We start from the raw sequence: 288,358 nt of genomic DNA on the forward strand, positions 1-288,358 counted from the left end.
ACTGAAGCACGGAGAGGCTAAGTAACTTGCAGCTAATATAATGGCAGAGCTGGGGTTCAAACCCAAGTTGCATGTCTCCAAAATAAACACCTTGAATGCTGATACTATGCTGGCCTTGAATGCTGATACTATGCTGGCCTCGTGGTGGTGCGACCTTTGCTTGCTTGATTTCTCTTACTAGGCTGAAGTAGGCTGGATTATTTTTCTGCTCTGGCAATGCCACCTAACTGGTGCTGGACCTTGCTTTTCTTGACGTGGAACATGATTTCTGGGAACTGTGCCTCTTACTTCTCCCTGCCTCCCCTCTGTGTAAATAGTCCCTGGTGAGCCTGAGTGCTTTTTTCTCATGGGCCTGGAAACTACAGGAACCAACACCCTATTTCTCTCTCCACAAGCCTGACTTTCAAGAGGGCTTCAAATTTATCATCACTTTGGGTCTTCGATATCATGGCACTGAGGATGAATACCAGGATTGAGATTTGATTCCTTGAAAAAGACTCTGGAGGGAAGAAGTAAAATTCCAGAGCCCATTTTCTTGGTCATTTTTAAAGAGAAGTGTAAACATAAGAAGTCTTGTTCTACTAAGAAACTCTCTACGGATGAAAGTACGACAGAATCACATATAGAATTGGATAAGGAAAGCAAGAGAAAAACACAAAATTCCATCCCAGTTTGGGGAAGAATCGGAGGGAAAGGGATGTGTCTAGTTCTGTCCTTTCTCAGATTTTGTAGCTTTGGCATTTAACTAATGAAGGTATTGAAAGAGGGGAGCTGGGAATGAGGAAAAAATATAGGCTTCCAAAAGATACTGAAAAGAGGTACATGAAGACCCGACTTCACCCTCACAGTGTTTGTGTCTCAGAAAATACTAAGCTAATCCCAGCACTGCGGGATCCTATGCTGTAACTTCAAAAGACAAATACAGGTCAATCAAAATGTCTTGATCTCCCCCAAACCCCATGTTTTTTTTCTTTATCTTACACATCCATAAGTCCTTTGTCCCCTGCAAAAGTCAGTCTTGATAAATGCTTTAAGTGAGTCATTACTGAAATATACTTCTATATTTAAAATTTTCTCCCACATTGAAACATGAAATCCCTTAAATAAGAGAAGATAAAATCCCAAGGAAGTCTGATTCAGAAATAGAGGCTCCCACGCTTTTTTCTGTCCTTATGTCTTTCCTGCTAAGAGAAATTTCTTTAAAAAATAATCTCAGGAGGCTATATTGCCTGAAACCAAAACAAGCAGCTCAGTCGTCTTCACTGGAATTCTGCCGAGGAGACAGCTAAGGTCTAGCACGTCATTCCCTTGTTGATGCTGCTGGAGTTAGCTGGAGCAAAAGCAGCAAGACATTCAGTACAAGAGACTGTAAAAGGGCTCTTCTTTGTCCTGGGAGTGTGTGTAATACACTCGATGGGATCAGATACACGCAGGAGGCATCACAGAGATAGATGGTTCCCCAAGTAACTTTTTTTGTTTTTGAGACACAGTTTGGCACTGTTGCCAGTGGCGCGATCTCGGCTCACTGCAACTTCTGCCTCCCGGGTTCAAGCGATTCTCCTGTCTGAGCCTCCTGAGTAGCTGGGATTACAGGTGCAGACCACCATGGCTGGCTAATTTTTGTGTTTTTAGTAGAGATGGGGTTTCACCATGATGGCCAGACTGGTCTCTTAACTCCTGGCCTCAAGTGATCCTCCTGCCTCGGCCTCCTAAAGTGCTGGGATTACAGGTGTGAGCCACCGCACCTGGTCCCCCCAAATTTTTTTCAACCTTTTTCAATCTCATGGAAATAATCTCCTCAGATGAGATGAAAGAAGAGTGGGAACTTGTCTATTCTTTATATCTGGGAATGTGCCTGGGAGTGCATGAAGCCACAGGATAAACTTATGTGCCTTCCCAAAGTTTATGACGTAAAACTTGGGAAATTTATTTGTTTTTTGTTAAGATAAATATATAGGTATAATACAGAGCAGAAAGCAAAATCAGGTGGATTTTTAAGGTGAAACACAACTTTAAGGAAGTGATGTGCTTGCGATGGGGCATTTGGGGCTCTGCCCCCTCAGAGGTCACATGGATGATCCTTTGCCATTTGAGGCCATTGGTATGTTTGAGGAGCATTGAGACAATCAACAACATTGGTGTCTTTGGAAAAAAGTGACAAACAGAAGGGGAAGAATTAGTGTGGGCCAGAGAGGAGAAAGCTGGTTGTGCCTAACCAAGGTTTTGTCCAAAGGCAGGGATTTCTCTGAAATGAGGGGGGTGCTTTAGGCTATCACAGCCCAAGACCATCAAATATTTAAATCATATTTTTAATAAAGACTGCCTTTGTTCTGACTTCCTGTTCTTTTGGCAACCTTCTGTTGTGATTTGGTCATCCATGTAGTTTTCCAGCAGTGACAGCATTTGGTCTTCTTGGCGGTTGTATTGCTCACTGTAAATCAGTGGTCCTTAATTGGGGTCCATGTTGGCAATGTCCTTGCCATTCAGCAATGTCTGGAGACTTTTGTTTGTCAAACTGGAGGAGGGATGTGACACTGGCATCTGGCGGGTAGAGGCCAGGGATGCTGCTAAACATCTTACAATGCACAGGGTGCCCCTCCCCCACTCCAACAACGAATTCTCCAGCCCAAAATGTCAGTAGCACTGAGGTTGAGAAACCCTACTGTAAATGACAAATGGATATCCCAGTATGTCCATCAGTCTCTTTCGAGTTTAGTTTGCATTTACTGCCGAGAGACCAAACCCCTCTTGGAGAATGATGCAATCAAGTCTCGGCCTGTCAGGCTGATGAGCAGCATCTGGACTCTGCCAAATTCCCTGATTACAGCTCATGACAGCTAGTGTGCCTCCCTCAAATTGAAAATTCTTTCAACTTTCTATTGTCGTATTTTAAAATGTTTTAACTTTCTCTCACTTTAAAAAAATTCAGTAAGTAAAACATAAATACGCATTGTAGAATTTTAGATAACAAAGGATAGGCAATCACTCTTGTATATTTGCATTCACACAAACACATATAAAGAAAAACATAAATAAGACCATATTCTGTATTTTTATCATACTTGCATTCTTCAATGATCAGATGTCCATGACAAGACAAAGAGATCTACCTCATTTTTAAAAACTGCTGCCCATGATATTCACTAGTATGGATACATTATAGTTGATTTAATAATTTATTGATGGGCATTTAGGTTATTCATAATTTTCTGCTATTGTGAACATCTGTGCGAGTATCTTAGTCCATATATCCTTATGCATGTGTATAAATGTGTCTGTAAGGCAAAGTTGTGGGTTAAAGAATTAGCATTTAAATTTTTAACAGAGGCTTCCAATTGCCCTACCAAACAGCAATGTCAGTTTATCCTCCAACCAGCAGGGAATGAGGGTCCATTTTCTCAGATCCTCAAGAACACCAGATTTTCCCAGTCTAAAAATTTTGCCTATCTGATGAGTAAAAAATGGAAGCACCAGATCGATGTTTTACTGGTTATTAGGGGGGTTTCCACGACTTTTTACATCCATAAGGCTATTTGTATTCCTCTTGTTTTCAAAAGCCCTCATTTCACGAGAAAGAATAGGACAGCTAAGGCCTAGCACGTCATTCTCTTGTTGATGCTGCTGGAGTTAGCTGGAGCAAAAGCAGCGAGGCACTCAGTGAGGATCTAGGTTCTAGGAGACTCAAATTACTTGTCAGCCCAGACTTCCAGGTATCTAGGCTCTAGGAAACTAAAAATGTCCTCTAGACCTCTGGCCCCTAAGGTAAACCCAGCTCCACTGAAGCAGAGGCAGGCAAAGGATTTCTCTTTGTGTTTGAACTCCTGGGCTCTGATTTGACCTACCCTGGCTGGAGCAGGATGATGAGTGGGGAGAGTATTTCGGGTCCCATACTTTTGGAAAATGGAAGTAATTTCAAATTCTGTGCCTTTCAGAACACAGACACCACCACCCTCCACCCCAGTGGAAGAGATCACACCTGTAAATTTGTGCTTCTTTCTGCATAGCCTTGAGTAAATTGTCCTTTACTTGAATTTTGCCACTTACTGCATTTGTGTTGTCATATAGTTAGTCATTTCCATTTTTGTCCCTAATCTTAATCTGAAGCCCTGGGAGTTACTCATTCCTGCACCTCAAGTCTTAGCACTGTGTCTTCTCTTGTAGCTGCTCAATAAATGTTGGTGAAAGGGGTGTTTCTCTTCACCTACAGTGGAAAGATCTTTGACTAGAAGGTCTCAGAGCCACTTCTTGATGGTCATCACCTTCACCATGACAAGACTCAGGACAGCAATCTTTTGATGGCAGACTGGCCAAATTCCTGGTAGGCCAAGTCATTAGATAGAAATTTCAGTGGGTTCCCATTTTCCAACCCTGGAAAAGTGACAAGAGGACTATTTTTTTGGTTTTGATTTGTTTTGCTTTGCCCCAGAATAAAATCTAATCCAAAATATATTTTTTTGTCAGACTGTTGCCAACAAACAAAATTCCACCACTAGGCATTCCTGTTCTTGGCTTGATAAAAATAATTTCCCTTCATTAAAATAATATAGTTTACTTGACCATTTACCCAGCTCCTAGTAATGATTCCATCCTGCTTCTTCTTGGTAGACTTTTTAAAATTAAAAAACATTTTAAGGGAAGGGCATTTGGCACTTTAAAAAGTTCCTTTCAAAAAGCTAAAAATAATGATCAAGGATCACAGACAGTGAGACAGATACTTAAGGTGAAAAAATAAAAAGCACTGTGGCTGGGAGACATGAAGGCATGAGGTTTTAGAGCCATTAATTTTGTGAGTCACAAAACAGAATCTCAAGACGGTGAGAGTAGAAACTCAAGAGTGGTGTTTTTGGGGGACAGTAAGAGCCATCATTCCTTTGAAGACCCAGTTGAGGGTATGGGATGGAACAGCACGTATAGCAGTGGGAGTGTGCAGGTGTCTCTGAGGCAGACGTCCTGGGTTCAAGGCCAGTTCTACCATTATTAGCTGTGTGATCTTGGGCAGGTTATTCAGCCTCCCTGTAACTCAGTACCTGTGGGTTCTTGTGAATATTAAAGGAAATAGCTTAGTACAGTGCTTGGCACATAATGAACCATTATTATTATAAATCCTCTTCATCTTCTTATCGAGGCAGTTAACACCAACAGTCTCTTTGATGTACAACTCAAAACCAGCTGGAGCAGAACTGAGGATTAGTTGAACTTGGCTGGATAACTGCTCAGTGACAGTGTATTTAAATTACTTATATGAGATTTGTTCTAACATTTATTATATTGTTGCAAGAAGAAACTGAGGTTAATAAAATGGTTACATTATTTATTGAGTAAAGAGCAACTCCATATTTTGTTGTAATTTTTACTCTTGCATTTTAGTCTTATATTTTTTCTTGATCAACAAAGTAATATTTGCTCATTGTAGAAAACTATAGAAAAGTTACTGAAGAGAAAACCATTCCATGATTTTTTTTTCCTCCTCCAGGAAAAGACAGCCCCTGTGAAAACTTTGTCTCTTTCTAGGCTGTGTTCAAATACAGACATTTTCCTATATACATGTTTTTGGATGTCTCTTGTCTTTTCTGCATAACAACATTATGTCACCACATTTCCTCATAGTTCTTTTGCAAACACTATTTTTAACTGCTGTCTAATATTCCATTGTATTGATGAGACATGTTTTACTCAGCCATTTTCTTACTGTGAGACATTTAAGTTGCTTCCAATTTTTTTTTTCCGGTTATAAATAACATTGACATGACTATTTTATACATAAATCATGGCCCATATTTCTAATTGCTTCCTTAAGATAGATGCTTTGAAGTGGAATTATTGGGTTAAAGGGAATGCCAGAGTGATTTTCAGAGTGATTTTCAGTGATTTTCTGAAACCAATTTCTATTATCAGCTGGTTTTTATAAAGCATGGGAATTTTATAAGCTTGCTTTGTGTGCTTTCCCAAATTCCCAGCTCCCTGTTTCACCTTTCGTTCCATAATCACTCAGACCCTATTCCTTTTTTTTCCTTGCTCTGCCAAGTCAGACCGGGCATCATGTTGGAGTCACGTCATTCTAGAAAGCAAAGCACGGTTGTCAGCTTACTACGTGGAGGGTGCTAAGTACCAGTGATTTCTCAAAGCCGGGGAATGACACATTTTCTCACATTCTTCCAGGACTCTAAGATGCAGCCAGTGAAGAAGGAGGAGGGTCCTAATGCTGAAAATGACCCAAGGCTCATCACATTCAGTGGTCTATCATTTCCCAGCCCTTCTCTCCCTCCTGCTAACCTTACTTGGGGAATAGTCAAAGGGGAAAAAAGAATAATAATGATGTTTTTTTTTTCTCCTTCTTCTTTTCCTCCTTTTCTTTTTTTCCTTCCTCTTTTCATGTATTTATTTATTCACACACTAATTACCTATTAGATAACAAGCACCCTGCTAGATGCTGAGGTTAAGAGAGAGGTGAGACCAGGTATGTTGGTCAAAGTTCTTGGTTCCAAGGCCCAGTAACTGATCCTAACTAAACTTACTCATAAAAAGAGCCATGACATAAGGATAATGGTCGCTTCTCACAGTTGGTGGGAAGCTGGAGAATTGGGCTTGGGCAAGAGGTAGGAACAAAGGGAGCCGGTCCACCAAGAGCACAGCCCCAGGGCCCGCCCGAGAGCAGCCTGCTGGTGAGGACTCAGAGCTGGCACCACCCTGCTGGTACAGCCACCCTGATGGCCGGAGCATGAATAAGCTCTGGAGGAACTTGCCTCTTGGCTTTCCTCCCTCCAGTTTCTAAGTCCTGGGTGGAAGCTTCTGAGGGTGAGGCCAGGTCACATGCTTATGACCACAGGGGAGGGATTTTCCCAAAATAAGAAGCGGGGGATTCAGATTCTGGGACTCCTTCCTCCCCATACACACAGGTAAATGTCAGTACCTTAGGTCATTGTGATTACATGACTCCTTGTTTAATTGGAGAAGCAGAAAAGTAAACAGATGACTATGATACCATAAGAGGGACAGGTGGCTCGCTCCTCACTCCAGGTGGGGAAAGAGAAGACTGAGCAGGTAAGAGGCATAAGAGGATAGAATCTGGAGATTCACTGGCAGTGGGAGGTGATGGCGAGCAAATGAGAGAGAGGGGACACCCAGATTTCAGAATTGAGCTAGGAAATGGATAGTGCAGAGAATCCACAAAGTGAGGGACACAGCGGGAGGCCTGGTTTTGGCGGGGGGAAAGAATATGGGTTTGGTTTTATGTATGCTTCGTCCAAGAGAGCCTAAGTGGAGATGTTTCAACATGGCTGAATGCACATTTATTAATTGATTCAACAGATATTTATTCATCACCAAATATATTCCAGGAGCTGGAGACACATCAGAGAAAAGAGACACCCATCCTTGTCCTCAATGAAGCTTATGTTCTAGGGGAGCTCAGGTCAGGAGCACAGGAGAGCAGCCAGAGATGGACATCTAGATTTGGGGTTCATCCACAGGAGTGAGAGAATTGAAGGTTTGGGTCTGGGTGGGACAACCTGGAAACGTGTAGGAGGGAAGAGAAGAGCAGAGGGCCTTTGATGGAACCTGGGGCACACAGGACTCAAGGAGGAAGAAAAGCTGGCAAAGGAGGCTGAGAATGAGTCGTCATCTCCCGCCTGTGCCCTCTCTAGTTCTGCAAGCTGTGGCTGGGATCTGCTGGGAGTGTGGTTGAAGGACAGGCATGCAAAGGTCCCAGGGCATCCAGGAACAGCTGGCGTGGAGCAGGCTCTTCCAAGTGGCTGTGATCTTCGAATGGATTTGAATATCAGGATGTTCTCTGCTCTACCTCTTTCCCAGATCTTCACCAAATTGTGTCTTGCTGCTCTGCAGTTCTGTAACAAGACCTCATCAGTCACCAGTAAAAAACAAACTTGTTTCTTGCCTCTGGGATAACGGTGCTGTCAAGTGACAAGTGGATGAGGAGCTCCCAACAGAGGACGGCAAAACCTGTGGAATGTGAGGCTGTCTTCATAACCTCCTATTTTGGATTTCCTCTTGGCTGTGTTCATATCAATTTATCTCACCCCACACCCCACAGTACTTGGTGTACCAGTTCTGGAACTACTGGTATTTATTGCTGTGCCGAGGAGGCCCATTGCACAAGTCCTCCTAAAAGAGGCCATTGTCTCGATCACTTTAACATCTCCGCCCTGGGGAGCTTCAGGCTGAGAGATGGGCCTAACCTTCCCTTCTGCCATCAGTCTTCCAGCAACTTAGAATGGGAAAGGAGTTTGGGGGTTGTCTTAGTCAGGGTTCTCCAGAGAAACAGAAGCAACAGAATGTGTGGGGGTACACACACATTTTAAGAAATTGGCTCAACAGACACACGAAGAAATGCTCATCATCACTGGCCATCAGAGAAATGCAAATCAAAACCACAATGAGATAACATCTCACACCAGTTAGAATGGCGATCATTAAAAAGCCAGGAAACAACAGTTGCTAGAGAGGATGTGGAGAAATAGGAACACTTTTACACTGTTGGTGGGACTGTAAACTAGTTCAACCATTGTGGAAGACAGTGTGGCAATTCCTCAGGGATCTAGAGCTAGAAATACCATTTGACCCAGCCATCCCATTACTGGTATATACCCAAAGAATTATAAATCATGCTGCTATAAAGACACATGCACACGTATGTTTATTGTGGCACTATTCACAATAGCAAAGACTTGGAACCAACTCAAATGTCCAACAATGATAGACTGGATTAAGAAAATGTGGCACATATACACCATGGAACACTATGCAGCCATAAAAAAGGATGAGTTCATGTCCTTTGTAGGGACATGGATGAAGCTGGAAACCATCATTCTCAGCAAACTATCGCAAGGACAAAAAACCAAACACTGCATATTCTCACTCATAGGTGGGAACTGAACAATGAGAACACTTGGACACAGTAAGGGGAACATTACACACCGGGGCCTGTTGTGGGGTAGGGGGAGTGGGGAGGGATAGCATTAGAAGATATACCTAATGTTAAATGACGAGTTAATGGGTGCAGCACACCAACATGGCACATGTATACATATGTAACAAATCTGCACGTTGTGCACATGTACCCTAGAACTTAAAGTATTATATATATATATAAATATATATAAAAGAAAAAAGTATTATATATATATATAAAAGAAATTGGCTCACATGATTGTAGCGGCTTGGGGAGTCTAAAATCTAGAGTAGGCCGGCAGGATGGAGGCTCAGGGAAGAATTGCAGTCTGAGTCCAACCAAAGGCTGTCGGCTGGCAGGATGCCTTCTTGTGTGGGGAGGCCAGTCTGTTCTATTCAGGCCTTCCACTGATTGGGTGAGGCCTGCCTGCATGATGGAGGGTCATCTGCTTTCCTCAAAGCCCACAGATTTTAATGTAAATCTCATCCACAAAACACCTTCACAGAAACATACAGCATACTGTTTGACCACTTTTCTGGCATTGCGTCCCAGCCAAGTGGATACATAAAGTTAATCATCACAGGGGCCATGGAATCCAGCCCCTTCACTTGATAGGTGGGGAAATGGGGGTCTGGGGGGCTCAGTGATCCACAGGGAGACAGGCAGCAATTCAGTGGGGGGTGGGGGCTGGTGGAGAAAATGTCTCCTGGTTTCCATCCTTCGCTCTGTGCACCCACTCTACCACTCACGAGGGTGGCTCCCCATGGGCAGAAAGTACCACGTAGACATGGTCTCAGCACATGGTCATTTGGATGTATGGGGTTGGCTTGTTTACAGAGCTGCAGGGTGTATTTTAGAGGAGCGCTCTGTTGGCAAGCTTGGTGTGTGTCTTCCAGGATCTTCTAGCTTGGTAACTCAGTTAGAATTCCAGGAAAGTGAGCAGCTAAAACCTGAGGATGTTTTCCTGGCATAATTCTTTCAGTCAAGCCACAAATACTCTCTGCAGTATACATCCCACTCTCTGTCTTGTTTTTTTGGGTTTTTCTTTTCAGTACAGTTTTGAGCACCTGCCTTGTGCCTCAATGAATACTTGTTGGGTGATGAATGATATAAAATTCATCTTGACATTCAGCTTAGGTTTGGAAGACAGTGTATGATTTCTTTACCGTGGCCTTGACTCATCTTCTGAACGGTCAGGCTAAGTGCTGCCTCCTTCTCTGTGTAGCCTATTCAGGCACCTGCTCACCTACCACAACCTGCCAGGCCCCTCCTGCTCTGGAAGCATGCTATGTGAGAAATAATCCTAATATCCAAGTCACAGACAGTGGGTGGACTTGGAAGTGCAGGGCCTGTTGATCCCTTTGTGGAGTAGCTGAATTTAGAAGTGACAGCAATTGTGTTCTATAATGAGAATGGTCCTGATCATCATGAGAATAATAGCTGCCTTTTATTGAGAAACTGCCAGGTACCAGCCACTGTGCTGGGCATTTTCTATGCATTTGCTCCCATGTTCAGATCCCTCCTCTGTCTTCGTGTGTGATATGGTTTGGCTGTGTCCCCACCCAAATCTCATCTTGAATTGTAGCTCCCATAATTCACACGTGTTGTGGGAGGGACACAGTGGAAGATAATTGAATCATGGGAGCAGTTTCCCTCCCACTGTTCTCATGATAGTGAATAAATCTCACAAGATCTGATGGTTTTATGAGGAGAAACCCTTTTCACTTGGTTGTCATTCTGTCTTGCCTGCTGTCATATAAGATATGCCTTTTGCCTTCTGCCATGATTGTGAGGCATCCCTAACCACATGGAACTCTGAGTTCATTAAACTTCTTTTTCTTTATAAATTACCCAGTTTTGGATATGTCTTTATCAGCAGTGTGAAAATGGACTAATACAATGGGTAATTGTGAAACCTGATTCTCAGAGTCAGGAGAAGTTTTCCCATTGAAACAGAGCAGAATGCCCAGGATACACCTAGAATGGTGTCAGCACAACATATGAGACATATGGAGAATGCAGTTGACCCATGAGCCTGCATATATGGTGTCATACTGGAATACTCCCTGAGAAGCGTTGTGTAAACCACATAGGACTAAAGGCCCCTCATTTGCAGACTCTGCTGGGGTTCTTTGTATAGGAGGACTTTATGGAAAATAATAGAGGGGCTTGACTTTACTGTGTATGCCTTGGTTAAAGTAATGTCCCTCAAAAGTCCCTTTGGTACTCAGAGACATGGTTCACCCCTCAAAGTCATAGAAGGATCAGTGATGGGAGCTTGGAGTGAATGGTAACAATAGATGATAGCATCAAGTCAATTATTCAGAAAAACTGATACTAGTGGCTTAAGTACTCAAGCATTTATAATCTCACTTGAGAACTATGAGGTAGGTATTTTGAGGTTGATTTATCAGCTCTAATGTCTCGTCAAGTATCCAGGGTCATTCTTCATTTCTGCCTCTCTCTACTTAGCTTTTGACTGTTGCCTTCAAACTTACTGCTTCTTGGTCATAAGGTGGCTACCCCAGCTCCAGGCATTGCATCTGAATTCAAAGAAGATACAGTGTATGTATTTGTAGGTGGGGTGGGATGAGGTGAAAGCACTTCTGTGTATGACTTCATGCCTGTTCCTTTTACAGGAAACCAAAAAGTTTCCCAGAAGACTTCCAGATGACTTCTCTTTACCTCTCATTAGTCAGAACAAGATCAAATGGGGATCCCTAGGCATAAGGGAGGCTGGGAAAGTGAGCATCTTGGTGGAGAGGAAGATGATGGTCTTAACCATATCAGATATATTTTAATTCATAGTCTTGGAGCAGGTACTTTCCTGAACAAAACTGGGGTTCTGATGACAAGGAAGAAGGGAATCTATGTGAATACCTTCCGTAATAATCACTAGCATCATCTCATTCAATCCTTGCATTGGGAATTATTCCTATCCCCATTTCACATAGAGAAAGCTGAGGGTTAGGATGGTGAAGTGATTTATCTGAGGCCACATAGGCTCTTAGAGTGTCCTTATAAGGTGTCCTTATGTTCTTAGGCACCAGACCTTCTATTTCCTTGACACTCCCCTGGGTGCCTGTGTACTTGGCAAATACTAATAGCTCTCTGGTTGAATGAAGAAAGGACAGCACATCCATTTGAGGCAGAAAGTCATGTATTAGGATTCTATCCTGGGACTATGGGATCAGCAGATCCTTGTTTTACTGGCAGAAAAGTTGCTTCCCTGGACATTATGGAAATAACTTTAGATTAAAGATCTCTCTGGGAAGAGGTTTCTGGCTGTAAGTAGTGGAGCCAGTGAACCCTGAGGCCATTCTGACACTGCCAGCCCCTGACTTTCCCAATAGCCCCAACCAGGTGAGGAGACAAACTCCCAGTGTGATCAGCACCTCTGGAGAGTTTGCCATTCAATTTGGAGGAAACCACCATGTAGGAGAGGAGCTGACTTCCTCTAAGTCCTTCCTGAGAGCAGAACTAGAAAAAATGATTGAATTTGTCAGGAAGAAGAGTGTCTCACTGGGGAAAAAGTATAGATTCTAGCAGCAGAAAGATCTGGTTTTGAATCCTGTTGTGCAAATTAAGTGAAATATACATATAAGGTGCTTAAAACAGTGCTAAGAACCTAAGTGCTTCCAGGATGTCTCAAATCAAATTAAGGTTGGCCAACTATAGAATAGAATATCAGTAAGATTGAAACTTCCTTATCCTGGAGGTATTCAAACATTTAACTCCTTATTAGGGGTTAAATCACTCAAAAGCAACAGAACCACCACCAACAAACAAAACCAGCTAACGTTTTTTGAGTACTTACTCTAACTCACTATGATTATTTTTTATTGAATATTTATGATGTGCTCTGCATCTTGCTAAGCACTTTATGTGAATTTTCTCATTTAATCCTTATGACAATTTTAGGAGGAAGATATTATTGTTATCCCTACTGTGTGGATGAAAAGACTGAAGTTGAAAGAGGCTAAGAAACCTGGCCAAATTCAGCTGGGGATAGAGATGGGCTTAGAGGTCAGATCTGTCTTTTGCCTTGCCCTGTGATGATAATCAGCAGAGCATGTTGTTCCCATGAAATGTACCCTTACTTGGGGGAAGATTGCATGAGATAGTGGTTCCCAGGCTTTCCTGTGTCTTATCAGTTTTCTGATAAAACCAGGAGCCTATCAGGGCAAATTTTAAAAGCCCAGTTTTCCCAAAGACTTTTATATCTTTATAGACATTAAAAATTTTCAAAAGCAGATAAAATACCAAGTCCTGTTGGAACAAATTCCCTTGCAATATCTTTAAAACACAAATGGCAGTAATAATTACATTGGCAGTTGAAGACGGTGTTATCAGTAGTGAATACGAAGTTTGCTACTGTCTGTACTTCTCTTATTGACCAGCTTAGAGTCCATGCCCTGCTAGGTCAGCCACACCCTTGCACTCTCTCTCTCCATTATATTCAACGGACAAAATTCCAACTCTCCTCCTGTTCTTTATCTACATCAAGTAGCCAGACACAGATGGAGAAAATAATGATTTTGACTAACCTTACTTTAAATATGTACTGTTGGTGGGAGTGTAAATTAGTTCAACCATTGTGGAAAGCAGTATGGTGATTCCTCAAAGAGCTAAAAGCAAAACTACCACTTGACTCAGCAATGTCATTACTGGGTATATGCCCAGAAGAATAGAAATTACTCTATCATAAAGACACATGCATGCAAATGTTCATTGCAGCACTATTCACGATAGCAAAGACATAAAATCAACCTAAATGCCCATCAATGACAGATTGGATTTAAAAAATGTGGTGCATACATACCATGGAGTACTATGCAGTCATAAAAAAGAATGGGATCATGTCTCTTCCAGGAACATGGATGGAGCTGGAGGCTATTATCCTTAGCAAACTAATGAGGAACAGAAAACCATATACCACATATTCTCACTTATAAATGGACGCTCAATGATGAGAACTTATGAACACAAAGAAGGAAACAACAGACACTGTGGTCTACTTGAGGGTGGAGGGTGGGAAGAGGGAGAAGAGCAGAAAAGATAACTATTGGGTTATCTGGGTGATGAAATAATCTGTACAACAAACCCCCAAGACACAAGTTTTCTATGTAACAAACCTTCACATGTACCCCCAAATCTAAAATAAAAGTTAAAAAATATATTTTTTTGCCTTTTTTCTGAGTTTTATCACTTACGTATGCATCCTTAAACAATATATAATTCATCCTCGAACAACATGGGAGCTGGGGCCCTGACCCCCTGCGCAGTTGAAAATCCGCATATAACCTTTGACTTCCCCAAAACTTAACCACTAATAGCCTACTATTGACTGGAAGCTTTACTGAGAACAAAAACAGTTGATTAACACATATTTTGTATGTCATATATATTGCAATTCTATATTCTTATAGTAAAGCTAGCTATAAAAAAGAAAACGTTATTAAGAAAATCATAAGGAAGAGATAAAAATATGTATGATTCACTGAATGGAAGTGGATCCTCATGAAGATCTTTGTCCTCGTCATCTTCATGTTGAGTAGGCTGAGGAGGAGAAGGAAGAGGAAGGGTTGGTCTTGCTGTCTCAGGGGTGGCAGAGGAGGAAGAAAATCTGTGTACCAGTGGAACTGAGTGGTTCAAATCTTTGTTGTTTAAGGATCAACTGTAGTTTGGTTTTGCCTGTTTTCAAATTTCATATGAGTTGAATAATATTATATGTGTTCTTTTGTGACTCGTTTCTTTTAAAACCTCAGCATTTTATTTTTAGTATTTATCCATGTTGCTGTCTCCGAAAGTTTATTCATTTGCTTCGCTGTATTGTATTACATTGTATTTATTGTATCACAATACTCAAATTTACATATGTGTTCTACTATTCAGGATTGATGGACATTTGGGTTGTTTTCAGTTTGGGGCCATTTTGAACAGTGTCATTCTGAACACTCTTGGATATGTTTTGTGGTGCTTGTGTGCTAGGGTTCCCCTGTGGTAGATATTAGAAATAGAATTGCTGGATTGTGGGTTATGTGAATGCACAGCTTTGCCTGTAATGCAAACTGTCTTCCACTCCTTCTGCTCGAAACAGCTCCAATGTTTTAAGAGTATTTTTGATCTTGGAATGCTTTCTTCAAGGTCAACAGCTGCCTCCATGTTGCCAAATCCAGTGGTCAATTCTGAGTCTTTGTCATGACCTATTGACAGCTTTCGACACAATTGATCCTTCCTGCTTCAAAACATGTCCTTCACCTGGATTCTGGAGGATTCTTTTGTCTATTTGCTGCACGGGCCTCCTCTTCCCATTATAACGTGTTGTAGAGCCCTAGATCCATCTTCTCTCCTATCTGTACACATTCTCTCGATCCTCTCTTCTGGTCCCCTGACTTTAGACACCTCCTATTTGCTGAATGACTATCAAATTTGTATCTCTAGCCTCACCTACTCTAAACTCCAAACTCACAAACCCAGCTGCCTGATGATTAGCCTCACTAGGAAGTCTAAAAGCCCCTACTTTATCCAAAATGGAACCCTTGCTACCCTCCCACTCCCCAAAACTGTTCCAGTCAGTGTTTCCTATCTTGGTAATGGCAACATCATTCAGGCTAAAAACACAAGATTCAGTCTTGCTGTCTTTCTTTGTCTTATACTTGCTCCCCCCTTCACTTTCTGCCATAATTGTAAGTTTGCTGAGGCCTTCCCAGAAGCAGAAGCTGCTATGTTTCCTGTGCAGCCTGCAGAACCACGAGCCAATTAAACCTATTTTCTTTATAAATTACCCAGTCTCAGGTATTTCTTTACAGCAATGCAAGAACTGCATAATGCTCTCAATTAAAAATCTCTAAAAAGAATAAGAATACTTATTAACTCATATAACGAGAGTCCTAAAAAGGACCATTTCTTTGTTGGTTAGTTCTATAGTTTCATGATTCATCATGCACCCAGGTTTTTGGTATCTTTTGGCTTCACCACCCTTTGTGTGTGTCACTCAGTCTAACTGACATCGAATTTCAGAGAACACGTCCATACACACCCGTGGTCCCAGGCAGAAACACAGGCTGTCCCTTCCTTGTGTTTCTTTGTAAGAGCTAAGAGATCTTTTCTCTAAGTCACTCCCTGTCTCCCACAGACTTCCCCTTATAGCTCATTGGCCGGAATTGTGGCATGTGCCCATGGCTAAACCAAAGCTGGCAAGGGGAACGGGTCCTTCACGACCTTCTTGGACCAATCCTGACTCACCTTCCAGAGCTGGGGTTTGCACCTGCCTCCCCTGCAACACCTGGGGGAGGGTACTTGGGAATCAGGGTACTATTGCAAGGGAAGGGAGGCATGGCTGCTGTGCAGACAGGTCCTCTTGAGAAGATTCCATAGCACCTACAGAAGACTGCCATTTCTGATTCTGAGAGTGATTTTTGTAGCACTTGCAAAGCTTCGGCAGGGGCTTTTGACTGTTTTGAGGTAGAGTTAGCAAACCTTTTGCCTCTCTCAAATCACACCATTGGTTGTGGTGGGGTGGCCTCCTCCACCTTTTCACTTGGCTAATTCTGGGAGACCTAGAGTAAGCAAATGGCCTTGTTTATTTCATAAAGAACTGGCTTTAATGGTCCACACTCACAGGTGTTTTATCTCCTTGTATTGTCTGTGGATGGTGGTGGTCTGATTAAAATGTTCTTCCTAGTGACTCATCCCTGGTGCGGGGGCCGGTGGGGAAGGTATGTCTACTGCAGAGAAGGTCAAAACCAGCCAAGTAAAATGTGTTTGTTCTTTTCCAAACTCACAAAGGAAAATGAAGAGCTAAGAATAGTTATTTTTGGAGATTCAGTCTCTGAATCCTAGTTTAGAAGAGAAAGGATTTTTTCTTTCTTTTTTTTTTTAATGAAGGGATGGATCAGTCCCAGGTGTTTTCCACATATTTGAAGCTTGCTGAATAATTTCTCTGCCAATGACAGCCACCTCGTCATTTCAACTCTCATCCCTATCCTCCATAGATTGAGAACTGATCTCTAATAGTGGTGCCTTTTTATTGCTCTCTAATGGTGGCAATTGTTTTACGATTCATCCCTGTAAACCCTGGTTCACCTGCACTCTGGGACCACTTCCCACAGAGGCAGGAAGTTTAAAGGTGTCTCGGGATCAAGTTCTGCCTTAGCCCTTGGACTTTGCCCACGTTGTTCGTCTGCCTGGATTGCCTTTTCCATTCTCTTCAGGGCACTTTCTCACTCCTTCTTCGAAGCCAGGGTCACTTTATTTTTATTATGATTTTTTATAATTTCAACGTTTAGTTTAGATTCAGGGGTCTATGTGCAGGTTTGTGACATGGCTATGTTGTGTGACACTGAGGTTTGGGGTATGAATGATCCCATCACCCAGGTACTAAGCATAGTACCTAATAGGAGTTTTTGAACCCTTGTCCCCCGCCTTCCCTCCCAGCTCTAGCAGTCCTTATTGTCTATCATTCCCATCTTTATGCTCATGAGTACCCAAGGTTTAGCTCCCACTTATAAGTGAGAACATATGGTATTAGGTTTTCTTTCCTTTTCTAAATGCCCACATCAAAAAGCTAGAAAGATCTCAAATTGGCACCCTAACATCACAACTAAAAGAACTAGAGAACCAAGAGTAAACAAATCCCAAAGCTAGCAGAAGACAAGAAATAACCAAGATCAGAGCGGAACTGAAGGAGATAGAGACACAAAAACCCTTCAAAAAATCAATGAATCCAAGAGCTGTTTTTTGGAAAAAATGAATAAATAGACCGTTAGCTAGACTAATAAAGAAGAGAGAAGAGAGAAGAAAGAAATAGACACAATAAAAAACGATAAAGGAGATATCACCACTGAACCCACAAAAGTACAAACAATCACCAGACAATACTGTAAACACCTCTATGCAAGTAAACTAGAAAATCTAGAAGAAATAGATAAATTCCTGGACACATACACCCTCCCAACACTGAAAAAGTTCTTTTTTTTTTTTTTTTTTGACTCAGGGTCTCACACGCTGACACCCAGGCTGGAGTGCAGTGGCACAATCACAGTTCACTGCAGTATCAAACTCCTATGCTCAAGCAATCTTCCCATCTCAGCCTCCCAAGTAGCTGGAACTACAAGCCCGTGACACCACACCTGGCCAATTTTTGTATTTTTGGTAGAGACTGTGTGTCACCATGTTGCCTGGGCTGGTTTTGAACTCCCAGGCTCAAGTGAGCCACCCACCTTGGCCTCCCAAAGTGCTCAGATTACAGGTGTGAGCCACCGTGCCCGGCCTGTCAGTGTTTGGTTTTCTGTTCCTGTGTTAATTCGCTTAGGATAATGGCCTCCAGCTGCGTCCATATTGCTGCAAAGTACATTATTTTGCTCTTTTTTATGGGTGCTTAGGTGCACAGGTACCACATTTTCTTCATCTAGTTGATGGGCACCTAGGTGGCCTCCATGTCTTTGCTATTGTGAATAGTGCTGCTATGAACATACGAGTACATGTGTCTTTTTGGTAAAACAATTTCTTTTCCTTTGGGTGTATACCCAGGAATGGGATTGTTGGGCAGGGTCACTTTAACTGTGTTTGCATTTTGCACACTCTGCCAAGGCACCTGTCCAGGGCAGAGAGTGGAGCCTGAAACCCAGCCTGTGTTCCTCTCACCAAGTATTATTGACTATGTGTCTGGCTCGGAGTAGGTGTATTTTTCCTCTTTGTCTCCCTAAAGCAGAAGGCTTTTCTAAATTTGTCCAGTCATATTCTAGACTAACCGAGGCCCTGTAGACCCACCTCTAACGTTGTCTGCTCCACAGAGCCTTTCTGAACCCTCTCAGGAAGAGGTGGGCCTTCGCTTCTATGCCTCTGTGCACTTACTCATTCCTCAATGGGAGCCCTTGCTGAGCAGCAAACCTGCCCTGTGCCCCTGGGTCTGCCTTGCTCAGCCCAGCCCACAAGCTCCTGAACTTCGGTGTCTGTTCAGTGTTTGAAAACAGTTGGTCACAGATCACTAATTGCTGGCACTAGGGCTCGAGTGCTGACTCCTCAAACTTCTGTCTCGTCATTCCCACCTCTACTTCATCGTGAGTCCTCACCTCCTCCCCAGCTCTGTGGTTTGCTCCAGTTCCAAGGAGACTCCACCTATTTTGAAACTGACAAACACCTGAGGACCTGAGTTCATTCAGACCAGCTCCCTGGCCTAAGGCACAGACATGTAAGATGGACATAAGCTGGGGAATCATAGCACAGGTAAATGATACAAGCAGCCTTCCTTGACTTCCTGCTCCCATTCCCCATTCTGGATCAGATGTTCTTCTGGGCTCCACAGCACTGGATGCTTGTCCTATTATAGTATCATAATGAACCACTGGCCTTTTTGTCCCGAGGGGTCACTTCAGTCATCCTTTTACTTATGTGAATGAAAGGCAAGAGGGCACCAGTGATCCAGAGATCAGAGTGCCACAGGAAACTTTAGCAACAACCCTCTTTATCCTCGGCACACAAAGCTCTAGGAGAAGTGGTGGGAATAGGGGCAGGGCCTTGCTGGCAGGGCCCAGTCCTCACCCTACTTGAATAATGAGCAGGGTCCTCAGGGAGGGAAGGGGCTGATCCCCCAGCTTCTGCAATCTTAAGAGTGGAAGATAGGAAGCTCTTTCAGGGTGGACCAGGATGGTTCTGACTGATGCTTATGGCTGGAAACAGGCAACAGGTCCCATGAGATAAAATTGTTTCAAGGAAATGGGAGGCTAGGCTGGGCCTTGGGCTCCACACAAGGGTCTGAGAGTTGGAGGAGGAGGCTAGACCAGCTCTGAATGTGGTTGATGCTGGAAGTTTCTCCAGACCAAGGAACCTGGGCCCAGAGCTTAGGCTTTGGAGAACCATGACTTAGTGGAGGAGTGGAAACCAGAAAGGGACACCCACTCAGATGGCAGCTCCGCAGGGCGGGTGGGATCGGGACCTGTGGGCGCCGGCTGCCGCAGCAGACGAGCACCATCTTTTTGGCTCTGCAGGCCTCGTAGTCCACAGCAACATCAGAAGAAGTGGGAGTGTTGGGAGATGACTCTGCTCTTCTCTGCTCCTGTATGGCAAGGCCCTGCTCCCACTCCCACCCCACTGGACTAAGCCAACAGGGTTATGTCTGAAAGGAAGCATGGAGGCCCTAAAGACGAGTATACCAGCCCTTCTGCTGATACTGGTGTGAGTTATTAATTGGAAAAATAAAATCAAATGAGTGCATTTGACCCTAGGTCTATGAAACAAGTTATACTGAATATAAATGTACATTACAATTATCTGCTTATGTCTCTTTTTCTTCCACTAGATTGAGGGATTTGGAGGCAGGAGTCATGGCATTCACATGTCTAAATCTCCAGCACCCAATATAGTGCCTGCCCCTTAATAGGCCCTCAATAAATGTTCATAGGCCTAAGATAAATTAATAAGTGGGTAGTTTGATTTTCTTCAGATTCAAAGTCAGTGTATTCTAAGGCTGGAAATGATAATGATGGAATATGCCAGCTGTGTCCAGGGTGCTTGTGTAGCAAATACAGAGATGAACTAGCTCTAGTCTTGTCCTGGAGGAGCTTATAGTCCATGAAGCAGAAAGACACACCTCTCTACTGAGGTGTGATAAGATATATACTAATGACTCAAATTAAGAATCATGGAGCAGCAGGAGCTGTTCATTCCAACACAGGACTTAGAGAAGGTTTCAGGGTTTTTTTGAGCAGGGCTTTAAAGGATGAAACCAATTTTAGCATTTGGTGAGGAAGGACATTTCAGGCTGAAGAAATAGATAAAGGCACGAAAACATTATTCAGAGGCATTTAAAGACTATATAGGAAGAATGAAAAGCACGTGGCAGAATGCTATGACTGGCTCACTAATATAGCAGTTGGGAGAAAGACTAGAATATCTGTCAAGAAAAGAGGGAGTATCAGTCAAGATAGGCTAAGTTATGCTGTGGTAACAAGCAGTCCCAATATCTTAGTGGCTTATACGAACAAAGGTTGATTTTTCACTCATATCACACACCTATTGTAAGTCACCTGGAGGCTAGCCTCCATGTCTCCTCACAAACTCAGGATGTGGGTAATCACGGAGACAGAAGGAAAGTGAACTCTGGAGAGACGGATCTCATAATCAAATGCTTCACTGGAACACATCACTTCTGGCTGCACCTGGTTGGCTGGAACTGGTCACATGACTGTACCTCCCACAAAGGGGCTAGGAAGTGCTTTTTTTTTTTTTTAATTATACTTTAAGTTCTGGGATACATGTGCAGAACGTGCAGGTTTCTTAGATAGGTAAACACATGCCATGGTGGTTTGCTGCACCCATCAACCCATCATCTACATTAGACATTTCTTCTAATGCTATCCCTCTCCTAGCCCCCCACTCCCCAGCAGGCCCTGGTGTGTGATATTCCCCTCCCTGTGTCCATATGTTCTCATTGTTCAACTCCCACTTATGAGTGAGAACACGTAGTGTTTGGTTTTCTGTTCCTGTGTTAGTTTGCTAAGAATGATGGCTTCTAGCTTGATTCATGTCTCTGCAAAGACATGAACTCATCCTTTTTTATGGCTGCATAGTAGTCCATGGTGTATATGTGCCACATTTTCTTTATCCAGTCTATTATTGATGGGCATTTGGGTTGGTTCCAAGTCTTTGCTATTGTGAATAGTGCTTCAATAAACATATGTGTGCATGTGTCTTTATAGTAGAATGATTTATAACCCTTTGAGTATATATCCAGTAATGGGATTGCTGGGTCAAATGGTATTTCTGGTTCTAGATCCTTGAGGAATCGCCACACTGTCTTCCACAATGGTTGAACTAATTTACACTCCCCCCACAAGTGTAAAAGCATTCCTATTTCCAGGAAGTGCTTTCTGACCCCATAGGTGAAGGGCGAGAAATACCTGGTTACTCCAAATGGCAATGGCAAGATTGAACCCTCTTGAAAGGATAGAACCAAGGGCCTGCAATTCATTCCTTGATGGTGGGTGGTGATGGTAGTAGGTTTGTGTGTGTATGTGTTTTGTGTGTGTGTGTGTGTGTGTGTGTGCATGTGTAGGGAAGTAGGGTGCAATGTACATGCCGGGAAGAAGGGCATGCCTCCCTTTTTTTGTTTTTAAAGATGTTAGAGTTCATTATGTAACATTTTTTGTAGCAATCACTGATAGGCCTGATTAGATATTGTCTTTTCTAATCTGAACCCCTACAGAAAGATAATGTCTTTTTCCTTCTTTCTTCACATCCTCTTCCCTTCCCCCCTCCGCCTCCCCTCCCCCTCTCCTCCCCTCCCCTCCCCCCTTCCTTCCTTCCTTCCTTCCTTCCTTCCTCTTTCCTTCCTTCCCTTCTTTTTCTCTTTGTTTCCAAAATAAACTTCACATTTTGGAATAGTTTTAGATTTACAGCAAAGTTGAAAAGATAGTACAGAAGTTCCCATACACCCCTCATTCAGTTTCAGTTTCCCCTAATGTTATCATCTTACATTTCTGTGGTACTCCTTTACGTTTTAGGTATTCAACCCCTTGAGGACTACATCCTTCTTGGCCCCAAACTTCCCTGGTATTCCTCAGGGAACTATGGGTGGTGGTGGTCCTGGCTTGAAAACTTAAGAGCTATGTTTTCTGTTGGTCGTAGACATGTCTGGGCTTGTCTAGAGGCCAATGAGGCCAGACTTCTAGGGAGTGTGAGCAGGAGGGACTGACAAGTCCCTTAGGAGAGTGAGAGAGAGTGGAAGTGGAGATGCCTAAATAGTTGGTATGAAGGGCAGGGTTGGTGTTGGAAGGAAGGAGGTTTTGAGCCCAGCAGGGAGTGTCTTTCGGGAGCACATGCCCTCTCTGATGGTTACAGGATGGAGCTGGAATCAAGCTCTGTGAAGGACAGAGCAAAAAGCCTGGAGTGCTCTGTGAAGCACACTCAGTGGAGCATGGGCTGAGGTGTGGGTGAAGGGATGTTGTGCCTTTGTGACACAATGGGCCAGGACACCGTGGCCTGAGGCAGGGCCAGACCACCTTGTTTCTGGATGGAGCCGGAGCTCTGGGGACATGGCTGTGGCAGGAGACAAACTCCAACCAAGAGCCCAGAATGTGGCTTTCTTTAGCATGAGTGAGCATCTTTTTGGGGACTTCCTGGGAAAGAGCTAGGTAGAGGTGGTTGTGTTAGGGGGTGTAGGGGCAAAAGGTGGGATACCTTTCCTCACCCATCATAAGGGTCACAGCCAGTGCCCCTATAACAAAAGACAGGTTAACAAGAGAAAAGCATAATGAATTACTTAATCAAGTTTTAGGTGATGTGGGAACCTTCAGAAATGGAGACCCAGGGACCCAGGGAAATTGCCTGTGTTTATGCTTAGGTTGATGATGAATGGACAGCCATGTGGAAGTGTGGTTGGACAGAGGGGTGTGATCTAATGGTCATGGACTGAGCGGGGAAGCACACAAGGCCTGCCCAGATTCTTCGTGGAGTCTCTGTAGAGTATTCTTTCCTCCTGGGTATGGGGCTGGACCCCTCTGGATTGAGGATCTTCAAGGGAGAAGGGAGTGACCTTAGCAGTTTTACAGCTTACTTTGTGGGAAAGGGGTTCTAGTTTCTATGACCTGCCTTGGGGGAGAGGAATTCTGGTTTCTAAATGACTCACTTTGTAGGAGAAAGAGGAGCGGGGAGACAAGATAACTAAAGAAGGTCAGAAAGACCTTTCTGCTGAGGCCCTTCCAATCTCCTTTAGTTCAAAGTACTCAGTGTTTTGAGGGTTACAAGGCACCATATTTTGGGATATTATGTTCTGAGCCCCAACAGGGGTCACAAGTTGCCTCTCAAATACTGTGTTGGTGCTGTCCTTGGGACCCTGTTGTACCCCCATGGCAAGTATGGCTGGGAAAATATGAGTGACTCTTACGTCTGGATACTTGGTAAATATTGTTGACTCACTGCTCATCACCCTCTCATGTGAAGGAAAGTCCCCAGAGCCCAGGGCCCAAAGAGATGAGTTTGGCTTTGGCCTGGGCTCCTCAAATATGAGACAGCTTGGCACCTGAGAGATATTAGTAGACAAGAGTGATCTGACCCCAGGACTCTTGGGCTGAGAAGAGGGGCTTCCATAGAGGAAGACGATGCTGTGTCTCATCCAAGGAACGATCTTGAGAAGTGGGGTGGTTCTGTGAGTATCACCCTCAGGAATGAAAGCAGAACTGAAGAGCTTGAAGAGGCTTCCAGAGACCATCCCCCAGGGAGGAGCCAGTGTCAGGAGCCTAAGAACTTTGTGGCATTCTGTGTTCTCTATGTTATTGTCTGTTGCTTAGTGGGGTTTGTAGGCTTGTCTTTGGGGGCAACAAAGGGTTGGGACACAAAGTCATTCCCAGAAGAAGGAAAGCCTGGAAGGCAAGCCGTGGGGCAACATCATGAAAGAAAGGAAGTCCCTGGGCATGGGAGGGAAAACACCCATTTAGACAAAGAAGTGACCTTGGGCTTCTCTTTCTTGGTAGAAGAAGGGCTGTGTGGTCTGTAGCAAGTCAGTGAGGGTTGGAACCCCTACATCTGCTCCCAGCCTATTCATTCCAGTGATTTCTGCCATTTTGGTCAAGGACACCACTGTCTCTTGGTGTCCCAGGCTAGAAAGCCGCATCGTTTTTGTGGTGTGTCCTTCAGTCCATAATGAACAAACTTGTACTGAGGGTCAATGGGCTGTCCATAATGAACAAACTTGTACTGAGGGTCAATGGGCTGTGCACTGTATTGAGTACTTTATACATATTTTTTGCATTTAATCCTCATAATAATCTCATGAGATGTGTTTCATTGCTCTTATTTTACAAATGATGAAATTTATGCTAACTGAGATGTAGTAACGAACCCAAACTGAAGCTAACGTGCCTGATGCCAGCCGCCACATTCTTTTCATACCTCATGCTGCTTCTTAGAGTTCTCTGTGTTTGTCATCCCTACAAGATCAACATTTCTGGCCACATGTGCTCATGCCTGTAATCCCCGCACTTTGGGAGGCTGATGTGGGTGGATCACTTGAAGTCAGGAGTTCGAGACCAGCCTGGCCAACATGGTGAAACTGTGTCTCTACTAAAAATACAAAAAATTAGCTGGGCGTGGTGGTACATGCCTGTAATTCCAGCTACTCAGGAGGTTGAGGCAGGAGAATTGCTTGAACCTGGGAGGCGGAGGTTGCAGTGAGCTGAGATTGCAGCACTGCATTCCAGCCTGGGCGACGGAGCAAGACTCAGTCTCAAAAAAAAAAGAAAGATCAGTGTTTATTTAGGAGTGCACCACCACTGCCTGCCTCAGAATCACCTGGCCCATTTGTTAGGAAGAGTCAAGGATCTAGTCCAGATCCATGGAAACAGAGTATCTGGGAGTTGAACCCACACCTTGCCTTTGTGGCAAGTCCTACAGGCGATTCATTCATGCATAAGACCTTCTGTGTGACCGATGGGCATCCCTAAGAATCTGGAGACTTGGCCTGATTTCTAGAATTGAACTCAATAGTCTTCCCACCTGCCCTGTATCTTGTTGTAAGGGAAGAATGAAACAGATGAGTCATGGATTGACACTTCATGGGTGGCTTCTTGAAAGTGAGAATAGTCAGAATTGAGCTGCAGGGTCACCCAGACAGGACACTGGAATATTGGCGCAAACCACAAAGCAGTGGGCCCTGTACCATCTGGAGACTGTTTTTGTGAACCATTGTCTGCACATGATTGAGTTGGACTTTGGGGGTCATTTCTGTGGACTTCAGTCCACAGATGTGGCTATTGAAAATTGCTGCCATGTATTGAATGTTTATTATCTGTCAGACACTTTGAAGTTGCAAATTGCTTTGCATGTATTAATATTATCTAACAGCCTTATAAGTTGGATACCAATATTATTCGCATTTGGTTGGTATAGAAACTGAGGCTTAGAGAAAACGCCTTGAGTCATTTACTTAAACTCTCATAACTCACGAGTGTTGGAGCCAGAATTCAAATCCAGTCCATGGTACTTAATAATCAGTGGCTGTCTGACTGTACCCTAGGATACCAAGTTTTGGGCTCAGTGAGTCTGTTTTTGGATAGTTTTGGCTGAAAAGATCAACCAACCCTTTAGCCAATTGGTGCTTTGCTTTTTTTTTTTTTTTTTTTTTTTTTGAGATAGGATCTCTCTCTGTCATTCATTCAGGCTGGAGTGCAGTAGTGTGATCATGGCTCATTGCAGCCTCGGCTTCTCGGGCTCAAGCCATCTTCCTACCTGAGCTAGAGACTTTGCTAGATGCTGCCAGGGGCCCCACAGGATAAGGGGAGATACCTGTTCCCCGAAACTCATAGTGTAATTGAGAAAATGGCTCGTATGCATGAAGCTGTAATGACTCAAATGGGCTTGCTGGGATTTTTGCTCTGTTGGCCTGTGTATGTGGTTGTGTGAGTGTGTGTATATGAGTGTGTGTGTACGTGTGTGTAACAGGGAAAGGGTGAGACAAGAAGAAGGCAGAGTGAAGGGGATGGGGGTAGGGGAAGAAAAATGATGTGTCTACAGAACTTGGATCAGAAGGCATGAGGAACTCAAGAGTCCTGCCTGCCTGACTGGCGAGATAAGAGAATTCCATGTGAAGGTGATATTCAAAGTCAAGCGGGAAGCACATTCAGACCATCTGGGGACCTTTAAAACATACCAGTGCCTGGGCCCTACCTAAAGATACTAGTTTAATTGAATGAGGCTGAGGATTGGAGATAGACATTTTCAGAAGCCCCCGTGTGATTCTAATGAATACTTGGACTAAGAACTGGGCAAATGCATGCTTTTCCAGTGTCTCATGCCCCCCCCTGTTTTCAATCCTGGCCACAGATCTTTCAACAGACTTCCTGGTGCTGGGTCTCCTTGTTCTCTCTTTCGTGTGACCGAGAGGCCAGATGACCACATATATGCCTAAGAGGAGAAGCTGCCACCTGTTGCTGTAAATCTGGTACAATTTCATCATCTCTTTGCCCCATGTATTTTCTGTATCTTATAACTGCATCTGAATGATGTGTTGTTTTTTGCTTTGTAACAACTTGTAGGGTCACAAGGGGACGTGTGCTGTAGTGCTTCTGGGGTTTTTACCTTGTAAATATAGACAGGGTAAGTTTGCTTGTTGCAATGATTACCTTTGATTGTGATAGACCAGAGCAAGCTTTCACTTGGCTCATCTTTCCTTAATTTGTTGTTGAGAAAGACTTCCAAATAAATCCCTTTTGCAAAGACTGAGTGAATCCTAACCACTTCAGGGAAATTGCCCCTAAGTGGGGGCTTCAGGGAGGTCAAACCTGGAGGAAATGATCAGGAATCTCTCTAAAGTTATCAGAAAGATGGAAAATCTGGAAGGGAAGAGCTTCATAGATATACGCTTTATCACTTCCTCCCTCCCCATCTCCAAATATGTATATATTTTTTCTGAACCATTTGAGGGTTACATGCAGACATCCTGGCCTTCTATCTCTAAACATTGTAGAGTGCATTTCCTGCAAACAATATGTTAGGGCAGTAGTTCTCAATCTTGGCTGCACACATTAGAATCTAATTCCACATAAGAATCTTCTGAGGAGCTTCAAACCAAAACCAAAACCAAAAAAAAAAAAAAAAAATTCCGGTCCCAGTCTGTACCTTGGAATGGTTGAATAAGAGTGGCTGGGGCAAGGCACACAGTATTGTTTTAAAGCTTCTAGATGATTCCAACGTGCAGCCACAGTTAAGAAACTCTATGTTAAGGGATAAGAGAGGCTTAAAAATTAAGAAGGCACCTCAATATGTTGCAAGGAAGAAAGACGAATCAGAAGCCCAGGTTGGGGAATCGTCATATACAACAGCTTTGGAATGTAATGGTTAAGTCCAGCCAGTTCCAAGAACTCAGCTTAGCCTTAAGAAGATGGCCAATCTCCAAACATCCTTGCAATCCCAGTTCGTGAGCCATTGGCATCACACGGCGCAGGGTACACGTGAGAGCTGATAATGAGAGCAGCCCCCCGACTCTTTGTTCTTCTTGGCCCAGAAAGAAAGGAGAAGGGACTTCAAGATCACCCTGATTCTCTATGCTGTCTCTATGCTTGTCAGTGATCCAAACAAGAGAACTGCCAACAAGGGTTAGGAGAGTGCTGGGGGTGGGGAGGACATGATCATTTTTCAGGGGATAAGCTGAGAGATTCTGGGCTTCTGCATTCACGGTTCTGCAAAAGGAAACACATAAAGCAGCATGGACAAGACTCAAATCCATTGTCCAGTGTCTTAGGTGAGCAGGTGTGAAATGTTTGGTTAGGACGTGAGCCATCAGCTGGGGACACTTAAAAAAAACTTTTTATATTAAAATAATTTCAAACTTAACAAAAGAATTGCAAGAATAGTATAAAGCAGCAGTCCCCAACCGTGGGGCCATGGACTGCTACCAGTTTGTGACCTGTTGGGAAATGGGCGGCACAGCAGGAGGTGGGGGGCAGGTGAGTGAGTGAAGCTGCTTCCGTACAGCCGCTCCCTGTGGCTCGCATTACCTCCTGAGCTCTGCCTCCTGTCAGATCAGTGGTGGCATTAGATTCTCATAGGAGCTCACACCCTATTGTGAACTTAGGGATCTAGGTTGTATGCTTCTTATGAGAACCTAATACCTGATGATCTGTCACTGTCTCCCATCACCCCTAGATAGGACCATCTAATTGCAGGAAAACAAGCGCAGGGCTCCCACTGATTCTACATTATGGTGAATTGTATAATTACTTCATTCTATATTACAATGTAATAATAATAGAAATAAAGTTCACAATAAATGTAATGGGCTTGAATCATCCTGAAACCATCCCCTGCCCCTGGTCCTTGGAAAAATTGTCTTCCACGAAACCGGTCCCTGGGCACTGCTGATATAAAGAACTCCCATACCATTCACCCAGGTTCACTAATTGTTAGCTGGTTACCACTTTTGCTTCCTTGCTCCCTCCCTCTCTGGATGTGTGTGTGTATATATATTTCTGAACCATCTGAGGATTAAGGGTGCTCTCTTTACCCCTAAACACTTCAGTGTGTGTTTCCTATGAACAAGTGCTTTGTCTCATATAACCACGGTGCTGTGGAAATAAATGAAGACCAATCAAATGAGAAAAGCAAAGGCTGTTTATTCAGAGCTTGCTACAGCCTGGGAGTCAGCACCATCATGTGTCTTTTGGCAGAGACTCAAAAGCAGGCAGAAGAGTGGGAATGCTCATAAAGAGGAAAACAGGAAGGTTTCAGGTGGAAAAAAGGGTTGGCTTGGGGAAGCTGAAGGCAGTGAACTAGAAGCCAGGTGTCCTCTATGATTGGTTAGGGGTGCCTTTCTGGCTTTCTCTGGTTGGTCCTAAATTGGCAGTCGGAGCAAAAATCAGGGAAGTTGTCCATTCCTAACCGAGTCCTGGCCATTTTGAGTAGATTGTTACAGAAGTTATTGTTTAGCTTGCTGGATTGTCACTAGAGATAGAAACCTGGCTTCCTGCAAGTCTGAATTACAGCAGGCTGGTTTTCTGGGCTGGTTATTGTAGATAAGGGGTTGGTTTCCTGGACAGGCTGCTGCAGGTTTTGGGTCAAAGTTCTATTTTTACATATGGTCTGGCCATTGTCCATTTGTATACTGAATCAGTACGAGGATCATGTTCAGATTTAACTTTGGCATAACACTGTGATCTAACAGACACTCCATGTTTGAATTTTGCCAGTTGCCCCAATCATATCGTTTACAGAAACTTCCACTCCCCTCCTCCAAATGCAATCAAGGATCATGCGCTGTATTTGTTCCTCATGTCCCTTTAATCTCCTTTAATCTGGAACAGCTCCTCAGCCTTTGTTTGTCTTTCATGACACTGGCATTTTTGAGGTGTTCAGGCCTGTTGTTTGTGGTGGTGACACCCTTGAGGACACACATTTGTGAGCTGATGGTGAAAATATGTCCACAGCCAGTGCCCCTCTGGACTTTGCTCCTCGAGTCTTATCCAAGAGACTCTGGGAATTGTTTGGGTTTACGCAGCCCAGGTAACTGGATAATCAGCCTTCATGGAGGACACAGAAAGTCACGTCTACATGCAGGGCAGACAGGAAACTTGTAAACAGAGAGTGGTACCCACGGTCATGTCCATTAGCAGCTAATCCTCTGCAAGGCCAAGAGAGTTTGTGAAATATGTTTTGGTTCCAATTTTGGAAATATGTTCTTTCATTAGCTCAGCCCTCTGCTGCGTTTCACATACATAGACACTGGGTTTTTCCCCTTCTTTTCTTTCTTTCTTACCTCCTTCCTGCTCCAGTTTCCCATTTCTGCAAAGACGCCAGAAACATTTTCCAGGCCCTGAGGGGAGAGGGCCAGGGTGTTGTTTTTGCAGGATGGGGTATGGTGTCCCTGTACGACTGAAATGGACCTGTGTTTTTTAAAAACATCAGGACTCAGAGAAAGTTTTGTTTTGAGCCTGAATGGCTTTGAGGGCAGGCCTGACACTCTGAAAACATCCACCTCTTAGTCACTCCAAGCTGCTGTCATAGAGCGATTTCTGGGTCTGTCAGCAGCCTGTATCATAGTTAAAATCTCCTTTATCCTCATCCCTCTTAATACTCTGAGCAATAACAAGTTTTTATTTATGGGGGATTGAACTAAAATAAGTTTGCTGTGTGCAGCAGTTACGATTATGGTGTTTGGTGTCAGATTGTCTGGCTGAGTCTTTGCTATCAAACCATGTGTCCCTGGGTAAATTGCTTAATCTCAGGTTCCTCAGCAGTGAAAAGAGGACAGTATTAGCTGTTTTGTAGGGTTAGAGTGAGGATTAAATGTCGGGATAAATGATGACATTTAGCAGAGGGATTGGCAAATAATAAGCACTCATCAAATGCTCATCATCACTATTACTTTGCTTATCACTGAAGTGGAAAGCTAAAACTTGTTGGCTAAAACTCACTTTTGGTGATCATTGTGGAAGGAGTATGGGTTTTGTGTTACCCTGATGTGGATTTAAATCCTGGCGGTGCCCATCACTGGCTGGGTGATGTGGGGCAAGAGAACCTTTTCTGAGCCTCAGTGTTTCCCATCTGTAGAATGGGAATGGTACTACTACCTTTGCAAATGTGTCACGAGACCACAACAAGAGAACCCATGTCCTGCATCAGCACAGTGCTGAGTGCTGAGTGCAGAGTGCACGCTGAATAAAGGCACTGGTTAGTTATTTTCTTCATTTCTCTCCCCCTTGATCCCTTTTCGCCTCACAAAGTGAGTCTCATTTCTGGAACAGTAAAGGGAATGGCTATTTCGACACGTGTCAGGGCAGTGATGAAATTAGAAGTCCTTAGGATCATTATTACTCTATTTATTTGCCATTTAATAAGCATCTGCAAAGGTCTTAAAAGCTCTCATTAGGATAGACTTTTTGCAATTTGTATTTAGGCCCAGCCAAGGAAAAAGTATAAAGTGGGAAAAATGAGTTTTTTTGTGCCTCATTCATTCCCCACTTTCCTTTTTGGTGCCTCCAAACTCGGGGTTCGGAGCCTGATGCTCCCCATGGGCCAGTGTGGTCTTCGGCCAGATTCCTTGCCTCTCTTGAGAGAGACCCCATCTTCTAAATCCTTCCTTCTTCATCACCCTGTTTAAATGACTGGTCTTTTGTGGCATCCTTTAGGACCTGTGGGAAGGTGTGTGGGTTTAGCTTTGACCCAAAGGATAATGGGTAATAGTTGACTAATGTGTCACTGCATTTAGGGAATGTGTTTGTATCTTAAGTACAAGACTAAAGAAGCCTTTAGTCTTGGAATCCTAGGTATTTTAGGGTGAAGAGAATTTTTCAGGGTTTGTTCTCTTCATTTTCCTGTTACAGTCAAGACCCCACAGTTAGCAGTAGGACCTGGGTTAAAAGTTGGGTCTTCTGATTTCCAGTCCAGAATCCTTCCAGTCTCAGGTGTGAAGGTAGGTGATTTGGAAAGTGGCTTTAGTCAGAGGGACTGATTTAGTGCTTCCTTCTCCTCCACCACAAGCCAGGGCCAAAGGCTATGATGTTCCTTGAATGTAAACCACTGTCCCAAATGTGCCAGTAATGTCTTGGGAGGATGAGTTTCAGGTTTCCATTTTTTTTGGTTTAATTCCTGGGGTGGTTCTATTTTCCAGATTTAAAGAATAAATATACACTGAGTTACAGAAAGGCTACTTTTATTCCAAACTCCAGACATATTAATTACACCTACATTAAGAATTAATTATTCTTTCCTCAGTACCTGCGTTCTCAGGCAACCAAGGGGGTAGTACCTGCAGCTGCTGTGGGTCTCTAAGCCTGCTTGGTAGAAAGAGAGCACATGTATTGCTTTAACCCTTCCATGTCACTGCCAGGTGAATGAAGGTTCCACTAGTTACCCTGAGAGATTACTTCTATGAGGTCCCCATTAAATTGCAAAAATGGAGCCTGAAGGATAATAATAAAATTACCACCTATTAACTCTGGAAAGAATGAATTATGAGGTCGGTGAGGCTTGGGAAGGGTCAGAGGGAATAGGAAGAAGCAGGGTATGTTTTGATGCAAGGGGTGGGTTGGTTAAAGAAAGGTTGAAGAAAGAGGAGCAAACACTCCAGAGCCTAAGTTTCTTCCTGAATAAGCCCCCTGTAGATGGGGAGCCTTAGTTTGGGGAGCAACGAAGGGAAAGAAGGGCAACATGATGCTAGAGAGTAAAAGGAGGAGAGAAGTGGAACTAAAATTAGAGTTGGGAGAAGGTTGGAGTCAATTTCAATTCAGCACCTTTAAAGTTTGCTAGCGTTGACTCTGCATTTGAAAACTACAGGCCTGTCACTGGAAGACCTAGCAAATGGCCACTTAAGTAGTATTTGCCTATTTGGACTGGCTGTGGGAAGAGGTGAATAGTCCACCAATAAACTCCCAGAAACCTTTTTTTTCTTTGTCTTGTTCCCAAATAAACCTTTAAGCATGAAAGAACACACAGACCTAGACAGGATTCACGTCTATCTAAAGCAGGACTGTGGGAGTCCAGTGCCTGGAAATCAGGTTTCCTATCTGAGGGCCTCAAAGAAACTCTTCCCTCAAGGCGACTGGCCATAGCTAGAGTTCACGCATGCTGACCCGCCCTTTGAAATTCTGTCTGCAGATAATGGCAGAGTCATGGGACCTGTCTTACTGAAATAATTCTGTCGTCTGTGATATAATCCTGAAAAATCCCCAAGGTGTCGGATGAGATTTTCCTTTTGGAGGAAAAATATAACAAGGCTTATAACACATTTCACATTGTATTTGAAACAGAGACCTTTAATCATGCACTGCCAGATATTTTAGGATTCTAAAATTAGGAAGATGATTAAGTCTTCCAGTTCAGTTTAGATTTAACTATACGGTTAATGAAGATCCAGGCACCACCATCTCTTCTGCTGAGCTTTTTTATTGACAGAGGCTTTTCTTAACCCTGAGGCTCAACCAGATTTGAGGCTACAGATAGCAAGGCTGGATTGTCACGGCCTCAAGTGAACAGGGTGAGGGAAAGTCTAAATGTGCATGTGTGTTTGTTCTTTAAGTTGAGCATCTGCATTATAGTTTTATTACATGGTATCAGAATCATATGGAATGCATGTTTAAAATCCTTGCATAAAATATTTCTGGGCTCCACCTTAATCCTACTGAATCAGAGGTTTGGGTGGGTAGGGAGGTGATCTAGGCATTTATTTACATTTTATATAGTTTATGTGATTCTAATACACAACAAAGGTTGCTTTTAATGAGACTCAGATCCCAAAATGTCCAATATTTGTCTCTAACCAAAATTTCAAATTCTTCTTCTTCTTCTTCTTTTTTTTTTTTTCTGAGACAGAGTCTCTCTGTGTCACCTAGGCTAGAGTGTAGGTGGTGTGATCATGGTTTACTGCAGCCTTGACCTCCCAGGCCCAAGGGATTCTCTGATCTCAGCCTCCCATGTAGCTAGGACTACAGGTGCGGGCCACCATGCCTGGTTAATTTTAAAATATTTTTTGTGGAGATGGGGTTTTGCCATGTTGCTCAGGCTGGTCTTGAACTCCTAGCCTCAAGCAATCTTCCCGCCTCAGTTTCCCAAAGTCCTGGGATTACAGGCCTGAGCCCCTGCACTTAACCCCAGATTTCAAATTCTTAAGAGAGAAAGTCTGATTGGCTTTATTTTCCTATTATCTCTTGCTGAACAACAAATTACCCCAGAACTTGGTGGCTTAAAAAAATTGTATTTGATTTCATGATTGATGGGCCAGAAGTCTGGGCAGGACTTGGCTGGGTAGCTCATCTCTGCTCCATGCAGCATCAGCTGGGGCTTCTGAACTGGGGCTGCTGAACTAGAGCTGAAGGATTCACTTCCTGGATAGAATAATCACATGACCAGCAGGTTGGTGCTGGTGGTCAGCTGGGGTCTCAACTGGCTCATCAGTGGACAGACTTCAGTGCCTCTCTTTGGGGATGCTTGGGCTTCCTCACAGTACAGCAGCGGGGTTCCAAGAGTGAGTGTTCAGAGAGACTAAGATGGAAGCTGCCAGACTTCTCCTGAAGTCAGGAGTCAGACAGCATCACTTTTGCCATATTCCATTGGTCCAGAAAAAGATCAACTAATATCAAGCATAGGCAAAATAGTCTTTACCTTTTGATATGAGAAGTAACATATACATAGAAGGAGCAAAGGAATCGATGGTGGCCATCTTTGAAGACTTTCTGCTATACCCTGGTTGGGTCAGCTGTTGACCCCTGGATCCATCAGTCCATGTCCAGTCGGTCCATCTGAATAGAAACATGGTACAGATTTAGCCACCAACTCCTGCTGGCATATTGAGGAGGCCACTCGTATTGAAGGGGGAGTTTTTATAAATTCTGAAGGCACTCCAAGAGATGTCTGATGATTACAGAATCTTACAGATCATCTAGTCTGAGCTCTTACTCTAATTAGGAACTACCTTTGGGCATTGGTTTTCCATCGTTTGCTGGAGCTCTTCTGACCTTTCCATGAGGCAGCCTGTTCCATTTTGAGAGTTACTGCCATTCAAACCTATTCTGGTTCTCTGTAACACCCACCTATCACCCACTAGAATAGCACTCAACTATGAATGTTCTTCTAGATTCTAAGTTTCTCCACCAGGCTTAGACTCTTTGAGGCCTGGGCCTGTGTATTTTGTGTATTAAGCCTCAGACCCTGGCACATAATAGGTGCTAAGCAAATGCATGCTGACTGTTCTTGAAGGAATAAGCACATTTACTTTTCTCCATCTAATTGGATAGTAAATTTGACGTTGATGTAGATATTGAGTTCCTACCAAAATAAATAGTTCATCGTTGTCATTATATTTTCTCCAAGCCAAAATCACCTGACATCATTTATGGTTAAAATGCAGGTGCTAAATCAAGTGAACACTGTCCTAAATGTTGGGAACTGAGGGCAAATTCTTCAAAATCACAGGAGAAATTTTAGCATTTTGGAGTCAGGATTGAAATAGCCATAAACAGAAGTATTATGTTTTGCTATTGTTTGGTTGAAAGCAGGGGTCAGCAAACTCTGACCTCCAAGTCAAATCCTGCCGGCCTCCTGATTTTGTAAGTAAAGTTTTCCTGGAACATGCCTATCTGTTTCCTCATTGTCTGTGGCTACTTTTGTGTTACAGCGGCAAAGTTGAATGTTGAGGCAGAGACTGTGCCTCCTGGAATAGCCTAAAATATTTACTATCTGGCTGTTTATAGAAAAAGTTTGCCAACCCCTAATAAAGGGCTCTCCTTGATCCGTTTGTTCTTGGTTATTTTACTTGGCAAAGTTGAAGGGGTCTTATCTCCACGTTTCTGCATTTCCAGACTTTTCACCCAAATGAAGAAGACTTTTCCTCGTCTTATCCCTGGCAAAGACTCTAATGATGCTGAAATTCTTAGGTAAAAACAAAGTAAAAGTCTTTTTTTTTTTTTTTTCTGAGACAGAGTCTCACTCTGTCGCCCAGGCTGGAGTGTGGTGGCGTGATCTCGGCTCACTGCAACCTCCGTCTCTTGGGTTCAAGCAATTCTCCTGCTTCAGCCTCTCAAGTAGCTGGGACTACAGATGTGTGCCACCACGTCCAACTAATTTTTGTATTTTCAGTAGAGACAGGGGTTTCACCATATTGGCCAGGCTGGTCTCGAACTCCTTTCCTCCGGTGATCCGCCTGCCTTGACCTCCCAAAGTGCTGGAATTACCAGTGTGAGCTACTGCACCCAGCTCAAAGTAAACGTCTTTTACTTGACCAACTAACAGGAATAGAGAACTTTTAACTTAACGAAAAGAACATGGGTTTGGGAGCCATCAAAATTAAACCTTGTAGTAGACATTTATTGTTCTTTAGCTTTCTAGGATCCAGTACTCCTTTCTTTTGCTAATAGCAATTTATTTACTTCTCCTCTACTAAGTGCTGTCTTGGTTGAATCAAGGCACCTTGCCCTGTCCTGCCCAACCCAGGTTAGTCATGTGACCCAAGCTAGGGCTCTTTGACACAAAGATGGATAGAAGGTTAAATCGATTTATCCCAGTGATAGTGGCTTGCAAGACCATCATTCATCCCTTCCTGTTGCCTAGAGCCCTGGCCTCAGGTTTTCCAACCTTCCCTTTAATTCCAAGAGCTACCTGGTATTCTTTAAATACTTTCCTTTTCAATTAAAATTAATCAACTAGATTCTATTGCTTACAATCAACAACCCTAAATGATGCAAATAAATAATAATAATAAGCAAATAAAGAAATGTTCTAAGAAATACACATCAAAACAAGTATTTTTAGCCTATAAAATCAACAGAGATTTAAACAATAATAGTATTCAGTCATTTTTTTTTTTTTTTTGAGATGGAGTCTCACTGTGTTGCCCAGGCTGGAGTGCAGTGGCACAATCTCGGCTCACTGCAAGTTCTGCCTCCCGGGTTCACACCATTCTCCTGCCTCAGCCTCCCGAATAGCTGGGACTACAGGCACCCGCCACCACGCCTGGCTAATTTTTTGTATTTTTAGTAGAGACAGGGTTTCACCATATTAGCCAGGATGGTCTTGATCTGCTGACCTCGTGATCCGCCTGCCTCAGCCTCCCAAAGTGCTGGGATTACAGGTGTGAACCACCGCGCCCGGTCTAGTATTCAGTCATTTTAAAGATGCAGTGAAACAGGTATCCACATGAACTTTCACTGAGGTTGTGAGCTGGTGTTTTCTTTCTGGAAATTATTATTATTTTTTGCAGGACGTGTCAAGAGCATTAAAAAACTTTCTGTTTTTTGATCCTAGGTGTGGTGGCTCACACCTGTAATCCCAAAGATTGGAAGGCTGAGGTGGGAGGATTTCTTGAGGCTAGGAGTTCAAGACCAGCCTGAGCAACATAGACCCCATCTCTACAAAAAATTTAAAAACAAAGTTTTATCTTTTGATCTAGGAATTCTGTCTCTAGACATTTTTCCTAAGGCAGTAATGGGACATGGAGATAGATTTATGTAGAAAGTATTCACTGGTGTTATTTATAGTAATACTGAAATATCCAACATTAGTAGGACAGTCAGGTAAATTGAGGAGGTGGTATTATGTCATAGTTAAAAGTATGAGCTCTGGAGTTGATCAGCCTGGCTTCAAATCCTCTTCTGCAATTCACCAGCTGTACAACTTTGGGCCAACTGCTCAAAGTTTTATCTGTGAAATGTAAACAAACTGTATTACCCAGTTGTGGTAGCTAGCCTTCATAGATGACCCCCATGGATATGCACTTCCTGGTGTTCATGTCCTTGTGTAGCTCCCTCTCATATTGGAGAGGTTGACCTGTGTAACCAGTAGAATATTATGAAAAGGATGGAAACTGACTTCTGAGTTAGACATTGTGGCTTCCATTTTGCTCTTTTAAATTATTCATTCTGGGGAAATCCAGCTGCAGTGTTGGGAGGGCACCCAAGTAGCCCTATGGAAAAGTCCATGTGGTAAGGAACTGAGGCCTCCTGCTGTAAGAGTGAGCTGTCTTGGAAGTGGATCCTCCAGCCTCAGTCAAGTCTTCAGATAAAACATGCCGGATAATGGGCCAGCATCTTAGCTGCAACCTCATGAGAAACCCTGAATGAGAACAGTTCAGCTAAGCCACTCTTAAATCCCTGATCTGAAGAAACTATGCAAAATCATAAATGTTTATTGTTTTAAGCCACTAAATTTTGGAGTAATCTTCCATGCACCAATAGATAACTAATACATCACCTGATAGGGTTGTTATAAAGATTAAATAATACAATGCTTCCAAAATGCTTTGCATATAATCTCTTAATTAATAGATACTTTATATGTTAGTACTTAATATATTATATAACTAATACATAAGTACTTTATATATTAGTTATTATCAATATTATTTCATATATCCATATGATGAAATATGATAGAGACAATAAAGTATAAACAAATAAACCGGTGGCTCATGTCTGTAATCCCAGCACTTTGGGAGGCCGAGGCAGGTGGATCACTTGAGGTCAGAAGTTCAAGACCAGCCTTCCAGCATGGTGAAACCCCATCTTTACTAAAAATACAAAAAAATTAGCTGGGCGTGGTGGAGCATGCCTGTAGTCCCAGCTACCTGGGAGGCTGAGGCAGGAGAATGGCTTGAACCCGGGAGGCGGAGTTTGCAGTGAGCCGAGATTGCACCACTGCACTTCAGCCTGGGCAACAGAGCAAGACCTGGTCTCAAAAAAAATAAAATAAAATAAAATAAAATAAATATACCAAAATGTTAAGAGTAGTTATCTCTGGAGTGAGATTATGATCATTTCCTTTACTGAACTGTTTTATATTTTCCAAATTCTCTACAATTACTTTTCTACTTTATGTATTTATGATTCTATATACTCTGAAAATGTTTTCAAAAACATTACAAATCCTCCAAGCGCTGTTTATGTTTTGACTGGTTTTTGTAGGCTGAGAGTGTAAGCTCAACCTTAGGTGTGAGCAAAAACTTTGGAGATCCCAAGAACATAGGTCCCAAAAGCCAATGTACATGTCAGCTTGGTTGTTCAAATCCATGGTCAGCCATGGATTCGTCTTTAAGCCTTAATATTATTCCTAGGGCTAAGAAGTGCTCATGCATAAATACATATAGATATGAGAGTAAGCTAAGTGGAAGGTCAACTTGTATGTAAAAGTGCAATTGGAAAAAAAAGAAAAAAATATGATGTATGGAAGTATGGTGGGAAGATGGTATATAGAGAGGAAGACAGGGAGGTAGAAGAGTATCCCTTGGGAATATGAACTACTGGGTACTAGGTACTTTGCATTATTTATCTTTGATGTTCACAGAAACTCTGAAATATAAAGTTTTTTCGGTTCCATATTCCATTTTAAGCACTTTCTATGTATGTATATATATTTAATATCTATCTATTCATCTGTCTGTCTATTTAGTCTAATGCATACATGCTGTGTGTATAATATGGTATCTCATCAGGATTCTTTGTCTGAAAGCAAAAGAAACCACCTCTGTCCAATGTATACAAGAAAGGAGTTTATTGGAAGGATATGGGCTAAGCCCTAGACTCTAAGTGCAAGCTATAGAGTCAGGCCTCAGAAAGTCCAGGCAGCAATCAACACTTAGAACTTCTTCAGGAACCACTGCTGGGACCATTCAGCTCTAACTCTTTTTGGTCTTTGAGTAACTCCTCTCTGGACCCAGTTTCAAGGGAGAGTGAAAGTCTGGTTGACTTAGCTTAGAGCATGTGCCCTTCCCTTGCCTAGGGGAAAGTGGGGCCCACCAAGTCTGCAAGCAGCAGGGGAGATGCGGGTAGTTTTCTAAAGCAAAACGGAGGCGCTGTTACAAAAAGACAGGGGCATGGAAGGCCAGCAGGGAAAATGATGGTTGTGTACTATGCCTAGGTTCTAATTCCATTTTTGCTACTAATTTCCTGTGTGGACTTAGGTAATTTAATTTCTGTAAGCCTCAGTTTACTCATATGTTAAATGGAGATAGTACTGCCTGTCCTGGGTTTTTGCAAAGATTAAGTAAAAATAAGTGAGAAATTACAGGTTCACTGTCCTTACCTGAGATCTTAGAAAAAAGAAGTGTTTGGATATTAAGAATTTTTCAGCTTTTATAAAGGTAATGAGATACACAATACAATGTATATTACGCAACACCCCATTGGGATCTGATTCATCACCTCATAGTCAAACAATAGTATTTCTGCATCAGATTCATTAGTATGTATCTGGAGTGGGATAAATTAAAACTACAAATAGTTCTATGCCAGTTTTTGCTGTCAGGCTTTGCTGCCAAGTGGATTTGCTGCAAGTATACAAAAAGAAACAAATAAGCCAAAAATTCGGATTTTGGAGCTGTTTGGATTTTGGGACAAGGGATTGTAGATATATGTGGTTTTTATAATTCCAGGTTGGCTTCATCCCAAACATTAGCTCTCTATCTTTTCTAGTTAGTCCCTGATGATCTTTTATCATTTATTCAGATTGAGGAGGAAGAGACCAACATGGCTTCCTTCACTCTTTGGAAACCCAGAGAATGGTAGGTTGAAGTGCTGGAAAAGTCAGAGTTCCAATTAGAGGATCTCTCCTCTTAGAATTTAGCTCTCATTTCTGGGTTGGCACCTGATAGTCATGACCCCAGAGGAGACCAGTGAATCATCCAGTCATGAGGTTTGGAGATGATTCAGCAAGTTCGAAGTGGTGTCAGGAGTGCTTTTGGCTGAAGTTCTCTAAGGTACTGATTACACATCCAATTATGCAACTGGCCCAGAGGCCCGCATTGTGGTACAAACTGATTCTCACCCAAACTAAACATGTGAGACGGGGCCTGCACCTGGTACAGCATGATCTCTTGGTAGACCTCAGGCCCTTGAGCCCAGGGAAATGGTTCCTGCCACGATGGTTCTCTTTCTTCTCTTTGGAGAATGGAAGATGGACTGACCATCACCTCTGTTCATATTTACCCTTTCAGCATCCTTCTCTTCTTCTGGACCAAGGTCAAGGACGATTGGGGGACCCAGAAGTGATTCCCATCTCATGTCCTCTTGATGTGTTGTCAGACTTCATGGCATGAGAGGGGACTTCTCCAGGATGAATCAGTTCCTAATGTCCAACACCCAGTAGTTAGAAACTAATTTACATGGAATAAGACTTAGTCCTTTGTTCTTGTAGGCAATGCAGTGTACCAGGACTAAAAGTCATGAGCTTGGGTTCAAGCCTCACTTCTGCTGCTGACCATGAACTTGGCCACTTCACTTTATCTTTTGAGCTTCATTTTTATCAACTGAGTTGGGGAGAAGAGGAGGCTCCATTAGCTTCAATATTCTACAATTATGTTTGAGAATGCTATCTGTGAACTGCTTCCCTTTCACTTTCCATTCATCCAACACACAGTCTCTGCTCTTAGCTTATGTTGTAGTGTGATAAGGCAGAAACATTCTTAAGAGTGGAAATGGGAGATAGTGGTAGGTGCTGCAGTATGCTACCATGACAACATTAGATGGTGGTCAGGAAAGAATCCTTGGAGGGAGGTGACATTTGAGAAGAAACCTGATAATGGCTCAGCAATATTTGTTGAATGAATTGATGAACAAGAAGGAATCAGCCATAGAAATATGTGGAGGAAGAACGTTCTAGGCAGAGGCAACAAAAATATAAAGATTCTGAGGTGGGAATGGCTTTGGCATATTTGAACACTAGAAAGAGGGCAGTGGAGCTGAAGAACAGTGTGTAGACTGAGTGCTTGGAGAGAAAGTCAGACATAACTGAACAGGGGCTTTATAGATCATGTTAAGGAGTTAGGTTTTATATTAAGGGTGAAGAGAAACCAATGGCAGAATAATATAATCTGATTTACACTTAAAAATACATTATGCAATGTGATATCACTTCTTACCCACTAAAAGGGCCAAATTAAAAAAGACAGACAATACCAAGTCTGGTTGAGGATGTGGAGCAACCAAAACTCTCATACACTGCTGGTGAAAATAGAGATGGGTATGACAAGTTTGGGAAACTGATTAGCTGTATCCGTAAAGCTGAATATAGGTACATCCTACCACTCAGCAGTTTCATTCCTAGTTATATTTTCAATAGATACATGTATATATGTTGACTAAAAGATATACCTAAGAATGTTCATAATAACCCTAAATGGGAAACTACGTAAACTCTCATTAAGAGTTAAACAGGTACCTGAATTGTGGGATGGTCATATAGTTGAATACTATATGCAACAACAATGAACAAGCTAAAAGTACACACAACATCATGGGTGAATTTCACAAACTTAACATTGCATAAGGGAAACCAGTTTGAAAAGTTCAAACAATCTAATTCCATTTATATGGAGTTCAAAAATAGGCATAACTGATCTGAGGTGTTGAAAGTCAGGATAGTGGTTACCTTTGGAGAGTCTAGTGACAGGAAGGGGGTGTGAAGGGGCCATGTGGGATCCTTTAATGTCTGGTGTCTTGACCTGGATGCTGGTTACATGTGTTCGGTGCTTTCTCTAATCCTGCTTCTACCCCTGCTTCCCCAGGCCAAATGGGCCTTGAGCCTAGAGAGATGAAGTGAAGAATGTAGGAGAATATTTCTCCTTGGCCACTGTAGACCACAATCTGCTTTCACGTTTACTATTACAGTTTTCTCAAGAGTGTTGGGCAAATGAAATTTACCCATTTTATAGGCAAGGACATCATAGCTTAGTGACCTGCCCAAGGGGCTGTGCCTCACACAGTAAGAGTCAGACTGCAAGCCCAGGTCCTTGGATGCTCTTCATGAGGCCTGCTGGTATTTTTATTTCTCCACACTGCTTCTCTGGACTGGACCAACTGGTCTCCTGACCTCCATCTAGCTTCATGACTAGGAAATGCTACATTTGCCTTTGAGTCTTGAAACGAATCCAAGAAACTCCAGCATTTTGACCATTATCTTTGTTTATATAGCCTTATCTTGAACTACTTTTTAAAAAAAGCAATGCTTCTAATTGAGGAGATAAAAATATTATAAGTTGAAAAAAAACCCCACAGGTTGGAGTCCCATTAAACTCTGGAGGAGAAACGATGGTGTTCGTTGTTAGATTTTTCTCAGCTCTACTGCATGGGCATATGGCATTCTGTGTGACACATTTTTGCTTTAACCACAAAATTTCATGAATTTTCAGTCACTGAATAATGAAATTAATCATCATTGCAGACAAAAAGAAGGGGGCAATTTTGAAGGCAAAAGTATTTCCTTGAAAATGTATTGAGAAACAAAGCACTTGGCCACATTCACGGGGACTGAGCCCTCAGGGGATAAGTGTCCAGAGCCTTAGGCATAGAAGAGCAAGTCATTCTGTTCCCATGGGATAAGAAGCTGGTGGCCAAGCATCCAAGGTTTATTTAGTCTCTGGTTCTATATATCTACAGCCATGGCTAGTAGCCAGGCACTGTTAACAGGCCATAAGAGAGTTCTTTTTGCCCTTTGAAGACAACAGGAGGTGTGGGGGCAACAAGGAAAATCACAGTCCCACTGAGTGCCTACCGGGTGCACCCTCTGCTTCCATTTTATTTGATGTCTGATCAAGTGGAGGCTGTTTATAACCCCACACATAGGGAACTCAGGGATCTGGAAGTGAAGTCAGAATTCTTTGAGGTGGGAAACCACTGAAGGGATTTAAAGAAAGAAGTCATCTGGCTAGGTCTGTCTTTTAGAGAAATAAGTGGGTTTATTCCTCCCCACCCCTGCTAGGATTGCCCCTTCAATCCATACTCCTGGTGGTGGCAATGGGGAGAGTGAGCTGGAAGAGGAGAGGATGGAGCCAGGGAGAACAGTGAGAGGGCTTCTTTTTATAGTCTGGGTGAGAGATCATTGCATCCCCAACCAATGCATCCATGAGGCAGTGCCAACTCTTCCTTCCCATCCTTTCTGCTGCCATCGTTATACATTTTACCTCTATATGTTATTTCTCTTGCCATTCATCTTTATTATTTCTCTTAACATTCATATGATCATCTTAGGTGTTTCCTCCTCCTCCAGCCTTGAGAAGGAGGAGAATACAATAATTTCAGAAGTGTAATTTGGGCAACTATGTCTCTGTGGCATTGGATGACTTGCCTAGAATCTTTATTCAGGTTGGAAGATCTGGAGGCAACTGCTTTAGGTTGGGTGAGGTCCCAGCCTACCTTACAAAGGAGTTGAGTATGGTGTGGTCTCATCATCACCTCTAGTGAGGAGCTGGGGACAAGGACAAGTGCCCATACCCTCTGTGATGGACACAGAGATATGAGGCCTTGGTACATTCTTTCCCAAGGATCCCTGGAGTGAGGAAGAGGAGGGAGAGGAAGGGGGATGGAGAATCACATGGTCCCAGCCTACCTTGTGAAGGAGTTGAGTGGTGAAGGAGCTGGCACAAGGTAGCAAAAACTTGGACATCTTCATCCCATCTCATATTCTCCTTTTACAGGTGGAGAAGTGAAGGGCCAGAGGAAGGAAGTGAATTATAATCGCCATCATTACAAGTTGCTGAGTGCTGGCTACTTTGTGCCAACTACCTCTTTCAATCCTTGCCCTGTGAGGGAGCGTATTAATTTTCTGTGGCTACTGTAACAAATTACCTCAAACTTGGTGGCTTAAAACAATTGATTGTTAAAAACAAATAGCAATTGATTATCTCAAATTTCTGGAGGCCAGAAGTCCAAAATCGAGGTATTGGTGGGCCACATTCCCTCCAGAGGCTCTAGGGGAGAATTCCTCCTTGGCTCTTTCAGCTTTGAGTGGCTTCAGGCATTCCTTGGCCTGTGGGCTGTGTAACTTCAATCTCTGCCTTGGTCTGCACATGTATGTCTATGTCTCCGATCTCCCTCTGCTTTCCTGAAGACACTTGTCATTGGATTTAGGGTCCTCCCAGTAATCCAGGATGATCTCACCTTGAGATCCTTTACTTAGTTACACTTGCAAAGACCTTCTTTTTTTTTTTTTCAAATATGGTGAGATCGTTTTGGAGGGAGCATCATTCAGCTCAGTGGAGGGTGATGTCATCATCATCTCCATTTTACTGAAAAGGACATTGAAGCTCAGAGAGGTGAAGGGTCCTTCCCAGGGCTACACAGTCAGCAGATGGCAGAGATGGGCTCCATGGCCATTGCTCTTTGCAGTACACTGTATTTGATAACAGTAATGGTAATAATGGCTAACCCTGACCACACTCAGATATAGTAATTCAGTTAATCCCCTGAAAAATGCTATGAGAAGGGAAGTATTATCATAGTCCCCACTTTAGAGATTAGGAAACAGAGGAACAGAGAGGGTGATTAATTTTCCCATGGCCACACAGCAGTGAAGAGCAGAGCCAGGGTTGAACTCCAGGCACATTGGCTCCGAATCTGACATCAAAGGTCACCACACAAACCATTGTCCGAATTGTTTTCAGTGGTGGCTGGTGAGTTTTAAAAAGGGTTCTGGAAGATGGGCCCCTGTGATCCAATGGGAGAAGGCAGACTGTAGGCAAGATGGGAGAGATTTGGGAAACACTTGCAGGAAGGGACACTTTTCTGTGACTCAGGAGACACTTTTCTATGACTCACTCTTCAGTGGCTCTCTAGGTTCTTTCACCTCCTGGCTGGTGGCCCTGGGAAAAACTTCCCCTTCCTCATGCAGATAGTGCGGGCATCCTGGGTCAGCCAAGCTAGGAGCTGCCCTCTTGCTTCCTTGCTTCACCCCTTCAGTGATGTCCAATCCCCTTCAGTGATGTCCAGTTGGTCAATTGGATCCACTTTGTGATCCATTCTCTGTGAATCCTGCCTCCTTGTTTCAGGTCCCCTCTCCTCCCTTTGCTTCCCATTGTTACTGTAAGTGGCCAAAGCTCGTCATCTCTCCCAGGGATGGGAATGGCTGGGATCCGCACTCTCTAGGCTTCTCCATCCTTCCCCCAGCTGCCTGCAGCACTCACTGGGGCAAAGACTGTCGCCATGACCATTCCACCCCTTCCCCATATGCATTCCCCATGCCATCCTACAAACACATCTTCTCTCTCATTTGTGCATCCTAAATGCCTGGACTGCCATCATTCATTCATTCATGCATTCATGCATTCAACATGTATTGCTGATTGCCTGCTTCGTGTCAGGTACCAGGGAAACAGACATGAATGATGAACAAGGCAGACATGTTCTCTGTCTGCATGGATCTTCCATTTGGTTTGGGACATCAACTAAGTAAACTCAGAAAGTAAATAAACAATAAATAATGATGATAAAATGGATGAAGGAAAGAAACAAGGGGTGAGAGAGAATAATGTGGTGGGTGGGGTGGGGGCTCCTTTTGATAGGGTGGTCAGGAAGGGTGCTGCAGAGGTGCCGGAAGGGTCTTGCAATGATTGAATGTCATGTAGGGAAGCCCTTAGCATCCTGTCTGATGCAGAGTAAGTAGGCAATAAATGTCAGCCATTGTCACTCACAGATTCATTCATTCAACAAAAATCTTCTGAGGGCTAATTGTTACGCTCGTGTGCATAAACACCAGTGATCTCAGTCCTAGGTGGAGAATGATCTCGGTTCCCTCAACCCCATTAGCATTCTTAGTTTTGCTTTTCAGATAAGTAAGCCAAATAAATCCATAGGCAAAGTGGGAAATAATTCTGTTTTCTTCTCCAACACTCCATGAAAGATAAATGTCTCAGAAGCCCTGCTAATGAATTCCTCTGCTTTTCTCCTTGGTCTTATCTTCAGCATAGATGTCGCTACATTGCTTCCCTTAAAGGCTCTTTCAGAAGGTTTTGATTTTGCTGTTGCCCTGAGGTGGCCCTCTTGCCTGTGACTGTGGACAGGGCTGACAGGTCTTTTGGGGAAACGGCATAGACAGCTGCTGATTTTGAATAGGACAGACCTCTATGCCTGCGTCTTCCTCACTTACAAACACCTCAGATTCTTGAATCCCCATTTGTGTCCTCAAAGCACCATTTTCTGGACCACTGACTTGTTATGGGAGGGTTACTGGGGAATTCTGGATCGCAGGCCCTGGCATTCTAATTAAATCAAACAAGGGAAATGAAGAGGAAAAGAGGCTCATGGATATCTTTAGGAAAAACAAAACCCAAATTCCCCACATGAAGAGAATGACGTGGTATTTGAACAGGAGCCTAGAATTCCTATAAGACTGCGTGAGAGCTGACATTTCGGAACCAGACCCCACCCACATCCCAGCACCCTCCCCATTGGCTTCTGCTTTCACATACAGCCTCCCATGACGTCACCCCAAAGGCGTATGTTGGCAAGATTGAGAACGGGACCTTGTGGGTAACATTGTGCCAACAGATTATTCTTCTTATGAAATTTCTTATGCCTGGCCCTGGGCTTCTCTTCATGGACCCTAATTCCTTCTCCAATGGTATTTGGTGAATGTTGCTCACCTTGGACTTTTGGGAAGGTAATTGGAAGCTATGTTTTGTCTATATTGGCCCGTAGTCCTTGGAATCCATTAAAAAATTGCTAGTCCCTATGAAATGGTTTAGTTTGGTTCAATACATATTTGCTTAGCATCTTCTCGGTGGCAGGTCCCATGCAAGAAGTGGGGGATAGAGGGATGAAAGACACAGTCCTCAGCCATGAGATGCCCTTGATGAAATGTGGAACATGAGGTGAGTCAGTGTCATGGTGGCCCAGCCTGGGGCAGAGTGGGCTGAGGACTCTCCAAGAATGGCTTCTTAGGGGCAGATAGCATCTGCGGTGGGTCAACTGGTGCTTGCCCCCAAATTCATGTCCACTCAGAACCTTAGAATGTGACCTTACTTGGAAATCGAGTCTTTGCAGATATAATTAAGGTAAGAATCAAGATGAGACCATGCTGGGAAGGGGGGCCCTAAATCCAATGAGAATGTCCTCATAAAGAAAATGGCACAGAAAGAGAAGGCCGTGGGAGGACTCAGGCAGATGGGAGTAAAGCAGCGGTAAGCCAAGGAAAGTCAAAGATGGTTAGAACCAGCAGAAGCCAGGAAGAGGCGAGGAAGGATTTCTTCCTAGAGCCTTCAGAGGGAGCTCAGCCCTGCTGACACTTTGATTTTGAACTTCTAGCCTCTAGAACTGTAAAAGAATCGATTGCTGTTGTTTCAAGCTACCCAGTTTGTGGTACTTTGTAACAGCAGTCCCAGGAAACAAATACAGTATGGAGGCATCTGAGATGAGCCATTGGAGTCTTACCATTGCTTTCCTGCCCCTTTCCTTGTTCCAGCGCATCAGGCTGGGAGACATCCACTGCTCTGTGAGCTCCTGGGTAGTTAGAGCCTCACCCTACTCCACCACTCCCACATTTAATGTGATGTCTGACGCATAGGAGTCTATGGCCAATATTTGTTGAATGCATGAATAACCGAGTGTGTGAATGAATGAATAAGTAGAAGAGTAGTACTAACAAGGGTGGACCAGTTAGCTGGTGGAGATAAAAGGGCCACCCTTACAGTCAGGGTAACTGCAAAATTAAAACCTTCCGAAAGGGGCTGTAAGGCGGACCAAGCTGCACGAAGCGGGTCCTCTGGCATGAAAAGCCATGGCCGCTGCCATGGAGGGGCTGTTCTCAGTCATCTGCTTCAACGGCTGATCCTTGGTAAAAGTGGATATTTAGGAATGTTTTGCACTGGGGATGTGCAGACTAGGCAGCAATCAGGATAAGGAGAAGGGCCGAAATAGAAAGGAGGAGAAGAGAACTGAGCTGTGTCCATTGCCCACTCTATGGTAGACACTGTCCTGTGTCCGTTAATGTCCATGATCTTTCTCTCTGTCCTTGAAACAGTTCATCAGGGAGGTAAAAATTCCTTCACTTTACAGATGTGGAAGCTGAGGTGCAGAGAGGTGAAACCTGTCAAAAGTAATACTGCCAGTAAGTGGTAGAACTGCCAAACTCGAATGGAGCCCAGGTCTCTTTTGCTCCCAAGTTTGTGTTCTCTGCAGTACAACATGCTGCTTCTGCCAATAAGTGATTGTTGGGAAGGGAAATTGGGGTAACTCGGCTGAAAAAGGCTTTAATGTCTCCCAAGTCCAGGGGACTGGAGGAGGAATTCTCTGAAAAATGATCTAAGAAGATAGCACCTTGGCAGAGATCTGGGGATCCTGATCATCCGAAGGCCATCTGCTCTATGCTTTCAGCTGGTCTTGAATAAGGTTCTCTGTGTAAAAATCCATATTATTTTCTTCCTGTCATATTTTACTACTCTAGGCTATGTTTTTCATTGTTCTCAGATAGAACTGCAATCATTTTTTTTTTTTTTTGAGACCGGGTCTCTCTCTGTTGCCCATTCTGGAGTGCAGAGGTGCAATCACAGCACCCTCGACCTCCCGGGCTCAGCTGATCCGCCCATCTCAGCCTCCAGAGTGACTGGGACTACAGGTCCCACCACCATGCCTGGATAATTTTTGTATCTTTTTTGTAGAGACGGGGTCTCACCACGTTACCCAGGCTGGTCTTGAACTCCTGGGCTCAAGTGATCCACCCACCTCGGCCTCCCAAAGTGCTAGGATTATACAGGTGGGAGCCACTGCGCCTGGCCTTGCAATCATTTTTAAAGGTTAGACAACATCTAGGTTTCTATCTGATTTAAACCCCCAGTTTGTTTGATAATTTTGCCCTTGTTTTCACCCCTTAGCAGCCTGGACACCCCGATGATGTTTGGGACCCATTCACTCATGCATCCATTCATTCATCCTACAAGCATGTGAGCATCGTCTGCCAAACACTGACTGAGCCTGTCCTGGGAGTTCAAACGGCATGAAGCCTCTGTCCTTGCCCCCTTCAAGAGCTCCCACTCCAGACTGATTCAGTAAGTCCCTATTGTGCTTCAATGTGACAGGGGCTAGAATCAAGGGAGGGATCCTGGGTAGAAAGTTTGGAGAAGGCTCCACAGAGGAGGTGAGGGTCAAGTAGGAGTTCACTAGGAAGGGCAGGGAAAGGCGTCATAGCAGAGGGACTAACGTGCAAAGGCACAGAGGCATGATGTGCGTGGTTTACTGGGGCTAGGGGAGGACCCAGACATCCCGGGCAGGATGACGTGTTTGAGTAAAACCAGTCACAGTCCTTGTCCCCTGGGACATGACAGGCTTTTGTTATAGGTGGGAAAGGTAAATTCAGCCTATGCTGGGACTTTGGTTTTAAGAAGTAGATACTTGGGCCTTTGTGCTGTTACCAGAAAGAGTGAATACTGAAGAGGTTAAGGCAGGATCATAGGATGGGGCCACCTGGAGGGGTACTGGAGGCGCCAGGCCGGGAGGGTTCACCCTAGGAGCCACCACTGCTTATGGGCAGAGTATCCGGAGGGTCTCAAAGGGCAGAGTATCAGGAATTGTCTCAAAGAGAGGAGCCAGGATTCCAGTGACTCTGTCCTGCTGGGGCCATGTCCTTCTGCCAGGGAATGACCCGATGCAGTAACTAGCTGGTCATGCCCTGGCCAGTGAGTGGTCTGATGGAGGCCTCAGGACAGCCAGGCCTTCTTTTAAGATGCTGGCTAGGAGTCAGGTGGGTTGTGCGGTGCTGAATGCCACAGTCTCCCCAGGTCCTGCTCCCGACTGCCCCATCTCCCTGCTTCAGTTCCTTCCTGCCATCGCTGTTTTCTCTGCTGGCTCCTTCTCCTCTGCTCACTGCTTTGCATTGGCATGGGGTGTTTGATCTTTGTGTTTTCTTGCTGAGCCCTTTACTTCAATTTCTCTCTCTTCCCTCATTGCCTGTTGAGATGATTAGCCAGGCTGTTTGACATTTTTCACTTAGAGCGTTTCAGTTTAACGGCTGCTGGCTAAATATATTTTGACCTCAGCCATGAGCTGTGACTCTCTCCCCAGCCAGTGAGGCCAACGAAGCCTTGTGCCAAAACCATCTCTCTTTCTTTCTGGGCTGAGATTGTCCTTGGCAGGTTGGAGAGGAGCCCTCATATTCTGCAGATTATTTTGCAACCTAATTCAGATAATGGGTTTGGCTGCTGGGATGTCCAGGTGTGTGGATTCGTTGGCCATGCAGGCGTCTTCTTTGACACACAAAGCTGGCCTGCGATGTGTCTGGCCCTAGTGCCATCTTTCTTTATAAATCCCAGGGGGCAATTTATGTAGTTCTTTTGTACCCCAGGGTGACTTGGACAAGCTGTAAGTAGCCACAGACTCTGACGCCTTATTAAATATTGGACTGAGACTAAAGGAAAAGATAGTCAAGGGATTAGCAAGCCTCCAACAGAAGGATTTTTGGAGGCCACAGAAGGCATTTATAGACAAGAATCCCATTTCTAATTCCAGGCAGATAGGGTGCCCTGGATAAAGCCCTTTGCCCACCAGGCTTGACCCAGGTGGGCCATGTGATTTTGTACCCCCCAGACTTGCCAGGCTCAGTTCAGGGTGGGTCGGGGGAAAGAAAGAGGGAAGGACAGAATGACTCCGAGCAGAGGATCTGGGGCATGGGAACTAGTGCCTCAACATGTTTACCTCTGAATTTGTGATGGAGATCTCAGAGACGATGTAGATCCAGCCTCTTCATTCATTTACTAATTCATTAATTCCTTTACTAATTCATTAATTCATTGACTAATTCATTAATTCACTTACTAATTCATTAATTCATTTATCATGTGTTTATGGAAGATCTATAATGTATGTGGCAGACACTGAGGCCAGCCCTGGGAATGCAGAGATGAACAGGACAGAATAAGAAGTCTAGAGGGGAAAACAGAGATCAAATAATTACGAATAGGATAAGAGTCTCAAAGGAGAAGAATAGGGGGCCGGGCACGATGGCTCATGCCTGTAATCCAAGCACTTTGGGAGGCCGAGGCAGGTGGATCACCTGAGATCAAGAGTTTGAGACCAGCCTGACCAACATGGTGAAACCCCGTCTCTACTAAAAATACAAAATTAGTTGGGCATGGTGGCACATGCTTGTAATCTCAGCTACTTGGGAGGCTGAGGCAGGAGAATTGCTTGAACCCAGGAGGTGGAGGTTGCAGTGAGCCGAGATCGCACCATTGCACTCCAGCCTGAGCAACAAGAGCGAAACCCCATCTCAAAAAACAAGAAACAAAAACAAAAAAAACCCAGCAACAACAAGAAAAACAAAAGGGGGAATGATAGGGGTATTTAATAGGAAAGCTGACCCAAACTGGAGTGGGGGAAGCATGGAAGACACCCCTGATGCTGTGACTCTTAATCTGGTGTGCAAGGTGTAAGTCGAAATTATGTAGGGTGAAGAGGTAAGAGAGGTGTGTATCAGGTAGTGGCAACTGCACATGCCAAGGCCCTGAGGAAAGAGAGGAGGGTGTAAAGTAAAGAAGGATGGCTGGGCCTGAGACAACTTCAAGGAGTGAGGGTGGCAAAAGATGAGGCCAGAGAGATAGGTGGGTGCTGGATTAGGGAATGAACTAGAAGCTACATAAAGGATTGGGGGCTTTATGCAAAGGTCTCTGAGAAGCCATGGAATCATTTTAAGCACGGGCGTAACATGCTCAGGTCTGTGTTTTAAAAAGATCACTCTGGCGGGGCACGGTGGCTCACGCCTGTAATCCCAGCAGTTTGGGAGGCTGAGGCGGGCAGATCACGAGGTCAGGAGATCGAGACCATCCTGGCTAACATGGTGAAACCTCGTCTCTACTAAAAATACAAAAAATTAGCCGGGTGTGGTGGCAGGCGCCTGTAGTACCAGCTACTTGGGAGGCTGAAGCAGGAGAATGGCGTGAACCCGGGAGGCGGAGCTTGCAATGAGCCGAGACTGCGCCACTGCAGTCCAGCTTGGGCGACAGAGCAAGACCCCATCTCAAAAAAAAAAAAAAAAAAAGATCACTCTGACTGTTGCTCAAGGAAGGCTCATGGGGCAGGAGTGGAAGCAGGGGGCACATTTTGGAGGCTGATCAGATGAGGATGGCTTGAGTTGGGGAAGCACCAGTGAAGATGGAGAAGCTGGAGGTGTTTGTGATCTATTTCCCAGGGGTGTTGCAGACAGGACCTGTTGATGGATTATGTGAAGGCTGGGTGGTCAGGGAAGGAAGGCATCTTTGAGCAGAGACCTGGGGGCGTTGAGGGAGTGAACCATGTGGGTATGATGTGTGGGGCAAATGTTTTCAAGGGGAGGGCACAGCAAGTGTGAAAAAGAAAGAGGGGATGTGTTAGTCCATTTTCGGTTGCTATGAAGGAATACCTGAGGCTGGGGAATTAATAAAGAAAACAGGTTTATTTGGTTCATGGTTATACAGGCTGTCCAAGAAACATGGCACCAGCATCTGCTTTTGGTGAGGGCTTTGGGCTACTTCCATTCATGGTGGAGGGGGAAGGAGAGTGTATTAGTCCGTTTTCATGCTGCTGATAAAGACATACCTAAGACTGGGTAATTTATAAAAAAAAAAACGTTTAGTGGACTCACAGTTCCATGTGGCTGGGGAGGCCTCACAATCAGGGTGGAAGGTGAAAGCCACATCTTACATGGTGGCAGACAAGAGAGAATGAGAGCCAAATGAAAAGGGAAACCCTTTATAAAACCATCAGCTCTCGTGAGACGTATTCACTATCATGAGAACAGTATGGGGGAAACCACCCCCATGATTCAATTATCTCCCACCAGAGTCCTCTCATATTATGGGAGCTACAATTCAAGATGAGATTTGGGTAGGGACACAGCCAAACCATATTAGAGAGCCAGCATTTCACATGAGAGGGAGCAAAAGAGAGGGGAAGGGTTCCATGCCCTTTTAAACAATCAACTGTCCTGTGAATTAATAGAGGTGGGACTGAGAGCCTGAATAGAGGGGGTTTAAAGAGACTAGGTTGGAACAAGATGCCAGCCAGAAGCTAAGGGGACAGTGTCCAGGCTGAGGAGCAGGGCTGGCAATCCAAGCAGGGTCTCTGAACCACAGCCAAGAGATCTGGGGAGCAGAGCAGAGCTTCAGACCCCAGGAGGAGAATCTGAAGTACAAAAAAGACAACTTAGAAAGAAGGAAAAGTCTAGAACATGAACCTGGAGAGCCAGATGGGGAGGAAGGCTACAGCTGGAGTGAACTCTGGTGCCAGGCTCAGGGCAGCAAGACTGATGGCAGATGCTTCCATTGGTGGGGAGAGGACTTAGCTTACATTGTTAGGCTCAGACGGGCTGACCATGACAGGAGGGGAATGAAACCAGCCATGCAGGTCTTCCGTGCTCACAGCTGACCAGAGCGGTGGTTCTCGACCCCGACTGTACATTTCAAAAATCTGGGAAGCTTTTCAAAAAATACAGTGTTCTGCCCCCAGCCTCAAAGCATCCCTATTCATTTTTCTCCAATGGAGCTGGCCCCATTTTCAAACATCTTCCCAGATGACTGTGTTGTGCAGGCAGCGCTGAGAACTGCTGTTCTCCACTTCAGCTTATTCCTGTGTTTGGGACTGAGCCAGTGTGGGAGGCACCTTGAGATAACGGGAGCTATAGAGATAGTCAGCCCTGGCATCTGAGGGCAATGACTGCTGTAAGCACTGAAGGAATTTGTTGACTTTCCCCAGAAGAGCAATCCTCATAAAACTGACCAAAATGAACATCCTGATTAATTATGCAGGTTTATAGCTCCCCAGAGGCTGTAGAAAAACATCATTTGGCACCAGAAACAAACTTTATTCTGGCAGTGCAGGATAATTTTACAAACATTAGATACTGAATTGTGCATATATCTCTGGAATTTCAATGTACTACATCCATAGAATGCAGAAAAACAAGGTCAGGGCCAATTTCTCACGCTGCCACCTGGACCAAGCAGTTCCAGGAATCCTCTGGGGTCTCTCAGCCCTCTTGTTCCAGATTTCAGTGGTGTCCTGGGCAGATGTGGTTTTTGTCTGGATTTCTCTCTTTGGGGAAATGCTTCTAACCCATTATATGCAGTTTGGATGGGCTGTCAGTGACAACAGGTAACCCCACCTCTGTCTGTGGGGATGTGGTCCAGGACTAGCCAGTCCTGGCAACAGTGATTGGCTCAAGAGGTAGACATGGAATTCAAAAGAGGCCCATAAGCATTGTTTTTTAGGTTTAATATATGGATAATGGCAAAGTTCTCTCCTGAAGATATAAAGCTGGAAAATGAGTCTGGGTTTATCATTTGTCATTGTCCACACACTGTGTGGGTAAATGAAGAAGATTGCTAGAGAGAGAGGAAAACCTAGGGATGAGAGAGAGGAAGAGAGAGGGGAGACTGAGGGGGGGGGCAGAGAGAGGCAGAGAGACAGAGAAGAGAGAGAAGCAGAGAGGGGGAGACAGACAGACTCAGAGAGAGAGAAGAGAGACAGAAACTGAGACAGAAAGGAGACAGGCCAGGCGTGGTGGCTCACGCCTGTAATCTCAGCATTTGGGAGGCTGAGGTCGGTGGATCACTTGAGACCAGGAGTTCGTGACCAGCCTGGCCAACATAGTGAAACCCTGTCTTTACTAAAACGCAAAAATTAGCTGGGCTTGGTGGCACATGCCTATAATCCCAGCTACTCAGGAGGCTGAGGCGTGAGAATCGCTTGAACCTGGGAGGTGGGGGTTTCAGTGAGCTGAGATAGCACCACTGCACTCCAGCCTGGGCTACAGAGTGAAACTCCATCTCAAAAAAAAGAAAGAGAGAGAGAGAGAGACAGACAGAGATAGGGGAAAGAAAGAAAGAAGGGGGAGAGACAGAGACAGATGGAGGTGGGGGAGAGAGATAAAGAGAGAAGCAGAGAAGGAGAGAGAGAGTTCTGGCAATGCAATGCCTAGTTCCAGGCCTCCCGACTCTGGTACCTCAGTCTTGTGAGCTCTCCCTGCAGCCTTTAAGGGTTAAGCCCTTTGGAGCTGGGTTTGTGTCCCTGGCAACAGAAGGCATTTTGACTAGGGCAGAAGGTTTCTTGTCGACCTCATGGGAGGCCAGATGTGCGGGGTATGCACTGGAGAGTGAGGCAGGCATGGTCAAAGAGCTTGTGCGGCAGGTGTCCCTGGGATGTCCAGGTGTCCGTCTCGGGGTCGTAGCAATCGAAGGAGGCGGAGTCCTCAATGTTGCAGTCCGTGGTCAGCCGCCGCCCGCCCGTCACGTAGAGTTTGTTTCCCATCACTGTGGCCCCATGGTGCATCCTCCGGTCTTTCATGTCCGCACATTTGACAAATTTGTTGGATTGAGGGTCATAAGCAAGAATCCTCCTTGTGTAACCTGAGAACCAAATGACACATGGGCAAGCTCAGCGTTGCTCATCTGGGACTGGAGGTCAGCAGTCCTGGGACGCGTCTGACTCCTGCCACTGCGTAAGGCTGAGGCTGGGGCTCTGAACTAGAGCGTGGGATGTTGAGCTAACCTGCCAAGGCCTGCTTTGTGGCAGAGTCGGGGCTGGCACGCAGATCTGTCTGACTCTGACATTCACCCCAGGTTAAGGCAGCATATAAGCCATTCTTAGATTGGGAGCGGCCTCCTGATTCCTGTAACTTTCTCAGCTTCATTGGCCTCTTCCTCTCTCAAATGCCCACTCAAGAACTATGACAATCCTTTGGAAACTCAGAAGTGGGTTCCCCACACCAGTCCTATCTGGTAGTTACTTTTAGGATCCTCGTTTTATGGATGGACAAACTGAGGCACAGAAAGATGTTTAACTTGCTAAAAAGTATATAGCCAGTTAGTGACAGAGCCAGGATTTGAGCCCGGTTCCATCTGACCCCAATACCAGTCCTCTTAACCATGACACTATGATTTGATTACAGAGAAACAAACTATTAGTAGCTAATATTATAAGCAGAAGCAAACGTGTTTTATTACCGTGTATCTGGGATAGTGCTAAGTGCTTTAGATACACGAGTACATTAATTATCACGACAGCTCTGTGAGATAGGTATTATTTCATCCCTTGTTTACAGATAAAGACAGGGAAAAACTTCTGGATGAGGAGAGAGTTTTGTCAGATTCTCCACGCTCTTCTGGTTGGTTGGATGTGCTTTTGAAAAGACAGTCTTGTAGAATAACATCTGTCTATGAGTGACCTTTTTTCCATAGAAGGTGCCAAGTTTGTGTCACGCCCAGTGATCCTCTGTTCAGACTCACCTCCCACAATGACAATCCGCTCCCCAAGCACCACTGCAGGGGCACACACGTTCTTGATCATTCTTGTCTCCATTTTGAACCACGAGTTTCTGGAAATGTGATAAACCTGAGGGAGAGAGAGAATCATGGCACTGCATTTTAAAGTGAAATATTCTTAAAAAAAGACAGAAGTAGTAATTAAGAGGGTGAACTAGGAGTGAGATTTTTCTGTCTGCTTTTTTCCAGTTTTAAAAATGTAGCTATTGTTAATAAACAAACCAGTACTGAAAAACAGGAAGAAGTATATGATTAAAAATTGATCTTATTGTGACCCCCAGGAATTCACTGGCTGTAATTCTATAGAATAGACCAAGAGTTTTGCATTGTGATATGGGTTTTACTTACCTTGCTTGGAACATGTTTTTCTTTTAATGAGAAATGAAGAAACTCGGGTATTCAGAAAACCAACGGTTTTCCGATCATTTTTTATTTCTAGCTCCTGTTTAAATTTCTAAATGTTCTGGTTTATCCAAGAAGGTCATAGAGCCAAGAATAAATCTGAGGCTAAGTGAGGAAGGCTTTTGAACCGTTCATGCCCGAAAGTCATTACAGTCCTAGAAAAATGCAGCAGAGAAAGGGGAGAAAGACCAAAGCGAAGGGAGCAGGCTCTTTTGCCATGCTTTGAAACAGTGTGTCAAATCAACACCCCCGAAACACGTTCTCCTGTGAGTGTCCTCAGTTTTAAATCTGAATATCAAATGTAAATTAGTTCATTATGGGCAAAATTTAGCACAAGAGATATAGGATGAATTTCATATAAGCAAAGAAGGAACAAGAACATTTATCTACAGAGGAAAATGGCATAGTATTCTTTGCTAGAAAGTCTTTTCCTATAAAATAAAATTACGAGGCCGGGTGCGGTGGCTCATGCCTGTAATCTCAGCACTTTGGGAGGCCAAGGTGGGTGGATCATGGAGGTCAGGAGTTTGAGACCAGTCTGGCCAACATGGTGAAACCCCATCTCTACTAACAATACAAAAAAAATTAGCTGCGTGTGGTAGTGCATGCCTGTAGTTCCAGCTACTCAGGAGGCTGAAGTGGGAGGATCACTAGAGCCCTGGAGCTGGAGGTTGCAGTGAGTTGAGATCACATCACTGCACTCTAGCCTGGGTGACAGAGCGAAACTCCTTCTCAAAAAATAAAAATAAAGTAAGATTACCAGCACTATTAAAGATGTCTAAAAAATCAGTTTACTAAACTTGATCTTCATAACCATCCTATGAGGTAGGTGTTATTATTTCTTCCATCTTTCAGTTTAGACCATTGAGGCTCTGAGAGGTCAAATGACATGCCCAGGGTCATACAACTACAGTGAGTGGGAGAGCTGCTCTGACCAAGCCCAGAATCCATGCTCTTCACCACCACACTCATGGCTCTGCCTGGAGCCATGAAACTGTGGCCTTTCCTGATGAAGGCTTTTGAGACTGGAGACCTCGTGAGGTCTCTGTCTGTCCTTCAAGAAGTCAGTGAATCCTGGAAGAGGCCAAGTGCTAGAGGAAGGGAAGGTCACAATGGCCGTTTCATCGGAAAATATGTAAGTGACAAACTCTCTGGAAAGTGGGATCCTTGGAAGAAAAGCAAACACTGGTTGCATTTTACTTGAATGAATAATTGCCTCCTGGCCTTTCTGTTCTCCTTCAGCTTTGGGTACGGCTTTAAAAATAGATTAAACATTTGCTCACCATGCTCATAATACCCCAAAGAGGCTGGGGCAAGGATAACAAAGGATGATCTTTGACCAGTGAAGGAAGCGATATTTTGTTATGGTAAAGGATTTGCTTAATGCCATCCAGAAACAGGTAGAGAGAAGGCCAGGTGGAAAGGTACAGGTACAGTGCGATTTGCATCATACCCCATGGCAGCGTAGTTCTGAAAAGAACGCATACACACAGATGAACAAGCCTATGAAGAAAACTCTCAACCGGTGCCTGAAAATCCAACCTGCTCCATCAAGCGACTCCCAGCATTCATTTTAAACTATATTCGAATGAGTAGAATGTCTATGTCAAAGCTAGTGCAAAGTAGATAAGAAAAGCATCCAAATGAATACTTTCCCCCTTCTCTGTCTTCTTAATCCTGAAATGCAAAAGGATCCCTCAGAGGTTTAATATTTTCTTGGCTTGGCAACATCTTGTTTGATGGTACTATACATTTCTTGATATGCTAGCTTGAAGCTTAAACTTTGAGTTTTATTCTCAGAAGGTCGATGGCAGTTTTGCAATGTGAAATAATGAACGTATTTGTTGACTGTTTTGAAAAATAGAAAAGAAGGAGGGGCTCCAGCTTGACATGGAAGCACTTTGTTATCTGTATGGTGTGGTCAGAGCCTGGAGGGGAGCAGAATGTCTCCCCCACTTCAAGTAGAGGAGTGGGATTTGGAACAGCGATTCTAGAAAGACTCGGAATCTGCCTGGATGGTCAGGGAGGAGCTGAAAGTAATGGCTGGAGAAGTGAAGGCAAGAAAAAAATCTTCACTGGAACTGACCGAGTCCAAGCCATCACCACCCTTGCCTGGAACTCTAGAAGAGTCTCCCAGTTCTCCCCTTTGTCCACTCAGGCCCCCTCCAATCCCTTCTCTACAAGGCAGCCAGATGGAACTTCTAAAAATGTGAATGTGTTTTACCTCATTCACCTTTCTTGAAAGCCTTCAGTGAAGTTCTGTTCCTCTCAGGCTAATCCCAATTCTTTGACAAGGCCTAGAAAGCCCAGCCAGGCCAGCCTCATCTCCACAAATATCCATCCCTCAAGAAGGTTCCAGGATTTTTCTAGGAGGGGCTCAGGGGTTGCGATGTGGGCGGAGGAGGTTGCTCCCGGTAGCCTGAGAAGGGGGCTGATGGAGATTGCATGAGGACTGACGCCCGCCCCTAGCCACCCCTCTGCACACTGCTCTTCTCCTCTTTGCTCTGTCTTGCAACTTCATTGTCCAAGGCCATGGGCTGCACCTGTTTGTGCTTCAGGGCCTTCATGTGAGCTGCTCCCTTACCCAGGACTACTCCCCCTCCCTCAAGAGAGAACTCTGACTCCGGCTTCAGGAGGTGCAGGAGCTTCCTGCATCTCCCTCTAAGTCGGATCTTCCCTTACGTGCTTTCTTAGCACCCACCCCACCCCTCCCCCTCCTCTTTTATTCTCCATCCCCACCTTCCTCTCTCCTCTCCTGCCCCTCTGCTCAAGTCAGCTTCAGCCAACTTCACAGGGTTTGCTCCAACATTCCCTTAACCCTGGCACTCTCTCTGATTCTCTCTAGACCAGCGGTGTCCAGTCTTTTGGCTTCCCTGGGCCACATTGGAAGGAGAGTTGTCTTGGGTCACACATAAAGCACACTAACACTAATGATAGCTGATGAGCTAAAAAAATCGCAAAAAAAAATCCCATCATGTTTTAAAGTTTATGAATTTGTGTTGGGCCGCATTCAAAGCTGTCTTGGGCTGTATGCGTGTTGGGCAAGCTTGCTCTAGACTGGTTTAGGGCATCCCGCCTGTGCTCTTAGAGCACCCCTCTCTTCAGCGTCTGAATTGCAACTGAGGGTTATGTGTAAATTGCTGGGTCTCCAGGCCCTTCACAATGGTTGGTGTTCAACATAACTCTCATAAATGAGCAAAGTACATCTCGTGGGTGCTTCTGATTGTCTGTAAAGGCAGGCTCAATATTCACGTTCTGCAGAGATTACCAGGAACTTGCATAAAGCTGGAAAACACTTAATATTCTGAAATGTGGCCTTTATTGAGCATACTTCTCAGACAGCTTGTTAGTGAAATTAATGTCTGCCAATCATTAAAAGTAGGGGTTTCCCAACCTGGCTGCACCTTAGAGTCTCCTGGGGACTTTTGTAAACCATACATTTTAGGATCTCACACAAAGATATTTTGATTCAGTGATGTGAGGTCCGGTTCCAGGGGATTTGGTCACAGAGGTGTGGACCAAGGCTTGGGAATCTTCTTTTAAGGCCTTACTGACTTGAGTTAGAAGCACCTGCCAAATTCCTATGGGACTTCACTATCTGACATTCAATGTGCTATATAATAACTTGAATTTTTAGATATATATTTTTCTCATCAAATGAAGATAAACTCTGTGCATAGGGATGGTATTTGATATCCTTTGTTATGTATTATTTTTGCACAAAAAAATTCATAAATTGAAAAATATCTTGCTGAAAATCCTTCTTCCCTCCCTCCCTTCCTCTCTTCCTTCCTTGCAAATAACAAGTGTTGGTATGTGTGTACATGGGTGCACATGTGTGTTCATGTGTGCATGTACGTATTTGTGTTCGTGCATATGTATAAATGTGTGCATGCATGTGTAGATATATGTAAATGTGTGTATGCATGCATGAATTGTATATGTGTATGCATGTGCACACGTATGCATGTTGGCATCTGCATATATGTGTGCATATGTGTATGCATGTATGCATGAATATACATTTCTGCATATGTGTGTGCACACATGTATGCATATGTGTGTTTGTGTATATGTGTGCATATATATATTTATGTGCATATGTGTGTTTGTTGGTGTGTATGTGTGCATGTGCATGTGTGTGCATGCAGGTGTGGGTGTGTCCATGCACACATACTCATGCAGTTACGTGATGGGAAGAACCGGCCATTTACCTGGATAAGGCGCACAGGGTTCTGCATGATGTCCTCTCCTCCAAAGAGATAGAGTCTTTGGTCTTTCACGGCAACTGCGGGGTGGAGCACCCCCACGGGCATGCTGGCCATACTCTCCCAGACATTGCAGATGCTGTCATACCTTTCCATGGAGCCCATGAGCTCCTGCCCTTCTCCAATCCCCCCGATGGAGAAGATGAAGTTCTTATGGGCAGTGCTTCTGTGGGAGTAGCGGGCCACCAGCATGGGCTCCCCCAGCCTCCACTGATTGAGTTTCGGGGAGAAGATGTAGACATTGTGACTGACCAGACTCCTCCCTGAGCTGACAGCCATGCCTCCCAGCACATAGACGCTGCGGTGCAAGGTGACGGCAGAGGCCTTGTACAGCCGTGTCGGGAGTTTGGCAAGGCTCTGCCATTGGCCGGTCTGTTTGCTGTACAGTAGGACGTCCCTGGTGGTCTGCTGGCTGTCCTTCCTTCCGCCCAAGAGGATGAGGAAGTCTTGGTAAGAGTTTCTTGGAGGGACATGCAACAGGAGTTTGCAGTCTGGGACGCTGGTGCCACACAAAGAGAACATCTGTCTCTTGGCGGTCTCCAAGATGATCTGGCATGCAGGCGAGGACTGCAGGAGGGCATCGTTGGCGATGAAGTGGTGAAAGAAGGCCGGGTGGATGTACTGCAGCCTGACCTGCTTGAACAGTTCCTGCATGTATCGCTTCCGGGCCTGGAGGTCATGCTTGATCCAAACCATGAGGGCCTCAAACACCTTTTCCTCCTCCCCACAGAGCCCATCATCTCCGAGATAGTCCCTCAACTCCAAGGCACAGAGCTCCTTCAGGTCGGCCGATGCAGCCACCTCTGGGAAGGACGTCAGTGCCACCTCCCTGGCTCTCTTCTTGAGGGTCTCGCAGCTTAAGATTTCTGAGAGTCTGATCATGCCCAGGCAGTTGCTGGGGGCCAGCTGGCTCTGCAAGTACGAGGAGCAGGCCTCAAACAGCTTGGGGAACTGTAGCATGGAGGCGGCCTCCATCACGGGGAGGACATTGTCAGCAGCAATGCGTGCCTCCCCCGTGTACACGTAGGAGACGATCTGGTCCAGGGTTGGGGGGTCAATGCCTTTCAGCTGCACTTTGGCTTCACTCTTCTCCCGGAAGCTGCTGCAGAACATAGCCCTGAAGTAGGGGCTGCTGGAGGCCAGCACATTGCGGTGGCAGGGGATCTCCCGGGCACCGGCACAGATGCTCACATCAGTCAGGATCCTGCTTTGCCTTAAGCTGTTGAGCTGCCTCAACAAATCAGAAGAGAAGTCGTGGTCTTTGAAGAGCAGCCCATCTGGTGACTCCTTGTCCATCCTACAAAGAGGGAAGGAAGCCCCCAGAGTCAGCAAGAGTCAAATCTTTCTCAGCTGCATGTGCTGGAGGGTTCAGCTGCAGGGACTCCAAGACCAGTGCTCCTATTCCATTCCCCATGATGTTTGCGGATGTCACCATGGATATTGTGTAGGGAAGATTGGAAAGGAAGGCCACATACATCTCAGACCTGAGCCCTTTTGGGTTATGGTTATTTTCAAAAGTAATAGGCAAATAGTATCTTCAGCTAATCTGAGAGAAACAACCAAACAAACAAACTAAAGTTGTTGGAAGTTACTCTGTTATCAGAAGCTGAAATGTTAGTCTGAAGCAAGATAACAGTCCATGGATTTGACCAGCAGAAGTTCATGAGCCTTTTTCCAGATCGATGGCATATCTGTTATTGAGTAACAGATGTCTAAACCTCTCTTTCTGGGTGTCAATCATTCCCCAAGGATGATATTCTGGAGGTGTGGCCCTCTGGTCACTGGACAGAAATGAGGGAAGAAAATGGACCTTTGATGCATATATTTAAATATGACTTCATTGAGTCTTGTTTTAAAGATAGAATAAATAAAAGGAAAGACCAAACAATCCCCTGGTTTATTGGATGACACCTGGTTTTCTACTTGCAGAAGAAATAAGCATGAGGGACACTTACCTTGTTTTGCTGCGGTGACATCCACTGGTGCCTGGTCTGACTTATCCCCCCGGAGAGTTTCTACCTCTAGCTCTGAGGGAAACCCTAAACCCCAGGCCTTTCTTTCAGTTGGCAAATGATTTGTCCTGGGAGATTTCTGGATTTGTTTATGCTGAAGGCACTTTCATAGTTTTCTAGAGCTTTGTGCAAGGACTGCTGGGCAGGGAGACAGTGTATACATTCCAGGGCTAAGAATAGTTGCATATGTACTTTCCACTGTTATGACATGTGACTTTCCAGTTGCCTTTTGCAGCAACCCGAGGGCCTGCAGGGCCGGCGCATGCCCACATGCCTTGTTTCCTTGGCAAGTGTTTACATCGGCAAAAATAGATTGGGAGGAGCGGCTTCTCTTAGAGAAGACTTTGCTGTCTTCTTGGAACCATCCCGAGTCCCCTGTCCTAAAAGTGCTTGGGAATTCTAGCCATCTGTAAACAGGTTGCTGTGACCTGTGGAGAGTCACTGAAGATGGTTCTGGGCCACAGTGAAGGTGGCAGGTGGTCACAGGGGAAGCCGGAACATGAGCCTGTGGGTGCTATTCAATGGATCTCTATTTCCCACCATCTGCCTGGCAGGATCGCTGGGGAGAGCTGTGATTTCCTCCTCCAGGATCCTAGGTGATGAAATCCATGACAAAAGTTGTTGTTTTTTGTTGTTGTTGTTGTTGAGCATCCCAGGGTTTCCAGACTCCTGAAGGCCCAAACCTTTGTCAGGTCTCCTTACTCAGGAACCTCTGATTGACAGTGGTAAGGCCGAGCTCCTCCTGTCACGTCTGCCTCTCCCAGACACGTGCTGATTGCTCTTCAGCTGGCTTTTTATAGTTCAGACTTCCTTTTCTGTCTTACTTTTCCATTTTGTCTTGTCTGGCAGCTTGAGCTAGAGGCAGGAGGCAAGGCATATTGCTTTAGGGGGAGAGAGAAAGAAGATGAAGGAGGATGAGGAGGAAGAAGAAGCAGGGACAGAGGGAGGGAGAGAGAAGAGAGGAGGAAGAAGAGGAGGAGGAAGAGGAGGAGGAGGAAAAGAAGCAGGAGGTAGAGAATCGGGGGAGGAATGATGATAGTGATGTGGTAGGAGGCAGCTTTCAATAATAATCAGAATCACGAGAGAGAGTGAGGGGGACCTCAGGTCTGTTCTGCCCCTGCCTTCAGGAAGGTCCATGATTGTCTTAGCCACAAAAGGCAGGGAAGCCTGACTTTGTCTCCTACTCAAAGTCTTGCTCAACTAGTGCAATGGTCTTCCATGCATTTTTTTTTCTTTGCTCCTAGTACTTCTCTCTCCAATACATCCACCCTGTCTCCTCTGGAGCAGCCCCTGGGAAGGCAACTCAGAATTTGCCAGTCCCCAGCATCAGGCCCTTCAGTGGCTCCCCATGTCTGCAGGACTCCTTAGCCAGAATCGGATTGGTGTCCTGTCTGCTTCTGGAACCATGTCTACTGCCACTCATGTGTGGTAATCTAGCTCCATGAGACACTTACAGATCCTTGTATGCATCTGGTCACTGTTGGGGAAGCTGGGCTGGCCTGGCCTTTGGGACACCACAGGGCAGGGTGGAAGGAAGAGGGTTTCTCATTCACAGTTGCCGATCGTAGAGTGGATTATGCCCAAAAGAGTCCAGAAGGTCAAGGCCAGGGAAATGGATCCAAAACATGTTACTGGGGCCACAGGCCTGGAGGCCAGAATTAGGAGCAGGAGGCCTAAGCTAAGGGGGTCAGAGACCCATGGAGGCACAAGCAGGGAGCAGGCGAGAGGAGCTCTTCCTCCATATGTCCGAGTTGGTGAGCTGTGCTGGTGACATAATAAGTGAGTAGCCACATTCCTGAAAGAGCCCAGGGATCCTCTGATTCGTACTCTATCCCTTTCTATGAGCTCTTCCCCTCTGCTCACTCTATCATTTTCACTGTTTCTGTTCATCTTCCAAAACTTGGTTTGTGTATCACTTCTCTGCAAGTCTTTTTACCCCTCTCTAAGACACTTAACTTCACACTCCTCTGTGCAGTTTCCATTCTTCTACATGCCTCTAATGGCATGCCTCATACCTCACTGAGATTATGTTTACTTCCCTGTGTCTCTCTTATTAGAGTGGAAGTCTCTGGGCAGCAGGAATCTTGACTTCATTGTAGCTCTATTCCTAGCACCCAGCACAGGGCCTGGCTTATAGGGGGTGAATTTCATACACTTCATGCATTGAGCTGGAACAGAATGGGGAATGGGGAAAGAGAGGGAGCTTTGCTGGGTGGACTTCACACCACCGTCTGCTGTGCCGGTTTTGCAGAGCTGCCATGTATGGCTTACTGTGTAGACTGCCCTGCAAATATGCTCTGGAGCAGCCCTGATTATCCACATAATCAAATCCAATAATGTGATGAAGTGAAAAGTAAAACACTTGTTTTATACTGCAGTGCAAGACTTAAGTTCAGGCTGGGAACTGAACTGAGGTCCTCCCAACGCCAAAGCTAGCATTCTTGTCCTTGACCTCGGAGTGAACATGAGGAAGAAATAACTTCCTTAATGCTCTGAAACACCTGCATGATTTCTCTTCCAGGCAGCAAGCAAGCCAAGGATTTGTTCTGAGGGTAATAGGTAGGGGATCCTAGGAGTGAATTAACACAGCACCGTTCCCTGGGAAGGATGTTGGATTTTCCCCTACATCCCCTTACTAATTAAACTTTCTGGAATCCAGCTCTGTCAATTGTTCAGATAGACCTTGGTGTGCAGCATCAATGTCTGACCAACTTTACTAAATCTTTTGGTTTCTAATGTTTAGAAAAAATAGGCCCTGTTTTGTTGGCCTGTCCTACCAGGAGGATCCTGGTTCTAGGTCAGATGTCAAATGTCAAGACACAGAGTCTTAGTGTTCAACATGGCAAACACACATATATAAGCCCAAGCTTGACCCAAAAAAGCATCTCTACCACCCACATGTAGCCCAACCAGCCCATTCATGAGTTGATTTCTCTCAGGGAGGTTTATACTTTTTGTCTTAACTTTCATCTGGAAGATGTCTTAGTCTGGGGCCTGAACATATGGCAACCTAAAAGAAATGACATCAATGAGGACATTCAGCTCATTGTTTCTCCTTTTTTTGTTTCTTCTGAGACAGGGTCTCACTCTGTGGCCCAGGCTGGAGTGCAGTGGCATGATTATGGCTCACTGTAGCCTCCAACTCTGAGGCTCGAGTGATCCTCCCACCTCAGCCTCCTGAGAAGCTGAGACTAAAGGCATGAGCCACCACGTCCATCTATTTTTTGTGTTTTTTGTAGAGACAGGGTTTTGCTATGTTGCCCAGGCTGGTCTTGAACTGCTGGGCCCAAGAGATTCACCCACCTTGGCCTCCCAAAGTGCTGGGATTACAGGCATGAATCACGGCCCTCCTTTTGATGAAAGTCAGTATCATAACAAGTCAAGGCCTGAACTTTGGGGGAAGAAGGGCTGGGGATAATCTTGGCATTTCCCCTCAGTATTCATGTGGTCTCGGGTAAGTTATTTATTCCTCCAGCCTCAGTTTCTCCATCTGTTAAGTGGGGATAACTATCCTTGTCACAGTGAAATAATGTATGTGCAGTATGCAGTAAAGTGCCTGGCACAGTGTATATTCACAGTAAAGTATGGTCAGTATTATATTATTACTCTAAAATTAATCTCATTAGATTCCAATGGGTCTTGGTGCCTGGTTTTCAGTGTCTCAATTGGTCCCCTGTGCATTCTAGCATTTTCCTTTTCCTTGAGCAATTGCTGTGTTCCTCATCATCTACTTAGCCTCCAGGAGTCCTGGCATTCAGTCTGGGCTCTGCTATCGACTAGCTGTGCATCTTTGGATGAGTCAATTAACCTCTCTGCACTTATTTCCTCACCTGGCCCTTCTAGATCACCTTCCTGTGGTTTGTACCCTGAGGTGTTCTCTGCAATCTGTGGCCTAGAACAGGGACTGGGAGAAACTGAGACTGAGGGATGAGGGCTCTTCAGAGCTTCCTCACGGCTCTGGCCTGAAGCCAAGTGCAGAGAAGAAACCTAAGTCGAGCTCCCAGCAGGTGCCCTTGATGAGTTTGCCCTTGTAAGTCAATCTGGAAAGCCTTCATTTTCCCTCCTGGAGTTTTGGATTGCCATGGTGGGCACTTTGACTCAGGAGGCCTTGGTTTCTTTCCTATCTGGGTGTGCGGGGTCTGGGTCCCCAAGGAAAGGGCAGGCTGGCTCCTGTCAGCAGCAGGTTTGACAACAACAGCTGGGAAGCCACAAAACACTCTCTGCCACAACCCTACCCTCAGTCCTCTCAACCCACTCGGGGCCGTGCTCCCCATCTGCCCCTTCCAGGAGAAGTCCCCTCACTCTAATTAGGAACCATAGCTATGGTGATTGCTGTGTTTCAAGGGTGGACAAACATGCACATAAAGGCCCCTGTGGTGCTGCAGTCTCTCTGGAAGGCTGTCCCCTGCCAGCATCAGAGAATCTCCTGTTCTTACAGGTGGAGAGAAACATGAGGAGCAGACAGGTAAGGTTGCAATTAACTGAATCATTATAAGCTGTAGGAAGAAACCTGGGTCTTGATATAAGATTTTAAATGTTTTTAAGTATATGTGAGAGCCTGTCTATCTGTGTCTGTGTCTATCTGGCTGGGTGTGTTTTTTCAGCAGCCCGTGGAAAGCTGAACAAGGACTTTGTACTCCAGACAAAGGCAGAAAGGGGGCCTGATCCATGAGTCCAGGGGTTGCCATGACGACCGTCCGCCAGAAGCAAAAATTTTAAGGCTACTCCGACTAGGCCAGTAGTGCAAATGTCTGCATTCCCAACTCTTCCTCCACCCTGCTCCATCACCAGAAAATATCTTCATATTTTTTTCCCCTGGGGAGAATAAGGGGGAAAAAAAGGACAACACAGATGACGTCAGGATGGCTAGCAGATTGTTGGTATAACCCGGCTGTCTGCCCCCCTCTTTCTTCCTGCAAACTAAAGTCTGACCTCATCCATCATTTATGCCACAGATCGGCTTTCTGGGCTTTCAAACTGGGAAGAAAGAAAGAACAGGACCAAGGATGCTTTCTTACTCTCCTGTTTCAGCACTGTGAGTCACGAAGAATAATACACTGTCTTGGCCTTTCTGCTCCCCTGGACCAGGCGTTCCCTCTTGGTGAGATAGGCATTTAGGCAAAAACATCACCTCCCCCTGACCACTCAGGAATGGTTTGGCAATTTGCTACCAACTTGTGGGATAGAAGGTGGGAGGCTTACAGATGAAGGACTGACTGGGAGGGTAAATTTTATTACCTTAAAGTGGGATTAGTTAGGATCTCTATGGGAAATGGGAATCAAGCAAGGAAGGGTTATTTATCCATCTATCCATTTATCCATCTACCAATTCATCCATCATCCATCCCTCCTCCATCAATTCATCATCCATCCTTCATCCATCCTCCCTCCATCCATCATCCATTCATTCAGCCATCCATCCATCCTCCATCCATCATCCATCTATCCATCCATCATCCATCCATCCATTCATCCTCCATCCATCATCCATCTATCCACCCACGCATCGTCCATCATCATCCATTCATCCATCCATCCATCCTCCATCCATCATCCATCTATCCATCCATCATCCATCCATCCATCCTCCACCAATCCATCCATCCATCCATCATCTATCCATCCATCCATTCATCCATTGTCCATCCATCATCCATTCATCCATCTATCCACCCATCTTCCATCCATCCATCCATTGTCCATCTATCATCCATTCATCCATCCATCCATTCACCCATCTTCCATCCATCCATCTTCCCTCCATCCATCTATCCATCCATCCTCCATCAATTCATTATCCATCCTCCATCCATCCATCATCTATCCATCCACTCATCCACCATCTATCCATCCATATATCCATCCATTCATCTATCCATCCATCCATCTATCCACCCATCCATCCATCCATCATCTATCCATTCATCTATCATCCATCCATCCATCTATCCACCCATCCATCCATCCATCATCTATCCATCCATCCATCCATCCATCCATCCATCCTCCATTCATCCAGCATCTATCTATTCATCTATCCATCCATCATTTATCCATTCATTCATCCATCCATCCATCCATCATTTATCCATCTGTTCATTCATCTATCTATCCATCCATCATCCGTCCATTCATCCACCCATCCATCCATCCATCATCTATCCATTCATCCATTCATCCATCCATCCAGCATCCATCCATCCATCCATCCTTCACCCACCCAGCATTCATTTATCCATTCATCCTCCATCCATCATCTATTCATCCTCCATCCATCCATCCATTTATCTAGCCATTCATCATCTATCCATACATTCATCCTTCATCCATCCATCATCTATTCATCCATCCATTTATCCAGCCATCCATCATCATCCATCCATTCATCCTCCATCCATCCATCATCCATTCATCCATCATCCATTCATCTGTACATACAGACTCTAGAGAATCAGACGAAGTCTCGGTCTACACAGAACTTACAATATTGTAGGAAAGACAGACAAATAAATAATTTAAGTGTCCAAATTGTTCTGTAGGAGAGCCTTCCCCAACCTCCCTCCTTGCAATCTCATCACCCTCCCACCATGAATTCTTGGTAACCTTCTGGAGAACTTTATACATATATCTTTATACATAGAGCTCTCATATCACCTGAATTTTTGTCATGTGTTTCCATCTCTCTCTCCTATTTTAGGTTTTAGCTCTTTGAGGGAAGAAATAAACCTTAGCCCTCTGCCCCTTATTAGTAAAGGCAGAGATGAAATATAATAGAATTTGGTGACAGAGTTTGACCGTGGAGACTGTTTGCTTCCTTCTTTGTATTTTTATAAGTGTCTGTCTTTTAAGTTTTTCCAAAAACATTTTTTAACCTATGTTTTTCTAATGATCAAAAACAAGAGTAAAGAAATATTTTTTGACTCCCTGCTAGTAAGAAAACAAATCTAGAACACTTTTATTTCTTCCCATTTTCAGGCTTTTATGAAAATAATCTGGGGTTTAATTAAGGCTTGGATTACTGTCATCAAATTTTATATAATGTATCTTTTAAGAATTACTTTGCTATTTGCTTTTATTTATGACAATTATTTACACTTAGCTCTGTGTTTGGCTGATTTACACCCGAGCTGCCAGGTTTTTTATGCCACAAGTTTCTCATTCTTAAATGTTTAATTCTGATTCATCTTTGAATAGGAGTTCATTAAATTGCATTTTTTTTTTTTTGAGACAGGGTTTCACTCCCATTGCCCAGGCTGGACTGCAGTGGCGTGCACTTGGCTCACTACAACCTCCGCCTCCCAGGCTCAAGCAATCCTCCTGCCTCAGCCTCCTGAGTAACTGGGACATAAGCGCGCACCACCATGCCCGGCTAATTTTTGTATTTTTAGTAGAGACAGGGTTTCACCATGTTGCCCAGGTTGTTCTCAAACTCCTGGCCTCAAGTGATCTGCCCACCTCTGCCGATATTGCAATTTTTTAAAGGAATAATATAGGAGAGGTGTATTTTCTGAATCCTCAAGAGTCTCCATCTCCTACCACCTATGAACAATAACTTGGCTTGGTATAACAGTTAGGGGTCAAATTTTTTTCTTCAAATATCTCTAGAAACTGCTCTTCTTATTCTGGAAAAGCTGAAGTGCTGCAGAATAGAAGTCTGCGAATTGAGTGATTTATAGCCTTTTTTGTTTGTTTGTTTTTACGCTGACTCCACTCCGACTTTGAGGAGGCAGAGGATCCCTTGACATGAGCACTCTTCACTGTCTTCCACATCTTGCCCTGTTCTGTGCTTGAGAGTTGCAGTCTCTGAAAAATATGGTATGGTGTGTGTGTGTGTGTGTGTGTAACACTGTACTCTGGTTGCCTCAAAAGATGTCACCTGTGTAGTAGAGAATAGCTGGTCAGTTTTAAGATTGTTTTTAAGATTGGTCTGTACTCTGGGTCTCTGAGTCAAGGAGCAGGAGTGTAGAAGAAATGAACTCTCTCCTTACTGACTTTCTGAGAATGGACGTCCTGTCCTTCATGAGGCAAAGTGTGAATAGGTCATTGACTGGCTCCTGGACCAACTGCATCTGCTTTCCCACTATTCCAGTGACTCCTAGATTCTGCTAAGGTTTTTTTTAATCAGTCTTACTTTTCCTGGGGTGGTAGGTGTTCACTATTTCTTGTAAATAATGTTTGGTGGCAAATAGGTGCTACTAGAGAGATACTGTTTTGTATTAGAACACCAGCTTTATGCCTTGTTCTTGAGGTTAGATCCTCAGAACCTACCAGGATTCAGGAGCCTCTTGGATGGATAAAGGCTTCCCTTGTCATCTCTTTACTTTTGCTGACACCTGAATAATCAAAAGGTAGAAGAAAGAGTGAGCAAAAGTAAACATGGTTGATTTGGTAACCTCCATTCCTAGGGAAGCTTGCCAGAGTCCCCAGGGCTTCGGGTAAGGAAGTAGGGAGTATCTCCTTGTGTTTTCCATTCCAGTGGGCAGGCCAGTGCAGGCCATGGAGTTTCAGACATGAGCTGGAGGTTGGAGAGTCTGCTATTCAAACTTTTCATTCCACCCAGTGCTTTGCCAGTTGCCCAAAGGCATTGCACAATATTGGTAGTAATAATAGAACCAGGAATCTACCATTCCGCCTGGGAGACGTGCACATTGTTCCACTTCTCGTCTTCAGAATTTTCTTCAACCCAAGTGCCTGAAGGGGGACTTTCTTTATTTGTGGCTCCTAAAGTAGAACGTTATGCAATGGGGTGTGGGGTGGGGGTAAGCTGATGCTGAGTGTCCCAGATGTCAGTGGATGTTCCTTCAGAAATGATTGTATAAGAACACTATACGATCATAGGATAACCTTTTCTGAAACTGGGAGAGCCACCAGGTCATATTAATGGATTATTTCATTCCAACACAAAATGATTGAACACCTCCTACACACCTGTTATATTCCCTGCCCACAGAGTGTGTTTGGAGAGACACACAAAGATCCCATTTTTACCATGCTATACACTAGCCCTCTCTTCTGTCTGAAAATCCCTCTCTCCCAATTAGAGCAGATAATGAGTTAGACAACAATGGAAAGGAAAGTGCAGGTTAAGGAGGGGAAGAGATTTTTCCAAATGGTGTTATTAGAACATGAATTTTCTCTAGAAAGAAGGTTCTGGTGCTGTGATGAGCTTGTCAGATGAGCTGGTTGGGGTCTTCAAAGGGGCACCTTGGAGAGGTAAATGAAGCAGTACTGAATCTGGGCCAGGCCTGGGGTGTTAAGGTGGTATTTCTCTTAGCACAATGCCTCTGAGGTATTGAGGGAGTGCTGGATAGGGAGAGTGGTCTGACTTGGTGTTACCTCTGGATGGGGAGGAGGAAAGGCATCAGAGACAAACTCTTTTGCTTCACAGCTATCCCAAGCTTGTCCAAAGGCCTTTTTTTTTTTTTTTTTTTTTTTGAGACGGAGTCTCACTCCATCACCAGGCTGGAGTGCAGTGGCACAGTCTTGGCTCACTGCAACCTCCGCTTCCCAGGTTTAAGCAATTCTCCTGCCTCAGCCTCCCGAGTAGCTGGGATTACAGGCGCGTGCCACCACGCCCCGCTAATTTTTCTATTTTTAGTAGAGACGGGGTTTCACCATGTTGGTCAGGCTGGTCTCGATCTCGTGACCTTGTAATCCACACACCTCGGCCTCCCAAAGTGCTGGGATTACAGGCATGAGCCACTGCTCCCGGCCCCAAGGACTTTTGAAAAACATTTTTTCTCCTCCCAGTGCATCACATAAGGTGCCTAGATATTCTGATTAGGCCTTTCTCTCTTGACATTTCCCCACAAACATTCTTCTTGTGTTCTCTTCTTAGGCCCTTTCCCCTTCCTAACCTCCACTTCCCACTACCTCCCCATCTCATTTTCTCCTCTTGCTCAGCCATGTTATTATTGTTCGCAAAACCACTGTCCTGTTATCCCTTCTGTTATCCCTCCTCATGAGGAATCAACATTTCTGGACTTAATGGCCCGGCCTCCTGATTCCACTCCTTTCCCCTTCTTTCCGTGGGCACATCCAACTGCTCACAAGTGGGGGTGGCTTTATGGAAAGGGCCATTTCTCCAGTTACAGTTCCTGCATGGAAGCTGCCTCTGGCCAAGGCAAGACATCTCACAGGAGAACCAATGGACGGTCTATGGACAGAACCAGTTCTCTAGGGGCAAGGCAAGAGCAGAGAGCCCCACATGCTGAGGGAGCCAGGTGTTTTTCAGGTGAATTTACTTATTAAACTGTGAGTCAATAATCCATGATAGCCAATTTTCTAGTCTGTGTAGAGGAAGAAAAGTGATCTTTGAACAAACCTAGGATGAACAAGGTGTTGCCACTTACTCATCAGGTACCTATGAGTACTTTACATTTTCTGTGTTATTCAGTCTTCATGATTATTCTTATGATTTTTATGGGTAATAATAATTTTTATCCCTCATGATTATTATGGGGTAGGTTATATTAAGGTTTTTAGTATAAGTATGTCTCAAATATTGCACTGGACACACTTATGTTAAAATTGTCTCATCATCTCAAATTCAAGTTTAAGTGCATATCCTGTGTCTTTGTTTGCAAAACCTGGCAGCCTTCCATGAAGCCCATACTACAAATGAGGTTAAGTGACTTGCTTAGGGTGCTTGATAAACGTTAGCTTCTTGCTCCTGTTCTTCTCTGTCTCCATCAATCAAATGGTCAAAAGAGAGAAAGAGGGAGAGAAAGACAACATTATTTAAAGTGAACGCACAAGTTCTGCCCTTCTGCTCATTTGCCATTTCATTAGACATTTTCACCTATTGTCAGAAGTGTCCTGGCGACACTCAAAATCGGTAGAGGGCACAGTGGTGATCAGATCCTTTGGTTGAATCCCAACCAGAATTTTGACCTTTCTGAAAGGGACATGGCAAAGTGGAGAGCCAGAGGCCTTGGCTCTCACAGCCACGAATGCTGGCCCTGGCTCTGGTATCAACTCAATCCATGAACCAGGTCACCTCTATTAATTCTTTTATGAGTTTTGTCTTCTTTATTGAAAATCAACGATGGGAATACTGACCTCCATTCTTCACTGGGGCCATGTTATGCAGCGTGGTGCAGCATCTGATACCAGACAGACCTGGGTTTCAATCCCAGCTGTACCACTTACCAGCTGTGTGACCTGGGGCAAGATACCTAATCTCTCTGTGCCTTGGTTTCCTCACCTATAAAATAGAGATAAAGATAGTGCAAAATAGAATGAAGGCTGCGTGGTGTTGAGGCAAGGCTTACTAATTAATTCTTTCACTCAAATAAACACTTATTGAAAACATGGTCAACCCCTCCTATAAATGTTCGGGGGCTGTGAATGAATGCTTAGCTCTGTTCTAGGAGAAACTGGGGATACTAAGAGAGCAGAAAATCTGATCTTTGCTCTGGAGGACAAATGATCCCATAGGAGGAGACTAATTGTACCCAGGTGAAACAACAAGACAATAAAATCAAGGGCATGATGATTCAGTGTAAGCTCAGGCATGATGCTAAAGAGGTCATGAATAGTGGCAATCATGTCTCATGCTTTTATACCCATGCAACTTTATACCAAGGTCATGCACAGACATTAGAGGTGAAGTAAAGAGTGGTCAGAATGAGGAGGAGCTGCTTATAGGAAGCTTCTTCGAGAAGGGGTTTCTTGAAGAAATAATAGATTTTGGTGGGAAGGTGGCAACTCTGATGGTGCAAATCCAAAGTGCCAAGGTGGGGAGCTGGTGACACCCAGCATGGCAGTGGAGGGGCAGAAGTGGGGCTACAAGGAGACTGGCAATGAGAACTTCTCACAGCCTCTTCCCTCTGCTGGAGTGCTTTTCCCTCAGAGATTCACGTGGCTGGCTCCTGAATGTTCAGGACTCAGTTCAGCTATTATTTCATCAAATAGACTCTTCCCTGAGCACCTAAAGTAGCATGTAGCCTCTCTCCACCCCTCCCATTTGTTTCTCTCTGTTGTATCACTGTATCACCCTGTTTTGTTTCATTGTATTTTTCAGATTTTGAAATGATTCTATTTGTAGCATTTCATTGTTTGTTTGGTCTCCCTTAATAGAATAAAAGCTCCATGAGAACAAGAGCATTGGGCCATAGTAGGTGCTCAATTAATATTTGTTGGATGAGTATATGAACAGGGAGGTGGAGGCCTCAGAAGGCTAGTCTAAGGAGTTAAGGTTTTATATAAAATTCTAAGGGCTTCAATAAAACCCATAGAGAAGAATATTGTATGTTTCAGAAGGACTTTCTGGAGATAGGAGTTGGTGAGTGGTTCTTTTCTCTTTGCTTTAAAATGAGTCTGGAGGGTTGAAGTGACTAGGGGTATCCATGGATGAAGATGGAACCTGGGTTTTGGGGCCTTCTCTACCGGAGGCTGTGTTAGGGCAGTGGTTCTCATTCTGTCTTCACATGATGGTCCCTGGAGAGATTTGAAAATTCCCAATTTCCAGGCTACGCCACAATCCAAGTCCAATAAAAGGCAAATTTCCAGGGGTGGTGCCCAGGCATCAGCATTCTGTGAGCCTCCCAGGAGATTTCACTGTGCAGCCAAGGGTGGGAACTGCTGTGCTAGGCACTGTGCCCATCTCCTAGGGACTGGAGGCACAATTCACTAGCCTCTCTTACTCACAGTAAGAGAGAAAGTAAAACGGAGTAACTTTTCTTCTTGTCTTCTTCACAGAGACTCTGCCCAAAGGTGAAATGCAGTCAGCTAAGTTTTTGGGTGCCTTTCTGGATTTGAGAACCTGTTTGGAATCAGCCATACGTTTCCGTCCACTGGGAAATGGGGTTGACCTGCCTTAGCCAGGCCTCACATGCCATCCTGATGAAACATTATTTTAGGGGCTGGCAGCCCTGAGCTGGCTTCTGTTCTGCTGGCCCCATAGGCTGGCTCAGTTCCAGGCTCACCTTTCGCTACCCTTGTGGCTGCCACATTGCCCAGCTTTGATTTATCGTGTCTGCAGCAGAGCTGTGGGCCTAGAGTGATTTAATGTTGATATTATATGTCACACAGAAGATGCCAGCATCGCCAGCAGATCTCATGTCTCCACTCTCCAGCGGTCTGGATTGAGGACCCTAAAGAAGGCAGGTGACCCTAAGGCCCCCTCTTGGAAAGGGGCTGTTGAGCGTCCTTTACTCTTCTTAAAATTTCCATTTGAAACCTGTTTTGCTGCATGTCACCCCCTGCAGCCAATATTGATGTTAATCTTGGGCTGCATATGCAGTGTGACCTCGGATGAAATTGAACAACTGGGTAATTATCTGTGGACCTATTTCTAATGAAATAATTGGAATAATTGGAATAGGATTAGTAGAACTGCAGAGAGACCTGTTGCTCCTAGCTGGGCTCTTAATGCCAAACAAAAGAAGCAACGTGTCAGTAATTCAGTTGGTGGATGCCTTGGAGCCATTCAAGATGCATTTTGCTCATTAGCCAAATCTCTTCCTGCCCTCATCCTCCCCCAACATTTGTTTCAGATGTGATTTTCATGAAGCAGGTCCCTGTGTCTTGTTTGTCTTTGGCAAACACAAGTAACTATTGTAAATATAGCATTGGATCTCCCTGCTCTTTGGGGACCGTGAGATTTATAGTGCCATGGTTGCTAATTAATTTATGATTCCTTCATTTAACAAACATGTTGAACGAGCCATTTGTAAACACATCTTGACTGAGTACCTCCTATGCCTCAGCCACTCTTCTAGGCACTGACAGTGGGAGAGGCAGACAATAGATAAGCAGAACAAATCAGTTGATCAATCAATAGAGATGATGTGATTTGAGATGATGATAAGAGATGAAAAGGCAGCCTGTGATGGAGAAGGGATAGGAGGAAATGACCAGTTTATATCTAGTGGGCAAGGAGGACAGAGACATAGAGAATTTGTTACCAAAACACCAGGAGTTTTGTCTAAGTCCTGTTGCTTGACACCCAGAAAGCCAATCACTGAGAAGATGACTGTTGCCAGGGAAGAAGGCTTTAATCGGGTGCTGCAGCTGAGGAGGTGGGAGATAGAGTCTTGAGTCCATCTACTCAAGCACCTAAAATCAGGGGTTTGTATAGCACGGCAGAAATGTAACCATGTATGGGAAAACAGAAATTAGGAAGGAGTGAGGAAGAGGAGTTGGTCAACAGGAAGCAGGTGGTCAGATAGGGAATCATGATGGGTGAAGGTCTGGTGTCTCTTTGCCCAGATGTGATGGTCTTATAAGTTTCAGCTCCTCGATATTATCTTGGGAGAGGGGATGATGACTGGGTTCCTGAGAAAAGAACTCAGGTAAGACAACTGTAACTTTCTCAAATTTTAAGACTTCGGGATCAATTTTTATGTTTATTCAAAAGAAACCATAAACATCAGTTCTAGGGGACAATTGGGCTGGTTTCAAATTGCTGTGTGTGTTGTGACTGGAAGGATGCATAAGACATGGTTCTTGGCCTCACAGAGCTCCTGGTCTCATTAGGGATATGGATATAGAGAATGACAAAGAAAAATACGGTAAGTGCTGTGATGGGATTGTGTGAAAGGAGCACACAGAAGGGGTGACACTAACTGCACAGGAGAGGGGGCAGGCAAGTCTTGCCTTCTAAGAGATGGTGAGGCTTGAGCTGCCACTGAAAGGAAATGTGGAAGTCAAGGGATAAATTTGGCTGGAAAAAGGGAGGAAGGACATTGTGTTAGGCATTCATCTTTTCAATCACCTTTTATTGAGCATCTATTATGTGCCAGGCATTGTTCTAGGTGCTGTAGTGTCAGTGGTAAACTTCCTTTCTAACAGTGGAGCAGGGTAGACAATGAGTCAGTAAGCAAATAAGATAATATTGGCTGGTGACAACTTCTGTGAAATCGATGCAGGATAATGTTATAGGGAGAGTTTGTGTGTGTTCTGAGGGCAGTGATGGGGATGGGACCTGATAGCGTGGCCAGGGTGAGCCTCTGGAGAGGTGACGTGCGTGCTGATATTAGCTCATGGGGCTGTTTGGGAGAAGGGGAGTTTTAGATAAAAGGAACTACAAGCACAGAAGTCCTGAGGCAGGAATAAGCATGACAAGTTTGAGGAACAACAGCAAAAAAGCCCAGGGTGGCTGGTGCCTGGAGAGTGAGGGGGAAAGTGGGTGTTCCAGAAGGAGTCAGAGACAAAGCAGCTGGGGACACAGGGAGCTCAGTGACGAAGACATTGCAGGGATCCTGGCTAGAAAGGTCAGAGGCTTGGGTTAGGGTGATAGCTATGGAGGTGGCAAAACACAGAAACTCTAAGATACTTGGAGAAATAGAACTGATAGGACTTCTGATACCTGATCCCTGAGGACTGAGGGATGGGAGGAATCCAATATGACTCCTAAGCATTTGGCTGGAGCAGCTGGGTAGATGGGGGTGGTTACTGAGATAGGGAAAACTGGGAATGGAACTGGTTTTGTGGGGGAATCAAGATTTTTGCTTTGGATGTGTTTAGTATGAGATGCTAATTGAGCATCCTGGTGGAGAGGAAGCAGCTCTCATAGAGGCTTGAGATATAAGACTGCCAAATTCTTCTGTGGAGGCAGGGTGCCTGAGGACAGCTCAGGAGAGAGCTGCAGTTAGGAAAGGCAAGGCTGGCTGTAGGGTGGGAATAGGCTGGAGGAGGGAGGTGCCTGGAGGTGGGGGGACCACCCTGGTCTGCTGTGTTAGTCTAGATGGGAAAGGATGACGACCTGAATCCATCTGGCACCTGCACCTCAGAGTGGCCTCCATGCTCAATAGACTGCTTCATGATTTCATTTCAGGGCCAGCCACCCAGCACAGAGCATGGAGTGACTTGCTTAGACAACAATACAGCCCACATAGAGGGAGCGCTTGGCAAGAGTCCATCCCTGTGCTAAGGGCTTCTGATACTTTATCTCATTTCATCCACACAAAGATCCTACAAGGCAGGCACCACTCCTCCACTTAGGCATAGATGCAATTGTTCTTGCTGTTGTTTTTGGTAAGCTGAAAGTAACACTAAATAAGGGGCCTCTAAAGACATTTCTCATCAGCAGGCAGAGTTGCCCTGTTGGTCCTGGAAGTAGGTTTGTTCTCATCTCTCTATAAATGTTCTTTTGTTTTTGATCCTTAAGTAGGGGAGCTTCGGAATTATCAACACCCCCATTTTACAGACGAGGAAGCTGAGTTTCAGATGGGCAAGGTGGCTTCCCAATATGACACAGCCTGTGAGTGGAGTCCCTGGTCTTGCTCCCTCCATGGAGGGTTAGGTGTAGGGAGACAAGGGCGGTGGCAGCACCATGCAGGTCTTTGACCAGAAGAAAAGCCAGTGTAATTAACAGTAATAGACAGACTAACGTTTCAGAAGGAAGAAAACCCTCTGATCTAACACATTTGAGAAAGACAATTGGCCATTTATACTTAAGCCTAAAGCTGGGAATCATTAAAAGACAACAATATATTATTTAACTTTTTGTAGGAAACATTCAATGTATATTGGTTTACTGTGAACTTTTCTTTAAGAGTAAGCCACGGATGGGCATTCAGTGTCATTTCCTCCTCCTCCTCCTCCCCCCTTCCTCCTCCCTCCTCCTCTTCCCCGTTCCTCCTCCTCTTCCCCTCGTCCTCCTTCTCCTCCCCTCCTCCTCCTCTTCCCCTTGTCCTCCTCCTCCTCCCCTCCTCCTCTCCCCTTCCTCCTCCTCCCCCTTCCCCCTCCTCCTCCTCCCTCCTCCTCCCTCCTCCTCCTCCTCCCCCCTCCTCCTCTTCCCCTCCTTCTCCTCTTCCCCTCGTCCTCCTCCTCCTCCTCTCCCCTTCCTCCTCCTCCTCCTCCTCCCTCCTCCTCCTCCCCCTCCCCTCCTCCTCCTCTCCCCTTCTCCTCCTCCTCCTTCCCCCTTCCTCCTTCTCCTCCCCTCCTCCTCCTCCCTCCTCCTCCTCCCCCCTCCTCCTCCCCCCTTCTCCTCCTCTTCCCCTCATCCTCCTCCTCCCCCCTCCTCCTCCTCTTCCCCTCATCCTCCTCCTCCTCATCCCCCTCCTCCTCTTCCCCTCATCCTCCTCCTCCTCCCCCTCCTCCTCTTCCCCTCATCCTCCTCCTCTCCCCTTCTTCCTCCTCCTCCTCCTTTGAAACACAGCTTTAGCTAGTCTTTCCAAAGCATCCAATTTAGCTTTCACAGAAACAGGAAGTCTTTCTTTGTGTACTTACAGTTGATCGATGTATTTAATATTTAATTAAATTGGGTAATTGCAATAGTAAGTACAACAGATAGAACAGGTTTGGGAATAAATCCAATCTACTATTGCAAAGTGCAGGATCCACCAGAAGAGAGAAGGGCTCCTACCCAGTCCCCAGCAGCCACCAGCCTTCAGAGCCCCAGGGCATGCACCAATAGACTTTGCAGAGTAAATGGAGAGTGCTGGTTAATCTGGCACATAAGTTAAGTGAGATTTATATAAAAGAGCCCCTACTGGTGGGGTGTGGTGGCTCATGCCTATAATCCTAGCACTTTGGGAGCCCGAGGTGAGTGGATCACCTGAGGCCAGGAGTTCGAGACCAGCCTGGCCAACATGGCAAAAATCTGTCTCTACTAAAAATACAAAAATTAGGTGGGCCTGGTGGCACGTACCTGTAGTCCCAGCTACATGGGAGGCTGAGGCAGGAGAATTGCTTGAGCCCAGAAGGCGGAGGTTGCAGTGAGCCAAGATCACGCCACTGCACTCCAGTCTAGGCGACAGAGCAAGATTCTATCTCCAAAAAAAAAAAAAAAAAAAGAGCCCCTACTGACAGAAATACACACACAGTATATGTTTGTGTATGCCAGACACTTGAAATGAATGAATGAATGAAATACTTGTGTGGAAATGATTTTGCTTTTCTGGTTCTTTTTTCCTTCTGGCTCAATCTTTTATAAAGACTGGTTCTAATTTGAACTGGTTCAGTAGGATTTTAAAAACAGCTGATTTTGTTTTCCATGCAGTAAAAAAAAATTGCTTGGGTTGGGTTCAGAGTTCAGACAATTAGTGCAGTCCATTTTGGTTTATGAGTCATATTCTCCTGGTCCACATTACTCATAGCAAGGAATGATTCAAAACCAGTGCCTTTTCCTTCTGGCTCTGAGTCTAAAAATGCCTTAGGTCTCTTTTGTTCTGAGCTGTTCCTGTTCTAAGCAATCCTAAAATGACACTTATTGGAGACCAAAAATCATGAACAGAAGGAGACTGACATAAAACCCCACTTGATTGTGATGCTGAAGACAGTCATCACACTATGGAGTAGGCAGCCCCCATGGAAACCACTAACTCCTCTCACTCAAATGCTTGCTGAGCAGATTGGCCCTCCCAGCTGCAGGCCTGTTTTCCAGGAAGAGGCCCAATCCCATCGCAAAAGCCCTGCAGACTCCCCAGGGACTGGTCAAAAGCTAGCTTCCTTAGTTTCCCCATTTTGTACTCATATTTCTCGGATGTTCTTTCTTTTCCCTTCCCTTGTGTGGTATTAACATTGGCTGTACACATTTTGGGCTTGTTTAACGTTGTTTACATTAGGAACAAAAGACATCAGTATTTCCGGTTTAGTCACAAAGAAGTCATGGGACATTCTCTTCAGAGCCTTGGGACAATTCCTTGGGTACCAGGCGGCAGAGATCCAAGGAGCACTCAGTGACAGCCTGCCTTGGGCACAAATTCTGCCATCCAAAATGGAAGTACAATCAGTCCACATGCAGGGCATTACGTGATTTGCTTTGATTCTTCTCATGGCCTCCCCGCCTCCCCACTTTTTTAGAGAGAGAATCTTGCTCTGTTGCCCAAGCTGGAGTGCACTAGCACAATCATGGCTCACTGTAGCATCAAACTCCTGGGCTCAAGCAATTCCCCTGCCTCAGTCTCCCAAGTAGCTGGGACTACAGGTTCATATCACCATGCCCAGCTAATTGTCTTTTTTTTTTTTTTGTAGAGACAGGGTCTTGCTATGTTGCCCAGGCTGGTCTCAAACTCCTAGACTCAAGTGATCCTCCTGCCTCGGCCTCCTAAAGCATTGGGATTACAAGCATGAGCCCCTCTGCCTGGCTCATGGCCCCTTTTTATAGGAGCTGCCTTCCTACTATCTTGTCTAGCTGTGCTGTTTTCAAGATGTCAAAATTACCCTTGTAGCATGAACCATATGGTATTGGATGAATGTTGAAGACATTGTATGAATTCATGTTTAGCTTAATATAGATCCAGATGGATCTATATCTATGTCTATATCTCTATTTATGTCTATGTCTATATCATCACCTACATATATGTATAAATAATTATAGATAAATTGGAGGCCATTATTCTAAAAGAAGTAACTCAGGAATGGAAAACCAAATACCATATGTTCTCACTTATAAGTAGGAGCTAAGCTATGGGTAGGCAAAGACATACAGGGTGGTATAATGGACTTTGAAGACTAAAAAGCAGGGAAGGGCAAGGGGGTGAGGGACAAAAAACTACATATTTCTTACAGTGTATGCTATTCGGGTAACAGTTGCACTAAAATCTCAAACTCCACCACTATGCAATTCATCCATGTAACCAAAAACTACTTGTACCCCAAAAGCTATTGAAACTAAAAAAAGATGTGTGTGTATACATGGTGTATTAGTCTGTTTTCATGCTGTTGATAAAGACATACCTGAGACTGGGTAATTTATACAGAAAAAAGAATTTAATGCACTTACAGTTCCACGTGGCTGGGGAGGCCTCACAATCATGGTGGAAGGCAAGGAGGAGCAAGTCACATCTTACGTGGATGGCAGCAGGAGAAAAAAGAGAGCTTGTGTAGGGAAACTCCCCCCTTACAGAATCATTAGATCTTGTGAGACTTATTCACTGTCACGAGAACAGCAAGGGAAAGACCTGCCCCCATGATTCAATTACCTCCCACCGGGCCCCTCCCACAACACTTGAGAATTCAAGATAAGATTTGGGTGGGGACACAGCCAAACCATATCATTGGGTTAGTATACATACTTATATTTCCTACTTCTGACTGCTGAGTTGGCTCAGAAGCAATGACACCCCAGTAGCAATGAGCAGAACCAGGGTCTACATCTTGGTATCCAACCCCATTTTCCAATAAAAAGAGTCAGGGCTCCTTGAAGAAATGACTGATTCTAGGGCTGGGAAAGGGAATGTGCAAGATGGGCCTGGAGCATCTCGTAGGACTCTATTTGAAATAACTCAGGAATGGAAAACAAAAGTATACCACCCTGTATGCCTTTGCCTACCCATAGCTTAACTCCTGCTTATAAGTGAGAACATATGGTATTTGGTTTTCCATTCCAGAAACTAAAGAAATACTGAAAAAGCAAAATGAGAGGGTATGTCAAAGGGACACAGAAGCCAACTGCAAGAGTTCCCAACAGAAAAAGCTGGAACTATTTGAGCAACAAAGTAAATAATATGCTATTGGGTTATAACCCAAAGTATACAATAAATTATCATAAATCTATACTGATTTAAAATAATTAGTGACTACATCAACAAATGGGGAAGAACAGACAAATCTCCTGTTTAAAAGAATATTAAATAATTTATGTAGATACTCCCCCTCAAGGAGGTGGGACCTAACTCTACATCCCTTGAGCATGGGCTGCACGTGGGGACCTCCTTTTAATGAGTACAGTACAGAAAGGGGGAACAAGAAGAGTAACTTTTTAGCAGAGAGACCTGACCAACACTCTCTGAGCCGGGTGTTCAAAGTCAGCCTCAACAGTGGTATGTGGTATTGGTAGCATGTTAATAGCACATACCCTTGATCGGATGTGATAAGAATGGTACTTTACCTCTATGATACTCCTCAAACCCATAACCCCAGTCTAGCCATGGGAAAAACATCAGATAAACCCAAATTGAAGGACGTTCTACAAAATTCCTGACTGTACTCCTCAAAGCCGTCAAGGTCATGAAAAATAAGGAATATCTACGGAACTGTCACAGCCAGATGGCGCCTAAAGAGACACGATGAACAAATGTAACGTGGTGTCCTGGATGGAACCTGGGACAGAAAAGCAACATTAGGTAGAAACTAAGGAGAAGCGAAGGAAGTCTGGGCTTTACTCAGCTGTGATGTATCAATCCTCATTTATAAGTTATGACAAATGTACCGTTATTAGTGTCAGTGATATGGGAAATTGGCAGTAGGTATATAGGAACTCTTGCTAATGTTGTTACTTCTCTGTAAATCTAAAATTTACAGAAATAAAATAAAATGAAGAGTTTATTTTGAATAATCTTCCTGCACCCCTGGCCATTTCTTTTCTTTCTCCTGATCCTATGTCTCCCAACATACTGGTCTGCACCCTATGCCCTGATCATGAGAGAAATTGCCTCAATACGGACAGGCTGACTTAACATCTCTTCTGGGGGCTTTCACTCATTGGCACGGGGAGCTGAATACTATTTCTGGTTTTCTGGCACCCTTATTTCTCAGCTTATCTGAGAAATAAGCTTTCTGGGGGCTTATCTGAGGCATTTTGATTGGCTCTAACATGGTTTGAGACATTGTTTGGAGTCTGGAGGACCTCTGTGCATTCGTCTCTTGCTGCTGAAGGAGTCAGGCTGCACACCTTTGGCCAGGAACACGTTGCCTGTGGCTGAGGATGGTGGGGTCTTCTGGGGGCTGTCATGTCTGACCCTCAGTGGGCCGATATCCACTGAAAAGCAGCCGTTTGTCCCTCGTCACGGTCTGCTTCCTTTGCTTCTTCTCTACCTCGCTCCTTTACGTGGTAAAACCTGTCTCATCTAGACCATTATTTTCATCTCCCTTTTCCTCTTAATCTTCCCTTTTCAACACTCTCCTGAGGAGAGATTTACAAGGATTGATGATATGGTTATACGGGGTGCCTCGAACATCAGAACTTAAAATTTTTAAAATAAGAAACTGGCAACAAGGCGTTTTGTCCAGGCAGGAGTCTCTTGAATGGCTCAACCCCTCTTAAGTAAAATAGATTGTGTGCAATGCCAGAACCAGCCCAGATGCTCCCTCTGTGCAAATTAGCAGAAAGCACCCTCTCTAAGCAGCTGCAGACCTGCAGCAAAGTCTTGGTGTGGGGAGAACGAGGGCTCAATTTCAGACCCCAGAAGTACCCTCAGCCAGGCAGCTTTGCACAGTAGACAACCTATACAACGATTCACTGTGAATGAGGCTCAATTTCAGACCCCAGATATCCCCTCAGCCAGGCAGCTTTGCACAGTAGACAACCTATACAACGATTCACTGTGACCCTAAAATGTACAGTGGGTGGCAGCTCATTTTTCCAGGGAAATAGCGTTCAGGATAATGATTTCTTCTCATGCTGGTTGGTACCTGAGGACAGGGTGCAGATTGTCTTTGGAGTACCCTGGGAGAAATGAGATTAAGACCTAGACCAAGGGGAATGCTGTCATCAGTTCCTATTGGTTCATAAGAGCCAATAGCTAATTTTTCAACACTTGTAGAAGCTGGTTGCTAAACATTTTAAAAAATTAAGTTATATAAATGTACAATGAAAATATATTGATAACAGATGTAATAAATACTCAAAATTCATTCCTAATTATGGACTTCATTTTACTATTGACTATGCTTTTCAAGTTATTGACGTCTCTTGTATGTGTTTGGTGGGAACACTGTATATCCGTATGCTATTGCTCTGCTTTTCTAAGCCAGGGCTCTGTGTCGTCATGGCACTTTCTTGAAATTGGCATGGTGAGAGTATTTACACCATGGAAATGGACAAACGCTATGCATCAGTCTTTCTCACCACCCACCACTGATTGTTAAACATCAACCAACACACCACAGCCCCTGACTGTGGCCCAGTGGGACCCAGTGTTTCCAGAAACTCTCTGACACATGGTCCTGACTGAGGTCATCTTGTGGGAAACGACACCAAAATCCTCAAAGAAGAATTCACCATGAGGAGAGGGAGGGAAGACTGGAATGGGGACCCAGGTTCAGCACAAGGTTTAGGGCTTCAGGGGAGGCTGGGCGATACCACATGGTCCCTGGTCCCAGTCACACTGGGAACCATAGGGAATGTGGAGCTTGAACCAAAAAGGGTGGAACCTTGGAGCCTGAATGTGGGACACCCCCATGGGAAGGACGGGGTGGTACCTCAAAATTACGTTTAGAGTAAAACCCGAACACCTGACTGTGGCCTGTGAGGTGCTGCTCCACCAGGGCCCTGACCACCCCTCGCTCTGTCCTCCTTCACACAGCATCAACCACTGGCTGTCCAGGGATCTCTCGGCCACCTCTGTTCTTTCGTATGTCATCCCCATGTACTCTGTGCTCAAAACTCCCCCTGCCTAGTGTATGGGTGGTTCCTCCCACCCCTCAGTCTCTCCTCAGAGAGGCTTCCTGGCTGCCCATGTAAAGAAGTTCCCTGCTCCCTCCCTTGCAGTCCAGCCCCCATCACCACACACCACAGGCTCCAGTTTCTTTCTTTTATGGCTGGCTTTATAAACCATGCTCAATTTCCGACTGGGTTTGTTTATTTGACAGTTGTTTGTCTCCCTGCAAACCAGAAGAAGCACCATAAGGGCAGAATGAGGTGTGAGGGGCTTGCCCTGGAACCCTCAGCATCTAGCACAGTGCCCGGTGCATGGCTTGCAGTTCAGGCTCATTACATGATTGGAATAGGGACCGGCCAGTTGCCCTCCAGCCCTTTGGACTTGAAAGCCTGAGTCCTGGCGAGGGGTGGGGCTGAAAAGAAATGACAAAGGGCTATTGCCTCCAGTCTCCATCAGGCCCCAGAAGTCCAGATTAGGCAGTGCCACCTGTGCATCAGAAGGAAGTGGGGTGTGTGTGTGTGTGTGTGCACACATGCACATGTGTGTGCATGCATGCAGGAGGGCATTTTGCCTATTCGATGTGATTGAGGCCCATGTAGGGTCCCAGCAACCTGAGCAGAAGAAATAGGAGAGTTAGAGGCCAGAGAAGACTAAGAACGTGAGTGGCCAGTGCCACTCCAAGGGGCTCATGGGAGCAATGTCCCACCCTGGACCCTGGTGTCCCGCCCTGGCCCACTCTGGAGGATGCCTCCCTGCCTTCCTCTGCTGTGCCCCTCCCCGTGGGCTGGGAAGTCCTTGGGGTCCAGGAGACACACCCACTTGTGGCTTGGACACCCTTTTCTTGACCTAGCTCCTGAGACTTCAAAATGCCCTGCCCTGAGCCCTGAGCTGAGCCCTGAGCTTCCAGGGTTGCTGCGGGTCTCTTCCCAGGGTCCATAGCAGGTTGTGGAAAGAAGTTGGCTGGGTGGGCCAAGCTGTCCTCATAGGTCCCTCCCAGTTCAGGACAGACGCAGAAGCTGAAGAGATGGGCTGGACCCACACATTTGAGGGGTGGGCCTGCATGGGGGAGCCACGTGGAAGCCCCGGCACTGCTGAGAGGGATCTGTGGAGGGCTGAAGCTCCCACAGTAAGTCATGGGACGCCCTTGGCTCCTGGGGTGGGGTGGGAGGACTTTCAGCTTCTTCTATGGTTCACCCAGACCAGCTCCCCAGAATCTATTCACCCACAAAACCCAGGTGACTCACTGTGAGTGAGAAATAGTGTGGAGCCCAGTCAGGGCCTGGCACAGAATTCCATGGGGAATGGCATACCTTGGCAGAATATGCTCTCCTCTGTGCATCCCTGGAGGTGGGGTTTGGAGCCCCCTACCTATCTAAGCATTTGGGTGGCAGGAGCTGGCATTCCTTTAGTGGCCCTAGAGGAAGGGGCTAGTATGAGGAACAGGGCTGTGCAGTGGGGAGATGTCAAGATGGTGATGCTCTCCTCTCTCCCTTCTTTCTATTTTTATCCTCCCCATTCCCTCTCTCCACAGGCAGGAGGGCTGGGGGCACAGGGAGAAGTCAGAGGGACCTGGGCAGGGCAGGGGTGTGTGGAAGGGAAAAAAGAAGACATTCCTGAGTTGCCTCTGTGGGAGAGGAAGGGTGGGGCATACCTGGGACAGACCAGACCCCAGGCGAGTACCCAGAAACTGGCTCCAGCTTGCAAGTGATGAGCAATATTGAGCAGCCACAGAAAGGAACCTTGATGTCTCACTCAGCAAAATTTTAGACAAAAGCACTCATGGACCATGAGCTAGTCTGGCGAAGAGCACGGGCATTAGAGGCAGAAGGACTTGGGTTGAATTCTGGCCCTGGTACTTTATGTGGGCGATCTTGAGTAAATGACCTGGCTTCTCCATCTTATCAGCCTCAGTTTCTCCACCTGTAAAATATCTTCTTGCTTGTCTCTGTGTGAATTATGGCCATTAACAGTCTCAAATTGTGTCTGTTTTTAATAGATCTCTTTTCAGTCCATTGATTTGTTTTTCTGTCCTTACCACGAGCTCGGATCCCAAAAACTGGTTGTTTTGTTTCTGGTTATAAAAGCAAAGACCAGCTTTGGCAACAAACAGGTAAATACAAATACGTTTTGTCACTGAGCTTGGTTCTAGAAAATAATTTTTTATGTATTAAAGTTTATAATGATGGCAATGACTATTAAGTAGATAAACCAGGATGTTGAAGACACTGATGTTAACATAACTTCTTAATATGTCCATCACTGTTTTATAGCAACTAAAAAGACAATTATGGCATCTATCCTTAACTGACTGGGCTGTTTGTTATATGTTGATCACACCCCAAATGGTGTGAATGAGATTGTGCTACTTAGTAGTGTCAGGCACAAATAATCAGCCAATGAATGATAACTATGATTATTGGACCAAGGTGTTCAGGTTCTCTTGACAGATCCCTCTATGTCTAGCAGCCACTAAAGTGATTTCCCAAAGCCCAGATGTGATCATGTTCTTCGCTTAAACATCTCCAATGACTGCTGTTGCCCAGAGGACCAAACTCATGCTTGGCAGGCAGAACCATGGCTGATGTGGTTCAAACCTATTTTCACAGCTGCTTTGCCTGCCTGCCAGGGCCATTCCTTTCTTTCCACACATCTGTGCCCCAGGAGAATGGATTTCACCTCTCCCTGAACACACCCTGCCCACTCAGGCTTCTCCAGCCTCTGCTTGTGCCCTTCTTCCTTTATTTTTCTGGAGAGCTTCTATGCATTCTTTAAAACCCAGCACAAATGCATCTCTGGGAAGTGTTCCCCAGTTCCCCATGCAGAGCTGTGTGTTCTCTCTTCTTACTCATAGGTAGAGCCCTTTACCTGCTTGATATGGTTTGGCTCTGCGTCCCCATCCAAATCTCATCTTGAATTGTAATCCCCATGTGTCGAGGGAGGGACCTGCTGGGAGGTGATTAGATCATGGGGGGAGTTTCCCCCATGCTGTTCTTATGATAGTGAGTGAGTTCTCATAAGATCTGATGGTTTAAAAGTGTGGCACTTCCCCTCCCCCATCTCTCCTGCCACCATGTAACACGTGCTTTGCTTCCCCTTTACCTTCTGCCATGATTGTAAGTTTCCTGAGACCTCCCCAGCCAGGTGGAAATGTGAGTCAATTAAACCCATTTTCTTTATAAATTACCCAGTCTCAGGTAGTTCTTTACTGCAGTGTGAAAATGAACAGTGTGAAAATGAACAAATATACTGCTCTTATTAATGCACTTACAGCATTCTATTGAATAAAAGAGACATTATTGACCTGGGAATGAACTGCACCAAGGGGAGTCAGTGTTCTACTTGTCTTTGTATCCTCAGAGCACAGCACAGTGATTGGCAGATAGTAGGGAATTAAGCAGATGAATGAATACAGACCCATTCCCATGTACTTCAACTGATTTTTCCAATAAAGGCAGTTAGTAGCATGATTCCTGGTGTCAGCCAGCCCTGGATTGAAATGCTAGTTGACATGGTTTGGCTCTATGTCACCACCCAAATCTCATCACAAATTGTAATCCTCACGTGTCAATTGTAATCCCCAGGAAAGACCTGGTGGGAGGTGATTGGATCATGGGGTCTGTGTCCCCCATGCTGTTCTCGTCACAGTGAGGGCGTTCTCATGAGATCTGATGGTTTTATAAGTGGCTCTTCCCCCTTCACTCACCACTCTTTCTTTCCTGCTGCCACATAAGACGTGCCTCCTCCCCTTCCACCATGATTGTAAGTTTCCTGAGGCCTCCCCAGCCCTGCGGAACTGTGAGTCACTTAAACCTCTTTTCTTTATAAATTACCCAGTCTTGGTAATTTTTTACCGGTAATTATAGCAGTGTGAAAACAGCACTTGTAAATGAATTTAGATAGGTTACTTAATGTGTCAGTTTCCTCAACTGATAATTGGGAGTAATATTAACCACATAGAGCTGTGGGGAGGATTAAGAATGAAATTGGACTACTCAGTGTCAGGCACAAATAATCAGCCAATGAATGACAACTATGATTATTGGGCCAAAGTGTCCAGGTTCTCTTGAGAGATCCCTCTATGTCTAGCAACACATGGCTATGAGACTAAAGTTTTGGAACACAGAATCTATTGGTGTGGAACCAATTCACTTCAGAGGTAGACCATTGATCTTGATCTTGCTGGCACTTTGCTCAGCTTAATTGTATTTGAAGATCAGATGGAAGACTCAAGTGGGTCAAATGTCTAGAGAAGAAAACCCAGTTAAACCAGGTAGCAGATTAGGGAATTTTACCCTTAGTTACAGTTTACAAAAGCAAATGAATTGTTTCCTTATGACTAGCCTTGATTAGTGACCACTAAAAAAATGTAGGTTTGAATTTCACAAGTCATACATTTCCAAGAGAAGAGCCCAAACTTATCAAGACAATCTTTGGAAAAGCAGCTGATAGAGGCATAATCCACAACTTTAATTAACAATGAGGCTTTCAAATTGAACACACAGAAGGAAAATTAATAAATTGTTTCATTTTGTCTTTCCTGTACCTTACTTGTGTGATGCATATCCTTCTAAATGTGCCATTACAAATGCGTGGTTTTTTCATCAACTGCTGATTTCATTAGTGTTTAGAAAACATCCAGTTACCATGCTAAAAGAAAGTGAAGAGGCAGCCTAGATGCTTGCTAAGCCAGAGTTCAAGGTGCCCTGACCACGCATCTTAACGTTACTGCCCTTAACTTAAACAGCTTGGCCTGGCTGCGCCACTTAAGCTGCCAAGAAAGTAATCCGGGACTCTTAAGGGTTTTCGTGCGGGAGTCTCGTTTGCAAGTTTGATTTGGAATGTGCTCTTGACAAAGGCGGTTCCACCCTGTGTTCCTATTGCCCTGGCTTGGCTCAGTGCAAGAGGGCTACTAGCAGTTTCCGGAAGTCCCCGGAGGTATCTGAGCGAACCATGTCAGAGAGAGACTTCTGATACTTCTCTTGGAACTTTGCTTTGATCCCCTGAAGGTCCACCTGTAGAAAAAATAACAGCAATGGAGATAAGAACATTTATGGTGTGTTCACAAACAGTGGGCACTGTTCTACACATGTTATACTCATTTGCTCATTCATGCCTTAAAACAGCCCTTGAGATAGGGCTTTATTTCCTATCATTATTTCCTTTATCACATTATTTCAATTTTGTGATCAGGAAAGGGAAGGCAGAGGTCAATTCCCCAAAGGTTGCAGAGGTGTCCACGTGTGTGTGTGTTCCACTAAAACTCTTGAATTTCTTTTTTTTTTTTTTTTTTGAGACAGAGCTTCGCTCTTGTTGCCGAGGCTGGAGTGCAATGGTGCAGTCTCGGCTCACTGCAATCTCCGCCTCCTGGGTTCAAGTGATTGTCCTGCCTCAGCCCCCCAAGTAGCTGGGATTACAGTCAACCACCATGCCTGGCTAATTTTTTTCTGTATTTTTAGTAGAGACGGGGGTTTCATCATATTGGCCAGACTGGTCTCGAACTCGTGACCTCAGGTGATCTACCCACCTCAGCTCCCAGAGTGCTGGGATTACAGGCGTGAGCCACCGTGCCTGGCCCTAAAACTCTTGAATTTCATACAGTTTTTACATGTTACAAAGTATTATCTTTCTTTTGAGTTTTAACATTTATTTGAAAATGAATTGCCCTAAGCTAGCAGGACTGTACACAACCTGGCAGTGAGCCTGAATTGGCCTGCAGGCTGTAGTTGGTTGACCCCTGGTATAAAATTAAGAAAATTGTCAACACAGAGATGTGGAATAATTAAGCAGTTTTTCCCTCATACCCTGATTAGCAAGGATATTAGTACCAGTCAACACAACTCAAATCACTAGCAACTTGTAGGATTTATTTTGAATCTAATTTATTGGAAGCTTGAAAAACCCAGGTGCTAGAAGTGATGATAGGACTCAGGAGAAAAATAAATCCAAAGATTGCTCTGCCAGAAGATTCTTACAGCCTAGCAAAGGAGACGATACTTGTACCAGAAAAGATGTAATTCCAGGTGGCACATAATGGATCTCATAAAAGAAGCAGAGAACTCTTTTTAACCAGGAGTCTTTCTGTTCTTTTCTTTTTTGGCTTAGTCCCTACCTTGTACCCCAGACCCAAAAAGTGTGGCTCAGGGATCTGATTCTTTCTTCTCTTGCCCCAGTGACAGGGCTGAGCTGAGACAGTGAGAGAAATGATCAGGATGGGAGTATGTGGGGGAGTGAGGGAGAGTTTGCAGTGGATGCGGAGCAGGTGGCAGACACTACAGGAGACAGGTGGAGTCTGTCTCTCCCCCAGCCTGTGTGTCCCCCTGCTCCGCTGCTTGGCTCCTTGCCCCGTGCTGGGACACGGGCAGGAAGGTGGAGGGTGGGTAGGGATGGGGTGCACAGGGCTCTGTTCTGTGGCTTTGGGAGATTAGGAAATCTGGCCAAACTACTATATCTAGCCAGGCCCGAAGCCTTCTGAGGGAACTGCCCACATGTTGAGATGGCCCAGGACGTGTGGTTGATTCTGAGATGGGACAGAGCTTCTTGGAATAAAACACTCCGTGGGCCACGTCGGAGTGATCACGGAACCCTCACAAGCCCTTCGGATGGATCCAGTCTCTCTGGGGGTCATTTGGAATCCTGGGTCTTCTTTGTGTTCAACCTGTCCCTTTTGAGTCCCTCAAGATCTCTCATCTCTCAGTGACTTTGGCTGGAGGTCGAGTTGCTAAGAGACAGAGGGACGGACAAGGCAGAAGACCTGGAGAGAAAGGAGGGAGAGGGATTTGGAGCCATGGAGGAGAGAGGCAGAGGCATGGCAGGAGCAGAGCAGAGAGACTGGCAAAGGGAAAGAGGGGAGAGAGAGAGACATGGCCTTCAATAGAAAAAGATGAGTTGTGGAGGAGGAGAAAGGAGGGGAGGAGAAATTCCAGGAATAGAAATAAAAAAGCAAGAACCGTCTTGTTGCAAAGTTATATTTAAAAACAGTGTCAGATGTTAAACATTATTTGTTAAGAAGCCATGGATCAGAATTTGGGTTGGTGTCCCTCCCCCTTCACCTCCCCCTTCATTTAACAACTGTTTTTTTTTTTTTTTTTGAGGGAAGATGTCTGTGGTTTTCAAGTGCTTAGTTCCACTTCATTCCCCAAGGCTTCTCCTGCTGCCGATGAAATGCCACTTCCCCTTTATTTTGTACCACCTTCTATCTGTGGCCCCACATCCCAAAGTGTTACCTGTGACCTTTTTTTTTTTTTTTTTGAGACCGAGTCTCGCTCTGTTACTCAGACTGGAGTGCAGTGGCACCATCTTGGCTCACTGCAACCTCCACCTTCTGGGTTCAAGCAATTCTCATGCCTCAGCCTCCTGAGTAGCTGGGACTACAAGTGTGTGCCACCATGCCCAGCTAATTTTTGTATTTTTAGTAGTGACGGGGTTTCACCACGTTGGCCAGGCCGGTCTCGAACTCCTGACCTCAGGCGATCCACCCACCTCGGCCTCCCAAAGTGCTGGGATTACAGGCATGAGCCATTGCACCCGACCAGCTGTGATCTTGACGGCTGCTCCCAAGCCGTTGGCTCTTCCTCTCCCTTCTCTTTCTTATACACACACATTCTCCGAGAGCAAGCACAAATTGGCTTTTAGGGGGTGAAAAAGCCCTTAATTTTTTTATGTATAAAGCACTGATATCCACATGGTATATAAACAGATTTGTAGTATTATCTCTGGTGTTAACATTTCTTGGGGGGAAGGGATGGCAATGAAGAAACACATGTGTCTAAAAAGGTTCCTTAGAACAGCAATAGTTTTTAAAAAGATTGAGAACCATTGCCTTATGCTGATGTGCTTGCTTCTGCAGTGTGTTCAGTTAAGGAAAGGCCTCACTCAGGAATTCAGAAATCATTCTCTTTTTGTTCCTGCTGCTGGTTGACCTCTTTCAAGTGTGTTTGTTTTGTCTTCCTTAACATGGAGCCATGCATAGCTGCAGCCCCTGAGAACCGCTCGACAGGGTTGCCTCTGCGCCCCTCCACGAGCTCTCCAGAGCCACAGAGGACAAAAAAAGAAGCAACGATCATTATTGTATTTTTATAAAAAGAAACAGATTGAAGCAGAGCACAATGTCTTCTGCAAATTCTGGGAAGGCAAGGGGCCGTCTCTGTTTTACTTTTTCTGTAAATAGGCCCTTAATAGAAACTACTTGTTGATGACATCAGTGGTGGAAAAAAGAGAAGTTGCAGCCGCCTCTTTGGAGTCGGAGTGTGTCTTACCTCGGCCCTGGTCACGATTATGCGAATCAACGTCTCCTCATCGGTCCCCGCACCCTTCATCGACTTGTACAGACGTTCAGCAAAATAGCCCTCACAATCCTGGGCACATCTCACTGGGCAGGACAAAGGAAAAGAGAATGTGAGGCTTTCACGTTTTGTGGAATGACCCTGGGACCCCCCTAAATGTCACCTGGCTGCCCTTCGAGCTGACTGGATGGTGAGGCAGAGGTGTGAAAGGAGCTGACTTGACACCGTTGCGAAATGAGATTTGGAAGATTCCCTGGTCAGAGCACCTGGAATCTTCAAGCATAGCTCCCCTCCTGTCCCCTAAAGACCCTCTAGAGGAGAGCTGTGGCATCTTCGGGCCCTCCCGGCCACGTCCATGATTCTCGTTATTTCCCAGCAGAAATAACTTTCCCTATCGAGTGAAATCTCTGGTGCTGTCCTTAGGGTTCTGAAGGGAAACAGATTGGCCAGCAACCTTCTGGAACAAAACTTCATCATCTTGACAATGTATCCAGTTGGACAGCCGCCTGCTCTCCTATGCTCAACAACCTCCCTACTCTTTGTTTTTCCTCACTGGGGTTGTTTTGTAAGCCTCATCTCTGAACCTTTTCCAGGTTCCCCATGATCTTTTGGTTTGCAATCCGGGATGTGGACTTCATGAAATGTTTGATCCTTTTTAAAGATCACTTTCCTACGATGCTGCTATTTGCTCTTTCCTGGCTTCCCCTTGCCTTCCAGCTTTGATCTATCCACAGCTTAATGAAGCGTGGTCTCTATTCATCAAGCAGGTGACAGGGTGCATCTCTTCTCCTGGGAATAAATCATTCCTTCCCCTCCTCCCAGGCTCATATGAATCCATCATGGCTAACACGTTAGAGGAAAAAAAAATATTTGCCCTTTAGGCTGTTAACATTTCTCTAGAACACTTGATGATGTTAGTGATTAACAGTAAGTGATTATTTCAGCATAAATGTGGAATGTGCAATCTTACTATGTCCCATAATGGGGCTGTTGTTGTCTAGGGGACTGTATGTGTGATTGATGCTTATAAGCAGGGGAGAGGAGCAGAGTTCGGGAAGGAGAGTCTAGTTTGGGGACCAGCCGCCTTTCACAGGCCATGTGGCAGCTGTCACAGTTTCAGTGGAAAAGAAAATCGCACTGGAAAAGAAACGATGTCTGGCCTCTTTCTCCTGAGAACAACCCAAAAGCTGCTGGATTGGTGGTTCAGGGGAAACTTGCACGCTATTCTGGGGAGTAGCATATTCAAGACTTACTGTGATCCCCAGACAATTTGAGCTAATGAGCACCACAAAGTTTTCCTGAAAATCCTCTTCCATACAGCGCGGCTTGATGTGGGGATCATTGTCTGCCTGAAGTCACTGTGTTCCACTCCTGCACAGGGGTCTTCTCCCTTGACATTCCTTCTACATGATATTTCAGGAAGAAAACTCTCAACATTTCTCCTGTCTATAATCTATGCTTGGGGAACAACCTCTGTTGTTAGCAGCAGCAGGAATCTCTCAAAAGGCTGGGCAGGGATAGCCAAAGAAGATGTGGAATAAAATTATTCACTGCAGCCAGGCATGGTGGCTCACACCTGTAATCCCAGCGCTTTGGGAGGCCAAGGTGGGTGGATCATTTGAAGTCAGGAGTTCGAGACCAGCCTGGCCAACATGGTGAAACTCCGTCTCTACTAATAACATAAAAATTAGCCAGGCTTGGTAATCCCAGTTACTTGAGAAGCTGAGGCATGAGAACCACTTGAACCCGGGAGGCAGAGGTTGCAGTAAGCCAAGATTGCACCACTGCACTCTAACCTGGGTGACAGAGTGAAACTGTGTCTTAAAAAAAAAAAAAGAAAGAAAGAAAAAAACCTCTTCACAGCAAATGGCAGGAAGGGCAGCCAGCCTGGTGCTCTATATCTTGCTCCCCTTTGCCTTCAGAGTGAGTTCCTGAACTTCAGTGAGTATAACCCAGTCACTTGGACAGTTTGTAAAAGTGTGGCTTCCCAGGCTCCCTTCCTGGAGGTTCTCAGTGGGAACCTGGAGTGGGGCCCAGGAACCTGCATTGTAACAGGTGATTCCAAGGTAGGGGGTCCATAGACCTCACTTTGAGAAATGCTGCTCCAGAGGCTGGATGTGGTGGGAGCCATTTGACCTCACCCCCTGCTCCTAGATGTTAGTCATAAACTGGCATCGCTATAAGTTAGGTGGGAGCGGGGTGGGAAGCGTCTAGAAAATAGTCATGAAGCCGTATTCTGTTATTTGTGTGGCTTATTCTCAAGGTCTTTTCTAATCACTTTTTTTCGCTACCACTGGAGTACAGCTCTCTCTTAGACTGTGTGGTCCTCATGAAGCCGTATTCTGTTATTTGTGTGGCTTATTCTGAAGGTCTTTTCTAATCACTTTTTTTTCACTACCACTGGAGTACAGCTCTCTCTTAGACTGTGTGGTCCTCAACCCCAGGGACTTGGCTTTTCTGTCATCTGTACCATCTTTGCTCTTTGTTTTTTTATCTTTATCTTTAGCCTAATCTGTTGATTTGTACCCACCAGCTTAAAATCCACCATGAGCTTTAGGCTCCTTAAGAGCAAGAACTGGCCTTATTTACCTCCTTTTCCCACACCCAGCACAAACCCTGGGCCCAGGCAGGTGCTGAATAAATGTTAAATCATTGAATAGTTGTAATACCATCTTCTGACTGCACTCTGGTGTTTTCCTGATTCTCACACTGCAAGTATAGCAAGCAAGGACGTACAGCCTCAGAACCAGGCCGTGAGTAGATCCTATTATCTACTCAAGACTCTTCTTAATTATGCCTAGTGTTCCATTATTGGAATGTTAAGCTTGTAGGAGTTATTTATATCCTACTGCTCAAGGTCATCGCCAAGGTCTGAATTTTTCACACATGTCTGCAATTCAAAAAATTGCAACCTCCAGCATAAATGGCTTAAGGCCCTAAGCACAGTCACTTATACCAGGGCTCGTGTATATATCCAGTGTGGGTCATGAGTAACACCAGGGATTTTTAGGCCTCCGGATATCACAGCAGAGGTCTTGCTCATTGAATGCAAAATAAGGATGGATTAAAAAAAATCAATTGCTGACATTGTTCAAAAAAACCCCAAAGAAACCAAACAAAAGAGTTTGGCAACTGGAGCACATTTTTTAACTTCCAGGGCTGCTTATTTGGTTCTTCCTCTTCTGAGAACAGGTCTCTCCATTCCTTCTGCCATTTGGGTTGGTGCCCTGGATTCCTCACCACAGGACTGTGGACAATGGACAATGCCTTCATTCCAGGGCTTGCAGAAAGAAAGAAGGAGCCTGTCAGACACAGCTCCATGCCCATCTCTCTGCTATTTCCTGCCTTTGGGCAACACCTGGAGAGGAGGTCCTGGGGTTTGGTTGGCACAATCAGGATCTGATCTCCCTCCCCTCTCTTTCCAAACAAACTTCATTCTTTGAAAACATTGAAAGGAACCAAATGGAAAAGGAAACCTGTGAGCTATCAGGCTGCCTGAAACTGGATAACAGTCTAGGTTGTTGACAGGTGCCCTCAGGGACCCATGGTGTTAGTGGGTGATATGGTGTGGCTGTGTCCCCACCCAAATCTCATCTTGAATTATAGCTCCCACAATTCCCACATGTTGTGGGAGGGACCCAGTGGGAGATAATTCAATCATGGGAGTGGTTTCCTCTCATATGGTTCTCATGGTAGTGAATAAGTTTCACGAGATTTGATGATTTTATAAGGGGTTTCCTCTTTTGCTTGGGTCTTATTCTCCCTTGTCTGCCACCATGTAAGCTGTGCCTTCCGTCTTCAGCCATGATTGTGAGGCCTCCCCAGGCACGTGGAACTGTGAGTCCATTAAGCATCTTTTTCTTTATAAATTACCCCATCTTGGCTATGTCTTTATCAGCAGCATGAAAACGGACTAATACAGCAGGACTGCAATGGATGCTGTGGTGTGCCACTCAGATGCCCTATTCAGGATCGAGGCAGTCATTCACAGCTGAGTCCCTCCCCAGGAATTTCCCTCCAAGGGAGAGAGCTGGCTTGCCCAAAGTTGCACTGCTCCCCTGGTACAGCCAGTGTTACATGACTGTTTGATGTGGGGTGCAAAAGCCTGGCCCCCTTGCTCCACCTTGGACATCTCAGCTTCCAAGCTTCCTGTGGGATCAGCAATGCCCCTGTTGCAACTGCATCACAGTCACTATCTCTCTTGCTCAGTGCTGCTTAGACGTGTTGACCCCCAAAAGCTATTCCCTCAAATCTTCCTACACACAAACCTCTGTCTGAGTCTGGTTCCAGGCAGCCCAACCTAAGACAGGAGCTCTCCCAACTTTACTTTACCGAGAGTTAAATAGGCCTTCTGCAAGTCGCCTGATGTTTCTTCCTCAATGGCTTCTTCTATGTCTTTGCCAATGAGCTGCAGCGAAAACCAAAATCAACTGTTATTCCAGGTTTGCCTTTGACCTTAGGACTCTTGGGGTTGTTCCTCTACAAAAAGCACTAAAGTTTACTAGATTTAGTCCTGTGGCTTCAGGGAACTCCTAGCCTGACTCTTGCCTTGTAGGATTGGGGTGTTTGCCACCCATTCGAGAGAGGGCTCTCGTTGCTGAGGAGTCAGTCTAGATTTGACTCCTAATGGATTTGACCTTAGTGCCACTCCCTCAACCTCAATTTCCTCATCTGTAAAATTTGGGAGTGGAGAAACAATTAATATATAATATATATTATAATATATAATTAATATATAATGTATACTATAATCATAGATTTTTTTTAACATTGATGTGTAGTTTAGTTCCCATGTGTTCTTCACCCTTTCCAGTTTCAATTTCCCAGGAGGCTGTGGTTATGATCATCTGACATGCACCTCCATCCTCTCCCTTGTCTTGGGACCAGGGACTTAGTCACAGTTTGAGTGAAATAAGTAGGCATGGTGAAGTTCATGATAACAACTTGATCTAAAGCTCCTGAGAGGGTGGGTCTGCAAGGGCTGGGAGCCGGGGGTGCTGACCACATCAAAATGCCACTTGTCTTCACTCTGGGGTGATTCCAAATAATCCTATATTCACCACTGGCTCACATATTGCTCTGGGCAGCATTACACATTAGGTTTCTTTCTAAATATTTACAGAAGCTGAAGTTCAGAGTAAATTGTGACTATCCTTAACACAAATACTGCCCGGGCCAAGCTCAGGGCAGGCACATAAAGAGAAAGGAGAATGCTTTGCTGGGTTTGGAGAAATGCAATTAAGCATTAGAAACACTGAAATTTCTTTCTTAGAAATTATCTTTTGAGGATATGACACAATTGATTCTATAAATAATTGGGGACTTTGAGTATGCACCAGTGGAGTTTATGTGGTTTATTTTGAAAACACAGGTAAACAAAATGTTCTTAGTGATGTAAGCACAATATATGTCGGGGGAGGAACTGTGTCCAGATTTAATGAAGCCCTGTTGCTTGATCTCCTAGTCATTGTTTGCGTATCTGGAGGCCTTGGTGTGTGGCAATAAAAACCAGATTAGAAGAGTGGGGGAACTGTCCCTTCCTTAGCTGCCCCCAGTCTTTTTTGGGTTTGATGTAGGAGTCATTATTTTGGAAGGGATTGGTATCCCTTTCCCAGAAACAAGGTTCTTGTTCTGTAGACTGAGATCATACTTCAAGAGAACATTTTGTTCACACAGGTCTTGTTTACTTTAAAAAATCCTCACATTAAACCATTTTCCATTTCTATTGTTAATACCAGGCTAGATCAGGGATTTTAAATTTTCTGTAGAATCTCAGCCTACAAAACAGATGAAAGCAGAAAGCAGATCTGTACTGGGAGGCGGGAGGTGGGCTCCTTTCCCTTGCCATTGGCATCTATACCGTGTTTTTGCCCTCTCAGGTTTTTTCCTTGCACAACTCCAGGAGGCGCTATTCACACACTGCAACAAGAAGGTACTGCCCTGTCTGCTTCCTGCCCCACCCTACTCCTGGTAGCTGCTGAGGCATCTCCGTGGGACACAATCTGAAACAATGGTCTGGCCCAAGCTGTTGGGACTGTATTTTGGATACTTCTCACTTCAGTTACTGCAACATGATTCTTGGGGGCTCTTTGTACAGAAACAGATTTTCTGATCTCAGTAGAAAAACACATTATAAGGGTAGATTCCAAACAAGTCTCTAAGACTCTCGTTAAACAGGCAGCAATGCCTGCAGGGAGGTTATTAGAGGAGCAGGGGAGACATTTCTTTCTTTGAAAATCGGTTTCCCCAAATGGACGGCACGCTGACAGCAGAGCCCTCTGTGCTCTGGCACTGACTATAGCAGTTAGAGGGTGAAGCCTCTGGCGTGGAATGAAGAACATGTACAGGGGAGGGGCAAAGGGTGAGGCACGCAGTGAGGTGGCAGCAAAGTGGGCTATGGGTATGCATATCTACTGTTTATGCTGAGCCCTGTTTGGGGACTTTACTTTGGTTTTATAGCTATATAAGTCTTTCATATTTGGTAATATTGGGGACTGTAATAATCCTGCATGATGCAGAAGTTTGGGAAACTGTTGCGTGGCCTGGGATTGCTGGGAGTGTCAGAAGTTAAGACTCAGGCTTAGAGCATAAATAAATGGCAAAACCCTGAGTTTCTGTGCTGAAAATTAAAATTCAACCCTAAGCCAGGACGACTCATGCCACATAAGAAACTCCAGTGATCTCAGACTAGCATCTCTGTGCTTTTGGTCAGAAGCCATCAGAAAAATCATAGAACCAGTGTCTAAGAGCAGGCTGAACTCTAAAAACATCAGCAATAAATATCAAGAATGACACTTGAGCAAGGCTTTTGAAATGGATGAATAGATAGCATTTTAGAGCTGGTTTCATGTAAAGAATCGTCAAATCCATAGATTACCTTATTGTACATATAAGCTTTAGCCCTGATTTTTGGCACTGTCTGTTCACCCAGGGAGATGCCTGACAATTGCTAATGTTCACTGAATGCCTACTGCATGCCAGGGACTAACTGCTTATTTCTGTTAACTCATTTAATCCTTATTAACCCTATGAAGTAGGTACTATTATCCCTATTTTACAGTTTGGGAAACCGAGGCACAGAACCCTTAATAACTTGCACAAGGACATACAGCTGTAGCCTAAAGCGGACTTCTTAAACTGTAATATACATTAAAATCACCTGGAACACCTGCTCTAACACAGATGGTCAGGCCCTAGCCCCGGGGAATCTGATTCAGTAGGTCTGGTGGGGACTGAGAATTCTCAATTTAAACAAATTCTCAAGTGATGCTGATGGTGCTGTTTCAGGATCAACTTTTGAGATATTAGCCTGGAGAGTGTACTTTCAGGTAGTCAGTTCATACACACACACACACGTACCCAGAAACTCCATCTGTGGGCTCTGTAGTGTGGGAGGAGGATCTCAGTCATAGAGAAGTCCTCCAGCTCAGAGGCTACGCAGCTCCAGGAACAAGAGACCGGGGGAGTGCAGGGTCAGCTGTCTTTGATCATGACTCTGGGCACGATTTGAAAGGAGCAGGCCCTAAAGGCTTATATACAGTCATGATAAAATTCCAAAGCTTTATTGTCTTTTTATCTGCTGGCAACACATAGGAAATGCTATTTGGAGTGAGGAGTGGCCAGCTTCAGCTGAGGTAGGAGCTCAGGCCGGGGAGTCTTGGAGTTCTCATCCACTCTCTGCTACCGACTTGCTGTGTGGTCCTGATAAGTTACAGATGGTTCCTCACTCAACAGACTTTCCTTGTCCAGCAGTTGTGGGTCACAATAGTTGTTCGGCCTACATTGTAGTTATGCTGTTGTTATGAAACTGAATGAGACACAGAACATAGAAGTGCTTTGAGCAGGTAAAAGCGCTCTACACATATAAAATAGGATGCCAAAAAAAAATCTGATATTCCACTCCAGGCGTTTTGCAAGTAAAGACTGCTTTTCAGGGAAGGACTTACTGCTAAGGGCCTTGAAATAACTAACTCGCCTTGTGGGCTTAAATTTATCCTGGGATTAAAATATAATTTATGTGCATCTTTTCAGGAGCCTATCTTTGAGGTACTTCATATCTGTCTTGAGAATGGTGGGCACTGTTAGCCAACTGTAAACTGGAGTAATAGTAGCAAACATTAGTATGCTTGCCACATGCCAGCTCAACTGTTCTGAGTCTTTATCTTATTTAACCTTAAAATCACTCTGAGGGTGTGAAGATGATGTTCACGGTTCCTGTTCTACAAACAGGCTGGAGAGATTTGGTCACTTGCCAGTGGTAGACCCAGGATTTGCACCTGGGCTCTTGGACTCTAGAGCTTCTCCCCTGAATGGGACACTTGCTTCCCTGGCGTCTGTTGTGAAGCCGGTTTCCAGCCTGGGTACTGCATCTGGGTCTGGACGATTCTTGGTCTGGACAGGTGGTGGGCTTTCCTGTGCACTGCAGGCTGTTTAGCAGCATCCTGGGCCTCTGTTCACTAGATGCCAGGGCCACCACCCCCAGCTGTGACAACTCCAAATAATTCTAGACATTATCAAATATTCCCTAGGTAGGAAAATCGCCTCCAATTGAGAACCACTGTTGTAAAGGATCCCCAATTCCTTATTGCAGATCTTGGCTTCTTTTGGAAATAAGACACTTTCAGAGTGAACTCTTTTGCCCCAATACTTTATGACTTACAATTTGATAGGCTTGAAAGGTGGCTCGTAACTGCTTGTAGCTCCTCTTGGCCAGGACTTCATTGAACGCAAGCTCATCAGTGCCCCAGCGGCCTTCCCCTGCCTCAAGGGTCAAATACAAACACTTTGAAAAAGGCTTTTGTGAAAAGACTGATTATGCAGTGCTGTGACTAGGCCTCACTGACAGGAAATTATAAACTATGCATTGAATAGAAGTCAAATGGACTAAGCACTTTCAGCTTCTAACCCACAAATGTATTTCACATACTTATTTATATTGTTTATACCATTCTTTGTTCCAAAACAGATCTGATGTGGTCAACCCCAGAGTATAAGAATAGGAACCATTCATTTAGATTCATGGAGACTATATATATGATCTAGAAAGATCTAAGCATATCTTTGTTTCTTATTTCCCAAGTAACTCCTCTTTGCATGAAATAAACATTTGTTGAAAATAATGCTAATAAATTTTAAAAAAGAATTTGCAGAGACTGGCACGTCTGCACACATACATCATACAGATCTTTGGCATCCTGACCAGCTAGATCTTTGTCCACGTCATCTCCTTCATTGCGATTAGCCTAGAAAAATTGACACATTGTTATTAACTTGCATTCCTGCTTGACCACAGAAAACAAACTAACAAAAAAAACAAAGTCCTGGAGAAAGAGGTGAATTCTTTCTCAGCTCAGCTCAGTTCAGCCTGGCAAGGAGGTAACACCTGCTCTTTGCTGCCATCTTTTGGGCACAATGGATAAACAGAGTAGCTTCTGTGGCAACGCTTGGTTTTGCCTTTTTTTTTTTTTTTTTTTTTTTTTTTGTAGAAACCAGAGTCACCCACAAACCCCACTGACCTCTGAGCAGACTGAGTGCGATCTCTGGTTTTCCCTAGAATGAGTCCCCTCTTTGTTTCAAAATATCAGATTTCACCACTCAAGGTCTCAGTCCTAAAAAACCCTGAGAGCTGGTCATGGAAGTCTAACTTGAGCCCTTTGTGGTGGGCAGAATTCTAAGATGACCCAATGGTCCACATCCTTGTATAATCCCCTTCCCTTGAGTGTGGGTGAGAGCTATGAATGTGAGGAGATGCCACTCCTGTGATTGCGTTATATTCAATGGCAAAGGGGAATTTTGCTGATACAATTCAGGTCTCCAATCAGCTGAGTCCACCAAAAGGGAGATTATCCTTGGCCGGCCTGACCCAAATGAATGAGCTCTTCTTAAAAGGTCAGAGATGGAAGAAGTCAGAGAGATGAGCTGCTGCCGGACTGGAAGAAACCAAACAGCCATGTGGTGCACTGCCTTGGGGGACTGTGTGGAAGGGAGCTGCTGGCGGTCTCTAGGAGCTGATAGTAGCTTCTGGTCAACAGCAAGAAAATGGGGACATCAAACACAGCCATAAGGAAATGAATTCTGCCAACAATTAATGAGCTTGGAAGAAGACTCTGAGCCTCAGATGAGATGGCAGCCCTGGCCGACACCTTGATTTCAGCCTGTTGAGAACCTGACCAAAGGACTCAGCGAACCCAAATATTACTCAGCTGGATCTCCAAGATACTACTTGGACTCCTGACCCATGGAAACTGTGAGATGATAGATCTATGTTGTTCTGAGGTGCTAAGTTTGTGGCGATTTGTTATACAGCAAGAGAAAACTTAAACACTCTTCCTGCTGCAGTGGAAGCCTCTCTCTTCTGTTCTCTGCTGTCAGTGTATCCCATTGGGAGAAACAAAACAGAGAAAATGCACAGAGCTCGTAAAGATGAGTGTGTCCATGAGAATACAGATGTGTCTGTCTAGAGGTCTCGGGGGGCTGTGTCCCAGCAGGGCCAATTCTGAAAGCCCTGATGTCCTGGCTGAGTTTCTTGTTGTAGTCCTTACAGGCCCAGGATCCAGTGAATCCTGGAAGTAATTGTAGAGTTGTGTTGTAGAAGCGGCCCTGCTTGGGGTCAGATAGTCTGGTTCTTGCTTCTGGGCTGTCTCTTACTGGCTGCATGAACCTGGGCAGGTTACCCACCCTCTCATGGCCTACATTTCCTCATTGGCAAAATGACAAAATGATGCTTAATGAGCCGACTCATTTACAAAAAGTGATTGTAAACTGCAAATGACTAGGCAGATTGTTTATATGGAAGTAATTCCAATTGAATATAATTTCACCAGAGCTGGGCTGATGGAGCATGGGTTGATAATCCCTCGATAATATTTTTAATATAAGGAAGAAATGTTTATCTACGTTACCCTTTTTCATCATGGTGCCATGTTGCCAAGGATTTTTCCTAAGATGATAAAACAGGTGACACCTCTTTCCTCTTACCTGCAGCAGGGACACCAGGATTTTTTTTAGGTTTCCACTTGTATCACCTTTGACATCTGATTCGAGGCTCCTATCAAATACTTTGAAGGAAGTAAACAAGGAGGGAAGAAAGCAGATGATTTAGTTTCCCAGAGGTGTTTTGAAAGAAACATACTTTATCCAAAGCCAGAATGAAAAGTCACTTACGCCTTTGGTAGGCCTCTTTAATGGCGATGATTTCCTAGGGAAGGTAATTTACAAAAAAATCAATACTCCAAGGAGGGATTAATCAATAAGAGACACAGAGACATACAGAGAGAAGAGGCGGGAGACCATGTCTGGACACAAAGTGCCTTCAAGACTTCCTCTTAAGATGGTCATCCCTATAGGTCCAGGGCACACGCCTGGAGCGAGTCCCTGGAGATGTGAAGGGCCCTTCCACCCCTCCCCCCACTCCGCCCACCTCTGCAAACATCTCTAACACACAAGTGACAAATGCATGCATTCTCTTTCTTTAAATGTGAGAAGTTTACAGCTAGGCTAACACCTTCTTTCACCACCTCCTCGCCTGGTCTCACTTCTCTTCCCCACTCAGGTAACCCATGTTAGAAGTTCAGTGTGTATCAGAAAGATACACAGATTTCTTTTTTTGCATTTGTATATATATGTGCTACTGAAAACAGAATTGTATAGGTGTCATGTGTTTAGCAGGTGGAATACTGTACCTATCATTCCTTGACTTAGTTTTTCTCTCAATAATAATATCCCGGAGATCCAGCTATGCTTGTACATGGATAGTCACCTAGAGTTTTTTAAAGGGACACAAAATATTCCATACTACAATAAGCTACAGTTTACTTAGCCAACCTCCTATTGATGGAGGCTTAGGTCGTTTCCAAGTTTTCTCTCCTTCAAACAAGGCTTCGTTCAGTAACAGACTGGCTGCGTGCAGGAGTGCTAGTTTCTCTTGAGGGTGTGTTCTTGGAGAAACTGCTTTATATTTCAATGTCTGGTGCCAAGGGGTGCACCTCAGGAGCTGCCTCAGTTTACACTTGAACCAGCAGCTTGTAAGAGCAGGCTTCCTGCTCCCCCCGCCCCCCACCACCAAGCTGGTTAAAATGAAAGTCAGTAGGTGGTGACTGGGAGAAGGTGGTGATGGGGAGAAAGCGGTGGGGAGCCTCACTGCTGCGCTCCTGGGTGGGAGGGAAGGGCAGGCCAGGTGCTGGGGGAGGCTGATCACTTGTGTTTGTGCAGCTCCCTCCCTTTTCTCCTTCCAACCCGCGACCAGGATCTGCCTGAACCTGGCACCCACTCTCTGCAGGTTTTTCTTCTCATCCCATCAGATCTATTTGATTGATAGAGAGGACTTGCTTATTGGTTGAAGCCAGGAACTTAAAGAAACTAGGCTGAGGGAGAAAAAGCTATGATCACATGAGATTAGAAAAATATATATGAATATATTTTTTGAGACGAAGTCTCGCTCTGTCGCTCAGGCTGGAGTGCAGTGGCACAATCTTGGCTCACTGCAACCTCTGCCTCCCGGGTTCAAGCGATCCTCCTGCCTCAGCCTCTCAAGTAGCTGGGATTACAGATGCATGGCGCCACACCTGGCTAATTTTTGTATTTTTAGTAGAGACGGGGTTTCATCATGTTAGCCAGGCTGGTCTCAAACTCCGTCTGACCTCAAGTGATCCTCCTGCTTTGGTCTCCCAAAGTGCTAAGATTACAGGCATGAACCACTGTACCTGGCCTGAAAAATATGATTAAAATTAACCTTTTCACAAAGGCAGGTGCTGACCGCCCTGGCGTTGGCTGCCTCCCTGCTGGGACCTTGGTGCTTCTGAGAAGGGTGGATGCTGAGTGGGGGAAGTTGTGTGCCTCTTGGCCTCAACTCACACTCCCGGGGGGCCTGTGCTAACCCTCCTCCGAAGCATCATCCCAACCTGAGACTCCTTGAAATGGAGGATTTTTATTATCTTGTGGAGAGTAAAGAAGTCCGAGGATGCTCTGGAAAAGGTTTGCAGCTGTAGCCTGGACCCTGGCGGCACTTCAGGAAAAGAGGCTGAGCAGCGTGAACGTGGCCCAGCACCCAGGCCTTCTCCAGGCATTTTTGTGTCAGGGCACTGTTTGCATTTTGCCTGCTGTCTGCTCCAACCTCTGCTTCTATTTCCTGCTGAGAGGCCTCAAGAATGTTGGGCTCTTCTGGCATTTTCCTTGCTGGGCTGCCCCATTCTGCTGTCATGTGTGGTTGCTGAAGAGGGAGGGGTCTCTCCTGTGAATTATTTGTGGACCCTCTTGACTTGATGAGTCCCTTGGTTCTCCTGGCTTCTGGAGCCAGAGACAAATAGTTCTCCATGGGGCCTCAACAAATGCTCTCTTCAGCCCCCGCAAAGGTGGCATGTGCCAAGGGACATCCCTCTGTCTGATGACAGAAGTTCACACAACCCTTCAGGGTAGTACTGGCAGCCACTGGGGTGTTCACTGGCATCCCCCAGCACCACTCACCTCTCTTCCTCATTATAGCCTCTTTTGTACCCTATGCTAGCTGACCGCCATAGCCCAGGCAGTGGCACAGACATACTTGGGCTGCTTGTTGATTTTTCATGTCAGAAGAGCCGCAAAGTCAGGCTGGGTGGGGGAAAGTAGAATTGTGCCTCCTGCTTATAAAAGCATCAGTTTAGAAAAGCAGAAGCTCGCTGGACACAGCTCTTCTGAAAAGATCGATTCTGTTAAGTGGCAGCAACACCAAGACTGACCTCTGGAAGACTGGAAGAGATGTCCTCCCACATGGACCAAGCACACATATGTCTCCCCAGACACCTGCTCAGTCCATGGATAGAATGCTGGGAAGTAGGGTCCCTTCTGGGGGGCTGCAACCATCTCTACTGGGTGTGTGATGCTCCCTTGCGGGCTCAGCTGGGACTGACCTTATTGGTCCTCGTGCACAGGACCTCAATGAGGACGGACTCATCTGTGCCCAGACCCTTCATAGCCTTCTGCAGCTGCCGGGCGGCGTACTCGCTGGGACGGTCCAGAAGGGCCAACGCTATCTTCTCGAAGTTTCCACTCAGCTCACTCTTGAGTACTTCCTCCAGCTCCTACCAGAAGACAGTGAGAGACGTGCTGGGAATGGCCCAGGAGGAGAGGGGCAGGTGTCTGCTTGCACTATTGCAAGTGCTCATAGTTGACAAGAAAGGTGCTGTGGACATGAATTCTGCCAACCTGCAACCTGCTGAGAACATGCAACCTGCTCTCAGCTGCCCATCCACATTTCCCCAGGGCTGGCAGAGAGGCAGAGAGGAGCTCCCTGCTCAGGGCTGGAGACCTCACCGATGAATCACAATAACAACAGTATCTGTGGAACATTTGAGAGCTCAGAGAGCTTTTTCAGCCAGTCTTCAAGATCGCTGAAAAAATCCTCAAGATCTGTTGAACCTGATAAGATGAAGAATTTTCCCCAAATATTCAGCTAGGAAGGGCTGAAATACAGGGCTATTATCTCTAGGACCGGAGAATTTGTCATCCAAATTGGGATGCCTTTCAGTGTGAAAGGGGGCACTATTAGCAACTGCAGAGGACAACAGGAATAAAGAGGATTGTCATGGGAAGAATGACGGCCTGTACCGTCACTTCCGTTATCTCGCTAAATCCTGGAAGGGACACAGGTGAAGAAGAATGCAGGTATGTAGAAGGGGAAGTACATGGAATTCTTACTGGCATCTGTTTTTTTCTTTGTTTGAGACAGGGTGACTTTGTCACCCAGGCTGGAGTGCAGTGGTGCAATCATGGCTCACTGCAGCCTCGACCTCCTGGGCTCAGATGATCCTCCCATCTCAGCCTCCCAAGTAGCTGAGACTACAGGTACACACTGCCATGCTCGGCTAATTTTTAAATTTTTTTGTGTAGAGATGGGGTTTTGCCATGTTGTCCAGGCTAATCTCAAACTCCTAGGCTCAAGCGATCCTCCACCTCAGCCTCCCAAAGTGCTGGGATTATAGGCGTGAGCCACCACGACCCCAGCCTGCCATCTATTCTGACAAGCACCTGTCTTCCTCTTTTCCTTGAGCACCCTCTTTTCACAAGAAAACTAACTACCTTCTCCCTGTCTCCCTCTGACAATGTGGTTTAACAGGAGAAATGGTCAAGGGTGGGCATCAGCCTACCTAGAGTAGTTAATGCCCTAACTTAAACCAAAGACCTTCACATACAGTGACAGCCTGGGATGGCTCAGATTGGAGGCCCATAGACAAGCTGGCATTTCAAGGACACAAACTATAGCATAGGGTGGGCAGCTCCCCAGCAGTGTGGCATGGTGGCAAAGAACACAGCCACAGTACCTTTGTCACCTTAGAAATGTACTTAATCTCACCAACTGTCAGTTTTCAGCTCTAGAAAATGGAGACAGTGCTAGACTGACCTCACAGGGTTTTTGGGAGAATTAAATGTGACAATCCTTGTCAATACTGAGCATTAGTGCCTGACATATTTTAAACGGTCAACAAATGCTTATCATTAATCTCCCATGCTGCAAACAATTTTCTAAGAGGAGGCACATCAACTATTTTTCAAATGAAGCTCTGAGCTCTTGGCCTGGGAGGAAAACCCGGAGTATTTTTGTCCAAAGCCCTGGGATCTGCAGTCCTACAAGGGGGCTGTAATATTATGCCTCTGCCCCACAGTGGCTGCTCCAGCCAACACTGCATCTTGTGAAGGCAGGTCTGTGGTCAGTACTCTATGGTGTGGAGTCATCTAAAAATTGGAAATATATTTTCAGGCCAGGTGGGCATTATATACAGCTGCAGAGAAGAAAAATCCCAGCTTCCCACTCTTACAAGCCACAGGCATAAAAACAAATCCTTGTGTGCTTACATTCTGTCTGGGCAGAGTAGAAGGCTCGGGATAGCTCAGCTCTACTCCTGGTTTTCCTGCTGACTCTGTTACCATGGGATGGTTATTCTCTTTGGAGGTCAACTGACACGGGGCTGAGATTGGATCATATCTAACATCTTCTAGCTTTGTGATGTTGGGATTCTAGATTATCTCTTTGGCAGTCTCAGTTCTCTGAAACACAGCTGAGAACCAGAAAGTAAGCAAATGATTGGCAAATGAAGTATCACAAAGTTTTGCGCCAGAACATGCCCATTTAAGTTTTAACAGGGCCCCTAGGCTTTCAGTTTGAATCCATTTACTCTTCTTTAGACTAAAGACTAAAGATTAAGAAGCATTGTATCCGATTTTTCTTTCTTTCTTTCCTTCTTCCTCTCTTTCTTTCTCTCTCTCTTTCATTCTTTTGTTCTTTCTTTTTCTTTCCTTCCTTCCCTTCTCTCCCTTCCTCCCCACCTCCCTTTCTCTCTTTTTCTTTTCTTTTCTTTCTTTCCTTTCCACAGGGTCTCTCTCTGTCACCCAGGCTGGAGTGCAGTGGTGCAACTACGGCTCACTGAGGCCTCAACTTCTTGGGCTTAAGCAACCCTCCAGCCTCAGCCTCCTGAGTAGCAGGGACTACAGGCACACACCACCATGCCCAGCTAATTTTTTATTTTTGGTAGAGATGAAGGTCTCAACTGGTCTCCAACTCCTGGGCTCAAGCGATCCTCCTGCCTTGGCCTCCCAAAGTGTTGGGATTACAGGTGTGAGCCACCTTGCCTGGACTGACTTTTCATATTGGTAGGGTGAATGTGTTTTGGGAGGCTACTGGAGTTAGGGATGTTGACAGGGATAAAAATTTAGCTTCAGGCCGGGCACGGTGGCTCATGCCTGTAATCCTGGCACTTTGGGAGGCTGATGTGGGCAGATCACGAAGTCAGGAGTTTGAGACTAGCCTGACCAAAATTAAAATACAAAAATTTTACTAAAAACACAAAAATTAGCTGGGCATGGTGGCGTGCGCCTGTAATCCCAGCTACTCAGGAGGCTGAGGCAGGAGAATCGCTTGAACCCGGGAGGCAGAGGTTACAGTGAGCCAAGATTATGCCACTACACTCCAGCCTGGGCAACAGAGTGAGACTCCGTCTCAAAACAAAACAAAACAACAACAACAACAAAAACCACACACACATTCAGCTTCATGCATTCAATTAAATGCAATTGAACTGAAGATGCACTTATTTTCATCAAAAATTACATTGACAAACCTAATAGTAAGGAGAGAAGCAGAAAAAGCACAAAAGCACAGCCATTTGGGCAATTTAGTGTGCAAGCAAATAGCTCTATTTATGGCACTGGGTCCTCCAGGAATGGATACTGTTCTTGAAGTCAGGAGACCTGGATGTGAGACTTGGATGTGAGTCCTGGTTCTCTTTTTTTTTTTAGGTGTGTGATTTTGTAAAATGGAAACAATCATAGCTATCATAGCTTTTTCCTGTATTGGTACATGCTGGCATTATCCTGACTGATTCTCCCAGCAACCTGAGAAGGGAGCTAAGTTATCATCTTCTTTCTATCCATGAAAAGACCAAGGCCTGAAGCAATTGTTACCTGCTCAGTATCAAATAAATAGGAAAACCCATCTTCATCTTTCTATATATCTATTTATACCTACAGTGATTGAAATGGTAAAAGTTTGAAAAATATAAATGAGAATACAGCATAATAATTGATATTCATTTTGCATAATGATAATTCTAATGACATTAAGAAAAGTTTAAGTTGTGTTCATTATATATTAATAAAGAAATAAGAAAGCCTAACGCATACTTGAAGACTTCTCTCTATAAAATTATTTTCAACAATAAAAAGAATGAAAGAAAAGAAAGAAAATGTAAAGAAAAATAGGTGTTGATAGCTTAATACAATGGAGGGTTTTTTGGTAGTTTTCTGTAACAATCGCTTATGAAAAATTCCTGTATAAAGACCCACTTGTGGAAACTGATTTTCAAATTACTGATCTATCTACATATGTACAGTTAGTCCCAATTAAGTGAAAAAAAGACTAGGGTCTTCATAGAAAAATGAAGTCAATTTAAGAAATGAGTTTAAGAGTATTGATTTTACAGGCTATTGAGTTAACAAAGCAATTTCAGTTTTTCTGAACTCCATTAATGCTTTTAAGTGGTTATTTCACTTTTCCTCCTGGGCTGACTCAATAAAGCTATAAAGATATTCTGCGTGGCCTGGGGACATGAGGAAGCCGAGACGGCTGAGGCCATGGCTGGGTGCACGCTTGCTGACCACCCCTGGAATCACCTTGCCGTACGTTGCCTTGTACTTTTGCTTGATTTGTTGCCTCTCATCTGATGTCCTGCCCGATAAGATTTCAATGATGGCTGCTTCATTGGTCCCTAAAATACAGGAGAAACAAACAAAGCCACAGTGAATAAGAAACAAGATGGAAGTTTATTTTAGTCCAGGCTGAGGAAGCCAGGACTCACAGCTTAAAGGTGGTTGGAGGTGTCTATGGAACCCAACGGACCCTTAGCTTTGATGCCTTGTGCTGAAAACTATATTCTTTTCATTCACTTAGACAAATAGCCATTGAGGCCTCGCAGCACATGGCACACAGTGCTAGGCATTGTGGTGGAAAGAGGAACGAGTATGGCTGGTTCCTTAATTTTATTCCTAGGGAAATGAAAACATATGTCCACCCAACAATTGCATGTGAATGTTCATAGCAGCATTACTCATAATAGCTCAAACGTGGACGCAGCCCCAGTGTTCATCACCTGAAGATGAATAAACAAAATATGGGGTATCCATACAATGGAATGTTATTTGGCCAGAAAAAGGAATAAATTACTGATAGATGTTATAACATGGATGAACCTTGAGAACATTATGCTAAGTGAAAGAAGTCAATCATAGCAGATCACATGTTATATAATTCCATTCGTATGAAAGTTTGGAACAGGAGAATATACAGAGGCTGGAAGTATACTAGTGGCTGGGGGTGGGTGGGCTGCCTAGGGGGATGGTAGCTGGAGTCCAGGGCTGCTTTTTGAAGTGATGAAAATGTTCTAAAATTGACTGTGGTGGTGGTTGCATGCATCTGTGAGTATAATAAAAACTGTTGAATTGAACACTTTAAATGGGTGAATTATATGGTGCATGAATTATATCTCAACTAAAATGTTTTAAAAAACAACAAGGAAAAAGATGGCCTGTTCCTTGGCCTCTGGGTGCTTACAATTGCATGAACAAGATTAAGATATAGGCTGAAACTGTTACAATATTAACCCCACCCATACATTTGTTAATCTCAGGAGAGAAGTCTTGATTGAAACCATGAAGGGAGGTTGCCCCTTTTAACTCCTATTACCTTTAAATTATGTTATTTTTTAAAAGCTTTTTTACCCCTGATGCTCAAAGTAATACAAGCTCACGGCAGCAATTTGATCAGTACTGAAAACTATAGTGAATAAGAAAGAAGGGGAGAATATCCTTGTTTGAACCAGGAACCAGGATCGGAAAGATGACACAGGTATTTCCAGTGTGGGAATAAGAAAGACTGTTTTACCATCAAACCCCACATTAGATTTATTCAGGTTGGATTCAAATCACAGCTCCACCCTGTACCGACTGCATGACATTGGGCAAGTGATTTTTCTTGCCAAGTCTCAGTTTTCCCACCTCTAAGATGAGGGTAATAGTATACAAGGCTATTGTGAGAATGAAATGCGAGAATCCAAGTGTGGGTCCAGTCCGCGGTGGTCCTAAGCATGCACGTGGGAAACCCGGGACACCAGGGGATGTAAATGACCACGCGCCTGGCACTGCCTCACATCCATGCAGGGTGTGCACAGGGACCACCCTCCATGAACTGCTCACCCCAGTGATCGAGCTCGGTGGGATCAAGGCACAGCAGTCAGCAATCTCTGGAGCTGGAGGAAATGTTAGAGACTATCTAGTCCAAGCTCTTATTTACAGAAGAGGAAGCTGAGGCACAATGCAGCGCCTCTTCTCCGTTCCTGCATGTACCTGACTGTTCTGCAGCATTTGAATTCTGCAGTCGGGAATTATTTTTTTTTTGAGACAGGGTCTGGCTATGTCACCCAGGCTAGAGCGCAGTGGCATGATCACTGCAACCTCCACCTCCTGGGTTCAAACAATTCTCCTGCCTCAGCCTCCTGAGTAGCTGGGATTACAGGCACCCACCACCATGCCCAACTAATTTTTGTATTTTTAGTAGAGATGGGGTTTCACCATGTTGGTCAGGCTGGTCTCAAACTCCTGGCCTCAGGTGATCCACCTGCCTCAGCCTCTTAAAGTGCTAGGATGACAGGCATGAGCCACCGCACCCGGCCTGCGGTTGACAATTCTTTGCGTGAAACACCTTCCTAGATGGCTTTGTACCTCCTTTCCCAGTCCTTCCTTTCTCCTCTCCATCACCTCCCTCTCAGGGTTCTTGATTGGCCTGTATTCTTCCACTGGCCTTTTAAACTCGATTTTCAGTTCTCCTCTCTATTGGAGTCACTCCTTTCCCAGGCGACTTTCGCCCTTTGACTGATGACTCCAGGATCAGCGCCTCTAGCCCTAATCTCTCCTCTGAGTTCAGATCTTATTTCCAGCTGCCTGTAGTCAACTTCCCACGGATCTCCCAAGGCATTTCAACTTCCATTGTAGCTTAAACCAAACTCATTTTGTCTATCCTTAAATCCACTCCTCATCCTGTTCCTTTGTCTCAGTGCATGGCATCACATGGATTAGAGAAAATCCAAAGTCACCTTTGAGGGCCCACCTGTCTTTTTTACTCTCAAATACTACCAAGTCCTGCCTGTCTCACCTATGAGACAACTCTTTTACCTGTTCCTCTTCTTCATTCCTACTGTCACTGCCTAACAGGCCCTAAGTGTTTTTAGCCTTCACCCCGATACCAGGCTCTGATCTCTGCAGTCCACCCTGGGAAGCTTGCATGTGTTCACTTCACACCATACTTTAAATACCTTTAGTGATTCCTCTTGACTCCTAGAATTACATCAGAATCCCTTATGGTGGCATCGAGACTTCCCGCAGTTTGGTGTCATGCTACTCTTCTAGATCCATCTCTGCACAGAGCAGCCCAAGGCTTACTCACCTAATCTCAGCCACACTTGTTAAGTTTCTGCTTCCTCTGTTTTGGCACAGCACACTATTTACATGTATGTTTCTAGGATCATTGCAGTGATTATCCAAGACTGCAGTACTGACATTCTGAGCCCGACACCTGGGCTCTAGGGAGTGGCCACTAAATGGCAGTGTGTGCTGTTACGGTGCCACTTACTGCTGTCTTGCTCTGGTTGGTGGGTGGACCTAGATGATGGCTGCCACCCAGCTGAGCCATCAGGATCCTGAAGGAACAAGATCGTGCAATGCATTTTGATGGAAGGGTTGAGAGTAGGAAAAATCTAGGCCATGGGGATGGGAAATGAATGGAGGGAAACTAGCTAGAGATGGGGTAGAGAAAAAAAAGGGAGCCCTGGCAAAAAAATGTGAGCCGTTTAACCCTCCTTCTGCTCCAGCACCAGCCCTCAGAGTCAGCTTTGGAAAGACAGAGAGGCGACTTGGAAAGACAGGCCTGAGCAGGGGTCTGATGTGACAACCATGTTCCAAACCTTTGGGTCCTTGAACCGTTCACTTAACCTCAAAGAGTATTTTCACCTCTACAGCTCTGGGAACATTTAGCTGTTTGGTTTCAATTGGAGAAACAGAATTCTAGGAGGACCTCACTTGCAAAAATAGCAGGAGTGACTTGCCTGCCTGGTGCTGGCTTGGTTTCAACACTGGGATTCACGTTGTCCTCCTTCATTTCCTCCCGGAGCTTCGCCTCCATCATGGGAATCCAATTACTCATTCTATGACACTATTATGGTTTTTTAAAAAAAACTTCTGAGTGTCAGAAATCTCACTTCAAAAGGGATTTCTTTTTCTTGTAAATATCTCTTGAGCCTACCTCTTTCTTTCCATTCAGGCCACTCCTGTCCCAGACGAGGGCCTTGGCCTCTCAGGCCTGGATCCTGGCAGGTGCCAAGCCCGGAAGGAGCCTTTCTGCGTGCAGGAGACCCACTCACTGTACTGGGCCAGCCAGGAAGCTGGGGCTCAGGCCTGGCTGTCCCTTTTCCCTCACCCCACATTCAATCAGACTAAGGCCTCTCCATTCCACCTCCTTAGTGCCTCTCGGATGCACCCATTTCTCTCCATCCTCATCTCCACCCCATCGCTCAGCAGAACTATGGATACCACCCACATGCAAGTTCCTCTGTTGCTCTCGCTTTTTCCAATTGGCATTCACTGCCCCCAGAACAACCGTTCTGAAGTGCAGATTGGCCTGCTCACCCCTCTGCTTCAAAGCTTTCAGTATAGGCCCTCTCAAATGCAGAATGAGGCTTCAACTCTGCAGGGGGGCCTATGGGGCCTTTTGGCCTCTCAAAGTCTCATCCTCCTACCTGTCCTCTCCCAGGCTACTTTCCACCCACTTTGTAGATGATTTGCAGCTCCTAGAACAAACAACACTTTCTTTCTTGCCTCTGGGTCTTTGCATGGGCTGTTCCCCTCATCTGGAACACGCCGATCCTCACCTCCACTCCTACTTCTCCTTCAGGTCTCAGCTCCCTGCGCACTCCTGGACAGATGAGGCATCTCGCCCTCTGTGTCTGTCATGCTGCCTGCTCTTCCTGTTTCTGCCAGGACACATGGCAAATTCCACAGGAGCAGAGTATTTTGTTCACCATGGTATTCCCACAGAAGGCTGTCAGTATTTATCAGCTGACTTGCTGAATGAACGGATGCTTAAACATGTGCACATATGAATGAATGAATTGATGGGTGAATGAATGAATGAATGAGGAAGTTTGCATGTCATCACGACAGAACCTTGTCTCTGAAGTGGTTTAAGTTGTATGTGATATTCAGATGGGTCTGTGTAGCGAGGACCAATAGAAATCCTCCATACTCTGATGCCACATGGAGTCCACAACTGGATAATCAGGAAAATGAAATTAATATTGAAAATAATAGTGATTTTTAGATGTTCTTTTTGGGAATGCTTTAAAAAAAAAAGAGGCCAACCCAAATGCCCATCAATGATAGACTGGATAAAGAAAATGTGGCACATATACACCATGGAATACTATGCAGCCATAAAAAAGAATGAGTTCATGTCCTTTGCACGGACATGGATGAAGCTGGAAATCATTATTCTCAGCAAACTAACACAGGAACAGAAAAGCAAACACTGCATGTTCTCACTCATAAGTGAGAGTTGAACAATGAGAACACATGGACACAGGGAGGGGAACATCATACACCAGGGCCTGTCAGGGGGTCAGGGGCAAGGGGAGGGATAGCGTTAGGAGAAATACCTAATGTAGATAACGGGTTGATGCGTGTAGCAAACCACCATGGCATATGTATACCTATGTAGCAAACCTGAAAGTTCTACACATGTATCCCAGAACTTAAAGTATAATAATAATAAAGAAAACCTAATAAAAATCTATGAAATTTTAAAGCTAAAAAAGAAAAAAAAGGGCGAGAAACCAGATTGCAAAACAGTCCTGAGACGGCCCAGCAACAACCTGGACGTCGGGGGAGGCCATGAAAACAACACTGGATTTCCCCCAAGTTCTTCGAGTCCAGGTCTCAGGTTGATCCGGGGGGTGTTTCTACTACCCAGTCACTGAACAGTGACCTCACTTTACATTTCACAATATGTGTATCGTATAAGCAGTGCCGCTGAATGATTTCCTGTAAATACTTACAATGGTTTGAGGCACCAGGGCCAGTCCCCAGTGGTTCTGGGAAAGGCTTTTTTAAAAATGAGAAAAGAAGGAGCCACACACTGGACACTGTAATTTCACAGCAGAGGTCAAAGACGGGGCAATAATCAGCCTCAGGAAGTGCCTCCAGGCCTCCTTGGTTTTGCTTTTCCGAGAAATTTTCTGGGAAGATACCGAGTCACATTTCAGCAGGAAGGGGGCTCCAGACAGGGTGGGAAGCCCCCAGGCCCTTGTGGCAGAACAGTGATCGGGGCTGTGGTGGAGGCTCAGCTTTCCCTTGGGCTCCAATGCCAGCCCAGCCTGCCTGGCTGGGCCCAGGAGGCTGCAGCCCCCGCTCTGGTGCTTAGGGGTCACTCTCTTCTGCTAGCACTGCTGGGCTGCGCAGTCCCTCATTTCTCCTTTGGAAATGGGAGTGCAAGGAAGACAGATGAAGTAATGAATGGGCACAGTCCTGCCTGCCTGAGCAAGTCACTGCTTCCCACTTGTTCACTGTCTCAGTTTCCGGAGGGGAGGCTGCTGATTCAATGACCACAAACTTGATAGCTGAAAACAACAGTAGCCTATTCCCGCACAGCTCTGGAGGGTGGAAGTCTGAAATCCTGGTGTCGGCAGGCCCACAGTCCCTCCAGCAGCCCCGGGGCAGTGTCTGTTCCTTGCCCCTCCTGGCTTCTGCCGGGAACCCTTAGCATTCTTGGGTTTCTGGCCATATCTCTCTAGTCTCTGTCTCCATCTGCCCATGGCCTTCTCTGTGTGTCTCCTCCTCTGTCTCTCCTAAGGACACTTGTCATTAGATATAGGGCTCACCCAGGTAATCCAGGATAATCACATCTCAGGATCTTTAACTTAATTATATCTGCAAAGACCCTTTTTCCAAACAGTCACATTCACAGGTTCTGGGGGGATATATTTTTGGGGAGCCCCCATTCAACCCAGTTCACCCTGAGTGATGGAGAACAAGGGCGTGCCTACTCCATGCTCATACCGATCTCACTGGCTTTGTGCAGATTTTGGATCCCAGCATATTGTTCCAAAGGAGGAGATCCACATGCAATGAGGGCCAATGAGGTGCTGGGCTCTGCGTTGCCTGCTTTATCCCTCTCCATGTGAGGAGACATTGTTATCCTCATTTTGTAGATGAGAACACAGGTTGCACATTCACTCTCCCTCCCTCCCTCTCTTCCTCTCTCTTCTTTCTCTCTCTTCCTCCTTCTCTTCTTTCTCTCCTTCACTCTGTCCCTCCCTCTCTCTTCTCTCTTTCTCTTCTCTCTCCCTATCTTCTTTCTTTTCCTCCCTCCTTCTCTGTCTTCCTCCCCCCATTCTCTAGCTCTGATTTATTCAAGAATTCTTAACGCATTGATGCCTGAGGTTGCAGTTTTTTGAATTTTCGCAATCAGACCTTGGCAATGACCTTGAGCAGTAGGATATAAATAACTCCCACATGCTTAGTGTCCCAATAATGGAACACTAGGCATAAATGGGTTTTAATATGTAGCCATTCCTTGTACTACTTTCCTGCCAGATCTTCCCAATCCCAACTCCTGCAGACTTCTCAACATTTCTTGGGCAAGGCTACAATTCTATGGCTAGATAAGTTTCATATATGTATGTGTGTATATATTTGAGATGGTGTCTGTCTTTGTCACCCGGGCTGGAGTGCAGTGGTGCCATCTCAGCTCAACTGCAATCTCCGCCTCCCAGGTTGAAGCGATTCTCCTGCCTCAGCCTCCCGAGTAGCTGGGACTACAGGTGTGCACCACCACACCCGGCCAATTTTTATATTTTTAGTAGAGACGGGGTTTCACCATGTTGGCCAGGCTGGTCTCAAACTCCTGACCTCAGGCGATCCACCTGCCTTGGCCTCCCAAAGTGCTGAGATTACAGGTGTGAGCCACTGCGCCCAGCCAAGTTTCTTATATTAAAGCAAAATATGTTTCCTTGGAACTTCTACCATGGATCCAAGTTTTATTCCTCTGGAGCCATACAAAAAATTTGTGGCCATATTTATTCTACCATGACACCCATTCTAGGAAAGTAAATCTCTACTAATCCACTTCTATGTAAAAAACCTATCACTTGTTTTTGTAAAACATTATGCCAAGTAAAAGAAGCCACATATCATATGATTCTATTTATGTGAAATGTCCAGAATAAGCAAATCTGTGGAGACAGAAAGCTGATTAGTGATTGCCTGGAGGTGAAGGGAGGAAGGGGCTGCTAACGGGTGTGAGGTTTCTTTCTGGGGTGATGAAATGTTCTGGAATAAGTGGAGATGGTCGCAAAATCCTGTGAATATACTAAAACTCTGAACTGCATGCTGCAAAAGGGTGAATTTTATGGTATGCAAATTATATCTCGATAAGCAAAAAATTAATTTAATAAAACATTCTGTGGACTGAGATGGCTCCTACCTGTTGTTAATGACACTGAGCAATGTCTTCTCAGTCTGTCCCCACCCCCTCCAGGACTGCAGCCATGTGGCTGAGGTGCCCTAGCTAGGATGTCTCTAAATTGGTGGCATTTGGAGTGAGTGACAAGAATATGTTCAATCCCAGTGTTCCCCACTTACTGGCTTGGTGACTGTGGCTGTCTTACTTAAAATGTCAGGTCCTCAGTTTCCTCAGCTGGAAAATGGATTTTTGTAAGAACTTGATGAGATTTTGTATATAAAGTGCTTAGCCCAATGCCTGAAAGTTTAACAGTTTCTCAATAAATGTAAAAAAGAAAATCTAGGAAATTAATCCACTTTGCCCCTTGACCCCTCTGTCTCCTTCAATGATTTCACTTGCTTGTTGTTCTGGAACTCCTGATCAGCAAGCCCAGAGTCAATCCATTTTTCCCGTCCTACCTCCAAGGATACAGGGGAAAATCACACAACCATGTGGGCTGGAGCCATGAGAAACCATGATCTCCCTACTCAGTGGGGCCCTTAGTGTGTATCAGCAGTCTTCTGTTGGTCGTCTCCCCATTCTCTGCTACTCAAGGGCTATTCCAAGCCACCACTCAAGCCCCATACTCCATTGTCAAACCCTTCTCTTTAGCAGACAACCTCACCTACCACTCACTGAGCAATGTCAGGTTACCAGGCTTGGATGCCTTCAATTTCTGCCCCGACAACACCTATGAAGGCAACTACTCCAGCTGTCAGTCTCAGCGCCTTCCCTCCCTGTCCTGTTCAAGGGAAATCCTTCCATCTGTGCTTTGGATCTCACCCTCTTCCAGGCTTCTGGGACTAGACCTTGTGTCATGAGTGGCTTCCTTGGATCCCAGGGCCTCTCTTCACGGCCCTAGACCTAGATGCTCTCTCCCTCATCCCACCCTGGTCCCTGGTCTACCTTTGTTTTGACTTCCTGCAGAGTCCCCCACTCTTGGCCATGCACTGACCCTTAGGATGTAAACAGCTTCTCCATTTTCAACCCTTGATGGTTGATCTTGGCCAGTTACTCACTTGATCTAGTTCTTTTTTCTTTTTCTTTTTTTGAGATGGAGTCTCTCTCTGTCACCCAGGCTGGAGTGTAGTGGCGCAATCTCAGCTCACTGCAACCTCCGACTCCCTGGTTCAAGCGATTCTCCTGCTTCAGCCTCCTGAGTAGCTAGGATTACCGGCACATGCCAATACCCTCAGCTAATTTTTGTATTTTTAGTGGAGATGGGGTTTCACCATGTTGGCCAGGATGGTTTCCATCTCTTGACCTCGTGATCTGCCTGCCTCGGCCTCCCAAAGTATTGGGATTACAGGCGTGAGCCACTGTGCCCGGCCGATCTACTTCTACATGCTGCTTCCAGGTCCCTAATCCAGCTCTCATCAGACTCAATTCCCCACCATCTCCTAGGGAAGGGATCAGAGGGGTTTAGATCATACCAGGTGATATGGTTTGGCTGTGTCCTCACCCAAATCTCATCTTGAATCGTAGCTCCCATAATTCCCACATGTTGTGGGAGGGACCTGGTGGGAGATAATTGACTCACAGGGGCAGTTTCCCCCATACTGTTCTCACGGTAGTGAATGAGTCTCACGAGATCAGATGATTTTATAAAGGGAAACTCCTTTCACTTGGTTCTCATTCTCTCTTTCCTGCTGCCATATAAGAAGTCCCTCTGCTCTTCCTTTGTCTTCTGCCATGCTTGTGAGGCCTCCTCAGCCACGTGGAACTGTGAGTCCATTAAACTCCTTTTCTTTATAAATTACCCCACCTCGGGTATGTCTTTATTAGCAGTGTGAGAACAGACTAATACACCAGGATTGCATGAACTGCACTTCTCATGAAGTTTCTCTCACCTCAAGTTCAAATTAAACGTCACAATATCCAACTCCTAGCTGTTATATAGAATCCTGAAAAGTAATAGGATCCTACTGTAATTTTGCGAACTTTAATAAAGAGGTTAGTGGAAGTGATTGACTTGCATTAGCTTGGAATACACAAGATAGTGAGATGTCAGCTTCCTAACATCATGGGGAAGTTGGACATGAGACCAAGTTTAATCAACTTCAGAAGCAAATTAGCAACAAAATATCTCTCATACCCATTCCTTTGCAGGCTTTGTTCAGCTTTTTGGCATCTCGATCCACATCAAAACCCTGAGGACTGCTCGCTTTAGCCTGGAGAAAATAATTGAAAAGGTGAGATAACAATATAGGCATTCCTAAATGATCTCTGGCTAAAATCGGTAGCAAACTGGAGGACCAAATAGTCATCCTAACCAGGGACCAGCTGTCACTTCACACACTGGTACATGCGGAAATCAGCTGGGGAGACTCTGGCCCCAGAGAGGTGGCTGGTACTCCTTGGGGCCAGCTGGCCTTGGATGACCAGGAGAATGGGCCCCTCTGTTCTCAAGGACAATCATCCTGGCCAGCTCTGCAATGAGAGATTTTCATATCAACCCCACCTTTGTGTGTCTCCTCTGAAACAAAGAATAATACTGTAAGCCAGTGTACTGGAGTGCTGGTTCTCCCCCTTTGTCATGAGACACAGCTATGTCTAAGGAATAGGTCAGAGGCTGAGGGTTCTAGGACCTTATTACAGGTTCATATGGTGACTTGGATCTTTGCCATCCATACAATAAGAGATACATATTTGGTTTGTTGGAGATACTGTAGGAACCAGTAAAAGCACAGTTTTGGTTTTGGTGCTCCTTGGGAAGGTAAAGTCCTGTTTATATAGTGTACTGAGCTGTTTCCCATACTTCAGTCATTGGCACAATACATGCACTATTGCATCCACAGTTACCTATGTTTAAATAATAAGCAAATTATTGTTTGCTTATAATTATTATTTGCTTATTATTTTCTTTTCAATTGACATTTGTTTTTACTTAAAGTTATCTTAAAAAGGAAATTTTTGTGAGCACAAAAATGGAAACCCAGTATTGCTTGCATAAATGGAAGGTAACCATAAATATAAACACATAACTATTAAAAACTGCAATTAACCTGTGAGGTTAATTGTAGTTATGCAGCTGGTAGCTAGGAACACACCCTGAGTTTCCTGTCTTTGCCTTTTCTCATGGAGCTTTTCCTAAGTGATATGTGTCCATATATTTTCTTTTCTTTTTTGAGACACAGTCTCTCTCTGTCAACCAGGCTGGAGTGAAGTGGTGCGATCTCAGCTCACTACAACCTCCACCTCCTGGGTTCAAGTGATTTTCATGCCTCAGCCTCCCCATAGCTGGGATTATAGGTGCACGCCACCATGCCTGGCTAATTTTTTGTATTTTTAGTAGAGATGGGGTTTTGCCATGTTTCCCAGGCTGGTCTTGAACTCCTGAGCTCAGGCAATCTGCCTGCCTTGGCCTCCCAAAGTGCTGGGATTACAGGCGTGAACCACGGCGCCCGGCATGTCCATATATTTTCCATCCTTCAGTGAAGGCTGGTTTAAGTGCTACTGGCAGTAGCACCGCAGTTCAACTCTCCCTGCTTTCATATCCTTTGGCACCCAGTGGAAGTGAACAGTCAACCACATGCAGCTCAGTGGGTATGTTGCCTTTCTCTGCATGGCATCCTTATTCTCCTTATTTCCCCTTCCCCCATTGTGTGGCCTCACTGGGGCTGTCAGTCATGAGGCTTTAGCCCCTTTGTCCTGCCCTTGGTCACCAATGTAGGCATGTGTCCTGTGACTCCGGCAATCAGGATTGGTTCAGGAGTGAAGATGTAATCCAAGCAGGATTAGAGTCAATTAGAGTCTTTCCCTTGGTGGATATATAGATACTGAGAGAGATACACATCTGCCTCCTGCTGAGTCTGCTACAGTGAAAGTGCGTGAGTCTAGGGCTCTTAGTGCCCATTTTGTCCACTACATAAAGGGAGAGAGAGAAAGAATCACATTGTACAAATCCTCGGACACAGCAGCGCCTGTGTCCTTGGGCTTCCCCGTTTCACTAGCTAGCAAACTTCCTTGGTCTAAGTTAATATGAGTTGGGTTTCCATCCTTGCGATCCAAAGTGTCCTGGCTAATATCTGTGGGCTGAAGGTGAGCTGGCTTGAGGCTTTAGTTAATGGAGAATCATAGACTCCTAGAGCCGAAAGGAACATCGGGGCCACCTATAACCTCCCTGCCTTTTGGAACATGAGGGCATGCCCCATCTCGCAGCATCTGTTCCTGAAACAAGCCAGAAAGGGGACTGACATTGTTGTACACCTGCTGTGTGCCAGGCAGTTTATAGACCTTTCTTCATTATGCATAGGGAAGAGTGGGCATTACTAGTCTGCCTTCCAGGTAAGGAAACCTGGGTTCAGGCAGGTTAGATAATTTGTTTGAGGTCTGGCAGGATGCAGGACTGAACCCAGCTCAATTTGCCTCCTAAAGCCTGTGCTCTGTGCAGCGCACCATACTGCCTCGCATTCTATAACTAGAGCTTCCATGATCCGACAGAGGGGTTGGATGACTCTGGAGTTGCAGAATGATACCTCCTGTTTTCCTTATCCAAATCTTTTGTGAGATGTAAGAAAGCTATTTGGTGCTTTTGTAGGCTTGTTGGCAGGACCAGCTACATAATTTGCTGGGTTTAGTACAAAATGAAAGTGCAGGGCTCCTTCCTCAAAAATTACCAAGAATTTCAATATGGTAACATCAGAGTATTAAGCCAAGCACAGGGCCCTTCTGAGCATGGGGCCCTATGCAGTTGCAGAGGCTGCACACTTATAAAGGCCACCCTACTTTTGATCAAATTCTGAAGGATCTGGTCCTCTAAGTGTGGAAGTGGCAACTTCAAAATAGTAATGGCTTCTTTGCTTTTCATCCGAAGTATTATGGAGTGCCCAGGAAGTGAGGTAGAATTGAATCAGGGCAACAGAAATCTCCTATCACTCGGCTAATTCATGAGCTGTTCTCTATGTCCTGTTAGCCTCATCAGTGCAGAGAATTTTGTGGGACACATGATCTGTCCCACTTTACAACTAATGCGCTGAAACAGAGATGCAGGGCTCTGCAAATGGCTGTGTGGGTTATGCCCTGCCTGAGGCCCTGGCTGAGGGGCTGGGGCAGAACTGAGCTGGGGGCATGCTTGCCAAGCCTGGTGCTGGCAGGACTGCTTCCCCTCAAGGGTCACCTTTTTCTCATTTGCACAAAGAAGCTGTGAGGGCTTGCAGAGACCGTGTGGAGACTTGTCTAAGATCACCTGGCCAGGCAGCGGTTGAGTGGGAGCCAAGGCTAGAACCAGATTTTCTGATTCTGGCAGATCTAAATGACATGCCTGCCCCTCATCCCCTTCCCGTTTTAGGGAGGCCATTCCATGATACAAATATCACAGAGTTGTAGGAGCTGAGGGGTGAGACAAAAGAATGCTCTCAACATGCCCAAGACCAAAAAACCTAGTAAATAAGTGTCATTTGATCCCAAGTAACTCTGATATCTGGGAGGTGCAGCAGGAGAGTGTTGAGTCATGTGCTATGAATGAAGATAATATTGGGACTTAATTTTTCCTTTTTCCCTTTTTCAAAAAATTTTTTTGAGACAGGGTCTCACTCTGTTGCCCAAGGTAGAGTGTAGTGTTGCAGTTTCGGTTCCCTGCAGCCTCTGCCTCCCGGGTTCAAGCGATTCTCCTGCCTCAGCCACCCAAGTAGCTGGGATTACAGGCATGTGCCACCACGCCTGGCTAATTTTTGTATTTTTGGTAGAGATGGGGTCTCACCCGTTGCCCAGGCTGGTCTCAAACTCCTGAGCTCAAGCGATCCACCCACCTCGGCCTCCCAACATGCTAGGATTACAGGCGTGAGCCACCTTAACAAATAATGTGGGGTAGGACTCTCTATCAGAGGCGCTACCATCAGCAGGGTAGGTTGAGGTCCCAGTGGCCTGACTCCCTGTAGGAACCACTGTTAGCCACGTTGGTTATCTTTCCTAATCTGCTTGAGAAGATAATTCAGGCTTGTTCCTTGTAACAGCAGGATATTTGATGTCGAAGTGAAAGAATCATGTGATGTGATTTTAAAAGAAAAAGAAAAAGAAAACAGTCTGTTTGGCGTTGTCCCCTCATTGTGGTGGGGGCTGCCTCCACAATGGCTGTATTCATCAGCGATGCTCAGTGCTGATGGAACGGGTGTCCTATGGCTTGTTCCCAGGAGCTGGGTACCGAACTTCTTCTCGGGAATGTAGATGGAGCGGACATTCCACGTCCATTGTTCATTGTTAATGGGATAGACAGCTGACGATGGGCCTCAGGCCTGTTTGCCTATCCAGAGATTTAGTTTTTGAAACCTGAAGCAACTGAGCAGAACTTCTGCATACAGTGAGAATGCAAGTCAGATACAGAATGGGCTGCGGGGTACTCCAGGATGGGGTCTGACAAGCTTGTGAGGCTTTAGGAGACCACACAGATATTCCACTTGTTTTCAACTAGGAGACATTGTAGAGCCAGGGCAACGTTCCTTGTTTTGTTTTCTTTCAATTTTGTTTATTTTTTGACAGTGCTTGCACTGACACTCAGGAGACAGATAAAAACAGCACAAGATATTAAACGTCAATAATAATGATTTTAGAGGTCTGGGCTTTGAGCCCGCAGGAATCCTGGTTTGAATGAGGATCTGCCTCTTAGCAGCTGTGTGAACTTGGGCCATTAACCTCTAAGCTACCATTTCCTCATCTGTAAAATGGGAGCAGTCTCTGTGTTGCAAGGCTTGAGGTTTACGTGAAATAACTTTTCAAATGCCAGAAAACAGGGAGCTAGATAAATGTTAGTCCTTCCCCTGTCTCTTTGGGTCATTTCTTCGCTTTTTGCCTTGTGGTATTTATAAGATTTCATAAAAGTGATATCCAAGCAGATTTCAATTCTACATATTTAGATTTAACAGGTTTGGAAGGTATGTATATGAAGATACATACACAAACATATGTACCATATGTAGATACATAGGTTTCTAATTCACGTATGTTGATCCCAGATGGATAGATATCTTCCATACTTGTCAAATATTTATCTTATAATGCCCAAGCAACATCATATTTATAATAGGTGGCCACTGAAAATATAATAGTAAAGTTGAAGAATGTGGCTTTATTGTCAGAGTGAATTTGAGTCCCAGCACAACTGCTTGTTAGCTGTGTGACTTCGGGCAAGTTAGAGAACCTCTCTGTGCTGTACTTTCTTCATGGTTGCAAGGGAGATGGCTGCGCTCTAGTCGGGAGTAGGCCGAGGCGACTTTCTGACGCGGCGTGTCTCAGCAGGTTTGGAGTGCAGATGCACAACTCCACACGTTACGTAACCACACCACGTGAGGCGCATTAAGTAACCACTCAGATGCGCTCGTGCTTGGCTTGGAGCCACTGTTGTCTGTAAAAGGTACAATTACGCTGCTAACGCTGTACCTCTGGCTTGGGGCTCACGCCCAGGCTCGCACCCAGGCTCGCTTGCGCCCAGAGAAAGAGTAAAGCCATGTGGAAACTCCCTGCGATTCCTCGAGTGTTTTTCCAGCTGCCCGCCACCCCACCGACTTTTTTCGGATCTCACTTAGAAACTAACAATGGTAAATGGGGATAATAATAGTTCCTACCACGTAAGGTTCCTGGAGGAATTAAAGTTATTCATGCCAAGCATCTAAAACAAGCCTGGCTGACAGCATGGACTTTGTAAATGGAAACTATTGATATTTGTTGAAGGCAAATCAGCAATAAACTTTCCAGAATATTTCAAACCCCTTTCCTGCTTGAGGAGTTTTCACCTTGTAAATGGCACTCTAAAGATCAATTTCTCATTGGTCACCTGCAGCTTGGATCTGAAGTTCCAGACATATATTTTACACCGGGCAGTCACACTGCAGAGTCCAGGTGGCCTGGCATGATGTCCCAACATCACACCTTGTTAACTGTCTCATTTGACGAGTGTGAAAATTCACACCTCATGGGGTGTGAGACTCTCCCTGGGATACCTTTCTGTTGAGGTGCTGGCCATCATGCCTGGACCTCAGGTCCAAAATGGAAGCAAGTGCTGTCAGCTCTATGAAAGGCACTGCCTGGTGCATGAACAAGGCAGCCCTGGTGCTGGGGGGACTTCCACTTTGGTTTTTTCTTCCTTCTAGTAGGTCTACAGGTCCTTCTCTGTGTATTTACGTTCCTGTGTTCCCTCCTCTAAAACAAGGACATGAATGATCCATTTTTCTCAAAGGAGGAAGCATAGAAAATAAACTGAGATGCTCTGATCCTAGGAAGCGGTGTCACCTTGGCAGAAAGAATGCAGAAAACACCTACGTTGAGAAATGACTCAGGGATGTTCCTGCTGCAACAGAGCAGATTGCCCAGGACGGAGGTCAGCTCTTTTGAATCAAGATTCTGATACCCTCAGCCAGAAGAACCAGAATGGAAAAACAGACGCCTGATCAAATGCCTTCTGTCCCAGTCCAATTCAAGGAAGTCTTAACTCTTATAATAGAAATGGAACATTCTAGGAACATCTTCCAGGTTGCAGCAAACTCTGGGGATGGAATGTGTGAAGGAGTTTGCTGAGGGATATGATTTGCAAATTGGTTGCTCTAAGTATTATATAGTAACCAGCATCTTCCAGAACACAGCCAGAAATACACTCATTTAAGTACATTCATACTTGTCAGTCCTTGTGTCCTGATTTTCTACTTGAATAGCTTCAAGGCTGGACAATAAGAATAGATTGTTTCATGAGAGGCATGTGAATTAATTAAGAAATATGTTACAGGCAAATTAGACTCTGAATTATTTTTCCCTCTCTTTCTCGTTCTCTTTTTCTTCTTCTTTCTTCTCCTCATTTTTCCTCCCTTATCTTCCTTGAACAAACAAGTACTGAAAATCTATTGTATGTTAAGCACTACCCCAGTTGAAGTTGACTCCATGATTTATGAAGCATAGTCCCTGTTCCCAGGGAAATAAACATGTAAATGACACATGACAATTGCATTATGATACAGTAAGCACTTTTGGGTACAAATAGCTGAGAGGAGAAAGGAATTTTTAAGGAGGAGTTGACATTTGTGCTGGTTCTCAAAGGGCGGTAGGAATTAGACAAGCAATTAAATAAAAGAGAGAGGGGAGGTAGAAGAAAGACATGCCAGGGAGAGACCACAGCCTGATGCTTTGGGAGTCTGTGTACTTGCGTGCTTACTATGACCTATCAATGTGCTAACATGATTGCATCTAATCATGACATAATAGTCCACATAGTGTGGACTTGGGAGTCAGACCTACTCTGTTCAATTGCTGTTTTGCCCTTTGCTGGTTGTACCACCTTGGGCAAGCTGATTCACGTCTCTGAGCCTTAGTTGTCTCATCTTTAAAGTGGAGATGCACCTGCGCATGGGGTGGTGTGTGGTGTAGATGCATGCGTGTTTGGGATGTAGTAGCACGGTGCTGGATTACGGTAAGCACTCAGATGGTGGCACGTAGGAGGTGGGATGCTGGGTGACATAGGATGTAAGGGTCATTTGTAAACTCTGAAAGTATTATCAAAATGCAATGGGAGTGGCATTTGGACTGTTTAATATTTCCAGTGCAGTTCCTCAGAAGCCTTGGCTGGCTGCACTCTGCTCAGTAAATATTTGACAATGGTTGCTTAGTATCTGGGCTGTGAGCCAGGAGGGCCCCCAGGAAGAGCCAGGGAGCAGAGGGCAGAGGGCTAACTGTACACTGATCTACAGAGAACTGCTGTTTGAGCTGGCATGAAATGAGATTAAATACCAGGGCCAAGATTAGAACCAGGTAGTGGCCTGGGCTTGTTAAGCAGGAGCGAAATGGAGGCAGGTGAAGGGTGTGCTGGAGAGAGCCTCAGACACACCTGATTCTCCTCGGTTTAAGCTGTTACCATTGCCACTGTTGGTTAATGGCACCTTGCGCCAATATTGGTGATTCTGATTAAGCTTGCCTTGTATAGTTTTTTTTCAAAATTCCTGAAAAATATTTTAAACATCTTTACTGAGGTATAATTGCTGTAAAATATATTGTATATTTAATTATACAATTTGGTGAATTTGGACATAGGCATACACTCATAACATCATCACCACCATCGAGGTAATAAGTATTTCATCAGCTATGAACGTTTCCTTGTGTCCCCGTGTGTGTGTGTGTGTGTGTGTGTGTGTGTTAAGAACATTTAACTTGACATCAACCCATTAAACAAATAATACTTTATATTTAAAAATTTTTGTAGCAAGAGGGACTCACTATGTTGCCCAGGCTGGTCTTGAACTCCTGGGTTCAAGCAATCCTCCCGCCTCATGTGATCCTTCAGTCTTGGCCTCCATAAGTATTAGGATTACAGGCATGAGCCACTGCACTTGACCTTAACAATTGACCTTAACAATTTTTTAAGTGTGTAATAAAGTATAGGGTACAGTTTTCTGTACTCCAGATCTCTAGAACGAATTCATCTTGCGTAACCAAAACTTTGTACCAGTTGAACAGTGCTTCATTTCCCCTCCCTCTGGTCCCTGGTAAGTACAGTTCTATTCTTTACTTCTATGAGTTTGACTATTTTAGGTACCTCATGTAAGTAGAATCATGCAGTATTTATTTTTCTGGCTTATTTCACTTAGCATAATGTTCCCCAGGTTTGTTCAAGTTGTCACAAATGGCAGAATTTCCTTCTTTTTTGAGGCTGAATAATATTCCATTGTAAACTTGCCTTGTATAGATCTTAAGAATACTACAGATTTAAGGAAACTGAGTCCAGTTTGGGGAAGGTTCTTCTTTGAGGTCACATAAGTTCTGCCTCCTCTCTCACAGACATCTACCTTTGAACCAGGCACGAGGCTGTTTTTTCCTCCGTATCTTTTCCAAGGCTGTTTTCCCATCTGAAAGATGGTAATAATAGTACCCACCTCGTATGGGTTGTTAGGAGAATATGTATCAAGAGCGCTTGGCAGGATATTCAACACGTGGCGAGTGCTGAGTGTTATTTTTATTCCTTTCTTCCATCTTGACCTGATTCCTGCTGAGTGTTGAGTGAGCCCTTTGCATGGTGCTTTGTGTAGTGCCTTTAAAATTGGAAGTTTACTATAGGAAGCTCAAAATGACTGTTTACAAAAGCTTGTCCTAAATTAGAAATCACTTTGTACTCATAGATAAAGAGTAGCAGGGGCTAAAGTTCTAAGAGAGATGTATGGGAGGAAAACTCAAAATTGAGAATGACAGCAAAATATAGAGCACTTCATATGTGCCGGGCATGGGTCCAGACCGTTTACAAATAACAACTCATTTAATTCTCCCAACAACCCTATGGGGTAGGTATTATTACCTCCTATTTTGCAGATGAGAAAAACCAAGACACACAAGTATGATGAGATAGGGATTCAAACCCATGCAGTCTGGATTCAGAAACTCTACTATTAACTTCTCATTAATGGGTTTTTGGGGTTATTGTCTAAAAGTTATTATTTTTAATTTAATAATAGAAAAGCTGGGCCAGGTAGGGTGGCTTATGCCAGTAATTCCAGCACTTTGGGAGGTCAAGGCGGGAGGATTGCTTGAGACCAGGAGTTCAAGACCAGCGTGGGCAACATAATGAGACCCTGTCTCTACAAAAAATTTTAAACATTTAGCTTGGCATGGTGGTGTGTGCCAGTAGTCCCAGCTACTTGGGAGGCTGAGGCTGAAGCAGGAGAATCACTTGAGGCCAGGAAGCTGAGGTTGCAGTGAGCCGTGGGTGCACTACTGCACTCCAGCCTGGGTGACAGAGTGAGACCCTGTCTCAAAAAGAAAGAAAGAAAAAAAAAGAAAGAAAGAAAGAAAGAAAGAAAGAAGGAAGGAAGGAAAGAAAGAAAGAAAGAAAGAAAGAAAGAAAGAAAGAAAGAAAGAAAGAAAGAAAAGCTCAGTTCAACTCTTAGAATGATAGTCTTTTACAGAAACACTAGATGAGACCTGAGACTTGTCCAGTGACCAGAGAAGCCAAGAACCCCTTGCATAGCTGTAGGATCAATAAATATTCTTGATGTTGAGAAAATAGAAAGTAAAATGAAAAATGAAGTCACCGCTATTTGCAAGGCAAAACAGACAGCCATCTCCCAGTGAGCAAAGTGTATATGTAGGAGAGGCACTATTGTCAAATTCTGCTCCCAATATTCCTTCCGATGCTAATAGAATCATGTTTTCTGCCTCTCATTTGTAAAATGGGACTAATACCTGCCCACCCTGAAGAATCTCAGGAAGATTAAATAAGACAATGTCAGAGCGCTGGACAGGGAGGTTTCATTATGATGACTCAGGGCTGGCAGGGGAGGAAGTGGCCCTTCTGCCCTTCAAAGGCTGTTAGGAAGCTTCTTCCTTCTCCTTCCCTCCTCATTTCACACCCAATCTTCCAGTTCTCCCTTTCCTAAAGTATCTTTCCCTTCAAGTAGAGGAGGGATCATAGCTAAAAGACTACAGTGTACGAGGGGGCTGAATTTTAGCAGACACATTTTGAAGACTGAAAAGACACGAAGCCAGTGGGATGGCCAAGGTTTCCAATATGCTTACTTCTGATGGGTGCCTGCTTTCCAGCTGGATAAATTGCCAAATATATTTATAGGTAAAATATCACTTCTCCCTGCTTGACAGAATCTATGCAAATGGATTGCTGAGTTGTTTGATTCCCAAGGGGCCCATCAGTGGGAGGCAGGGGGAGGAAAAAGGGGGGATGCTGCAAGTGGATTCCTCCCTGCAACTTCCTGAGTCCTCGGAGGACCAAAGAAACTTGAGATTGACAGCACAGAGCCATTGATTCCATTGGCAACAGTGGAGAATGTTTCTACTTAAGCAAATAAGCTGAAGCCTCCCCTTTTTGAAACCATTCCTGATCCTCTTGGGAAGAATCGAATTCTTCCAGTGGTGTCCTGAAGCTAAACTGTTTGATTGCCCAGGACATAGGGGTTCCCTGGAATGTGGGTCTTTAAGTGCTAAAACTGGGACAGTTCCAGGTAAACCAGGATGGTTGGCCCTGCTAGCTGGAGCTGACTTTGCAAGCTGGCAAGAACAAATTGTGTGATCTCTTCCCAACTCTGCTTGGCGAGATCATGCTGGTAACCTGAAATCAGTCACGGTGAAAGTATTTACACCACAGAAATTGGCAAGCACCACAAATTAGGCTTTTGTTTTCTCCTAGAGAGCTGGTGGTGAGACATATTCTAGCACACCACTGACTCTTTTGTTCTACCCTCCACTCTAGAGTCTTCTATCAGATCTTTTTACAGATACATTATCATACTTTTTTATTAGTCTATTTCCTTCCCTAGACTGTAAGACTTTTGGAGGCTAGGTTATGTCATGTTCACTCTCATATCCCCAGCACCTAGCACAATGCTTGACACATTGTAGGTACTTGGTAAATGTTATCTTCTTTTCCATGGGAGGAAGAATCTTCTTCCTTTGTATGTTACAGAATACACTGAATGCCTTTTCTTTGCATCCTGGTCTTGCTCCCAGTTTGTATTAATGTCAGAGTCAGTGGCAGTAGTAGGGACAGAAGAATGGAACAGGAAACTTATCTGGATAGAAATCTTGAGCTGAGAATAGTGTCAAGCTTTCCAAGGTGATGAAGCAGAGAGAATGAAAAGAGGAACAGTAAATTTAACCAAGGTGTCTGGGAGGGCTCAATCAGACCTCAGTTGGAGAAATAACAGGAATCACAAATGAAAGTGAAGTCCTAAGACCTTCGGGTGTGAAACAGTTTGAGCTAAATAGAGTTTGGGGCTCTTAGAATTTAATACCAAATGGAGAAAATAATGGACTCTGAGGAAAGTGACCTGGCCAAGATATAGATTAGTAGCCTTTCAACCCTGATTGCACTCAAAATCATTTGGGATCCCAGTCTGATCCTATGAAATCAGAATCTCTGAGGTACAGGGATATATCAGGTATAAATATTTCTAAAACTCCCCAGACAATTCTAACAAGCAGCCAGGGTTGAGAACCGTTAGTCTGAGAAAAATTAGAAACTTCCGCTGTTGATATCCCGGTAAAGGAGGAAGACAACTTAGAAACGTGCTGAAGGTTTACACAAGAAAGAAATCCTTGACCTTATCCAAGATGCTAAAGATAAAGGGAAGAGGTTTAGCATGAAATCTTAAAGTGAAAATTGAACCCAGGTTTTTCCAAATGGGTGACATGGAACACTGAAAGCATTAAAGCCATTGGACCTCCAACTAGGAAAGGAACTCTTTTTAAAATTCTCTCCCAACTCTTCTGATTAAGTCTTTGCTTAGTGATAGTGGATCTTTCACACTCGTCTAATCCAGGGGTTGGCAAACTGCAGACTGAGGACCATATCTGGCCCATTACTTATTTTTGTAAATAAAGTTTTGTTGGAACACAGCCAACCCATTCATTTACATTTGGCCTATGGCTTCTTTCACGCTACAATGGCAGAGTTACCTACTTGCACCAGAGGTTCTGTGGCCCACAAAGCCTCATTATTTACTTTGTGGACTCCCACTGTATCCCATGTAGACCATGTAAACAGGTCCTTTTTTAGTCAGAGGATAGGACCTTACCCTTCAGCTGGCAACATCAAATTTAGTTAGAATTTAATACATTCTTTTTGCTTTCATTTAGTTATCTATATTTATGTCAACTGATATTAATTTTCCATTTATGGTATCAGTATAAAATTTCCTTTTAAGATTAATTTATATTAAAAAGTGCGTATTTAAAAATAATTAATAGAATAATTAGTAGAAGAGGTAACCCATATATTTGGCAACAATCATGAAGGTTGTACTTAAATCTGAAGTTTGGGAGACATTGAATGTATCCAACCCCTCATTTACAAATAAAGAAACTGAAGCCTGGTTGTTAAGTCACCTGCTCAGGGTCACCTTATGGAAACATCCATCTCCTATCTTTCTCAGAACAATGTTCTTTTACCTCTAACCGGTTACTCATTTGCACTTTGAAGCCAGTTAGTATGAATGCAAATTATTGTACTTTTAACATTCATGAATTCAGAGCCAGAAAATATCTTGGTGACATTTCCACAGACATGGTTATTAGAGATTGATGAGCAATTTGAAACAAAATAGAGGGGCCATTCACATCTGAAGCATGAATCTTGGGTGATTAGTGACATATTGGTTTCATTAAGTCGTAAAACTACCCAACAGAAAAAAATATATTTGGCAGTATACCCTGTTGGGTATATTTAAGCACAGTTTGAATACGAATATCTGGTATTTCATCATGTAGTTATTGCTGTTTTCATTAGGATTCTCCAGGATTTCACACCGACTAAAAGCAAGCCAATTCCTTCATGCCTAGAACCTCTTCCCACATTAGAAGTTTATTAATCTGCGGGGGTTGATCAGAGAGCTGTTGGGAAAGTGTGTTAGGAAACTTGAGCTCTGCCCACCTTAGTAGGGTGCTAGAATGTTACAGAGTTGTTCATTGCTGTTGATACCTCCTTTCCAAGATGCAGTATTACAGTGACTTACATGATGACTAAGTGTTTGGCTATCACTCTAAAGGGGCAGAAATATTTGTATCATTTAACAACTAAAACTAAAACTAGAAAAACATCCATTTGGATCACAGCTCAACATGATTTGCTTGCATATGTTGACTGTATGTTCTGAAAAATGAGTTCAGTTCTTTAGATTAAAACATGACCTTTCTATTACATTTGGGATTGCTTCCATGTTGGCATTTCAGCACCTTTTAATGAAGATTGGTATAGTTAGGTCATTTTGCAGAAAGACAAGCTTCCTTAGGCTATGCCGTCTGGGTTACATGTGTTGATGTGATATTTCCTTATCAAAGGTGACTGCAGGGCTGGGTAGGAGTTAGGAGACCTGACTTGAAGGCCCTTCAATATGTTGTGCCTTAAACTGGTGGGCACCATTGTACCTGAAGGTACTGATGGTATCCTCAGGAGTGTAAACAATGTGGGCATCCTGCCATGCACTGAGCTGTGGTATAGGGAGTCCAAGTGGGGTAGCCCTTTTGGGGGCTACACCCAAACAGAGGAGAGGTGAGCCAATCAGCTCCTGAAGTTTCCAGCCTGTGTCTTTCCAGGGGAGCACTGCTCATCTAGGCAGGAAATCCAGCAGCCCAGCAGCCCAGCAGCCTTTTTACTGAGGGTTTCTGCAGTGAAACCCTTCTCACTCTGGTGTAAGAACTACTATTTGATCCAGCAATCTCACTACTGGGTATCTACCTAGAGGAAAAGGAGTCATTATATGAAAAAGATACTTGCACATGCATATTAATAGCAGCACAATTTGCGATTGTAAAAGTGTGGAACCAACCCAAATGCCCATGAATCAATGAGTGGATAAAGAAGCTGTGGTATATATATACAATAGACTACTACTCATCCATAAAAAGGAATGAATTAATGGCATTTGCAGCAACCTGGATGGGATCGGAGAATACTATTCTAAGTGAAGTAACTCAGGAACAGAAAACCAAACATCATATGTTCTCACTCATAAGTGGGAGCTAAGCTATGAGGACGGAAAGGCATAAGAATGATACAATGGATTTTTGGGACTTGGGGGAAAGGGTGGGAGAGGGTAAGGAATAAAAAACTACAAATAGGGTTCAGTGTATACTGCTCGGGTGATGGGTGCACCAAAATCTCACAAATGACCACTGAAGAACTTACTCATGTAACCAAATACCACCTGTTCCCCCAAAACCTACAGAAATAAAGAATTTTTAAAAAAGAAGAAGTTGTTACTCATGGGCTAACAGTTTTGAGAAAAACTGCTGCCTCTTGGCTGCTGCTGTCATCAACAGGAGGATAAGGGTCAATCTTTAAGAGAAGCTGACTTTTCTCTGTTATAAGAGAAGAAATCAGTGTAGGGACATGCCTGGGCCAGAAGGCCAGGAATGGTGATTTCTGGTGGAGATTCAGTGACATAAAGACATTCTGAGGACATCTGCCCTGGAGCCTTGTTTTCCCATTTAAGCGGTGGTTCTCAATAAACCAGGAGCGATTTTTGTCTCCCAGGAGACAATTGGCAATGTCTGGAGACATTTTCAGTTGGCACGAGTAGGGGAGTATTACTGGAATATCTAGTGATAGAGGCCAGGATTCTGCTAAACATCCTTCAGTAATGCACAGAACAGACAGCCCCCCTCCCCCCGCCCACACACACACAAATAATTACCTGGGCCCAAATGTCAGCAGTGCCAAGGACTAATGTGCCAAGGGTCCACAACCCTGGCTGAATGGTTGTAATGATTCTGTCAACGGGTCTCTTTAAAAAGTGTGGAGAAGGCCAAGCCTCTGGTGGTAAACGGCACACAGGTACTGACTAAAGCAAGGCCTCCAGTCACCAAGGGCAAATTGCTGTGCTAACTTAAAAGGGAAGAATAGAAATGGACCATGATGTCTCACTTTCTTTAATTTTTTTTGCAAAGAAACCCAGATGACAAATCTGAAAGATGAGTGCTGAGATAAGGTAACTAGGAGGAAGGTGTGAGCTGAGATCAGTTCAAAGTGAGAAACCTGTTGTCACCTCCTGCTTCTTTGTCTGCATCAAGATTGTTGTGAACATCCCAGCCTACGCCGGCAGGGCGACGTGCCCAAGTGACATCTCTCTGTTGACTCATTCTTAGGGGCCCTTGAGTGCTGTGTTGGGCTGGAGAACTTGGAGTTTCTAGTAGAGGCAGAATAGCATTCATTATCTGGAAACAAGATTTTGTGTCCTGGGGAAAATGACTGTCTGCTTTGAGGTTGTCCACAGATTGTTTGGGGAGTTGGAGACCTCTGAAGAGTGCTAAACTTCCAGATATCCAATTACCACTGTATTGCATCAACAAAAGAGAACTTGGAGGATAAAGTGGTTGTGGGGAGATGATGGCTATTTCTCAACCGTGAAAGGAACCATGCTTTCAGGAGTTATGAAAAATGAAGCACGTTTCTCATTAGAAAAGAATGATCCATTTCCTTCTTATATTGCCAAAGGTCGTCTTTTGCCAATTCAATGAGAGTATGAACATGGGATTCATTACTTGCAGGAAAAAAGGTAGCAAGTGTACTCTGGAATCCTCAAGAGTCAATGATAAGTGGGCAGATGGAATTGAAAAGTGAGAATATTGGGGGCTGAGCGGGGCCTTCATGGCATCAAATGTGCTGTGTAGCAGGATGCAGTCAACAGTATGTGGACAAGTTCTGATTTGCTGAAAAGGAAACAAGGTAAAATAGCTAAATTTGCTTTGAGCAAATTTCTGTCTCAATCAGCATCAAAACAATGAATATTATTCTTTCCCTTGGTAGAAGAGTTTATGCATTGGATCCAAAAAAATTAATTCTTTTAGTTAATTAATTAATTTTTAGTCTATTATTTCTTTAAAATTATCTTTAACATTTTATCTTCCTCTTCATTCCTACTACAACCATCCAAGTCCCCATTATTTGGAAAGAGAATTATTTTCTCCCTTTCTATCTGATTTTCAAGTTTGCATCCTCTTTCTATTTCAGTCCATCTAGTAGTATTAGTATCAGTAGTGGTAGTAGTAATAGCAGTAGTATATTAATAAATATAATAGTTATAAGAAAGCGGTGATGATAAAGATAAGGCCAACCTTACTTACTATGATTATTCACAGGGTAGGTCCATGACCCAAGCCAACTGGAATTCTTCCCTGACATCTTATCGATACTTAGAGAAAGAAGAGATTTTCCTTGAGGCTGCTAATCTGGAGCTATGTGAGGCCATGGAGTTCTCTTGGTGCCTGAACTATCTATGGCCATGCCTCCCTCTCACCAGCCCCTTTTGCTTCCCATACCAGGAAAACAAAAAGCTTATTTTCAGTAGGAGAGAAAGAGGCCAACACATAGAAAGAAGAGAGAGAGAACTGAGAAGATGATTTGTTCAGCCTCAGGGATGAATTATGATTCAAGGCTCTCCTCTTCCTCTTTGCCAGTCTTGGGTTGGGCTTTTGACCAGTTCTGGCCAGTGAGATAGAAAGGGATGTCTGCTGCTTGGAGCTTTGCAGAAAGATTTTCCTCCCTGATAGGGGAGTTGTACATAAGGAAGAAGGTATTTTTTCCCTGTATCTGCTTCCTTCTTGCTTGTGACTATCTTGAGAGATCATTAACTTGAACACATGACAATTATCTTGCACCTAGGCGGGGAGACATTGCTAATACATCCAGAGTATGTCTGACAGAAAGGCAGACATAGCTTGGGTCCCTAATGATGTACTGAACTGCTGAACCAACACTGGAATCAGCTTAATTCAGAGCTCCTGTTAGAATTGACAATTAAATGTCTTTGTTATTTAAGCCAAAGTGGGTCCTGTGGTGTGCTACTTTCGATCAAACACATACTAATTGTCCAACAAACAAACAAAAACAACTGTGAACTCATACTTCGCAAAGATATCTCAAACTCTATAGATCCCCAAACCAAATTCAATCTGTCATTGCCTTACATCCCTGGGATGTGCCACCATCCACCTGTGCACAAACTAGACAAGACACCTGGAATCACTCTGTCATCTTCCTTTCCCTCACCTCCCACATCCACTTAGCAAGTTATGTTCGTTTGACTCAGATCTACCTTCTCCCCAATTCCATTGTTGCTATTTTAGCCGATGAGGGCGGAGGGTGGCAGAGGGTCTTCATTTCTCTCAGGGCCACTGCTTCCCAAGTGCTTGACTTGCCTCTGGTCATGTTTCTCTCCAAGCCCTTCTCCACTAGCTTCCAGCATGGTCTAGCTAAAAGCAGCACTCAAGTTGTTACTCCCTTGTCTGATTCTGACTTGGGCTTCCTTATGCCTAAGGCAGCAGTTCTCAAAGTGTAGTTCCTAGACCAGCAGTACCAACATCACCAGGGAACTCAGAAATGCAGACTCTCGGGCTCCACCTTAGATTTACTGAATCAACATTCTGGGGGTTGGACCCAACTCTCCATTTAAGAAAGCCTTCCAAGGAACTCTAATGTGCTGAAGTTTAAAATCACTGCTAGCCTAAGGAAATAAAATCTAATTTCCTTAGTGTCGTAGGTTGAACAGTATCACCCCCACCCCCTCACCCAACTCATGTCTACTCACAGCCACAGAATTCACCTTATTTGGAAAGAGAGTCTTTGTAGATGTAATTAGTTAAGGATCTCAAAATGAAATCATCCTGGATTTAGAGTATTTCCTAAATCCAATTATTGCTGTCTGTATTAGCTCATTTTCATGCTGCTAATAAAGACATACCCCAGACTGGGTAATTTATAAAGGAAAGAAGTTTCATGGACTCACAGTTCCACATGGTTGGGGAGGCTTCACAGTTATGGCAGAAGGTGAAGGAGGAGCAAAGTCACATCTTACATGGCAGCAGGGAGAGAGGGAAGCCTGGGTGGGGTGGGGAAAGGAGCAGAATGGGGGAGTTCTACAGGCTGCATTCAGGGTGAGAAGCCTGGGGAGGAAGGTGTGGTGCTAACCCGGGTTTCAATGCCATCATCTGGGCATCTCTGTAGGTTGAATGGTGGGAGTTCCCCATAGCCAATGCTGAGGCACAGCCCCAGCCTGGGCATGGGAAAGGCTTATGCTTCAACTGTCATTCTCAAACTTGAGCACATATCAGTTTCACGTGGAAGGCTTGTTCAGATGCAGATTGCTGGATCCCATCTCCAGAGTTTTTGATTCTGTAGATCTGGGGTGGGGCTCCAGAATTTGCATTCCTAACAAGATCCTGGATTATACCAATGATGCAGGCCTGGGAGACCTCATTTGAAAACTACTGCACTAGAATACCTGACGTTAGACTCACGGCTCTCAACTTTGGATACATTAGAATCATTTGGGGAGTTTAAAAATATACAGACGCTAGGGCCTTGCACATGAATTGGTCTGGGAATGTAAATAGATATAAGAATTTGAACTCCAACTGGGCAAAACACTGATTTGTTTAAGATTTATTTAGAAAATGTAATGAATGCATTGATGAATTTATCCAAATTTTATTAAGCATCTACCATGCTGCAGGCATTGTGTTGGTGATGGGGATATATAGGTGAACAAAATACAATTCTACCTTCAGGAAACCATCAGTCCAGTGTGAGGCAGGTATACAAAACAGGTGGTTCTGTTGGGCGCAGTGGCTCGCACCTGTAATCCCAGCACTTTGGGAGGCTGAGGTTGGAGGATTCTTGAGCCCCAGAGTTCTAGACCAGCCTGAGCAACATAGGAAGACCCCCCATCTCTACAAAAAATTAAAAAGTAGCTGGGCGTTGTCATGCTCGCCTGTGGTCCCAGCTACTTGGGGGTATGGGGGTGCTGAGGTAGGAGAACCCCGAGAGGCTGAGGCTGCAGTGAGCAGTGATTGTGACACTGCACTCCAGCCTTTGCAACAGAGCGAGATCCTGTCTCAAAACACAAAACAAAAACAAAAAACCCAGATGGTTCTAAAACCACATGGGAGTGGAGTAATAGTTATGCAGAGAGAACTATGGAAGCCTTAAGGAAGAGCATCCAATCCAGCTTGGGGGGCAGGGGATGGAGAAAGCTCAGGGAAGGGGCTAAAGAGATGACGAGGTGATGATTCAGTTCAACAGTTTCAGAAATCCCAATAGGTTAATCTTCTATTTGGCGTAAAAAGAAGCTTTATTGAACCCAAGGCATAGTGTTAAAAATTTGTGCCTAAATCCAAATCTGTGCTTGACCTCTTACTAGCTGTCCAACTAGGAACAATTTACCTAAACTCTCTTTGCCTTACTTTCCCCATATTTAAAAGGGGACTAATAATAGTATCTCCCTGATAGGATTGTTGTGAAGACCAAATGACGTAACACATGTGAAGTGCTTGGTGGCGTGAAGGACTCAAACTTCCAGGGTCACTGTTCACACCCTCAAAACAGCTCACAGTCTAGTAAGCACTTTATAAATGTCAGTTATTATCATTAACATTTCAGAAGGTCTCGTTTAAACTTCCAGTTACAACCATCACCACTGGGAGTTTTAGTTTTGGTTCCTGTTGCTGTGGCTGTAGCACTGGGAGGTGGGCTCACGCTGCTGGGACATGCAGGATTCTCTCCCCTGCACCAAGTGGCCCCAGACTCCCACGGCTCTAGAATTCTTGTGTTGAGGTTTCATTTAACATGTTCTTCCTTCTATCAGTGTATCTGTCCTCTGCCGACTTCTTACCACCTCCTTACAATGGCTGGTTTGTTTTTTTTTTTTTGTATCCACCATAGACAAAATATCCAAAAGGCCAAGATTGCATAATTGTACCTAAAATGTAGCTACCCTTCAGAGACTTGTCTTTAAATGAAGAAGGTATGCATTGGTGCATGTCATGCTTTGACATCAAAGGCCCTTTTCACTTCCTCCTACACTTTTGCAGTGGCATTCTGAAGGACTAACTTTCTGGGATAATAGATTTCCTGAGGTCAAGTGCAGTGGCTCACACCTGTAATCCCAGAACTTTGGGAGGCTGAGGTGGGAGGATCGCTTGAGCCCAGGAGTTTGGGACCAGCCTGGGCAACATAGGATGACCTGTCTTTAAAAAAATTAGCTGGGCATGATGGCACATGCCTGTAGTCCCACCTACTTGGAGGTCTGAGGTAAAAGGATTGCTTGAACCAGGGAGGTTGAGGCTGCAGTGAGCCATAATTGTGCCACTGCACTCCAGCCTGGGCAACAGAGCAAGACCCTGTCTCAAAAAAAAAGTAATATTTCCTAATCTTATTTATTTAAGACGATCTTAAATAAATAAATAAATAAGGATCTTATATATTTATTTAAGTCTTTTGAAATGATCTAGACTGCTTTCTGCTAGGGCTTGATCATGGGTCTTCTGGATTTGGGATCACAGTTTAATGCACACCCTTGGTTAAGACCATACTTATTTTAATTTCAAATTCTCAGCCATATTTCACCTGCCTCCAGAGCCTGTCTTCTTTTCTCAGGAATCTGGATCTATTTCCCCACTTGTCATGCAGCTTTTGGATGTTCTTGGTCCACCTTCATCTGAGCTTGCCTGGTGTTCACCTGCCACAAGTCCCAAACTGTTCTCCACTGGAGACAATATTTATGTTGGCTAAATATTGGCACAAGCAAGTCATAAACTTGACATGTTCACAAACAACGTGGCAGACCACTGAACAGATGTTCTAACATTTACAAATCGGTTTTCAGTTAGGAGCATGTGCAATGACCATCTGCCTTTGTCCCCAGTGTGCAGAGCTCTTCTTGTAAGGTTAGCCATATTCTACAGTCCAGTGTTTCTCAAACTCTGCTGCACATTAGAGCCACCTGGGAAGCACTTACAAACCCTGATGCGCAGGACAACCACCAGACCAATTAATTCAGACTCTAGGGCTGGGACCCAGGCATCGGTGGCTTTTAGAACTCCTCAGGTGATCTCAATGCAGGCAAGTTTGACAATGCGTTCCATAGTCCAGTGCTTCTAAGATTTTAATGTGCCTGAAAATCACTTGAAGAGTCTGTTAAAATGCAGACTATGATTCAATAGATCTGAGTGGGCTGAGCATCTGCATTTCTAACAAGTGCCCACGCAATGTGGATGCTGCTACAAATCCAGGGACCATACTTTGAGTAGCAGGGCTGTAGTCCTTTCTATTGCCTGTTCATTAGCCTTGCAAGTAATTTCCCAGAAATCATGAGTCCATTTGAGTTTGTGATTATTTCCACATTTATCAATGGCTCTACTAGGTCTCCCTCCCTCTGTCATTCTGCACATATCCTATAGCCACACTCCCGTGGTAAAGTAATCTTAATATTGATCTCACTTCTGTATTTTTCCCTAGATAGTGATTCTTGTGAAAACCCAGACAATAGAAGAGTCATCTAGCTAAACCTAAGCAGATTTTTCCACTGATCTGATCTTTCTCTCTGTGTACACTCTATCTGCAAAGCTCACTGGACACAAGGACATGTCCTCCAGGATAAGGAAATTCTTTGAACATTGTGTGATTTGGCGAATGATAATGACCCAGTATCTTGGTTACTGCTGCTCCACATAGGTTAGTTACAAACACTAGGTCTTTGGTTCAAAAAAACATTAATAGTGGCAAAAGAATTGAGGCTAGCACAAAAGTAATTTTCGTTTCAGGATTGGTTAGGATTTCAGATGATAGTACCTTGAAAAATGCAATTTCCTGGCCAATATTCTACTGGCTCTGCAATAATAGTTGTCAATTATCTATGGGCCCTGGTCTGTGGACATATTCTTGGGGGAATAAAAACTTTTCTAGGAGTCTTTAGAATTTCATGCTGATAATAACTTAAAAATTAATATAAAGCATCCTAGATCATCAAGATGACCAAGTCCTGGCTCATGATTTAAATGTCTGCATTTGTGTTTGTATTTACGATTGTTTATATGCCAAACAGCCATACTTCAATTATTGCAGGCTAATGATGAAAGAAGAGTGAACAGAGGGAGATTTAATAGAAACACCATGTGTGTAAGCCGAGAGAAGGTCCCACGGCATTACAAGGAGGCTTACAAACAAAAGTGTCTCAGTAGGTTCAATAGAGAAATATGATAAAAGAACTCAGAAGTCACATACCACATCATATTTTAGATTTGCTGAGATTCAGAAAACAAACCAAACCAAAACAAAAACCAAGTAAAACTCAAAAAAAAAAAAAAACCCAGCATTATAGCCATTGGGACCATTTCATGTTGAGCACAGCTATTGAATCTCAACAAAATAACATTGTCTATTACACTATGTTGATGACATACATTTAAACAGCATTGACTTATAACATTATCATTTAATTTATATATTTGTTTTGGTTGTGTAGCTGTTTCAAAACCACCTGCATTCTAGTTTTGTTTGTACATATTCAAGTAACTTTCTAATGCAAATAAGTTAAGCCATTACTGGGATAGTTTTTTGTTCTTTAAAAAGATTTTGTATTTACTTTTTTACATGTATTCATTCTTTGTGCACATGTTGAGTTCCTTTACTATTTTCTGAAATGTCATAGTGGTCCTGGTGTAGCCTCATGTGCTTGATTTCAAGGAGTTGTTAATGAGACACTGTTGGGAACAGAAACTAAGCCCCTAGAAGAGTTCATTTTTACATTACCTGTAAATACAGTAACAAACTTTTTGCAGGGGAAGATTTCCCTGCTTGGAAGTCACACCTGATGATGGCTGGTGGCTGGTGGAGGGTCCAACATGACAGATCACTGGGGGCTCATATTGGCCCCATGACAGAGCAGGGGTCATACCTATGATTTGGGGGGAAAATAAAGTGCTTACAGGCTGTGGGGCCTCTGGCTCTCCATTCCGTGATGGGTGGCTGAGAGTCTGCACGACTGTCGAGGGTTGGGAGTCCCCTTTAGGCAACTGTTGACTGCCTTCTGAGAGGGTGTACGACTGGCTCTGAGGATTAAAAAAAAATACATAAAAATGCTGGTCCACTCCTAAAGGCCAGCTGCTCCCTAGGTTGACTTTCAAAAGACAAAATTATCCTCCTAAGCTGTGAATGCAGGGTCCATTGATTATTCCTGGGGTCCTCTGCATCTATCAGAAATATTTGAAAAATAGGCTTCAGTTTCTCTGAAAGATACACTGAACGGATGGCTCATAATCTCTGCTGGTATGAAAATGCTATTTGTAGATGATTTGAAAAACAATGCCTTTCCTAAGAATATATTTGTAAGTTTGTAAACATCTGAGTGCAGCTTGAATATATAGCGAAGGAAAAACCTTATAGACAAAGTAACAGTTTACAGAAAGTTTTGGAGTTTTATTCTCTGCTCATAGTGTGCATGAAATATATCATTCTTGCTGTGGAAATTTACAGCAGGTACACAAAACCTTATTAAGATTTGTATTGGAATAGCTTTAGATATACTTCAATGTAAAAAATATTCAAGATTCAACTCTGATCTGTCCTGTGTGTAGTTGGTTCCAAAAGGTAGTGTTTTAGTCAGTTTTTAGTCATTAACTATTTATAGACACACTATTCAGGAGCCTAAACATTTCAAAAGAAATGTAAAATATTAAGTCCATTCCATGGATATTTGCAAATATGTGGATGTTTAGAAATAATAATGGAATATTTTCACCTTGCAATCCAAGTTGTGTGGACTTACATGAGTATTTACCTTGGTCTATTAATATTTGCAACATGAACCTATCTTTCCCACATAACTCTGAATGGGCTTAGTTTATGAAGTTTTATACAAATTTGCTACAAACTAACAGCTTTAGTTATACATTCTACAGATACATATTAACCATTTGCTCTCTGCAAGGCACTATTTACTGCCTTATTTTACATACTTCTTTCTCTTTAGCCCCTCTTAAAAGATTTTTGGCCAATAAGGGAATAATATATCCCCAGTGCTTTTTTTTTTTTTTTTTTTTTTTTTTGAGACGGAGTTTCACTCTTGTAGTCCAGGTTGGAGTGCAGTGGTGCAATCTCGGCTTATTGCAACCTCCGCCTCCCAGGTTCAAATGATTCTCCTGCCTCAGCCTCCTGAGTAGCTGGGACTACAGGCATGTTCCACCACACCTAGCTAACCTTTTTTTTTTTTTTAATTTTTTTAGTAGAGACAGTGTTTCACCATGTTGGCCAGGCTGACCTCAAACTCCTGACCTCAAGTAATCCACCCACTCTGGCCTTGCAAAGTGCTGGGAGTACAGGCATGAGCCACCGCACCCGGCCTCAATGCATTTTAAAAGCATGGTATGCTGTTGCTAAAACCAATATTAAAGGGTAACCATAGTGATAAAGTATACAAGTATCAGTCATGATTTTATAGTTTAAATTCTTCCACATGCTAACCAAAATTAAAACCAATTCCCAAAGGCAATGAGTACTTACATGACGATTGCCCATTTTCCTTTTTCTGAGATGGTTTTTCCGTATTTCATTAAGAGATCAGTCCTCCTACAGGCAAAGTTTACAACAGTTTTCCCCCGGACATAATATCTCTTGTGTTTAATAAGTAACTTTTGGCACTGAATTTGAATACATTGTTGGGGATGGGTAGGGAGTGGCTCTAGCTACAGATAAACTTAGACTGCCCAGGTTTCCTTGGTACCCATGTTTTTAAAATAATATACTTCTTAATAAATAAAGTTTAGGCCTTTAAAGTTGAATAGCTTCTTCCCACCTAAAAGACTAAACCTGCCTCACTTCTGAATTGTTGAGTTATTCTTTCATATTCTGGTGTTCATTTAAAATATTATGCCTTTTAATAATGAAAGCATTAACCAAATAGAAAAATATTACTATTTTTTACTAACATTGTTATTATTATTACAGAGAATTTTTCGAAGGCTACATTGCATTACACTAGATCATTTAAAAAATTTTACTGAGTTTTGAATTTAAAAAGTAATATGTGCAGATGGTAAATTTGTTTCTAATAATACATAAAGGTCCCGTGAAAAGTCGGCCTACTGACTTCCTTTTGCCTTCCCCCAGAGGTTTTCTGTGAGTCCTTCCTGAAGTGATCCATGCATATTCAGCTATGTCCGTCGGTCTGTCTGTCTAGTTACCTACCTTTCTGTTTATCTTGATCCAACTTGTCTTTTCTTCCTCACCAAATGGGTTTGTACAATGTATTCTGTTCCATGCCTTGCATATTTCTTGTCTTTCCTTTTTTTTTCTGAGATTATTACAACATGTTTCTTTTTTTATTTGTACAAACTTATGTGGTACATAAGACATTTTGTTACATGCATATAATGAGTAGTGATCAAGTCAGGGTATTGAGAGTGTTTGCCTGAGTACAATAGATTTCTGTTGAGTACAGCCACCGTACTCTACTATCCAACATTGAATTTATTCCTTCCATCTTAGTGTGTGTTTGTACCCTTTAACCCACTTCTCCTCTTCCCCCACAACTCACCCTTTCCAGTCTCTTTTCTCCATCTATCCACTCTCTACCTTCATGTGATCAATTTTTTAGCTCCCACATATAAGGGAGAACATGTGATATTTGTTATAAGGGAGAACATGTGATATTTGTCTTTTTGTGCCTTGCTTATTTCACTTAATATAGTGTATATTTCATATACTAAAGAGATATATGACACTGGCACATTTCTTTTTCAGTGGCTATGTAGTCAACTGTTATGGATATGAACCAAACCTTACTTCGTCAGTCCACCGTTGAAGGTCATTTAGATTGTTTTTGATCTTTTGCATGAATATCTCATACACATCTTTGTTGTGCTTTCTTATCTGTAGAATAAAATCTTAGAATAGAGTTGCTGGCTAAAGACTATGTGCACTGAAAATTCTGATAGCTGTTGCCAAGTTGTCCTCCACACTGACATAAAATGCTGGACCACTCTTAAAGACCAGCTGATCCATGAGGCTTACTTTAAAAAAATGAAAATTTCACTCCCACTATATGAATATACCAGTGTGATTTTCCCTACATATTGGCTAACACTAAATATTGTCAAACTTTGTCATTTCTGCCAATTCAAAGATAAAAACATGGTGTTTTATTAAATTTACATTTCTTTCATTTGATATCCTGGAAATTGTATATCCCATTTCTTTAAAGCCATTTGTGTATTTTTTTCTGTGGTATGCTTGTTTGTGGTCTTTATTTTTCTTTTGAGTTATTAGTATTTTCATTATTTGTTTGTAAAACACTTTATTTATAATAAAATCTAGGCCTTCATGAAGTGTAACAATTATTTTTCCCCAGTTTGTTATCTTTTGTCTTTGTTTGTTTTGAGGGTATATATGTGAAGAAAGTATTAGCTCTGATGTATTCAAATATATCAGTCTTTTATTCTTTGACTTGCTTAGAAAAACCATTTCTGCATTAAGATGCTTAAATCTTCTTGCATAAGTGTTCCTCCAAGTTCTTTTAATGGCTTAATTTTTAAAGGCTTATATCTTTGATTCATCTGGAATTGATTTTGACATACATTAAGGAAGGAAGGGTGTGTTAGGCTGTTCTTTCATGGCTATAAAGAAAGAACCGGAGGCTGGGTAATTTATAAGGAAAAGTGGTTTTATTTTGGCATACGGTTCTGCAGGCTGTATAGGAAGCATGGTGCTTCCTTTCTGGAGGGCCTCAGGGAGCTTACAATTATGGAGGAAAGTGATGGAGAACCAGTATGTCTCATGGCAAGAGCAGGAGCAAGAGAGGAAGTGCAGAGGTGCCACACATTTCTCAACAACCAGATCATGTGTGAACGCAGAGCAAGAGCTCTCCTATCACCAAAGGGATGGCACCGAGCCATTAATGAGGGATCCACCCCCATGATTCAACACCTCCTGCCAAGTCCAACATCCAGTATTGAGAATTACATTTCAACAGGAGATAGGGAGGGGACAAACATCCAAACTATATCAAAGGGAGTCAGCTTAGTTTTTGTTATTCAGTCAATCCTAGACAGTTACTGGATAATGCACTTTTCCACTATTGGTCTAAGATGCCACTTTTATTTAAAGCTAATTTCTTATGTAACATAGAATTAAAATTTTGTATAGGTTTATTAAATTCTGATTTTATATATTTATTATTTTGTTCTTTAAACTATTATCTGTTGAGTGCCTTGGATGTGCTAATTGTTGGAAAGACGGACAGGATGGATATGGATTTTCCCTTCCTAGAACTTGCAGTCAAATTTCTATACAAGAAACAAACAAATAAATAATTATAAATTGTCATATGGGCTATGGAGAAGATAAGCAGGACGCTAGAATAAAGAGTAACCCGTGTGTGTGTGTGTGCACATAAGAGTATGTGTGTGTGTGCACACGTGTGTGTGTGTGTACTTTGCTTTAAATGAAGAAAGGGCTTTTCAAGGAGCTCACACTGAAGCTGTGAATTAAAAGAAGGAGTTCATCATTTAACAAGAGAAAGTGCTCCAAATCGGATGTTCTTAGCTTGTGCTAAGGCTCAAAATAGGAAAGAGCTTTGTGAATTGGAGAAAATAAAAGATGTCATTGAGACTGGAGACTATTGGGTGCCACACAGGGTGCCTGGTGTGGAAATATAGTGATGGGCAAGACAAACTCTCCTCCAGGAATTGACAGCAGAATGAGGGAGAAGAGAAGAAGATGTAGGTTAATGACCACTGCTTTGAACACTCACTATTATTTTTTCTTTAGTGTTGAATTTTTGTTTTATTATCCTCTGTCTCCTTTTGCCAGCCCAGACTTCCCAAGGCCACGTCCTCTGTGTTCCACCTCTGTGTCATTAACCACGTCCTTCAGGGACCCCTGAGTAGTGACATCTCAGAGGTCACAAGGGGCAGGGCAATTTGATGTGCAATGCTCATTGTAGAGATAAGTGCTGTTCAAGGGTGCTGAGTTACTGAGCACAGGAAATGCCTAGTTAAGGAAGAGGTACAGTTTATGGCTCCAGGTGAAAGATAGACAGCTGAGAGGCAGGAGTGTCTTTTTACTTTTCAACATCTCTACCAGTGTAGACACCTATTAATTATTTAGATTTGGCCATAGTCAGGTTTTGATTTGACATAGATGGTGCTATCCCTAGTGTCCCTCCTTTTCTCCTTCCTCAGGTGGATGGGTACTTAGGAAGGTGGCTGGGATAATTACCAGCAACAGCAGCAGTGGGGAAAGAAGGAACATTCCTGTGACCTCAGGCCATTTCTGGAAGGATGCATGCTTGGAGGCCCAGAGGGGAGAAGGAGGAAACTATCTGGGAAGGAAGTGTGAGAAGACACGATCTGGGTGAAGAGAAGGCACAAGACAGGTGGGAGGGCTTTTTGTATGGTTGTAAATATTTAGTGATCATAAATTATAACAGGTGCTGTGTAATAGGTTCCTCTAGTCAACTGGGCTACATCTACTTTTTACATCTCTTGGATTTTGGTTCTCAAAGTCATGATGTTGCCCACCGATAGGGCAGCTGGTAATGTGTGTGGGAGTATTTGAGTGGCCATAATGAGTGGTGGAGTGGGAATTGGAGCCCAGCCTAGGGATAAGAAAAATCCTGCACTGCATGGGACAGTCCCACACAGCAAAGAATTGTCCAGTCCTCAAGCCAACGGTGTCCCACTCCCCTTGAAAGGTGGGAGACATTCTGCCTCTCTCACCTTCCTTCTATGATGGGCTCTATCGGCAGACCAAGAGTTTATGAACTTTTGTGGTGCTCCCGGGTCTTAAAATTCTGTAAAATCTGAAGTTGCAATGCTACGAGCTTAATTGCAGCAACTGGAAAAGTATGAAAGATGGAGAATGTGGGCCGGGCGTGGTGGCTCACGCCTGTAATCCCGGCACTTTGGGAGGCCGAGGCGGGTGGATCACGAGGTCAGGAGATCAAGACCATCCTGGCTAACACAGTGAAACCCCGTCTCTACTAAAAATACAAAAAAAAAAAAAAAAAAAAATTAGCCGGGCGCGGTGGCGGGCGCCTGTAGTCCCAGCTACTCGTGAGGCTGAGGCAGGAGAATGGCGTGAACCCGGGAGGCGGAGCTTGCAGTGAGCCGAGATAGCGCCACTGCAGTCCGGCCTGGGCAAAAAGAGCGAGACTCCACCTCAAAAAAAAAAAAAAAAAAAGAAAGAAAAAAAGAAAGTTGGAGAATCTGTAAATGGACAAGGGCGACCAGAAGAGAAAAATCACTTGGACCAACTCCTTCATTCTATAGATTAGGAAATTCCGGTCCTGGAAAGTGACAATATCTCACCCAACATCAACCTGCTAGTTAGTAGAAAGAATGGTGGGATGAGATTCTATACTGCAGGATGTTCCGAAACTTACAATACAATGGGGTTACATCCGATAAACTCATCATAAATTGAAAATATCGTTAAGTTGGAAATGCATTGAACACACCTAATTTACTGAATGTCATCACTTAGCCTAGCCTACCTTAAACATGCTCAGAACACTTATATTAGTGTATAGATGGGCAAAATCATCTAACGCAAGGCCTATTTTATAATGAAGTGTTGAATATCTCATGTAATTTATTGAATAGTGCACTGAAAGTGAAAAACAGAATGGTTTCATGGATGTCCGTAGAAGAAGGGGGAAATGCGATATGAAGTTACAGGCACACAGGGAGAAGGCCATGTGGCAATGGAGGCAGAGATGGGCATGCTACAGCTGCAAGCCAGGGAATGCCAAGGACTGCCAGCAACCACAAGAAGCCAGGAAAAGGAGAGAAAGATTTTTCCCCTGCAGGTTTCAGAGGGAGCACAGTCCTGCCAACACTTTGATTTTGGACTTTTTTTTTTTTTTTTTGAGACAGTCTCACTGTCATCCAGGCTGGAGTGCAGTGGTACAGTCATAGCTCACTGCAGCCTTGAACCCCTGGGCTCAGGTGATCCTCCAGCCTCAGCCCTCCACCACACAAGTAGCTGGGACTACAGGCGTGCATCACCACACCTGGCTAATTTTCCGAACAATTTTTTTTTAGGGACTGGGGTCTTGCAGGAGGCGGAGCTTGCAGTGAGCCGAGATCGCACCACTGCACTCTGGCCTGGGCAACAGAGTGAGACTCTGTCTCAAGAAAAGAAAAAAAAAAAAAAAAAAAGAGAATGGGGTCTTGGCCAGGCGTGGTGGCTCACACCTGTAATCCCAGCACTTTGGGAGGCTGAGGCAGGCAGATCATTTGAGATCAGGAGTTCAAGACTGGGGTCTTGCTATGTTGCTCAGGCTGGTCCTTGATTTTCAACTGCTCTCCTCCAGAACTGTAAGACAATAGATTTCTGTTGTCTTAAGCCACCAGTTTGTGACACTTTGTTATGACAGCCCTAGGAAACTAAAACACCTTAAACAGAAAGCAAAAAGCTCATTGATTGCTGTGAGAATCACAGCAACTACATTATGCTGTGTAATTTGCATTTAATAAAATTTCTATTTAGAAATACTTTGGGGAAAATATTATATGATATTAAGACTACAAGTAATTCAGATTCTCTTATAGTCATACAATATTAATTAAAATAACAAAAGCACATAAATGTTTATTTTCTAAATGCTGAACACTTGCCTGATTTTTCTTTTTGCAGGGAGAATTCATAGTATTTTATTTATGTAAGGTAATTTAGCTAAAACCCCCAAATTACAGTTGGTTTTTGGACAGGTACTTTCTTCCACATAGAAAAAGCAAAAATGTTAGGATTTCTGTCATGTTTGTGCATAGTCTCCCCTCGCCCCATTAGTTAATAAATGTCTAAGAGCAGAAACAGGACTATTGCTTAACAAATTCCCACAGTGTCTTCATATAATGCCTACTTTATAAAAGTTATTGCTTGACTAAGATGAAAAGACTGAAATCTGCAGGAAATCATTAGAGTCGCTGAAAGTATACTCCTATATTTTTCCAGTAGTAAAAACCCTGAAAGTCACACATTTCATCTTGCATGTACAAAAACAAAAATAACATAGAACAAAATGGCACCTGAAACTCATGGGTGTGTTAGCAAATACTGATTGTACATTTCCCATGTACAAGACACTAAGCAGAGTTACAGGGAATAGCAAAAATACAAGACACAGCTCTCACCCCACCCTTTTAGATGCTACGCTCTAGTTGGGGAAATGAAACATCCGTATAAGCAAAACCACATCTTAATGTAATGTTGCATTTTGTGGCAGAAAAACCACAGCCCTGGGACAGCAAAGCCCCCTGGATTTAGGGTGGTCTCTGCTACAACTTACGTGTGTGATCACATCAGAGTCACTCACTCTGTCCAGTTCTTGGCTTTGTACTATGTAAATAGAGCAGTTGGGCTTCATCTCTACATTTACCATGAACACTTTCGGTTTAGGAAGGTAGGTTGCAAGTGACTGAAAACTTGACTCACAACAACTTAAGCAAACAATTGAATTTTTGGCTCACATAATTGGAAAACGCGCTAGCTTCAGGCATAACTGGATCCAGCTACTCAAAATATATCCTGGAGACCCACTGTCTCTCTCCATCTCTCAAGTGCTTCTTTCCCCCCTCTCAAAGAGATTCCACATTTCAAAGGCAAGATATTGGCTTGCGGATCAATGTTTTCATCCTTAAAAATTCCAAAACTAGTGAAAAGGAAATGAGAGCTTTTTTCCCCATAAGTTTGAATACAGAACCTGGTGTGATTCTCTGGCTCACGTTGGGATTCATCCTCATCTCTGAACTTGTCACCATAGCTGGGGTGGGGGCAGGTTGTGAGGACCAGATTTCATGTCCTCCTCTAGGGCTGTGTGAGAAGTCAATCCCACCCAAACCATGTGGACTGAGAGTAGGGGAAGGATTGTCACCAGAGAAAATTGGGGTGCCCTTAATAAAAGAAGGGTGAATGTAATGGTAGGCTGGCCAAAAAAGAGATGTCCACTACAGAAGAGCAAAAAAAGAAAGAAAGGAGACAAGAGAGAGAGAGTTCATGAGGATGGGAGAAGAAGGTGGAAATGGTACCCCAGAGGCTAAGACCTGACATTAGAGACACTAAAAGGTGAGTAAAGTGCCCTTCCCTTTGGAGCTTCCATGTCCAGGAACGCCTTTTGTGAATCTTCTTGGGCTGACCCGCAGGTACCCGACATTCAATATCTGCTCGCGCACTCATGCAATTACCACTTCTGACTTGCTCCACCCTGTGGACTTTGTCATTGTGAGCTTTGCTGGTTGGTGGAGGGCGGCGGGGGTTGGGGGGTGCTCCACTGTTAATGCCTCTGGGGAGATAAGCCACTGCTTAGGGCCCACACTGCAGAATTTCAGAACCCAGCACTCATTCATTAATGCACAGGTATTGGTTGCTAAGTGTGGGGTGTTACAGCACTGTGCTAGGCACCATGAGGCAGAAGACAGACAGGTAAAAAACAGAATTCTTCGTGGCCAAAAGGAATAAGAAAGGCTTCGTAGGGGCATGGACTTTACCCTGGGATGTGTGGAGTGGCAAGAATTGGAAAGGGGTGCAGGGAAGGCATCATGGAGACAGCACAGGAAATGGTGAATGCCCTGGGGGAATGATGAGGAGGCGATCAGGAGTGTGGTGTGTTTAGGGGACAAAAGGAGTCGACGAGACTTGGAAATGAGGTTGAGAAGTTAATATTGATGAGAACGCCTGGACTAGGATGGTGGCCAAGGGGGAGCTGTCAAAGGGAACCCAAGGTTTCAAGCTGAAGTGACTGGGATTTTTGTGTAGGCATCTTCAAGGACAGGAAAATCAGAGAAGGAGCTGCTCTAGGTGAGACACATGGAAGCTGAGGTGCCCAGAGAGCCCCAAAGGAAGAGTTGAGAGGGAGGTGGAGGAAGAGGGATGAGCCTTGGCTGAGAAGGTTGGGACAAGAGCTGGATCAGAGTCATCATACGGTGGATGTCAGAGCCTTGAAGGGGTGGATATGGTGGTGTGGAACATGTTGAAAGAGAATAGAAGGCTGGGAGCAGGGCCTTGGAAAGCGCATTTGGAGGTGATAAGGAGAAAGAGGCCTTCAAAGAAGTCAGAAAGTTCATCAGAGAAAGTGATGAAATAAACACAAGATGAAACAAAATCACCACCAAATACTAGCCTCGTGGGATACAAGCTGTCTCCCTCGTGTCAGCCCTGACCTCACTGTATTGTCTTTCTTGTTCCCCAGTTTACACCTGTCCACCCGGGGTGGATTCCGCAAGGGTAGTGACTATATCCTCCTCACCTTTCTCTCTCTGGAGGCTTGTATAGCACTTGTCATATGGAAATAATGGCCCTAGATGTACAATATGTCTTTGTTGAATGAGGGACTGGCAGGAACAAATTCTTTAAAAACTTTGTTTGGCTTTTGTTGCCATTGCTTTTAAAATGTGGCACATATACACCATGGAATACTATGCAGCCATAAAAAACGATGAGTTCATGTCCTTTGTAGGGACATGGATGAAGCTGGAAACCATCATTCTCAGCAAACTACCACAAGGACAAAAAACCAAACACTGCATGTTCTCACTCATAGGTGGGAATTGAACAATGAGAACACTTGGACACAGGAAGGGGAACATCACACACCGGGGCCTGTTGTGGGGTAGGGGGAGGGGGGAGGGACAGCATTAGGAGATGTAAATGACGAGTTAATGGGTGCAGCACACCAACATGGCACATGTATACATATGTAACAGACCTGCACATTGTGCACATGTACCCTAGAACTTAAAGTATAATAAAAAAAAATTTTAAAAAGAATGTAATAACAAAAATAAAAAAAGAAAAAACCTTGTCTGTTGTAGGCCAGATTTTGTTATGACAAACTCCAAGGGATATACAAGTTTCTTGGGCCGGAATTTGATTAATGCAAATATTCCATAAATAAGTGGGTAGTATGGCTGGAAAGCACATGCATTTTTCTCATCAATGCAGAGCAGGAAGACTGAAATTGTCACCCACACACCCAAAGATGAATGAGTATGTGTGAGAGTGATTCCATCACTCTTCAATTGTTTACCATTAGCATTCTTTTAAAGGAGATTTATAAGCACATTCAAATCCACTACTTCATTAATTAAACAGTAATATCTTGAGGGCCTACTATGTGTCGGGAACTCTGCTAGGCATTGGGGATTTGGTGGTGACAATGTCTGGGCCCTGGTGGAGCTTATATTCTGCAAGGGGAAATATACAGAAGTACACAAAGATGCAAACTGCACAATTACAGGCTGTGGGACATGCAACGCTGTGACAGATATAAACAGGATGATATGGTGGCAAGCAATTGGGGAGGCCAATAGCCAAGGCAGAAAAGAGAGGCCTGTTTGTGTGTGTGTGTGTGTGTGTGTGTGTGTGTGTGTGTGAATAGCCAAGGCAGAAAAGAGAGGCCTGTTTGTGTGTGTGTGCATGTGTGTGTGTGGGGAGGTGTGGGGGAAGCCAGACCTGAAGAACAAGAATGGCACAGTTATTTAAAGAACTAGGGGAATGATTTCAAGCAAGGAGAAATAGGTCCTGAGGCTGAAAGCCTTCTGTACATGTGATGAACAGAAAAGATGTCAATGTGGTCAGAGGGTGAAGGAGAGTGGAAGGAAAAAGACCAAGCCAGGCCTTATGTGTAGGCTATGGCGAGGGGGCTGGAGTTTATGTGTATAGAAAGATGAATTCATCCAGGTGTTTTAGGTAAGAGAGTGACATGATCTGAGTTCGTGTTTGAAAGGTTGCCCCAGCTATAAATAGGTGAGGATGTCAGTGGGGCAGAGCAGAAGAGAAAGGTCAAGAGGCCTTCACTGCAGACCAGGTGACAGGTGCAGGTGGCTTGGACTGCAGGTGTGAGGTTTAGAGATGGGGGCAGGTTTGGAAGTGGGACCAAAAAGACTTGCTGATGGGTTGGACATAGGGATGGAGTGGAAAGAAAAGTCAAGAACATTTCTCCCAGATTTTGGGCCCAAGCACTTGGGTGGGTGGGGCCATTAATGGAGGTGAGGAAGACTTGGTGGAGGGAAGAAATGGTGGAGCAGGGCTTTGATCGTGTTAAGTTTGAGACTTATTAGACACTCAGGTGGAGATGTCAAGCTGACAGTTTGGGATGAATGATGTGTGGATTAGAGACATATTTGGGAGTCATAACAGTGTATGGAAGTCATGAACCAGGTGGACATTACTGCTGGAAGGTGGGAGGAGAGAGGAGGGGAGGGAAGGAGATGAGAGGGAACAGGAGGGGAAGGCAGGGGATAGGAGTTGAGGAGAGGGGAGAGAAGGGGAGGGGAGAGAAGGGGAGGGGAGGGGAGAGAAGGGGAGGGGAGGGGAGAGGAGGGGAGGGGAGAGGAGGAGGGGAGGAGAGAGGAGGAGGGGAGGGGAGAGGAGGAGGGGAGGGGAGAGGAGGAGGGGAGGGGAGAGGAGGAGGGGAGAGGAGGAGGGGAGGGGAGAGGAGGGGAGGGGAGGGGAGAGGAGGAGGGGAGGGGAGAGGAGGAGGGGAGGGGAGAGGAGGAGGGGAGGGGAGAGGAGGAGGGGAGGGGAGAGGAGGAGGGGAGGGGAGAGGAGGAGGGGAGGGGAGAGGAGGGGAGGGGAGGGGAGAGGAGGGGAAGGAGAGGGAAAGGGGCCCTGGAGTGAGCCTCAGGTGTGTCACACTTACTTGTTGCATAGAGGATGTGAAGAAGGCAGCAAAGGAGGCAGAGAAGGAGTGGTGAGTAGGAGCAGAGGAAAATGAGAAGAATGTGGTTTCTAGAAAGCAAGATGAGAGCTGTTCAAGAAGGAAAGTAGTTAGCTCTCTTGAATACTCCCAACAGTAATAGGAAGAGAGCAAAGTGTCCAAAATATATTTTATTTTAAAAAATTAACCTCACAGGTTTTCAGGAACATATGTATTACATGAACAGAAGCAATCTTTTCTCAGATAATTTTATTTATAATTAATTAATATAAGTACCGATTTAATTAACTTTAATTAAATGTGTGCAAAGGGCTGGGCGCGGTGGCTCATGCCTGTAATCCCAGCACTTTGGGAGGTGGAGGTGGGCGGATCATCTGAAGTCAGGAATTCAAGACCAGCCTGTCCAACATGGCGAAACCCCATCTCTACTAAAAATACAAAAATTAGCCGGACGTGGTGGCTGGTGCTTGCCTGTAATCCCAGTTACTCGGGAGGCTGAGGCACGAGAATCGCTTGAACCCTGGAGGTGGAGGTAGCAGTGAGCCGAGATCGCACCACAGCACTCCAGCCTGGGTGACAGAGAGACTCCGTCTCAACAGAAAAAAAAAATGTGTGCAAAGACATTCAATGAGAATCAGAGTTGGCTTGACTGGGATGAGGGAAAGCAGATGGCTGTCACTCAAGGACCTCTAGGCCTCCCTGGCCACCTTACCGCAGGACTTTGCTTCTCTGTAATTAGCTGGATGACTGTGAGCAAGCCCCTTCCTTTTTACAGGCTTCCATTTTTATAACTCTAAAGCGGGGGAGTAGACCATCCAGCTTGTAAATTCCCTTCCATCTTAAGGCTGCACTGATTCTATGATCCCAGCTAGAAGCATTTATCCAGTCTTTTCTTGTTGAAATTTATTAACATTAATTTTTTTTTTAAACTTGGTTTTGGTTCCAAAAATTTGCTTAAGATTAGTGTTGCCTGCCTTAATGTGCAAAAAAAAAAAAAAAAAAAAAAAGAAAAAAAAGAAAAAGAAAAAAAAAAGAAAAGAAAAAGAAAACAATTTCATTTCTGACTTTTCATGATTCCAGGAAAAGCAGTGTCAGTAGCAAGACACAAGATCCCTATTTTCAGACTGCTATTATTTCTATGGCATCTTAAAGCCTGTTCCATGTTATAAATTAAGTTTTACTTTATGAGGGTACATTGTGACCAAGACGCCTAAGATAAGACTTCCTCGTCTTTTGAACTTCCCCATATTTTGGCTCTATGGCACTGGCCAACTCCAAGATCTGAACTTTCTATCAAGAAGGTACATGTTGAAAGTGATTTGTCACCAGGCCATGTGGGCCACACTCAGGAGTCGGACCAAACTTTGATGATCTACACATGGCAAAGGTAGAGACCGGGAAATGCAGTTCCAGAAAAATCTTTTTTTTCAGTCTGTTTCAGCCCTCATGAATACTTCCAAACTATCTTTTAAATAGATAGTAAAAACTGTAGAAAATTGTATTAATAGCTTAAGTCATGTGTAGTCATAAGAGATAAATGATTAACAGCACAGGAAGCTAATGAACGACCAGCTGACTAATACGCCCTGGGGAAATGTAGTTGCTGAAGGCCTAAGCGATAAATGTCGCCATCACTTTTTAACAGATAACTAAGACTTCCTAACCTTTCCTGGTAGTCAAGACTATTTTAGGGATGAAATTCTTAAAGTAACAAGCATTACTAGAAAATGGAATTATTAGGTTGGTGGAAAAGTAATTGTGATTTTTGTCTATGAAAATAATGGCAAAAACTGCAATTACTTTGACACAAACCAAATAATTTAGATCCAGTGACTTATTTTCTTATCCTGAATTTATTTTTTGAAATTCTCCTTTTTGTTAATTCCAGTGATAGGCTTGTCAGCCCCCTGAGAAGAGCAAGTTAAAGATTTTCCGTCTCACCTTTGAGGTATGTGTTAAGCAGATAGAAAACACGTGGCCTCTTAAACCATCAGTGAGTGACGAAACCTAACTGGGTGCCATGTCCCAGTAGGTGTTGAGTAGACAGCCGAGAAAACAAACGCACACACAAAGAGGAATCATGTGCTCGGTGGATGTGAAAAATGAACAGGGATAAAAATTGAAAAGGCATGGTGTCTACACCTAAGTAAAAAAAAAAAAAAAAAAATTGAAAAGTACCATTTTCCTCCTAGCAAATATAAAAATCCCCATATAAATGAGGACTCCTTTACTTTTTCTTTTTTTTGAGCGGGGGCGATGGACAGTGGCATGAAGTCTTGCTCTTTTGCCTAGGTGGAGTACAGTGGCGTGATCTTGGCTCACAGCAACCTCTGCCTCCCAGGTTCAAGTGATTCTCCTGCCTCAGCCTCCCAAGTAGCTGGGATTACAGGCATGCACCCCCACACCCAGCTAATTTTTGTACTTTTGTAGAGACAGAGTTTCATCATGTTAGCCAAGCTGGTCTCAAACTCCTGACCTCAAGTGATCCACCCACCTCTGCCTACCAAAGTGCTGCAATTACAGGCATGAGCCACCGTGCCTGGCCTCCTTTTCTTTTTTTTTAAAGTTTTTTTTTTTTCTCATTGTATATATTAAGGTACCCAACATTATGTTTTGAATTACATATACTGGCAAAATGATTACCACAGTGATGATCATCTCATCTCACACAGTTACCTTCGTGTGTGTATGTGTTGTGGGGGGGAGGTTAAGAGCACCTAAAATCTACTTTCTTAGCAAATTTCGAGTATGCAATATAATATTATTAACTGTGGCCTTTCTGTTGTACATTAGATCTCCAGACTTATTCATCCTACATATCTGCAACTTTGTACAATTTGACCTATGTCTCCCCATTCCCTTCACCTCTGGTAACCACGCTTTACTCTCTGTTTCTATGTATTTGGCTTTTAAAAAGATACTACACATAAGTGAGATCATGAAGTATTTTTCTCTCTCTGTCTGGCTTATTTCACTTTGTAATATCTGAGCTCCCATGTTCATTGCAGCATTATTCCAACTGCCAGGGTATGGAAACAACTGAAGCATCCATTGATGGATGGGTGGATAAAGACATTGTGGCATACATATACGTATATAAAAAAATAGGGCATTATTTAGCCTTAAAAAAGAAGGAGATTCTGCTATTTGTGACAGTGCAGATAAACCTTGGGGATTCCTTTTCTACATAAATACATTCATGATATTAATTTATTGTTGGTTCAGTGTCATTAGAGGAATAGGAAGCCCTATTAAGGCAAGGTTTGTTTAAAACTAATTAGTACAATAAAGACCATTAAGTTGAAAGGAACATTTTTATTTGGTTGAAAAGATATGCAAAAGCCTTCTTGTACAAAATTCAACTGCATTGTGTAGGCATGTGAACATTGCTCAACACCAACAATATTAAAACCCCAGAGGCCTAGTTATAGATATCATATACACTGCTGGATTTTCAATTTGGTGAAATTGTGTCTAGGGCAACCACCCAAGGTGAGGGTGTCCTGTGGTCCATAGTCAAGCTGCCTGAGGGTGGTTGGAATAGAGGTGAAGGCCAGAAGTCAGAACATCTTGGGTTGGCAAGGTTCCCTATAGCTGTACTATTGAGTTGAAAGAAGGTTTTGGTATTTCAAGGTTATTATAACCCTCCTCTGCATTTCATTCCAGTTGATAACCTCTAGATGTTCTATAAATATCTGTTTAAACCAAACTCACCTACTTACCTGCCTACTATGTTCTGGGCACTATGCAGATTCTAACAATGTAAGTGATAAAGTCATTATTGGTACCATTGATTGTATCATTGGTGAAAAAGACATAGAAGCATCATTTCCTACAATGTGGAAGGTGCTATGGTGTAGGCAAACCTGCTGTTAGGACTGTGTGCACCAGGGCACTTATTCTGGTATGGGGGAGTTACCATACCATAGTTCAAATTTTGGCCAATGGGAGGTTGAAAACAAGAAGGATCCAATAAATCAATACCTCACTCCTCCTTCTTTTAAGTAGCTCTTCTGAGGTGCAGGGATTTCATATTACCTCTGAGATGTATCACACAGGACTGAGCAGCTGACTTTTCTGGAGAGGCTGTGCCTACTCGGTAATATAATATTTGCTTGAGCTGCATTTGCTGTTGGTCCTTTCCTGTCTCATATTGTTTACTCTCAATTTTGCTGTCCTGGGATTGTACCCCCTGTTAATGTGTTTGCATATACTTTATCTTTTTTTCTAGAGAATTGGAGGTAAGATACTCTTTTTTAAATGTTTGGAATATTATCCCTGGGTGCTATGGGGTACATAACCTAAGGTGAATGAGTTGAGGAGGGTTGGGGAGGGAGATGAAATCAGGAAAGGCTTCCAGAAGGAGGTGACCCTGGAATAGGGTTTATAAGGAAGAGTAAGACACAGTTGTGCAAAGTGGGGTTGATAAGAGAAGATGAAACAACATGAGCAAAAATACAGGGACATGGAGCTATGGGAATAAGATTTCTAATTGGAAAGCTAGTAGAAGAGGTGATGTCTTGAAGTCTTACTTACATTACTGCTGGGGCAGAGAAAAGTCTGCTTTAACCTCTCTCTGCATTAAGCCTTCCACTAAGGAGGAGATAAGAAGTGAGAAGATTTAGGAATACCCTGGAGTTTGTACCCCAGTGGACTGAGCATGGAACCTGGCTCACAGGCATAAACCCCTTAATGTTGGCTCATACGATGGGGACTTTTTGTTTGGTTTAATTTGTTGCCCATCACTTTTATGTAAAAATGAGAAACTTTATTTGTCTTGAAAAATCAGATCCTCTATATAAAATCAAATGATAAGGGCTGAGCAGCACATGCCCACTTGGATGAAGCATGAGTGCTCAATTCCATGAAGTCCCCACCACTCCCTGATCTGGCTCCTGTTACTTATTCACATACATGAACTGCCTGGCCTCTCGAGCATCAGAGTTTGCAATTCTGGGGATTCACTCAATATTGGGTACTTTTGAAGAGCTATAGGAAACATGTCTACATATCCCAAAGATATACAATACAAAGATGAGGGTGGTAATAACCACTGTATTCAGTTTACTTGGCCAATAAGATAATTTGTTCTCTACAATGAAAACTATAAAACAGTGATGAAAGAAATTGAAGAGGACACTAATAAATGGAAAGATATCCTGTGTTCATGAATTAATGTTAATTAATTATGTTAATATGTTAAAATGTCTATACTACCCAAAGTGACCTACAGATTCAATGCAAATCCTATCAAACTACCAAATGACATTTTTCACAGAAATAGAAAAAACAATCCTGAAATTCATAAGGAACCACAAAAGATCCTGAATAGCCAAAGCAATCTTGAACAAAAAGAATAAAGTAGGGAAGCCTCATACCATCTGACTTTAAAATATACTACAAAGCGATAGTAACCAAAATAGCATGGCCCTGGTATCACAGGATCTGTAGGGTGTCACTTTTCCACCTGGAAACCTCTGTGGCTGGTGGAAACTTTGCCTGGTTTTGCTTGGGCTCACTGGGCTCATTTCACCCACTCGGCCTGGCAGGCTGCACTCAGGAGTGCTACTGGACCAGATCCCATGCTTGCCAAGGGTGTGCCAGGTGTGGAGTGCTGAGGGGTGTGTGAGTGAGTGCAGGGTCTGGCCACTGCGTACAGCCAGGTGTGCTGGCTGCAGCGGGGCAGGCAGCTCCAGGTGCTGGCACAAGCACTGGCTTTGTGCTAGGCTGTGGCTGGACCAGGTGTACAGCAAAAGGGTTCCACTGTGGGCACCAGGAAATGTGGTGGTGCCCGGAAGGGAAGTTTGGAGATGTTAGGAACTGCAGAGCCCCAGGAGGGTTTCACAGCCCTGGCTTGGAAGCCTCTAGGTCTGGGCTCCCCAAAGGGCTGCAGCTCTTCTCTCCTTCTTGTTGCCTGCAACTTGGCAAGCCAGCGGCCTGTTTCAGCCCTGTTTGTGTTACAGCTCTTTCAGTCCCACCATTTGGTGGGTCCCGAATTGTTGTCCCATGTCCAGGAAGAATGAGGTATGCAAACAAGTGGAGGGTAAGCAAGGCAGAGAGGAGCTTTGTTGAGTGACAGAACAGCTCTCAGGAGACCCAATGTTGGTAGCTCCTTTCTGCAGGCAAGTTGTCCTCATGAATGTCCAGCTCTCAGTGGAGAGGAGACCTGCAGTGGGTAGCTCCTTTCTGCAGGCAGGTTGTCCCAATGTCTATGTGAGTCTGACTGGGTCTGGGGTTTTTATGGGCTCAGAAGGGAGGAAGTGCATGCTTATTGGATCATGGGTGGCCATGGGCAGGCCTGGAAAAAGCACCATAAGTTCTCACTCCGGGCCATGGACTCCACCTGGAACTGACGGCCTGGCACCTAGGCTACATGCTGGCCCTGGATTGAAAGTGGAGCTTCATCAGGGACTCACTCCTTTCCACCTAGGAGCCTGTCTGCCTCCTGCTGCCATCGACAGGTTGTCCATGGCACCCAGGCTGTTCATGCAGAGGGGCACCTGTAGCCCCATGCCAAACTGCCCTCAGCCCCCCTCAGTCTCTGTCCTGTGCTCATCAGTGTCCAAAGTCCAGAGGGGGCTGAGGCAGCAAGAGGCTAGCGTGTCTGCACCACCCTGAGTGCATGCACAGCTGGCCAGATTGTGACGGTGCCCAGGCTGGGCCACAACTTTGCTCTGAAATCCGAGCGGGTGCAGGAAGCCACAAGAGGCCAGGGAAAGGGAGCAGGCACTTCTAAGCCTGTGGGGGAAGTGGGGCTTAGCAGGCCCCTAAGAGAGCAGGGATACCCAGGTCCGAAGCTGCAGCTGAACGGCTGCAGCTGTGACAGGGAGCATGGGATTTCCATCACTTTAACTCAGTAGGGGGTGGGCTCCTGCCTGTTTTGCCCCTACTGGCTCCACAGAGCTCTGTGCACAGCCTCTGCCATGCCTTCCCTGCTGCAGCTGGCATCCTCACAGCTGCTGCTCCAGACAGGCCACTGCCACCATCACTGGCATAAAAACAGTCACATGGACCAATAGGACAGAATAGATAACCCAGAAGTAAATTCACACAAGAGAGATTGGCTAAAGGGTACAAAAATACAGTCAGATAATGGGAATAAGTTCACATTAGGGTGATAATAGTTAACAGTAATTCATTGTATACTTCAAAATAGCTGGAAGAGAAGATTTGAAATGTTTCCAACACAAAGAAGTGATAAATGTTTGAGGCAATGGATATCCCTTATTATCCTGATTTAATCATGACACAATAAATGTATGTATCAAAACATCACATGTACCTTATAAAGAGGTTCAATTATTATCAACAAAAATTTAAAATTAAAATTAAACAGAAATAAATCCCCATTTTTATAGCCAACACACACATTGCCAAGCGCACACATGGGGAAAGGACTGTCTCTTTAATAAACAGTGCTGGGAAAACTGAATAGCCATATTCAGGAGAATGAAACTAGATTACTATCTCTCACTGCTGAAAAAATCAACTTCAGATGGATTAAAGACCTAAATGTAAGACCAGAAACTAATAAAGTACTAGAAGAAAACACAGGGAAAATGCTTTATGACATCAATCTGGGCAAGAGTTTTTTGGATAAGACCTCAAAAGCACAGGGAACAAAAGCAAAAATAGATGTAGGAGATTACATCAAGCTAAGAAGCTTCTGCCCAGCAAAGGAAATAATCAACACAGTGAAGAGACAACCTACAGAATGGTTAATATCTAGAATACATAACAAGCTCAACTCAATAGCAAAACAAAAACAAAAACAAAAACAATCAGATTTAAAAATGGGCAAAAGATCTGAATAGACATATCTCAAAGGAAGATATGCAAATGGCCAACAGGTATATGAAAAATTGCTCAACATAATTCATCATCAGGGAAATGCAAGTCAAAATCACAATGAGATATAACCTCACCCCGGACAGAATAGCTATTACCAAATAGACAAAACAATAAATGCTGGCAAAGATGTGGAGAAAGGAGAAGTCTTATACACTATTGGTGGGAATGTCAATTAGTACAGTTACTATGGAAAACAGCATGGAGGTTCATCAAAAAGTTAAAAATAGAACTACCATATAACCCAACAATCCCACTAGTAGATACATATCCAAAGGAAATAAAACCAGTATGACAAAGAGATAACTGCACTCCCATGCATATTACAGCACTATTCATAATAGCCAAGATATAAAATCAACCTAAGTGTCCATCAGTGGATGTATTAGTCTGTTCTCATGCCACTGATAAAGACATACCCAGGACTGGGTAATTTATAAAGAAAAAGAGGTTTAATGGACTCACAGTTCCATGTGGCTGGGGAGGCCTCACAATCATGGCAGAAGGTGAAAGGCACATCTTACATGGTGGCAGGCAAGAGACAGCTTGTGCAGGGGAACTCCTCTTTATAAAACCATCTGATCTCGTGAGACTTATTCAGTATCACAGGAACAGCATCGGAAAGACCTGCCTTCGTGATTGAATGACCTCCTACCAGGTCTCTCCCACAACACATGGGAATTATAGGAGCTACAATTTGAGATTTGGGTGGGGACACAGCCAAACCATATCAATTGACAAATAAATTTTAAAAATATACACAATGGAACCCTATTCAGCTATAGAAAAGAATGAGATCCTGTCATTTTCAATAACATGAATGGACCTAGAGGACCTTATGTTAAGTGAAATAAGCCATGAACAGAAGGACAAATACTGGATGACCTCAGTCATATCCACATATGAATCTAAAGAAGTTCATCCTGTAGAAGTAAAGAGTAGAACAGTGGTTATCTGAGGCTGGAGAGGGGAGAGGGAGATGGGAGAGGTTGGTCCACCTAGATAGGAGGAATAAGTTCTGGTGTTCTATTGCACAGTAGGCTGATTATAGCAAACAATGATGCATATTTCAAAATAGCTAGAAGAGGATTTTGAATATTCTCATCACAAAGAAATGACAAATGTTTGAGGTGATGGATGTGCTAATTACCCTGATTTGATCATTACACAATGTATACATGTATTGAAACATCACATTGTACCCTATAAATATGTACAATTATTATGTGTTAATTGAAAAAATTTTTTTGAAGAGCCAACTTTTTTTTTCAGACTCAACTTTGTCGAGGTTTGACCCAGCATAAAGGAGCTAGAAATGCAGTATGCTAAAAAGGCACTGGCCTGGGTTCTAATCCTGACCTAGCCATGGCTGTGTTGTGCAGAACACAACTTTTGTGAGTCTCAGTTTCCTCATCTATAAAGTAAGAGTGTATCTGCCAGGGTTTTATTTGCAAACAATAGGAGCTGACACTGGCTGAATTAAGGATTTTTGAAAAAAGATTTACTAAACAATATAGGATCTCTCAACAAACATCTGAGAAGGCTATAGAACCAGGTCTGGAACTTCAGAGTCAGGAACAACACCAAAAACCATACACCAAAATTGGACAAGTGAGAAAATCACTGCCACCTCAGCTGCCCAGGGCTGGATGTCCCTGCAGCCCCAGGAGCTCATCTTATTGGGACTGAGAAGATTCACACAGTCCCTGCTTCCTTTCAGCACCAGCTTCGGATTCAGACTCAAGCATGAGCATATCTGATCAATGCAGCTGAGGTCACATGCTCAGGTGTTAGGTGCAAAGGTAGCTGGGAGTGAGAATATTTGGCATTTATAGGGAGGTGGGCTCAGCCAAATGAATGGCAAAAATCCCATAGAAAGGGGTTGGATATCTAAGTTCCTCTCTAAATCTGAGGCTGTGCATACCACTGATTTTCAGTAATTGCTGATGGAGCACGTGAGATGATTTTAGTTGGAACATACAAAAACCTTTACTTTGATAGCACTGCATTATTTCATGTATTTTAGGAAAATACAATTAAGATATCAAACCTGTGAATGACACAAAAGATTTGTACAAAGTGTGACAATTTAAAGAAGAGTCTTAAGTAAATGATAGTTTAGATGATACTCAAAAAATTGTATTATTCTTCAAATGACTGAGATTTTGGAAACTGGTCTAGGTAAATGCACATCTCTAAATTCCTTTTTGTGCCAAGTAATAGTAATAATATTGATGATAACAGTGATAACAAAAGTTTATACTTTTTAGTGTTGTGGGCCAGACTCTCTTCTAAGCACCTTACATGACTTGTGGTTTTTTTTTTTTTTTTTAACAGCTCACCAACCTTATGAGATAGTTACTATTACTGTCCCCATTTTACAGATAAGGAACCTGAGGCACAAAACAATTAACCAGAAGTCGCTCAGTACACAGTCAAATGGGGAGGTGAATTCAGGCCACTACCTTCTACCTGACAACGATATGAATAGATTGGACATGGCTTCCTGTAAAATTATTGTACCTAATATCTTCAGCACTAATTGAGATTAGGGGTCAGAAGCATAAAGTGAAGGCTTTTACAGTACATTTTCATGCCAAGTGGTTTGTCATCTAGAGCAGGGTTCTCATCCTTCACTCTATTGACACTTTGGGCCAGATACTCTTGATTGTGGGGGACTGTTCTATACACTGTAGCACAGCATCCCTGGCCCCTATCCATTAGATGCTAGTAGCACCTTCTCCAGTTGTAACAACCAAAAATGTCTCTGGACATAGCCAAATGTCCCCTGGGGACAAAACTGCCCCCAGTTGAGAACTACTGGTTTAGGGAGTCTGAAGTGTCTTAGTGAAGAGTCCATTAACAATCATCAGCATGATGCAATGGTGTGACCAATTTGCTCTGGTATCTTACCTTGTGTATTCTCTCACAGTACCATGTCATTATCTGTTAATAGCAGGTGTGCTTAGCTTCTCATATCAGCAATAAATATATGGTACCAGCTTGTACCAGCTATTGGTTTTCCATGCAATGTGTGGTGAATCTTTAACTTTATGGCTTACTTATCAATGGAACAATAAGCTTCCGATTTCCCTTGAATCCAGTGGCCACACACAGAGCAAGAAACTCTAAAGGTCCTCAATCTCTTTAAATATTTAAGCCAGCCCACATTTCTTTCCCTGACTTGGTGTTTAGTCACATTTGGAATTTTTTTTTGTTCTATGTAAACATAGGACAGATTATAAACTCAGTACACTCTCCATATTTAAATATGTTCATCAGGATTTTAAAGACAAAAATTAAAACAATGATCATGATATAATAATATATCATAAAACACTGAAGAGCTAAAAAAAAAAGGATAAATTATCACGTAGGTGGGGCTTTCTGGTCATTGACACGAGTCTAGCAAGAATGTCGCTTTATTCTTTTTATTTTAGTGTACCTTTTTCTTCCCTTACATTGCCCATATAGTCTCTGGAAGCCAAAACACCTTTTCCTCCAGTCCCTTCAGATCTATCCCGTGTTAAAACCCAGCATAAAAGCCACCTCTTTCATAATTGCTTCTAGAAGCCTTAATGAGAAGCTTCCTTTCCTTCTACTAGCATCTTGTACCAATCATTACTTTCTACTTTATATTCCACTGGGTTATATACCTGGATTCTCAAGCCTACTAGACTGTAAATTATTTAAGGGTAAAGATCAGGCCTTGTTCATCTCTGTGTCCCCAAATGCTTAATGTAGCACCTTGCACATAGAAATAGTTCAGTCCTGAAATAAGGTATCCTTTTGTTAAATTAATCCTTCTCAGATTAATTTCAGATTTCTAGAATCACAAAATCAATATTTGGCAGCAAGGCATAATCAGTTACAAACACTATTTTGTTGTTGGACTCTGAGAATCAGGGTTATGGGGGGATCTCAGCGTCAACCTCTCCATCCTCTTCCCTTATTTACAGAGTAAGAGATTTTCCCCTGGGATTTTTCTTTAGCCCTAAATATTTAACTGCTTTCTGTCTCTTTCACACTTGAGAATTAATCACAATCTTTGGTATTCACTTCAGTGGTGGAGTCCATGAAGCAATCTTTAGCCCTATACTCTTTGTAGCCTGGGTCAGAATTATCTGCCTAAAATAATCCCACCAAAACTTTGATTCTTTAAAAGATTCACAGTTCCCATCAGAGATAGGCTCTTCAGTAAGTCATAGTTTTGGTCCTCTTGGTTATTTCTCTTTCTGAGTGATCCGTGAAAGCCTGCTTTCCTTCACCTCATGACAGGCTCTGCTGTGTGACAGCCAGGGATGCTAATGTGTGGATACTGATGCTATCTTAGCAGGCAGATAGCGAGGGATTATCACTCCAGTTCAGTCTTGCTCCTTATCTCCCATGTGCGGAAAATAGGTCTTGCTTCAGACTAAAGCTGGTAGTTGTTTTGGGTTGAAAATGTTCATACGTGACTAATCATATACACAAAGAAAATGCGGCTGCTTTATTTCCTGAAGTGGACCTAATCATTCTTATACTGTCATTCCACTGGCTAGTGGTGGGAGTCGGGGAAGCTTAAATCTGTCAATTGAAAGGCTCTTATTTGGCCTCTTTCTGTTTAAATATAGTCATCTCACTGGGACTATGGTTTCTACTGGAGATGCTCTCTCTTGAAGATTTCAACTTCCTCCCCTGTTTCCCCCCAAGATATGCCAATGGGAGCTAAAAGAATTCAGAAAACCCTTTCTCAACAAAGCCTGGCTTTTAAGCCTACTGTCTTGCTCAGACTCAAAAATCCTAGTTTCTATTTCAAAAGCTGAACTTTGACTTTGTCTTGGGCTTTCTTTGTAATAATCCTTATTTTCTCAAAGGCAAATAGATGTCTCTGGCTTCTTGATTAATCTTTTTCTGACTTTTGTTTTCCTGGGCCTACTTTTACCAGGTACACAGTTCAGCTAGCTTTCTATATCCCTAAAAAAAAGAAAAGAGAAATAAAATATTATCCATTAAGGTTATATCATTTCTAAAAACATGTGGTAATTAATGACTTTATTAAATCTAAAAGAAAGAGAAGTCAACATTTCTGTTCTTCAGAGAGAAGAAATGCTTACGTAGACCTGGCCAAGAAATAGCCAATTTATGTTTTTCCAGGATTCGTTGTAGTTGTAGCCAAGAAAGTGTCCTATCTCTCACTCACATCTTGTTTATAGAGGTCATGAAACCATCCTACTATACTTGAACTTAATCCCTAATCACAGTTTACACTAGTAGACAAATTTGTATTTCTTGTTAGACAGTTAAGAGATTACGTGTTGCTAAAGGTGTAAAGTTTGAATGGTGTAATGTGGAAGGAAACAAAAACAATTTTATTTTAGCCATGTTCCAAGGCATTGTAACAATATACCCAAATAAGCTAAAAAGATCCAAGTTGGCCCGGTGCCATCTGTGTAACACATACTCAGATAATTTCCATATTGGTCCAATAGTGTGTAATTCTTTATTTATCTCCCAGTTTTCCTGATTGTTATCAAGGGGTAGAGAAATTATTTCCTTGATCTACATGAATGTTGAATAGATGGCTGCTTACTTCTTATACTAAAAGCTTAGATTGGGTAATTGTTTTGCATATGCAAAAATTATTATATGCAATCATGGAATTATTGAGTTGTAGAGTTAGGATTGGACATTAGAAGTTATCCTTGTTCAGTCTCCTCATTTTACAAATTCATTTTAGCAAATGCTTATTGAGTACCTGAGGCCCAAAGAGGCCTGATAAATGGTGGTCAACTTTTGTTGTACATTGGAATTACCTGGGGATATTTTTTTAAAATGCAGCACCGAGCTTATCCCTCGGAAAGATTTCACTCTGTCACCCAAGCTGGAGTGCAGTGGCCCTTTGAGGCTCATTACAGTCTCAAACTCCTGAGCTCAAGTGAACCTCAGCCTCCCAGTGATCTTTGTAGACAGCCTGATGGAGTCTCACAGCAGAGATTAATTAAACAATGTCTTCCAATTTTAATAAATTTCTGCAATCCGCCTCCCAAAAAATGCAGCACCTAGACTTTAACCCCAGAAACTCTGACATAGTTGATCTGCTGTGAGATCTAGACATTTGTAGTTTAAACAACTTTTCAGGCAATTCTTATGCTCCTAGTACTACCCCCACCCTTTAAAGAAACTGGCATTCAAGTTATTTATTCTGCATCTTATCCCTTCAAGATTACCCATATACTTACATTAACTAATTTGAGGAAGAAATGTAAAAAAAAAACGAGAACCCTCCAGATGGCATTCACTTCCACTGGGCTTCATCATCTTATGCCTTTTGCCTGTTTTTCCAGCTAGTCCAACCTTTTCTAAAAAATAAAATTGATGGCCGGGCGCAGGGGCTCACGCCTGTAATTCCAGCACTTTGGGAGGCCAAGGCGGGCAGATCACAAGGTCAGGAGTTTGAGACCAGCCTTGCCACCATGGTGAAACCCTGTCTCTACTAAAAATACAAAAAATTAGTTAGGCGTGGTGGCAGGTGCCTGTAATCCCAGCTACTTGGGAGGCTGAGGCAGGAGAATCACTTGAACCCAGGAGGCGGAGGTTGCAGTGAGCCGAGATCATGCCATTGCACTCCAGCATGGGCTACAGGGTGAGACTCCGTCTCAAAAATAAATACATAATAAAATAAAATAAAATTGAGTACCAATAAGGAATACCTCCCTATTCACTCAAAATGTGATTTTACTCCTTGTCATGGATACTGTGACAATATTTTCAATTAAGTATAAATCATGCTTTGTAGCTGACCAACTTATCCTGTCTACCTGAGCTACGAAGCGGCACAAATGGTGACCTTGAGATTGTACAAACCTCAATTGGACCACTTCCCAGTGGGCGGGCCTAAGTACAACAAGTATTATTATTTACTGTAGACAAATTAGAAAATGAATTTCACGGACTTTAAGGCCTGAGGGAATGGCTTGGGTTAAAGTCAACAGTTAGATACGGGAAAGTGGAATTTGCAGGTTTTAAATATAGAATTGTTGTGTGAGATCAGCCCCTGGTGGTCACCTTAACTATTACAATTGTTTGGCGTTTGTATTGAGGTGATGAGGCTTGATATTGGAATGTTCATTTCCACCTCAGATCACTAATGTCCTAAACACAAACTGACTTCAAATGGCAGAAATATAATGTTCTCTATAGTATACATGGATATAGAATGTCAATCTTTCAAAGGCTCTGTGGCAGGGCATCTCTCTGACTCTCTAAAACAAGCTTGTAGTTTTTCAGTCGTTTTCCATCAATTGCAAAAGAAAGTCCTAGAAACTCTTTAGTGTAAAGAAAAATGTCCCGGCATTTTTTTGCCTCTTCCAACCTCTGCGTCCTCACATCCTGATTCTTCAGAATTCCATCCAGTGTCCAGATGAAAAGTTTTCCAGGTAAAGAAGGAGGGATAAGCATTCCAGAAACTGGTATTCTCTATGCAGAGATTCAAAGGGATTAAAGGAGATTCAAAGGGCATGTTTAGGAGGATTGTAAATGTCTTAGTCTTTCTGAAGTGTGTGAGGCAAGAGACAATGGACACCTAAACTTTCCAGCCTAGCTAAAAAGTTTTCTTTGCTTTCTACAAAGACAAGGCTACAAAATTATTTTTCACTCCAAAATAAACAAAGCATAACTGACAGCTTCCATGAAAGGGAGGCAGTAGGGAGAAGTGGGGAATACGGCCCCCGGGAAAGCCTGTGTCCTAAGCGAGGCAGCCTAGCCTCTTCTCAGCTTCACTGTCTAGTATGAAGGAGGGTGATGCTGCAGGACTTTCCAAAGTTTCAAGAGAATCCCCAAATCTGGACTTTTATGAAAATTCTGCTCCTATGCAACATTTATTGTTCATTCAGTATTACTGAGTGCCTACTATGTGCTGACCTAAGCCGAGGACACAGCAGAGAACAAAACAGGCAAAAGCCCCTATCATTTGGGAGCTTCCTGTCTGATGGGAGAGACAATTTTAAAGATTAAGTCATTTACTGACTATATTAGATGGTAATAAGTGCCATCTCCACTTTATGGAGAAAAATAATGCGGGGGAGGAGGATGCAGAGGGTTGGAGATATGTTACGATTTGGAATAAGGTGGTCAGGAAAGGCTTAACTGAGAAGTAGCACTTGAGAGCTCAGGTATCACATAACTAGTTCATGCATTCAATACAATCAATGGTATTTATTGAGCACTTATTATATCTGATGCATGATTCTAGGTCCTAGAGATAAACTGATGAACAAGGAAGACAAAGTCCTTCCTTCCATGCAGAGACAGACAACAAGCAAGGAGCCAAACAGGATAATGTTGGACAGTAATTCCTTACAATGAAGGACATGAACAAGGTAATGAGAGAGGTAATGAGGTTAGAGGGAGGTTGAGGGGAGAAGTGGCTAGGTTGGACAAGGTGGTTGGAGAAGGCCACTCTAAGTGACAGCAGGTGGACTCAAAAGGAACCTGCTGTGCAAAGGTCTGGGGAAAGGCATTCAAGGTGGAGGGGATTAGAAGGGTAAAAACTGGGAGGTGGGAACAAGCGAGGCTAAGGTGTCTGGCATGGAGATAAAATGGTTCATGGAACAGAGCAAATCATATACGGTATGGAAACCCACGACGAAGGTCGGACTCAGGCAAAATTGTGAAACAGAAAAATGTTACAGTGACTCCCTTTCCTCTCTTTTTTCTGGACACCATTTCCTCCCCTACAGGTGCTTCCCTAGCCTCATTTCATCCCTAAGCTCTATCTCTTTCACACTTGCTCTCAGAAAAGGATGTGACAGCTCATGTATACTTAAAAAATAATAAGGCTTAAAGGGAATTATTCCTCCTAAGGGCATTTAATCACAATGACTTTAATTATAACATTTGATGCATCAGCTATTTGGGTGTTGGAATATTTTATTGTTGGGGAGTATATTAATTTCCTATTGCTGATGTAACAAATTACTATAAATTTGGTGCCTTGAAATCACACACATTTATTATCTTACATTTCAGGAGATCAGAAGCTCAAAATGGCTCAGCAGGGCTGTGCTCCTTTTGGAGAATCCATTTCTTCCAGTTCCTAGAAGCTGTTCACATTCCTTGGCCTGTGGCCCTGTATCACTCTGATCTCTGCTTCTGTTGTCACATCACCTTCTCTAACTCTGACCCCCTGCCTCCCTCTAATAAGGACCTTGTGATTATCTTGAACCCACTTGGATAATTCAAGATTATCTCCTCATGTCACGATGCTTAACTGCATCTGCAAAGTCCCTTTTACCATATAAGGGGCAAATTCACAAGTTCTAGGCATTAGGATGTGAACATCTTTGGCGGCTATTATTATTCCTACCACAGGGCATGACATTCTGGAGTCTATGAGTGGGGTCATTAGATGGCTCCCTATTTTCAGGTAGTTTCTGCTCATTATTTCTGTTGGAATTTTGGGAATGAAATAGTTCTGTAGTCTTTCTAAAGGGCCAATTGCCTAAGCTAGTTGGGCAGTTTTCCTCAATCTGATCTGGTAAAGCCAGATAAGACTGAATTTCATTGCACTTGTTTGTGCTTTTGAACACTTTTTTTTTTTTTTTTAACCCACAGTGTTAATTCGAATGGCAGCTTCTGGGATGGGACTTAAACACTCTGCAGTTTCTGACCTCTGTGGAATTTGAAAAGCCAAAGGTCTAGTAAAGTAAAAATTAGCAGGAGCCTCAGTCAGGGACATAAAGGAAGGACATTATTGCTAAACGAAAAGGTGAGGTGCTGTAATGAGTGTCACACGTGGAGTCAGTCCAGTGAGCTACTGTTTCCAGCCTTCTGATGCTTGGGGAAGCAGTACTGTTCCTGAACTTCCCAGCAGAGGGGGTCATGGAGCCCTGTGGGTTAATTTACCGTCTTTGAACTGCTATCCTCTCAAAGACTGGTCCTTGGTGGGAAATGAGGCAGATCAGTACTTTAATAAGATTGTGTATTAAGCCAGAGTCCATCACTGGTTCCTGCTCGTAAGGGTTTGTTATTTGAATTCTTCCCATCCACATAGCTCTATCTCATTCCCATTTCCTCCTTCATGTGTCTGCTTTTCTCAGCTACTTGCCGAGTGAGAATCTTTTCTAGTCACAGGGTCGCATTTTCAAAGGTCTGTTTGCCTTATTAATTTAATGGGTGTAGGTTCACCTCTACTTATCCCACGTTCACTTTTATAGTTTTTGATGTGTCCACTAAACTCAATATAGTGAGTTTATCAGGCATTCACCTGCTGAACTGCTATCATTAGCTAAAATAATAGTTTACAGGGATTTTTTAAGCTAAGTTGACTTTAATTTTCATTGTTACTTATATTGCATTAGATCTAAGTTAGACTTTGGAAGAATATGGGTTCTTCCACACTTAGAACTGTAAAGCATTATTTTAGAGGATGTTTATGTCGTTGAATTTGAATGAACATTGTCTAAATTGGAACAGGAGGTAGAAGAGTTCAGTGAGTGAGAGCCTGAGTTGGGGAACTGAAAGGATGGCTCTGGAGTGAGGATGGCCTTCGGCTCCAGTTTGGCTCTGTCAGTGCTACCTGTGTGATCTTGCGAGCAAGTCAGGAAGCCCTGCCAAGCCTCAGTCTCCTCCTCTATCAAACTGGGATAGTAAGTGGTTACTGTTGTAGGAATATCAGGGTTGTGAGGAATAATCTATTGTCAAGTCAAGGCCTTAATACATGGCGGGCAGGTAATCAATATTTGTTGAATAAATGTCTCACGGTCAGAGTTCAGTTAACCTTAGCTATGCTGATGAGGGTCTGTAAACATAAGGTTCAAAGCACTTATCTTTGGGCTATTATAGTTGGATAACAGGAGACCAAAACATCTAAGCAAGGGCAGTGTCTACTTGTCACCTTTGTTTCATCAGACATAATGGGGTTTCTGCTAAGCATCAGACTTGCCAGCTGTTGAGGTGTGAGCTAGGTATCTTATAAAAAGTTCTAAGTATACATCTCCCAGTGTATAATAAAACATTATTTAAAACCATTGTTAAAAACTGAAAAACAGTTGCAATAACACTGAACTTGTCTCTGGTTGCTGCCAGGAATAATGGTCACAGGTTTGCTAAGGCAGCGTAACAACTTCTGAAAGAAATTATTCCCAAAGACCTTACCACTCAATCTGAAATTAAGACATGCTGGATTTTTGCTTTTAAGTGACTCTGGAGGCATTTGTGTGGAGCAGAATAAAGCAGAAACCGACAGGCTGCATGACAAAGTTGGCAAGGGTCTCTCTCTGTCAGCCCTGTAGGCTGCCTCGACCGGTCAGCACCACTGTTTAAAATTTCAGCTCCCTGAATCCCTGCATTGTAAGAATTTGGATCTTCTTGGGAAGTGGAGCCCAATGACGTGCAGCACACCGCGGAAGGGAAGAGGGCTTACCAGACCTTTGCTCTCCCACTGCCCATGCTTCTCGCTCAACCCGGTGCAAGATCTGACTTAGAGATTATTTCTTTCCCCAGGGCCCTGGACCCGTCTTCCCAACCCCCCGCCCCGTCTCACTGGCCCGGGTTCCGGGCTGGCCTGTGGAGAACCCCCGCGAGCGCACCGCACTCCAATGTAAAGCCAGCCACTGCCGGCCCGCTTCCCAGGTCGCTTTTCTCTGAAAACCGACCCCAGTGCCTCCGGCTTTACAATTTGAGTAAAGCGGGTCATCAGCAACGGCAACGCAGACCCAAGCGACTATCGCCGTTCATTCAGAGACTGAAACGGGGAGACGAAGCGCGCGGGCGGGGAACGCTCACCCGGGGACCTCCCGGTACCTCGTCGTCGCCCCGCCCCGCAGCCTGTAGAGGGCGTGGCTACAGGCCAGTCCGTGCCCCGCCCCTCCGGCCGCGCGCCAGCGGGCGGAAGTGACGTGTGCCCAGAGCCATTTCCGGCGGCCCGAAACTAGGAAGAAACTTGGAGCTGTTCAGGCGATCCAGCCTCCAATCGCTGCTGCTCTTGTACTCGGTTGGCCCGGGCCGCGCTGAACTGTCGGGAGCCTAGGCCATGGGGCAGCCTGGGCCTTCTGCAGTGTGAGGCGCGGGGCCTCCCGCGTCGCTCCGCTGACAGGCTGCGGGCGGGCAGGCGGGAGGCGTAGTGTGGGTCGCGGTGGCGGCCCCGGCCGCCGGCCCTGGCCGCGGCATCATGAACATAGACGTGGAGTTCCACATCCGGCACAACTACCCCTGGAACAAGTTGCCGGCCAACGTGAGACAGGTACGGCCGGAACCTGGGACCGGGCCCCTGACGGGTTCGGCCCGCCCAGCGGTCACCTGCTTGCCTCGCTCGCGGGGCCCGAGCGGGCTGCTGCCGGCTGACTCCCTTCCTTTACTCCTCCGTGGTCTTGGGGAGACAGACCCTCAGCTCAGGGCGAGGAGGGGACGGCTGTGGGGCCACAGGGCCAGGACGGGGCGATCACTAAATGGGATGGCATGGTGTCCACAGGACTCGACTGGCGCCTTTGCCCGCAGGATACATTCAGCCAGGCACCTGCGATAGAGATTTTAAACACGGTCCTTGACCTCCAGAATTTCAGGATGGTGGGAAAGGGATGGGAAACAAACGAATACGATACAGGATGATAGCAGCTCATACACACCTGCATTGTAGTATATGTGAGAGCAGAGGGAGGGAGAAATTATCCTGGGGGAGTTGGAAGGATTTGTAAGGCAGGCACTTAAATTGGGCCTTGGAGGACGAATAAGAGTTAAATAAGAGGGAATAAAGATTTTTCCAGGGGGGAGGGAAAGTCATTTTACAAAGCTTGGATGAGTGAAAGAACATGTCTCATGAGTAGCAAGTGACTGTATCACCAGAGTTTGGATTGACATGTTTGGAGTTGAAGTTTTTTGAGTGCGCGGGGCTGGTAGCAGATGAGCCTGGAAAAGTGGTCAGGGCCAGATTTTGAAGGTGCTTGTGTGCTTTGTTTTGTCGGACTTTATCCTCCAGACAAGATGGGTTTATCAGAGATGTTTCAACAGGAGTGACATGAGGTTTTTGAAAGTTTATGCTCGATTTTTTTAGTCTGTTTTACTCAATTGTTTAATAGATATTTATTGACCACCTACTAGGTGCTGTGCGTTGCTCTAGGTGCAGGTAATTTGCAACAGTCAACAAGACAAAGACTGCCTTCATGGAGCTTACATTTTACTAAAGAAAGATAGACGTAAACAAATAAATGAATAAATACGTAACATAGCAGATGGTTTTAAGTCTTACGAAAGTAGTGATATGGGCTACAGATAACGCACTGCTGCTCTGGTCATAGATTGACCTTCGCTTCCTCCCATTATACTTGGTCGAGAGTGAAATTCAGTTTTCTGTTGGCACTCGGCAGTGGCATTTTTGGGAAGTTTGGAATGGTGGCGGTGATGGTATATAAGGATTATTTATTTATTTTTATTTTTATTTTCATTTCTTTGAGACAGAGTCTCCTTCTGTTGCCCAGGCTGGAGTGCAGTGGTGTGATCTCCGCTCACTGCAAACTCTGCTTCTTGGGTTCAAGCGATTCTCCTGCCTCAGCCTCCCGAGTAGCTGGTACTACAGGTGCGCGCCACCACGCCCAGCTAATTTTTGTATTTTTAGTAGAGACGGGGTTTCATCATGTTGGCCAGGCTGGTCTCGATATCTTGACCTCATGATCCGCCCGTCTCGGCCTTCCAAAGTGCTGGGATTACAGGCGTGAGCCACAGTGCCCAGCCAGTATAAGGATTATTATAGTTTAGTTTACTTTGCTCCCTTCCTCCCTTGGGGATTTAGTGCTAGGAAGTGAATATTAAGGTTCTGGTCATGCATCATGTGGCCAAGAAAATGCTTTCACTTTAATATAGCAAAAACCGAGAAAGATAAATTTAAAGAACTTGAATTCTTGGGTGTCAGTGGCTGCCCGTGTGGCATTTATCTTAAACTGGGAGAACAAAGCTCTAAACCTGAAGGAATAAATTTCTTTTGTTAATCTTGAATAAAGGCTTTAAAGGACACTTTTGTACTTTAGGGTTTTGTGGCAAATCCAAAGACACAAGAAGAACAAACAGTTCTTCTTTTCTTTGTTTCCATTTTTTCTCTACTCTTTTCATCAGAATAAATGTAGCATACTGGAAGAAAGATGAGTGATGAGATTATATCCAACATGAATATTTGACTTTAATTAGTATTGGCAAAAGAGTTTCTAAAACGTAGTCATGACTATTTAAAAATAATCACGGGACAGTTAAAATTAGGTCTAAATGTGAAATTAAGTATGTTTTTGTTTTTAAAATCACTTGAAAAACAGTGGCTATTTTAGCTTAGGATAAGGTTGGCCATTTGTAGATGTTGCAAAACATCTGTACAAGTTTACTTCCAAGGACCTTCTCTAGCCTAATCACTGCCTCCCTAGGCCGAGCTCCATCTGAGATTACTACATCAGCCTTCTCTCTGGTCTCTTGCTCTTAGAACAGGACTTTCTGTGCATTCTTCATGCTACTCTGGGGGTGAGGCTTCTGAAATGCAAACCCAACCTTATTACTGCTTGTCTCCTTTATATTGCTTGTATTAATAGCATATTTTGATTCTCACTCTGATACTGCTCCTGGGAGGTTTCCCTGACCACCTAAATCTGTGGTGGTTGCCCCTAGGCTATCTTACCATTGCATTGTATTCCTCACCTCTCATGGAGCTTACCCCACTATGGTGCATTTTCTGGTTACAGTACTGGCTTTGCTTTTGTCCCATGAGCACCTCTCACATACTTGGCTTTTAGTATTTGTGGCTGAGCACCTAAAGCTCAGTCAGTTTAAACTTGGGGAATATTCCTTCTATGGAAGAATTTGTCTTTTGGCATTATAGATTTTTAGACACTTCGATGTCGTTTCCAGTAAGTTTTGATGGGTTTACCTTGAAAATGACTCATTTTCCAGTTCTGTAAGCTAGGGGCAGGTGATTTAGATTTTTAAAAAATGTATTTTAAGCTAATTCATTTTTATGTGGATGAGAGGACATTTAAAAAAATGTGGTATGGGTCATGATAGACTTTTAAAAAATATATTAAAAATTGTGGATGGGGCCATTATTTCAGGATTTTTCTGTAGTTTACCAATATCTTGTATTCTTTGTCCAAAATAATTAATAGTCCTTTTATTTTGAGGGAAATCTTATGATAAGTTTCTGTATCATCCAAGAAGGGTCAATTTAAAAAATTTTTTGATGGGGCACAGGGGTGTACGTGGGGATGTATATGCTGGGATTGGAGTCTGTAGGAGCAAAGATTTCAGAAAATCTTTGTGCTTTTAGCATAATCTATGATGGGTGCTTTATAGCTAGTGTCTTATTCTTACATCGCCGTTTGATCTGATGTAGTTCCTTTTATATGCAGCCCAACTTCATTTGTCAGACCTGGTCAGTATTTCTGCAGGGCTAGAGTTGACTCGGGGTAAAATTATTTTTTTTTTTCTTCTTTTTAAAAAGTCACCTTCTCTAGTGGCAACAGTGTTTTAAAATTTGAATGGTGGGAGATGTGGGGTAGGAGTAGGAGGGAAGCCCAGGGAGACCAAGAATCTCAGAATGAAGCAATTTATATTACATACTGGGCTAGTGAAGAATAAAGCCAACTTTTAATGTGGGTTTTAGAAATTTGTGTTCACTCATGTATTGATTGATAGGTTCAGGACCAGTTATTACTTAATGCTGAGAGCCAAAGCTTACAAATTTCATAGGTAGTGTATTAAGAGACTTATTTTGAAACAGAAGGGCAAAACCTCAAGCTAGATTTTAGCAAAATTGTGTGCTTGTTTGAGTATGCATGTGTATGTATTTGTGTTCCCTGAGAAAAAGACTTTTATTTAGCAGTAGAGACAGAGAAAACCTTTACAAGTGTGCTATTTTGAATCCTCTAAATATTGTCAGTACAACGACCCTGGCATTGATGCTACAAAGAGGATGGTAGAGTAGTTTCTCTACAATGAGATCTACTCTTAACCCCTTATAATGTTAAGACAGATGAGAGTAAGATAAGCACATACATTCTGGTTCTACCGTGGGTTCTGGCTTAGCCTGTGATAAACTAAGCTAAATGCAGGAAGAAAGCTCACCCTTGAACAACATGGGTTTAGGGGTGCTGCACCCCTGTGCAGTTGAAAATCCATGTATAACTTTTGACTTCCCCAGAAGTTAACTACTAATAGCCTATAACTGTTGACTTCCCCAGAAGTTAACTACTAATAGCCTGTAACTGTTGACTGGAAGCCTCGGCCATAACACAGTTGATGAACACATATTTTGTATGTTATATATATTGTTAATATATGCTGTACTACAATAAGCTAGAGAAAAGAAAATGCTATTATGAAAATCATAATATTTTCTAGTCATTAAGTGGAGATGGCTCATCACAGAGGTCTTCATCCTTCTCTTCACATCAAGTAGGCTGAGGAGGAGGAGGAGGAGGAGGAAATACAGGAGGTGTTGGTCTTGGTGTTCAGGGTGGCAGAGGAGGAAGAAAATCCCAGTGTAAGTGGACCTATGCGGTTCAAACCCGTGTTGTCCAAGGGCCAACCGCACATAATTGTACAGTTAAAATGGGACACATCATGTTCCATTTTTCTTAAAATATTACCTACCAATGGGTCCAGTTATGGGTCAGTTTACTTAGATGTGAGTTTCGTCTGTCTTATTGTGAAGATTGCCTTAAGTGAAAGATGTAGGGACCTGTCTTTGGTTTTGGCTTACCTATGAGTAAGAAATACGATGAACTAAATCCTCTGATCTTTCTGTCATTACTTTCCTAAGATGTCTAATTTCACTTTATAGTGTGTTGGAAAGACCATACCTAGAAATTAGGAGGAGGATAGCAGTCATATATTAAATTAAGCTTATGGTCTCACAGTGAATATAATGTTAACTATAATCAGGCAAACGTTGTTTGCTTTCAGGAACACTGCAACAAAACACTAAGTGCATACTAGAAAGACTTTAGCTTATTAAAAATGTCTCCGAATTCTAAAATTGTCTAAATGCTTTCTAATGAGGCCAGAGAGATTGCATTTTTAAGAAACAATCTTACGTACATTTAAATGTAAATTTTCCAGAAATCCTAATCTTTAATAATTATAACCCTCAGCTACAATTATCAAAGAGGGATGTATCTGTCCTTAGTTGCCATTCTTAAATTTAAATAAATGTAGGGGCAGGAAACCATCTATCCAACCACTTAATATAGCAGTCAGGAAGGAAATCTTTATAAGCAGAACTTAGTTCTTTGTTAACCAAAGTGAAGTTACACTCACCTACCGGTTTTTATTTGATATTAAATACTTTGGATAATTTTAGTAAACTCTTTTAGAAAGGCAGACTGAAAATACATTGAATTTTTGCTCTGAATACTGTAGCAGGAAAGTTAGTATAATAACATTTAAGAAAATATTTTTTATTTAATTCTGCAAATTAGAGATGCCAGGATAAAAATGGGGGTCGTGGTTTTAAAGTGTGTTATGGGAAAAAATAGTACTATTGTTCAGTTTGGAAGTTGTTTAAAATCTTTTTGAAATTTCTCCTAGAGTCTTGGAAATTCACAGAGAGAATATGAAAAGCAGGTTGTCCTGTACAGTATCCGCAATCAGTTACGATATAGAAATAACTTAGGTAAGTAGAGCCACGTTTATATCGGGGTGGAACTGACCATTACTCTTTCACATTCGTAAATCTTTCTTTTCAATACATATTTCATAGTACTGAGAATATTCCATGTACAGACTTTAAGAAACTCTACACTGATCCATTCCACCTAACAACAATTTGTATTAGCAAGTAGATTTTTCATTCTAATTCTGATAAAAATTATTTTTAGAGTACTGTTTATGGACTCATTTTATCTATAAAATAATCTTAATTCAAATGTCCTCTTTTTGCCTGAGGTAAGAAAATATGCCATAAAAGAAAAAGTATATTAGTTCTTAGTAATTTTTGACTTTGGGTTGTCTCCATAAATTTTCCAAATAATATGAAAAACTTTCTATAATAATTGGGACACATTTTAAACATAGTTCATTCCATGATTTTTTTTTTCTTCTTTCTAAAAAAAAATTTGTTTATTTATCAGATTATTTTGGTTAGTCTATTCTGTTGCCCTGGTAGTCTTTCACTCCTGTTTGTTACTCTTATTTTAAGCATAATATTTCTGACATTGTTTTTCTTCATGAACATTTTCCATGAAAGTCAGAGGGCTTTTTACATTTAAAAACTAAAAAAGCAGCAAATAATTTTTAAAAATAGACTTGACTTCATTGAAAACGAGCATTCAGTTTGGCTCTCTTGTAAGGTAGTGGAATACAATTCAATAAAGCTCTGTTTTGTACCTTTTTGGGGGGCATGCTGGTAGTTCCGTGCTTGTTTTCTCGTTTGGCAAGAATTATTCTCTACTGATCTGTCCTATTATTCATTTTACTTCTATACTCTAAAATCTATTTCATGTGATATATTTATTTGTTCCAACTTAGAATATTTTATTTGTTCTCTTGTAATTTACATACTTTTCTTTTAAATTACTGTTGGTTTGTAAAGTGTTCATAGTTAATATATAACTATAAGAAACCTGAAAAAAACTGGACAATTTCCCTCTTTTGTGCAGTTAAACATGTCAAGAAAGATGAACGCAGATACTATGAGGAACTGCTAAAGTACAGCCGAGATCATCTCATGCTGTACCCTTACCATCTATCAGATATTATGGTGAAGGGCTTGAGGATAACACCATTTTCATATTATACTGGGATTATGGAGGTGAGTTTACAGTGTGGGTGAGCCAGTGGGAATGGGATGGGACTACATGTCTGGGACTTTTTGCAGATGTTCACCAGCTCTTCAGCTGTCGTCTGCGGTGGACACTCTTTCAGAACTTATAGTGTAAAAAGGACTATTGGTGGCTTGTTAACTGTTTGAGCCACACTGTACAAGTACTTATCCTTATTGATGTTTTTACATTGGGAAGCTGTCTATTTCTCTTCTGGTCTTGAAGGTGCTATTGACCCTTTGTGCTGTTGTAGCACTGATCAGTCATTTATGTTGGCAGAGTCTGTGTAAAATTTATTGCTTTTTAAAACGTGGTTAAGGTTGAAAATGTGGGTGACAGAATTGAACATTATGTTCTGAGAAAATTAATGTATTTAGGCTGGGAGCAGTGGTTCACGCCTGTAATCCCAGCACTTTGGGAGGCCAAGGTGGGTGGATCATGAGGTCAGGAGATCAAGACCATCCTGGCCAACATGGTGAAACCCCGTCTCTACTAAAAGTATAAAAATTAGCCAGCTGTGGTGGTGTGCACCTGTAATCCTAGCTACTCAGGAGGCTGGGGTGGGAGAATCGCTTGAACCTGGGAGGTGGAGGTTGCAGTGAGCCGAGATAGCGCCACTACACTCCAGCCTGGGTGACACAGTGAGACTGTCTCAAAAGAAAAAGAAAAGAAAAGAAAATTAATGTATTTAACTATTCACTAACTGTCTAAAGAATGAATGATGACATAGACCCAACATTATATAATACAGGTGCCAGAAAAGAGAAATATGTTAGTAGTCTTGGCTGTTCATCTCTTTCTATAATTATTAACTTTTAGTTGTTAGCCTTTTTCCAAAGACAGCTTTTAGGCTTGTATTGGATAACTTTAATACTAGTTATATACTGTTTTCAAGTGAGCTTTATGAAAGATTGGCAGTATTTATTTAGTATTCATTTGCTCCTTAATTATGTTTGAGTGCTTCTGTTTGGGGCTCACTAGCCGCTTGAAGAGCAGAGAGGAGCCTAGAACTAAAGGAGTTGGGAACGTGTGGTAACATGAGGTTAGCCCTACTTACGATGTGTGCTTTGCTGTTTGCTCCCTTCGTTATCTCCAGAAGCCCCTCCTTCATGGGCGCTTCTGCAGTCCCATGCATCCCGTGTTCCTCTTTTGGAGGAAATACTGGAGGAAAGCGAGAGGCCCGATAGCCCAGGTAGCATAGTGAAGAACCAGGGTAGCATGATGAAGGTGGCAGCTAATCAGGAAGTAGAATAGTTACTGCTGTCTCTTTATTTTTCTAATGTAGTCCACAAATTTGGGAGCTAAAATAGGTGGAGTTTTTGTTTCACTTATCAGCTTTCATTTCAGTTACATCCACATGGTTGCTGCATTCTGGTTTCTGTTCTTCTATCATTGGGTATAGTTCCTCGGTAGAAAACGGGCCTTATCCCCACAGGAAGCAGTGGGTTTGTTATTGGAGAAACAGATTGGGGCAGAAAAAGCTGGATACAAAGTTTAACTCTTCTACAGATTGGGACTTGTGGGATCAAAGGCCACTAAGCGGTTGTAGTCTTCACTGGTAGTGCATGTTGATGGAGCTGTGCCACATTATTTGGCTTTCTCTCATGGTGGAGATTTAGGATCAGGTATGAAATGTGGAGAGGCTGGAACCCTGAGCTCTAATGGAGCCATTACTTACATAGCTTCCACAGGGCAGAGGTTATGGGGCAGCTGCCTGGGATTCGTAGAGAGCCTCGTAAGAAACCTAGACATGAAAATCTGCCCTTTAATTACTAGGTTGGGAACATGTGTGGGAAGTGCCACAGGGTGGCATGTATGCTCTAGGTAGCCAAACTATGATCTTACTGCTTCCTGTAATAATCATTGTTACTGGCTGTAATAACATTGTATTTATACACATTTTTATTTAAGGACATTTTAGATTTCAAATTTAAATTTTTTTCTTTTTAAAAGGATATTATGAACAGTGAGAAAAGTTATGATTCATTGCCCAATTTTACTGCTGCTGACTGTAAGTATTTAATTGTGCTGAAGAAGGTAATGTTTAGGTTGTGTCTTTGTGCATCCTGTCATCTGTGAATATTGTCATGTGTGTTTTTAACCTGAAATATGTGAAAAATGAGAACAGTAAGCAACATTATCAGTGAGAATTTTATCAGATGATACCAGATGCATGTGTAAGATTTACTCTAAATGTCTAAGAGAGGCGTATTTGAGAGTGGTAGAATCAGAAAAATAGGACTAATCTATATATTTCCAGAGAATGAAGTTCTTTCTGATACTTGGGCTGTGTGTATATTGAATGTAGGAGGAAAACTTGTGCACAGTATTTTTGCAGGGTGACATACAGTTTTTAGTAACTTAACTTGCTGCTGTTTTAGTATGCTTACTTTGGCAAAGTGTATATTTTGAATGTGTCATAATTCTGTTGTTTAAGAAGCTTTCGCTGAGAATTACATTTTGACTTCCTAAAATTGGCAGGACTTCTGCTTTTTTAAAATGTTTTTGTTAGAAGTGTCATCTTGAATTCATCTCTCCCAAAGTTTAGCTTTCATTTATGTTTTGGTTGAAGACGTCCTTTTAATTTGATATTGATATTTGACTAGTAATTGAAAGATGAAAATAAGCTCGGGTTTTTCCTACAATCACTTGTGAACATATTGAGATTTCAAGATATGTTAAATGTTTTTAAAGGAAAGACTCTTTTTTTCAGGTCTAAGGCTTCTTGGCATAGGAAGAAACCAGTATATTGATCTTATGAATCAGTGTAGATCATCAAAAGTAAGTTAGTACTTTCTTTTTCATTGTTTTGGGCTCATCACACGGTTTGATTAGTTTTTTTAAGTGGTAGAAATAATGAATTGTATGTCTTTGACCAAATAAAATGTACTTAACACAGAAACAATACAAAAAGAACTCCTCAGTATTCTCTAGGTTATAGCATAAATGATTATTTAAAATTTTTAATGCATAAAACATTTATTTTTAAAAATTATTTTTGTTCTCTTAGTCTTTTTATTTGCTCATTCTACTTGTACAGTTCACTTAGTGGGTGAAAGAAGTGTTTGCATTTTCAAATGCATTTTTCACTGCTTGGGTTTCACTTGAGTTTCTGGAAGTAAATCTGGATTTAACAATTAGTGTTTTGAAACAATTTATTTTGAAACAATTTAAGAATGACTTTCTTCATACAATATGTTAATATCTAGAATTGTTAAGATTTTAAAACATGAAGACTTTAAGAAGATATTTATTTAGTCCATTAGAAACAATCTTATGATATGATTGATGAAAGAAGAAAGTGGTAGTTTTAGATTGCAAATTCTCAAGTGTTTGTACCATTGCAGAAATTCTTCAGAAGGAAAACAGCCCGTGATCTTCTACCAATAAAGCCAGTGGAAATTGCCATAGAGGCGTGGTGGGTGGTGCAGGCTGGCTATATCACAGAAGATGACATCAAGGTAGAAATCTTTAAAAGTTAAACATAGAATTTTTATTTTTTAGTTTATTTTACAATTTTTAATTATAGCTTATAATTTTTTAAAAAGTAACATTATTTTGTTTTCCTGAAGAAAAGGAAACTTAAATTTAAAATTTAAAAATGATCTTAGTAGACTAGAATATTGGTGAGTTTTTGAGATACTGTTTAATGGTGAGGGAGACTTGACTTGGTTCAAGTACAGTTATCTGGGGATGTTAATTAGATAGAAGCTTCATGTAAAGTAACATGATGCCACAGCTACCTACAACAATAATACTGGCTAACACTTTTGAATACCTGCTGTGTACTAGATGTGCCAAGCTCTATTACAAGTGCTTTTTATATTGTCTTACTTAATTCTCATAACAGCCCCAGAGGTATGTATTATTTGTACCCCCATTTCACAGATGAGGAAAGTGAGCACAGAACAATTAAGTAACAGCTCATGTCTTAGTGGTAGTTAAAGGTCCAGGATTTTTTGGCAGTTCGCCATGGAACTTGTACTCTTAATCACTGCAAAGAACTGTTGTACTGAAGTGATAGGTGCTTTTATGGGGCGATAGTGTCAAGATCAAGAGAGTTGATATTCCCAGTGGTCAGACCACATCTTAGAAGGGATATTGGTTTAGAGGAAAGGAGTGGAGTAATGAGGGCACCTAGAGACCAGGTTGTATTTATGCGTAGCTGAAGCAATGTAAATGAGTATGTGGGCTTCTTTTTAGTCTGCATTTAATTTTCTCCAGGGTACGTACTAAATCCATTGAGTGGAAGGCTTAGAAATTTTACTTCAGTCTAAAGTACCTCCTAATGGAACTCTCAAACTGTATCATAATAAGCTAGTGAACTTTCCTGTTACTGACAATATTCATGTGGAGTTTGATTAAATTTCTGGCTAGAGAGATTCTGAATTGGCAGATGGATCTAATTCCAATTCAATCACAAGGAACAAATATTACTAACCAGCAAATGTTGGTACTTACAGTAAGTTTGTTCTCTACATTCTGTTGGTATGTTGCATATTTTGGCACCTTAATTGATGGCTATGTGCACAGTTTTTTGTTTGAATTATAGAGTGATAAATATGTAGTTCTTTGAGCTAATGACATGTAATCACTGGTTTCAACATAAATAAATTTCAGGAGACTTGTGAATTAGTTAATTTGGACAGAACTTAATTAAAAATATTTTGCTTTTCTTAGATATGCACTTTGCCTGAGAAATGCGCTGTTGATAAGATCATCGATTCAGGCCCTCAACTCTCTGGATCACTAGATTACAATGTAGTACATAGTAAGTGGTTAGTAGAAATGGTCTTTTGTCAACATAAAAACTTGTTTTAAACCATCAATAATTACTAGCAATTACTTATCAAGTAGGTACAAATAGTACTAGTTTCTAAGGCATGTTATTGTTTGAAATGTGACCTTAGTCTTTTGTTTTCCAGTGTGGCTATAATTAGTCACATACACTAGAAATTTATGCAACTGAATGATAAGAAAAATTTTGTACTTCAGAGTATATGCAGGAAACCGAGATTTAAAAACTTTCTTTTTCTCTTCTATTTTACTTTTTCTTTCGTCACATAGCATTCATTTGTAAGAATCTTTACAGAAAGCCAGGAATTAGTTTTTTTTTAAAAAACCACTGTTGTGTAGTGTTCCATCTAAAACAAGGTACTTTTGTTTCTTTAGGTTTGTATAACAAAGGATTTATTTATCTGGATGTACCAATATCTGATGACAGTTGTATAGCAGGTAAGTCCGTGCTAACATTTTTCACTGTTTTTTGAATGGATATCAGGTGCTAAGCATTGCATATCATCCGTTCTAGGATCTTAGATGTTAGGATATTTCAAGAAAAATATTGCTTCGTTATTACATTTTAACATAGTATGTTGGTTTTACTTAAATTCTTTATTCTCATTTTTGTATTTGGTGTACATACTACACTAAAATAATAGAAACCCAAGGTAAATTTCTAACAATCCCAAATCAAATCAATATTTTTATAAATTTTTGTTACCTTTTAATCCTTGTTCAGTGTGTAGCTGTTTTTACATGTGTTCAGTAATCTCATAGAATTGTATGTTCATTTTCACTTAACATACTAGTGCATTATTTTTTCATGTTACTGTAGTCTTTTTGTCTATTTCCTTTTCCCTTCTTCCTTTACCTACTTCTCCAAGTTAAACCAATATTAAGAGCCTTGTATATTTGTCATACGCTTTATGGTTTTATCAATTTATTAAACCATTTTGTATTTCTGGTAATTTAGATTATTTCCAGTTTTTTTGCCACTACAATACTGATATGTTCAATATCCTTGAATACAGAGTGATGCTTTTTTTTCTATAGGTTAGATTTCTTACCAATTTATAGAAGCACTTACTATGTTCAGGTTATATGTTACAAGTATGTCTTGTGGCATATCTTTTAACTATTGTTCTTATGTTTTATTATACTTAGATATTGAATATTTGTGTAATCAAATATAAAGTGTCAAAAAATTTCAGAGAATGACCCTAATATTAACAAATTAGTGGTGATAGGGCTTATTACAGAAATACTTCTTTATATCAGTGTTGAATCTTGACAAGATATCATGCTCTAGTGTGTCCAGACCTTTGGGTTGGCATATGTTTGTGATTCTTTAATAACACATTTTAAACCTTGTGCATATGTGAATTTTTTTTTTTTTTTTTTTTTTTTTTTTTTTTGAGACGGAGTCTAGCTCTATCACCCAGGCTGGAGTGCAGTGGCATGATTTTGGCTCACTGCAACTTCTGCCTCCTGGGTTCAAGCGATTCTCCTGCCTCAGTCTCCCAAATAGCTGGGATTATAGGCATCCACCATCACGTCTGGCTAATTTACTCTACAGGTAAAACCCATAGAGACAGGGTTTCACCATTTTGGCCAGGCCAGTCTTGAACTCCTGACCTCAAGCAATCTGCCCGCCTCGGCCTCCCAAAGTGCTGGGATTACAGGCGTGAGCCACCATGCCCGGCCTGCATCCTATTTTAAGCTTGGAAAGATACCTTAAAAAGTACAGGAAATACTAATTTGGGTTTGTATAGTTGATGCCGTAACAAAATACTAGTTTTAAAATGAGAAAGATTTGACAAGGACATGATTTCTGAAGACAGAGGTGGCTGTGATTTCCTGTCACAGTTGGAAAATATGAAAGTATTACTCTAGTGCCTACTGTCATCAGATAAGCTGACGTTGATTCATTTGAGATCCACCTATTAATAAAAAGATTAGTCTTTGACTAGTTCATTTCAGTCCAGTTTGACTGTCAGTTTGAACATTGACTCACATTAGAGTAACTTTTAATATTACTTATGGCTGAACTAAATTCATTTGAAAAAAGCAGTCAGAGAAGGGCCAGATGGATGGCTGCCCCATTACATTGATGTGTTCTACCATACTTCACTTAGTAGCTGCTGGTATTTGGTGGTACAGACAGACCCATGGGATGATAATTGCTGAACTTACCCTTGTCACCATGTTACCTCTTTGGCTGTTCCCCAAATTAGAATAAACACATAAAAACAGTTTTGACAACGTGGAAGGCATCAAATTCAGTACAAATAATACCTGAATGTGATTTCAGAAGAGGCATTTCAGATACGTTTCAACAACAAAACAAACAAGCACTATGGTTGGTGATATAAATATAAATGGAGATCAGAAATACTTTTAAGGGAGTAATCATGAAAGGCTCTGTTATTAAATAAATTTATTCCATTATTCATCAAATTTTCTAACTGTATTTTGTGTCTTTTATAGCTTCCTGATTTCTGTTATGCTTGAATGGAATACCTGTAGAATATAGAAATAGTCTGAAAATTCTTGAGAACTTTTGTCGTATATATTTAAATTTGCAGTTTGTTTGGAACTTATTTTCATATTTGATGTGGAATAAGGGTTCAACTTATTTTTCTTCTCTTTGGATAACCAATAGCATTTGGACAAATGCTAGCACTGTTTCAAATTTCTTCATGTAGAGTCACCTTACTCTTTTTGCTTAGATACAAATTTTGGCCTAGGAAAATTTCTAATCTCATAGTGCCTTGGTTTCTTTATCTCTCAAAATAGGGGGTAACTGGCCAAGCACAGTGGCTCACACCTGTAATCCCAGTACTTTGGGAAGCCAAGGCATGAGGATTGCTTGAGCCCTGGAGTTCGAGACCAGCCTGGGCAATATAAAGGGACCCCTTCTCTACAAAAATAAAAATGAAAAGAATTAGTCATGCGTGTTGGCATGTGGCTGTAGTCCCAGCTACTTGGGGGACTGGGGCAAGAGGATTGCTTGAGCCTGGGAGGTCGAAGCTGCAGTAAGCCACGATCCCCACACTGCATTCCAGCCTAGGTGACAGAGTGAGACCCTGTCTCAATAAATAAATAAATAAATAGATACATTTAAAAATAGGGGTAATTATACTACTGTACAACTCACGGAGTTAGGAGGATTAAATGAAAATGTGTATATAAAGTACTTGGTAATAGCCTAGCACTTAGTAAGCATTCAATAAATGCTATTATTATTTACATAGCTGATAGTGTAGGGAAATAATTAATGTTGTCAAAGATGGGATTTCTAAAATATTTCTAAAAAGAAACCATTGATCATTAAAAGTACCTAGATGACTAGAAATATAGGTAGTACTAAATTAGAAAATGACATGAGCCAGATCTGTAAAGTGAATAACCTATCCTCAGATGTATGTACATTGTAGTTTTTCAGTGTCTTAATTTTGACCATTTGAATTTTGTCTTATTTTTCACTATTAGGAATAATTTAAATTTTTGGGTACAATTAGATGATATTAGGGCCAGGGGACATAAAGATACCCAAATGCTACTATGGCCTAGGCATTCCTCCTTCTCAGGATATTTTCAGGGTAAATGTACCCACAGGGGAGAATGGCAAAGGAAAGCATAGAGCTTGTTTTTTATTGGCTGGGCAGAGCACTTTGGTAAATCAGATTAGAACATTTGGACCAAAGAGATAGAAGTGAGTATGAATGAACATGCAGGTGGAGAGTGATGGTTGGGCTGCCCACTGTGCTAAAGGGGATCTTGACCCTGTTGCCACTGAGGCCCACTGGGGAGGATACCAGAAAAGAAAGCCCCAAAGAACGAGTTAGCCCAGTGACTTCTGGTAAACATGATGGTCATGCAGATGAATTTCCGTTTTTAGGATGGAGTAGCGTTGATGGGGAGACAGAGCCAATACTTTGCATCCACCTGGTTTTCATATAGCATAGCAACTCTTCCTTGCAGTCATTTGCTTTTCAGCTTTGGCCCACTCACCCCTGCTGCCTATGAGGCATCAAAAACACATGTATCAGAAACCCTTTGCAGGCTCCCCCATTCTGAAGCAGCCCCTGTTCCCTCGCCCTTCTACCAAGTCCATGTCATCCAGCATTTCTGAGTTACCTGTCTCAGTAACTCTGAGTTCCATGGTGAATTAAATGAACTCTGTGGATTTCGTGTCTACCTTCAGAGTCTTCTCTGTGTACGTATTGTTGTAGAGTTTCAGAAAACTTGCTATGGAGTGGGTAAATAAATCAAAAGCTGCATTCAGTCCTTAAGTTAGAGGTTTCTTTTTTTAATTAGATATGTAAATTATACTTTCTTGTTTTATAAAATTTGCGTCACTGAGAAAAATCTCTTCTGTTTGTTTTAGTTCCACCTCTTGAAGGTTTTGTAATGAATCGAGTGCAAGGTGATTATTTTGAAACTCTACTCTATAAGATATTTGTTTCAATAGATGAGCACACAAATGTTGCAGAGGTAAGTTTGACAACGTCTCATGAAAATATAACCTCAAGATTGCAAGTTTGTGTAAAGTAAGTAAAGTTATTTAATATGGTAGTATCTTTTTAAAATCTCCATGTGGGGAGATCATACCATTATTACACTTAAATGTCATTATTCTTAACATTCTTATAAATGTATATTAAAATTTAAGTTAATAATTTATAGTTTAGTTAACTTTTTATATGACTTTTTGTACTAAAGTATTGTAGACTATATTGATCTATCCAGGAATTTTATTTTAAATGAGACGAAATTAAAGAGTAAGGAATCTTAAATTGTTATGGTCACTCCGTGGATTTGTACTATAAGGACCTTAGAGATAGGGAAAGAAGAAAGCTCTGAATTCAAAATTTATTCAGTCTTCTAATTATTCATAACTTAAAATTTTGCTGATTATGATTATGTTGGTCTATTACAACTGTGTAATGTGCTGTTAATTCTAAGAATGTAAAAATAAATTTTAATTTTATCTTCTAGCTTGCAAATGTCCTTGAGATTGACTTATCCCTGGTTAAGGTATGTTATTTTTATACTCATTTACTGGTGATGTGATAACTGAGTGGATTTTACTAGTAGATTTTTATCTTGATAAGCTACTGAGAAACGAAGACATTGAGATTGTTGTTAGCTGTCTGAGAGAACGTGCACAGTAAAGGGGCACTTGCAAAGACAGGAAAGAGCAGGATAAGGGGCCCTAAATTGGGATTCAAACACATGGACTGAAAAGAGAGCACTCATGCAAGAAGCAGCCCAAGCAGTATCTTGTAGTGAGGTCCGTTAAAGCAACAACTCCTGCTTCATTAGGGGTAGATGTAGGGAGGGCAAGGCCAGAGAGTTGGAAACATTCCCTCCTATACATTTATGAAGACTTCAAGGGAGGAGCAGGTCTACTGAAAATAGTTTCTGGTTACGGGATGAAAATGTTTGAGAATCACTATTAGTCTATTACACTATTTTTTCTCTACAAATATTGTGATGTCTAGTTTATTTTAAATGCTAATTAGTTTCCTTTATATTCCTTTCAGAATGCTGTTTCAATGTATTGCCGATTGGGCTTTGCCCATAAGAAGGGACAAGTAATTAATTTGGATCAACTTCATTCATCATGGAAGAATGTTCCATCCGTAAACAGATTAAAGTAACTTAAATTTATTCAGTATGAGATATTAGAGTTTCCTTTTGAAAAGACATTTAATTTTACATACATAAATTTATTTATTTATTTATTTATTGAGACAAAGTCTCTCTCTGTCATCCAGGCTGGAGTGCGGTGGCACGATCTCGGCTCACTGCAACCTCCACCTCCCCGTTTCAAGCGATTTTCATGCCTCAGCCTCCTGAGTAGTGGGGACTATAGGTGTGCACCACCATGCCCAGCTAATTTTTTGTGTTTCTGTTAGAGGTGGGGTTTCACCATGTTAGCCAGGCTGGTCTCGAACTCCTGGCCCCAACTGATCCACCCGCCTTGGCCTTCCAAAGTGTTGGGATTGCAGGTGTGAGCCACTGCACCTGGCCCAGAAATTTTATTTATTCAACCTGTCAGTTGAGGTGAGCCCTTTATATTAGTGATTTTTAATCTTGTGTGTGTGTTACAGATCTTTTTTGGAATATAATGAAAACTAAGAAGGCTTTTCCCAGAAAAAAAGCAAATAAATATTTTACATACAATCTTGAAGGGTTCTTGAATTTTCTGAAGCCTATCCGTGGATCTTAGTTAAGAACCCTTGTTGTATGTAGGCAGAGCATTTTTGGGCTGCGTCTTAATTTTGGGCTTGAATATAAGACTGGATTTTGATGGATTGTTCATAATTTAAGTCTTAACTTCAGTAGATATTTTAGTGTAAGGTCATTTATATGATTTTTAAAAAGCAAATGCATTCTTCATTAATAGGAGTACCTTAGATCCACAGAAGATGCTCTTGTCATGGGATGGAGGGGAAAGTAGAAGTCCTGTACAAGAAGCTTCATCGGCAACTGACACTGATACAAATAGTCAAGAAGATCCAGGTTAGCAGTAACTCAGTTTAACATAGAGTCTGTCTGTAGGTACGGCACATGTCCAAACATACACTCTTACAGTTACCTTCTAATTTTATTTTAGATTTTATTCAATATGCAGTCTTTGAGTGTTTCACTATATTTTGGGCACTGTGCTAAGTCCTAGGTGTATAAAATTGACAAGAATATGGTACCTTTCTTCTAAGAATTAAGTCTAAGGAGAGAGAAGGGAATGCGACCAAACAAATTACAACATGGGCACCAATTATAATGCTTGTAGGGTGCAAAGAGGAAGAGACCCTTAATTGGCTAGAGAGGTTTGGGAAGCCTTCACAGAGAAGATGTTATTTGAGCTAAGAATGAAGAAGAGCCTGCCAGCTGGTCAGGGAAGGAAAGCCATTTCAGCCCGAGAGAATAGTGAGGCTAAGCCCAAAGGGAAACACAGCATAGTGGACAAGGCCTAGGGTTAAATGCTTTTTAATATTCTTTGCGCTTCAAAATAGGTATGGCTGGAACTTCTTATGGCTATAATAGTGCCTTTTTAAAATTATGTACTTTCTGGTTATCAAATAAAGCTGAAATGAAATACTTTCACTCCAAATGGTAAGCAAAGAATAATTTCCATTTACTTGATTTTAAATTATGGTGTTTTCAGCTGACACAGCCAGCGTAAGCAGCCTGAGTCTGTCTACAGGACACACGAAGCGCATCGCATTCCTGTTTGACTCCACTCTTACTGCCTTCTTAATGATGGGAAATCTTTCACCAGTAAGCCCAATTCTTGTTTAAATATGAAGGTGTTTAAAATAAATACTAGATATAAAATAATTTAATGCTTTTATATCTTTTTTAAAGTACTACATTTATTCCCAAAGCACAACTGACTTAGAGGAGTATGATAACTTTCAGGGAAGGTCCTTTTGTAATTGGAAGAATTAGCCCCTCACCCCCCGATCCTTAAGTTTAAATATATTTGAAAGGATAATATAAATATTAGATATTATGCTTAGCATAAAAAGGGAGAAGTAGAACTTTAATATTTTGTTTCTTTTTTTCAGAACTTGAAAAGTCATGCAGTCACAATGTTTGAAGTAGGCAAACTCTCAGATGAGTCTCTGGACAGCTTTCTTATAGAACTAGAAAAGGTAAATGTAGATTGCATGTAAGGGGATATTAGGGCATTTGGAATCTGTCCTTTCTTGACAGAATGCCAGTTATACAGTCTGTTGATTTGGATGGGCTTTCGGTGTATTCTTGCTCGTTCCTACCTCATTCCCCAACTTAGTACTCTTACAGTCATTTAGACTTAAACATATTGAGTGGGTGAATTGATTTTGTGATTTTTAAAGTGATATGTCTACCTCGTCTAATTCTTAACATAATTTGAGATAATGAAGAAATGGGGTATAGAAATTTTAGTCTGTAATTTTTTAAGTTGAATTTTTGCTAAAATAGCCTTTCAGTTTTTTTTTCTGGTATGACTCTCTAAGATCACCTCTTAAGCAGTTTGATTTGAAGTTTTTGTTCCATTTACCTTGAATCTGGAACAATGTCCCTGGGTATCATATTTATGTCCGCTCTCACTATCCCTTTTAGCATCTTGAAGACTTCAGCCATATTTGCTCTTAACCACCTTTTTCCCCGTGAGTACAGCCCTAGTTTTCCTTAGCTCTAAATAAATCTGATTGCCCTTTATTGGTGTTTTTCATTCTTCGGATATTTTATTCTGGCCTCTTTGTATTCAAATAGTTTGTGTGCCTAATCTGTTCCTTGACTAATACTTTTGGTGCCTTTTGTGCTTTATGATGAACTTTGTATTTTAAATGTGCTGTTTAGAGAATTTGTGGTGATTCTGCAACTCCTTTATATCTTAAAAAAAAAAGACTGTAACATTTTTCACTGCTCCTACTCCACAGGATTTTTACTTTTATTAGTGCAGAAATATGTGTGAGATAATCCTTTGCTATTAATTGGTCTCTTTTACTTTTACCTTTATACTGCCATTTATTTCTTCATGCTTCTTTATTTGTTAACCCCATTTCTTATTGTATATTATCTTTTACTAATAAATTTCTTACTATGTTACTGCACATTTCAAGTTCTGGTTTTCTGATTTTTATCTTTTTTTCACCTCAGCTAGTCTTTTATCAAATGTAGCAAATTGCAAGTTGACTTCTGCTCTTTTACTCATAAATCTATGTTCTTTTTCATCACAAAGTCATTCTTGGGAAAGCCTTTCAGTCTGAGGTTTAGTTTTTAAAGTGGATTCTTAGCTATTTTTTAAGTAGTTTGATCTTGATTAAGATTGATTTTTTAAATGTATGCAAATCTGATTTAGTTATTTTCCCGTTGGTAGACCTATCATTCCATTTTCTGTGTTGTTTCTGGGATATGTGTCTCTACTTATTAAAAGGTGACTTATTCAGACTTATTCAGAAGAGCATGCATTAAACTATAAGGCCAGTGAAGGCAGGGGTTTTGTCCATTACTCTATCCTTATCTCCTAGGGAGGTCATAGTCCATAGGAGGCACTAAGTAAATCTTTGTTGAGTGAATTTAAGCTGTGTGTTCAGCAATGGTGAACAGCTATGTTGAATCACAGACTCCAGTGTCTCTTGTAACTGGTAATACAGAATTGTGAACAAAGTTATGAGAATTATAGGTAAAACTGGTGACCTTGGAGTACTTTCCTAGATGGAGCAGAATACGGGTTTTAGAGTTGTTTAAGCACTCTATTTGAATCATATGGAACACGTAACATATAATGCTATAACTTAACATTATTCAATTGCTAAAATTGTTAGTCTTAGTTGAAGTAATTTCTATCTTCATAGATGTAGTAAAATTGGGAACTCAACCAAGACTGAGGTTAATAACTTGTTTCGGTATTGCCTGGGCAAATTTTTGATTTACTACTTTTGAATAATCTCTTATATCTCTATTATATGATTATTAGAGTGAATGGCATAAAAGTGGTATTTTTGTTGCAAAAATCTATTTTCTCTTGGTTTAGGTTCAGAGCACTGGTGAAGGAGAAGCACAGAGATACTTTGATCATGCACTTACTCTGAGAAACACAATACTGTTTCTGCGTCATAACAAAGATCTAGTTGCGCAAACTGCACAGCCAGACCAACCCAATTATGGTATGATAAATATATTTAATTTTGAAGACATGATCATATGAAACTTTTTTCTAAGAAATTAAACAGATCATGCTCACTTATATAATCATCACTTACGTATTTTGTGTAGATAGCGTATTGAATTTATAACTAGAGGCCTGTTTTGTGAATTTCTTGCTTGTTAACTGTTTCTTAACCTTATTTTACTTTTCTCATGTGCCACTAACATTTGTAGTATTTAAATCTGCTCAATACCTTCAAAAGTGTTAGTGTTAATTTATTTAAGTAGCTGGATGGAATTTAGAACAGGCATCAGCTCTGAGGGGTGAACAAGGGCAAAATTTTAGTTAATGTAGGAAGCATAAAATTTCAAGAATGAAAGATTCCATCATAATGAAAAGAATAAAGAGGAGCCTTCTGTTCAAATGCTACTGCAATACTTACCAAAAGATTTTACTTTTAAAAAGGAAATAGATAATTCTTTTTAAAGAGTAAAAGAAGTAGCGGCAATTTTAAGGTATTGATGAACTTTAATGGAGCTGTTGCCCTACTGGGCACTCTCAGTTTTGTGATAGTTGGGGGTTCCCAAACTTCAGTTGAATTGATGGTGTCAGAATTTCTACCCAGATGGGGATTTGGATTCAGTAGGTTTTGAGGTGTGGCATGGCACTCAGGAATGTGTGTTTTTTAAAAGATGATTCCAGTGCTCAGCTAGGCTTGGGCACCACTGCATCAGCACTTGGCTCAAGTTCTTAGACATTCACAAGAGTTGTGTCTTGGGGCTTCATGGGTCCTCAATACCACTATAACATTTAATTTTGATTAGTTTCATTTACCTAAAAACTATTTTTTCTGGCCAAGAACATCAGTTTCTTAATCATCTCCATTTTCATTTATTCTCTCACTAGCATCTGGCTTTCCTTTCAGCTCAATTTTAAAAATTGAGGGAGGATTCAGCTGTTACTTAACAAGCTGTCACATAGGTGAGAACAAACATGCTGGGTAGTTTACTTGAGTGAGGCTAGACTCACTTGGTATCAAGTGATTCACTTCTGCAGCCTTAATATGCCTTATCTGAAGAATTACAAATTGTTACATACTGGGGCTCTTTTTGAGATCATTCATAAATAGTTAAAACTGAGAATATTAAATTGCCAAATGCCGAGAGTCTGAAGCACTTACTGGTAGGCATTTGTTGATGGATAACCATTTTTGGTTAATAAATACTAAATCATGTGATAAAGCAGTGGTGAGTGGCACAGTCTTGAGGATGTCTTTGGATATAAAACTCCTGGAATTTCTGGGACTTTTTAGTGATTTATGGAGATAATGTATTAGATGATTTGAAATACTCTGTTAAAGCTGTCTTGGAATACATTGTCCTTTCCTGCCTATCACAGAATCTGAGAATGTTAGAGAGTACTAGTGACCAGTGAAGTGTAACTCCTATTATAGATAAAGAAATTGGAGTTTATATTAGCTAAATCTTCTGCTTGTTTTTTAGTCATCAAAGCCCATATTATTAGTAAATGGAAGAGCCAGGAATGGAAGACTTGAATCTGTGTCTGTTGATTTTTTTTTCCATTGCCCTGTCCCTATATTATCTTCTCTTGAACCCTAAGCTTTGTATTCATTTACCCATAAACATTTGTTGCTTAGTAGTCTGGGCTGGGCTAAATTTTTTCCCCATGAATAGTCAGTGTACCATGAAGTAAGTTAAATGGTAAATCTAAACCTATTCTCTATGAAAATAATCCTGTGCAATCCTAACCTTTAAGGTGGGTTTAATGTTAGACTGTTCCCGACCCTAGTTGGAGATTTAATTGCTTAGAATAATTGCTGGGTCTCCAAAGTTAAATTTGATGAATGCCTCCCCTTAAGACCAAACCTGCAATTACTTATGAAATTTCATTTTTGCTACCAGCATTTCTTAGCTGAGCTCCTCATCTGAATTGCAGAACATGGAAATGATTGGCGTGACTATTTCTCAGTTTTTCTAACGATGGTGCACATTAGTACCATTCTCAATGCATGAAAAAGGTCATTCGTTCTATGTAGAGGATATCTTAGGGCATTAAGGCTTCATGCTCAGCCTGTTGAGAAATGTTGCTTTCTGCAGGTACTGGGCTTGGTAACTGAACCTTACTCTTTTTTAGAAAAGAAATTCTCTGCCGGGTGTGGTGGCTCATGCCTGTATTCCCAGCACTTTGGGAGCTCGAGGCAGGCAGGTCACTTGAGGTCAGGAGTTCAACACCAGCATGGCCAACATGGTGAAAACTCGTGTTTACTAAAGATATAAAAATCAGCCAAGTGTGGTGGCAGGCACCTGTAATCTTAGCTGCTCAGGAGGCTGAGGCAGGAGAATTGCTTGAACCTGGGAGGCTGAGGTTGCAGTGAGCTGAGATGACACCACTGCACTCCAGCCTGGGTGACAGACTGAGACTCCGTCTCAGAAGAAAAAAAAGAAATCCTCTAGTATTGGTGTTTTAAGCATCTTGTTTGAGGAAAAAGAATTTTCTTTTTATGTCACTAGTAATTTATACTTTGAGTATATTATGTAGTACTTGTTATCTACTATAAAACAAAAGCATTGTGATATTATACAAGCAAACTCTGTTATACATGGAAGTAGTTTCTTAGTCCTAGGAGTCCTTAATCCCTTGGTTTTAAATAGCACGGCGTACTGCTTATAAATAAAAGTGATGTGTGGTCTGTTTTTTTCTCGTTTTATAAGCATGATTTTTTCCCCCAGGTATCTTTGTCTTTGAAAGGACATTGTTTAACTGTGATTAGTATAAGTCGGACATAAAAACCACTGTTTATAATTTGGCATTCTAGTACTGTGGAAATGTTTAGGAATTAAACCACATTTGTAAGAAAGCAATCACAGTTGTCAAGCTATTGGAAACGTGTTCTAACCACCATGAACTCTTTAGACTTCCTACTTTCCCTGTTGTAGTATACATTAAATATTATCTATACTTGACATTGATAATGTTGAATTTTGCCTGAAGGTTAAGACATCCCTTCACTCTTTTGTGTTTTGGGAAGGGTCTTAGTGCAAGGACCCACTTTTTCCCCGTATGACTTAGATAAGATTCACAGGTGAATTCCCTACTCCCTTCTGTTCACCTATGACAAGGTCAGAAACAGATCCTCCAAATTCCCTTTCTTTGCCTCATAAACAGTGAGCTGAACTGCCTGTTCTGAATTATCAATCAGAACAAAATGCTTGTTAGCCAAAGCTTGTTTAAGCTTCTCTCCTTCTTCCAGCCCCATGAACTTTGACTCACCCTCAACCTAAGCCAGGATGTAGCCCTTCCTTTAGGACCCCTCCCAGAAAATATGCTGACCTTATGGTTAAACATTCTGTGATCTGCTATCCTATACCTCACCCTGTCATCCTGCTTCCTCACACCCCATGCTTTCCATCTACCCTTCATTGGTGATGTTAATTTTGATCACCCAGTTAATGCATTGTCTGATTTTCCCACTGTATAGTCAACTATTTTTTTTCTCTCACAACTGATAAGCAATTGGTGGGGAGATACTTTGAGACCATGAGATATCCCACTCCTCATCAGTGTTTCCTCCTAGATTTAGAATCCATTGGTGGTTCTTGCCTGAACCATTCTGTACTTTGATGGTTGGAAATTGGTAATTTTTCCCCTACTTTAGCAGTTCTGCCATATTTAACAGTTGTGACCAGGCATTCTCTCGTATTCTCTGTATGAATTTATGAATTCTTATCTTTTCAGTAGTCTGCGATTAGTCATTATTGTCTCTCAATTATTTTTGTGCCCCAGTTTTCTCAGTTTTTGCCATGAGGATTTCCTTTAAGCTTGCTCCTGTCTCCTTTCTCCTTATGACATGCCTCCAGGTTTCTCCCCTAAGCAATTCTTTACTTTCTGGCCAAGCAATAGCATCTTACTGTGTATTTATTCTGCCTCAGTCCTGGAATCAGCCGTTTGTCCTAGGACCCTAATTTCTTTTACTGGGGATTGCTATTAGAGACCAAGATACTGGTGTTAGTTGTGCTCATTGCTTCTAGGCATTTTCAGGAGGCCATTATATGTATATATCTATATTTTTAGATGTATTCTTGCTTGAAGGAGGATATAGCTACCTTGATCTTCTGAAGTTTCTTTTAACGTTAAATATCTCTTTTTAGAGAGCAATAGGATTTGGTATTTTTCAAAAGGATTAAGAATAAGAATGCTTAAAATCTGTTGTATGTTGAGTGAGTTCATGCTCTACGGACCAGAAATCTAGGGTACACATTTCCAAATGAGGAGCTCTTGCCCCTATACTAAAATGAGGACTTGGCTATGATTCTCTTTGTAGAGATCGGAAACTGGAGGAGAGAAGCACATAGCTTCTCCTGGCACTTAGGCTTTCGTTATACAGTTGACAAGTGAACAACGTGGCTATGAATTGCACAGGTCCACTTATGGGCTGATTTTTATGAGTAAACGTTTTGGAACATTTTTTTGGAAATTTGTGACAACTTGAAAAAACTTGCAGACAAATCTCATAGCCTAGAAATGTCAAAGAAGTTAAGGAAAAGTTACATAGGTCATGTATGCATAAAATATATGTAGATACTGGTCTGTTTTATCATTTATTATCATAAAATATATACGGATCCATTATAAAACATTCAAACATATCAAAACTTAATGCACACATTTACAGATCACACAGCGACATTGCAGTTGAGAGAAATGTAAATAAATGGAAAGATATAGTATTAAGCTGTAACTGCATACAGTTACCTGTAGTACATATGGTACTACTGTAATAATTTTGTAGGTATCTCTTGTTGCTATTGTGGTGAGCTCAAGTGTTGTATCTACTTGAGTACCTGCTTAAAATGCCCTGTGACGCTGATCATCTCTGAGTGAGCAATTTGTCTTTACGTTAAATTGCCTATTGCAGTTAAAAGTGATCTCTCGTGGTTCTCTCATATTTTTCATTGATTTAGTGCAGTACCATAAACCTCAAATAACACTGGGGAGCCATACAGAGAGCCACTAGTGATGCTGGAAATTCTCCCAAGAAGCGGAGAAAAGTAACATTACAAGAAAAAGTTGAATTGCTTGGTATGTACTGCAGATTGAGATCTGCAGCTGCAGTTGCCCATCATTTCAAAATAGGTAAATCCAGTGTAAAAGACGATTGTTAAATAAGAGAAGGAAACTTATGAAGCAGTTTTTACATCTGTGCCAACAGGCATGAAAACATTGCGCTTTTTGCAAAATACTTTCTTTTTCTCATATTGAAAATGCAGCTTTTATGTGGGTGCAGGATTGCTATAAGAAAGGCATACCTATGGACTCTAATATGATTTGAGAAAAAGCAAAGTCATTATGACAAAGCAAATGAAAGATAATTAATATTCTCTTAAGCTGGAGAATTTAATGCTAGCAAAGGATGGTTTAATCATTTTAAGAGGTTTGGCTTAAAAAATGTTAAGATAGCAGGAGAAGCAGTTTCTGTTGACCGAGAGGCAGCAGATGAGTTCCCAGATGCTAATATGTTTTGATCTGTGTGTGTGTGTCCCCACCCAAATCTCATGTCTAATTGTAATCTCCAATGTTGGAGGGAGGTTGTTGGATCATGGGGGCAGTTTCTCATGGTTTAACACACCACCACCCCCCCACCCCCCCAGCCCTTTACAGCTGTCATCATGATCGTGAGTTCTCACGAGATCTGTAAAAGTGTGTGCATCTTCCCCATCTCTCTCTTCCTCCTGCTCCGGCCATGTTAAGATGTGCCTGCTTCCCTTTCATCTTCTGCCATGATTGTCAGCTTCCTAAGGCCTCCTCAGAAGCAGAGGCCACTCTGCTTCCTGTACAGCCTGCAGAACCATGAGCCAATTAAACCTATTTTCTTCATAAATTACGCAGTCGGAGGTATTTCTTTATAGCAATGCAAGAACGGAGTAATACAGATACCATTAAGAAAATCATTGAGGAGAAAGGATATCTGCCTGAAGAGGTCTTTAATGCATGCGAAAGTGTCCTATTCTGGAAAAAAATGCCATTTATTAGTAAGGAAGAGAAATGAGCACCAGGATTTAAGGCAGGAAGGGGCAGGCTTACTACTGTTTTGTGCAAATGTAGTCAGGTTTCTGGTCAGGACTGCGCTTATCTATAAAGCTGCTGAGCCTTGAAGGGAAAAGATAAATGCCAGCTGCCAGTCTTTTGGCTATACAGCAGAAGGGCCTGGGCAACAAGAACACTTTTTCTGGACTGGTTCCTTTGATGTTTTTTCCCTGAAGTCAGGAAGTACCTTGCCAGTAAGGGACTGCCTTTTAAAGTTCTTTTGGTACTGGACAGTGGTCCTGGTTAACCCACGCAGAACCCGCATGTGTTCAACACTGAAGGCATTGAAGTGATCTACTTGCCCCCAAACACGTGTCTCTGATTCAGCCTCTAAATCAGGGGGTTATAATGACCTTTAAGGCTTTTTACACACAGTAGTCTATAGAAAGGATTGTCTGCTCTATGGAAGAGAACTCTAATAGAACCTCATGAAAGTCTGGAAGAATTACACCACTAAAGATACCATCATTGTTTTAGAAAAAGCTGTGAAAGCCATCAAGCCTAAAATAATAAATTTCTGCTGGAGAAAACTGTCTAGATGTTGTACCTGACTTCACAGGATTTACAACAGAGCTAATCTAGGAAATAATGAAAGAGATTTTGGATATGGCTAAAAGGTAGAGAGTGAAGGGCTTTTTTTTTTTTTTTGAGATGGAGTCTTGCTCTGTTGCCAGGCTGGAGTGCAGTGGCACAATCTCGGCTCACTGTGACCTCCGCCTCCCGGGTCAACCGATTCCCCTGCCTCAGCCTCCCGAGTAGCTGGGACTATGGGTACGTGCTACCATGCCTGGCTAACTTTTTGTATTTTAGTAGAGACGGGGTTTCGCCATGTTGACCAGGATGGTCTCGATCTCCTGACCTCGTGGTCTGCCCACCTCGGCCTCCCAGAGTACTGGGATTACAGGCATGATCCACTGTGCCTGGCCTGAAGTGTTTTAAGATATGGGTCTTGGCTGGGCGCGATGACTCATGCCTGTAATCCCAACGCTTTGGGAGGCCGAGGTGGGCAGATAACGAGGTCAGGAGATCGAGACCATCCTGGCCAACATGGTGAAACCTGTCTCTACTAAAAATACAAAAATTACCTGGGTGTGGTGGCGCGCACCTGTAGTCCCAGCAGCTTGGGAGGCTGAGGCAGGAGAATCACTTGAACCTGGGAGGCAGAGGTTGCAGTGAGCCGAGATGGCGCCACTGCACTCCAGCCTGTCGACAGAGTGAGACTCTGTCTCAAAAAAATAAATAAATAAAAAAAGATATGGGCCTTGAAGAAATTCAAGAGCTAATAGATAGACACCTTGATGGAGATGGGTACTTCCAAATGAGTGCCAGACAATGAGGAAGACATAGAAAAAGCAGTGCCAGAAAATAAATTGACATTAGACCGTCTGGCAGGATTCTGATTATTCAAGACTGCTTTTGACTTATGTGCACTCTTCTATGATACAGACACTGCAGCTAAAGCAGATGGCGGAAGAAGGATTGGTACTGTATAGAGACATTTTTAGATACATTAAGAAACAAGAAAGTTAGATGGAACTTACAGTGTGTTTACAGTGTGTAAAGTTACACCCATCATGCCTGCCTCTCCTGCCTCCCCTTCCACCTCTTCTGCCTCTGTCACCTTGGAGACAACAAGCCCAGTCCTTCCTCTTCCTCCTCCTCTTCAGCCTATTTACTGTGAAGATGAGGAGGAAGACCTTTATGATGATCCACTTCCACTTAATAGTAATATATTTTTTCTTCCTTATGATTTTGTTTCTAGTTTTATTGTAAGAATATAGCATATAGTACATATAACATATAAAATATGTATTAACTGTTCGTATTATTGGTAAGGCTTCGAGTCAGCAGTAGGCTATTAGTAGTTAAGTCATTGGGAAGTCTGAAGTTATATACAGATTTTTGACTGTGCACGGCGTCAGCCTCTGTAACTTCTCTGTTCAAGGGTCAACGGTATGCCACTGTTGTAGAGTGGCTCCGGATGGAGAGAGGAAGTACGGTAAAACAAGTACATCTTGTTGCAGTAAAAAGTAACCTGAAATAGATGATTATCTGTCTAGACCAAAGAATAAAACATTTTAGCTTTGCACCTCAAAGTGTCTTGGTGGTCTCCTAGGAAATTTGGTACTTCTTAATAGAGTTACTTTACCTTAAAAAGAAAATTTAAAATCTTAAGTCAGTTATCAATATTGCATCTTCAACATTTTTGTTTCACACTCTCAGTCTTTTATTCTGTGTGTGTGCTTGATCATAACTCAGGTTTTCCTCTGGATCTCTTACGCTGTGAAAGCCTTCTTGGTTTGGACCCTGCAACTTGCAGCAGAGTTCTAAACAAAAATTACACGCTGCTTGTTTCCATGGCTCCCCTCACCAATGAAATCCGGCCTGTCAGCAGCTGCACCCCTCAGGTAAAGACCTACTTGGAAGATCCACTTGGTAGTGTCATGAGTCCCATCAGTTTTGTTTTCTTCTCTATCTGCAGATACCAACTATTAAAATCACTGAATCATAGAAAGCAATTTTGTATTTTATGCCTTTGTAAGATGATATGTTCAATTTGTGGAGTGTAATTGGTATATTTTATATAAGTATCACCTAGTGACTTGTGACACATTAGATTAAAATTTATTCATGTACAGAATATTTTAAAGAGAATGTTTTAGGATGCTCCAGAAAGGAAGCTGGCATCATTTTGAGGGATAAGATAAATTTAATTAGGAAAAGTTAAATGTCTTTGAAGTGGGGCTGTGATTCTGAATAAGCCGAAAAGAAAAGATGGTGCTTGAAAGCTAGAACTCTGGTTAACTGTATAATTTATATGTGAAAATTCCTTCTGGACTTTTACTTAAAAATATATATATATATCAGTTGTATTCATTTGTATACTTAACAAGGAAGTTGTGGCCTGTGCCATTTTCAGAGTGGGGATTATATTGCTGTTCTTCAGTGCTGCATCTTACCTGGGTTCCTAGACAATGCAGGGTTTAATGATGTAGCAGAAAGGAAGAGATTCTTGTACACAGGTAATTTGCCCATGTTCTAGCTGCCTCAATGAGCATCCTGTCTTCACACCAATTTTGTCCTTAGTATTCAACAAGAGATTTGCATCTAACTAACCTTTTTAAAATAATTCTCTGTGCACACCACCCAACCTCTCCTATTCTTTAACACAACCTCCAGACATGGTGGGAATCCATGAACTACTGAATAAATGGTAAAATGGATGGAAGGGTGGGCGATTCCTCTTGTGAAAATTGTATGTGATTAATGATAATAATAGCTAATACTTTAATATCGAGCTTATTATATTCCAAGTACTGTTTTAAGCTTTTCGAACAACCTTACAACATCCTCTTGAGGTAGATTCTTTATTGCTATTTTATAGATTGAGCAAAATGAGGCACAGAGAGCTTAAGTAACCTTCCTGAGGTGATATGGCTGGAAGGGTAAAACCAAGATTCCAAACTAGGCAGTCTTCTCCAGAGTGCATTCTCTTAATTGCAGTGACAAGACATAATTTCTTAATTCCAGTATAAAATTGAAACTATTTTAATGAAACATTTAAAGTTATTTTCTTGAGGATAGTTGCGGTTAACATTTATGTGAAGGGATTTGCTGTTTATAAGACTGTTCTCGGTCACTTATGTAACACTTTATTTTAACTTTATCTTAACTATTTTATGATTGTAGCATATTGGACCAGCTATCCCAGAAGTCAGCTCTGTCTGGTTTAAACTGTACATTTATCATATCACTGGACAAGGACCACCATCCCTTTTATTGTCCAAAGGTACAAGACTTCGAAAACTGCCAGATATATTTCAGGTATGTGTGGGAGGTTTGGGTGGTTTTTTTATGTGTGTGTGAGCAGTATGCTAGATAACTTCTTAATATTTTCCTTATTTCTGAATGCCATTTTACCTGTTAATTTCTTTTCAATAGAGTTATGATCGATTGCTAATAACATCTTGGGGTCATGATCCTGGAGTAGTTCCTACCTCAAATGTGCTCACGATGTTGAATGATGCTTTAACACATTCTGCAGTTTTAATTCAGGTACATTTATCTTATTTGAAATTTTGTCTTTTTATTATAAAGTTGATAATTTTTCTAGCTTTCTATATTGAGTTGCAATAAAATGTCAGTCATTTGAAATTTATGAAGTTGAAATGTAAAAAATCAGAGATACGGATTTTAGTCCTGGCCGTTTGGCAGTGTGGGAGTGGTAGAAATAACATGAACTTTGAAGTTAGACCCAGGTTTGCATTGCAGCCTCACCTGCTTGCTGCGTGACCATGATTTTTTTTATTTTTTTTAAAATAATAGCTTTACAGTAGTTTCCCCATCTGTGGGGAATATGTTCCAAGACCCCCCGGGGTTGCCTGAAACCACCAGTAGTACCCAACTCTATATATAGTACGTGTTTTCCTATATGTATATATATATATATATAAAAATACCTGGGATAAAGTTTCATTTATAAATTAGACATCTCTTACTAGAGATTAACAACAATTATTAATAAGAAAATAGCATACTGTAATACAAGTTATATGAATGTGGTCTCTCTCAAAATACCTCGTTATACTATACTCACCTATTTTCAGACCTTGGTTGACCACAGATGATAACTAAAACCATGGAAAGCAAAACCTCACATAAAAGGGGACTATTGTATGGAGTATATAATTCACATACTGTACAATTCACCAATTTAAATTGTGCAGTTAAGTGGGTTTTAGTGTGTTCACAGATATGTACAGCCATCACACACTCAATTTTAGAACATTTCATTACCTTAGAAAGAAACCCTGTATCCTTTAGTGATCACTCTTCTATTTTCTCCCCGCTACTCGTCTCCTTCCCCCTAGTCTTAAGCAACACTAATCTACTTGTTGTCTCTACAGATTTGCCAAATCTGGGCATTTATGTGAATGGAATCATATATAATATGTGGTCTTTTGTGACTGGCTTCCTTCATTTAACATAATGTTTTCAAGGTTCATCATGTTGTCATAGTATCAATACTTCATTCCTTTTTGAGGCCAAATAGTGTTCCATTTTATGGATATGCCACATTTTGTTTATTCCTCCATCAGTTGATGGACATGTGGGTTGTTTTCACCTTTTGGCCATTATGAAGAATGCTGTCATAAACATTTGTGTACAAGTTTTTCTGTGGACATATGTTTTTATTTCTCTTGGCTATATATGTATAGGGATGGAATTACTGGGTCATATGGTAATTCCATGTTTAAGCATTTAAGGAACTGCCAGACTGTCTTGCAAAGTGGCTGCATCATTTTACATTCTCACGGGCACTTGATATTATGTGGCTTTTTGATGATAACCACCTTAGGGGGTGTGGAATGGTATCTCATTATAGTTTTGATTTACATTTTCCCGAAGACTAATAATGTTGAGCTTCTTTGCATGTGCTTATTGGGCTGTGTGACATTTTCATGATAAACCTTATACTTTATTTCCCACCTATAAAATGGAGATGGCAGTATCTATTGTATAATAACAAACACTTATAATAATGGCCGCTAGTGGTAAGGTAAGCAGTTTATGCTCATAGAATTGAGAGAATGAAATGAAAATGTACGTGTCAAATGTGTAGCACACTTTCTGGCACATAATCGGTTCTCCGTAAAGATTTCGTCAGTTCATCTAACAATTGAATGTGCATATTTTGCGCTAATTAATATCAATATGCAAATAAGACAGGGCCCCTCATCTTCAAGGAATTTAAGGATGGTGGGAAAAGCTGCATAAGCACTCAGTTTCAGTTTATCGAATAGAATTACATATAGTGGAAGACTTAAAAAGAACTATCCAGTCCAGCCTTGGGGCAAGGAGAAGGGCTTAGGGGAGGTTCCTTAGAGAAAGTGAGACCCAGGCTGAATACAAAAGGATGACTTAAAAGAAGCGAGGTAGTAGGGGTCAGCATGATTAAATCTCTGGGCAAGGATTTTTTTTTTTTTCTTTTTTCTTTGCTGCTATTTTTCTAGTGCCCAGCACGGTGCTTGGGTCATAGTAGTTGTCCAGTTAGTGTTTGTGGAATAAATAAATAAGAATATGAAGTGACATAACATGCCAGGGTCAATAAGCTGTTCAGTGTTTTTGAGGCATGAGTTGGAGTGTGAGGGGGTTGTGGTCAGAGACAAGTCTGGAGAAGTAGGCTGGCCCTGCAGTGCCGCCTGCCTTGAGTGTCCTGCCGTGGAACTGAGAAGTTGACCTGTAGATTGATGGTAGCAATTACAGGGGGGTAACAGGGATTAACATGGTCGAATTTGTTTCAGGAATCAACCTTGGGATGATATTGAGAATGGGAGGGAGTGGGGAGACACCTGAAGCAAGAAGACCAGTTAGGACTGTGTGTAGTAGTTTAGATAAGAGATAAAGATAGCCCGGATCAAGGACATGGTAATAAGAATTGAAAGGAAAAATGGATTTAAGAACTACTACAAATATACAATTAATAGAATTGATCAGATATCTGAGAGAGATGGGAAGAGGGAAGAAAGATTCTGGGGTATTTGACTTGTGAAGGTAGAAGGGTGGTGATACCACTACTGTAGGGAACATAGGAGGAAGTGACATCACAGGAGGTGGTGATATCACTACTCTAGGGAACACGGGAGGAAGTGATATCACGGGAGGTGGTGATACCACTACTCTAGGGAACACGGGAGGAAGTGATATCACGGGAGGTGGTGATACCACTACTCTAGGGAGCGCGGGAGGAAGTGATATCACGGGAGGTGGTGATACCACTACTCTAGGGAGCACGGGAGGAAGTGATATCACGGGAGGTGGTGATACCACTACTCTAGGGAGCACGGGAGGAAGTGATATCACGGGAGGTGGTGATACCACTACTCTAGGGAGCACGGGAGGAAGTGATATCACGGGAGGTGGTGATACCACTACTCTAGGGAACGCGGGAGGAAGTGATATCACGGGAGGTGGTGATACCACTACTCTAGGGAACACGGGAGGAAGAGCACATTTATGGGGCAGATGATGTGTTGTGTTTATATGGTGCCTGTGGTAATTGGAAATATTCTGAAATTCAAATGAGAGGTTAGACAAGAGTGATTAAGTGTCAGCATCAGCTGGTAGATGGTAGTTGAAACCATGAGAGGATGAAATTAGCCAGGGAAGGTGTATAGTATGGGGTGGTCGTGGGAGATAGCATCATAGAATGGGCTAGACATGGACTTAAGTCAGACTGCCTAAACTCAGATCTTGGTTCCATCATTTACTAGTAATCTTAGACAAGTTAAATACCTTTTTGAACTTTAGTGTCTTTACCTATAAAGTGGAGATAAAGTTCCCATCTTTTTAAAGTTTTTGAAAAGAATTACCTGAGCACTGTGTTTAGCACATAGGAAGATCTCAGAAAACGTTATTGTGTTGGTAGTGGCAGTAGAAGTAGAGTGAAGGAACAATGGGTGATTCCATGAGCTTCAGTTTTCCTTACCTTTAAAATGAAGGGTGGCTGGGTGCAGTGGCTCACGCCTGTAATTCCAGCACTTTGGAAGGCTGAGGTAAATTGCTTGAGCCCAGAAGTTGGAGACCAACTTGGATAACATAGTGAAACCCTGTCTTAATTTATAGTAACAAATCTTTCTTGAATAAAGTAAAATGAGAGAGGTGGTTGCCAAGGTCTTTTCTGTAGGTGGTACTCTGTAGATCAAGCTAAGTTAGGTTTTTTTTTTTTTTTTGGATGGGGGCTAGTGCAAAATATGGATAGAAAAACAAATCAGCAGACAGTACCTGTTTTTATTTATTTATTGTTTTGAGACACGGTCTCACTCTGTCACCCAGGCTGAAGTCCGTGGCATGATCACAGCTCACTGCAGCCTCGACTTCCCCTGGGCGCAAGAGATCCTCCTGCCTTAGCCTCCAGAGTAGCTGGGACTACAAGCTCACGCCACCATGCCTGGCTAATTTTTTATAGAGACAGGGTTTCACCATGTTGCCCAGGCTGGTCTCAAACTCCTGGGCTCAAGTGATCCTCCCGCCTTGACCTCCAAAAGTGCTGGGATTACAGGTGTGAGCCACCGCACCAGGCCGACAGTACTGTTTTTAAAGTGTTTGTTAAGGAGTTTTGCTTTTGCTAAAGAAAAATGCCTTTTTAATTAAATTTGATGGAAATAAATTTACCTTATTGGAATTTAAACGTGTTACAAATTAAGATTTTTGGTTAAAACCATAATTTATTGCAGCCATCTGGTTTAGGAAATAAAAGAGAGCTCTTAGAAATATATTTAAATAGTTACATGAAACAACAAAAAGAGTATGCTTTCCTTTGGATATATCAGAGTTTCTTGAATTTGAATAATGTATGGGTCTCTCTTAAAGGGAAAAATTTGGAGATCCTCAGTATTAAATTTCTATTGTAACAGTTCTAAATACATGTAGACATAATGTTAAGTTCTTCATGCTTCTTGTTATTACACAACTACAAATTCAAATCAAATTTTGGAATTAAATATAAGCAAAGCTTTAAAACAAAACTCAAATGAACAATATTAATTGAATGTGATAGATGAAACTGAATTATCATTTGTAACATGAGAGTGAAGTGGGTAGACTCAGATTTTTTAAATTTAATTTTTGAACTAATAGTACATTCACATGATTCAAAAATAAAACGTTATTAAAAGGTGTAGAGCCCGGGCGCGGTGGCTCACACCTGTAATCCCAGTACTTTGGGAGGCTGAGGCAGGTGGATCACCTGAGGTCAGGAGTTCAAGATGAGCCTGGCCAACATGGAGAAATCCAGTCTCTACTAAAAATACAAAAAAATAGTTAGCTGGGTGTGGTGGCGGGCGCCTGTAATCTCAGCTACTCAGGAGGCTGAGGCAGGAGAATTGCTTGAACCTGGGAGGTGGAGATTGCAGTGAGCCAAAATTGTGTCATTGCACTCCAGTCTGGGTAACAGAGCAAGACTCTGTCTTTAAAAAAAAAAATTAAAAAAAAGAGGTATAGGTCGAAAAGTATCACTCCCCTGCTAACCCTATCAAGTTTCCACTCCCCATCTCTCCTCCAAATCAGATAATTTCATCTGTTCATTTCTCCTGTATCCTTCCAGAGTGTCTTTATGCATATGCAAGTACCTGCACACAGATGTGCCCTTTACCTTTTCCATTTAGCAATTGGAGATCTTTCCATTGCAGGTCATAGCTTTCTTTCATTTATGCACTTCCATTGAAGATATGTCTCCTAATTTAGTTAACCAGTCCCCTGTTGGTGGACATTTTGGTTGTTTCCAATTATATGTAATTATTTATCGTAGCAAGTAATTCTGAATATATTTTATTTCAGGGCAGGTTTTTGAGTTTTGCATTCTTAGCCTGTGGTATGCTATGTGATTATGGGGATTCTTCCACCACTTTTCCCTCTCAGAACTCTAGCTAACCTTTGTGTGAATAAACTTGGCCTCCTCATTCACTCTTCACTTGGCTAACACCTGATTTGCCTGTTAAATTAGCCTCCTTTTTTTGCATTGGCCTATACATTCAATTTGAGAAACATTGCCTTATAGATTATTATACACATAAGATTGTCACTGCTTGCTGAAGAAAAATAGAAAATTGTTGAAAGAATTTTGATGAGGTATTAATATGGAATATACCATTATATGACACAATCTTATTTACTTTTGAATATCAGTGATTGGAAATGAAGGTTTCTTGTATACCTTTTAACTTTTGTTTATGTTTAGGGGCATGGTCTGCATGGGATAGGAGAAACTGTCCATGTCCCATTTCCATTTGATGAAACAGAACTACAAGGAGGTACCTTCTGAATTGTATCTATTGACTTTTTTTTTTTTTTTTTAATTATTACTCATGTCAACAGTTTGGTGGAAAACATGGCAGGAAATGAATTCTTGAAATTTTTAAGTTCTAGGTTCTTTGCTACTAAAGAGTGTTGGCAAAAGGTAGTTTTTTGTCATGTGCTTTGCCATCCACAAAGAACTGTTAGAATAAGACCTGTTTAGGATTTTTGAAAGACTACTAGTCTGTCTTGGAATAAAGAGAATAAGTAGATATCTGCCTAGATGGAAGACTTTTCTCTGTTCCTCCTTTTTTATCATTCACACAACTGTCTAATACTTCATAAAGTCTAAGGAAAAAAAAATTGTTTACCTGGAGATGTAGATAGTGACAACAGGATCTTAAAATTTACAAAATCTCAAAAAACTGCTTAGTAGATCCTTTGCCTTGGGGGATTATTGTGTGAATTATAAAAAAGAGGTTTCTTTATATTTGAATATAGAGCATTTTTCTCTTTTATAAGTTCACATATTTATGAGAACTTGAGTTAAGATATAAATAATTTAGGCATGTGATTTCAAGTACATTGTTAGCTTTAGTTTCAGTAAGAATGACAACTTTATATATTTCTTTTTTGGAATCAATTATGATGTATTAAAGTATAAAAGTAGTTCTAAGAGTTGTTTAATAAAGTATGTTTAAGCTGTTGGCGTTGTGTTATTAGAAACTGTTCATTAATGTGATGTCCGTTCTGTTTGTAGAGTTCACTCGTGTCAATATGGGTGTTCATAAAGCATTGCAGATACTAAGGAACAGAGTGGACTTACAGCATCTCTGTGGATATGTCACCATGTTGAATGCTTCCAGCCAACTTGCAGATAGAAAACTCAGTGATGCTTCTGATGAGAGAGGTTAGCCAATAGTTGGATTCTTTGGATTAAGATAATTGGTTTTGAGTTTGACACAGTGTTAATATATGAAAAGCAGCAGACCTTTGTGGGGATGCTGAATTATTGAATACTCAATATTCTTTCACTGAAGCACGAGGAAATATTTTGGAACATCATTTGGACAAATGTCAGTTGTTCAAATGAAGAAAATAGGATTGGGGTACAGAATGGTTTGGGACTTCTGGGTGCTCTACTGTCATATCTGTGTTTATTAGGCTTTATTAGGTTAGCTTTATAGGGTGATGGTTTCAAAACTCAAGTCTCTTTATACAAGTGTTTCCAAAATTGACTTAATAGTTTTTCCCTTTCAACTTTTTCTGTCAAAAGGTACCATTGTCTTAATTATCTAGGTCTAAAATCTTATCTTTGTCTCATTCTTTCCTTTTTCCACTATGTTCAGTTAGTTTCCAAGTTCTGTGAATTAGGCTTTAGATAAGTCTCTCATGTCCATTTCTTCCCCTTTCTCTTCATTTTAAATTCTCTGTGACTGCTCTTCTTGTCTGGGTCTTGAACTTTAAACCTTAAACATGTGCTGTTGCAACCATTCCCTGCTTAGCCTTTCTGGCCTCTCCTTTCTATCTCCAGTCTGTCCTACATATTGACAATAGCTAATTTTCCTTAGATATCACTTACTTTTTTTTTTTTTTTATTTGAAAATCCATTTTCAAATCACCTTCTCATGCTTACTAGTTGTTTCTGCTCTGGCATAATATTGGCATATATGTGGTTTGGGTTGCCGTGGTGCCAGTTCTTATCCATTGACTCTGGGAGATCTTTCATTATCTCCCATTGATTGACAGTATTCCATGAGCCTCTTAGTTTGAAATTCTGAGAAAATGTGATTGATTACTTGCCATCCAGTAGATTGGGTTGGCTCCCGTTGAGATAGGTACTTACTCCTATCTCATTTGTCTTTGGCCAAATAGTTGACTGCCAAATATTGCAGGAGCATTTTCTAGAGAAGAGGGCTATGACTTAAGCAGTCATTTCAAAGCGTGTCTACTACAGCTCTCCTTTTTTATGTCATTCATTCCACAAACATTTATGGAATACCTGCTTAGGTGCTGGAGCAATTTAATAAGACCAGGCCAGGCACGGCCAGGTACAGGCTCACGCCTGTAATTCCAGTCCTCTGGGAGGCTAAAGCAGGAGTATTGCTTGAGGCTAGCAGTTTGAGACCAGTCCGGGCAATAGAGCAAGACCCTGTCTCTACAAAAAAAAAAAAAAAGAAACAAAAAAGACAGTGTTGTTCCAAGGATGAAAACCCTAGAGAGGAGACGAGTGAGTCAGTATACAGTGTGGTGTTATTGACTGTGATGGGGTCTGCATAAAGCGCTAACACAGCACAGAGAAGGCCTCTTAGAGAAGGTGAAGTTTGAGTTTTGAAAATTGAAGAGTTAGGTAGACAAAAGATAATGTGTTTTTGGAGGGTGGCAGCCTTTCAGGCAGAGGGGAATTAGAAAACAGTAGTTCATTGTGGCCAAAAGAAAGGATTTGTTGGACAGTAGTAGAAGATGAGAGTAGAGAAGTAGATAAGGTCTTAGGGATCTTGGAGGATCTTCTGTGCTGAAAGATAATGAGTCAGAAAAGAACTTTGAAGAGTAATAACATAATCAGACTGTATATTTCCACAGGGATGCAGTTGGCTTCAGTAACTTGGGTCCTCCTTTTTGAATTTTGTTTCTTTAGGTCAGGGTTTCTCAATCTCAGCACTATGTGCAGTTTGAGCTGGCTGATTCTTTTCTGTGGAGGATTGTCCTGTGTATGGTCAGATGTTTAGCATTCATAGATACGAATAGCATCCCTGTCTTCATTCGTGTCCCTTGGGGATCAAAATTGCTCCCCTGTTTAAAACCACTTATTTAAGCCAAGGATTATGCATTTTCTTTCTGTCATCATTACTATTGTCTGAAGTCTTTTCCATGTTAGAACTGATTTATTGGCAGCTTCTGCTAACTGCTAGAATCCTAATATTGTGTATGCCCTTTAATTATAAGGAGAACCTGATTTGGCTTCTGGCTCAGATGTAAATGGGAGTACAGAGTCATTTGAAATGGTCATTGAGGAAGCAACTGTAGATTCAGCAACAAAGCAAACCTCTGGTATGGTGCTAAAACTTTTTCCAATTTTATTAGACTAATTTCTGAGGTTTAACTTTTATGTTAAGGCATTTGCATGCCATTTGTCTATTCTTATTATTCATATGACTTTTAAATAAGAGTTTTCTAGGAAGCCTTTTTACATACGTAGAAAAATAATTCAAGTATTATAAAATTATGACTTGAAAATAACTTAATCTTATTCCTGTGGTAAATGTTTTGATTCATTCTCTCATCTTACAGATATCTTGCAATACTCTTTTTTGGGCAAATGACTACTTTGAACATTGGATGAAAGCTATGTACCTTCTCAGACACATGTTTATACCCTAAAAATGCCCATCCTGTTTAGAGATTAACTGACCCCCTTCAATTTCTTCCTCCCCTGCCAAGCCCACTGGTGGATATCAGTGGGGCAGGAGGAATCTATGAACTTCAGGTTAAGAAACCCTTGTCAGTTATATATAATATATACATAAGTAGATATATATGATAGAAAAAATAAGTTTATGTATCCTTTCTTAGGTGCCACAACAGAAGCAGATTGGGTTCCTCTCGAGCTGTGCTTTGGAATTCCACTGTTCAGTTCCGAATTAAACCGGAAAGTTTGTAGGAAAATTGCTGCACATGGCCTTTGCAGAAAAGAGAGGTGAGGGTTTATATTCGCTGTCATATTTTCATATCAATTTTTAAGCTGTCAGCAAATTGTTACCATATCTTACTTTTATTCCACGCATGAGCACAGTAATTGTTCTGTATATATTTGTTGATTGAATAGAGATCGCTAGTTTAAGGGTTTTGCTGTATTTTTCAAAATTAAATTTCACTAGATCAGAAATTAGTCACAGGCAAACATTTTGGGCACATGTTTTGATTATATTTATTTAGTAATCTAGGTAAGGTGCGGGTGTGGTGAAATGGGCATGCTGATATGGAGTATGAACCTAGATTTTAAAAAATGTATGTCTACAGAAAATTTCTCTGCATTTCTCTCACTCCTAACATACACACACTCATGTTATATTCTGTTAATAGTGATTGTTTTTTGTGGTGGAATTATGATGACTTTGCAAAATTTTCTTCACTTTCTACATTTTCTAAAATGAATATGTATTACTCCTTAAAGATGACATGTAGGTTTTATCTTATATACCAGCTCTGATCCATTGTGAGTAGCTGCTAAGAGGCAATGTTGTAAAGGTTCTGAGACAAACTGGGTTAGCAGGAAAGAGTATAATTGAATCTAATTGTCATGATAGGTGGCTTGGAGAGGTGAAATCCACAAGTCAAGGTCTTCTTATTTTAGAAAATGAAGTTGGACAATAATTCATTTAAATGGTGTAATGTAGCTTTTATCAGAAAATGAAGAGTACTCAGTTGACAATTTCAACATCTATTCTCTAAAAACAAAATAATATACATGAGTAAAAAATAGAAATACTATAGAACTTTAAAGATTACCACTATAATTTTTACTGACTTACATATTTGAAAAATATTTAGGTAGGTTGGTGTGTGTTTAATCTGTTATCAGGTTGTCTTTTGCAATTACTTTGGTTGTTTAAAGGTTGTGTCATAGTTGTCATTCCTCAGAGTGCCTAAATCTTCATTTGAAAAGTTTTCTTTCATTTAACATTTATGTTTATAGTAGTTGAATTTTTTTAAAACAATAACTTTGATTTTAGTTACACGATGTATTTTATTTCAAAATGGACTTTTAATGCGTGACTACTCCCTATTATTAAAACAAGCAAAAATTTCATTGATGAGAAACACTGAAATTGTTTTTTAAGATGTTTTGTGATTGGCCAGGATATATAGATGCATTTAAATTGCTAAAATTAAACTCTTATGAGAAAGTCATTCTTGCCTTTATGTTTGTTTTAAACTGTTTCTCGCCTTTTTTTTTTTCAGCCTTCAAAACCTCTTACATTCCAGTAGAAAACTCTCTCTGCAAGTCCTTAACTTTGTTCACTCATTCCAGGTAACAAAAACCAAAAAGTCCAAATGGTACTTGTACAGAGCTTTAAGTATGCACAACACTTCTGTGTTTGTTTTTGAGTCACCACAGCAGCAAGATATGAAATAAACATTAATTTTATTGTACAAATGAAGACATTGAGATTCAAGAAGTTAATGGACTTGCACATTTCACTCGCCAGGTCTTCGGAGACCAAAGCTTGATCTCTTTGTTCTGTGCCAGTGCTTTATTCAACAGAAATGTGTTAAGTGTCTTTTATGGGCTGTGTGCCATGCTAGGTGTTAGTTTTTGGTTATAGCGCACTTCCCAATAACTAAAGCGATTCTCCACTGCTGGGATGGGCTGTCTGTTGTGGCAGCGAAGGCCAGTGCTCTGGACTTTTTGTTTTTCCCCCATCCCCAAGGAAAGAAAGAATATTCTAGACTTGATTTATAGGTAAACTTTTAAAATAGAATATTTCTGTTCAGAATATCTAATTCAACGTTATGAAATCAATATTTTGGAGTTATACTTCATTCATTCAGTTGGTAAATGCTTGACCCTGACCTATGCCAGATTCTTTGCTGAGTGCTGTGGAAACAGTGATGTGTAAGATACTAATGGAACTTAGAGAATGTTGTGGGAGACAATAATCAGATAAATATTAAGATATATAAGTTCTAAAAGATTTTAAAAAGTACTTTGAAGAAGCCAACTATGATGAAATCTGCAGGTAGACCTAATTTCAATAGGTGCAGGATAATATGTAAGCTGAAGCCAAAAAGTTGGAAAAGAATATTCCGGCAGAGCTTAGGTCTGTACTTCCTGTGTCTGGGAAATGTCCAGTGAACAAAGAAACAAATGAAGCTCAGTGTGGCAGAAACTTCATGAAAGAGGGGTAGAAGCAAGAGGTAAGGTTGAAGAAGAGGGCCGGAGCACGGTGTGCAGGGCCTTCTGGCATATGTTAGAGAACTAGTATTTTACGTTGAGTGCAAAGAGAAATGATTAAAGACTTTTAAACAGGGGAGAGAGGTTATTTCTGAAGGACTATTTTATAAAAATAGGCAAAAATGGAAATTTTATAAGGATGCAATAAGTGGAAAAATTTCAAAATTCTGTCAATACTGGGCTGTCTGTTGTGGCAGTGAAGGCCTTGGCCATAGTGAATTAATAAATTAAACTAATTTGGGATATATTTTGGAGATAGGTTGATAAAACTTGATGATGAATTAAATGTGAGGAAAAGATTAGGGTTGTGGAGGGAAGGGAGGGGAGGGATCATGAATGATTCTTATGTTTTTTGATTAGCTGGATGTGTGAAATACAGAAGACTGGGGAGGAAGAGGGGAGGGAAAATTTGAGAGTTCAATGATGGGCATGCTGAATATAGAGTGCATGGGGAAGCATCTGAAATGAAGTGTCAGATAGGTGGATGTTTGAGCATGGAGTCCTGGGGGGAGGTCTGTGCGGAATATATGAATCTGAGAAGCATGGAGTAGGTGGATTATTCTGGTGCTTAGTGTTATGTAAGGTTTTTTTTGTTTGTTTGTTTTGTTTTTTCCCCGAGATGGAGTCTGGCTGTGTCGCCCAGGCTGGAGTGCAGTGGCACGATCTTGGCTCACTGCAACCTTTGCCTCCTGGGTTCAAGCCATTCTCCTGCCTCAGCCTCTTGAGTAACTGGTATCACAGGCATGTGCCACCATACCCAGCTAATTTTTTTGTATTTTTAGTAGGAAGAGGTTTCACCATGTTGGCCAGGCTGGTCTTGAACTCCTGATCTCAAGTGATTCACCCGCCTCAGCCTCCCAGAGTGCTGGGATTACAGGCGCACAAGCCACTGCACCTGGCCTTTGTAAGTTTTTTTTTTTTTTAGAGATTTTTCTTCTGTTAGGTAATACTTTGGGGTTAGGTTAGGTCTTCTAAAAATGAACTTTTGCTTTTCCCACAGTCTCGTAGCCTCTTATTTCTATTTAAAAGGACTTACTACAGTTTAACGTTGTTAGTCATTTTTGCACATATTAATACCTGTCATTGATTGCTTTGGGCTCACAGTGTAGATCTTTGCATCTCCTGTACTGCTTTGCAATCCATAAACACTTCTCAGGTAATCAAGGTCTCTCTTTCTCATTAGTTATATTAAGTGGTTTTGGTAAAGTATTGAATATCATTTCTCTTGTTTCTTGATCTTTTAGGAAGGTGCTTCAATATTGGATATTCACACAGAGCCCAGTTTTTCAAGTTTGCTTTCACAGTCATCGTATGCTGACATGGGTGTTCCACTTCCTGCAAAAAACTTAATATTTAAAGATGGTGTCTTATCAGAATGGAGTGGACGGTCACCTTCCTCACTTCTTATTGCTAATCTCCATTTGCAATAATTTGGTTACACCATTTGTTGCTCACACTTTCTGCCTTTTTTCTTTCTTAACGTTAGCTTTATAGTGTCAGCCACTAAAAAGCATCCTGCTGCTGCAGTGCAATTCTTGCTTAACTAATATTAAAAGTTGGGGAACATATTCATGTTTTCTGAAGTTTTGCTCATTATTGCACATCTTATTGCGACAAAGTGCTTTTTAGCAGCCAGCACTGTATTTTTTACCTTGAGACAATCTGCATTTCTTTTATAAAACTAAGTATATACTTTATAGGCTTTATGATGACTGTTATGTTTATAAGCAGTCACTATGAAAATTGCAATGGTAATTTTATATGTTAGTTTATCAAACATAAATCTTGTTTAATTTTATATTTTGTTACCTATACTTTGGGGGATCAAGGGAAGAGATGGAACTCTTCCTCTGAAAAGGCTTCTTGGTACTTAAAGTAGTAAAACTATAAAACAATAAACATCCAGTATTGAGAGATGATATGATAGGGCATTATGAATTCCTATGGGTGTCTGTAAATTATGTATGTCAGTTGGACATTGTAGAACGTATGTAAATCAGCATAGTTGTGTATAACTTAACCTTGATTTATAAGGTCTTAAGATTATGACTATTCATTGACATCTCATGAGAAGCTTTAGAAGACTTTCTATTTTTAAACACCATTTATATGTGGACTTCTGTTGTCACTGACTTTGGGCTTTATATTTTCATAGAGTCTTTATGGAAAAAATAGAATTTATTTTCCACTCTTGTAGCTATAGCTGCTGCACACTTTCACCCTGATTTATTTTTTTGTTTCTTAGCTTTGATGTTTTCAAACCAAGGATTGTGATTTTAGGTTAGAATTACATATTAGAAGCATTAAGACTATGTCTTTGGATCAGAATGCTTTAGTGATAAACCTACTTTGAAGACATACTCTTAAGCAATCTGGATCTTAAATTTATGTGAATACTTTTTTAGAAAATGATAAAGAAAAATGGAATTACTTCAAAGTGTTTCTTGAGTCATTGATTCTTTTAGCATCTCAGATGTTAATTAGAATAATTGGAATCACTTTTTAGACTTTTCAAGTTACCTTCCTTGGGAAGTTTGTGCAGTGTTATAGTTTAGTTTAGCTCCTCTTACAGGGTAATGGTTTGCTAGTTTAAAACTGTAACCAAACGAACTGGTCAGACAACATATATCTAAAACACTTAAAATGTTAGGAAGTTTGGGAATGTTATAACCTAAACGTTTTTGCCGGTAACTTTTTGTTATTTATAGATATTTGTGTATTTAACATACATACTTCAGGAAATATATGCCTTTCCTAAAACTTAACCATGCATTCAATACCATGGCCTATCTATAGAATTGAATATTTTGGACCATGTTATCTGTGGCACAGTCAGTGCTGTGTTTGAGGTAAATGCAGTAACGGTTAGTTTTCTACTTTGTCTTATAGAAGGTAGAAACCATGTGTATGTTATGTTTGTCTATAAAAGAAAAAATACTAATATTAAATAATTTCTTACGACTCTGAGTCACTCACTTATTTTTCCAATAATTGATATTGTACATTCCTAGTGCCATTAGGTATGTATGTATGTAACTTTTACAGTTTTTCAGCTGAAAGTTGTAAGTATTTTTTTTTTGATCGGGGCTCTTTAATCTCATTTTAATTTCCTTTGTTTGAACTGTAGTTATTTTATTTATTCCTATATTAACCATCTAAACCAACTGTAATGACATGTACACTAATACAGAATTGAACATTTGTAGTTGTTGGCAGTGAACCCAGTTGTTGGTGAATTTAAAGCTTAAAATATGGGAGTGATTTGCTGCTATATTTCCTTTGAGAGATAAAGGAGGAAGAAATAGAACCTAATAGTGATCATGAATTTTAGGGAAAGTACCGAAGAACCATGGGGTCCCCTCTGGTTTCTTGTGTTGAATGAGGCAAGGGTAATCATCTGATTCCGAGCTGAAGACCTCTGGTCCTCTTAAGGAGGGAGAGTGCATTTTTAGAGCTTTTAGCAAAATGTGAAAAGCTGATGTTTGCGCCTTGCTTTGTGAATTTGGCTTTGTTTTACTTATACATTAACTCATGTAATCTCTTAAATCTTACAAGCATTGATCCATTTCAACAAAAAGGTAAATTTAAAATGCAGACTTTGTTATTTGCCAAAGAAGATTCATGAAAAATTTATGTCCAATTATTTTGCAAATAGTTAATTTCATTTGGCTTTTTACCATGTTCCTTCCTTTCTTTTTCCCGCTTCCTTAATGTAATTTAAACCCTGACAAACATTCTTTAGAAACCAAGAGGAAAGAAAGAACAAATATCCAAAAAGACATAGAATTTAATATTGATACAATTTCACCTCTAAAATGGATTTGAAGAAATGCAACTTTATATCAAAAAATGTCATCTGATTTCCTTTGTTTCTTTTTTAAATTATGTAATCAGATGATTTTATGTTTTTTTTTCAGGGGAGCGGAATATTGGTTTCTTTTACTTGTTGTTTTCAGTTTTCTCTGCCATTCATGTTTCTTTGTGTTCAGTGTTTCAAGTACAATTTGTATTTAAGGATTTTAAAATACCAAACTGTAACTGAGTACAGTGGATCGTTTTCTGTTAGGATGTTAATATTATACAATGAAATCTATAAAGTGTTGTCAATTTGATTATTGACACATATAACATGTTTACAAATAAACTGTGGTATTGATCAAGTTACTATGAAAATGTGTTTAATTTTCTGAAAGTTCCTGTCTTAATTTTAAATACAACCATGGTTTGGTGCTGTGGCTTTCCTGTACTTAAAAAAAAAAAAAAAACCCACAAAAAACTTAATTATTTTGTAGTAATTTCAGATTTACAGAAACTGGCAAAGATAGTCAGATGTTCCCTGTACCCTTCACTGAGCTTCCCCTAGCGTGGACACCTTCTGTAAACTATGGCAGGTCTGTGAAAACTCAGAAGTTAACCCTTGTACTAGTATTTTCTAAACTGCACACTTGATTAGGCTTTTACCAGTTTTCCCACTAATGTCTTTTTGTTGTCAAGATCCAGTCCAGGATACCACATCGCATGTATTTAGTTATCAGTGTCTCATTAGTCTCCTCCAATATAACATTTTCTCGGTCTTTCATGACCTTGACACTAGAAAGAGTACCGGTCAGTTATTTTGTAAGACATCCTTCAGTGTGGGTTTGTCTGATGTTTCCTCGTGATTAGACTGAGGCTACGTTTTATCAGAAAGGGTACTACAAAGGTGATGTGCCCTTCCCCCCAGTACAACATATCTTAGGGTACATGATGTCAGTATGTATCACTGGTGATGTTTCTTTATTGGGTAAGATGGTGTTTGCTAGGTTTTTCCACTGTAGGGTACTCGCATTTCTATTGCTGGGCCTGTGTATTCCGGCTACGGAGAATACCTGGAGAGGCAGCGCCATATGCTGGTCACTGATTCAAAGCATATACCGTAAGATAGCTCTAAGAACCGCAGATATACACATGTGTGAGACTCTCGGAGCTGAGAGAGCTATAAATTGTTATTACTGGTGAGTTATAAGTTGGTTCAAGCTCTGTAGAAAACAATTTGGCACAATCTTATAAAGTTGAGCATTTGCATATCCTGAGGCCCAGCAGTTCTAATCCTAAGAAAGTCTTAAGAGGCAAGTAGCAGCATTGTGTGTAATTGTAGCAAAACATTGGAAACAACCCAAAAGTCAATAGAAAGGAGAATGAGACCAGGTATGATGGCATACACCTGTAGTCCCAGCTACTCAGGAGGCTGAAGATAGAACTCCTTTGTGCCCAGGAGTTTGAGTCCAGCCTGGGCAACATAGCGAGACCTCAGCTCTAAAAAATCAATTAAAAATTTAAAACAGAAGAATGAACAAATGATTGTGTTACGTTTACATATAGATATTTAGATACATTTCAGAAGTGAAAACATTTAAGCTATAACTATGTTCTTTTAAAATTATAACATCCATTTAATGGATGGTTACAATATTTTCTAGTTTCTAGTGCTCCCAGCTGTTAGGATCTGCAGGTGTTCTATGGGTCCAGGCAGTGTTACATGTCAGTAATAATGGTACAATGTGGGATATTTGTGCTGTTCCTAGGTTAAGGGAGACATCAAGGAGGGAGCCTTCAGCTTCCTTTTCTAGGCATTCTAAGTACAGCTATGAAATTCTGGGATGTGGGGAGGGAAGTGAAGTCTCCACAGTCTGTACCCAAGCCTGCATGTCATTATTCTCTTTCCAGTCCTGTGCCTCACTCCATTTCAGCCTCTCTGGTTCAGCTTTCCCTTAGTATCCTAGCTGGATGGGGAAAGAGGTGGTATTTAGGGGATTAAATGCTCTTAATAATGAACTCTTATTTTCTGCTAAATTCCTCTTCCTCTGCTCTGCAAAGCCATCTTCCAGTTCCAAGTATCTGCTTTCTGTCTTCGTGTCCTGTGGTTTGGGTTACAAACCCCTCATAGTTTCATCACTGATTGTTTCTGTTTCTCATTCTCCTTGTGGTTTTAGTGGGTGGTTGCCAAGAGGAGAAGAGCAGAAAGTTCTTAAACATTTTCAAAGCAGAAATCCTCCCAGCCTCATTATGTTTTTATTTCTTTTTGTTAGGGAACATATACAAAAGAAGGGAGAATAGTATAGTGAAGCTTCATGCACCCATCACCCAGTTTCCACAGTGATTCATGTTTAGTCCCTCATTGCATATATACAAAACAAAGACCACTTATATATGTATATATGTGTGTGTATAAATACACACACACACACAACGATACTATTTCCCCCACCACTAGATTATCTTAAGGCAAAACTTGGATACCACATAGTTTATTCTATAAACAATTCAGAATCATTTTTAACTCTGAATTTCTGGAAGCAATAGTCTCCCAGGACATAAACAGCACAAGTATCCCCACCAAACCATTATTAGGCATGTAACATTGGAATTAGTAGCTAATGAAATTAGGCAAAAGAATAAGAGGTAGTCACATTTAAAAGGATGGGGAAAAATTATAATTTTTCAGATACTTATATACTAGGAAGATGCAAAAGTTACCTGAAACATTAGAAACAGACTTCAGTAAGTAGCTTTCTTATCTGTAATCAACAACCAGTTATATTGATATAAGGAAAGAAAAGAGCTACCTTAGTAGCAAAAATTATATATAAATATAAAGTAAAAGATCTTTCTTAATACTGAGAACAAAAACCTCAATAAATATGTACCCATGCATAAATATAAAATAAAGTGAAATACTGGATGTCTTAGTTTGTTCAGTTTAGTTCAGGTAGACAAAAGTCCACAGCTGCTTAGAAGCAACAAACATTTCTCTTTCACAGTTCTGGAGGCTAGGAAGTCCATGGTCAAGGCTCTGGCAGAGTCTGAAACAAGAGGGTCCTGTTTCCCAGTTCATAGATGGCCATCTCCTCAATGTGTCCTCATGGGGTGGAAGGGTCAAATGAGCTCCCTCAAGCCTCTTTCCTAAGAGCACCAATCTCACTCATTAGAGCTCTGCCCTCATGACCTAATCACCTTCTGAAGGCCCCACCTCCTAATACCATCAAGTTGAGGGTTACAGTTTCAACATATGAATTTTGGGGGGACACAGTCGGATCACAGCACCTGACAAGAAGCTTAGTGAGAAATTTGCAAGATACCCTTGAGGAACACCTTAAAGCACTCCTGAAGGACAGAAAAGAAAACCTGAATGTACGGAAAATCATAACTGTTCTTGGATAGGCAGCCTCAATATTGTCAAGTTACCAATTCCCCCTAAATATATTATGAATTAAGCACAATTTCCTTCAGAATACCAGTGAGTTTTTGTTTTGTTTTGTTTTCGTCTTTAAACTTTGGAACTTGGCAAAGTGATTCTAAAGCTGAACCTGGAAGAATAAACAGTGGAGACTTAAAGGTAAAAAAATCTAAAAATATCTATCCCAGCAGGCGTAATCAAATGTAGTATAAGCCTAAAGTAATTAAACAGTATGGTACTAATTCGGATACAGACAGATTATTCAGATACAGACAGAAAACTAAAAAAGAGAACTTAATACACAAGAATCTGAATGTGGCATTTCAGATTAGTATCCAGGAATGTCCATGGATCATTTAGTAACTGATTTGGGGATAACTGGCAGATATTTGGAAAAAATATGGGGGGGGGGAATTCTGCCTCAATCCTCATACCAAAAACTTAAGAGGGATCAAGGTTTAAATATTTTAAAATATTAACATAAAAGTGGAAACAGGTGATTTTTTTCCCATACATTTGGCATAAAGACTTTTTAAAGGACGACACCAATCCCAGAAGATTTAAAAGAAAACTGGTAATTATTACTAAATAAAAATGAAACCTCCTGCCTGCCAGAACTCTATAAACTGAGTCAGAAGAAAATCTTAAACCTGAGATAAAATATTTTCTAGATATGACAAGGACTAATTTTCTTCCTGTCATGGGTCGGGTTCTCCAGGAAGCAGATGTTGAGACAGAGTTAAGAGTGTGGGAGGTTTGCTGGGGAGTAGCGCCTGGGAAGGAAGAGGGAAGGAGCAGAGTCTGCAGGGAGAGCCGTGGGACCAGGGTGTGGACCTGCCACACCAATAAGCTTCCTACTAGGATGGCCTGTGAGGGGAGTCCTGTCCTGGGCAGAATGACTGGGCTCTGGACACTCAGGGCTCCCTAAGGAAAGCACAGGCTCACCACCTTCCTTCCCTCCTCTTTCCTCGGGGGACAGCAGCTCCACTCTCAGAGGAAGCCACTGGCACTGGGGTGGTGGATGTGCTTGATGGAGCATCGGGGATCAGAGGCTGGGCATGCCTGTGGGCTGTCTCTACCTTCCACTTGGCCATCTCTGCCTTCCGCTTGGACATAGAGTGTCCATCTCGTTACTACTCTCTTTGGATCCTCTTCCCTGTGGCTCAGTCATTGGCTGGGAACTACCCTGAGAAGGCTGGCCCAGGCTGGAAAGCCGAAGCCAACCCTGAAGGAATGAACAGTGGAAAGTTGCCAGATAACCACCTTTGTTGCTGCAGGATGGTGAGTCTGGTCTTGAATAGAGATCTAAGGAGCACATCTCTACGTCCACTACACTCACTATACAAACACCCCTTATAAGTAAAAAAGACAAGCCAGACTCTAGAAAAATAGGAAAAATACATGAATAGGTAGTTCATAGAAAATAATTAATGGCCAACATAAAACGATAACTTATAATTAAGGAAAACTACTGTGAGGTAGTGTTTCCCACCTGACAGACTGACAAAAATGAAAAAGATTGTTAATACCTAGGTCTGGTGACAACCTTGGAAAGCATGGATTTCATATGCACCATTAATTGGAGGGCAAATTACAGCTTTTTTGGGGAAGGAAATTTGACAATATCAGAATTTAAGGTGTACTACATATTCTTTGATACAACAATATGCCCCCTGGGAATATGACCTTTGCATGTATGTGTATATTTGTGTAGGAAGATGTTCATTGCAGTTTTGTTTATAACAGAAAAAAAACAACCAAAAGAAAAGAAAAAGGCCACTTTTTTTTTTTTTTTTTTTTTTTTTTTTTGAGACAGAGTCTCACTCTATTGCCCAGGCTGGAGTGCAGTGACATGATCTCGGCTCACTGCAACCTCCGCCTCCTGGGTTGAAGAGATTCTCCTGCCTCAGCTTTCCTAGTAGCTTGGATTACAGGCGTGCGCAGCTAATTTTTTTGTATTTTTGGTAGAGACATGATTTCACCATATTGGCCAGGCTGGTCTCGAACTCCTGACCATAAGTGATCCGCCTGCCTCAGCCTCCCTAAGTGCTGGGATTACAGGCGTAAGCCACCACACCAGGCCTCGTTTTTTCTTTGATAGAGTACTGGCTAAATAAAGATACACAAGACCAATTTTTAAAGAATTAAGTACTGGTGAGAAAAGATATCTACAACATATTGTCAAGAAAGAAGTTCTGAAGTTCTATATCTGAAGAAAGAAGCTGCCACCCAAAGTTGTTGGAGTAAAACAAAAAGGGCCATATGCCTCTGTGGGTATAGAGTAAGCACCGAGAGATTTCATGGACATTAGCATTGTTATCTCTGGGGAGGGTGTTCAATTCAGTTGGGAGGGCAAAGGATGTGGCTTTAATTTTGTCATATCTCCTCTTCTGTTTGGGTACCTTTTCCAACAATTAATAGTCGTATATACACATATATAATTATGAAAATTCGTTTGAAACACAGCTGCAATGGCCATTAGGACTAGTTGCGAGCTATTTCCAGTTGTTGCCCTTCCTGAGCCATGGTAGGAGGTACAGTCTTGTGTAGTTAGATGTGGCCAAGTGCCTCCTCTGGTCATTGGTGAGTAGAAGTAACAGTGTCATTTCTGGACAAAAGATTTAATTGCCAATGTGAGATCCTCTAGAACTCTCCTTTCCCTCTAGGGAGGTGACTGGCAACATTTAAGATGATGGGTGCTTCATCAGCGTGGGTGCCCTGTGACTGCAGTGAGTAGGACTTCCCCTCCACCTCACCTTTGGCCTGGGACAGACATGCATGTATAGTGAACCTACAGTGGTGTAGTGAAAAAGGAGGCGTGGTGGCTGACGCCTGTAATCTCAACACTTTGGGAGGCCGAGGCGGGTGGATCACCTGAGATCAGGAGTTTGAGACCACCCTGGTCAATATGGTGAAACCCCGTCTACTAAAAATACAAAATTACTGAGAATGATGGTTTCCAGCTTTATCCATGTCCCTGCAAAGGACATGAACTCATCCTTTTTTATGGCTGTATAGTATTCCATGGTGTATATGTGCCACATTTTCTTTATCGAGCAAACTAACACAAGAACAGAAAACCAAACACCACACGTTCTCACTCATAAGTGGGAGTTGAACAATGAGGACACATGGACACAGGGAGGGGAACATCACACACCAGGTCCTGTCAGGTGGTGGGGGGCTAGGGGAGGGATAGCATTAAGAGAAATACCTTATGTAGGTGATGGGTTGATGGGTGCAGCAAACCACCTTGGCATGTGTATACCTATGTAACAAAACTGCGTGTTCTGCACATGTACCCCAGAACTTAAAGTATAATAAAAAAAATTCCAAAATTAGCTGGGTGTGGTGGCACATACCTGTAATCCCAGCTACTCGGGAGACTGAGGCAGGGGAATCACTGGAACCCAGAGGTGGAGGTTGCAGTGAGCCAGGATTGCACTCCAGCCTAGGTAACAAGAGCAAAACTCTGTCTCGAAAAAAAAAAAAAAAAAAAAAAAAAGTAATATCCAGAGTTATCTGAAAGGGTTACTAAATTATTCCTCCCTTTTCCAAATACATATTTGTTATGAGGTCAGATGTTCTTCACGTATGTCAATCAAAATCACATATCCCAACAGATGAAATGCAGAAGTGGATGTGAATCCAGCTGTCTTCTAGTAAACCAAACATTAAAGAGATTTGCAAAGATGTAGAACAATGCTGTTCTTCTCACGAAGTTACTTTTGCTTTGGAAAATATGGTTATTTTTCATAAAATATGTTGTTTAGGTAATGTGATGTAATGGGTTTATTGTAATTTTTAACTAAATTAAATAAATATTTTAACATTTTCTCAGTTTTAATTTCTAGTGCAGTAAATAACAATGGTTATAACGCACTCAACAAAAGCTCTTTGGGATAATCAATAATTCATAAGCTGTGGGTAAAGGAATCCCTAGACCAAAATGTATGAGAACAACTGACCTTCGATTCTGGGGCTGTTTCAGCAATTAGGAATGTGCAAATATTTAAAAATTGCCATCAGCCATGGCCTATACAATTATTTTAAGTTTTTTATTTTTAGAAAGCTTTTTAAGTTACAGGTTCTTTTGACTATGAAATAACTAACATTCAGTATAGACAAATTGGAAAATGAAAAAAAGAGAAAGAAAGTATCAACCATAATTTTGCTGCTCAGAGATGAACATTTTGGTGCGTTTCAGCACTTTTTCCCCAGTGTTCCCCACCCATACAGAAAAACACAAACGCACAGGCACACATCAACGCCCGAAACAATTTAGAATACTCTATGTGAAGCTTGATCTCTTGCCTTTTCCACTTTACAGAAATAAAGTTAGAATTTAGTCAGGAAAATTAAGTTAGATTTTTAAAAATATATCAAGTATTTTCTGAAAATGTACTTTTAATGTTGGTGAAAATTTTTTTTATTAATATACCTTGTATTCTATGAGCTCCAGCCAAGTAAATTGTCTTAAAAGATCTTGAAGATTAGTGGTATCCTAATCCTAACAGAATAAAATAAAAGTTGTTCTATTTTAAAATAAAGTCTATGAATGAGTCACTCATTTTCTTAATCCAGAAATCTCCAGATGAAAGTATAATGAACTTCGGTCTGAACAAATCTTATGAGGCTCATTCTTAGGCCTAAATCATCAAGTGTGTTATTTCTCTTAGTGTCTGAGAAAAGGGACAGAGCTTTGTAAATTCCAAGTCTCTTTAAAGTGTTTTGTTGTTTTTGTCTGTTTTGCCTAAGAGATAAACCAATGCATAGTTTTCGTTTTCCAAGCAGGCATCCACTTAATTCTAGGCAGAAGTTTGAAATAGAAATGTGTCTTTACATTATTCCCGCTCTCTGTTCTTCTAGCAACACCATTGTAAATCTGGAGTACCAAGAGGGTAAAATTACCAAATTAAACTTACTTTGTTAATTTTATCTCTTATTGCTGGTTTAAAAAATGTCACTGTCCAACTCCCTGGCCTATTGGGGTGAGGACTCCGGCAAGGCGCCAATGTTTCTCTTGAAAGCTTGAGATCTGGGGGTCATAGCAACTTGGAAAGCCCTCATCTCTTTCCTTCCTTCCGTTTGCAGCCTTTTCTCTTCCGGTGGGTGGCAGTATTTCACCTTTTTTTTTTCTGTTTTTTTTTTTTTTTTTTTTGAGACAGAGTCTAGTCTCCAGGCTGGAGTGCAGTGGTGTGATCTCAGCTCACTGCAATCTCTGCCTCCTGGGTTCAAGCGATTCTCCTGCCTCAGTCTCCCGAGTAGCTGGGACTACAGGCGCGTGCCACCATGCCTGGCTAATTTTTTGTATTTTTAGTTGAGATGGGATTTCACTGTGTTAGCCAGGATGATCTTGATCTCCTGACCTCGTGATCTGCCCGCCTGGGCCTCCCAAAGTGCTGGGGTTTACAGACATGAGCCACCGTGCCCAGCCAGTATTTCACTTTTTAACCCTCATTTCTATCAGGGACTTCTCAATTTGCATAAGGCTAGCATAGATTTTTCTTTTCAAAAGAGTAAGCAGAATTCATTTATATTCCCACTCCCTTCACCTCCCCACCACTCCTTCCCCAGTCTTGTTAACCTGTTGGTGAGTTCACCTGGAAACTTGGAGAACATCAGGACTTAGTAGGACAGGTTGATAGCGAACACACTTTTAGGGGAAAGTGCCCTATTCCGGGAGTGACTGTGTGTGGGATACCATGGGAACATTCTTGGAAAGTGACTTGAATGGATTTGGGTGGCATGATTAAAGTGGGCCATTTTGTTGGCCTACCCAGCATCTTCTGCCTCTTCTTTCTACCTGATTTATTCTGAAAATTACTTCTAATTTCAGATGGAGAGGTGGTGATGATGGGGAAGGTGTAGAGTCTTTCTTCTCCCTCAAATCCCCACAACTCTGCACAGCATAACCCAGAGGAGTCTCTATTTTATTCACTTCCTTTCCAAAGGGATTGCCAGGCACCCACCCACTCAGAGTCTTGGCATTCCCTCTTTTCTCTGCCTAGAATACTCTCTCCCAGCTGATACCATGCTTATTTCCTCACTTTGGGTCTTTACAAAATAAAATGTTGCAGTATTGGGGTAGAGTCATGTAACCTCACCCCCCACCCATCCTGTCTCTGCCTCCAGTTCATGTCCATCTGGAACCTCAGAATGTGACCTTATTTGGAAGCGGGGTTTTTGCAGATGTCATTAGTTAAGACTGGAGTAGAGTAAGCTCTACATCCAATGACTGTGTTCTTATAGGAAAAGGAGAGGACTCACAGGGACACAGGGAAGAAGCCTGTGTACAACAGAGGCAGAGAGTGGAGTTGTGCTGCCAGGAGCCAAGGAACGCCAGGGATTTATGGGAATCTCGGAAACTAGGAGAGAGGCTGATATGGTTAGGTGTTGCGTCCCCACCCAAATCTCATCTTGAATTATAATCCCCATAATCCCTATGTGTCAAGGGAGAGACCAGGTGGAGGTAATTGAATCATGGGGGCAGTTTCCTCCATGCTGTTCTCGTGATAGTGAGTGAGTTCTCATGAGATCCGAAGGTCTCATAAGGGGCTCTTCCCCCTTCATTTGGCACTTCTCCTTCCTGCTGCCTTGTGAAGAAGGTGTCTTGCTTCCCATGCCATGATTTAAGTTTTCTGAGGCCTCCTTAGCAATGCAGAACTGTGGGTCAGTTAAATCTCTTTCCTTTATAAATTACCCAGTCTCGGGCAGTTCTTTTTAGCAGTATGAAAATGGACTAACACAGAAGCATAGAGCAAACGGACTCTCCCCAGAGCCTCCAGAAGGAACCAACCCTGCTGACACCTTGATTTTAGTCTTTTGGCCTTCTGAATTCTTAGAGGATCAATTTCTGTTGCTTGAGCCACTCAGTCTGTGGCTCTTTGTTCCAGCAGCCCTGGGAAACTAGACAGCTACCCGCTGACTGAAACCTCCCCTTGCAACTGCCCTGCCACTCCTGCTTAGCACTTGTCCGCGCCTGGCATGGCATGTGTTTCACTTCTGCACCTTGCTGACTGTCAGCCTCCCCCGCTAGAATGTAAGCTTCACAAGGTCAGGGCTTTCAATCTCTTTTCTCTCTGCCGCATCTTCACCATCTAGAACAGTATGTGGAAGTGGACGAATGAGTGATTTCAGTTGCTGATTTATTCCCTTTCCTTGAGAAGACAGGGAGTCCCTTTTTGTTTTTATGGGAGTATTGGAATTCACAGAAACTATCTTAGCACTCTGTCACTCAAACAGTAGTGATTTAAACTAAAAAAGGCACTTGTTAAACCAGGGATATAATGTACACCAGTAGAGATCTCCCTTTGCTTCCACTGACGTTGGCTGACTGCCAAGCTTTTATCCCTTCTTGCCATCGCTGCACCGTGTTTGATGGTCTCAGTCTCCAAAATGCAGCCAGGAAAGAAAACTCAGAGGCTGGTTCTTTGGTGGTCAACCCATAGATCCTGACCCTTTGGGTCCTACCAGCTTCTTTATTTAAGTTTCTCTTTCTTGTGACTTCTGCAGTGACTTGGCAGTCACTTAAAAATGGTCCTTGTCACTTATTATTTGGAGAAGCACACGATACACAATTGCTTTGCCAAATGCCAACAGTCTAGAAAAGGGCAGTCATCTCAGCTATTGTCTGGGCTTCAGGGAGCCATAAGGGCTCGGCATTGAAACAATAACCGGCATCTTAAACAAGCCCAATAGGGATGGCTGGTACCAGAGGAGGGAGGTCTGTGCCAGCCACCACTGAGAAAAGCCAGGTCACTTCCAGCAGTAATGAGGACAGTCTCATCAACAAATGGCAGTGACCTACTCCAAAGGCCAGCTATGTCCAGTAGGGCAGCCATGAAGGCTGCGTGAGACAGGTAGAAAGGGGACTGGGAGAGAACTCAGGCTGACACAGGGCATGTCGAGTGTCTTAGGATCATTGATTGGGGACCATCCCTCAAAACTTACAGGTGAGGGGCTGGAGGCCCAGAGAGTGAATGTGAAGCCAAGCAGAGCAGGGCCAGGGAAAGGAGAGAAGAGAGGAGGGGAGAGGGGAGAAGGAAGAGGAGGACAGAGTGCATCCTGACTTCCTGGCCATGATTTTGTTACCAGTTCTTGTCCCTGAGGTCACTGGACTTGCCTTCCTGGTTCCTGCAGCTCTTCTCCAATTCTCTGAGATACTCCAGCATCCTTCTGATGAACCCCCATTTTGACTTAAGCTTTTAAATTGGGTGGAAATCTCCTGGAACTGAGAGGGTCCTGATGAATACTAAGGCAGTGTGGAGAGAAAAGGAAAAGAGAACACAGACTCTCCTAGGCCACCAGCATCCTACCCCTAGCACCAGTCTAGTTCAGCAGACGTTTCTTTGAACCCAGATGTGTTTCATCAGAATCCTTCTTAATACAGTGCTCTAGACGTTGGAATTGACAATAACTGAAACATGTTTGTCATGCCCGAGGTAGAGTCCATACTTAGGTTACCAAATTACCCTTGAAACAACCGTATGAAGGTGACACCCTTATTCCGATAAAGAGAAAACCATTGCCAAAGTGGGTCAGTGGCTCAGCTGGTACATGCTTAAAACTAGTCCATGTGATCACTAAATCCTAGCTGCTGCCACTACGCCCCATGAAGTCATGTGGAGCAGCCTGGAGCCAGGGCTTCAGTGGGACTTCAGAGCCACAACTGCAGTGGAACTCTGCTTCCGCCTCAGTGAAAGTGGTTATTCTGAAGAAAGTAGCTCTACAATCCAACTGTTACAAAATCGCAGTCTGATGATGGCTGAGAAAGACAATTTGAGATTGGGCTACAGAAAGCTGGACAGGGGGTATATCTATCATCAAAACCTTGGCCACAAATGCAATCTGCCTGTCTGCAATATCTTTGTCTGTAGAAAGAAGGTTAAAGAATTCTCAATTCCCTAGAGGTACATAGTGAGATACCTGTGAGATGTGTATATCCCTGGCATTATTTATCTCATACATCTTTAACTACATTTAGTTACTTTTGTTGTTAAAATTAAGGTGTTCTTTTTCATTTTGCCTTGAAACAGAACTACCTTTTAAGGATTTAAAACAGATGATTGAATTTTGCTTGGAAAATGCAATCATGCCAAAGAAATGTATTCTGAGCAGCCAATGTTGCTTTTTAAAATTCTAGAGAAAATTCAATCAAGTGAATAGCTACAAAATATAAATGACCTAAAATGACTTTGTATGGTTTGGTGGGCTTGGGGGGAGTCAATTTTTTATAAAGACTTATGCAACATATCCCTAATGGGCTGGTTTTAGAAAATAAGATGCATTAAAATCAGAGTTTGAGTGATGGTTAGACATTTGTGGCAATATATTAATGATTCTTACATCAGCCTAAGAACAAATGTGCAAGTCATTTAGTTAGGCCAATTTACATGTGGTGTGGGATGAAGGACCCAAATAATAGAATCTTCTTTATTCTCTATTTCTTTTGTCTCCAGAGGGTTAATTGACAATGAAAAGGAGAGAGCTGGGGAGAGAAAGAGAGAAAGGGAGAGTGGAGTCATGGGTAGTGGAGCAAAATTGTGGCTGGGTTCAAATTGTGGCTCCACCAAGTGGTAGTCATTAGGGCTGCCCACTAAGAGTTCTCCTCTTCTGGCACATGGTGGACTCTACTTCCCATCTCCTTGCAGTTAGACCTGGCCATGTGACTTGCTTGGGCCAATGAGATGTTAGTGAAAGTGATGATGTCATTTCCAGGGAGAAGTCTCTTAAAAGCCAGTGCACAATTTGCTCATTCCCTTCGTCTGTCACTCCCACAGATGAGGCTGCAATGGCAGAGAATCTATCAGCCTGAGTCCCTGGTGAGGATGCTGTGGAGCAGAGCCCCCTGGCAACTTGTGATGAATGGAGGGTAGCATGAGTGAGAAAACTTTGTTGTTTTAATCACTGAGTGATATGGTTTGGCTGTGTCCCTAGCCAAATCTCATCTTGAATTCTCACATGTGGGAGGGACCCGGTGGGAGGTAATTGAATCATATTGACAGGTCTTTCCCTTGCTGTTCTCATGATAGTGAATAAGTCTCACAAGATCTGATGGCTTAATAAGGTGGAATTTCCCTGCACAGTCTGTCTTTTTTCTTTGCCTGCCACTCTCCATGTAAGACGTGACTTGCTCCTCCTTGTCTTCCACCATGATTGTGAGGCCTTTCCAGCCATGTGGAACTGTAATTCCATTAAACCTCTTTTTCTTCCAAGTCTTGGGTATGTCTTTATCTGCAGTGTGAAACAGACTAATACACTGAGATTTTAGAAGTGTTTGTTACCAATGCATATTCTAGGCTACCCTGACCAACCCTCCATGTGACCTTGGGCAAAGTGCCTAACCTCTCATTTCTCAGTTTCTTCTTTTGGCAAATGGAGATCCTGACTCCTCTAAATTATTTTCAGAATTAATTGGAAAAATACATGGAACAAGTGTGCCTGGCATACAGCAAGTGCTCAATAAACATTAGCTGTTACTATTTTATATGTGGATACGTAGAAAGAATACTTCTCTATGTATTAAAAGCCTCCTTTCATATAATTGTGTAGGTGTTTGTGTTGATGCATTAATATCTGTCCTTAGCCTGAGTCATGATGGAAGCTGAAAAGGATGTTGGGGATGGGGGAAGACCTCTTCGCCTCTCGCTTGCTTTTTTGAGGTAGCTACTTGTTGAGGGTGAATGTGTCAACAGTGTGGCACAGCATAGAGGATGGCACAGTCAGTGCCTAACTCACAAGCCCCTGGCCCCACACCACTCATGCTTTTAAGTGGCCAGATTGTCCCACCCTCACCTTCCACTTACTGGGGCTGTCTGCATCTGTTGCCATGGAAATGTATTGAAGTTGATGCTATGTATCCATTTGGATTTTTAATCACCAAAAAAACAGAAATAAGTCTGGCTAAATTAAACAGTAAGAAGACTTAGAAAAAGCAAAACAAAAGAAAAACCCAAACGTTACAAAACTCACTGAGACCCCAGAAAGGGCAGAGCCAGGCTTGAAGGCTACGTGGTCAAGGACTCCACCCTAAATCATGCTTTAGACCTGGCCTGGAGAACTCGTCAGTTCTAGGCATGGACACTTCAGATTGACTCATGAATGCCATGAATGCTGCTGGTAGAACCTCTGCCATGGTTGCTGCTGGAACTTAGTGTAGCTCCTACCTCTGTCACTACCCTCACCAAATGGAGTTCATGTGGTCTCTGCTTTTTCCTGTCACCAGTTCCTATAGGGAGAGGGACTCTGCTTCAGATGGTAGTGAATTACCTCCTTTCCTTTCAAACTCCTTAACCAAATTTACAAGGTCCCAACCTTGCTAGGGGCCAGATCTAGCCCTTGGGATTCTACCACCTGCAAATTCCTTCAAATGTGTCCTGCAGACATTCTGAATGCACTGTGGTTTCCTGAGTGCATCATGATCCCTTGTTTCTGTCTCTTTTCACATACTGTTTGAACTCTCACCCTCCCTTCAGTTGTTGTCACACAGATGTTGTCACACAGATGCAGTGTGTTTGTCACCTGGCTTACTCCTCCAGGCAGCCCTCCAGATTGTGCAGGTTCAAGGCAGGAGCTCTACCTTTATGGTCTCCTTATACTTATCATACTGTAATGCATTTGCCTGTTTCCTTATCTATTCTTAGAGACCATGAGTTCTTTCAAGGCAGGCTATGTATTTTGTTTCCCTTTGTGCCCCAAGTCCTACCACAGTGCCTGGTGCAGGTTAAGACTCAAGAAATAGTTGAAGAATAAATGAACAATGTTGAGGAAATCAAAAGAGTGCAGGCTTCCTCTTTATTTAATGCTCCTGGGAAAAGCCATCCTGCCCACTTGAGTCTGCTTCTGGCAGGAGCACAGTGGGATAGTTTGAAGAGAGATGCCTCATTTGTCCCCTTGATGTCCCTCTCACAGGTCTGGGCCACCTTCACACCTCAGAGCTTTTCTTTCATCACTGGGTTTGGTGTGTGATGACTCTTGTCATAATCAAAAGTCTTCCTAGAAACTATTATTTTAGCTCACATTGCCTCTTGGTGTAACATGGTCTTCGTATTAGTTTTGTGGGGCTGCTGTACCAAATTAGCATAAACTGGTGACTAAAATCAACAGAAACTGATTCTCTCAGAGCTCAGTGGGCTAGAAGTCCACGATCAAGGTGGTGGCAAATTCAGTTTCGGATAAGGGCTGTCTTCCTGGCTTGAAGACGGCTACCTTCTTGCTGTGTCTTCACTTGACATTTCCTTTTGCAGTGGTAGGGGTGAGGGAGGTGTCTCTAGTGTCCCCTCCTTTTCTTATAAGGACACCAATGCTGTCAAATTAATGCCCTACCCTTATCACATCATTTGTCCTTAATTACCACTTATGATGGTTAATATTGAGTGTCAACTTGATTGGATTGAAAGATGCAAAGTATTGTTCCTGGATGTATCTGTGAGGGTGTTGCCAATGGAGATTAACATTTGAGTCAGTGGGCTGGGAAAGGCAGACCCACCCTCAATCTGGGTGGGCACCATCTAATCAGCTGCCAGCGCAGCCAGAATAAAAGCAGGCAGATGGACGTGAAGAGTCGAGACTGGCTTAGCCTGCCAGCCTACATCTATCTCCTGTGCTGGGATGTTTCCTGGCCTCAAACATCAGACTCCAAGTTCTTCAGTTTTGGGACTCGGACTGGCCTCCTTGCTCCTTGACTTGCAGATGGCGTATTGTGGGACCTCACCTTGTGATCACGTGAGTTAATACTCCTTAACAAACTCCTCTTTATATATACATCTAGCCTATTCTGTCCCTCTAGAGAACCCTAATACACCTCCCTAAGAGTCCTTTTTCCAAATACAGTTGCATTGGGGTTTAGGGCTTCAACATTTTGGGGTACCCAGAGCCTATAACTTTCTTTAACAAATATTTCTGCAAAATGGGAAAAAAGCCAGATCCATTATGTGAAGTCAGACTCTAAATAAAGATATTCTCATGACTGGGTGCATTTGCCGTCACCCAGTTAATTTTTTTCAGGAAAACTATACCCAAGCAACCATCAACACTTAGTTCATTTCTTTTTCCTTCCAAGAGTTAGTGAATAGCTGCCTGTATAATTCACATTTTGTTAACGTAAGATAACATAAACCTGGTTTTATTATTGAGTTATTGAGGTGATATTCACATAACATAAAACCAACCATTTTCAGTGGCATTTTGTACATTCACAATGTTGTGCAACGATCACTTTTATCTAGTTCCAAAACATTTTAATCACCACCCAAAAGACCCCATTCTCATTAAAGAGTCACACCTTGTCTTCCCCTCCCCTAACCTGTGGCCACCACTACTTTCTGTCTGTATGGATTTTCCCATTTTGGACATTTCATATAAATGGAATAATACAATGTGTGGCCTTTTGTGTCTGACTTGTTTCAGTTAATGTATTGTTTCCAAGGCTGATCCATGTTGCAGCATGTTTGAATACTTCACTGCTTTTTTTGTGAAATTATATTCTATTATATGGATATAGCACATTTTGATTATCCATTCATCTGTTGATAGACTCATGGGTTGTTTCTGTCATTTGGTTATTGTAAATACTGCCATAATTTTTAACTTTCTCTCTTCAAGGCAAATTCCAGTTCAAACCTTGCTGCCACTGTGTAGTGGACATTTTGTTTCCTACTTTAGGGAATTTACTTTAGGGGATCCTTGGGCAGTCTGGTTTCTCCCTGACTAAACATCCTCATCATTTCCTCACTGTAGAACTGGCACCATGTCTCCAGGCAGGGGCTTGTTCTATTAGGTCAGGCCGACCCTGTTCCCTGCTCGCATCCCCCAAAGAAATCCAGTTTGCTAAAAGCCAACATTCCTTTACCATTCTGAATTGCCCAGGCTTTACCATAAAGAAATTAGAAAACATAGCAATAAACAATCTTGTTCTTAGTAAATGCTTGTTGTTTATTGCTTTGGGTAGAAAGGCAACAATATTTTATGAGGAAAGCAGATTTCTTTCTCTCTTTGGAAAGAGTCGCTCTGTTTTCTATTTTCAGATGCCAAGGAATATTAGCCTCCAGTTCTCATTAACTAGGTGCTTATGCCTCCATCTCTGGTCATTAGAAACCTCAGTAAAATGTACTAGTCCTACATTGTATCCTAGTAAATGGAGCAAAGTGAGCATGGATACAAATTTAACAAACCCAAATATCTTTTAGGATTGTGAAAATAATCGCAGGTAGCTTGGAATATAAAGAGAAGCATAAAGAAGGGAAGAGAAATCACACAGAAGCCCACAACACAGGAATGAGCTCTACGTACTAATGAGGATGTGAATCTGCCATCGACAGCAGATCTGGGGATGGCCTCTGAGTCCCCGTCCATGCTGCAGATTCCAGACATGGACGGTCTGCTGAGGCCAGCACTTTTCCCCTTTTGAAGAAAGCAACTTGGCTACTCTGTGAATTAGCTGGGTGTGTAGAACTTTACAAGAGTGATTAATAGCAACAAGACGGATAGCTGCTTTGAAGTCTAAGCCAAAGGCAGTTCATACTTTGCAGCCTTTTAAAAATGTCTTCATATTTACTTCTAAAACTGCTGTGAATGCCAGAGATATGGGAAAGAGCCAAGTTCAATCCTCACAGTGCTGGAGTGCATCAAATAACCCTAGGCAACAGGGTTCTTGCTCACTTTCTTGGGAGTTCTTACTTAAATGGTAGTTTTTCACTTGATAATATAGCATCTGTCTCCTGCTTATAGAAATAAAGCTTTAAGAAAACAAGAAAAAGGAGATTTTTTGATATGAAAATCAGAATGTTCTGAAACCTACAATTACAGCTATTCTCCAGCTCGAATGAACAACCTCAATCAATCAACCAGTCAATCATGTTGCCAATCAATCATTTAGGTTCTCTTGAGCAGAAGACATTTTGTGTGTGTGTGTGTAAAAGAAGGGTTAGTGATGATGGGTAAGAAATCATTAGGTGTCTACTTTTTGGCAGCCTGCCCCTGTTTCTTCACCTTGCTTCCAATTCTCATCATTAATCCAAGGGTCAAGAAATCTGGCAGAGTTTCAAGAAGGCACATTTATCCCAGGTCCAACCAAGTAGCAGGGCTATCCATTTTCCATTACACATTTAGTAAGCACCTGCGTGAAAACATGTTCAACATTATTAGCCATTAGTAAGACACAGGTAAGTCCACAATGAGATAGCACTCCACACCTATTAGAATGACAAGAATAAAAAATAGTGACAACACCAAATGCTGGCAAGCGTGCAAGAAAATGATCATGCATACATTGCCGGTAGGAATTTATTTTAATTTTATTTTTGAGACAGAGTCTCACTCTGTTTCCCAGGCTGGAGTGAAGTGGCATGATCTCGGCTTATGGCAACTTCTGCTTCCCGGGTTCAAGTGATTCTTGTCCCTCAGCCTCCCGAGTAGTTGGGATTACAGATGGCTCATTTTTGTATTTTTAGTTGAGACAGGGTTTCGCCATGTTGGCTAGCTGGTCTCAAACTCCTAGCCTCATGTGATCTGCCCATTCTTAGCCTCCCAAAATGCTGGGATTACAGGCATGAGCCACCATGTCCAGCCACTGGTGGGAATTTAAAGTGGTACAGCCGCTCTGGAAAAGAGTATGGCAGTGTCTTCCAAAACTAAAGACACACTTACCACATGATCCAGCAATTGCAATCTTGAGCATTTATCCCAGAAAAATGAATGTCATGCCCACATAAAACCTTGTACATTATTGTTCATAGTAGCTTTATTCATAACAGCCCCATACTGGAAACAACTCAAATGTCCTTTAGTGGGTCAATGGTTAAACAAACTGCCACATCCATATCGTGGAATACTACACTGTTCCATTTATATATAATATCCTTGAAGTTACAAAATTTTAAAAATGGAGAACAGATTAGTGGTTTTTAGGGATTACAAGGGGGAAGAAGGATAGAGGGAGATGGAGATTGTAAAAGGGTAGGGTGAGTGGTGAAGGCTTGAACTAGAGTAGTGACTATGGGAATGAAGAGGAGGATGTGGCTGGAGAGGAGCCGGTGGGTAAGATTGCTTGGGTGCTTAGGATGACAGAAAGGTGAATTGGCCATATGCCCTGACCCTAATATAGCATCTCACCCTATCACCCCTGTCCCTCCTTGCAAGGGGCCTCCTTCTCTCTCCTAGTCAACCCCATCTGTCCTTGCTGTTTTCCTTGCGTACTGCATCATGAGGAGACGCCTCCACCACAAGCCTGCCATCCTCTGTCCTCTCACTCACCCCGTACTGAACTCCTTGGAGCCTCCCATCTCCTCTACACTGCATTACCAAGGATGCTCTGCCTGTGGTCTCAGGAGGGAATGGTGACTACAGAACATCAGAAACCTCTTACACCTTGAGTCTCGAAGCTAAATTAGTAATAAAAATAGTCTGTGGTAGCTGATATGATTTGGCTCTGTGTCTCCACCCAAATATCACCTTTAATTGTAATCCACATAATCCCCACGTGTCAAGGGCAGGACCAGGTGGAGGCAATTGAATCATGGGGGTAGTTTCCCCCATGGTGTTCTCGTGATAATGAGTGAATCTCACGAGATCTGATGGTGTTATAAGCGTCTGGCATTTCCCCTGCTCGAACCTATTTCGTCTTGCTGCCCTGTGAAGAAGGTGCCTGCTTCTTCTTTGCCTTCTGCCATGATTGTAAGTTTCCTGATGGCTCCGCAGCGGTGTGGAACTGTGAGTCAATTAAACCCCTTTCCTTTATAAATTACCCAGTCTCAGGTGTTTCTTCATAGCAGTGTGACTAATATAAGTTGCATGTGCTGTTTCTTCTGCTGGAATTCTCTTCCACCCTTCTCCACCTGTCTCAGTGTACAAAAATAATATACATACTTATCACTAAAATTTCAAACAAAACAGGAAACTATAAGGAGGTGAAAGCCCCCTTAAACACCCGGCCCCACTCCCCAGAATTACATTGTAAACAATATTGTGTATCTCCCAAAATTTCGTTGAGCACATAAAGTTGTTTTTTCCTTTGGTTGGTTTACTTTATAAATACTATTATGCTATATGCATTTGGCTTTTTTTCACTTAAAATCACATTATGAACATCTTTCTATGAGGTACATGTCATTCAGCCTCATGCTACCATCTGCCTCTCATCACTGGGCTCTCCACTCCTGCCCCTTCAGGTCTTCGCTAAGATGCGAGTCCTCAGCATTTGTATTCATTAGAAGTCTTGGTTGGTTGTAAGAGGAACCGGCTTGATTTCATTTTTTAAAAAGAGAGGGCATTTATTATAAGGACCCTGGGGTTCTGATGGAACTGGAGAACAGAGATTGAATTAAGCCTCAGAGACAACTAGGATCAGGATTCTCCAATCTTCCTCCTCTCTGTATGCCTGTTTGATTCTTCTCCCTCCAAACTTGTTTTCTCTGCTTCCCCAACCACTCCCAAGGCTTACATATTACAGGCTCATCTACTGAGAGACAGCCTGATTTGTCTCTATCCTAATTCCCATATTCCTAGGGAAGGGGATTATGGTTATGCCACCAATTGTGGCTGGCCATGTTAGAAAAATTGGCTACACCTGTAACAAACATGGAAGTGAGAGATGAAGAAAATCACCTTACGATGGGTGGGACCAGATAGACAGGGCAAATGATGCTCAGGACACCTTCTTTAATCACTCCAAGTTGGAGTTAGGAGCCCTTCTCTGTAAGCTCAGAGCATTCTGTATATATACTATGAGAGCACTTAACACAATGAAATGTGAATGCTCATTTGTTTGTAGTTCTAGCTAAACGGTAAGCTCCATGAAGATAGGCACTGTTGTGTTTATCAATGCTTACTGGGCTATGACTGTGCCACTGAGGTTTTGGGATTGCTTATCACAGCAGTTACTCACCTCTAACCAAACATACCCTCCCACATGATGACCCTATGTCCCTTCCCAAAAATGACCTGCTTTGAGCCACTCTCACCTTTGTTTATTGATGTATTATTTACTGCTGGAGGAATATGCATATCTATAGTCACTTGACTTGACTTTGGGGACACAAGGGAACTGTGGATATATTTGGACCTCTGTGTTTCTTATGGTAAAATATTGGCCTTTGCTGCTCCTATTCTGCAGGGCTCTGGTTGCTTTAGGTCTAATCCTCATCCAGGTACTTATGCTGGGCTGCTTTTCCACTCAAACCATTTGGGCTCTCCGGGCAAGGAGGAGTAGTAGCTTGATGTATTTTTGCTAAAGCTGCACTGATGGACAGTGGGCCAGAGCTGGGCTCTCTCAGAAGAGCTTTCAAGGTGGCCTGGGGTCAAGGTGCATTTTAATTTCTCCACGCTTAAATTTCATACCTTTGCTTAATACTTGTGATATTCCCTGCCCTTATAGTCAAAAATCAAGTTTTCCTTTATTCTTCCATTTCATCCTTCCCCGCTTCCTTCTCTTTGTTATTTTCCTTCCACAAATATCTCCTGCTGAACTCTAAGTTCTGTAACAACACAAATCAAGGCTTTTATTCATCACTATGTCCCATTACCCAGCTTGGTACTTAGCACATAGTAGAGGCTTAATATATATAGGTTGACTAGAGTTGGATATGAGACCTGAACCATATTAGATGCTGAGGAGGAAGGAGTGAGAAAAGATAATTTATGCCCTTATGCAACTCACAATCAAACTCTAAAGATTCTTCAGGAAGCAGTGGTAATAATAAAAACCATAATAAAAACCATAGCTATTGTTTATACGATGCTCACTATGCGCCTGGCACTGTTTTAAGCCTGACTGATTTTTGAGAGGAGGAGGTGGAGGGCACAGCACCAGGGGTCTTTGTTGCAGCTGATGTGGCCTCTGCAGAGGTTCAGAGACCTTATACAGCTGCTGTGACTGGAAGGTAGCTCAGGAGTGTGGGGGAAATATTGGGTTCGAAGCACTTCAGAGAATCCCAAACTAGTTGACACCACCAGAGCTGAAGTAAATGACACGAGACCCAGCCCCGCTGAGCTTTTCTGGCTCCCATGAAAGCCATGCAATTCCTGACTTGAGTCTGAGACTCCAGAACTATTCTGTCTGGCTCCAAGTGTTCATGGAACTCTCATGCAACAAAGGAAATGCCTGAGATAATAGGACATTTTAGAACTGTTTTGAGCAAGAGATATTTTGACGTGGTCTGAAAAAAAAAATAAACCTGTTTATAAACATGACTAATGCATAATGGAGTCTGTCACTCTGTATTTCTGACATAAGGACCATGTGTTTGTGTTGGGACATGTTCCAAATTTCTAGAGAAAAAATGGTGCCCCAGCAGTTAGTGGTGCTTTAGAGTTATGTATACTGGGACAGATGTCCTTAGAAAACCACTCTGTTTCAATCTGCAGTGATCTGGAATCTTCTCCATCCCTGAATGCCACCCCATGTCTTTACTCATGTGGCAGAGACTGCTATTTGTCCATCAATAGTCACTTTTCCTGGCTTCTGTAGCTATTTAGTTTTCAGCTGGGTACATGGCTTCCCAGAATAAAGACTACATTTTCTCCAGCCTCCTCTGTAGCCAGGTGTGGCCAGGTGACTAAATTCTGGCCAATGAAAGCAAGCAGAATTTACCTAGCATCTTGTGGGTTATGTCCTCAAAAGGAGACCTATGCTCCATTCATCCCCATTTCCTGTTCCCATTAGCTGGAATGAGAATGTCAGAGTGAGCTGTCCTGGACGGAGCATGTGGCTGGCAGGTAATGGGACAAGAAGGGGTAGGAACCAGGATCTCTGATATCCGTCTGCTAGTCCAGGATTAGTCTCATCTGGACAGTTCTATAAATCAGAGAAAGAAAATATTTTCATCTGGTTTAAGCCACTATTACTTTCGGTTTCTGTTACAACAGCTGAACCCATGCTCTAAACGATATACTTGCCCAGACATTGTGTTTGGGAGAGAGGGGCTTGGAGATGGTGTGAAAGGCAGGATGGGTGAGGTTTGAACATGTCTGCTGCAAACTTGGGGGCTCAAAGCCATTTTCTCATTTTCTGTAGCAGTGTTATTATAACTGCTTCTCTTTGAGACAGTTCCGCTGCAGGATCTGATGGCAGCCAAGTTCATGAAGGTCATAGGAGAGAAAAGCTGTCTTACAGAAACATTCTCCACATGAGTGATGCCAGACTCCTGCTGGCCTAGATGGGAAACCCAAGGAATCAGGGACAGTCAAGTCAATCACCCCTTTGACATTATTCTCTCTTTTCCAAATGAATCTTCTTTCACTTCTTGATGCAAGGAAATAATACAATAACATAAATATAAATATACTAAATATATAGTATACCGTATTAGATATTTTATATATATTATCTATGTTAAACAAATATATTGACTATGTAAAATAAATATATAGTATTTAAATATATTAAATAGCCTAAATATATTTAAAGATAAATAATAAAATAACAGCAGAAATGTCAATAACCAGAACATTAAAAACAATAATAAAAACAGCTACAATTTGTTGAGATATATAATGTGCAAAGTTCTGTATTTCACTGAATATAACAATTCTTTCTCCATTTCAGTACATTCAGAGAGGTTAGGTGACTAGGCTAAAGTCACAGTTACGAAGTTGGCAGGGCTGGAATTTGAACCCCACATGATGTGACTTCAAAGTTTAAACTGTTTCTACAATATTAAGCTGCTTTGTTGATTGTTATATTGTTATAACTTATTAATATAAAAGTTATAACATTTAATAATTAACTGAATATTAGAGGCAGTAGGGATCTTAGAGACCAAGTGCCTCAGAGTGCTAATGTCAAGGAGCAAATACTGACAACCAAATAAATGAGGTGACTTGCTCGAGATCACACAGTGGCCAAGTCAGGATTTCGACCCAGGACCCCTGGCTTTTCAGCTTGTGTTCTTTTCTCCTAAACTACATTCAGAATAAACTGTTTGGATATAAAATAAACTTGCTAGTAAGGAATGCTGCTGTCTACTTAAAGAGGGTTTGTTTAGTAAAGGCACATTCAGTAGAATCACCTGGAATGAGATAAAAATACCTGTGGTCAGACCCCACCCTAGGAGAATTGAATTAGAAGCTCTGGTCTTAAGGCCCAGTCATCTGGGCCTTGAAAAGCTCCCCAGGTGATTCTAATGAACAGCCAGGATTGAAAACCACTGAGTTAAGTTTTTGGCTAAGTCTAGTCAAATAGTTATTCTTTCCTTGGGTTTCATTTGTCCAAGGCAAAGGGAAAAATGGAAAATTCATGTAGTGATATCTTCTAGTATTTTGTGGTACTTCCTCACTCTTTGTGGCACACAAACTGATTTCACAATTACATATAATATCAAGAACTACATTATGAATATTTAAATCATTACACTTCTCTGCATGTTAACATATGGAGTATGGAGAGAACTTCTTTGCAATAAATGAAAAGCCAAGTTAATTGTGATGATCATTGTGCCTTCCATTTTTTAAAACATCACTTCTTGAAGTCCCTGAGACAGTTAAATTTACCAAATACAAGTTCTGATGAGACGATTGTGAGTTACAGCCTTTGTGCAGATCGTTTTGAGGGTAATGTACAGAATTATAATCCTTTTATACTCCTCATTAACTTCCTGTATTTCAACATTTGTGTTTTGCAACAATCCACTGAGGCATAAATGAAGCAATACATGACTAAGAATAAAAACAATCTAAAACTGTATTATGATCAAAGCCATGTGGTGGCTAGCAGTGTTCAGTTGAATAATGCACTGAGTCATGGGCACATTCATCTAATCTCTGCTTATTGTGTTGCTTGCTCATTTGATTCACTTACATAAGCCCTCCAATATATTCTGTATTAAAGGGAAATGATTTTGATAATTATTGTATTGATTAAAGTTAGAAACAAAAAGCATGGTATTATTACCTTTAACAACCTCTTGGAGAAACTTGATAAATTTTTGAGGATCTACAAACAAGCAGTTGGGAAACCCTGTTATAGTGGGCAGAAAAAAAAAGCTTAGACATTGGATTCTAACAGAACTACAATCAAATTCTGGCACTATTATTTTCTGGATATGTGAACTAAGTTACCTAACTTCTCTGAGCTTCAGTTTTTTTCATCTCAAAAATGGTTTGACAACTGTTGTAAGGGTGAGAGTTAAGGTAAGTCATTACCTAAGGCCAGGTACTGAATTTTATATAATATTTTGCAAGAGATAGGACCAGGGGCAGACTTCAAAGTCATAAAAACATTATAAGCTTGGTTTGACTCCTCAACAAATAAAAGGATTAAGGAACAAGATTTACTTAGGAAATTTTTGCTTTAACAGACATGAATGTGTTTGCTAAGTTCCATGTTAGAATGAGGCACTTAATATTTCCACAGAAATAGAGCTCACTGGTCTGCCTTTGCTGAGAACAACCATTGTTGCATCATCTAAACTGGGATTATTTCTGAACAGGTGGACACCAGAATGATCTGTAAGGCATTTTTCAATAGCAGAACACCCTGTTTATATATATTTTCTTCACTGGTCCACTTATGTGATCTTGGGAGTAAAAAAAAAAGCTGTTATTTTACAGTCATTCTTTTTTTTGTAAATATATGTTGTGTACCTACTCTGCTATAGGAATTGTGTCAGGTACTGGGGGATGTAGTAGTGAGAAAGGTATGTTGCTTCCCTCAATGGGCATATAGTCTAATGGGGAAAACATGTAATCCAATGATTACACAAGGGTAAAATTGAAACTATGTGAAGAACTACGAAGAAGAGATATATTCTGTGATGTGAACTCATAATGTGGGTCAATTAACTTAAAGATAGGCAATCAGGGCCCAGAAAGTGGAGTCTATTAGCATAAGTCATGCAGTAACTTAGTATCACTCATTCAAATATTGGCTGAATTTATATTTACTACAAGATCATCTACACACAACAAAGCAAACAAAACAAAAAATGAACTCAGACTCCAACAGACAAAAAAATAGTTTACCTGGGAATAAATACAATACACAGTTTGAAAACTACACAATATTTATTGGTAAAATTAAGACTTAATAAACGAAAAGATTATAAGATTTAGTACTGTAAGTTAAGTGTTCTAAAATTGTTCTGTAGGAGAAATTCTAATCAGAGTCTCAGTATTGTTTGTTGTTTTTAGTGGGAGATAGTGGTAACTTCCAAGTTGATTCTAAAAATTTATATGGAAAAGTAAAGAACCATGAATAAAAGAGGTGATCTTGCAGAAAAACAAAGTTAAAGGACTTAACTTGCCATAGAATAAGACCTGCAGAACTAAAGTTATTATGATAGTTTAGATAGTGTTGCAAGGTTAGACAAAAAAATGGAACAGAAGAGAGTGCCAAAAAATCCATACATACACAGCAACATGATTTATGACAAAAATTACACTATGGTGCAATGGGGGGAAGTATGATTTTTTTTCCGTAAATGGTACTGGGTCAATTAGATATCCATGCTGAAAAAATTAATCTTGATCCTTTTCTCATGCTATACATGAAAATTAATACCAGATAGATTGTAGATGCAGATATGAAAGATAATAAAGCTTTTAGAATAAAACAGAATAGATTCCTTGTGGTCTTGAAGTAGGCAAATATTTTTAAACAGGTACAAAAACACTAATGGGGAATTTTCATATGAATTATAAATATGATTTTCTTAAAATTAAAAATTTCTGCTAATATAAAAGACACCATTTAGAGTAAAAAGACTACATTTTGGGAAAATATATTTGTTATATACATATATGTATATATCCTCATATTCATAAAGTTTCTGGTTATTTCTTTGAATATAACTTCTGCCTCCATTTTTCTCCTTTTGGAACTCCCACAATGCCTATATTGGTTTGCTTGATAATGTTCATAAGTCCCTTAGGCATTCTTCACTCTTTTTTTCTTTTTTCTTTTTGCTCTTCTGACTAGATAATTTTAAATGAAATGATCTGTCTTTGTGTTTATAGATTATTTCTTCTGCTTGATAAGGTTTGCTGTTGAAGTCCTCTAGTGAATCTTTCAGTTCAGTTATTACATTCTTCAGATCCAAAATTTCTTCTTGAAAATAGTTTCTCTTTGTTGATATTCTCATTTTTTCATATCATTTTCCTGATGTTATTTAGTTGTCTATCCATGTTTACTTATAACTCACTGAGTTTGCTTAAGACAATTATCTTGAAATCTTAGGCAGTTTATAGATCTCCATTTCTTTAGGATTAATTACTAGAAATCTATTTAGGTCATTTGATCGTGTCATGTTTCTCTGATTCTTTGTGTTCCTCATGGATTTGTGTTGGTATCCATGCATTTGAATAAACAGCCACTTCTCCCAGTCTCTTTGACTGAATTCAATAGAAAAAGACTTTTGTGAGAGCATGGCTGGAGAGTCTGGGAGCTTCTCAAACCTTTTTAATGGTTGTGTCTTCTTTGGTCTTGTGTGTGTAGATTCTTAATTAGAGGGACTTACTGGTTGTTTTTTTTTGGCAGGTGATCCCATAATCTCTTGCTCCCTCTGGTATCTAATTGCTGTACTGTGGGCCAGGACATTGAAGGCACGCTCCACTATCCTCCCTGTTTCCCTGTGTAGAAACCTTTAGTTATGTACCTTCTCCTAATCTTGTAGAGATATGCTGGGTACAGAAAGATGGACCCCTCCTTTCCTTTGCTCTTAATCAACTCCATAAAACTACACCGGTTCTGTCAATGCTCTGGGTGAGACAAGATAGGAACCAGCCCCTCAGAAAGTATTTGAAACTACACACGGCGTTGGATGTAAGCCCTATTTTTCACCTGCCAGCCCCGCTGCCCCTAGCACAGGGAGAAGTTGTGGACCAGGGCAACAGCTCTTAGAGCTGAGCTGCATCTTCTTGGGGCAGGGGCTGATGTGGGTAAAGTAAAATTGCTCTGCTTACTCATTTCAGTGCAACTGTTGATTTTGTTCTTTCCTGGGGTGCTGCAACTTTGTAACTGGGTTCTGAACTTCTTGTAAAGTTATTTTGTTCTGTAGATCATTGTTAAATCAGTATTTCTGTGGGGGAACAAGCGCTGGGACTTCCTTTTCCATCATTGTGCTGATGTTCTTGCTAATCTCCTTTCTCAAAAAAGGAAAATATTAAATCAGAAATATGAATCTCTTGGAGAAGGGATTCACCTTTAAGTACAGGGAAATGAAGCAAGTAACTTGGTTCTAAAAGTACTTTGTTTCCTGAGGTTCTATGTTGTATATTCTTTTCTGGCCTTTAACATAGCTGAAAGGACATGCAAAGTTAAAGAATCTACTTGATAATTAACTAGGTTGGAACAAAGGTCTTGTCATTAAACTCAAGCACAGTCTGTTTTTCATCAGTTTTTCTTTTATGTTTACTGACACTTTATATAAAGAGATAAGAACTTTCTTGACATCAGATTGTTTTCTTTCAGAGATCATCTCCTATTCTCTTGAAATGTAAACTTTTATGCTTGATGGATGTCAAGGTTTGCAGCAAATGAGTTGGGTGTTAAAAGTCACAAAACATGGCTAGTGTAAGAGATAATTTTATCTAATACATTCTATACAATCATTTCAGCTATATTTAATAAACTGATTTTAAACTTGTTTTTCTGTTTAGAGTTAAGTCTTGTTTTCTATGCTTAATACAACTTGTGGAGATATTTAAAATTGCTGTTTCTTGCTGCAGAGGTTTTCAGTCAGTTGAAATTTTATAAAAGTGTTTCAGACAATTTCAATGTTTAAATGTATTGCCAAATATTATTTATCTGTAGTACTCAAATCTTGTTTTTTTTTTTTTGCTGTAGATTTTGCTGTAGATTTGTAGATCTGTGAGAAAGAAAATAACCTAATGTTTGTAGATCAACCACAGAAGGAACTGACAAAAATGACATAAAGAATCCCATGGAAAGGAAAGTCAGAGGCATTCAGTGTTTTCCTGACAGTCAGTTTTTCTCATAGAGAACACAAGGAATACCCGTACTGACTCTGGTTGTCATGGTGAATAATCTTGACAATTTTTTCAAATCTAAAACATATAGCAACATAAGAACTGCTTCACCAGACACATAATCCAAGCACTCCACGTTCTCTGAAACAATACAATTTGGTGTCAGAAAAGTCTGGTTTCTGGTCCCAGCTCCATCATTGATGTTTGTGATGCCTTGAGTATGTAACTTTACCTTAATGAGCCTCAGTGGTTTGTGTGTGTGTGTGTGTGTGTGTGTGTGTGTGTGTGTGTAATGGAGATAATATATACCTCATATAGTTATTTCAAATATTAGACAATATATTCTAAATCCTCCACTTTGTACAAGGCTTATAGAAAATGTTAAAAAATATTATCTAGTATTACTTGGTTTTTGAAAATGTTATTGAACTTGGAGATAAGTGAGAATACATGACCCCCACACCAGAACGTTTCAGGGTAGAAGTTATCTCTTTGAGCCTAAACTTACATTCAAACATGTCAGGACATGTTTGCTGAGGTGGAAGAGCAAGTACAGGTGAGTTGATGTGCATGCTGGGGATGAGTTCTTTAGTGGAAAGAGGAAGAAGCAGGTTTTTGAGTTTCACTGGCAGGTAGAGATGTGAAGCAGAGACTATGAGCTTGGGTGTTTTGGTAGAATAATGCCTATAGCCTGGGCATTCTCAGGATAGGTGCAAGGGAAATGGTGAGACTCTTGGTTTGAGTTCATTGCTGAGGCGTGCTGGAGAGGAGAAGGAAAAAGTAGTGGACATTGAGAGGTGAATATAACTGACAGACTGGTTCAAGAACATATGCAAGATGCCCCTGAGACATAACTTTTCAGAAAATTGTTCCTTTGACTACCTTTTAAGAATTATAACACATAATAATTTTATTTCTTTTCTTCTGTCTTCAGGCTTAATTTGTTCTTTCTCTAGTTTGCTAAGGTGGAAGCTTGAATTATCAATGTATTTCTTTTTTCTTTTCTAATACAGCATTCACTGCTATACATTCTTATTTTTCTGTAGCCAAATTTTGATGAGTTGTATATTCATTTTCATTTAGTCCAAAAGTAGTTTAAAAATTGAGACTTATTCTTTCACCCATGGGTTATTTAGAAGTGTGTTAATTTTCAAATTTGGGGGATTTTCTAGTTACCTTTCTATTGATTTCTAGCTTAAGTCCATTGTGATCTGAGAACATATTTTGTATAATTTCTATTTTATTTCTTAAAATTTTTTTTTTCTGAGACAGAGTCTTGCTCTGTCACCCAGGCTGGAGTAATGTGGCGTGATCTCTGCTCACTGCAACCGCTGCCTCCCAGATTCAAGCGATTCTCCTTCCTCAGCCTCCTAAGTAGCTGGGATTACAGGCACCTGCCACCATGTCTGGCTAGTTTTTTTTTTTTTTGTATTTTTAGTAGAAATGGGGTTTTACCATGTTGGCCAAGCTGGTCTCGAACTCCTGACTTCAAGTGATCTGCCCGCCTCAGCTTCCCAAAGTGCTAGGATTACAGGTGTGAGCCACCATGCCCGGCCTATTTCTTAAATTTGTAAGTGTGTTTTATTACCCAGAATGTGGTCTATCTTAGTGAATGTTCTGTGTGAGCGTGAGAAGAATGTGTACTTGGTGGTGGTGGAGTATTCTATAAATGTCTATTAGATTAAGTTGATTGCTAGTGCTGTTCATGTCATTTATATTCTTACTGATTTTCTGCCTGTTTGATCTATCAATTATTGACAGGAGTATTGAAACCTCCACTTCTATTATGTGGTAGATTTGTCGATTTTTTTTTTTAGTTCTATCAGTTTTTGCTTCATGAATTTTGGTGCTTTTTTGTTATGTGCATACATGTTGAAGATTGTTATGTCTTGGAGAACTGACCCTTTTATCATTATGTAATGTCACTTTTCTTTTCCTGATAATTTTAATTATTCTGAAATTTACTTTGTCTGAAATTAATATATTTACTCCAGCTTTTTAAAATCAGTGTTAGCATGCTATAATTTTTCTCTTTACTTGTAACCTATTCAAGTCTTTACATTTAGTGAGTTGCTTGTAGACAATATACAGCTAGGTCTTGCTTTTTTATCCACTTTGATAATCTGTCTTTTAATTGATATATTTAGACCTTTCACATTTAGAGTAATTATTGCTATAGTTGGATTAATATCTACCATGTTTCAAGCTGTTTTCTGTTCATTGCATTTGTTTTTATCTTTTCCCCCCATTTGGCATTTTCTGGAGTATTTTATATGATTTTATTTATGCCTCTTCTCTTAGCATATGAATTATGATGACATAAAGTTTTTTAGCTGAGCGCGGTGCCTCATGCCTGTAATCCCAGCACTTTGGGAGACTGAGGCAGGTGGATCACTGAAAGCCAGGAGTTCGAGACCATCCTGGCCATCATGATGAAACCCCATCTTCTCTAAAAATACAGAAATTAGCCAGATGTGATAGGCACCTGTAATCCCAGCTATTCTGGAGGCTGAGGCACAAGACTTGCTGGAACCTGGGAGGTGGAGGTTGCAGTGAGCCAAGATTGTGCCACTGCACTCCAGCCTCGGCGACAGAGTGAGACTCAGTCTCAAAAAAAAAAAAAAAGAAAAAAGATTTTAGTGACTGTGCTGGAGTTTACCATTTACATTTTTAACTAAGCTAAATGTATTTTCAAATAAATTATACCCCACTTCAAGTATAATTCAAGTAGCTTATAATAGTGTATTCCCAATTCCTCCCTCTCATTTATTATGACTTTACTGTTATTTATTTTACTTATGTTTATGCCATAATCACCCAATAAATTACATCTATTACTTCTTTAAATAGTTATCTTTTTGATCAATTAGGAATATGAAAAATAATGGATTTTCTTTTATACATACTTTGAAAAAATTGCAAGCTTGGATATTGTTCTTCAAAATGGCTTGTATCAAGTGCAATATCTAAATTTATTCCAAAGCAGAGCTACCATTGTTGGCAAAAATCAAGAAGCTTTTCTTTTGATTGAGATCAGAAGTGAATAAAGAACAGAGATAACAGTCTATTACAAAACACCAGTTGTGCATCATTCTTACTGCCCCACACCATCACACTTTTGCTTTGTGTTTTTGTAAAAAACCCTGCCATCCTTTTTCCTAAATTTAAATAATAATGAGGGCCACTGTTTTCAGAACATAAAATTTTACTTTCCATACATTTCTTTCCTCTTTAATTACCTTAGTAGCTCCAGAAGTAGGCTAGCTAGATTTAGCAAATAAAAATACAAGGTGTGCAGCTAAATTTGCATTTCAGGTAAATAACAATAAATAACTTTTTTTTTTTTTGAGATGGAGTCTTGCTCTGAAGTGCAGTGGCATGATCTCGGCTCACTGCAACCTCTGCCTCCTGGGTTCAAGTGATTCTCCTGCCTCAGTCTCCCAAGTGCTGTGATTACAGGCACACACCACCACGCCCAGCTAATTTTTTTGTGTTTTTAGCAGAGATGGGGTTTCACCACGCTGGCCAGGCTGGTCTCAAACTCCTGACCTCAGGTGATCCACCTGCCTCGGCTTCCCAAAGTGCTAGGATTACAGGTGTGAGCCACTGCATCTGGCCTAAATAACACATTTTTTAATACAAGTATGTTCTACGTCTCTGAAACTGATCTGAATCTCAAATGTAATTGAATGTCTTGTATTTTACCAGGCAACTTGTCTAGAAGACCCTCATGTTAGTCTACCCAGTAGACTTCTTCCTTGCTGGGAGTAAAACAACCTGATTTTGTTTGGGAATCTACCCCTCCCTATGTGGATTTATTTCAGAAGTAATTCTTATTAGTCTAAATGAACCAGAGTTGTCCCATTCTCCTTGTCCATGATGGGCTTGGACATGAGTATGTGACTCAATTCTTGACAATGGGATTTGAGAACCAAACTACTGATGTTGAGCTTCTGGGAAAGGCTTTTCTTTGTTGATTAAAAGAGACATGTGAGAAGTTGGCCTCTCTCATTTCTTTGGATATTGTCTTGTCTGAATGTGATACCTGGAACTGTGGCAGCCATCTTGCAACCATGTGGGCGGGGAGGCTGCCGGAGGATGGCACAGCAGAGAACTGGGAATAACCTGGATCTCTGGTGATATCACAGACCCACTCAATTCAGCCTGAAGATACCTGAGCTCGGAACTTCTTACTTTGTGAGACAGTAACATTTCCTTATTTAAGCCATTTTCATTTGAGTTTTCAATTACAGGTAACCAAAAGCATCCTAAATGATAAAGTATTTATTAGACCAGAAAACTGAAGCTCAAATAGGTAAGTTATTCTGTGTTAGTAAAAAAGGAATTACTGGGGTTGAATTTAAACTCAGGCCTGTCCGACTTCAGTGTTCTCTCCATTATACTAATTCAAGCATTTCCATATAGTGTGGCTTTGGGCAAATTACATCACTTCTCTGAACTTAGACTTCCTTAGCTGCAAAGAGGGGCCAGAACTATTCCCTCACCATAATGTATTAAAGATGTAAAGATATAGTGTTATTAGAAAGCACAGCATAAAAATGCCTAGTAAGCTTCCTTTAGCATAAAAATGCTTAGTAAAATTTCCTTCTTTCTTGCCTCTGTGCTTTTATTCTTAGGAATCTTCACTTACTCCTTATTGTGGGAGGTAGTGAATAGTTCTCTCATTTTAAAACAGGCTAGCATATTTTAAGAATTTATCTTATAAGAGCTAAGTTTCCAGTTTCTTGGAGCAACTTAGACCCTAGATTGCCTCAGTATTCATCCAAGAACACAGCCTATCAATTCAATGAGTTCTTTAGACTATGGGGATCACCCACAATTATATCTACATGCTGGAGCTTTTCCTTTAATCTTTTTAGGGTTCCTCAGTTCAGCCCAAATTACCCATCTCTAGTTTTCATGCTGTGAATGACAATCACAGCAGGGGAACAGCCCCTACCAGCAGCCTAGGCATAACAGTTCCCAGAGCCATGCTTTTTAATCTTGGAGGGAGGAACATCAGTTTTGAGGATACTGGCTGAGTGACCTTGAACAGGTTGCCTAAGCATTCTGAGCTTCACTTTTCTTATCAGGAAAATGGGGATAAGAAGAAGTCCCTCAGAGATTGATGAAAGGATTGAATAAGGTAAAGTGAGAGCATCCAGTGCATAGAAAGTAAACAGAATAGCATCACCTTCAGTAAGTCCTGCCACTTATGCACAGCTCAGCATCCTGTTATTATCACCTCTGCAGGTGCAATGTCATCTACCAAAATGTTCCTTTTTATAAAAAAATCCATGAAGAAGGGTTTCAACCTTTCAGTCAGATGTCATTTGTCTCTAAAGACTGAGCTGTAATCGAATTTCCAGACCTGTTGTGTCCTGTAGGGAACATGAATTGGTCACAGCTCAATCAGATTCTCCATTCTTGCTGCCACCTCTCCAGCATCTCTGAATATGAATGAGAAGAACGGTGGGACACTAAGAGGCCCATGTGTGGGATTCGAGTAACTTGAAATCTGAGAAGTTAATTATATTCCATCTGATACAGCCCTCTAAATTAACTTGTACCTGCTGAGATCTCTCAATCCATTTCAAACACCAAGAAAAAGGATGAAATAAACTGAAATTTATTCTGAGATAAAATGTGTTTTTAATGAGAAGTTAGAGAGAATAGTCTAAAAGGATCCTGGCTAGTTAGTGAGTCTATGTTCCCCGTCCCCCCAAAATCATTGCTCCAGCTGGGCTATATTTATGAAATAGCCCCTCAACCCTTCCCTTTCTCAGATGTCCTCATGAAATTGGAAGAATCATATACAATATGTGTGTGTGTGTGTGTGCTTACACATGTCTGAAATGAACATTTCCAGTAGCCCCAGGAAACTCTCTTGTGCTTCTTCCTAATTAATGTCCCTCCCCAGAGGTAACCATTCTTCGTTTTTTTATTTTTTTATTTTTTCTGAGACGGAGTCTTGCTCTGTTGCCCAGGCTGGAGAGCAGTGGCATGATCTCAGCTCACTGCAACCTCTGCCTCCCAGGTTCAAGCAACTCTCTGCCTCTGTCTCCCGAGTAGCTGGGATTACAGGCGCCTGCCACCATGGCTGGCTAATTTTTGTATTTTTAGTAGAGATGGGGTTTCACCATCTTGGCCAGGCTGGTCTTGAACTCCTGACCTCATGATCCAACTCAGCCTCCCAAAGTGCTGGTATTACAGGTGTGAGCCACCGTGCCCAGCCAAGGCAACCATTATTTTGACTTTTATCACCTTTTGTGTATCTTTGAGTTTCATATATGTGGAATGATACAATTTGTACTCTTGTGTCTGGTTCCTTCCTTCATCAGTTTGTGAGATTAGTTCATGTTGTTGCTCATGGTCATAGTTTTTTTTTTGTTTCTGTGTAATATTCCATTGTGAAAATATACTGAAATTTAGTTATCCTTTTTATGGCTGATGGATATTTAGGTTGTTTTCAACTTTTGCGTATTATGAATATAGCCGCTATGAACATACTTGTGTTATCAACTGGCCCTGGAATTCGTCTGTTTGCTAAAGTACCCCCAGGAAGTGTGTGCTAGAAGAAAAGGTTTGGGGAACTTATGTTTTTGCATAATAATTCTTAATAAGAAAGTGCAAGAAATGTCGGATCATTTCCCCCGGGGAGCAGGAGGGGAGAGGGAATGGTGATGGCTGTAGGTCTACTGGGCGCTGGAACCTCCACCAAATCTCCAGGGAATTTCTAGAGTCGCGAAATGTTCTGTGTGAGGCAATGTACATATATGTACACAAATATGTTCACCACAAAATAAACTCATGACAATAACAGTCCTCATTTCTGTAACTGGGCACATGGTTGTACCTGATACTTAGAACTACCTTCTGCTACCCATTCTGAATTCCCTTTGTACTCGGCAAACCTTTCAGCTGGTTGAGGTTCTTTACCTGGTAGGATGACCCAAACCTTCATTCCTGAAGGGTCTGGGCCATTAGTAGTCCTGCGTGAATTGGATTATTGTAGTTTTCCATGAATTTAATCACCAATTTTAATCACAGGGTATGGTAATACTAAGAGATGCCCTAAGGGATCTCCTGTATTCCAGACATATTCTTTCTTGCCTCCATTGTGGAATAGTAGCACATTTTCCCCTTGGTAGTCAGGATCAGTCGCCCCAGACAACACCAAAACTTTGCCTGTCGATTCAGAGGTATGAGGAGCCCAAAGTGGCTGGCTGTGGCCTTAACTTTCAATTCAATGGAACCACTGTTGTATCTGCTAGTGGAAGCATTCTTTTTTGGAACTAAGATCTCTAGGCTAACAGGATAATAAAGGAACAAGAGGCAAAAGTTTTGCTAGTGAGTCATTAGGGGTAATAGCAAGTGGTGCCATCCCATTTTTACCCCTTGATCTCTGGACCCATGAGTCCTGACTAGCACCTGACTAGATGCTGATTCAAAGAATACACAGCTTTCTGTGGAACCTTGCCCCACTTCTGTAAAGTACTGTCACCTAGTTGGTGAGGTTGCCTGTAACTGACTTCAAAAGGCCATTCCACCATTCCATCAAGCCAGCTTCTTTAGAACGGTTGGGAACACCGTGAGACCAGTGAATTCCACGAGCACGAACCCACTGCTGCGCTTCATTTGCTGTGAAGTGAGTCCCTTGATCAGAGCAATGCTGTGTGGATCATCGTGAAGGTGGACAAGGCATTTTGTAAGCCCATAGATAATAGATTCTACAGAAGCATTGTGTGCAGGGAAGGCAAGTTCATATCCAGAGCAAATGTGTATTCCAGTAAGGACAAAATGCTGCCCCTTCCACAATGGAAACAGTCCAATGTAATCAACCTGCCTCCAGGTAGCTGGCTGGTCACCCCAGGGAATGGTGCCATATATTGGGGACTCGGCATTGGTCTCTGCTGTTGGCAGATTGGGCACTCAGTGGTCGCTGCAGCCAGGTTGACCTTGGTGCTTGAACTCCATGTTGTGAGCATGTGCGCGTGTGTGTGACAGAGACAGAGGGAAGAGAAAGAGAGACTGGTAAAATTTTGGGGGATTATAGAGACAAAAAGCATGAGGAAGTTGCCTCAGGAACTCATAGAAAATGTGAGGCCTCTCACAAGGTTGTTAGACTTTTAAAACATACATTTTTATTTTACAGAAAAGTTGCAAAGATAATTGAGTTCTCTTAAATTTCTCACCCAGTTTTCCCTAACGGTAACATCTTATATTACCATGGTACATTTATGAAAATGAAGGAACTGAAAATGCAGCATTACTATTAACTAAGCTCCACGCTTTATTTGGATTTCACAAGTTTTTCCACGAATGTCTTTTTCTGTTCTAGGAGCCAGTCCAGAATCCCACATTGTAATTTTTGGAGATGGATTTTGAGGCAAATGTAATCATCCCTAAGGTTATATATCATATATCATATATGAAATATGTATTAGATATAGATGTATTATATGTGTCTATTTAACTACCTATCAGATCAATTTTATTTTTATTTTTGTAGAGATGGGGCCTCACTATGTTGCTCAGGTTGGTCTCAAACTCCTGGGCTCAAGTGATCCTCCTGCCTCAGCCTTCCAAAGTGCTGGGATTATGTGTGTGAGCCACTGTGCCCACCCTCAGACTTTAAAATATACGAAATCTTTTTTTGAGACAGTCTCACTCTATAGTCCAGGCTGGAGTGCAGTGGCACAATCTTGGCTCACTGCAACCACCACCTCCCAGGTTCAAGTGAGTCTTGTGCCTCAGGCTCCAGAATAGCTGGGATTACAGGTGCTTGTCATCACACCCGGCTAATTTCTGTATTTTTAGAGAAGATGGGGTTTCACCATGATGGCCAGGATGGTCTCGAACTTCTGACCTCAAACGATCCACCCACCTCAGCCTCCCAAAGTGCTGAGATTATAGGCGTGAGCCACCGTACCCGGCCTAAAATAGAAGAAATCATTTTTATTCAACAGTTCTTAGAAAGGTCTTAATGAGGAAATGATACAGATGATGATTTGGACCCAAGGCTGTTGAAAAATTGTTACTTTTTTCCTGGGGTATTGTATTAATCAGGGAAGATTTTACAAGGGTGGATGAGTAGAGCAAAAGGGGTAGGTACGCTTCACCACGGGCAAGCGTGGAGTAACATATTTTGAGAGAACCTATCCAAGTTGCACGTATGCAGGTGACATGCTCATGGCTATGATGAAGACCTGGAGGAGGAAAAGGCCAGAAAGCTGCAGACAACCCAACAGTGTCAAGCACAGAGGCTGGTTTTCACTGAGAACGATGTAAGAAGGAACAACATCGCGGCCTTGATGAAGCCACAGTGATGCTACCCAGGGACTCTGCAGAGCTGCCAGTCTCCTGCAACTCCACAGAGCCTGGACAGGGCAGCAGAAGGTGCACCTCTGAGGAGCAAAGGATGCAGGGCTTCTGTGGGCCTGGCTCTCAGGGAAGCATCAGGGACCGTGATTAGAAAGTTTACGTCTGAGTGCTGGCCCTTCAGTAAAGGCCTGTGTGACTTCTGGCAGGCTCCTGTCAGTCCTGAGTCTCCTCATCTATAAAATGAAAAGACGTCTGGTGAGATGGTTTCTCAGGACAGTTACGGCTCCAACACGATACCACGGCAATTATAAACAATGCCTTATGTTTGTAAATGATCTAGGCTTTTCTGAGCTGTTTCGAGGAAGTTATTGCATTTTATCCTTATGACAACACTGAGAGGATGAGAAAAAAATATTACCTGCATTTTATTACTCCTTTCCCCAGTAGGGTGTTGATACCCTCTAGATCATTCCAAGCTCTGGGGAAATCCAAGGCTCCTCCCACAGTGCACACCCAGATGTCTGCGTGTTCTGGGAGATTATGTGGTTGCAGTCACAGTCACTTTCCTTCTGGGCTGTCACAGCTTCATCTCGGATCTCTGTTGTGTAGCATGTCAACTCAAACGTGAAACTTAGATTCATTGCCACAAAAGAGTCCATCACACTGTGTTTCTGAGTGTGGTGGTCTATGATGGGGATTGGGACAGAGGGCCAATGGAGGAGGTGTTCCCATTTCAGGAATGTGAATAGAACAGGGGACCGAAGGGTATCTTCTGTCCCTTTATTACCAAGGGTGTCTTCACAGGCCCTTCTCATTTTGTCTAAGCCTTGGGGATGGGCTCTCAGCAGAACAAACAAAGAAGCCCATTCTGGGAGGAGGAAGCAGCTTGAGCAGAGGTGACTGTGGGGACTGCCAGGCATGGTGGGGGATAGCGGGAGACTGTGGGAGTGAAACTGGGAGTGAAAGCCAATCTCTCCAGGCTTCCTGGCACTGCGTTTATTCTTCTGCTATACACTTACCATAATCTGTCTCGTATCCTAGTTTGTTAAAATTTTTATTGAAGTGAAATTCATGTAACATAAAGTTAACTATTTCAAAGTGTACAGTTCTGCAGCGTTCGGTACATTCACAGTGGCTTACAATCATCACCTCTACCTAGTTCTAAAGCAGTTTTAGCTCCAAAGGAGACCCTATTACTCTCAGCTTTCCCTCTTCAATCGGCCCCGGGTCACAATGAATCTGCATTTTGTCCATATGGATTTACCTATTTTGGAGATTTCATATAAATGGAATCGAAGGTTGCCCAGGGGACAGATGAAAAGGCTGGAATTTAGCTCAAACAGTTCAGGATCCAGGACAGTTCCAGGCATCATGGGAGAGGGACGCTGTGATGCGTGCTCTCAGTTCTTTTATGTGTTTGGGGAGCCTGACTGGAATGGATAGTAGGTGGCCACAAAACCACAAATGGCATTCCATTTAAAACTGCGAGCTCCTGGCAGGCAGGGAGTTGGTTTGATTTTTTGCTGTGTCCTCTGCCCTGGGCCTTGAGTAGCCTTGGTAAGTTCTGGTTCTAACTTAAACAATACATAGAGGTTGGTGCCATGGAGGGCAGGCGTAGAGCAGAGGGTTGGTTAGAGCCCATTGAGTTCTCATCCAGGGCATTAGTATGGAATGGGAAAAAGGGAGTGGGCAATAGTTGGATGTGTGGGTTTATGTCCTGACTCTGCCATGGACCAAAAACATGATCTTGGGCCGGCTGTCTTCCCACTGGACCCCACAAAGTTGTAAACAGAGTGGAGCAAGAGAACGGATGTGAAGGAGGCTTTTAAAGTGAAAACCATATGTGTGTGTGTGTGTGTGTGTGTATATATATATATGTACACACACATATACGTAATATGTGTGTATGTGTGTATATGTATATGTGTGTGTGTGTATATATATGTGTGTATATATATCAGCACAGTAGGGCTGGTCATATGGGCCAGCCCCATATGACCCTAATATATTATGTATTAATGTAATGTATATAACTAATGTATATTATTACTAATTATATTAGTATATTGTATATATTACTAATATGTAACTAATGTAATATATATATTACAGATATACATATGTATATGAGATATATGTATATGAGATATATGTATATACATATGTATATGAGATATATGTATATACATATGTATATGAGATATATGTATATACATATGTATATGAGATATATGTATATACATATGTATATGAGATATATGTATATACATATGTATATGAGATATATGTATATACATATGTATGAGATATATGTATATACATATGTATATGAGATATATGTATATATATGTATATGTGTATATATGTGTGTGTGTGTATATATGTGTGTATATATATATATTAGGGCCCAGGCCTCATACTAACATATAGAACACAATCTTCAAATCTGCAGAGCTTTCAGCAAGCATATCTTTCTGTGAGAGAAGGAAGAACTTGGGTCCAGTTCCAAGCTCTTTCATGTCTTAGCAGCCGTGCCCTTGTGTAAGTCATTTAATCACACTGAGCTTCAATTTCCTCATCTGCAAAATGAAGTTAATGCGATTGTTTACTTGGTGTGGTGGTGTTTCATTGCCACTATTCTTAGCATTCCTGTTGAATGCTTTTGACAAGAGATTTCAGAAACACTTCCTCATCATGTCCCCGACTGCCTGGCACCTCTATATACGAGGGCACAACTGCTTCTGTCTGCTTGGATGAAGAGTAGCAAGTTAGCACCACACATTAACTATGTGCAGTGCAAATGGATTATTTTCACAGAATTTAGTATCAAGTTATACCCCATTCCCATTTATTTGCTTTTACACCAGGGGAGTAGAACCATTGTTAGAAAAAAAAATGTCCCACTATTGCGGTGTGATGCATCACTGGGCAAGCTGGGCGGGTCAGATGGAGATGGGGCAGACCAGCCCCACTGTGCTGATGTTGGTAACTGCTCAGATGAAATGCCTTGACAAGCGTGGGAAAGACAGTAGATTCCATTCATCTCCTGGGTATCCTCATTGACACAGTGCCTGATTTATGGAAAGTCTGAACTCCACAGAGGGTACAAGTAGAGAATGTCTTTACTTTTTCCAACCACTGCCATCTCTTACTCTGATGGATTTTTCTTCCCAGCCCTGTGAAAAATCAGAAAAATCTCATTGTTCTCTGTGATTTTAGTTATTAGAATGTTTTGTTTTGGTGATCATGATTTATATTTAATTATTAAAAAGTAGTCCAGGCCTTGGCACGATGGCTCATGCCTGTAATCTCAGCACTTTGGGAGGTCAAGGCAGGAGGATCACTTGAGGCCAGGAGTTCAAGACCAGCATGGGTGACAGAGACTCCATATCTACAAAAAAATTTTTAAAAATTAGCCAGACATTGTGACATGCACCTGTAGTCCTAGCTACTCAGGAGGCTGAGGCAGAGGGATCACCAGAGCCCAGGAGTTCAAGGTTACAATGAGATATGATCACACCACTGCACTCCAGCCTGGGCAACAGGGTGAGACACTATCTATCTCAGAAAAAAATCCAGTCTGGTGTAAATCAAAATTTTAACATCATATGCAGTTAAAACTTTTTCCTTCCCTCCCAGTTCAGTACTAACCTGTTAGGAATGCTCTACTCTTTCTCTCTTCCTATCACCCCTCCTGTTCCTGGCTCTTACAGTGTGTCAGACGGATGGGCTCGTCCTGGTGGCCGGCCTCTGAAGTGGGTACCAGCAGCAGTGGTGCAGTGGCTGTCCTCCATGAGGCCCCTCAGCCAGCAGGTTCTTGGAGGCCACCGCCCTTCCACTGCCCTCTCTCCTCTTCCTGAGGTTCTACCCTGTTCCTACTGCCAGAATTTTCTGGACAAAAAGCAGAAACTAATTTATATGTTCACGTCTGTTCTCAAGCTCCTGGGGACTGATAAACTCTCCAAAAGCTGAACACATTTCACTCCAGAGTGGCCCTGGCACTTAGCATCTCACCTGTGAGTGAGGTGTCAGGTTCCCCTTCCTGCAGGCATCCCCACATTTTTTTGAAGAGTCTTTGGAGCCCTCCTCATTTGGCCAGGGACTGGGGGTCATCCCTTCCCCTCCTTCATGGGAAACAGGAGAGGAAATGCTCCCCACTCTTCTCTGGCGACTCCCTCCTCTGATGGGTTCTCCTACTTTAACCAGGTTCCTTTAAATGACACTTTAAGAACAATTACATAGGCTGATAAGGATGGTGAGGTGAGGGTCTCAAGGCCAGTTTGGCACCTCCTAGACAGTTCTGGAGATGGTGTCTGTCAGGTTCTTGGTGCTGTTTTTAGAATATAGGAGAATATTATCTATTCTCTTAAACTTTGAGATCTTAGCTAAAATTTTTAGACACAGCAGAAGTCAATATGCTAAGAGGCTGTGAGTGTTTGGAAGATGTATTAGTTAGGGCAGTGCTAGCTGCTTTAACAGATATACCTGAAATCCCAGTGGCTTAAAGTGCCAGATGCTTATTTCTTGCTGACTGGCAGTCTAGTCACCAGTGGAATGAGGTTGGGTCCTGGACTGCTGGGGACTGTGCCATCTTCAACACCTGCTGGCAGGTGAGGAAAGAGAGAAAGGAAGTGGAAGATCAGATACAAGGGTTTAGCAGTGCAGACATGGGCATGGCATCTGTCACTTCCCTTCATATACTTTGGCCACAACTCAGTGATGCAATCACAACTAACTGCAAGGGAGACTGGGAAACACGACTCACTAGATGTCCAGGAAGAAGGTGAGATGGCTTGAGAAGCAGCGGATCAGTCTCTGGCACCAAAGCTTCAATCAATGATCAACCTTCAGAGTTTAGGAGAGTGGAAAGCCAGCTCTGGAAGAGATGGTAGAGGTCATTTAGCCCAGAGGTTTTCCACCAGGGCGGTATTGCCCCTGTAGGGACCACTCATTTGGAAGTATGTGGTGCTGTTTTAAAAAATGTTTTTAAAAAATTTTAATTGACAAATAATTGTGTGCATATATGTAGAGGACAATGTGATGTTATTTATTCATTTATTCATTTTTTTTTTGAGACGGAGTCTCATTCTGTCACCCAGCCTGGAGTGCAGTGGCACATCTGGGCTCACTGCAACTTCTGCCTCCTGGGCTCAAGCAATCCTCCTTTCTCAGCCTCCAGAGTAGCTGGGACCACAGGTGTGCACCTCCACGCCCAGCTAATTTTCATATTTTTTGGTAGACATGGGGTTTTGCCACATTGTACAGGCTGGTCTCAAACTCCTGAGCTTGAGCAGTCTGCCTGCCTTGGCTTCCCAAAGTGCTGGGATTACAGGCATGAGCCACCATGCCTGGCCTATTTATTTATTTTCAATGTGATGTTTTGGTCTATGTGTACCTTATGGAAAGAGTCAGTCAAGCTAATCCATCACCTCACCAATTCATCGCTTTTTTGTGTGTGGTGAGAATGTTAAAAATCTATCTTAGCAACTTTGAATTCCAGTCTAACTGAAACTTTCTACACTATGATCCATATCTTCCTTTTCCCCATCCCTCCTCCTCCCACAAATCTCAGCCTCTTGTAACCACCTTTCTGCTCTGTTTCTATGAGGTCGACTTTTTTAGATTCCACATACAGGAGAGATTATACGGTATTTGTCTTTCTGTGCCTTGCTTATTTTACTTAGCACGGTGTCCTTCCTTTCCATCCATGTTGTCACAGATGTCAGCATTTCCTTATTTTTTAAGGTTGTATAGTATTCCATCATGTGTATATATATTTTATATATATATACACTACATATATAAAAATATGTATATATATATATATACACACTACATTTTCTTTACCCATTCATCCTTTGATGGTCACTGAGGTTGCTTTCATAACTTAGCTATTGTGAATAATGATGAAATAAACACGGGAGTGCAGATATATCCTTGGCATGCCAATTTTAATTTCTTTGGATATATACCTAGAGATGAGATTGCTGAATCATACAGTAATTCTATTTTTAGTGTTTTAAGGAAACATCATGCTACTTCCTGAAATGTCTGTGCTAATTTATATTCTCACCAACAGCACAGCAAGGTTTCCTTGTCTCCACATCCTTGCCAACACTGGTCATCATTAGGCTCGAGTGCAGTGGTGCTATCTAGCTTACTGCAGCCTCAAACTCTTGAGCTCAAGCGATCCTCCTGCCTCAGCCTCCCGAGTAGTGAGGACCACAGGTGCATGCTACCATACCTGGCTAATTTTTGAATTTTTCTGTAGATATGGAGTCTCTCTTTATTGCCCTGCCTGATCTCCAACTCCTGGCCTCTAGCACTCCTCTGGCCTCAGCCTCCCAAAGTACTGGTATTACAGGCATGAGCCACGACACCTGACCAGGTTATTTGTTTTTATGCTATTGAATTGAGTTCCTCATATATTTTGAATATTAGCCCCTTGTCAGATGTATAGTTTGCAAATATTTTCTTCAAATTTGTGAGTTGTCTCTTTATTGTTTCTTTTGCAGTGCAGAAGCTGTTTATTTCGATGCAATCTCATTTGTCTGTTTTTTTTTTGTTGCCTGTGCTCTTGGGGTCCTGTCTGAGAATGTGTTGCCTAGACCAATGTTGTGGAGATTTTCTCCTGTGTTTTCTTATAGTAGCTTTGCAATGTCAGGTCTTATGTTTAAGTCTTTTATTCATTTTGAATTGATCTTTGTATATGGTGTGACATTTTCATTTAGGACAATTTCTGGGTTATCACTGGCATTCCCTGGCTAGGGACAATGTGGTCCCACACAAAAAATAACTAGCTCAACCTGTTGATTTTGTAGGGACGTCAAAGTCCAAGGTGGGAAAAATGGTCTTCTATGGCCACATATTTTAACCTGAGACAATAATTCCAGTGCCTGACTCTGACCCCAGTGTTCTCACTTTTCTGATACAAGATGTAATAGCGAGTAAGAATGCTGGCTCTGGGGGGTTGAGATTCTGACTCTAGTACATTATATCTGTGTGATGCTGGGCAAATTACTTATCTAAGATTCAGTTTCTTTATTTACAAATTGAGAACAATCTCTTAGTACCTACCTTCTATGGTTGTTTTGAGAACAAAAATGAGTTGATTTACCTGCAAAATGCTCAGAATAGTAGCTGGTACATGGGGAACTCTCCTAAATGTTGGATGTTATTGCCCTTAATATTTGCACGTAGCTGTTTTCATGAAGATGGGTGGCATTTTTTTTCTTATTTAAGTGGTTTTATTGAAGCATAATGAACTTACAGAAAAGTTCACATGTCATAAATGTGTAACTTAATAAATGCCCACCAGTGGGGTCCACTCTCATTACCAGCATCCAGATCAAGATGCAGAACATCAACATCACCTATGAGGTCCTGTTCTGCTCTCTACCAGTCCCTCTTTCCCTCAGAGAGTAAACCATTATTCTAAATTTCAGCAGCATAGATTCTTTTTTGCCCATTTTTATGCTTTGCATCCATGGAATCATAGAACATGTACTTTTTTGTGTCTCTGGCTTTTTTCCCTCGACATTATATTTGTGAGATTTCTCCTTATTCCTTTCTTCCTTCCCCGCTCCTTCTCCCCTCGTTTATTGGATGGGAATAAAGTACCAGTACAGTGGGAACATATCTGGGTGGGTGACTTCATCAGAGTTTTCAAACAGGAGAATAGGCTACTTAGATTAATGAAAAGAATTTGGTAAAGGCTTGCTGCCTTATTAAAATCATGACATTTAAGAATCCAAAGGTGGTAAGAAGTTTGGAATTAGTGATTTGGACATTGAGGGAGGAATCAAAGAAAGAGACAGATGATAAGCAAAAGCCTAAAAACATAGCATCATTTCTAGGGCAATGACTCAAAGCGGGCCTCTTGCTAGATGGAGTCAGTTCAAGAGAGCTCTTTCATTTCCCACTAGCAGTTTCCCTGATCATTTTATTTATGATAATTATGGCTCATTTCTTTATATAATGAAAATGCATTCTAAAGTACAAGTTGTTTTCCATGAAAATGATTCCCAGAAAAATGATTTTCTGCTGCCTGCTCACACTTTGGAAGGTGCCCTCAAGTGACCCCACTGCTTCCTTCTCCAAGCAGCCCTCCCTGCAGACCTGTTGGTACGTTTGTGCAAAAAGTAAATAAAAGGCTGCTGACTTGAACTGATATTCATCTTTATTTTTATACTCCGGTGGGAGCCATTGTCTGCTTAACTTCAGGACATCAAGGTAATTCATTCTTTCTTTCACTATAGAGGCAAAACAAATTCTGACCTAATGGTTCCACCAGGCAGGAAGTCACCAAAGAGTTGCCAGACATTTTAAGAGAGTTATCACATAGAGAAATAAAGAGCATAGCCCTGCAGAGAGATTCACAAATGATTTAATCAGTAGTTCAGACAGGTAGGGAGAGTTGTGAGCTGTCATCTATAGGTTAGTCTGAGTTATGCATCTGGATCTAATTTGGGGCTGAATTTAGAATTGCTACTAGATGAGACCATGTGCTTGCTTAAGGTGACTAAGATGAAGTAATAGGAAGGGATATTTTGTCCTAAAGACATAATGAAAGAAATTGCTTCTGAGCCAGGTCTAAAAGTAGAAAAAACAAAGGATTACACTAGTTTCTTTTTCACCTTTGCAAGAGTTAATATTTTAGTGTTATATATCATTGTAGAGTTGGACATTATCAGTATTCTTATTATTGCCCAGATATGATCTCCCTTGTTTTCTTGGACACACCCATGGCTTCAACCATTGCCTCGTATAGGTGACTTCCAAATATGTATCCTGAGCACATCTCTTCCCCTGTGCTCTGTATCTGTATATCCAAATGCTGGCTGGGCTTCTTCATCTGGAGATCCTTCCATTGTCTCATACATAGGAAATACGTCTGAAGCTGAGCTCATAATTTCTACTTTTTTGCTGTCAAATCCATTTCATCCTGTATTATCTGACTGGATGAGTGGTGCTACCCACTCGCTAAAGCTCAAGCTAAAGATATGAAAGAATCTAAAATTTAAATAAAGGAAGAGATATTTATGAATCAGACAACTCAACATTGTTAAGATGTCAATTCTTCCCAAGTTAATTTATATATTTAATAAAATCTCAGTTTAAATTTCAGCAAGTCACTTTGTAGATATTGACAAGTAATTCTAAAGTTTATATAAAAAGGCAAAAGAATTCAACTAATGCAAACAATACTGAAGAGAAGCGAAGTTAGAAGGCTCATTCTACCTGATTTCAAGACTTAATATAAAGTGACAGTAATGAAGACAGTGTGGTACTGGTGAAAGAGTAGACATGTGGATCAACAGAACAGCATGGAGAACCTGGAAATACACCTACACAAATACACAGAAAGAGTCAATTGCTCTTTTACAAAGGTGCAAAGGCAATTGGATAGAGAAAGAAGACTTTTCAACAAACAATACTGAAACAATGTTGGGCAAAACATCTACACAGACATTATACAGAAGAAAATACTTGGATGGCAAGTAAGCATATGAAAAGATGCTCAAAGTCATTTGTCATTAGTGAATTTTAAAGTAAAACAAAAATGAGATTCTAGTACACATCTATTAGAATGGTTAAATCTAAAAACCTAACAAAGCCAATTGCTGATAGAGATGTGAAGCAGCAGAAATTCTCAAATGTTGCTGGTGAAAATGTAAGTGGTATAGCTACTTTGGAAGACTATTTGACAATTTCTCACAAAGCTAAATATAGTCCTAACATATTTCAGCAATCATGCTTCTAGGTATTTGCACAACTGATTTGAAAACCGATGTCCACAGAAAACCCAGCACGTGAATGTTTATAGCAGATTTATTCATTATTACCTCAAACAGTAAACAACCAATATGTCTTTCAATAGGTGAGTGGATAAAAAAGCTGTAGTACATTCATGCAATGGAATATTATTCAGTGGTAAAAAAGAAGGAGCTATTAAACTGTTAAGCTACACAAAGAAATGTATACATCTTCAATGCATATTGCCAAGTGAAAAGACAGTCTGAAAGGACTATGTACAGTATGATTCTATTTGTGTAACATTCTGAAAAAGGCATAATTATAGAGATGATAAATAGGTCACAGTTGCCAAGGGCTTGGGAGGCAGTATGGTTAAATAGGTGAAACAAAGGAAATGTTTTAGCGTGATGAAACTATCCTGTTTGGTTCTGTAATGTGAATACATGACACCACATAATTGTCAAAACCCATAGAACCTTACAGCAGTAAGAGTGGACCTTGATATATACAAATTTAAATAATCATGTAACAGGTTGAAGGATCCCAAGATGGGACACAGAACATGAGAAAATAATCTACCTGTATTAAAAATGTATGAAACAACCTCACTGAAAGGGCTGGGAAGAAATTGTTGACTAAAGGCAAAAGTATGTAAACAATGTACTTTGGTTGATAAAGTTGTTTCCCATGGAGGTATGTGTTAATTATAAAACCACTATATATGTATACAGGAATTGAATACTTCAGTAAATGAATGGCAGGTGGTAGGAGACATTTTCTCACTTTTGGAATGGTTGGTTATAGACAAGCAAAAGGAGAAGTCTATAATAATCCATTTGGTAATGGATTAGAGTTGGTGACATCAGTATGAACTCATGTTTACTTTACCATACAGATGGTTACATACAGAAATATTTGTGTATGTATTCATAGGTTAGTATGCATAAATATATTTGCTTGTGCTGCCAGCTGAAAGGGCCCTGAAACAATAACATCCCAGTAGTGACAAACACACCTGGCACTCAGATCTTGGTTTCTAACACCATTCTTCAATAAAAGAAACCAGAGCTCTTCAGGAAAAAATGGTTGATTCTAGGACTGGTGCAGAAACTAAGAGGAACCCAGAGTACTTTGTAGTGCCAAAAAGGAAGCGCTAAACACCAACCCCCTGCCCACTCCCCTCCCCCACACATAATGTTGGAGAGTTTGTAAATGGGATGAAAGATCCAATTGAAAGAGGTTCGCATGACCAAGGTTGGAATAAAGTAGTATTTTATCATAATCCAAAGTATAAAATAAATATCCAAGAGTCCATCCTGATATATAAATAAATAGAATAGATAAATCTCCCATTCAAAAAATTCCAAATTATTTGTACAGATACCTCAAGGAGGTAAAGCATAGCTTCCCACTCCTTAAGAGTGAAGTGTGCACAGTGGCTTTCATTTAATGAGTACAGTATGGTAAGGGGAGCAAAAAGAGTCACTTTAAAGTGGAGAACCCTTATAAACACTACCTCATTCAGGCAATCACTGTTAATATCAGCAGAGATAAGTCACGTTGATAGTATATCTTTGATATGATGTGATGAGAATAGGACTTTACCTCTGTGATCTACCCTCTGAAACCCATACGTATTAGGCTGTTCTTGCATTGCTATAAAGAAATACCTGAGACTGGGTAACTTATAAAGAAAAGAGGTTTAATTGGCTGTACAGGAAGTATAACACAGGTATTTGCTTCTGGAGAGGCCTCAGGAAGCTTCCAAACATGGCAGAAGGTGAAGGGGGAGCAGGTGTCTCACATGGCAGGAGTGAGAGAGAGAGTGAGGTGCCACATACTTTAAACAACCATATATTTCGAGAATTTACTATCATGAGGACAGTACCAAGGAGATGGCGCTAAATCATTCGTGAGAGATCCGCCCCATAATCCAATCACCTCCCACCAGGCCCCACCTCAACATTGGGAATTACATTTCAACATGAGATTTGGGTGAGGACAAGTATCCAAACTATATCACCATCATTCTAGTCTCATTGTGAGAAAAATATCAGACAAATCACAATTGAGGGAATTTCTACAACACACCTGATCAGTACTTCTTAAAACTACGAAAGTCATTAAAAACGAAGTCTGAGAAATGGCCCAGAGGTGCCAAAGAAGAGGTGGTAGTTAAATGTAATGGGGTGCCCTAGATGGGATGCTGGAGCAGAAGTAATACATTATGAAAAACTAAGACAAGCGGAATAAATTTTATAATACAATTTTATAATATACCAATATTGGTTCATTAATTGTGACAAATGTAACATACTAATGTAAGATAATAACAGGATTCTGGGCATGGGGAATATAGAAACTCTGTACTATCTTTGCAATTTTTCTATAAGTCTAAGAGCATTCTAAAAAAAACTTATATTTAAAAAAGCATACCTGATAGAGAATTCCCATTTAGTATTTTCTCATGGTTCCCTACATCTACTGGGTATTACCAACTCCTTGACATGTGTACGAGGTCCTCTGTAATCTGACCATTCAAAACCTCCTAAACCTTGTCATCCAGTGCTCTTCATATAACTTCTGTCCTCCAACTATAACAACATACACAAGGTTCACCATAAATGTTGGTCTCATTCACACTGCTATATGTTGGACATGATGTTCCCTCTGTGTAGAATTCATTTCCCCCATTGTCTCCCAGAGAGTCACAAAATCCTGCTAAGATATCTTCTTGCCTGGCTTCCAGGCTGTAGTCAGCAGGAGTGAAGACAGGACTTCAGAGCTTTGTGTGATCCTGGGAAGCATGAGATTCCATTTCTTCCCTCCCTCTAACACTCACAATCTTAGAACCATGATCCATTTTGGGGATTATCAAGATCCACCATGCACCTGACCCCTGTTGATGTCAGTCACCTCAGGCAGACTAGGACCCAGATCATTCCTTCTTGCCTGGACTCTCATCTCCATGTGGCTCCACACTTCCTTTAATTTGACATCACCTCTCACTCCTCCCCAACTCCTGAAATCCATCCACTGTGCTCTTTGGAACTCATCCCAGTCCCCTGCATCTTCATCCTCTTTTCTGAATGTGGCCTTTCCCTCCTTGCTCTAATGAAAACCCGTTTCTCCATGGAGGAGCCTGTTTCTCCTGTAGCCTCATCAGTGATAGCCTTTTATTCCACTTAACATCTCGTATTATCGAACTTTGAAGCGGAAAAGTTTTACTTTCTTCTCACTGATGGCTTTAAGCCATTCTCTCTCTCTCTCCTTCTAGCTCTGAAGTACGTGTCATCAGATTAAAGCATCTGCTAGCCTTCTCTGTTGCAACCCTGTGCAGGTGACATCCCCCAACCCCAGGACACTGTTTTTCACTCTTTGAAGATGTGGGTCCTGGATTACCATTACCCTCTCCAGCAATGCCTGGTGGCTTCCCTGTCTACATGGATGATCATGTCATCCTCTGTTCTACCACAGCATTCCACTCCCACAATCACACCCTGATCTTGTCATTATCAATAATTGTATCCCCTCTGTATCACATTCCTTTCTGATCATAATCTCTGACCTTTCTGCTTCTGTCTTCTAATGCTCTGAATCCAACAATTATTTACCACACTGGGACCTATAATACCTTGGTCTGATCATCTTCTCACTACCCCTCATGCCACTCATATTGTCACTTTCCTTCTTATCAGTTTAGATTCTGTAGAACATCTTATAATTACCACCTTGCCTCTTTTGCTCTTATCTCCCTTTAGTGTATTCACCTGGCCAAATTCCAACCATAGTTAATTAAAACTTTCTATCTATCCTTTGCCTATTCCCAGACAGCTAAATGAGGCTAGAGAAAAACATGCCACCATGTTGACTGGTTTTATTTCCATGACTACAAACCTCAAGTGAGCTCTTACTGATATATTTCCCTAATCCATTATCTCTTCTACTTTCCCAGATGACGATTTCATACCTCCTTTTCTCAAGTCATAGAATATAGGGTCAGACTGCCTAGGATGGCATCCAGGCTTTTGCCACATACTAGCTGCGTCACGTTACCTATCCCTCAGTCTTCATGCCTCAGAATCACCCTCTGTAAAGTGGGAGTAATAATATTAACTACCTCATAGAATTATGAGTAAATGAATCATGCATGTGCACTACTAAGATCAGTCCCTGCTAATAGTAAGTGCTAAAGAAACGGTAGCTGGCTTCCTATTTTACATAGAAAATAGTAATACTCAGAAAAGAGCTTTCACATGCTTCAACTCCACTACCAATACATCTACTGATACAACTCCCAATACCAATGCATCTGTAATGTATCATACACTCTTCTTTCTATACTTTGTCTGTAAATGAATTAAATGACTGGTACGTCTTATTATCTAAGTCAATCCCCTCTGTATTCTCCTCTGTATTCCAGTTGTTCTTCTCCATCAGCATCTCAAGGCCATTCCTCTGGCAGGTTTACCTTCTCTCTCCTGAATCATCAAATGTTCCCTCTCTAGTGGATCAAATGTATAAACGTGCCATAATATTTTCCACCTTGGAAGATTATTTTTTTTGATACTATATGTTCCTCCAGCTACCATCTCATTTCTCTGCTTTCCTTAAAAGCAAATCTCAGGCCCAGTGTGGTGGCTTACACCTGTAATCCCAGCACTTTGGGAGGCTGATGGGGGCAGATCATGACGTCAAGAGATAGAGACCATCCTGGCCAACATGGTGAAATCCCGTCTCCACTAAAAATACAAAAATTAGCTGGGCATGGTGGTGGGCACCTGTAGTCCCAGCTACTTGGAAGGCTGAGGCAGGAGAATCGCTTGAACCCGGGAGGTGGAGGTTGCAGTGAGCCAAGATGACACTACTGCACTCCAGCCTGGTGATAAGAGTGAGACTCTGTCTAAAAAAGAAACAATCAAAAAAATGCCCCAAAACCTCAAATATCTTCTGTACTCACTGTCATCACTTTCTATTTTCCAATTCTCTCTTGAATCAACTCTGCTGAAAGAGGTCACCAGTGACTTCCATGCTGTTAAATCCTAACAATTCTCATTTCACTCTTCAGTTTCTGGGACGTCATGGAATCTATTCTCCTTTGATCTCAGCACCACTTTTTCTCAGTCTCCTTTTCAACTTTAAAAAGTTGAGGCATTCAGGGCTTAAGCCTTGCTCCTCCTCCTGTCTGACTTCTTCTTCTTCTAAATCAGTATTTATCCTTTAAAGGGGCTTATCTGATTTCATGATTTTAAATACCATCTTCCAATTTTATATCTGCACCCTGGGCCTCTCGCCTGAATTTCATATATGTATATACAACTGCCTATACCAGATCACCTTGTTCATCTCTAACAGATCACCTTGTTCATCTCTAACAGGCATCTCAAACATCAAGATCTTCATAGCAGGCTCTGGCTTCCCACCTGTGCCACCCATATATGCTCTTCTAAATGTCTTCCCCATATTAATAAATGACAACTCCATTTCTCAAGTTTCTCAGGCAAAAAGCTGTGGAGTCATCCTTGACTCCACTCTTTCATGCATACCATTTCCAATTTATGTGCAAATGCTGCAGGCTCTCCCTTCAGAATCTGTCCAGAAGCTAACCACGTCCACCATCTGTCACTACCATTCTGCCCCAAGCCACTGTTGGCTCTGGTCTGTTAACTCACTCCTGTTTCATACCTTCTCCTCTATAGTATTCTCCCATCAGAATTCAGAATGATCTTTGACAAACTTCAGTCAAATCATGTCACTCTGCTTCTAAAAGCCCCTCAGTTGCTCATTATTTCACTCAGAGTACAACTCAAGATCTGTTCACACTCTGCAAGGCCCTCTGCAGTCTGGCCTTTGTCTATTCTCTGACCCCATGTCATGCCACCCTTCCCTCTCTTTCTACATCCCAGTCCCACTTACCTGTCTGCTCTTTCTTGAATACACTCAGCAAGCTCCTTTCTCAGGGCCTTGCACTGGCTCATTTCTCTTTCTGAGATATTTTCATCCTTTCCTGGATACTCTTTGTGGCTTGCGTCTTCCTTCACTCAGATCTATTTAAATGTCACTTTTTTTTTTTTTGAGATGAGTCTTGTTCTGTGGCCCAGACTGGAGTGCAGTGGCATGATCACAGCTCACTGCAGCCTTGACCTCCTGGGCTCAAGAGATCCTCCCATCACAGCTTCCCAAGTAGCCGGAACTACAGGCATGTGCCACCACACTTGGCTACATTTTTTTTGTTTTTTGTTTTTTAGAGATGGGGTCTCACTACGTTGCTCAGGTTGGTCTCAAATTTCTGTCTTCAAGCAATCCTCTCCCTTTGGCCTCCAAAAGTGCTGGGATTATAGGCATGAGCCACTGTGCCCAGCTTACATTTTCAAATAGTTCTTCCTTAACCACCTTACAGAAAAAAAGCAATCCCTTCCACACCTTGACCCCATCACTCTCTTCCCTTTACTCTGATTTTTTTTCCCATAGTGCTTATGGGGCTGACATGTCATAAGTGTATGTTTATGATCTCTTTCTCTCTCTCAACTAGAATATATGCTGCATGAGGGCAGGGACTTGTTCACTGATATAGCCTTAGAACTGAGAATGGTCCCTGTCAACATTTGTGTGGGTGAAAGCTGTGCATATTCTTTAAAACACAGAGTACATGTTACTTCCTAAGGGAAGCTTACCTAACCCCATACCTGCTAGGCCCCTAGGCTGGCTTGGCCATTCCCTCCTCTCTGCTTCTCTGCATCCTGCACTCAGAGCTTCATAACTGCCTATTTGCTGTCTAGCTCCCTCCTCACCCACACTGGTCTGCAACTTCCGTAGGCATGGACTGGGTCTTCCTCCTCCTACTGGTATCGCTGGTGCCCACCACAACACCATAGAAATGTTTACTCATAGGACAAAATGATGAAATTCACATGAAAGCACTTGGCAAACGTCACTCAAGAATCATCCTTTCATTTATTTTTAAATTATTGCTGATTCACCAGATTTGTCTAGAACTGTGAGGCTTCTTTTTGTTCACCACCACGGTTTTATCCAACCCTCCTCTGTTAATCATATTTTTCCATGTCCTATTTCCTCTGTGCTTCCAAAATAGCAAAATAATTTTCTCTGGTTGATGCTATTTTTCTGTATAAAATGGTGAAGGTCCTGGACTCACATGCCTGGGTTCTCTGGGTCCAGGTTGGGCAAGAAGGATTTGTGGGGGCTTTGGGAGCCTGCAGCTGGCAGCGCTGGCATCGAATGAGATGAGGTGGGGGACATGGCCAAACACCTTCAGCAGTGGGCATGAGAAGGCTGTCATCCCCTCTGCTGCTTTGAGAGGCAGTCTGGGGAACCGTTCTCTGAGAACTCTCACTGGTAGCCTCATCTTGCTTGAATCTACGTCTCTCAGGACTTGGATTAGCATTTTTCCAAGATTTCTCCATAACATATCTTTCAAAAAATCCACTGGAATATGTATGTGAAATACGCTTCCTTTAACTTTGGTTTCTCTATCAGTCCCTGCAAAAAAAAAAATGAAATTATTATCTCCAGTGAGATTGATTTTTTTCCTTCCCTATAAAAGCTTTTATCACTATGAAAAAAGAATCACCAGCCATGGTAGAAGCTGATAAATTATTGCGGTTCTTTACTGAAGTCGATTATCGTTCTAAATACAAGGAAAAAAGGGGTGGGGGTGGGGGAGAGAGCTCTATAGAAATCTTTTTGGCATTGTGAACAATCACATGCTCTGATTGCTTTAACGTTCTATTCTAATAAAATGGAGGGTCTCCTTTAAGAAGTCAGGCTTAAAATTGTTAAGTCATCGTGTGTCACTCTCCCAGAGAGGGCAAGTCTTAGAATTAAAAACAGCTGGAAGAAGGGGGCAGTACAGTAACATGAGATGTCCCAGTTCCAAAGCCTCCCAGAACAGACGCAGGCCAGAGGAGAGGCAGGAAGACACGTGCTGTGCTGGCTGACTACTGAGAATTAGGGCAGGGAAAATTGGGGGACACATTGGAGTCATTTTTCCTCCCAAATACACTTTTTAACTCTTCCATGGCCAAGTGTAACCTGGAGTTCACAGAGTCAAAGTCATAAGGAGAGGCTGGAGTCATCTCTGGGTAGGAATAAGTTAAATATTGGGCAATTGATTAACACCCGAATTTCATCATTGTGGCCCAAGCTTCTGACGTACCCATCACCTCTCAGGGAGCCAACACTGTCCTCCACCTCAATAATTTCTGACTTTTGTCGCTTCTACTGTGAGAGGCTGGAGGTAGAAGTCATATCTCAGGAGAAGGATTACCCTTAGTGCTCCCTGCAGGCCCTGTGCAGCACTAGCTGTGTGACCTTGAGTAAGTTTCCTTACCCATGAGCCTTATCCTGAGCATAAACGAATTAACATCTATGAGGCATGTGGAATCGTGCTTGGCACGTAACAAGAACTGTGTGTACGTTAATAAAATACTTTTTTTTTGCCTTGTCCAAATACTATTTTTCCTATTCCTTTGTATAAACATTTATATTTAACCGTATTTATTTTAAAAGAAAACTTTGTCACTGCTAAAAATAGAAAAGGAATATTTTTGTAAACATTGAGAACGAAACAATGTTAATAGATTCCAGCTCTATTCCATGGCCTGTGCTAGGCTCTTTGCCTGAGGCCACTTTCTCTCTGTTAAAAAGTGAGATTAGCAAATGTTTAAGCACTAAGGATACAGTAGAACCAAAATTAAACTTTCCCTTTGATGTAACCGCAAGGATCAAGGGAGAAAGAAAGTGCCTAATAATTTTCTTATCGTAAGATTCACTAGGCCAGACCAGGCTGGAAAACACAGCAAGGCTCCATCTCTACACAAATTTAAAAATAATAAATTAGCTGGGTGTGATGGCGTGCTCCCATAGTCCTAGCTCTCCAGAGGCTGAAGCGGGAAGATCAGTTGAGCTCAGTGGTTTGAGGCTTCAATGAGCTATAATTGTGCCACTGCACTCCAGCTTGGGCAACAAAGTAAAACCCTTTCTCAAAAAAAGATTCAATATTATTATTTTTATTTATTTTTTTGAGATGGAATCTCACTCTGTTGCCCAGGCTGGAGTGCAGTGGTGCGATCTCGGCTCACTGCAAGCTCTGCCTCCCAGGTTCAAGCGATTCTCCTGCCTCAGCCTCCTGAGTAGCTGGGACTACAGGCGCCCACCACCATGCCCAGCTAATTTTTTGTATTTTAGTCGAGACGGGGTTTCACCATGTTAGCCAGGATGGTCTCCGTCTCCTGACCTCGTGATCCGCCCTTCTTGGCCTCCCAAAGTGCTGGGATTACAGGCGTGAACCACCGTGCCTGGCCGGAGTCAATATTATTTAACGTCACTTAAAAATAATCCCAGTGCCACTAATATCTTATGTGTATTTGTCCTCTACTATGGGAAAACTCACCTGTGCATGCGCATACATACACACACACACACACATTCACTCACTGAAGTATATGTTGGGAAAATGGAGGCTTAACCTCACATCTCTCAGGGTCGAATGCTCTCTCTCCACTCCCAGCTCTGCCAGGGAGCACATGTTGCTGGGCATCTCTTGGATCTCAGAAGCTGTTTGTCCATTGGATGCTGCCTTATTGCCATGGGTTAAGGTTGCTATGGGGCAGGCAGCACTTCTGATGGTGCTGTCCCCCGTTCCCCATGACATTGCCTCCAAGATTCAGACTCGACTGAAGGATTGGAGGTAATTTAAGAGAATTACAACACAGCTTTAGATCATATCACTGTAAAGCTATTTGAAAATTATGATTATCCCTAAGGTTCTCGGAGAAAGCATCCCCCAAATTAATTTTCTTGGTAAGAAATTCCTCGTCGGCATCCCCTCTTCCCCGACCAACTCCCAGTTCCCAACTTCCCTCCACTCTTCCTAGATGCTCTCCTTCATCAAACCAACCAACTGATCAACTGATTGACCAGCTGATCGACCAACAGACAGACCAACCGAGCCTTCTTCTAACTCCCACTGTATTTAACGCCGCCTCTTTTCATGACATTTAACTGGCAAACCACAGGAACTGGCTTTATCGCAGCGCCTTGTTTATGTCCTCCGTCCACAGCAGCCATTTCTTCAAGTCCAGTTTATTCAGTTGAGGTTAATATCTTGAGGGGCTTTAGGCGGGACAAGCAGTGATGGAAGCCGATCTCCCAGTTTTGCAGAGAAGAGAACTTACTTGCTCCAGTTCCCGCTTAGTGGTCCCACCACCCAATACCCACTGGGCTTTGTGGCAGGAAAAGGTAAGTCAGGGAAGCTGACCCAGGGTATTTTATGGCCAGACAGCCTGAAAGTGGTTTCTATCACTTCAGCCCACGTCCCCAACTTTGCGGCACTCAGCTACAAAGGCCCAACTCAACCACAAAGGAGGTTGGCAAAGCTGCCTTCTTGGGTACCCAGGGAAAGGAAATGGAATGGTGAATACACAGCATTGTCTCTGATTCCTTGCACTGGTTTGTTTAAAAGCGAGATGATGGCTGTGCTCCTATCATTTAAATAGAGAACCTGGATTTCCTGCCTGATATCTGATGATCAATTAATTATGATGCAATTCTGGGAGCTTTGCCTAACACACATATCAGGATCCAGTTGGGGGCTAGAACCTTCCCTGGCCTTTTACTTGATGCAGTGCAAGCTGAGCTTTATTGCACGTCACCTGCAGCTTAACCCCAAACCTTTCCCCTTGGGAAAGATCTCTTGGAAGTAATCATGTCTGTTGCAATGACAAGTCATGCAATATTAATTGATCATCAGATATCAGGCAGGAGACTCACCTTGGGCGTAATTTGAGAGTTATCTTTTGCTTATTTACTTAATTAGATTGTTTATTAGAGTTCAATGCTAAGAGATATAAATAATATCTTTTCCTCACTTGGGAATATTGTTTTTTCATAAAATACATTAACATTTCTAAAAAGTGAATGAAGGAACTAAAAAAATCCTCACTAAAAAAAGAAAAATTGCTTTTTCTCTATATAGTTGTCTTCCTGATGAATCTTCACGAGGGTAGGGTGGAATGGTGGGGTGCTAGGGAGTTGGGATGAAAGGCAAGAATGCAGAATGTACCCAATTCACCTATGGCAAATAATGGGCACATTTTCTCTTTGTTTTGATGTTCTAAGTTTGACTTTTCTTTAAGACTCTTGAGTACTGACTTATATGATATTTAGTCCGAGTGAAGAGTGAGTTCCTATTTCCAAAAGTGAAACTCAGAGAATATTCTTTTTCCACTAAATAAGTGGGCCTTTTGTCCAGAGAATGCAGACTTTTCAGGGATGAGTTTTTAAAAAGCAAATTTTAGTGCCACCACCCAGCCATCCTTAGACCCACACAAAGGAAATTAAAAGGGTAAAGCTTCAATACCCTAGACCCTGTGTGGCCCATCTTAATAAGGGCCTTGACCTGGCAGCCTGAAGGTCCCTGAGGAGCTGAGTCGGCCTCGTCTTATTGGGGAGAAGAGACAATTTCTTCCACAGGTCCCGACAGACCAGCAATAATGTAGATTACGGGTCCTGTTTTCTCAAGTTGTGTCAGAGCAAAAGGAGTCACAGGACTCCTCCTTGGTGGGGCTGATTGAGCATATTCATGGAGCTCATCTAAAGCTGCTAAGAATTTAGGGGCTGAGCTGCTTGTAATCCACCATTTCTTTCACTTCCTGGTGCTAAAAGCGAGTCACTGTTTCACAACCTTTCTATCATCACTTTTGAACTACTGCATTATAATCAAATGGCATCATCCTTCTTTTAATTTAAGGCTTACAGATTTCAACTAATTTAAGGGATTCTTTAGGGGAACCAAAGAAAGAAAATCTGATGTGAATGTGATATTTGCCTAAAGAACATTGAAACCCAAAGGGATTGTCCTGGAACTCCGGCCCACAAAACCACATTTTTTTTTTTTTAAATAAAGTCCCTGATGCCCAAGAATATTTTGAAATAGATTCACTATCTAGTAGATCTATTTAGTTTAGTTTAGAGCAAAGTAGCGAGCCAAAAGAGCAAACCTACATGAAGCACCTCAGCTGCCTGGCTCCCTGATGTCCATCTGTCTTAGCAGCCCCTGAATAGATGAAATCGGAGTGATTAGTGAAGAATAGAGTTAGGGTTAGAACCAGATGGAGATGTGCTTACTTGGTTGGGTGCAGAGGTTTTGATTTCTCTTTGGGAACAGGGCCCACATCTATCTGGTTTATTCATCCATATATATTTACTGAGCACTGACCATATGCTAGGCATTGAGAACACAGCTGTTGATCAGGATAGACAAGATGTCTTCACAGAGCTGATAGAGTGGGAGTATCAAATAATAAACAAAATACAAAAATAAGAAACACTGAGATAGTGCCAAGTATTCTAAAGGAAATAAAATAGATATGAAACAAATGATAGGGAAATGAGAAGAGGGCCCTTTCAGATAGGGTGATCAAAGGCCTTTCTAAAAGAACGTTATGAATAGAGTACGGAGGATTTTTAGGGCAGTGAATCAACTCCGCATGATAGTATTGTGGTGGACAAATGTCATTATACATCAATCCATACCCATAGAATGTACAACACCAAGAGTGAACCATAATAAAAACTATGGACTCTGGGTGAAAATGACATGCCAATGCAGGTTCATTGATTGTTAACAAGTGAACCATTCTGGTGCAGGGATATTGATGATGGGGAAGGGTATACATGTGTGGGGGTTGGGGGTGTGTAGGAGCTCTCTACCTTTTCTCAGGTTTGCTGTGAACCTAAAACTGTTCTAAAAAATAAAGCTGATTAAAGAATTCACCACCACCACTACAACAAAAAAAACCCTTAAAAAGCCAGAGGTAAATTTGAGCTGAGATATGAATAATGAGAAGGTGTGAGCAATGGTAAGAAGCCAGGGAAGAGCCTTCTGGTCAGAAGGATGGGCAAGTGCAGGACCACAGAGGTGGGGCTGTGCTGTGACATTTGCATTCCCTGTGTCTTGCCCAGGGCTGACTCCAGGAGATGCTCCATGGATGTTGAACTGAATTCAGCTTTACAGGCTGCCTCAAGAGAAGGAAGTGGGGGCAAAAAAGCATTGGCATGCAGGCACATCACAGCCTAGAGGAATCTAGGCATTAGTTAGTGGCCAGGGAATCGGCTGAGAGCAAGTCTTGGTTTTTAAGTAGTCTCTGAAACTTTACAGAAGGCCTTGTATGCACAGTAAACACTCAGTGGATGTTTGTTGAATAAGAATTGAGAGACAGATAGGGACATTTGAGGACAAAATAATGGTAGATTCAGGTTGACGTCTGTTCAGGACCTTTTATGCTATTCCTGCTGCTATAACAAAATGCTACAGACTGGGCAATTTACAAACAATAGAAGTTTATTTCTCACAGTTCTGGGGGCTGGGAAGTCCAAGAACAAGGCATCGGTAGATTCAGTGTCTGGTGAGGGTTCAGTCTCTGCTTCTGGGATTATTTCTTCTTGCTGCGTCCTCCAGAGGGGATGAACATGGTGTCAGGGATTGAAGGATAAAAAGGACAAACAGCTCTCTTGCAACTCTTTTATAAAGTCATCAGTCCCATTCATGAGGGCTCTGTTCTCATGACTTCATCGCCTTTTAAACACCTCACCTCTTAATACTTCACGTTACAATACTTACTTAATACAATCATGTTGGTAATTAAGTTTCAACTTGTGAATTTTGGGGGGACACATTCAGAGCATGACATACACATGGTTTTTTCATATTTTTTAAGTGAGCTCCTATGACATACATACACTGGGAAAGACCAGTGCATGCCCTTTGGAGCTCTTGGAGAAGTGGAAAAGGAGGGCTGTGTGCACTACAAATCACACCACTGTGCTTCAGTGCTGTGTTGCCACCTCTGCCTGGGCACCCTAGGTGCCATTCACAAAGAACACCATGTGTGTGCTGCCCCAGAGTTGAGTAATGGTGTTCTCCTGGGTGGGTGTATCAGGGAAGGTGGGACATATTATCCTCTAAATGGTCCTCCAATCTTAGGATGGAGTTACAATTATCCCCATGGGGCAGATTAGGAAAGTGAGGCAGTAAGTGGCTTGCTCCCAGCCACGAAGCTGCCAAGGGGCAGCTCTGAGATCCACACAGGTCCTCTGCCCCAAAGTCACAGCCCTTCCCCAG

At 42.3% G+C, this 288,358-nt stretch overlaps 3 protein-coding genes across 31 annotated transcripts; 1 reads left to right on the forward strand and 2 right to left on the reverse strand.

Annotated features, from left to right (window-relative positions):
• Window positions 1-22,865: 22,865 nt before the first annotated feature.
• FAM91A1 (family with sequence similarity 91 member A1) lies at window positions 22,866-226,163 on the forward strand. 28 transcript variants are annotated; one of them, XM_055116909.2, is made up of 29 exons: window positions 22,866-23,005; window positions 26,729-26,846; window positions 26,941-27,001; window positions 151,617-151,810; window positions 160,983-161,042; window positions 175,176-175,302; window positions 184,481-184,565; window positions 185,551-185,702; window positions 187,666-187,723; window positions 188,426-188,493; window positions 189,060-189,173; window positions 190,393-190,483; window positions 190,885-190,947; window positions 194,885-194,991; window positions 195,496-195,534; window positions 196,044-196,156; window positions 196,910-197,025; window positions 197,672-197,784; window positions 198,075-198,161; window positions 200,030-200,162; window positions 208,508-208,656; window positions 209,939-210,073; window positions 210,191-210,304; window positions 215,988-216,060; window positions 216,804-216,953; window positions 218,990-219,094; window positions 219,617-219,740; window positions 221,006-221,075; window positions 223,244-226,163. In XM_055116909.2, the coding sequence occupies exons 6-29, from the start codon at window positions 175,285-175,287 to the stop codon at window positions 223,427-223,429; spliced, it is 2,463 nt and encodes an 820-aa protein (XP_054972884.1). In that variant the 5' UTR covers window positions 22,866-23,005; window positions 26,729-26,846; window positions 26,941-27,001; window positions 151,617-151,810; window positions 160,983-161,042; window positions 175,176-175,284; the 3' UTR covers window positions 223,430-226,163. The 28 variants fall into 28 exon arrangements, with proteins under 28 accessions (XP_054972884.1, XP_054972883.1, XP_054972892.1 ...); XM_055116908.2 differs by lacking the exon at window positions 26,941-27,001 and adding an exon at window positions 123,297-123,379; XM_055116918.2 differs by lacking the exons at window positions 22,866-23,005; window positions 26,941-27,001 and adding exons at window positions 24,215-24,277; window positions 123,297-123,379.
• KLHL38 (kelch like family member 38) lies at window positions 54,401-63,720 on the reverse strand. The gene is made up of 4 exons (XM_003820478.8): window positions 63,505-63,720; window positions 61,496-62,846; window positions 56,844-56,949; window positions 54,401-55,964 (listed from the first exon to the last, which is right to left on the reverse strand). The coding sequence occupies exons 2-4, from the start codon at window positions 62,843-62,845 to the stop codon at window positions 55,675-55,677; spliced, it is 1,746 nt and encodes a 581-aa protein (XP_003820526.1). The 5' UTR covers window position 62,846; window positions 63,505-63,720; the 3' UTR covers window positions 54,401-55,674.
• Window positions 91,284-148,261, reverse strand: ANXA13 (annexin A13). 2 transcript variants are annotated; one of them, XM_055116934.3, is made up of 12 exons: window positions 147,940-148,261; window positions 146,367-146,489; window positions 123,283-123,358; window positions 113,258-113,352; window positions 109,003-109,173; window positions 106,283-106,316; window positions 106,097-106,176; window positions 104,293-104,361; window positions 103,779-103,880; window positions 99,452-99,527; window positions 95,093-95,205; window positions 91,284-91,849 (listed from the first exon to the last, which is right to left on the reverse strand). In XM_055116934.3, the coding sequence occupies exons 1-12, from the start codon at window positions 147,952-147,954 to the stop codon at window positions 91,730-91,732; spliced, it is 1,074 nt and encodes a 357-aa protein (XP_054972909.2). In that variant the 5' UTR covers window positions 147,955-148,261; the 3' UTR covers window positions 91,284-91,729. The 2 variants fall into 2 exon arrangements, with proteins under 2 accessions (XP_054972909.2, XP_054972910.2); XM_055116935.3 differs by lacking the exon at window positions 146,367-146,489.
• Window positions 226,164-288,358: the final 62,195 nt, after the last annotated feature.

Source organism: Pan paniscus, chromosome 7 (genome assembly GCF_029289425.2).
Source record: "Pan paniscus chromosome 7, NHGRI_mPanPan1-v2.0_pri, whole genome shotgun sequence".
Lineage (NCBI taxonomy): Eukaryota > Metazoa > Chordata > Mammalia > Primates > Hominidae > Pan > Pan paniscus.

Coding starts and splice junctions, on each gene's coding strand:
- ANXA13 (XM_055116934.3), bottom strand. Junction 109,174..113,257: donor ACAAGGCAACGTACGGCAAG/GTGATTCCAGGG, acceptor GTCTTCTGGTAG/GAGCTGGAGGAAGTACTCAA. Junction 104,362..106,096: donor TCCTGGTGTCCCTGCTGCAG/GTAAGAGGAAAG, acceptor CAATTTTTCTAG/GCTAATCGCAATGAAGGAGA.
- FAM91A1 (XM_003820475.5), top strand. CDS start 179,094: ATGAACATAGACGTGGAGTTCCACATCCGGCACAACTACCCCTGGAAC. Junction 190,948..194,884: donor TGATGACAGTTGTATAGCAG/GTAAGTCCGTGC, acceptor TGTTTGTTTTAG/TTCCACCTCTTGAAGGTTTT. Junction 219,741..221,005: donor GGCCTTTGCAGAAAAGAGAG/GTGAGGGTTTAT, acceptor TTTTTTTTTCAG/CCTTCAAAACCTCTTACATT.
- KLHL38 (XM_003820478.8), bottom strand. CDS start 62,845: ATGGACAAGGAGTCACCAGATGGGCTGCTCTTCAAAGACCACGACTTC. Junction 56,950..61,495: donor ACCCTGTGCGCCTTATCCAG/GTAAATGGCCGG, acceptor TCTCTCCCTCAG/GTTTATCACATTTCCAGAAA. Junction 55,965..56,843: donor GCGGATTGTCATTGTGGGAG/GTGAGTCTGAAC, acceptor TTTGGTTCTCAG/GTTACACAAGGAGGATTCTT.